Genomic DNA, 288358 nt, shown 5'->3' on the forward strand with positions numbered 1-288358 from the left:
ATGATACATCAATATGTCCACTACTATACCATCTACTACACAATAACCAATTACATCAAGGAGCATAGTTCTTTTAATCTCAAATACAATTACATCAAGAATCAATTACATTCATATGTCATATATTCATGTACTTTAATCTGCTACAAGTATCCATCCATAGTTGTGAAGACAAGAGATCCACATCCACGCAAAAGCATCTAATGAAGAGCATCCCAATGGAAGAAGGCATCAAACCACTCGACCATGTGGAACCATGTGGAACCACCCCCCATGCTAGGAGATGATACAAGATCCCACTCACACTCTAGATCTAGGCTAACACCTAATAACCAAGGAAAGACCAATACAATAAGGATGCAAAACATACAATCCAATACGAAACCTCCAGAGGTGACACTCCAACAAGGCTTGAGGCACTAGGACCTACATGTAAGGAAACGAGTTTCATCACATACGACATGTGGGTACCTAGGTACCAGTCTTGGTTACCCCAGATGCACATGCAGAGCCATATCAACCTTTATGGAGTGAGGGAGATTAGCTTCCTGGGTTATCGAGGCCTTCCCAATCCTATCCCGAACCACCACCATTGGGAAAGGCAAAGGGGCCCAACATTTTCTTATCTTATTAGGATGAACTATTCTACCCAAACCCCAAGAATTATTAATTAAGTTATCACTTGATTACAAAGGAAAACTCCCACTGAGATGCCCGATGATCTAGACACTGGGTGAACCCGGCTATCTACTCTACATGATCCCAATAACTCACTTAGAAGCCCACTCTCCCCCTTGCATGAACCTAGACCTTAGGGTAACAACATAAAAATGCTCAACATAAAATATCTCAACATGGCCATGGGCTCATATCCAAACAAGATCTGACAATCCAAAGGAATCAACAATACAATGAAATCATATTCAATCATGGAAACCTCTTAAGGAAATGAAAGAAACCAACATAAATGATTATAAACAAGGATCCCATCTACAAATAATCACATATATAAGCCCAAATAGCCAAATGAAACATTACAAAGACCATAAATCAATCCTGCATAGCTCAGGCATTAGAAAACAACCTTTGGATATCGGAAAACAAGTACATAAATCTCATGAATCAGCCAAAACTGGCAAAAATGACTCAGACAAGCAGTTTAGTGCATTTGTTTTGCAGAAAAGCACATATGCTAAATCCTGCAACACATTTATTAATTCATGCAACACCTTCAACTAATAGTGTAGCGCATTTGTTAGATCATTTAGCACATTTGTAAATTTTTAGCACATCTGTTAAACCAAATAGCGCATATACGACACAGAGTCACGCATATACCAAAAGGAATCTCGTATATGTTTAAAGCTATAGCGCATTTTCCTTTCTAGCGCATTTACACAGGCAGACAAAGAATAAAACTTATAATCAATCCAGAAAATCATTGACAAAATTAGACCTTTGAATTATTATAAAAAAAAAATGCAAAGGACTCAAGAAGCAAATAACAAAGCTAAATATCTATTAGAAAGCCAAACACAACTCAAAAAAGGGAAATTCAAACACGACACACACATGTATGGGAAAACTTTGTTTTGTACACAGAGAACCATACACAACAGAATAAATATACATAAATAAAAATCCCCTTAATAAAATTCATTCTCATTATATATCATTATTTCAAATGTATTCAAATCTACCTAGCCCGAGCAAACACAATGCATACAATCTTTTGGAAATCAAGTGTGAAGAACAAAGCTAGAATCTCCAACCTGGAACAATAGAAGTTATGGCCAAAAGAAAATCTGATGAAGAGCAAACCAAAACTCCAACCAAGCCAAACAATCTCCAAGGAAACAAATCCAAATCCAATTCACAACTGAAAGTGCAAAAATCCTTCCCATAGGCCAACCCAAGTGAATGCACACGAAATCCTTTAAATAGAAAATCAAAGGAAAACTATATGAAAATGTCGGCCAATCAAAATAATAAAATAAAATATATTTCTTACCAACCCTTCTCAAAAACCAAGGTAAGAATAATAAAATATCATTTAATTAACTTACCCAAAGCTCACAACCTATAACAAAATAGGGTAGATAGAGAAAATATACCAATTAATCCCAAAAGGGTAAAAAGAGGGATAATACTATAAACAACCAATGATAAATTAACCCACGACACAATTAAATATAAAGGCCCAATAATAAAATAACCAAGGGTGAATAAATAAATACCCAAATTAATATAAAAGCCACAACCTAACAATTAAATAAATAACAAATAATCCTTGATAGATAATAATGATATTCAATCATTAATTAAATATAAATCCAATGGATAAATAATAATAATAATTCCCAACTATTAATTACACATTATTATTAAATATTTATATCAACTATTTATTTAATTTATTATTATAAACTATGTAAATCTATTAATTTAATTTAACGTTACTAAACTATATAAACCAATTAATTAATTAATAATTAAATCATTCAACAACGATAACACTAAAAGAAATCCAACATAGGATAACTCAAGAGACCACTTGATGCTAAACAACAACTCACACCAAGACTCTAAACTAACAAGGGTAATCAACTTAAACCTAGAGTATAGGGTGGGTTCTCATGTCATCTCCGATCAATTTTCCATTGAGATAAGACACGCTCATACCTGTGAAGCCAGGTGGAGTCGATGTCTGGTACCTGCAACCTTGTCACCACCAATATAAGTGCAATGACATATATACATATATATCATATAATAGGAAAACAAGTGAAAGGAAATTGCAACGTCGTATCATGTTCACGAAAGAGTGGTATGACATCGTCCCTTATTATGAACACAGTAGAAGACAGTCAAGCACTATCAAAATCATCATCATATGAATCAGGGTTAGTATATGGTTAGATACCATCAAATCATCATAAATTAAACTAAGCTATATCAATATGATCTATTGATGCACAAAAGACAAGATGAATCAGGGAGGGGCACTACAAATAGAACAATCCTTAAGTGTGTAATAAAAAATTAATTAAAATATCATGGAATCAAATAGAAATCCTAGTAGGACTATGCATAAGAATACAAATGAGTGTTCCACAAAATCCATAGGTAGAAGATATACTATAAGTTAAATGAGTAGACATGCACAATCATATCCACTACAATTTATATCTATTTTCTTGTCCAGACTTGCTTTACTAGCGGTAGACGAAGCTAATAGTGGATGAGGGATGTATGATGCCATATCTAAGTATGGATGGAAATAGTTACAATAACCATAAGGGAGAAAGCGATCTTAGCATTTAGATGACTTGTAAAGTTTTAAATGTCCAAATTTATTATTGGAAAACACATCATGTGGAACATGTACACTAGCTTCAACAATTGTATCTATGTTTTATATAATTTTAAATTTTATAATACACAAATTTCTTATTCCATTTGTTCAAGAGATCTAGTCTTAGAATACGAATTATCAAACAGTTTCTATCATAGTTAACTCAATCTCCCCTCTAAATTCAAGGTACATATAATTTGTCTAATTCATTTCATTTACGTTTCCACTATTCAAATTTATGCTATGCAACTAAACTCAACTCTTTTCTAAAAGTTGGATTAATGTTGTGTTAGTTGCTTTAATTAATTTTTTAAATCCTAGCTAATTTGAAAATTATGTGTATCATTGAGTTATATAAGATAATCTCATTGGGAGGCCATCATTTCTTGGTGTAGAATTAGGAGAGTACTTTACTTTGAATAAGACACTAGCCATGCTAAAAGGAAACTATTCTTATGCAAGTTTTCAACACAAAGTTAAGAAGTTGGTTGAGAGATTCACAAAGGTTTTGTGAACTTGAAATACATTGTTAAATAAGCCATTTGTAATTCTAGATAAGCCTTGGCAGGAACTTTCTATATACTTTCCCTATTATTTTCAGATGCAAAGGGGTAGTCATTCTATCTTCAAGTATTTATTGAAAAGTTTTAAATATGATGTATTTCATTCCTTTCCAAAGATGAATGATTCTTTTAGGATCATTTTTTTAAGGAATTTGTGAGGGTGCATGGGTTCTCATGGAATGTGGATACTAAGTTTTTGACACACTTTTGGTGCACATTGTGGAAAAGGCTAGGCACCCAATTGAACTATAAAATTATGCATGCCATCCATAGATAAATGGTTAGGTAGAGGTTTTTAGCAAGAGTCTAGATATAAAATCTCCTGACAAGCTTGGTATGAGACAAAGGAACACATTATTGGTACAAGCAAAATTTATGCTTAACAACTTTGTGAAATTGTCTACAAGAAAGACCCCTTTTTAGATTATACATATGAGACATCTCCAAAATTAGAACCATAGAATTGTTGAATTTATTTGATCTGGAGAACGTATTAGAATACATATGTACAATATTTTGCATAGAATATGTAGGAGGTTCATGCATAAGTGAAGCAACAATTGGATAGAAGTAATAATAAGAAAAGTGTGGATGATCATGAAAGAGAAAATAGTTACTCAAATAGTGAATTAGTTGAATGGTACATTTAAAAAATAAATATTCCCTAGAGGACCATATATTAAGTTGAAGCTAAATAATATTGGCCTTTGTAGAGTGTTGCACATATTTTTTTAGAATTCTTTAGAAGATCAAATTATTAGGGGGTTTACAAATTTAATTGTCATTCAGTGTGTCTAAATGAATATTGTTGAGATAAAGAAGAAGAAAAATATATAATCTATTGTAATACATATGATATTTTAAATTTTAATGAATATTCATGATGTTGAACTCTTAGTGATACTATGTTTACCACACTTCGCTGCTAGCTACATAATTTATAATTTATGGTTTTTCAATGTTTCATCTGTTAGTAGATTAGGGATATTAATGTGTATTTTTGTCATTTTCGATCGTTAAATTAATAATACCAATGGACATTAGAACCTCAATTAAAGATGTATTTGAGTATGTTGAGGTCTCCTAGGGTTAAATTTGTATTGGCCAACTAGTAGCAAGTTGAGTTAAAAAATCTCAGTTTTTATAAGAGCAACATTATCAAGAGTTTTTTGGTCTTCTATGAACATTGAACATTCATGATCTAATTTTTACCTTTTATCTAGGGGAAGAGCACCAGTAGCCATCATAGCTAACTTCACACACCCATAGATCCTAAACGATATATCGAATTTTGAATTTTTTTTTTTTTTGTCTTCGTATGCGACTTAACTTCTTAAACCTATTGATTTGGCTTTTAGGTAGTAACGGTCTGATCTCTATGGGTCGTTATGCATCGAAAGGTCAAAAAGTGGTCATTTCAAAGTGTCGACCGATACTTGACCTCTTTTGCGCCAATACCCGCACACCAAAACACCATTATCCATTTGTAAAATACCTAAAAACTAATATATTTTTCACCTTTTTATAAAAAATAATTAACCTAAAAAAATTATGACATGCATATAATTAAAAATAATGGAAAATGTAAACATGTTTAAAATGGGTGGTCAAAAAACATGTTGACCACCCATAACCCCCTTCCTGCGGAGGTATGGTGGCCCCGCGTGGCACGACTCCCGCTATCTTTTTTGCCCTAAAAACTTAGGGAAATAAGTTATTTCCCTAACATTTGCACTCGCAAGTTAGGAAAATTGTTTCCGTCGGCACCCTCCTACGCAACCTCGGCCTCCTTTGCAACCTCGGCCTTCGACAGCCTCCTCTGCAACCTCGGCTCACAGGTAACGATAACTCGTCCATATTGCATATTGTATGTCCAATGATGGTTTTGCTCCTTCGCAACTGCATTATGCTTTGTCTATTGATGATTCCTTCGTATGCTCTGTTAATGCATATCTCTTCGTTTACTTCGAAACCCCTTCATTATTTTTCATTTCATTTTTTGGTTGCATTGTTAAATGGTGTTTCTCTGTTTATAATGTCGAAATCATTACAGTTAATGCGAAAAAAATTGATTATTGTTCATAACAGTTTGAAACCCCTTCATTATTTATCATTTCCTTTTATGGGTGTGCTGTTAAATGGTGTCTCTCTGTTTATAATGCCGAAATCATTATAGTGAAGGTGAAAAAGTTTGATTATTGTTTATAATTGTTCGAAACCCTTTCATTATTTATCATTTTCTTTTATGGATACACTGTTAAATGGTGTCTCTTTGTTTATAATGCCGAAATCATTACAGTGCATGCGAAAATAATTGATTATTATTCATGATTGTTTGAAACCCCTTCATTATTTATCATTTCCTTTTATGGCTGCATTGTTAAACGCTTTCTCTCTATTTATAATGCAATAATCATTACAGTGAATGCGAAAAAAATTGATTATTGTTCATAATAGTTCGAAACCCCTTCATTATTTATCATTTTCTTTTATGGGTACGCCGTTAAATGGTGTCTCTTTGTTTATAATGCCGAAATCATTACAGTGAATGCAAAAAAAATTGATTATTGTTCATAATAGTTCGAAATCCCTTCATTATTTATCGTTTCCTTTTATGGGTGGGCTGTTAAATGGTGTCTCTCTGTTGATAATGCTGAAATCATTACAGTGAATGCGAAAAAAATTGATTATTGTTCATAATAGTTCGAAACCCCTTCATTATTTATCGTTTCCTTTTATGGGTGGGCTATTAAATGGTGTCTCTCTATTTATAATGCCAAAATCATTACAGTGCCTGCGAAAATTATTGATTATTGTTCATAATAATTCGAAACCCCTTCATTATTTATCATTTCCTTTTATGGGTGGGCTATTAAACGGTGTCTCTTTGTTTATAATGCCGAAATCATTACAGTGACTGTGAAAATAATTGATTGTTGTTTATAATTGTTCGAAACCCCTTCATTTTTTATCATTTCTTTTTATGGGTGTGTTGTTAAATGACGTGTCTTTGTTTGTAATGCACAAATCAGAATAGTGAATGTGAAAATAATTGATTATAGTTCAGAATTGTTCGAAACCCCTTCATTATTTATCATTTCCTTGTATGGGTGCATTGTTAAATGGCGTCTCTCTATTTATACTGTCGAAATCATTACAGTGAATGCGGAAAAAAATGCACTATTGTTCATAATTGTTCAAAACCCCTTTATTATTTACCATTACATATATACACACACATGCATATATATATATATGTGTGTGTGTGTGTGTGTGTGTGTGTGTGTGTGTGTGTGTGCGTGCTGTTAAATGGTTAATGGGTGTGCTGTTAAATGGTGTCTTTCTGTTTATAATGCTGAAATCATTACAGTGAATGCGAAAATAATTGATTATTGTTCATAATTGTTCGAAACCCCTTCATTATTTATCATTTCATTTTATGGGTGCGCTGTTAAATGGTGTCTCTCTGTTTATAATGCCGAAATCATTACAGTGAATGCGGAAATAAATGGACTATTGTTCATAATTGTTCAAAACCCCTTTATTATTACCATTACACACACACACGCACACACACACACACACACACACACACACACACACACACACACACACACACACATATGTGTGTGCATGTGTGTGTGTGTGTGTGTGTGTGTGTGTGTGTGTGTGTGTGTGTGTGTGTGCTGTTAAATGGTTAATGGGTGTGCTATTAAATGGTGTCTCTCTGTTTATAATACCGAATTCATTACAGTGAATGCAAAAAAAAAATGATTATTGTTCATAATTATTCGAAACACCTTCATTATTTATCATTTCATTTTATTGGTGCGCTGTTAAATGGTGTCTCTCTGTTTATAATGCCGAAATCATTATAGAGTGCAAAAAAGATTGATTATTGTTCATAATTATTCAAAACCCCTTCATTATTTTTCATTACATATATACAGATATACATATATACACATATATGTGTGTGTGTGTGTGTGTGTGGGTGTGTACATGTGGCACGAACTCCCGCTATCCTTTTCGCCCTAAAAACTTAGGGAAATGAAGATTTTTGTGGCATTTTCATTGTTTGCTCTGCCTTCAATTTGTTAATATATTCACTGTAAATAATATTATCAGGCATACCATGTAGTAACTTCCATTAAATTTCATATGAGAAATACAATAACATCATTCAACCATTTACTCATTTTGTTTTCAGCTATATGGTTATTGTCTATATTATCATGCATACAGAAATAGAGACACAATACCAATTTTTTTGTTCAAAGACGTTCAATGATGAGTTACAGAAATAGATTTGTTTTTCACCATTTATCTCAATGGCATTGAGGGGTTAATTTCAATGATCTCTGTTTGTATATATATTTATACGGTAGCATTTTTTGTTGTTGTTGAAAGATGTTCAATGATGTAATTGTTCTCTATCTAGTAGAATATCAACAATATCCAATTTTCAATCACATCACAGTTCACTGTCTCATGCTTCTAGTTTCTCTCCTTGTTATATAATGTTTCAAGTTTTTTACCTATGTCTGTGTGTCTATATATATATATATATAGACACACACACACACACACACACACAACACAATTACATACTTATAACTCTTGCATGGCTCTTTTGAGTTCTCTGGCTATATGGTTAATGTTATATAATGTTTCAAGTTTTGTACCCATGTCTGTGTGTCTATATGTGTGTGTGTGTGTGTGTGTGTGTGTGTGTGTGTGTGTGTGTGTGTGTGTGTGTGTGTGTGTGTGTGTGTGTGTGTGTGTGTGTGTGTGTGTGTGTGTGTAAACAAACATCATAGTTACATACTTACAACTCCTGCATGGCTTTTTTGAGTTATCCGACTATATGGTTATTATCTATATTATCATACATACACAAATAGAGACACAATACCATTTTATTTTGTTGAAAGATGTTCAATGATGAGTTACATAAATAGATTTGTTTTTCATCATTTCTCTCAATGGCATTGAGGGTTTCATTTCAATGATCTGTCTCTCTTTATATATTTATATGGTACCATTTATTTTTTGAAAATCATGTTCAATGATGGAATTGTTCACTATCTAATAGAACATCAGCAATAACCAGTTTTCAATCACATCATAGTTACATATTTTGTTCCTGCATCTCATGCTTTTAGTTTGTCTCCTTGTTATATACACTTTCTGTCTCCTTGTTATATACACTTTCAAGTTCCTTGGCTATATGGTTATTGTCCATATATATGTGTACACATACATATATATACACACATATACATATATATGTATATGTATATATATACATGTGTACATGTATGTACATATACATGTATATGTATACGTGAAGAAACACACAATAGCATAATACATTCTATAATGATGGTTGATGCAAGTTCTCTGGCTATATGGTTATTGTCTATATATATATTTTTATATGTATATGGACAATAACCATATAGCCACAAAACTTTCTGTAATCAACAACAGTTTCCTTATTCAAGGGCGGCCATTCAAATTGGTACACATTGAATAAGTAAATTCCTTCTATAGTCAATGTTAAATGTTATAAATCTTTCAATTTAAATTATACTGTTTTCAGTAAACCAACATTTATTTCAATATAGTCACTATAAATAATATTAACAGCCATAGTGGATGTCCAATGATGGTTTATGCTCCTTCGTAGCTGCATTATGCTTTGTATATTGACGATTTCTTTGTATGCGGTTTACAGTTTCATTTCAATGCTCTCTTACAGCTTAGTGTGCCTATATGTTTGTCATCCACACACACACATACATGTATGGTTATTGTCCATACACACATACACACACATATACATGTGTGTGTGTGTAGAATTAAACTGAACAATTCGAAGCAATGGAGGTCTGCATATACAATATGACATGAACGAATGTTTCCCACAAAAATTCAAATTTGAAAATTGGTAGCTACCACAATTGAATGCATTGCACATTTGAATTATATTATAAGACAAAATTTTTCATGTCACTTTGATTACAATCCAATTCATTGCATATTTCTAAGTTCCGCAAATTCCCTTTGCACATTCCTTACCTAATTATTTCTTTGCAATATGTATGTTTGTTATACATATGCATATGCATATGTATGTATATGTGCAATTCTATGTACATGTGCATATGTATGTAGCTGGATATGTATATGTATGTACTTATGCATTCAATAATGTATGGATGATTTGTTGTTACAACGTTACACTACCCTCGAATATTGTTGTTTTTTGCAAGTGTGCTAGAGCATCGAGGGAAGAACCGTACTTGTGGAAGATCATCATATCAATGTAAATGTGTTTATTAACACACTTCAATTCTTTGGAGATTATGCCTTTAATGCTTACATTTTATATTAATTTGTGTAGATATCTTAGGTAGTTATGCATTTCTTATTAAATGTGTTTCTTAACACACCTTAGTTTGTTTTGCATTTTGTTGTGATTATTATGGTAGGCAATGATCTAGGACTCACTATGTCAAAGACAACAAGCATGCCTCTCAGGTAAAGTCCATATGACTTTACTTTGGCAATGATCTAGTAGACAATGCAATTTATGAATTGTTTATGTTTCAATTTCTGAATTGTTTGTGTTTCAATTTGTTTTAATTTCTCACTTAGTTCATATGTTTCAATCTTCTATTTGTTGGAATTGTACTTTCACAATGATCTAGTATAAAATGCAATTTCTAATTTGTTTATGTTTCAAATTCAGAATTTTTTTTTTTTAATTTGTTTAAATTCCTCACTTAGTTCATATGTTTTAATCTTTTTTTTTTTTGATCTGTACTTTGGCAATGATCTAGTAGACAATGCAATTTCTTATTTGTTTATGTTTCAATTTCTGAATTGTTTGTGTTTCATTTTTTTTTAAATTCCTCACTTAGTGTAGTAGAAAAAGGAAGTGCCCTATTGTTTGTGTTTCAATTTGTTTCAATTTCTGAATTGTTTGTGTTTCAATGATCAAATGGAAGTGCCCTATTTGAGGAAAAGAACCAGACAAAGAATTATCTTATATTGCCTTAAAAGATGTCTTGTTAGATTCTGCCAAGAATGATAACTTGGCAGCTAACAAGATATCTTTTAAGGCAGTGGAAAATAGTTCTTTGTCTGGTGTCTTTTTACAAATGGGACACTTCCTTTTATCATTTCGAGGCAATGACCTAGTAGACATATTACACACTGCAATTTATATATGATGATTGCAATTTGAATACTTATAATATGATGACTGCAACTTGAATATTTATAAGTGTTCAAATTTCTCACTATCAAAAGAGGATATATCAGTGGCATGTGAATAATCAAATGCCATTGATATGGCCTTTTTGATAGTGAGTAATTTGAACACTTATGTGGCCTTTTTTGATAGTGAGAAATATACGAGATCAATTCAACTAATATATGAGAAATATCACATCACAGAAAACAAACATATCAGATTTGCAACAACACCATCAATTCATTGGAATATCCATCTGATATATCTGAAAACAAGGGAGTTCTGAACACATTACAAAATATGGCAGTATGTCATTCTATAATCACATCACAGTTATATCGAAACTCAAAATCTGCTCTCCATTTGGGTATTAATAACATCATGGTTATATCAATTCTCCATTTGGGTATTAAATGGAGGAGGTGTGACAAATCCAACCCCAACGGACTGTGGCCTACTAGGTTCTGGCCCACCAAAATTGTTTTCTTCGCTGTGAGGGGTTTGTAAGCAACTTGCTATTTGAGCAAGGAATGCCTGGTTTACACCTGAAGTAAGTTGCACAGTGTCTGATGGTCCAGGTGCAATCCCAACCTACATAGTATTAATAGCTGCAAAGGTTGGGGACAAGAGGTTCATCATTTCCATGAGAATTGGGTGTCGGATGGGTAGAGGTTCTGTGACTGTGGCAACATCTTTTGTCCTCTTCGCACACTTGGCTGCCTTTTCAGCTTTCATCCTCTCCTTCTCAAACTTTGCTTCTGCATCTTTCTTTGCCTTGTCTTGTCTTCGAATGAACTTGTCTTGGGAATCCTACAATTTTTTGGCCTGTTTTTCCACCCTCATAGCCTCCTTTTCTATCGCTTCTGCTTCATGTTGTGCCTTCCTCTGTCTCATCTTCTCTTTCTTTCGCTCTGCCAATTCCTCTTCTCTTTTTCTTTCAGCCTCTTTATCTTTTTCCCTTTGAATGTACTCATCAGATGTCAAGATCTATGACTGGCTACTATGATGTAGAACCCCTTTCTTACCTCTACGTGAAGATTGGTTCATTCTCTGCACTGGAAGTCTTAAGAATTGGTTGATTTGCCTTGGCTGTTGCTGTCCATCCTCTTGTGTGTATGGCACAAACTCAGGTTCATCTTCACTTATGTGAACTTCCTCTTCACCATCAGCAACATCTTGCTACTCCCAGTTTACTGCATTGGTGAAGTAATGAATGACATCTGCTGGATCAGTTTCTAGCGGACTAGGCATGGAAAGCGTTTCATCATCACCGTTGACTGCATCTTGGGTCCACTCTGGTATGTCAGCTTGTTTTGGCAAAGACATGCCTGTTGATGTATTTTTGAAACCCTCATTTGGCTAGCTGGTATGTGGGGGCATACCTGCTTTGACAGTTTCTGGTGTCAAACTTGTACCCTGAACTGTTGCTTGTGATCCGCTATGGAGCTCTACAAAATCTTGAATCTCTTCCTCATTATAACCTACCAATCGCAAGCATGCTTCCACTGCCATATACTCTGGTTCTTCATCCCTGGAAGCAACATCATGTTCTATTCTAACCTCAAATGTCTCACTTGGTCTCATATCATTCTGTAATGCATTTCGGTTAAGTGGCCAAATCCCTGTCCTACGGAAGCCACTGATTATATTGGCCGGTGTCAATGCTTGGGCAAATGCCTTGCTCGCAAGAATTGCCAACTCTTCCCTTCCAATTTCAATTTGTCGGAACTTAGACATCCATATACTCCTTTGCTGTTTGAAATAATTTTTGAAAGGTGAGAATAGAGAGACATCAAGCAGTTGCAGTTTGTGGCTTGTATGAGCCGGAAGGATCACCAAATCAATACCTATCCACCTTGCTTCTTCAATTGTCTTGAAGGCTACATGGTTGCCATGATCGTCGAAGATCAGTAGGGCCCTATGTGAGGGTGACACTCCACCAGGGACTGAACGTGCAAAATGTTCCAACCAATTTAAGAACAACTCCTTCATCATCCATGCATGTTCTTGGACTGTCATGCATACTCCTGGCTCGCAGTTTGCTATGTAGTTTCAGATATGCCTCTTAGACTTGAACAAATAAAATCCAGGAATGTTGAAACCGCATGCACTAACACATGCCAAAATAGTGATCCACTCTCTACTCTTTGAAATTAGGTGCGGTACACACCTTTGCCCCAATTTGGCTATCACTCTCATTCCACAATTCCTCCCAGCTTGCACACTAGTCTCATCATAATTCTAAATCTGACTCCTACCATAGTGATTGAGGTTGTACATTAACTCCAAGTTGTCATAGAAAGAGACAACAATAGAAGGTCGAAGCATAATAGCCCTATCAGAGTCCACTCCTTCCACTGTTCTCATCGTCAGATCAGGGTGCCTTCGTCTAAAACCTACCCACCATGACCTCCCTGGCATCCCATTTTTGAATGGATTAGGCCTATTCTCAGTAATTTGTGCAACAGTTGATTGAAGTTGACTGATTTGGAGATTGTGACCAATTTTAGCCATGTCTTTGCACCATTTAACAACTGCATCCTCCTCCTCTGCTGATAAAATGGTGCGTGGACCCCTCACAGTTGTAGTTGTGGTTCCCATAAGCCATGCCCTCAAAGAAGCAATGGGGATACCATGTTTGATTGATGTGCCTCTAAGAGACATATACCTATCTTCTATGCATGAAATTGCCTCTTTCATGTCAGATATGCTCCATTTTGGTTTAGGATCCTTTGAGGCCACCTGTACTTGTGGTGTTTGTGGAATACGATTAGAATCTGTAGAAGGATGGTCATGTACAGTAGCAGTATCCACATCAGTTGCATTGTTAGGTGAGTGGTCATCTACATCAGGATTCAGTGGGTCTTCATTCTGGACAAAATTATCTTCAGCAGGGAAGTGCACCCCATGAGTGACTCTAACTGTTCGACGTCTAACATACCTATTTCCCTTTCTACCTCATGCCATTATGTTCAGTGAACCTGCAATAGATCATTTCCATGAAACCCTCAATGCTATTGAGATACATGATGAAAAACAAATCTATTTGTGTAACTCATCATTGAACATCTTCAACAACAAAAAAAATGCTACCGTATAGAGAGACAGATCATTGAAATGAAACCATCAATGCCATTGAGAAAAATGATGAAAAACAAATCTATTTTTGTAACTCATCATTGAACATCTTTCAACAAAATAAAATAGTATTGTGTCTCTATTTGTGTATGCATGATAATATAGACAATAACCATATAGCCGGATAACTCAAAAAAGCCATGCAGGAGTTGTAAGTATGTAACTGTGATGTGTGTCTATATATATATATATATATATATAGACACACAGACATAGGTACAAAACTTGAAACATTATATAACATTAACCATATAGCCGGAGAACTCAAAAGAGCCATGCAGGATTATAAGTATGTAATTGTGCTGTGCGTGTGTGTGTATATATATATATAGACACACAGACATAGGTACAAAACTTGAAACATTATATAACAAGGAGAGAAACTAGAAGCATGAGACAGTGAACTATGATGTGATTGAAAATTGGATATTGTTGATATTCTACTAGATAGAGAACAATTACATCATTGAACATCATTCAACAAAAAAAAATGCTACCGTATAAATATATATACAGACAAAGATCATTGAAACGAAACCCTCAATGCCATTGAGATAAATGATGAAAAACAAATCTATTTCTATAACTCATCATTGAACATCTTCAACAACAAAAAAAATGCTACCGGTTAGAGAGACAGATCATTGAAATGAAACCATCAATGCCATTGAGATAATGATGAAAAACAAATCTATTTCTGTAACTCATCATTGAACATCTTTCAACAACAAAAAAAATGCTACTGTATAAATATATATAGAGAGACAGATCATTGAAATGAAACCCTCAATGCCATTGAGATAAATGATGGAAAACAAATATATTTCTGTAACTCATCATTGAACATCTTTCAACAAAAAAAAAATGCTACCATATAAATATATAGAGAGAGACAAATCATTGAAATGAAACCCTCAATGCCATTGAGATAAATGATGAAAAACAAATCTATTTCTGTAACTCATCATTGAACATCAAGGGAAACAAAAAAAAATGGTATTGTGTCTCTATTTCTGTATGCATGAAAATATAGACAATAACCATATAGCCAAAGAACTCAAAAAAGCCATGAAGGAGTTCAGTATGTAACTATGATGTGTGTGTGTGTGTGTATATAGACACACATAGACATAGGTACAAAACTTGAAACCTTATATAACAGGGAGAAAAAATACAAGCACGAGATGCATGAGTGGAAGATGTAACTGTGATGTGATTAAAAAGTGGTTATTGTTGATATAGTATGAAGATGCAGATTCATTTCCTTAAATGAGTAAATGGTTGAATGATGTTGTTGTATTTCTCATATGAAATTTAATGGAAGTACTACATGATATGCCTGATAATATTATTTACAGTGAATATATTAACAAATTGAAGGCAGAGCAAACAATGAAAATGCCACAAAAAATCTTCATTTCCCTATGTTTTGAGGGCAAAAAAGATAGCGGGAGTTTGTGCAACATGGGCCCATAATGTGTCAGTGGGAAGGATGTTATGGGTGTTCAACATATTTTTTGATCACCCATTTTAAATTCTGCAATAAAAGTTGTCTGGCCTGGTGTGTATATATATATATATATATAGTCACTGTAAGTAATAGTATTAGGCATACACATTGTTGTAATGATAAAAAATGAAGGGGTTTCGAACAATTATGAACAGTAATCAATTTTTTTTGCATTCACTGTAATGATTTTGGCATTATAAATAGAGAGACACCATTTAACAACGCACCCATAAAAGGAAATGATAAATAATGAAGGGGTTTCGAAGAAAACGAAAAGATATTCAGTTGTTTTGCCATTCTCTGTGATGATTTTGGCGTTATTAAACATTCTTTGTGAGGATTTTGGGATTATTAAACTATAAGAGAGCATTCAAATGAAATTGTAAACCGCATACAAAGAAATCATCAATAGACAAAGCATAATGCAGCTACGAAGGAGGTGAACCATCATTGGACATCCAATATGGCTGTTAATATTATTTACATTGACTATATTGAAAGAAATGCTAGTTTATATTATTTACAGTGACTATATTGAAAGAAATGCTGGTTATTGAAAACAATATAATTTGAATTGAAAGATTTATAGCATTTAGTTAACAGTAGGGAATTTAGTTACTTTCTGTGTACCAACCTGAATGTGCGCCCTCGAGTAAGGAATATGCAGAGGGTATTTGCAGAGCTCAGGAATATGCAATGAATTGGATTGTAGTGAAAGTGACAAGGAAAATTCTGTCTTATAATATAATTCGAATGTGCAATGCATTCAATTGTGGTAGCTAGCTATTTTCAAATTTGAATTTTTGTGGGAAATAGTCGGTCATGTCATATTAAATATGCAGTCCTCCATTGCTTCGAATTGTTCAATTTTCTTCCCTTCTTTGAATGAAACTTGATTTTTTAAATTGGATTTTATGCAAATTCTTGGATATTGGGGAGCCTTACACTAGTTGTTGCAAATGTAGGTACCAAATGCAGATCAATTTAATGCATGAACCTGTGAAGTGATATTTGGAAGGATGTACACTTGAGTGTCTAAGAAGTTTACAATTGATTGTTTTTATGTCATGTAATGCACCAATAGCTGTGCATATGTAATTCTAATTGGAGTACATTTGTACTCTTAAGCCACTTGCATAAAGTGGCAAATGTAAACATTAAGTTTAAAACAAAATAAAAATGTTTATTATTTGTGCAAGATGTTTTGTATTAAAATAGGAAATGTACTAGTAGATGTGTTTTTTTTTACTCTTTGGTTTTCAACTACTAATTCATTTGTGAACATGTATTGGTGTTAAAATAAATATTTACTGGTATTTTTTTATTTATGTACTGACAATTTTTTTTTTTATGTTTTGGGGGGTCAACATGGTATTAAGGTGACGGTTATTGGAACTATTTCAGCTATTGGTACTCTTCCCCTATATCAACGCTCACAGTTCAAGGCAAAACTCGCATAAAGAACATTCATGAATAAACAACGAAAGATACACATTAAGATAGACAAAGAACATTCATGAATAAACAACAAAAGATACACATTAAGATAGACAAAGAACATTCATGAATAGAAAATGAAAAATACACAAAGAACATTCATGAATAGATAATGAAAGATACACAGAGAAACTTGGATGAAATTGGAATCATTCAAAGCAAGATTTTAATGAGCGAAATTGGATGAAACATAGACTTGGATCACCAACCCAGTGTAGACGTGAATGAGATGAAGCTGTGGAAACAATATTATTTGGTGCACTACTTTCGCAGGGGTTCGATGTTCAAGATTTGCACAGGGATGGAGCATACAAACTCAAAAGCCAAAACACACAGAGATTGCAACTCTGGTTCCCAATCAGTTGGGAATGCAAAACAACAAAAAACCAAACAACAAAACTAGGAGACATGTAAATTCTTTGCTTTCTATTCAATGACAGGAAATGATATAAAATATAAAATTATAAACTCAAAAATAACTATTGATTTCTAATCTATAGGCAATGATCAGGAGCTGTATTCAACTAGACAAAACACAGATCTTCTCAGAGCTCAGTACAAACAAATGCTCACTTGAAGTTGCACACAGTCAGGAGCTATCATTGCTCTACTAACAACTTACACGCATACCCACATGTTGCTATTTTCTACAAAATACTTTGCTCAAACTGTTGTCTCTATTCTCTGCTCATTCTTTGGAGTTGCACTTACATTTTGGAACTCCTACAACTCTTCTATTGATTCTAGAGAACATTCTCCATTTTTGTCTTGGAGTTGTCTTCTTAAAAATAAACCCCCCAAATTCAAAATTCAAAATCTCAACTACCTCATTAACTTCTCTTTACAGTCTGTCGTTCATGTCGGGAGCTGTTGGGATGAAGATCCCAACACAATCTTCCAGGTTGTATTTGCTCCAACACTCCTAATAGATAGGTGGAGTTTACATGGGGAGAAGACTTCTGGGCTTAGGGCAATCATAAATTCCAAAATTTGACTCCTCTTCCCTATCGAAAATGACAATGTAATTGTCATTTTCGAAAAAAATGCCTTTTTTAAATTTAAAAAAAAAAACTATATCAAAGGGTTTGTTTGAAGGACGAATATATGTTGGAATCTCAAATATAAAATCGATCCTTATTTTCACAATAAATCTATATAGTGTGAGAACTAGGCCTCACCATAAATTTTAATCCTTGAGGGAATTTCATTCAAATTTTTTTTCATGACCTTGCTTTAAAGCCGATTTAACTTGAGTGTTTGTCATACTCATCAACATTTGTTCTTCTCAATTGTTGTCTCTAGTGCGATATCTAGACAAGCCACTCAATCTTGTACATTATTGTAGGGATATTTGTTGTCAATCCACCATAACCAGCACCACAGTTACAATGGTAATAGACAATTGTATGGCAAGTTTCAAAACATTGAAAATAAGAGGGATAATAACATCATGGAGTTCAATACTATGGCAATTACTCATGTGAGTGAAATTGGGTTACTATGGCAATTACTCAATATTTTTGAAAGCATGTTTCTTAATTGTATCATTTATCAACATTCATATATTTTTGGAGATATGATATAAGAGATAAGTCTGGATCATGTTTTAGACAATTTTGTCAAAATATATATCCCTCGGTCTTTGATTTTCAGTCAAAGAGATATCAATATAAATTCTTGTTCCCCTTATTGAATTACAAAATGAACTCATGAATGATATAAAATCTTCTAAAATATTGTCAACCCATTCTTATAATTGTGATTAATTGATCTGTTTCTTTTAGTAAGTTGATATGCGTTGTGAGAGAATATTATTTGTCATTTGCATATCATAATATTGTGAATTTTTATATCTTTCAATTCACCATGACTATTTTCAAACCCTTGGACTCTATTTCAACTAGAATAGCTTTCAAACAAGATTTTTTCATTGAATGTTGCATGTGTTACTTCACATGGAGAAATTCTTAAAAGTAGTATGCAAGTGTGCATGTGTTTCCTTTGAAGTTTTTAGCATGTGGGTAAGATCTACATTTTGCAAAAGTAGAATATTTGATATCTTTTTTCACCATCCTTTTTTCAATGTTTTTAATGGTGAAACTTTGTATATTCACGCAAATTCTTATTAGGGTTTGGATTTATTGTGATAAAGCAATTTAATAAGATTATATATTCATATTTTTGAAAGTTGGTTTATTTTTTGATTTGAGATTTTCATTTTTCAATCTCAAGTCAATCTTGCAAATTTGTTCAAGTTCAATCTTCAGTTGTTCAAAATTCAAATTGCAATTAGTAATTTGGAGTTGACTTGGTACATGATTATGTGACTAATTGTCATGTTTTTGTACTTAAACACATTCAATTGTACAATTAAACACATATACGAATAACAAGTAATATTTATTTTTCAAAGAACAAACAATTCTAGAACACTTATAACTTGGAGCTTAAAACTAATTCATTGTTGTTAGAATCTAGATATATAGGTCATCTACACTATTGTGCAATATATCTTCCAACATTCACTTAAGACTCTAAAGTTAATTTATTAATGGGAATGAATTAGGAGAATAATCTCTTGCAATTCAACAAATTTGGACCAAATATATTTTAAAATATCATTGTCAAAGTGTTTTGTCTATTAGATTATATTAGTGTTTCAAAGGACAACTCCATAATACTCAAGATTAACTAGGCTAAGCCACTTGGTCCATCAATCCACATGAAATTCTTAATCTATTAGAATTCCAAGATTACTGAGTACATTGAGGTAATTATTTCTTGTATTGTGGTGAATCAATCCTATACTTGAGCTTCCATATTTCAGCATCAATTTTTTGAGAGATAAGTGAACATATTTTTTGTATTTAAATTTAAAAAATAGGATTGTAATTTATCATTTCCCTATGCTTGAGCTCCTTAATAAAGCTAGTGTTAATTGTGTGATTGGCGTTTGCATTTATTTAATTGGCCTAAGATTTATGTAAAAAGAATTTGTCTCACTTTACATTTTGATCAACCTATCTACTCCTAAGCTCATATTTATTGGTACTTCATTTGTATTCCTTTCCTTCAAAGATATGATTTATTATATAATCTTTTTCCTACCACCTACCTATTTTTAAAGTTCATTATCAGATTTAATAAATCTTTCTCTTTTTCTCTTTTAATTTTAAAATTTAAGACTAATTTATATTCTCTTTACCATTTCTTCCCTCGTATCAACATTACTTTGTTTATGCCATGAGATAATTAGGAACCTAATTGTTAGTTTAAAACGAACAAGAAAACACATAATAATGAACAAAAAACAGCAGAAAGAATAATAGACACAACAAAGAACTCGAGACACAAGATTAACGTGGTTCACCACTAAGTGGCTACGTCCACCAGAAAGCAGGGAGAATTCTTATTAACCAATATCCAATACTACAATCATACATGACTGCACTCAGTCATTTATAGAGACATCTCAAATATGAAATGAAGAGTCTTCTGGGGAAGACAAACAAGCATGTGACTGTTGGGCTTCATATTCCCAACACTAATATCCCCTAGGAAGGAGTGTGTTTTGAATGAAAATGGAACAGTTTTTATCATAAAGGAAAAATTTCCATGGAAAGGAAAGAACATCCACATAAGATAGTTTTCATAAAATAAATCTCAAGACTTGGTAGGGACAAATAATAGTTTAGTTTTTTTTTTAAAGACAGTTATCATAAAATAAATCTAAAGATAGGGACAAATAATTGCTTAGTTTTCTTTTTCCGCTTTGCTCTTCTATGACGGGAGGTTAAGCTTGGCATTTCTTGTCAAATTCTCTTTATCAGATTCTTAATTGCACTCATCTTTCGATATGACTGTAGACTTACGACGTAACAAAAAGTGGATCGATTAATCCACTTCAAGTAAAACTATGAAATATGCCATTAATAATGGGTTCTTAAATGTTCAGTCATAAATCGTTGCATGCAATTGCAAATTGGCCAACAGCATTTGATTTGCAAGTTTTTTTTCAAGGACGAATATATGTTGGAATCTAACATATTGAATCGATCCTTATTTTCATCATAAATTTTGATCCTTGAGGGAATTCCATTCATTTATTTTTCCTGTCACCTTGTTTTAAAGCCGATTTAACTTGAGTGTCTGCCATTTTCATCAGCATTTGTTCTTCTCAAATGCTGTCTCTATTACAAAGATTGTATGGATATATGCTGTCAACCCACCATAACCAGCACCACAATGTTTCAAGGTATGGTTCCAAAACATTTAAAATAGGAGGGATAATAAAGTCATGGTGATCAATACTATGGCAGTTATTCATGTTAGTGAATTGGGTTATATTTATGAAAGTACGTTTATATTTTTGGAGATATGATATAAGAAATGAGGTCCAAATCATATTTTAGACGATTTTGATGGAATGGATATTCTTCTGTCTTTGATTCTCAGTCAAAAAAAAATCTACATAAATTCTTGTTTCTTATATCGAATTATAAAACGAATTCATGAATAATATAAAATATTCTAAAATATTTTTAAACGGTACTTACAATTGTGGTTAATTGAATTCAAATGAAACGGACTCTTTCCTGTAAATTTATTACTTTTAGTAGTTTGGCACTGTTGATCTGTTGCTTTTAGGACTCTTGTTTCAAACAAAGAATTTTTCTTTGAGTGCTGCATGTGTTACTTCACGTCGACAGATTCTTAATAGTATGCAAGTACGCACGTGTTTCCTTCGAAGTTTTAAGTGGGCACGTAAGATTAGATTTGTTTTTTTTGGTCAGGTAAGATCTAGACATTTTGCAAAAGTAAGTATTCGGATTTTTTTTCTCTCTCTTTCTTTTTAATGGTGAAATTTATATATTTAATTTTTTTTTTTAATTACAGTTTGATTTCGTATTATAAAATAATTTAATATAATTATATATCAATAATTTTTTTAATATTTTTTGATTTGTATTTGTTTTTATCTCAAATCAATCTTGTAGTGTTTAAGTTCAATCACGAGTTGTTAAAAAATGATCAAATTCAAATTGTTCTTGCTCTTTCCAATTAGTAATTATGAGTTGGCTTGACACATATTTACGTAACTAATTGTTGTCTTTGTACTTAAACACATTCAATTTTGCAATTAAAAATATCTATGAATAACAAGTAATATTTATGCTTTCAAACAACAAACATTTCTAGAACACTTGGAGTTTGGAGCTTAAAAGGAATCCGTTGTATTAGAATCTAGATATATAGGTCATATTCACCCTTCTACATAATAACTTTGAACATTCATGTGAAGCTCTACAGTTAATTTATTAAGTGGGGTAACCTAGGGGAATTATCTCTAGCAATTCAACAAATTTGAACTAAAAACATTTTAAAATATCATTGTCGAAGTTTGTTAGTTATTAAATTATATTTGTGTTTCAAAGGATAACTCTAACTACTCAAGATTGGCTTGGCTAAGCTACTTGGTCCATCAACCCACAACAAATTCTCAATCTTTTTGAATTCCAAGATAGTGAGAACATCGAGATTATTAATTTTTGTATTGTGGTAAATCAATCATATGCTTCTTGAGCTTTCATATTTTATCATAAAATTGAGATCTAAGTGAACATATATCTTTTATATTTAATTTTAAAAAATAGTAATTTAATATATCATTTCCTAGTGCTTTAGCTCCTTAATAAATCTAGAGTTAGTTGTGTTATTATTGTTTGTATTTATTTAATTAGCCTAAGATTTTTGTAAAAGGGACTTCCTTACCATACATTATAGTCTACTTTTACATCCATCAAGGTGTGCTTTAGGATTTTCAAATCTACAACTTTTTGGTTTATTATTTTTAATTTCTTATTAGGATTTTATTCCTATTAATTCGCACTTCATCTGTATATGTTTCCTTCTAGTTTTTGTTTTATTATGTAACATTTTCCCTACCCCACCCACCCTTTTTTAAGAATTTCATTTTCATAGCTAATAAATTATTGTTCTTTTTTTCTAAAAAATTAGGACTACTTTATATTCCCTTATCCTTCCTCCCCTCATATCAATATTTATTTATTTATGCCATGATATAATTAGGAACCTAATCCCATTTGAGAAGGAGTTCATGTATCTTACCCTCACTATGTTTGTCTATAATCCAATCACAATAAATTGATGGTCATGTCAGAAACCATTTGGATGAATAAGAAGATTATGATCATGATGCATAATTGATTAAATTGAGACCTTTCTTATTGAAAAATAACTTATTGATGCATTCATTAAAGTTGAATCTCATAATCAAATTTGGATACTCATTTCTATAAGAAATTAGGTCATCCATATGCATGAATATCCAATATCATTCTTTATTATCTTCTTGTAATGCATCTGCATGTCCTTCCTCATCATTTGATCCTATCCTTGCCACTACCACTTACATGGTTTCTACTACCCTTGTTATTACATGCATCTTCATGAAGGGGGTGTATTTGGAGTAGGTCTAGAAATTTTCTCTAGTAGAGAAAATTTCCTCATTTGTCAATAATTTATATTTTTTATTTTTAAAGTCTTGGCAATTTTTTTCATCATTTTTTTTTTATCTATTCTATTGACTTGAATATGATAAATAATAAATTTCATGAGACAACCATCTTCCATAGATTTTTAAGCTTTAACTTCTAAACTTAAGTTACACTACAATATTTCTAGGACCTCTCGCTTTAAAATACTCCAAAAAATCTTAACAACATTGATTTGTTTTTTTCAAATTGCCCCTTCATAAGATGACAACCTTAATTCGTAAGACTTTTGTACAATTGTAATACACAAATCATAAGAAAGGATTGAATAACTCAACCTACTTCAAGTAAAAATGCCATTAATAATGGGTTTGAAGCATTATATCATTGCATGCAATTGCAAAATGGCCAACAACATTGATATGCTAAGTTTTTTAATGGTTTTCTTGAAGGACGAATATGTAGTGGGATCTCACGTATTGAATCGATCCTTATTTTCACAATAAATCTGTATAGTGTGAGAAATGGACCTCACCATTAATTTTGATCCTTGAGGGAATTACATTCATTTTTTCTTGTGACATTGCTTTAAAGCCGATTTAACTTGAGTGTCTTCCATATTCATCAGCATTTGTTCTTCTCAAATGTGATTGCATGATATATGCAGACAACCCACCATACCCAGCAGCTATGTTACCAAAAATGAGAAACGAGAAAAGAAACCGCAATGGCAACGTGACGAGAAACGAGATATCGAAAAGTTGCTTATAAGAAACGGCCTTTACATATATGCATGTGTGTATATATATATATATATATATATATATATATGAAATATAATAAAAATGATTTAAAAATAAAAATCATAAAATTTATATTTCTATTTTAACTTTCATTATATTATATAATAATAAAAAAAAATTAAATATAAAATATATTATGTAAAAAATTAAAAATTAAAAAAAATTAAAAACTAGAAACATTCTAAAAAAGGTTTAAATTTCATTCTTTTATTTTAAAATAATTTATACAAAGGCTTCACATGCATGAGAAGTGTAATAAATGTAGCATAAAAAAATTTAAGTTTGTGTGATAGTTAACTGCCCATCAGAAAATTATAAATTAATGTAACTGCCATTTATGAACCTGAACTGAACTTGAACTGCTCAAAATTAGGGGAAAAAATTAAAGAATCCAAGTTTTTTTGGTAAAGTTTTAATGGCAACTGTTTCAAACGGAAATTAGCACTGAGAAACGGTCGTCCGCAATGGGAAACCCGTTTCGCCCGTCGAAACGCAAAACGATGGTGTTTCGTCGCGTTTCTGGTAACTGTACAGTTACAGTCGTGATGGACAATTGTAAGGCATGGTTCCAAAACATTGAAAATAAAGAGGAATAATAAAGTCATGGAGTTCAATACTATGGCAGTTACTCATGTCGAGTGATAAGTATGTTTATATTTTTCAAAGTATGATATAAGGGATGAGGTTTCGATCATATTTTAGAGGATTTTGATCAAATGAATATCTTTAGTCTTTGATTCCCAGTCAAAGAGATATCAGCATAAATTCTTGTTCTTTATATCAAATTACAAAATGCATTCATGAATAATATAAATCTGAATCTAGAGTGCTTCCGGATTAGATTGTGTATGAGTTTTTTGCATCGACGTTTCGGATCACACTCCGTGATCCATCATCAGGATGAATAGAGAGCATGCACAAATGAGAAGATGCTCTCTATTCATCCTGATGATAGATCACGGAGTGTGATCCGAAATGTTGATGCAAAAAATTCATACACAATCTAATCCGGAAGCACTCTAGATTAAATATCTTATGAATTGTGAAAACTTGATATCTATTATTAATATAAAATCTTCTAAAATATTTTCAAACCATTCTTACAATTGTGATTAATTGAATTCAAATGAAACGGACTCTTTCTGTTAATTTATTACTTTTAGCAGTTTGGCACAGATGATCTGTTGCTTTTAGTACTGATATGCGCTGTGAGAGAATATTGTTTGTCATTTATATATCATAATCTTGTGAATTTTATCTTTCAAGCAAGATTTTTTCTTTGAATGCTGCATGTGTTACTTCACGTCGACAGATTCTTAAAAATAGTATGCAAGTACTCACGTGTTTCCTTTGAGGTTTTAAGTGTGCAGGTAAGATCTAGACATTTTGTAAAAGTGGAATATTCGATCTCTTTTTTCCCACTTTTTTTTAATGTTTTTAATGGTAAATTTTTGTATATCCATACAACTTCTTATTAAGGTTTGGATTTAGTGTGATAAAATAATTATATTAAATTATGTTGATATTCGTGAAAGTTGGATTATTTTTCAATTTTTTATTGTTATATCTCAAGTCAATTTCACAATGTTCAAGTTTAATTTTAAGTTGCTTAAAGTTGATCTTAAATTCAAATTTTCAAAATTTAAATTATTCTTGTCATTTTCAACTAGTAATTGGGAGTCGACTTGGTATATGTTTATGTGACTAATTGTCATGTTTTTATATTTAAATGCATTCAATTGTACATTTAAACACATCTAAGAATAACAAGTAATATTTATTTTTCAAAGAACAAACAATTATAGAACACTTAGAGCTTGAAGCTTAAAATGAATTCATTGTGTTAGAATCTAGATATATAAGTCATCTACACTCTTGTGCATGATATCTTCCAACATTTACCTGAGGCTCTAAAGTTAATCTATTAAGGGGAATGGATTAGGAGAATTATCTCTAACAATTCAACAAGTTTGGACTAAAATATTTCAAAATATCAATATCAAAGCTTTTTGTCTATAAGAACATATTTGTATATCAAATGACAACTCCATGCTACTCAAGATTAACTAGGCTAAGTCACTTGGTCCACCAATCAACTTGATATTCTCAATGAAGATAGTGAGGTAATTGAAGTAATTAATTTTTGTATTGTGGTGAATCGATCATATGCTTCTTGAGCTTCCATATTTCAACATTAATTTGAGAGCTAAGTGAACATATTATTTGTATTTAATTTTTTAAAATAGTATTGTAATTTGTCATTTCCCTATGCTTGAGCTCCCTAATAAAGCTAGTGTTAATTGTGTGATTGTTGTTTGTATTTATTTAGTTGGCCTAAGATTTATGTAAAAGGAATTTTCACGTTTTACATTTTGATCAACCTATCTACTCTTACGCCCCTCGGGGTTTTTCTTTTGGGTTTTCAAATCTACGTTTTTTAGATCTTATTAAACAATTTGTTTCCCTATTTATTGGTACTTCATTTGTATACATTTCCTTCTAGGGTTTGTGATAGATATTATATAACCTTTTTCCCTACCCACCCACCCCTTTTTAGAGTTTCATTTTGAGATCTAATAACTTTTCTATTTTTCTCTTCTAATTATAAAAGTTGAGACTAATTTATATTCCTTCATCATTTCTTCCCTCATATCAACATTACTTTGTTTATGCCATGAGATAATTAGGAACCTAATATCCTTTGAGAAAGAGTACATGTCTTAACCTCACTATGTTTGTCTAGTCCAATCATAACTAATTGATGACCATGTTAGGAATCATTTGGATGACTAACGGGATTATGATCATGATGCCTAACTGACTAAGCGAGATATTTATTATTGGGATAGAACTTATTGATGCATTCATTAACTTTGAATCTACTCAGCAATTTGATACTCTTTTTCTAAGACATTACAAGGTCACAATATGTACAAATATACCTAATGATATCTATTATTTATTAGCTTCTTCTAATAGTGCATCTTCCTATCCTTCCTCTTATTTTGATTGTAACCTTTCCCCTATTGGACTTACATTGTTTCTATTACCCACATTATTACACATATTGTGGGTCTTGTCTTCACCATTCCCACTTACACCACTCTTGCTCCCTCTATACCTATACTTTATTATATATTACATATTGCCTTTGTTCCTCACTATAGGTTCTCTCAAGGTTATAATCCCTCAACAAAACCTAACTCTATAGTGTTACACTTGTATCCAATCATTGAACACTCATGATATACCTTCCACCCATGTGAACCATATCATACTCCCTTCCTATATGATGGATCATACTATTCTACAATCTCACCACATGACCAACCCTTCTTACAATGAAAGGAAATATATAACAATAATATAATTTCCATACAATTCTTATGAGAGAAACAAATGAAAAACAAGTTTTCAAAATCCACAATATAAAATAATTACTAAAGTCCTATACCCCAATGAACATGTTGCCAATGATCATATAGAGCCCTATACCCCAAGTCCTATCAACATGAATTGTACTCTTCATGAGGAGAAAGAGGAAATTTTAGTAAGAGAGTCTGCAACTTAGTTGGATGAGCTTCTTGACTACATACTTGATGAGTGGGCAAATGCATTTTAGTTTGACCCCATTGATGAGGTCAATGATACCTGCCTGGGTACATATTGTATACATGAAGAAAACACCCCCATTCTCAATCTTTCAAAGGAATAAAATGATATGCAGGGGATATGGGACATGTTCTTTGATGGTTCAAGGAACAAAAATGGTGTAAGGGTCAGTGTATTGGTGATCTCTCCCAAGGGGGAGAAATATTTCTTTTCTTTCAGACTTCAATTTAGTTGCACTAACAATGTAGCTGAGTATGAAGCTTTGATTTTGGGTCTCCAAATGACACAAAGGAGAGGGATCAAATCTTTAAAGGTGCATGGAGACAGTGAGTTGGTTGTAAATCATATTAGAGTTCAGAGCACCACCAAGAACAACCATATCAAGTCCTACAAACATACAACATGGGACCTAATTGAGGGGTTTGAGGCCTTCAATATTTCTAGTGTCCCTACAAATCAGAATAAACTTGCTGACCAATTAGGAGCAATTGGTGCCCAACATTGCATTCTATCTCACATTGAAGCAGAGAAAGAACAACATATCAGACTAGTGGTGAGACCTGCAATGCCTGATAACCCAGTGAATTGGCAAGTCTTTGATTCTGATCAGCAGATTGTGAACTTCTTGCAAGATGAAGCAGAGCTCTCACATAGGAAGCACGGCATGTTGTAGGACTAGTATGGGGTTCAGATCATGCAGCTAAGCTCAAACAAGATACCCAAGGGTTTGATCACCTTGGAGGGAATCTTCAACCATGAGGATCAAATGAAAAGGAGAGCAATGAACCTGGCCACCAAGAAAGGAGACTACAAATCAGTAGCCATGGCAGAAGGAAAAGCTCTCAATTTGGGGAAGGTATGTTCCCAATCAAACCAAAATACTTTTGCCAATCTTTGTCAAGAGTATAATGATATTTTTGCTTTTACCTATGAGGATCTAAAAGGGTTTGATCCTAGTCTATCTCAGCATACCATAGAGTCAGATCTTAATGCTAAACCAGTCAGACAAAAGAAAGGGCCTATAAATCCCAAAATTGAACCTTTGATGAGAAAGGAGTTATCCAAGCTTATAAAATCTAGTATTATTTTTCCAATTAAGAATTCTTCTTGGGTAGCCAATCTTGTTCCAATTAGAAAGAGGAGCGGGAAAATCGGATTGTGTGTGGACTTTAGGGACCTCAATAGAGCCTCCCTTAAAGACCATTATCCCCTTCCATCCATGGAACAAATTCTAGCCAAGGTTAGTGGCTCTGAAATATTTTCATTCTTGGATGGATACTCAGGGTATAACCAAATCTTAGTCCAAGAATCTGACCAATACAAGACTGCATTCACTAGTAAATAGAGCACTTATACCTATTGTAAGATGCCTTTTGGACTAACAAATGAAGGTGCAACTTTTCAGAGAGCCATGGATATGGCTTTTAAGGGAGTATAGAAGAATTTGTACTAGTATATCTTGATGATATTCATATATACTCCAAGCATGCAACATACCATTTTTCTCATCTTGAGCAAGTTTTCAAAAGGTGTAGGGAATATGGTGTGTCCTTAAACCCAAGCAAGTGTGTATTTTCCACTGATCAGGGAAAACTACTTGGACACATTGTATCCAAAGATGGTCTGGCCATAGACCCAAAGAGAGTGGAAGTCATTGTGTCTCTTCCACTTTCACATAACAAGAAAGGACTTCAAAGCTTCCTTGGAAGAATTAACTTTTTCAGAAGGTTTATCCCAAACCTTGCAACCTTGGTCAAGCCTCTCACAGCGATGTTGAAGAAGGATTTTCCCTTCAGATGGGATAAGGAGGAGAAGGAGGGCTTTGATCAAATCAAATGAGCCATTTCTCAGGCTCCTGCCCTAGTAAATCCAAACTATGTGAAGGATTTAATCCTTTATACCTTTGGAGGAGATGCAAGTATATTTGTTATCCTAACACGGTTAAATCAGGAAGGATTGGAGTAGCCCATAGCTTTTTTCAGTGAAGGCCTAAAGGACTATGAACTCAAGTACAACTATGTGGAAAAGCAAGTCATCATAGTTGTGAGAGCACTAAAAAAATTTAGACACATGCTCTCAAACAACAGGATTCAACTCCTAGTCCCACATGCCAGTGTTAAGGATTTCCTTCTCAACAAGGATATAGGTGAGAAGAGAGCTGGATGGATCACTAAGGTCATGGAGTATGACCTTGACATCAAAATTACCTGGTTAGTGAGGGGAATAGGACTCCATGAGCAGTTCAATTAATCTTCTAGGAAAGAGTCAGAGGCCTCCCTCTTGCTACAGGAAGAAGAACAGGTTGATAACCAGGGAGATGCACAAACCGGTTGGTTGGAAGTTATGTCTGCCTTCCTAAAAGATGGTGGCTATCCTCCTCACTTTGATAGAACCAAGAGGAGGCATCTCAGATTACAGTCCATCCCCTATGCCTTAGTGGATGGTATATTATTTAAAAGAAGCTTGGATGGTGTCTTGTTGAGGTGCATCAATGGAGATGAGACCGACAGGCTGTTAGAGGAATTTCATAATGGGCACTCTAGTGGTCATTTCTTAGCAAGAACTACAACCATGAAGATCATGAGAGAAGGTGCACTTTTGCAGGTAAGCAAGGGTTAGTTTCCCTTCCTCTTCATCCCATTTAAACTGATCAACCCTTTGCACAATGGGGACTTGATTTCATTGGCCCTATCAATTCAATGTCAAGTGCAGGCCATAAGTGGATTTTGGCTGCCACAGACTATTTCACAAGGTGGATAGAGGTTGTTGCTTTGAAGGATGTGACCAAGAATTCAGTGGTTCAATTTCTTGAGGGGATTGCAACCAGATTTGGAGCCCCTTCCACCATCATATCAGACAATGCCAAGGCCTTTGTGGGACCTTAGATCAATCTATGGACAGTCTAGCATGATGTGTTTTTGAAAACATTATCAAATTATTATCCCCAGGGAAATGTCTTAGCTAAGTCCTCTAACAAAAACCTCATTAGAATCATCAAGAGGACTCTTGAAGATAATCAGAGGTCATGGCACCTCAAGTTGGGAATAGCCCTATGGGCTAATAGAATTACTCCCAAGAGAGCTTTGGGCAACTCACCTTTCATGCTAGTATATGGGAGGGAAGCTAGGCTTCCCCTATCCCTTGAGTTGCCATCCTTGGACCTGGCAGACCGGTTGGAGCTCCTAGAGAATGATTCCTTGTCAGTAAGGTATGCTAAACTTACAGAGATTGAAGAGGTCAAAGAGAAAGCCAAGTAGGCTTTAAATTTCCATCAGGGACGAGTTAAGAGATACTTTGACAACAAAGTCATTTTGAGTACCTTCCAAGTTGGACATTTTGTCCTAAAATGGGATGCTGACAGAGCAAAAGTAGGGAGGCACTCAAAATTTGATGCAATATTGAGTGGTCCCTACGTGATTATAGGCCGCAAGAAGGATAATGCTTTCAGGTTAGCCAGGTTGAATGGGGAAGATCTCCCCATCACAGTGAATGGGATTCACCTTAAAGCATGCACTTAGAGGGGTTGATGTTGTAGATCCTATTGTAAATATTGTAATTTATGTTCTTCTACTTTCCAACAAGTGCGCGCTCATAGGCTATTCTCCAGAATGGCGAAGTTTTGACTTTTGCAGGGGCAGAGATTTATCTTTTGCTTCAAGTGTTGACTATGTGCCCAATGAACTTCATAAGGCTACTGATCAATATGCCAAGCAAGCTTGCACCACCTTCAAGTCACCAGAAATGTTGGAAATTTTTGTGCCAACCTTAGCAGGTTTTTACTGCATGGGATAAGGTCTTACGAGATAAGGAAAATCAGCGGCAGGGCTTTTGCCTTATCCCGTGAAGTAAAACAAGACTTACTAAGGTCACGCAGGATAAAAAATAATGATAAGCATTTCGCTTACCCCATGGAGTTATAAAGTCATCAGCAGTGGGCCACAGGATAAGGAAATAACTAAGGCATGGTGGGGCCCAGTCAACAAGTGAGGCTGGATTCAAAAGGAAGTATGTGGATTCAGACTGCTGCGGGATAAGAAATTAACCAAGCGGGTGGGCTTCTCCCTTATCCCGTAGCACATTGGAAGAAGGCATGTGGTCATGTGGGGTAAGATCAACAAGGAGAAAAAGGGGGTATTTTACCTATCCCACGAGGTTTAGAAGGCAACAACGGTGGTGCGTGGGATAAGAAGTGATCAAAGCGAAAGCAGAAATGCTTATCCCGTGGGGTAAAGCGAATTCTCAAGGAGGACCGCGAGATAAGGAGGATATGAGGATTTTTCTATCCCACGAGGATAACGAAGAATGCTTATCTCGTGGGGTAAAATGAAGACAAAGGCAATAAAGCAAAGGCTTATCCCATAAGGATAATGAGAGTGGGCCCACAACACGTGGGATAAGGAAACAAGAAAAGACCAAGGAGGGCTTATCCTGCGGGGTAAAAATAGACCCACAGTGAGCTCGTGGGATAAGAACTCAGTGAAGTCGACGGTCAATCTCAGCCCATGAAATGTGGACACGGGGTGCCATGTCAGACATTTTCGGTCATTAGATCTTCATAAAGGCTCGATCCAATAGCCATGTTTTAATCTTGCATTGGGCTTGCTAGATTCCTACATGGAGAGATCTTGTGCATCCATCTTCACATGAATCTCTCAGATCAATGGTGGATGTTTGAATTCATGGTGGTCGTTGGGTTTTGAATGCTCTGTAGGAGGGTGGTTGTCGACCCGATGGTCGAGGACATTCTGTGCTCAGTCGGTGCCCATTCGGATTCGATCTCACTCCAACCACCAAATTTGCTTGTCATAACTCTAGAGGTGACCCCTGTAGACCAATCTCAGACGCCACCATGCCTTTTCAATGTAGAACATAGATCTTTTATCCTTGCAAGTGTTCTCAACCATGCTTGTCGACATGGATTAATTCACCAAGGAGTGGGTTTTGCTCTTCCAGAGGCAGAGGAAGTCTTCATGAGGGTGTTCCGGCATGTTATCAGATCTGTCGATCCGATCTTCTTCCCTCTAAGGTTTTTTATAACATAACCCTAGTTAGCGTTAGGTTTTTCATCAGTTGTAATCATCTCAATTATGCCTAAACTATAAAGGAAATTTTGTAACTTGTTTACCTATTTATAGTATCTTCTCCCCTTTTTTCTCTGACAGTAATCTATGATTTCTGCAACTGTAAAATCACCTTGTCTCTGCATTAATAGAATTGGCTCTCTTTAGCTAGTTTCAGTTTATGCAAACTTGTGTATCTCTTTTACCTATTGTGTGAATGCATCTTTTCTTACTTTCTCAGCATCTGTGATATTGTTGACTCCTCTTAGGGTGGCATCTGAGAACATTGTTCATTCCTCTACCATTGTTAATAATTCCAACCTTGACTCAGTCTTAGAAAGCTAGACTTAGATAGAAACTTGTGTATATTTTGGGCAGTTTTATTGATGTTATGTGCAATTACAGGTGGGGGTACATCAATTTTTAGTCTATGTGCAAACCGTATTTCCCTTCTTTCATGCAACCCTTCTCTCTCCCTTTTCCCTTTCAGAACATAGGTAGTTTTATCAATGTTGGGTTGGTCCAACACCTACATCATATTGGAAAGGAAGTTGGCCTTCTCTGGAGATTCAACCTCACATTTTGCAAGGTCCCACACTTGAGAGGTTGACTTAATGTTTCACAAGGTTGATGATCAAGGTTTCTTGGGTCATCAAGGGTGCAAAATTTTGTGACAACAGTATGTGAGATTAAATCATTTAGAAAATCAGATTATTAGTGATAAAAATAGAGGTGTGATGACTAGGAGAAGGATTGTTGTTGAAGAAATATGTTTGATTTCCAAGATTGAACCTAAATATGTTGTTGAAGATTGTAAAGATGAGAATTGGATAAAATCTATGGAAGAAGAGTTGAATCAAATTGAGAAGAACAATACATGGGAACTTGTTCCAAGACCAAAATACAAGAATGTGATTGGTACAAAATGGGTATTCATAAATAAGTTAAATGAAGTTGGTAAAGTGGTTAGAAACAAAGAAAGATTGGTATGTAAAGGATGTTCACAGATGGAAGGAATTGATTATGAGGAGACTTTTTCTTCGGTAGCTAGAATTGAATCTTTTAGACTACTTCTTGCATATGTTGCTTATAAGAATTTCAAGGTATATTAGATGGATGTGAAGTCGGCCTTTTTGAATGGTGATTTGGAAGAAGAAGTCTACATTGAGCAACTAGATAGATTTTTATTATCAGATGAAGGAGACATGGTATGCAAATTGAAGAAAACATTGTATCTACTTAAACAAGCCCCTAAAGCTTGGTATGCTAGATTAGACAGGTATTTGATGAAGTTGGGATTCTGTAAAGGTACTGCTGATAGTGATTTATACTTTAAGGTTGTTAATGATAACATTTTGATTGTTGAATTTTTTGTTGATGACATTACTTTTCGAAGAGATGATGATTTGAGTATGAGGTTTGTTGATGATATGCAAAAAGAGTTTGAGATGTCTATGATAGGTGAGATGAAATTCTTAGGATTGTAGATTACACAGACTGATAAAGGAATTTTTATTTCTCAATCTAAGTATGTGAAGGAATTGTTGCACAAGTTTGGGTTAGATGATTCCAAACCTATTGGAACTCCTATGGTGACTGGATGCAAGTTGTCTAACCATGATGAATCTTTGAAAGTTAATCAAACCTTGTATAGATCTATGGTTGGTGGATTGCTATACTTGACTCAAACTAGACTGGATCTATTATGCATGTTATTTTTCTATGTGCAAGATTTCAAGTTGATCCTAAAGAAAGTCATGTTACTGTTGTAAAGAGGATTTTTCAGATACTTGAAGGGGATATTGTTGGCATTTTTGATGATTAATGTTGTGATTGTCATTGATGGACACACACTTGATTTGAGATCACTTTTTGTATGTATGAGTTAAAGCTCAACCAATATTTGTTCCAACCGGTATGATGTATTATAGTCTTTAGACTATCGGTGTTTTGCAAAGTGTGTACCAATCTGAAGCGGTATGAAGACCCCAAGCGGTTCGAGGATCTCAAGCGTTATGAAGGAACGAAGTGGCACAACTCATATTTCCCAGTCTTCATTATTGTCAAACCGGCAACCTGTATTTCACTTTAACCGGTATTTTGTATGAACCGGTATTACTCTGTGATGAGTTACCAACCGACATTTTGTGAAGAGTTACCATCCACCGATTGTTTGACGGTACCGACACTTTAACGGTGCCTTTTGTGTCGTGTTACAGAATATGTCTAGATGCATTGAACCTAGGAATTTGAATTGTAATCCTATTGGACCGACATGAAATCAGATTCCTTTATAAGGACATCATGTCTAGGGTTTTAGGTTGTTTCTAGGGTTTAAGGTGGTTGATGAGTTAGAGAGAGTGTGAATGTGTTGAAGACTGAAGTAATGCTGGAATGCATTAGGAACGAGCTATCAAGGATCTAACCAAGCAATTTGTGCTATTTGCTAGATCACTCACTTGTTGATTACTCACATCTTCGACAAGTCTGAAGCCCTTAACCAGGTAGGCCCAAAAGCCTTTTGTAAATCCTCTAACAAGGTGGTTCACATTTGTGGATCTAAAATCCTCTAGCAAGGTAGTCCTTAACCGGACTTATCTCCTAACAGAGATTGAAGATCCCTAACAGGATATGTTCTGGTAAAGAACATTGTATGACCTTAACCGGTCTGGTTCCTATTCTGCAGATAGTTACTTGTGAGTTCCATCTCACCGTGGTTTTTCCCATTTGGGTTTCCACGTCAAAATCTCTTATGTTATGGTGTTTGTGCTTCTGTGGGTGAATACATTATTTTCTATTTGGTTTGCATGTGTGCTAACTGGTTTGTCTACTAAACTGTTTTACCGGTTTACTGGTAGTCTAGTAAAGTGTTTAAGTACATTGATTTTTGGCATACTAATTCACCCCCCCTCTTAGTATTCATCAATTGGTATCAAAGCCAACCTTTCTATAAGTCTAACCACTTGGAAAGAGATATGGGGGAATACACTATGAGGGAACTTACTCATCGGCTCATGCAGTCTGAGCAAGCCTATGATGATCTTATGGTCAAATATAAGGCCTCTCAAGCAAAAAGGAGAGAACATGCTGAAAAACTGATGGAGCTATCTGAAAATAGTTCTTCTGATGAAGCGGACATGGAAGCCCTAATTCAAGAAGTAGAAAAGCTGAATGAATCCAACTCCAACCTAAGAAAGGAGTTGGAAGGACTGACTATTCGAATGTGCCAAGAGCTTGAGAACCAGAGGAAAGCTAAAGATCTAGTAAAAGACAAAGATCATGAAATCTCCAAGTTGAAGCAAGAGATCAGTGCCCTAACTGCTTAACTCCATGCGAGCAAAGTGGAAAAGGAAGACATACAAGGAGAACTAAACATGACCATCTCCAAGAATGCAAACTTGATGGAAACAAATGCTGCTATTTCCAAAGAACTCTCTAAGTCAAAGGAAATACTTGCTAAGTTCAACAGGAGTACTATTAAGCTAGAGCAAAAGCTTGAATTAGCTAAACCTGTCAAGAATACTGATGGACTTGGTTTTTCCGGTCATGAGGAAGGTGAGACCTCTGGTACAAATGCTGGAGAATTGAAGAAACAACCAACATCAAAGGATAAAGGTAAGAAAAAGTTTAAACCTATTTGCTTTAACTATCTTAAAGAAGGACATACTGCCAATGTGTGTAGAAGCAAAGCCTACAATAATTTTCCTTACTTTATAAACAATGTACCTAGATCCAATAAGTTCAATGGTAATTGTTATGCATGCAACAAGTTTGAGCATAGAGCATCTGAATGCAGGTCTGATATGAACAACACTGGAAGATATCCTCAGAGGACTCAAGGAGTTGGTCCGGAACCTTTTGTGAACTGGAATCACAACCGGTTTAATGCCTTTAATCATCAGTCAGGAAGCGGTGGCTATCAAGTGGCAACCGGATGGAGAGAAAACTATTTGATCTGTCATTGTCATGGTCACACTGCTGCAACATGCACGAGGAAGAATGGTAACATGAATAATGGACCTTGGAGAGTACCTGGAATGGTCTGATATCATTGCAACAAACCGGGTCACATTGCTGGATTCTGTAGAACAAGAAATAACATATCAGATGACATACCGGTCACTCCAGAAGGAAAGATTGATATTGAAACTATTCAAGCGGATATGAACAAAACCTGGAAAAAGAAACCAGCGGTGTTGCAAGAAGAACCAGTTTCTACGCCTAGTGTGGAAATCACAGAACCGACAAACTAAGCATCAAAAAAGCTTAGGGGGAGCAAACGATGAAATCTTTCAAACCCCCGGTTTATATTGGTAAAAGACCTTAATCGGTATGTGATACCTGTCATTTGGCAGAAGACCAGAAATGGTAACAGGAAAATTAGGGTTTACGCCCTAATGATGGAGCATTTATTACGGTAGGTGAGTAATATGTTTAAAAGGAATTTTCAAATCATTTCTCACTATCATTTTTCGAGCGAAGAAGTTTTTCAAGTGCAAAGCGAAGAAAAAGTGATTTGTGTTGTGATTCAAAGAAATTTTGAAACCCTGAAGAAGATTCAGAAGCAAATATCAAACAATCAAGAGAAGAACTCAAAGCGGTGATTCAGCAACTGACGAAGTGTGAGGCGAAGTGGAATTCACAAGCCCTAAATTCTCAATTTTCGAAAGGTATTTCTCAATTTTTTTCTATTTTATCATGACTTCCGCATCTCATGATAGTTCTAGTGCAACTGTTGATTCTATGGACTTCATACAACGAAAGTCGAAATATAATGCCTTGTCTCAAGTATCGGCTGGTGTTATAGTAGAAGAAGGGATTTCTGATTACATAGACTACAAAATCGAAGACCTAGGGTCTCTTGTGATCCATTCTCATCTAGGTCTATTCTGTGGGAAGGATAAAAAGATCAAACCAGAGTATAGCATTTTGGAGAAGAAGAAACTTCACAATGCGGTTTACTTCCTAGAGGATTTCACAGATGACCACATTCGAATCATTCTGAGCAGAGTTCATGGTGACAAGATGTATCTTGAGAGAACACATGATATCACACCGGAAGCGATTCATGTCGTCACTGGTTTCTGCAATACAAGGGAAGTGGCAGCCCTGAGGAAGGTCAGCAAGACTGAAATGCCCAAGCTCACCGGTTTAGTGAGCGACTCATGTGGCATGACCGTCAACTCAATCAAGGACGATCTGGTCAAGTATGTCTGTATGGTGATAGGTTACCGGACGTTCTCTGCTAGCATAATTAATTATGTCTCTGCTGCAGCAGTAAATGTCGCTTACAGGATGATCAAGGAGGATGCATCGTTTGATCTGTGCACTTGGTATGCAAAGACAACTTATGTTGAATCTTAAGTCAATCAAACAGGACAATGCACTGAGATTCAAGTTCGGACAACTACTGGTTGGGTTGTTCTTTTACTTTCAAGGCTACTTTCTAGGAGTAGGTGATATTCAGTGGTCTACCGACCAACCGGTAACAAAATAAATAAAGGAGAGCCTACAAGCAGTTGGAACTGGTTACCCTGAAGTTTTGAACAAGTACTTTGATGAGTTCAGAAGCAAGATGAGCCTAAGGATGAGGATATCCAGTGACATTGTCAAGAAATATGAAGAGGACATCTGCTTTATCATCAATGTGGATGAATGCATAATGGAGGTCGTTGAGCCCAGACAGGAAGAAGTGGAGCCTATGGGCTATGAGGTGATGTATGATATGTTGGACGGGTATGCTTCTACCCTAATCGCCTTAACCCTTGATCCTAAGGCAAAGAGAACCAACACCTATTTGGAAAGGGTTGCACTGGTTGTAAAACCCTCTGAAAAGAAAGGAAAGGTAGTGCCTTCAGCATCGGCACCGGTTACTGCAGCCAATCCCAAAGTGACCAAGCGGTCACCAGTTAAGAAGAAACCAGAAGTGGCACCTGCAAAAGTCTTCGAGAGGAAGCGAAAGACAAAAAGCAATACACCTGACTCAGAAGAAACTGTGTCAGAAGAACCACCTAAAAAGAAGACTAGGCAAACAAAGAAAAAGACAAAGAATGAATCGACATCATCTGCACTGGTAAATATTGACATTTCTTCTTACAAACCTTTGACACATTGTCAAAGAACTATAAAGAACATTAGGAGAAAAGTGGTGAATGATTTAATTGATTGTTTTGATGATTCCAATGATGATGAAAAGGAAGTAGTTGAACAGGAAATCATTAAGTATTTGTGTGTTAATGACCGGTTGCCTTCAGAAATTAGATCTGAGACACCGGATTCTTTGTATAATTCTTTAGACAATAAATGGTGCATTGCCATAGAAAAGGAACAGGAAATGAGGGAGAAAATATTTGCTCAACATTTTCCTGATGTATCTAATTCAGAGCTTTTCGAAGTTATGAATAAATACAAAGACCTCTTCTTCGTGAGAAGAAGAAGACTCCTGTTACTGGAAAGAAAGGGTCAAGAAGTGATAAAGGATACACATACTCATGCTCAAGAAGCTCTTAAGATGCATCAAGTGGCTGAAGCCAACATAAAAGTTGAGTGAGAACCAGAAACTGGCAAACCGGATGTAGTGTATGACAGTGAAGAAGAACCAGTCACAGAACAAATGGACCCCACTGATCTAGACACCTTAGATGGGGAAAATGTTACTCAGGATACACCATCAAAAGCAACAAGATAGGAGAAGTAGACAGAACAGGTAGAAAAGCAAAAGGAAGCATCTAGGACAAAAAGGAGGAAGCAAAGAAGCAAGCGGAGGAGAAGAAAAAGAAAGAGGATGTGGAGAAAAGGAAAGAGGAGGAAAAGAGAAAAGAGGATGACAAGAAAAAGAAAGAGGAGGAAAAGAGAAAAGAGGAAGAAGAGAAAAAGAAACAAGAAGATGCGAAGAAGAAGAAAGAAGTGGAGGATAAGGAAGAGGAGAAGAGAAAGGAAGTAGAGAAGAAGAAAGCAGAGGAGGATAAGGAAGAGGAGAAGAGAAAGGAAGTGGAGAAGAAGAAAGCAGAGGAGGATAAGGAAGAAGAGAAGAGAAAGGAAGCAGAGAAGAAGAAAGCAGAGGAGGAAAAGGAAGACGAGTGGCAAAAACAAGCAGAGAAGAAAAAGAAGGAAGAAGAGAGAGAAGAAGCAGCAAAAAGCACTCAGATGGGGACTCCAAAGGCAACTGGTAGTCAAGCCAAACCGACTGACCTCACCAGTCCTATTGATCTCCAGTCTGTAAACGAAATGGAGCTACTATAGATCATTAAGGTTGCTCAAGAACACCTTGTTGTGATAAGGAGGAAGAAGGAGCAAGATGTGATCCAAGTTGTGGTGGACACTCTTACCGGTTTGTTAACCGACACAAACCTCCCCAATACTGATTCATCACTAGCATAATTGAAGCTCCTATGCACCATAGTTGATGATCAGGTGCAGAGCCTAGAAGAGGTAGCAGAGTCAAATGCCAAGAAAGAGCATCAAAAGTTTCTCAACATTGCCCTGGTGAAGAAGCTAAATGAGCTTCGATCCGATTTGCAAAAAGCTCAAAAAGATATAAGGAATGCTCTGGATGAGGGGAATCTACTTCTGAGTAAGATCTCTGAACCCCATCTCTTTTGTGATGATGTGATTGCACAGAAGCAAAAGCTACAATCTGACTTGCAGTTATACATGAGCACCTTCAAGCCGCCATATGACTCTTTTACAACTTTTGGGCAAACGGTTCACCGGTTTCATATCCAGTCTGCCAAAATAGAGTTTGAAATCAGCAACCGGACTCGAGATTTGCAAGAACTACAACTGGTTCTACTCCCACGCCTACAAATACTTCAGAAATGTTATCTCAATCTGGATGACTTAATGGTGACTCAAGAGATGAGCACAATAGATGCCATGGAAGAACAGGTCTCCCAGATGCAGACAGAGAAAGAAGTGGCTACCTGCCTACTTGAGTCCTGGTCCTTATCTATGAAACAATTTTTGCAGGACTTTAAATCAATTTTTGGCAAGTTTTCCTCTTTATTGTCATAAACTCTTATTATTTTAATACCACATGGAAACATGGGTTGTTCAGCTGTACTTTGTCATTGTTGGCAAAGGGGGAGAAGCATTCTGGTATTTAAAATTTTGATGTATGCTCTATATATCTTCACGTCTATCTCTGTACGCAAATAGTTACATGTTTTTTTGTTTGCAAAAGGGATAGTGTATATGCTTAGAGGGAGTAATTTTGATTATGGCATATTTTTGTTGTAAAACACTTAGATGTCAAAATTTTGCCTAAGTGTTGCCATCAATGCCAAAGGGGGAGATTGTTGGCATTTTTGATGATTAATGTTGTGATTGTCATTAATGGACACACACTTGATTTGAGATCACTTTTTGTATGTATGAGTTAAAGCGCAACCGGTATTTGTTCCAATTGGTATGATGTATTATAGTCTTTAGACTATCGGTGTTTTGCAGAAAGTGTGTACCGATCTGAAGCAGTATGAAGACCCCAAGCGGTTCGAGGATCTCAAGTGGTACGAAGGAATGAAGCGGCACAACTCATATTTCCCAGTCTTCATTATTGTCAAACCGACAACCTGCATTTCACTTTAACCGGTATTTTGTATGAACCGGTAATACTCTGTGATGAGTTACCAACTGACATTTTGTGATGAGTTACCATCCTTTGATTGTTTGACAGTGCTGACACTTTAACGGTGCCTTTTGTGTCGTGTTACAAAATATGTCTAGATGCATTGAACCTAGGAAATTGTATTCTAATCCTATTGGACCGACATGAAATCAAATTCCTTTATAAGGACATCATGTCTAGGGTTTTAGGTTGTTGCTAGGGTTTAAGGTGGTTGATGAGTTAGAGAGAGTGTGAATGTGTTGAAGACTGAAGTAATCCTGGAATGCATTAGGAACGAGCTATCAAGGATCTAACCAAGAAATTTGTGCTATTTGCTAGATCACTCACTTGTTGATTACTCACATCTTCGACAAGTCTGAAGCCCTTAACCAGGTAGGCCCCAAAGCCTTTTGTAAATCCTCTAACAAGGTGGTTCACATTTGTGGATCTAAAATCCTCTATCAAGGTAGTCCTTAACTGGACTTATCTCCTAACAGAGATTGAAGATTCCTAACAGGATCTGTTCTGGTAAAGAACATTGTATGACCTTAACCGGTCTAACCTTAACCAGCTTGGTTCCTATTCTGCACTTGTGAGTTCCATCTCATTGTGGTTTTTCCCATTTGGGTTTCCATGTCAAAATCTCTTGTGTTATGGTGTTTGTGCTTCTATGGGTGAATGCATTATTTGCTATTTGGTTTGCATGTGTGCTAACCGATTTGTCTGCTAAACTGTTTTACCGGTTTACTGGTATTCTAGTAAAGTGTTTAAGTACATTGATTTTTGGCATACTAATTCACCCCCCCTCTTAGTATTCATCAGATATTTGACTATGGTTTGTGGTATCCGAAGAATGATGATTTCATATTATGTGCTTATACTGATGTTGATTAGGCAGGTGATGTTGATGATCGGAAGAGTACACCTCTGATGGTGAATTCGTTTTGGGAAAGAATTTGGTTTCTTGGGCAAGAAGCAAGATGCTATTTCTCTATCTACTACAGAAGCTAAATGCATTGTTGTTGCTAGCAACTGTACTTAGGTTATTTGGATGAAGCAAATGTTGAAGGACATTAGAGTTGTTTATGAAGAGCCTACTATTATATATTGTGATAATTCAAGTGCTATTAATATTTCCAGGAATCTGATACTTCATTCTAAAATAAAACATATATCAATAAAGTATCATTTCTTAAGGGAGAAAGTCAATGAGGAAGAAGTCAAATTGGAGTATGTACCTACAATGGATCAGATTGCAGTTATCTTTACTAAGCTGTTGCCTGTAGATACATTTGTATATCTAAGAAATAAGTTAGGGGTCTCTGCCCCTCCAACTAGATGCATTGAGATGCATCAATCTGGTGGACTTCATAGTCTTATCTTCTTATCTGGATTGATGAGCAAGTGTTGCTACTCAGCTGGAGTAGTCAATGTGTGGTTCAGTGGTTTGTGCTTGGAGGAGAGATTAATAATTTTTGTGTCTTTGGCATTGTTGTCAAAGGGGGAGAGAAGCATGTGAAAATCTGCCTTATCTTGGAAGCTTTGTGTGCATGATCTTAGGGGGGTATTGCTGGTGTTGATTTTATTCTTTGCATTGATTGTTTTTCACATTCATATATTTTCATCAATGCCAAAGGGGGAGATTGTCGGATATTGTTGCTGCTAGGATATGTTGTTGTCATTGATGTCAACATATTCTTGTGTTCCTATGCTTCGATATTGTAGAGAGTTGGTTTGAGAGTTAATTTGCATTAGCAAGTCTGCAAGAGGATTTGTGTTTTCAGTAATGATGTATCTCTAGCTGATTCAGTGTTGGTTTGATGATGATATGTGGTGATTTGATCGAGTTATGAGGATTGGTTTTTCTGTGTTCGATATTGCAGTGTTCTGGTATTCGATCCATTGTGTTCCAGAATGATTATATCTTAATTTGCAGATTTGGAAGAATGCTTGGGATGTTCATGTGTATCTTCAATTTAGATGGTTCATGATTTGGTGCTTCACAAGTTATCTTTCTATTCCTAGTTGTTTTTGTTGATTGTTCTTGAGTATCAGCATGTTGAACGATGAAGATTTGATTAAGTGGTGTTGGTGCAGCTATTGCAGATAGTTCTAACATGCTTGTTGGTGTTTCCTAATTGTGTCCTATTTGTTTTGCTGGTTGGCATTGATCGTTGTGCATGTTATTGAAGATCTTATGGGTTTGGTTATGTTCTTTGTGTTATGCGACATTTCCGGTGGTGTAGGGTGTTGCAGATGATCTTGGCCAAATTGTTGGTGGTGTTGCGTGTTCGTGGATTTTATTTGGGTCCATGTTATGTCCTTATGGCATTGTATTGGTCTGGTGGTTGATTTATGTATCATGTGATGTAATTTTGTAATTAGGTCTCAAGGGTTGAGGTGACCTTGTAGTCAAGGTTGATGATTTGTATAAATAGGTGTCATATTCATGTAATTTGGGTATGGGTGTTGTGTCTGCATTATCAGAGAGTGGTGTATCTACGAACAAGCGAATTCATCTTTCGATGAGAAGTGTAGAGTAGAGAGTGTTGCAGGGCAAACAAATGTGCTTAACTGGAACTGTCATCAAGCATTTGGAGATTCTACTCTTTCAGTTCATATAATCTGGATTGTTGTCTGATCTTTGTAAGTCAGTGAGCCTTCCTCAGGGTTGTAGCCCTTCTTGTTTTTGAGCAGTGTGCCTGAATGCATGTGCATTCCCCATTGTAATATTTTCACATACAACTGCAGAGTATCATCTTATTGTGGGTAGGTTCCCACCATGGTTTTTTCCTTAACCAGTTTTTTCACATCAAAATCTTGGTGTTATGTGTGTTGTTGTTATTGTGTTTATCTTTGTTCTCGTTGCAATTGATCATATATAAAGTTGTGCTTAAATTGTTAGATCCGGTGAAAACCAATTCCCCCCCCCCCCTCAGTATTCCTTCATTGTTGTTGCGAACACAATGTACAATAATGAATCCTTAAAAAGAAAAAGTAAGAAAAAAACTCTAGATGAAACCCTTGGTGAGGATTAAATTAGATAATGAGAAGTGACATCATCCTATGCTTTGAAACAAAAAATCACATAACCTAAAAGTAATAAAGTGTGTTCTTAAGTTTAGCTTAAGTGTGATAAAGTAAAAGGAGGACCTAATCAATTAATTAATTAGGTGATTTTCCTATTTTATTCTAAAATACACACAAGGGTACAAGGATAGAAACATCAAACTACAAAATATACTATAAATAAATAACAAGCTCAAAATTAATTTAAGCTAATTATTTTAAATAAAATAGATGAAAAGGAGAAAATAATCAAACCTCTGTACATTTGAGAGGTTTCAAATACCTACGAGATAAGAAGAGGAGCTAGAGGGTAGTTACTTAGGAGCTTTACTTTAGTTCAGTCACCCTATTTTGGTCTTTTTACCTCCATGGGCAACTGATGAAATGAGAGATTGGAATGTGTGCTCTTAAACTATATATGTGTCCAAGAATTTAAAAATAACAATGTAATAAAACTATAGATAGAAAATCCTTGGTCTACATGGATAAACACCCTAGTGTGCATGATGTTAAATAAGATATCGTGATGGTCACCAAAGAGATATGCCAACAAGAATTAAATAAATAAATGATAAAGAAGCAGTTGCAATATAATCAATTAGAAATGAAAATACATTGAAATATTATCATCATGCTATTACCAACAAGGAATCAAGGACCATTTGAGAGGTCTAAAATTATGCAACATCTACCCACAACAAGCTATGAACAAGTTTCAACAATGGAGACTAACCAACCTAGTACAACCAAGGGAGAGTTACATGGGAGTAGTGGTTTTTTTTCAAAAAGATGGTCTTTAAGAGAGAAAAAGAAGAAGGTGAAGAGTCAAATTCAAGCACAAAGGCGATTTTCTTGACAATACCTTGTATTTGATAAGGAAATTCAAATAAGGATTTAGTCATATCAACGTAGTTTGATAGTCTTTTAGGTGTCAATTTTGAGATACATTGTATAGATTAAATATGTCTTATATTATTATGTTTAAGTTTAACATTTCAAAAATGACTATAAAGTGCTAGTATCATTTTGAAATATTATTTTACTTTTCATACCTACTAAGCATTTAATGAGAAAAGCATATACATGTATATATAGAACCTCATCATTGCATACAAGGAATGAAACATAGTTTGTATAAGAGAATAAAAGACTTTGAAATTTTGACAAATAAAAAAATTCTAATAAAAAATTTGATTCTCTTTTTCAATATTAAAGTTGTATCTTTTCTTAAGTAACTATTATTTCTCAATCAAGAATATATTTAGCAAGATTTCAAGTTAATTTTTTCACCTCAAAATAATTCTCTTAATGAGAGTTTGTAACCTTATCATTGTACAATGAATGAAGCATACTTTGTGTAAGAGAATAAAAGACTTTGAAATTTTCACAAATAACAAAACTCTAGATCAAAATTTTCATTCTATTTTGATGTTAAAGTTGTATCTTTTCTTACGTAACTATTATTTCTCAAGAATATTTTTAGCAACTTGAAAATTTAATTTTGAACTTGATTTCTTCATCTCTAAATAATTCTCTTTATGAGAGTTTGTCAAAAGTTTATTTTTCAAGTTGATTTGTTCATCTCAAAATAATTTCTCTTTATGGGAGTTTGTCAAAAGTTTATTTTTTTATTTGACAAAGACCATTTTTATTATTATATTTCTCTTATTCTTTTTTCATAGGAGTAAACCCTTTTGACCCGGAGCTATGAACCGATGAGGTTACAAATAGGGGACCTCATCCCCATTTAAATGTTCAACAATGCCACCTGAGTGGGGTTTGAACCTTGATGACAACAACACCAATACCACAACTTAACCATCAAACCATGTCACTACTGACAATATTTCTCCTAGTCTTATAAACATTATTTTTACTCATTTTTTAAAATCTTGTAAAATGTATAATCTTTACATTATTTGCAAGTTTAATTTTCAATAAAGGCATTCTCCCCATCTTAATGAGGAGTTTTTACTCTAATATAATTTGATATTGTACATTCATTTATCAATACAATTAAAATTGAAAACTTCAACAATATATAGACTCACTACCAAAAGAACATTTAGTTTAATAGTAAAAAATCCATGTTGCGAGTGTCTAAATGACGCTGAATTCAAATCTTTGAAAATGGTATATAGACTTCCCAACGAAAAATCAATAAACATTTTCGTAACAATTTTAATAGAGTGCAAGTAGGCAAAACAATGGGATTGGTAAGCAGGTTTGAACAAGAAAACAATGAATTTTATCAGTGGGTTTGAAGCAGCTAAAGATTGGGTCGTGTAGAACATTTACTTTAAATGTAGATTCCTGAAACTACTGGATGCAGTTAAAAGAAAAATTCCATTCATACCCAATTCTCTATATAAATACAAAAACAGAAAGAGCGTTGTGGGCCACTTTCAATTCTCTCCGTTCAAGCAAAACTATTAACAGCAGTACACAAATTAGACTGTAACACAATAACAGCAGCAAACCAATTAGACTGTAACACAACAACAGCAGTATACAAATTTGACTGTAACTCAATGACCAAAAGACGAGCCACCTCTTACCAATCTGAAGAAGAGGACAAACAGGTGTAAAAACGCTTTAATGAAGAAAAGGAAAATATTCGTGTACCATACTTTCTTTTCTAAAAGAGTGATTCTATGCGCAATCTTGCAATTCACAGCATCCTGTCATAACAGAAAAAACAAAAAAAACCATCAAACAGTGAATATATTCTTCGCCTGCTGAAAAAACTTTATTTATCTATCAGATCAAGAATCAATTACAAACTTACCATTACGACCAATCATTCCTATTTAAAGCCCTTTCCGATCTGCCTTAAAAATATACAGAATTGCATCAGATTGCTTTGCCTGTAATACTCCTGATCTTTATTTTCCCTTCCGATCCAAAGATTTTTGAGTCTGTCGAGCCAATTTCAAGAAGATTTTTTGAGTCTGTCGAGCCAATTTCAAGACGTGTATCAATTTGAGTTTGATGCTGGGGGCAGGTAGAATGAGTTCTACACCCGCGCCCGTCAAAACGTCCACCAGGAGATTTTCACTCACTGGTAGGACTTCCACATCCAAGGATAGAACGACTCAATTTCATCCTTCCAAGTCCCGAAAGGCCGTCAATGGCGTCGCCAAAAGTAACGGCCACGTTAACGGCGACGTTAACGGCAACGGTAGCAATAACGGCGACTGCTCGCGTTATCTGCCGAGCCGTGACGAGCTGCAGAAGGTGTTCAAGAAATTTGACGCCAATAATGACGGTCAAATATCTTGTTCTGAGCTGCGAGGCCTGATAGCTTCCATGGGGCAGAAGTCGAGTGACGATGAAGTGAACGTCATGATGAAGGAAGCTGATACCGACGGCGATGGATTCATCAATTTTGACGAGTTTTATGAGGCGAATACCAAGGGCGTCAATGGGAATCGTATCAAGAAGGACCTGGAGAGCGCGTTCCAGATGTATGATCTGGATAAAAGTGGGAATATTTCGGCTGAGGAGCTGCATAAAGTTCTCAAGAGCCTGGGAGAAGTCAGCAGCATTCAGGAATGCCGTCAGATGATCAAACGCGTGGATAAGAATGCTGATGGGTGTATCAGCTTTGAGGAATTCATGACCATGATGTCTTCTCCTCACCCTTAGGGACTACTATCATCTAGTCTCACAAAATAAATAGTTCATTTGCTCTTTTATTAAAACTCTCATTTTCTCTTTGTAGCAGTCATTCTGCATAGACATCGCCTAGGACTACTCCTTCATCTAAGAAATAATAAAGTGTTTTCATTTAGCTTATAACCGTGTGTATGATCATGATCTATTGTGTAATTACATATATATTGTCATTATTGTACTCTCTTTGAGTAATCGTTTAAAATTTATTTTTCTTTTTGTACATCTTTATTTAATTTTCGATTGGGCAATGTTTTCATTTAGCTTCTCTTATAAATGTGTGTATGATCATAGATCTATTATGTAATTACATATATATTATGATATTGCTATTGGGATTCAGTTGTGTAGTCTTTGAGTCAAACTCATTGACCCATGATTCATGAGTAGTGGTTCACAAGAACCCATCTCTCATGAGAATGAATGGCACACTTAGCACTCATTGCATCTAGGTGATGCTCACAGAGGTGAAGCATTGGGACTTCCCGGGAAGTGTTTTTCATTTAGCTTCTCTTAGAAATGTGTGTATGATCAATGATCTATTATGTAATTACATATATTATGGTATTGTATTTTCTTTGAGTAATCGTTGAAAATTTATTTATCTTTTTGTACATCTTTATTTAACTTTTGATTGCGCAATGTTTTCATTCAGCTTCTCTTATAGATGTGTGTATGATCATATAATCTATTATGTAATTACATATATATTATCATTGTTGTTTTTGTATTCTCTCTAACCAATCGTTGAAAATTTATTTATCTTTTTGTACATCTTTGTTTAACTTTAAATTGTGGTTTTGTTTTACTTGTTATGTGTTAACTAGCTTCTCTCAAAATTGTGTGATGAAACAAGTTTGACAATCACGATCCACGAATTCATTATGTCATTTAGTGTTTTCACTTAGCTTCTCTTATAAATGTGTGTATGATCATGATCCAGTACATGTTAGAGTAGCCTTTCTCTTTCATTACATTTAGAATAGCTTCTCATTCACAGTATTTGTTATTTCATGCTTCTTGTACAATTTTCCTTTATTTGTTTCCTCTCCTCTTGCATACTCTTTTTTTGGTAGTCCTAGTGTGTTCTTATATTCTCTCCTTTCTCTCTTTAATGTCAACCTCATCCTTATTCTCTTAGCCCTCTTAGTCTTGTTTTATTCTTCCCTTCTACCCATTTCTTTTACTTCTCTTTACATTAACCTACTTAGCTCTTTCGATCATTTGGCTATTAATCCATTATATTTTCTCCCACCCTCTTGTCTTTAAGCCCCTTCTTATTTTTTTGTGACATGGAAACCTCTCCCTTCTTTACCAAGTTCATTCAAACATGCCACATCCAATCTCCTACCATCACTATCTTTTTACATAGATAAACTAATGACCTATAATCCTTATTACTATTTTATAACCATGATCGTCAACCAATCATTTTCCCATCCCATAGTAATCATGTATCCCCACTTCACCTATTTCACTTCCATCTTAACTTCTTAGCGAGTATCATGATAATGGACAACCACCCTATTATTTCCATTCTCTAGATATGTTCCTTATAATTGGTGCTTCCATGACATATATTGCCCTAGAGAATTTCTCCTCTTCGTATTTTCCTATTTGATCCTATGATTGTCTTACTTGGCCTACCTTGCATCATCATATCATTGAAACTACTACTCTTTTTAATTTCCTCGAGGCTTACTCGTTTCTCTTACTAATATATTTGACTTTTATGATGTGAGACTATCCATTTATCCTCTTCCTCACATAAATTAGAGTCATTCTCCTCCTTTTTTTTTCTTTACAATCTTATATATGACTTTCTTAAGTTATTTGTGACCTTTCCTTTTGATTGTTCACCTATGAATTCATTCCATCATCATTCCCTCCATAGTTTTTTTTTTGAGGGAATCATTGGGCATAATACAATGATAAAATATTTTCCTTATGTTCTAATGAACCAAACTCATTTCTCTTCTTGTCCTTTTTCTCCACCACCAACGATTCTCTCATGCTACATCTCTTCCTTACATTAATCATTATGTCATTATACATGTTGTTGATATAAGCTATGAGCCCCAAACCCCTAAGGCTTGATAATCTCTCAAGTGCTAGAGATGTCAAACCCAAGAAGATTGCCACAAACTTGTCTTCATGTTGGGCAACTAAGGACCAATGGTTAAGGTGGATAAAATCTTATTCACTTCTAGTTATACAAAACTAATGGGAGTTCCCTAATATGTTCAATTGATGATAAAAAAATTAAGGACTCCCTTAATGTAAACTATACTTGTAGCATAGTATATCCCAATAGTGATGTCACAATATTCCTATGTGCTAATTCAGACATATAAGGGTAAGCATCTAATTAACAAATATGTTGCCATGTGAGCATTTGAGAATGCATTTTATGATGCCCCTTATGTTGTTATGCAATTCAAACATGGTAGAAAAACACACTAAATTAATGGAATTGAATAATGTTTAATTTTAATTGCATCTCACATGGTAGCAAAACACACTAAACTAATGAAAATGGATTATGTTTAATTTAATGGTGTTTAAACATGGTAGAAAAACACACTAAACTAGTAGAGATATTAATATAGAATTGTATCCCACATACTCGATATCCAACCCTTAACTCAATAGCTTAGACTCTACTAAACTTTTGAGAATAAGGTGCCCATTAATCAATGAAACGCCTAGAAATTTTAAAAGTTCCTTGTATATTTGTAAGGATAAACAAACAAAAGATCTCAAGAGATCACCATTTGTAATTTCAAATATTGAAGATAAGAGGTTGGGAGTTTTAAAAGCATATCATATGTTTTCCTTAAATATTTGTGGAGAGAAATGTATATTTAGATGTTAAGCAAGATATGGTTTTGTAGATTTAGATCTTAATTTGAATTATCATTTCTTCTAATAGACAAATTTTGTTAATTTATTGCAATTTTTTTTATAGACTTTGATTTGTTGTCTTTTTAAGCAAGGACAACCTCATTATATCATGTCTAAAACAAGATTATCTATATCAACATGTTGACATAGACCACACTAGTAAACATAAACATTTTTCAATCAAAAGAGAATAAAAGTACCAATCTACTAACGATTAATAATTTTAATGCTAATAAGAAATACACGCTTACATATAACAAGAAACTACAATATATAATTTGCATACACAATCTCAAAACTTAAAAACAGATTTACATTTGATAATTGTCTTACTTCCATCGCATATTAAGTTTAAAAAGAGAGAACATGAATATCCTTATTGTAATTAATTTAACAACATTTCCTTTATGATTCTATTTACTCTAATATGAATTTCAAACACCCATAACTTACAAAAATCATTTATACTTTTAAAAGGGATTATTCTTCTCCCAAATTACACTCAATCCAAAATTAATCATATTTTATTGAAAAATCACTTATTGACCCCTCTATGATAAAAATTTTACCAAAGAGTACATTGAGACATGGAGGTCCGTCGAATATAAAAAGAAGTTCTATGAGGGAATGTGTTTATTTACTTTTTTATTTTTTATTGTAAAGTTAATTTACTTTTATTGGTAATCTTGTGGATTACATCAGCACACCTTTAAAAAAAGCCTACTTAGTACACACGGCCGTTAGAAAAAGGGATCCCGTAAAATCAAGAGTGCTAACGACATTGACCATTTTCTTAGCGGTCGATATCATTAAAGAAAAACTATTTATTTATGTATTTGCTATATTAAATGTTTTTTATTCATTTTTCATGTTGTATAAAATGTTAATGAAACCTTCGATTCAGTCATATGTATATTTAAAGTGAAATTTTAGGGTTGTGGTTGTTGGTTTTATTTGGACATTGTTAAAGAAAAAATATATATTTATTTATCATAATAAAAAATGTGTTTATTTATTGTTTATGTTATATAAAATAATGTCAAGTGAAACTTTGGGTTTGTCATATACATACTTAAAGATCAAATCTTTTTTTATATGCATGCACTAAAATTTATTTTTCACAAATTATAAACGTAAATTTTAATTTTTTGGTTGTAATGCTTTAAGCTTTCATTGAAGGTATTAATGGACAAAACATGACCCAACAAATTTTTTGTTAAAAAAAAAATTATATAACATACCCACATTGCATAGAAACATGCTTGAGGTCTCACCTTCGACCTATGGTAACACACATGGCATGAACACTAAAGCACAAATATTGACACAAGTGGGAGACTTAACTCAACCCCAGGATAATCACTAAGGTTGGTATGGAAAACAAGGCATGGAAGAGAGATATGACAAGCAGATGAGCTAATACATCCATCTTGGGTTCCTATGAGGGACTACTTATAAGTCAAGCTTTGAAACCTAACATGGACTTGGAACTTAGTTTCGAGTCCCAAACGCCTTCCAACATTTACCCTCCACTAAAAGTATGATTAAACTTGACTACATGCAAAGCTCAAGCCCCTACTCGGACTTGGGGATTGTCTAAAGTTCTAGGTTTTGATTGGCCCTTGGCTCCTACCGAAATGATAAAATGATACTTTTGAAAGAAAGCAAGGTACACATAACACACTTCCTACACCATCTAATAAGAAGAGTTGTACAAATTTCAAGACCTCTAATAGTTAAAATGTAGAGATGCATAACATAAAACATGAGCATTCAAATCAACAATACCACAACACAATTTTTATATGGGGAAAACCCTTTCAAGAGAAAAGCCCCACACTCCAAAGCACAAATCAATGCATTAATTTGAAAACTTGAAGGTTACAATGTAGTTTTAGAGTTAAGCTCTTACATGAGTTCACTACAATAGAACTTTTGGAGTAATTCCAACAACATAATGGTGCCTACATAATAACTTCATAATATAAAATAGTCCACAAATATATTTTTTATAGAGTTTACATTGAAAAGTATGAATCTTCTATAAGTGGAAACCATAGAAGGCCACAGGGAAAAACATGATTGCCTATATGCAGGCAAAACTGCAACTCTACAAGCCTAATGCTTCCTTGCATGTCAATCACCTCCTCAACATGTAAAGAGTTTGCATTCACACAAACACCCTTGCATACAAGGCACTTACATGGACTAGGCCCCACCTATCATAACTTTTTCTCTTTTTGACTCTTATATTGTCATAATTTGTCATATGACAAAATCACTCATACAATATGTCATACAATTAGTCATAAATTATCTTACACAAAGGGGGCCAAAAAATAGGATGTCTGCCTTTTGAAATTGAGGACACATGTCATCCTAGTCACTTTACATGCATGATGAAACCTCACTGTGCTAAGTCCCACAAAATGGCACAATCAAATGAGCATAAAATTACAAACATAGGCACACGATGATTAATTAAATAAATCAATGTTAGGAACTTTCGAAGGTTGAGATGGCTTAATTTGCAACACTCTTCCACTTGTCAAATACCTTCCAAGAGCCAAAAGAAAAATATGAAATCAATTGCTAGGGGTTGTCAGGCTCATAGAATTCGAACACCATCTGAACTTATTTGTGCTCATAGGCTTTGCTAGAGAAATTGCAACATTTTCCAAAGTATCAACTTTCTTCAATTTTACCCTCTCATCCTCTACTATGTCACAAAAAAAATTATACTAGACCTCAATATACTTTGTACTCATGTGCATGAAAGGTCAGATCATTTGCCAAACATATGAAACTATCACAATTGCAACAAATAGTACTTAATCAACCCCACATCAAGTCCAACATCAAAACACAATCTCTTAAGCCAAATAGCTTCCTTACAAGCATGAGTATCTTCCATGTACACTACTTTTCATAGACAAGGAGACTACAACTTGTGTAATTACTCATCCAACTAATAGCACCATCAAACATAGTGAAAACATATCTACTAGTGGATCTTTTATCGTTAGTGTCACCTACCCAATATGAATTCATATATCCATGAATACTATAAATTGAATGTCAAGGTTCTATATGTTAGAAAGAGACACTGCAGGCATGTTGAGATGTTGCCATTGATGGCAACCCAACTCAAATATTTCATCTGGACTGTATGGATTCATCCTACTGGGAGTCTGAAGCCCAATTTTTCTTAAGTCTAGAAAGTGGAACACAATGCTTGACAGAGTGAACAGTTTAGTGGTCAGCAGATTATTTTGGTTGAGTATTATGCTTTATGAATTTAGGGGAAAGTTTGTAGATTTCTAATATGTCTTATTCTACGATTGTGGCCTTCGGTGATGAGTTTTTTGTAGGTTATGAGATCCAGTAATCATGTTTTTGACAAGAACAGTGCATATCAGTTGTAACGTGTGACAATTCATTTTGCAGATCTTGTGGATTGATTTTGATGATTTATTATTTGTTTGAGGTTGATGAGTTGTCATGTGGGAAGAGTGTGGACATTTTGTTGTGGTCCGCATGTGCATTGGAGATGGAATTGACCTGACTTGTGCACGTTTCATATTTTGTGTCGTGTTCTTGATGCCAACATGGTGATGACCTAAATTGCTGATGCAGATATATAAGATAGGTTTAAGCAATCATTTTTTAGATTGACGGAGATGTGTCAAGTGTGTATGAGTGATTTTGTGTAGCTTCTCATGCAAATAATGAAGATCAGAGCTCCGGTATAATGCATATTATCAAAACAGAGAAAAGTTGTAGAGCAGTGTAAGAATATGTGTTTTGTGCTTAACCAAAACTATACTAAGGCATATGTTGATGTTATTTCATAGTTCAAAGTGCATTGTAATCTCTTAAAAATATTTTGTAAGGAAGTGAGCCTTCCAGGGTTGTAGCCCCTATTTGTAAACTAAGCAGTGAGCTCTAGGCAGTGTGCCTGAATGCATGTGCATTCCCCTTATGTAATATTTCTATACTTTTAGCAGAGTATATTAATATTGTGGGTTTTATTCCCACTGTGGTTTTTCCCTTAACTGGGTTTCCATGTAAAAATCTTAGAGTTATGGTGTTGTTGATCTTTGCTTTGTGTTTCTACACTTCACTTCTTTTCATATGCATTAAGTGGTTTAAAAATTAGATTGTCAAAATCAAAAATTTTAGAACACTAATTCATCTCCCCCTCTCAGTGTTCATTGACTCCAATAATTGGTATCAGAGCCTAGTTCCTCGAAAGAAGCCTAACAACTTGAGGTTGATCAGGGAAAGTGAATCAAAGGATTCCGATAATCTTAGGCAATAGCTGGTTGTTGCTCTTGAGGATCTTGATCATGCACAGGATGAAAATCGACAAGTAAAAGAAAACCTTAAAAATGTTGAGAATACATTGAGACATTAAAAGACCAGTTGAACAAGTCAAGGGAAAAGAGAAAGGAACTTGTTGATAAGTTGAAGGAGAAAGAAAGTCAAAGCATTGATGAAGAAGCCCTGAAACAAAAGACAAAAGAATGTGAGAGACTTGCCAGAACTAATATACTCCAAAAATATGAGATGGAAGCTATTGTGATGAAATTGGCAAAGGAGATTGACGAAAGGAAGAAAAATGAAGAAAAGCTTGCTCAGTCCCTGAAAGACGAATCTGAAGAATGTTGTAGGCTTGAAGACGAAATTGGATAGTTGAAGAATGATCTACAAGATGCTAGAGAACATGAGGAAGATCTTGGTAAGTGGGTCCTACTTCTCAAATTTGATCTTAATGATGCAAATGAATACAAGGAGAAGTTTTGGATCAGTTCAGCCAAACTGGATGAAATGCTTGTGAGTCAGAAGAATCCAAATGACACACAAGGTCTTGGTTTTGAGAAAGGAGAAAGTTCCAAATCAGCTCAACAGAAGAACAATTCAAGAAGGCCTCCGGTAAGGCAACCTAATGCTCACAAATTCAATGGTAACTGCTTTGTTTGCAATAAATTTGGTCATATGGCTAGTCAATATAGAAATAAGATGATCAATAATGCTTCATCTTTTACCGATCAATGTTTCAAATATAATAAATATGGTCACAAGTCAAATGTATGTAAAACTATGATCCATAACTTTCAGAACAGGCGAAATGTCAGATGTCATGCATGTGGAATGTTTGGACATGTTGCTAACCAATGGGGAATGAGAAGAAATTAGATGAACTTCAGGCCTATGCAAGGAAACGTTGTTTTCTATGCATGCGACAAATCCAGTCACATTGCTAACTATTGCAAAAACATAAACATGAATAGGAGAGGTCTGAAAGATAAGAACAAGAATGTGAAGCCAAATGAGAAGGGTAAAGAAAAATTTGAAGAGATCGGAGATCAAATGAAGAATACATGGGTTAAGAAGACTGATTCAGAAGTGGGAAGTGGGTCCGCACTTGATTTTGGTGTTGGAGCTACATCTGGTAACTGAACCTAGGCATACGGCCTTGGAGGAGTAATAATGCAAATCTTTTAAACCCCATGTTTAAGATCTGTGGTCATTTCTAGCAGGTTGCAGAAGTGCATATGATGGTTTTCATGAGTCTCTGGAAGATTTGAGCTGATTTGAAGATCTGGAGAAGAATTCCTATCTATTAGAGAATATCTGGAAGAGTTAGGGCAAACTACATTTATTGCAGTGAAAAGTTAGGTTTGTGAAAAATAAAAGGCAACTCTTTCACTCTATTTCTCACTTTGTGAATTGAAGAGAAGAAGTTTAGAGAGTCTTACAAAGAAGGCGATCAAGCAAAACCCAGTGCTACCGATTTCCAAAGAGATTTAGCAAGTAATCCTAATCTGACATCAAAGGTATTTATCAGTAAAAACCTCCTTTTCAGTTGAAATCTAGAATTTAAATCTGCAAATGGCTACATTTGGTACTGCAACCCCTCTGGCTGTCAATACCACCGAGCGTGCTTATCCCAACTTCAAAGATCACCCATTCATTTTGATGGAGGATGATCCGAAGAGTTATTTTTCATCTGTACCCCACTGAGTGTTACACAATGAAGACATAAGGATCTACACTCATTTCCCAATTAAATAACTGGGAAGCTCCCAAATGTTGAATCTTTACAACAATCAGTTATCTGATCAAAGCTCCATGCTGAAACTTGAATTCAAGGATCTTGACAGCAAGGGTTTTACTCAATTTGTGAAATTCTCGATGGCGTATGAGCAGGAATGGACCTGATACATCCCGAGTCATGTTCACGATGAATTCATGTGGTTGGACAAGCCGCATAAGATCACTAAGGGTGTGATTCAAGCTATTACAAGGTTATTTGCATATGGTTGGCTATCATCTCTGAAAATTGCTAACAACGACATTGTAATGAATGCAACCAGGTCAAAATTTGATAGGAGAGCGGTGACTATTGATGATATCTTGGGGGATGACATCTGGTTTGCTTCTATGGTGATTGGTTACAAAATATACTATTCTAGTAGAATCAACTCTATTTTTGGTACTACTATTTATGTCGATTATGAGATGCTGAGAGAAGACAAAAGGTAGGATCTGTGTGAATTGTTCCAGAGTGAGCTTATCAAGAACTTGAAGAAGATAAAATAAAACAAGAAAAATTCCTTCAAGTATGGGTCTCTACTCTTATGCATTTTCTTTTATTTCAAGAATGAGATTCTGGGAGTTGGTTCGGTACAATGGGCGTTTGATAGGTCAGTTAGAGTACATATCCGAGAGTATCTTTATAGCTCTGATGATTCCAAAGCCCACAATACAAACCTATGGGGCTATTTCTAGAATTTGCAGAAGGAGATGCATGAAATAGAAAGAATCCCTAAAGCTATTATTGAGAAATATGTAGACACAATCTATTTCATGGTTGACACTGACCAATGTTTAATGGAAGTAGTAGAACCACAAACTTCATGGATTCTATCGATGGGTTATGAGGTTGATGGGCAAGTTTTGGAAATATATGCTCAACATTTGCTAGCTCAATCAGTGGATCCCAATGAAGAAAGGTTTGGAACCTATAAGGAGAAGAGCCTTGCATTACATCAACAGTTTAAGAGATTGATCATTCAGAAGAAGGTATGGAAAGAAGTTGAAGCTCTCACTAAGGGCATGGGGATATCAAAAGAGGTTGTCTGGAAAGCTAGAGAGAAAAAAATTCCCTCTGAAGAGAAATCAGTAAGAGTGAAGAAGGAACCAGCAACAATCCCTAAGCCTAAAGCCAAAACTAGAAGTATTGCTCCCATTTCCCAACCTCTGAAGCCCAAATCATCAACTAAGCCATTTGGTGATGTGAAAAAGAAGCAATCAGTCCAATTTGTACTCATCAGCTAAGCCATTTACTTGAGCTCAGATGTTGCATAACATGCATATTTTGTACTTAGCCCTGTGAGCCGAATCTTGTGAGCCCGCATGTTGTCAGTAGTTTGTAACTGATTTTCATGATATAATAAAGTTTGTTATGCATTGCCTCCATCACAATTGTGTTTTTTCTATTATGTAACTCTTATTGCATGGTTTATATTGTTCTCCTTGAGGACTCTCCAATCGTGACTGCACCAAGTGCTTTTAGAGCGAGTTTTCATTTCAAAGAATGAGTCCTGTTAGATTTTCTTTTAGGGTGGCAGATTCAAGATTCATCCTGCAGCTGCGGAGGACTTATGTAAAGATGTCCCAAAGAAATGGTAGAGGTGTTGGAGCGCATGGAAATGCAGACCCTGTTATGGTGGAAATGTTGAGAGGAATTGAAGCCCGATTGGAAGCTGTTGAAATGGTCCAGAGAATAGGTTGACCCATTGAAGATGTAAGTGATGATGAAGAAGAAGAGGTGGTGAGAGAACAAGGAGCAAATCCACCTATGAATGATCTAGGCAAAGAGAGGTTTATAAGAGCATTTTCAAGAGTGAATACCAGACCACATTATACCCCACAAGATTATGATGGCAAGTTGGATTCAGATGAATTTCTAGATTGGATCACAAAGATGGAAACATATTTTGATTTTGAAGGCATCACAAAAGATAAGAAGGTAAGATTTGCTTGCAATAAGTTGAAAGGTCATGCATCTCTTTGGTGGGAACATTTGCAGGTTGATAGACAGAGAATATTAAATCTTGAGAGCAGATGGTTAGCAAGTTGAAATCAAAGTTTATGCTTGTCAATTATCAAGTGAACTTGTTCCAGAAGTTGCAGAACCTGAAGCAAAATGAATCAAGTGTGAAGGAGTATACCGAAGCATTTTACAAGTTGAATATCAGATCCAGACATATTGATGATGAGATCAAACAATTGCTACGTAGCTGAATGTATTGTGGATGTCTATACAAGACTAACTCAGCCTAATCAAGTTGTAGAGTGTTGAAGAAGCCTATCAATATGCCCTGAAAGCAAAAGAGAAGTTGAACAAAAGACATGAGTAGAAGCAAAGAGGTAGAGGTGGAAGGTTTTCTAGAGGAAGATTTTAAGGAGGAAGAAGCTATTCTGGAGGAAGACCCTGTACAGATCAGATTAAAGACAAGGAAGATAGCAGAGATGGTAGTTCATACCGAAAGGATGATAGAATTTTTTACCGGAGAAGAGAACCTGAAGGATACCCGAATGAGGGTTATGGAAAAGAAGACAAAAGACAAGATAAAAGAATGTTTAAAGGAAACTTCTTTAAGTGTGGAGGAGAAGGACATCGTGCCTTTGAATGTAAGAAGATTGAGAACATTGGAAGGATAGCATTGGTGGAACAAGACCATACCAGATTAGCTAATAAATTAAAATATGGAGAATTGTTACTGAAGAGAAGAGCTTTGTGTCATACCGAAGATGATGAGGAGCCCCTACAGAGGAGGAATTTGTTCAAGACCAAATGTAAGGTATCTAGTAAGTGTTGTAAACTTATTATTGATAGTGGTAGTTCAGATAATCTTGTTTTGGAGGAGATTGTGAATAAGATGAACTTGGAGAGATTGAAGCACCCTAAGCCTTATCAGATAGCATGGATTCAAGATGATCATAAGATACTAGTAAGGGAACAATGTTTGGTGAAATTGAAAATTGGATCTTATCATGATGAAGTTTTGTGTGATATTATGTCTATGGATATTTTTCATACTTTGTTGGGAAGATCTTGGCAGTATGATAGACAAGAAATACATGATAGGAGGAAGAACATATACACTATTGTTGCAAATGGGATGAAGTAGACCTTGTTGCCCTTGGAGGAGCCTTTGAAGAGAGAAGTTTGTACAAGTAATCGAATTAGTTTGGTGGTTGGGAGGAAATTCCTGGATGGGATGAGACATGAGAATGTGTTTTTTCCTTAGTTCCTAAGAAGACTGCAGACCAGGAGCATGAATGAGAATGGTCGAAGGAGATAAAGGAGTTGTTGAAATAATATGGAGATATCATTTTGGATAATGTGCTTGATGGATTACCCCCAATGAGAAGTATCAGTCATTGCATGGACCTGATTCCCAGAGCTAGTTTGCCTAATAAAGTAGCACACCGGATGACACTAGCAGAGAATGAGGAGTTGAATAGACAAGTACAAGAATTGTTGAGGAAAGGTTTGATTAGAGAAAGGTTGAGTCCTTGTTAGTGCCAGCAGTGTTAGAACCTAAGAAGGATGGACAATGGAGGATGTGTAGTAACTCTAGAGTGATAAACAAGATCATAGTGAAGTATAGATTTCCTTTGCCCGGGATGGATGACATAATGGATTGTTTGAGTGGAGCCAAATATTACACAAAGATAGACTCGAATAATGGATACCATCATATCAGAAACAAAGATGGAGATGAGTGGAAGACAACATTCAAGACAAATGAAGGACTGTATGAATGGTTGGTGATGCCTTTTGGATTGACTAATGCATCGAGTACTTTCATGAGATTGATGAACGAGGTATTGAAGAAATATTTGGGAAAAAAATTTATTGTATATTTGGATGACATCTTGATACTCAGTAAGACCAAGGAAGAACATATGTTACATTTGAGATAATTTTTGCAAAGGTTGAGTGATGCAGAGAGTCTTGGAGCTTGTTCTATTCACCTTCTTGGTTTCTTGTCTTACTCAACCCTCTAACTCCTCAAGCCCATCCAATGGCACTTGGTAGGGGTTTTACTATCTAGACCTCCAAGGTCTAATCCATTTTGGCTTGCCTCCAAGATATACCCACTGATGTTTGACAACCAACACATCCTGTTGAGGTTTCCACCTCAATCCCCAACACCACTCCTAAGGCTCCAACAACCTCTGCAAAGGATTACAACACACCAACTTGTTCTAGGTGGGAAAAATACATTTACATAGTGTCTTTGAAGTTTTTAAGGGTTTTGGCCATCTTCAAACCCATTGTTAAGGTTTACTAACCTCTCTTTGTCTCTACTGGCTCCAAAATAGGCCTAATTCAATTAGCCCTCCATTGGCGGTTTTTAGGACTTAGTTTGAAATCGCCCTAAACAAGGCCACAAATAAATTGCAGATTCGAGTACCCTTTTTAGAGTTGCATACAATATTGAAGAATTGTATCTAGATTTTCCGTACACAGGTGGGAACCAAAACTATCCTATTTTTAAGGGTTTTGGCCTACCCAGGTGACTTGGAAAGATGGCTTTGGAAAGTTTCACCAGTCAAATCACCTGCACAAAGCAATTAAGGATCATTTAAGGAAATTCATAGGGCTACCTAACCATGTCTCATTTTTGGCTCCACCAATCCATATGTGCTCTTAAAATGCACATCTCCTACTGTCCTAACTCACCAACTCCAAGTTGTGAGTGTAGGGCTTCATTGCACAAATACCACAATGGTTTGCAAAACAAAAAAACCTACTCTAATCATATGTACATACCCTAACCTATCATTCCATTTTATTTCAACTAGTGCCATCAATGGATGCTTAGGTTAGAGCCATTTTCACTCATAAACCCTACTTGCAAGGGTTTTACACCTAGTTACTGAGAATGAATGAGATCTTTGCAAACAAACACACTTAGAACTGTAGCATCGGAATTAGGAATCATCAAAGCAATATATAAAAAGAACATATTATTCATTATTAGCTCAATCACACATTGCAATGATCTAATCCTAAGCACACTCAATAGAGACATAAAAACAAAGCATTCAAAAGCAAATATCATGCAAACCAGATGACGATTTGGATGCTTCTTCCATGCGGCTCCATTGTTCTTCTTTCCTCTTCAAATGGATTTGTGGATCTCACCTACAAGTGCACACACACAATTGAAAGCAAGATTGATATTGGTTATTGGTCAAGAGTACTAGAAGCATAAGTTCGATAGTTTGATTATGGATTCGGGATTCAAGATTAGCTTTGATTGAAAATCATCCAATTTATAGAAGAATTGGATAAATGACAAGATTAGCATGATGCAATTCAAATGGAAATTGCAAATCAATATGACAAATTATGACAAATTATGCACTTTCCATGCACAATTTGATTGATTGATAATTGATGACAAATTATGACACATTCTATGTCAAAATTGATTGATTATCAATTATGACAATTTATGACAAATTGAAATGTCATTCCCATGGAATTAGGAGATGAAATAGGAGGGAAAAGAAATTAGAAATTAAGAAAATTAGAAAATTGAAATTGATGACAATTAGGAATTAGAAATTGATGGAAAAATAGGAAATTAGGAACTAGAAGAAATTAGGTAAATTAATTAATAATTTGTCATTTATTAATTAATTTACAAGAGGAAGAATAATTAGCCAATTAAATAAAGATTTAATTGTAATGAGAAGACCTAGGATTAATAAATAATTTAGTAATCCTAGAGAAAGAAATGACAAATTAGGTTAAATGAATAAATCATAAAACCCTAGAAGACGAATTAGAAGTGCAAGGATGACAATTAGGTCTTGATTGAAGATAATTAATGTCATGATTTTAAATTGATAAATGACCAATGCGATAAACGATTTGATTGAGAAATGTGCCAATTGACGAGGAAAAATGACAAATTGATCCAAATTGACATAATTGAGACAGACAACGATCGATAGCGAAATGATCGCAAAATGCCAAAATTGACAAGAGAACAAGGATCGATAACAAAATAGATTGCAAGATGACAAGATTGAAAATGACCACGATCGATGACAAATCGATCGCAAAATGACAAGATCAAACATGACAACGATCGATGACAAATCGATCGTTAAAATGACAAGATTGATAAACCGATCGCCAGATGATAAGATTGAAAAGAGGACAAAACCCTAATTAGGATTGACGATGTCCAAAATGATAAGATTGATGATAAAATTGATAAGAGAGCAATGATTGATGACAAATTGATCGCAAGATTGACAGGAGGACAAAACCCTAATTAGGATTGACGATGTCCAAAATGATGACAAATTAGCACGCATATTGACACAATAGGATAAGATCGATCCAAATCATGACTGGATAGTGTTGTCGACAAGACCAAATTCAAGAGTGAGATAAAGGAAGAATGTAGAAGAATGACTCGATGTTCGCAAATGATAAAAACCAAGTGCGTGACATAGGAGAATTGTTAATGTGACGCAAAAACCTAAAATGAGGCAATGCGCAAATGTTAAAGTATGACCTCGCAAGCGTTTGACCATTTTTAGGTGTCTACAAGAACTACTAATCTACCTTTCTAGAAAGATGTTTCAAAAAACTCTCATGTCCTGCAATGAGATTCTACTGACAAGTCCGTACTCGACCGTACAATGCAACAAAAACCAAGAAAACTGTTAAACGGTGAAGAAAACAAGATTTGCTTACAACTCAAAAACTTGTTCTTGCATTCCAAATTCTCCAACCCTTACAATGAAAGTGATTTCTGGCTTATATGCTCATTGTTGAGTTGGTTCAACCAACTTTGCAACACCAATCTTCAAAAATGTAACTTTTGCAAAATGTTGCAAGATGTTGCTCAACAACTTTTACAACTTTTGACACATGAGATGCAAATTTGCACTCAAGTGCATTCCAAGGCTCCCAAAGGCCCTCAATCATCCTAGAAGACATAAATACAATACAATAGACCCCTATTACATGATAACAATGATCTAGAGTACTACTCTTGTGATCTGCATTAGCATTTCAACTTCTTAGGCTAGTAGCATCCCAAACACAAATGACACAACCAAAAGATTGGACAACTCAACCATGGCTCTACTAAGTCCCAAATGGTTGGTCCATTATTACATCATGAAAAACAATACAAAAACTTAGGAAAAACCAAAATTGCATGCTTGGAGTGTTAGGTGCTCTGCACCATTGAGAGAAGAAAAGTTGTTGATAAACATTAAGAAGTGCAATTTAATGAAGGAAGAGTTAGTCTATTTGGGATTTGTGATATATTCGGATGGATTGAAGATGGAACCTGAGAAATTAAGAGCAATTGTTGAATGGCCTACACTAGAAAGCGTTGGAGAGGTAAGACCATTTCATGGATTAAATAGCTTCTACAGGAAGTTTATAAAAAAATTCAGTTTAGTTTGTAGCCCTATGATAGAAGCCATGAGAGGAGATAGGAAGGATTTCAAATGGACAACCAGAGAAAATATGAGCTTTGAATTGTTGAAGCAGAAAGTGACATAGAAGCTTGTGTTGGCTTTATTGGATTTTAGCAAATTATTTCAAGTGGACTGTGATGCAAGTGGGAATGCAATTGGAGCAGTGTTAAGTCAGGAAGGTAGACCGATAGATTATTTTAGTGAGAAGTTGAATGATGCAAGGAGGAGATATTTTGTGTATGATCAGGAATTTTATGTCATAATTCAAGCATTGAAGAAGTGGAGACATTATTTGTTACCTAAGGAGTTTGTGTTGTATATGGATCACCAGGCTTTGCATTATTTGAACAGTCAAAGTAAGTTGAATCAGAGACACATGATATGGGTAGAGTTCTTGCAAAGTTATACTTTTATTTTGAAACATAGGAGTGGGAAGTCAAATAGAGTTGTTGATGCTTTAAGTAGGATGAACTTACTGATAGAGATGAGAATAGAGGTATTGGGTTTTGAGGAATTGAAGAACTTGTATGTGAAAGACCCAGATTTTGCAGAACCTTGGAAAGCATGTAAGGAACCGGTTATGGTGGAAAGAAGTAAGTGGCTGGACTATTTCATTCAAGATGAAATGTTGTTTAGAGGAGTTTAGTTGTGCATACCTAGGAGTTCTATGAGAGAAATTCTGATAAGGGAGAAGCATAGTGGAGGATTAGTGAGACACTTTGGTGTTGACAATACAGTGGCATTGATTAGTGAGAATTACTTTTGGCCTCAGATTCATAAAAATGTCAAGAAATTTGTGAAGAGTTGTAGAATTTGTCAACCTGCAAAAGGTAGTAGTCAAAATGTTGGATTGTATAATCCTTTGACAGTTTCGAAGAGACCTTAGGAGGACATAAGCATGGATTTATACTTGGATTTCTTAAGACATAGAGAGGAAATGACTCTATATTTGTGGTGGTGGATAGATTCTCAAAGATGGCACATTTCATACCTTGTAAGAAAAAATAGATGTAGTACATTTTGCAGACCTATTTTTCAAGGAAGTGGTGAGATTACATGGATTACCTAAGAACATAGTTTCAGATAGAGACACTAAGTATGTTGGCTATTTTTGGAGAACACTTTGGAAGAAGATGAAGACAGATTTGAAGTTCAGTTATACTTTTCACCCATAGACTAATGGACAAACAGAGGCAGTAAATAGGAGTTTGGGAATTGTTTTTAGATGCTTAGTTGGAGACAAAACTGGAGGTTGGGACTTGATTCTTCTCCAAGCAGAATTTGCCTGTAATAATTTAGTGAATAGGAGTACCAGAATAACACCTTTTGATATTGTTACCGGAGCACACCCTAGAGGCATATCAGAGTTCAGAGGCATTAGTAACTATGATAAAAGGAGTGCAAAAGCAAAATAATTTGTAGAGAATATAAAAATAGTACATACTTAGGTCAAACAACATTTGGAGGACATGAACAATAAATATAAGGAGAAAGCAGATGAGAAGAGGAGGCATAAAGAATTTGAAAAAGGTGATGAAGTGATGGTGTATCTGAGAAAAGAGAGATTTCCAGTTGGAACTTATAACAAGTTAAAGATGAGGAAGTTTTGACCTTGTAAAATCTTGAAGAAATTCAGTTCTAGAAATGCATATGAAGTGGAGTTACCTGATACTTTGGAAATTTCACCTATATTCAACATTGCAGATCTACATCACTATCATGAGATAGAATTCAGTGAGGACGGTGTATTAGACTTGGAGAAGTAGATACCTCAGCAAATACTAGGACAGATTGAAGCTATTTTAGACAGTAGGATTGGGTGTAGTACCCAGAGCAAGTAGTACAGGGAGTATCTTGTGAAGTGGAAGGACAGACAAGTTGAAGATTCATCATGGATTTCTCAAGTAGAGGTAGATCGTCTTGGTTTTTTGGCAATTTGAAAGAATTGATTATGTGTTGCATTGATGTTTGTCATTAATGTCAACACTAGCTTCTTTGGTTATCTACTGGGTTCTGGTAGAGTGGTTGGACTTTGATGATGATCAGGAGATTTGTCTCTGGTATATTCCGATTGCTAGAATTGGTTTGGTTAGGTCATTCATTTTATTCAGATGCATGTCACATTTAGTTGGTTCAAGATTTGGTGATCCGAAAAGCTATCATATGTTCGAGTAAGCCTTTTGGTTACCAATAAGGGCTCTACCGGCAGAGCTTCGTTGAAGATATTTTGATGGATTCAATAAGTGGTGTTGGTGCGGCTTCTAGAAGGTTTTCAGGATGCTAATGGTTATCATGTCCGTGTTCTTGTTGATTGGTGATATGTTATTTGGTTTGTAGCGACCTATTTGAGGTCTAGTCTTATTCTGCTAGGTTATGGACCAGTTTATGTAACGTGTTGATGGATGTTCTCGATACGTTACCAGTTGGATTTATTATTTGGTTAATGTTGTTTTGGTCTTAGGCTGACTTGGATTATCATTGGTTTGCGGGTTTATGTAATGGGTTTATTGTATTACCTTTTAGGTGGCCGACCTAATTGTTTAGGTCCCGAGTTGGTATAAATTTGATGTAAGATCTCTTTGTAGATCATGACATATGGATGGATGGTTATGCGATTATTTTGTGTGCGAATAAATTTGTAATCTTATGCAAAGGATTTGGTCGATCATAGGTGATCGAATTGGGTTTGTGTAAGAGGTTTAAGACGTTTGGCATGGAGCTTAAATCGGAACTGTACTCGAGCATAGGAGATGTTATTCTAGCAGTTCAATCTTCATTCCGGATTGTAGTCCTATGTTTTCTGTAGTCAGTGAGGCTTCTTTTGTGATGAGCAGTGTGCTCTAGGTTGTTGGCCTTCCTACATGTACAGGCCCCTTATTGTAATATTTATTCATCTGATCAGTGGATAGATATTGTGGGTCTCCAATCCCACCCTGGTTTTTCCTCATTGAGGTTTTCCACGTATAAATATGTGGTGTTATGGCGTTCATCTTTGTGCGTGCATTTTTTACTTATTGTTATCTGCTTTTATGTTTATAGGTTACTGAGTTGTATTTTTAAGGTTAAATTTAATCATTCCGACAGAACACTGATTCACCCCCCCTCTCAGTGTTCTTGGATCCCAACAATTGGTATCAAATCCCATTGCCTCAGAGTAAGTCTAATAGTTTGAGGAAGATCATGTATCCAGAATCTATGAAGATAAATTTGAGGAAGGAACTTCAAGTAGCTCTTGAGGAATATGATACTGAAAGGTTGAGGAATATGAAGTTGCAAGATGAGCTGAGATCTACAAAGGAATTCACTTTTACTCTGCAGGAGAGGTTGTCATCTACGCAATCTAAAAGGAAGGAACTTTGTGATCAATTACAAAATCAGGATGATGAACAGAAGAATGCTTTAAAGGAACTATGCCAGAAGATGAGTCAGGAAAATGGTGTCATGAAGAATGAGGTACAATCCCTAACTATGAGGATGTCCAAGGAGATTGAAGACCGGAAGAAGAATGAAGAAAATCTTGCTAAATCTCTAAAAGATAGATCTGAAGAATGCATTAGGTTGGCACATGAGAATGATATATTGAGAACTGAATTGGTGCAATCACAAAACAATAAGAAAGAGTTGGAAAGAATGGTGGCAAACCTAAGAGGTGATCTGGATGCTACAAATGAGTACAAAGATAAGTTCAAGGTTAGTATTTCTAAGCTTGATGATTTATTGAAGAATCAAAGGGATAGTGGAGACACTAAAGGTCTTGGATTTGAGCATGGAGAAATCTTCAGTATCGTAAATCAGGATGATACATTGAGTCAGAAGAACAATCAGGAGAATTCATCAGACAACCGAAATCAGAGGTCATCGGAAAGGCAACCCAATGCACATAAATTTAATGGTAGATGCTTGTTTGCAATAAGTTTGGCCATAGAGCAAGTCAATGCAGAAATGGAGTCAATCAAAATAATAATTCAGGTACCATTCAATGTTTCAATTGCAATAAGTATGGTCATAGGACAAAATATTGTAGAATGAATGTGAAATGTCATGCATGTGGAAAGTTTGGACATATGGCTAATCAATGTAGGTCTAGGAATGGTCAAGATTACAAAAAGGCAATTCAAAAGAACAACATCATTTGTTATGGATGCAACAAAGTAGGACATATTGCTAAATTTTTCAAAAGCAAGAATCTATAGGAAGCGAATGACAAATATAATGAGAAGGGAAAGAAAAAGGTTGATGATATTCAGAAGGAGCATGAGAAGAAGTGGGTCATGAAGTCTAAGGGTCAACCGGTAGATCGAATGCACCAGATGTTCTACTGGCTGAAGCACATACCTCGGTTACTCAACCAGCAGAGCAGAATGTTCCTGCACTGGGAGGAGACTCATCCGGTAACTAAAGCATTTTCCTTGGGGGAGGAAAATTGATAACATATCTTGCATTGCCCCTGGTAGTGGTCTAAAAGCCTATTTCAGATTTTGGTGAAGTCAGTTTGAAGGTTAACCAGTGAATATTTTTTGGATCTTGGGTCTGATCTAGTTTACCGGTAAATCGCTTTATGAGTTATGGTTTGGTCATACACCTACAGTTAAGTATTTCAGAATCTTTGGTAGTAAATGCTATATCAAAAGAGATGATTCCATTGGAAAGTTTGATGCTAGATGTGATGAAGGAATATTTCTTGGTTATTCCAATGAAAGCAAAGCATATAGATGTTATAACAAAAGATTGCAGAGAATTATGGAAAGTGTTAATATCAAGTGGTTGAGAAGTATAGAGGTCAAATCAGAGCTTATGAGAGAGAACCATAAGTGGAAATGATCATAGCTAATCTAGTAGCACCTATACTGGAATAGAATGTTGAACCAGTTACCCTGATAGTATCAGAAAATTCAACAGTAACTGAAGATCAGAGTAGGGAAACAGAAAGTCAAAAGATTCTTAGGTATGCAAGGTTGAATCATTCAGAAGATCATTAGGAGAAGGTTGGTAGCTGATGAGGTATTCTTAATTTCTTTAATTGAACCGACATCAATAGATGAAGCATGTAAGGATGAATGTTGGATGAAAGCTATGGAAGAGGTATTGGATCAGATAGAAAAGAACAACACATGGACTTGGATGTTATTGGAACTAGGCTTGATTGGTTTGCAAAGGATATTTTCAAAAGAAAGGAATTGATTGTGTTGAATCCTTTCTTCGGTAGCTAAGATTTTCAGATGTTTTCAAGGATTTTCAGGTATGATTTATGGTTTATGATGACTTTACACCATGTGAATATTCAAATGTGGATTGGGTTGGAGATATAGGTAACCAAATAGGCACATCCGGTGAAGATTTATTTCTTGGAAAGAAACTTGTTTCATGGATCAACAAGAAACAGTTATGTACTTCTTTATCTATTGTTGAAGATGAGTATGTTGTTGCTGCTACTAGTTGTACACAAGTTCTATGGATGAAGAAAATGTTGAAGGATATAAGGGTAGATTATAATGAACCGGTAGTTATTCATTGTGATAACTTTGTTGCTATTGACATATCAATGAATCTGGTATTTCATTCTAAGACAAAGCATATATCAATCAAGTATAACTTTTTGAACGAAAAGGTGGGAGAAAATGAAGTCAAATTGATTTATGTGAACACTAAAGAGCAGATTGCAGATATCTTCACTAAACCTTTGCCTAAGGAATCATTTGAGTACTTTAGAGACAGATTGGGGGTCTCTACCCCTTCAGTTGACACTTGAGTGATGCTGATTGGCATCAGTCCGGTATGCATTATCAGAACTATCATTCATTTTGGATTGATGAGTTGGTGCTACTACTCAAGGGGAGTATTCAACTGTGTGGTTCAGAGGTTTTATGATTTTTCTTTGATGTTTATGTTAGATTTATGGCATTGGTGTCAAAGGGGGAGAGGTATACATGTGAAAACAAAGTTCAACAAAGATATCAGTCACAAGGGGAGTTTGGTCTATGGTTTGGTTATTTGGTTCAGAACTTCATTGTTAGATCATTTGATTGGATGTCTTCCATTGGGGGAGACTTGTTTGGCACTTCTTGGCACTTGGATGTTTTTCACATCTAGTGTTGCCATCAATGCCAAAGGGGGAGATTGTTGGTAATTTGAAAGAATAGATTATGTGTTGCATTGATGTTTGTTATTGATGTCAACACTAGCTTCTTTGGTTATCTACCGGGTTTCGGTAGAGTGGTTGGAATTTGATGATGATCAGGAGATTTATCTTTGGTATATTTTGATTGGTGGAATTGGTTTGGTTCGGTCATTCATGTTATTCAAATGCATGTCACATTCAGTTGGTTCTGGATTTGGGGATCTGGAAGCTATCATATGTTCTAGTAAGCCTTTTGGTTATCGGTAAGGGTTCTATCAATAGAGCTTCATTGAAGAACTTTTGATGGATTCGATAAGTGGTGTCGGTGTGGCTTCTAGAAGGTTTTTTAGGATGCTGATGGCTATCGTGTTCATGTTCCACTTGAGTGGTGATATTTCATTTGGTTTATGGTGACCTATTTTAGGTCCGGTCTTATTCTACTAGGTTATGGACCGGTTTATGTAACGTGTTGGTGGATGTTCCTGATGCGTTGCCGATTGGATTTATTGTTTGGTTAATGTTGTTTTGGTCTTAGGCTGACTTGGATTATCATTGGTTTGTGGGTTTATGTAATGGATTTATTGTATTATATTTTAGGTGGCCGACCTAATTGTCAAGGTCTCGGGTTGGTATAAATATGATGTAAGATCTCTTTATAGATCATGGCATATGGACAGATGGTTATGCGATTATTTGTGTGCAAATAAAGTTGTAATCTTATGCAGAGGATTTGGTCGATCATAGGTGATCGAATTGGGTTTGTGTAAGAGGTTTCAGACCTCTAGGATTGATCTTAAACCGAAACTGTACTCAGGCATAGGAGATGCTATTCTAGCAGTTCAATCTTCATTCTGGATTGTAGTCTGATGTTTTCTATAGTCAGTGAGGCTTCTTTTGTGATGAGCAATGTGCTCTAGGCTGTTGGCCTTCCTGCATGTAGAGGCCCCTTATTGTAATATTTATTCATCTGATCAATGGATAGATATTGTGGGTCTCCAATCCCACTGTGGTTTTTCCTCATTGATTTTTTCCACGTATAAATTTGTGGTGTTATGGTGTTTATCTTTGTGGTTCCATTGTTGCTTATTGTTATCTGGTTTTATGTTTATCGGTTGTTGAGTTGTTGTGTTAATAAGTTTAAATTTAATCATTCTGGCAAAACACTGATTCACTCCCCTCTTAGTGTTCTTGGATCCCAACATGGTTTTCCTCTAATCCCAGTAAAGTGAGGGACTCACTTTTTTCAACAACCTCAGATGTCTGATGCAAGAGCATCCTTGGTTCATGGCAATCTTGCATCAACCAAAAAAAATTTCTTTCAGTTTGTTTCTTGTTTTGCAGTTTTAGCATTTCATTCCGCGTTTCTTGGCATTTGCTCAACGAATCTTGCGGAGCTGGATTTTGATTGTGGGCATGTTCATTTTCCTTATCCTAAGTCTGCAAGATGTTTGGATCTTTTTTCGGAAAGTTATCGCTTTCGGAATCTGAGATAGTTTTCTAGCTTAGAACTCTGGAACCACTTGGACCTATTTGGTTGTTGGCGAATCTTGTGGATCATTTCGTAGCTTGCGGAGCTTCAGTTCATTGTGTCCAACGTTCCTTGGCGTGAGACTGACCTTCCCTTGGGTCCGCACTTCATTCTATGAATTTTACAGAAGGATCTTGTTGGGGGAAGCCAACCTTGTTGTTTTACACGTTTCATCTTGTTCTTCAGTATTTGTTCCATCTTGGGCTAATGCGAATCATTCTTGATCATCTAAATCAATGTAATTAAGCATGTAGTAATCAGTGATTGAGAACATAGAGGAATAATCCTAAGGTTAAGAGGTCCAGAATTGGATCGCATTCTTGCTTGAGCCCGGATGTTGCATAACTCGCATATTTTGTACTTAGGCCTATGAGCCGAATCTTGTGAGCTCGCATGTTGTTGGTAGTTTGTAACTGATTTTCATGGTATAATAAATTTTGTTTTGCATTGCCTCCATCACGATTGTGTTGTTTATGCTACGTAACTCTTGCTTCAAGGTCTAGATTGTTCTCCTTGAGGACTCTCCTATCATGACTGCACCAAGGAGACTTGATAAATGATGAACTTGCGGATTGTAGACTTCGCATAAAATTTGTACTTTTACTTCACAAGGATCTCCTTCAATTGCTAGATTTGGATACTCAAATGAGGAAAAGAAAAGGCTTTATATATGAAACCCTAACTTTAATTTTGATAATAGGTCACCTTAGAATTAGTAAAAATTAACACAAAGTGGGATTTGAACATTATAATACCGCCAAATTAAGCTCCTAAAATTCGAGGAAAAAAGTATGGGACCAGAATGCTAGCATTTTGGTTCAGTCGACTTTTTTCCAATTTTCTAGGGATGTGAGATATCATGATTATAAAGTCAATATAAGATGTGTAGATATGCGAAAATGTGCTTTGAAGATTGAAATTAGGACATTATTAAGATTAATTTTAAATTAAAATAAAAAGGAGTGCACCTAGGGTTAAGGGCCCAATTTTATAATGTGTGAATTGATGTGAGAGGACTTAAGATTTAATTAAATTAATAATTAAATGCCTAAAGAATCCCTATAAATGCAAGATGCAATGGGACACACTAAGGCGAGTGCTAGCCTAAGCATGGAATATGACAACCCTAATTAGGGGTGTACAATTTACGATGCTACAATATAAATATCTAGATGTTAAGCAAGATATTATTTTGTAGATTTAGATCTTAATTTAATTAATATTTCTTCTAACAAACAATCTTTGTTAATTTATTGCAAATTTTGTTACAAACTTTTATTTGTCAAGTCTTTTTCAACAAGCACAACCTCTTTATATGATCGTGTCTAAAATAAGATTGTCTATATAAACATTTTTCAATCAAAAGATAATAAAATGACCAACCTACTAACAATTTAATAATTGTAATGCTGACAAGAAAGACACATTTACATATAAGAAGAAACTACAATATATAATTTTCTTACACAATCTGAATACTTAAAAAAGACTTAGATTTGATAATTGTTTTACTTCCATCATATATTAATTTTAATAAAAGATAACACAAACATCGTTATTTCAATTAATTTAACAACATTTCCTTTATGATTCTATTTACTCAAATATGAATATCAAATACCCACAACTTACAAAAGATCAATTATAATTTAAAAAATGATTATTCTTCTCCCAAATTACATTCAATCTAAAATTAATCATATTTTATTGAAAAATCAATTGTTGACCCCTTTTATGATAGAAAATTACCAAAGGATAGATGAGACATGGAGGCCCATCCAATATGAAAAGAGGTTCCATGAGAGAGATGTTTATTTACTTTTTAATTTTTTATTGTAAAGTTTATTTACTTTTATTAGGTAGTAATTTTGTTAATTAAAGGAGCTTACCGTTAAAAAAGAAAGGCTACTTAGTACACACGGCCGTTAGAAAAGGGATCCCGTAAAATCAAGACATTGACTGTTTTCTAGCGAGACTTCCACGTCGTTTACATTTTTCGCGTGCTCTAAAGCAAATCTTAGGTCTCTGGCTTTTAGTCTTATCAATGTTTGCTCAATGTTTATATCTTTAAAGAAAAATTATTTATTTATTCACCATAACAAAAATATTTTTTTAATTATTGATTATGTCATTTAAAGGAATGTCACGTGAAACTTTAGGCTTATCAGATATATACATAAAGTAGGTTTTTCTTCCATAAAATGTGAAAGTTGCTTTTTCTTCACATGTATGTGCTAAAATAGATCGATCATAAAGTATGAAAGTAGTTTTTTTTCACATTCATGTGTTAAAATAAGTTTTCTATAAAGTATTAAAGTAAATTTTTAGGTTGTAGTTGTAGTAAGACAAAGTTATTAATGGACAAAATATGAGAAGACAATTTTTACACAAAATAAAAGTGGTATAACATATCCACATCACGTCTTATCATGTTTGAGTTGTCACCTACAATCTATGGTGACATGCATGCACACCAAAGCACAAATATTACACAAGTGGAAGACTTGACTCAACTTAAGGATAAGTCATGGAAATCAGACATGGAATAGAGATAAGATAATTGAAACCACTAGTTACCTTCTTTGCATCTCTACTAAACCATTCTCCAAGTTTCACTGAGATACAACAAGCAAAAACACTAAAATATCCATTTTGGGTTTCTAGGAGGGACTAACTGTAAGTCAAACTTTGAAACTTGACATAGACTTGGAACTTAGTTTCAAGTCCTAAATACCTTCCAACATTCAACCTCCACTAAATAACATGGTTAACTTAACTGCACGTAGACCTCAAACCCCTACTCAAACTTGGGAATTATCTGAAGTCATATGTTTTCTTTGGCCCTTAGGTCCTACAACAACAATAAAATGATACTTTGAAAGAAAGTAAGGTACACGAAACACACTTCCTACAATAAGAAGAGTTGTACAAATTTCAAGACCTTTAATAATTAAAATACAGAGATGCACAACATAAAACATGAGCATTCTAATCAACAATACCATAACACAATTTTTATATGGGGAAAACCCTTTCAGGAGAAAAACCGCACACTCCAAAGCACAACTCAATGTATTAATTTGTAAACTTGAAGGTTACAATGCACTTTTAGAGCCAAGCTCTTACCTGAGTTCACTACAATAAGATTTCTAGAGTAATTCCAATAGCGTAAGGGTGCCTACAAAATAAATTCATAATCCAAACTAGTCCACAAGTATCATATTTATAGAGTTTACATTGCAAAATATGAAGCTTCTATAAGTTATTCCATAGAAGGCCACATGGAAAAATATGGTTGCCTACATGCATGCAAAACTACACCTCTTCAATCATAATGCCTCATTGCATGTCAATCACCTCCTCAACATGTAAAGTATTTGCATGCATGCAAGGCACCTACAAGGACTAGGTCCCACCTATCATAACTTTTTTTTTTTTCTATTTTGACTCTTACATTGTCATAATTTGTCATAAGACAAAATCACTCATAAAATTTGTCATACAATTATTCATAAATTATCTTTCACAAAGGAGCCCACAAAATGGGATGTCTGCCTTCTAAAATTGAGGACGTGTCATCTTAATTCTTAGAATGAGTATGCCTTTCATTAAATTTGAAATTAGAAACCAACCATTTTTATTTTATTTAGGCTTGGAAACCCAACCCTTAGCCTTGGATCTCCAAGTACAATGTCATATCAATACCAAGAGAAAAAATACTAACATTGGCAATATGGTTGACGAATTTAATTTTTTTTATGAAATTAAAACCCATTATAGATGATGATGTCTAGTTTTCAAATATGTAAGTATTTTTATGATTGGATTTATTTTTCTATTTTTTAATGAATTTATAAGAAAAAAGGTCCATAAACTTGAAATGTCAAACCCTAAGTGTTACTGTCATTTTTCTCTTCATCTTTACAATAACATTCTTTATAATTATAATGAAGGTCAATCTTTCCATTAATCATTGTTTCTATCTTTTTTTTCACTTATTTAGGCAATTTTAGATAGTCTTCTCAATCTAGATCTCTATTGAAGAATATCCTTGTTCTTTTAAAATTGTGACATTATTAGATGAAGTAAATTAGAGTTGAAACTTTGATTCACGCTAATCTTTTCTTGTTCTTAGTAGCTATCTTTAGTTTTTCAAATTTTAAGATCTCAACAACATCAACTTATGATGTTGATTGGATTATTTTTTATTAAAAAGCAGTGTTGATTAGGGTGTCGACCCTTTAACATAGCTAGAGACTATAAAAAACAAAGCCCACAGGCAATAAAAGACAACAACATATGGGAGCAAGTCCCAAACAAACAAATTCAACAACCCAAACCCAACTCAAGGAGGGGTATGAACACTCGAGCCTTGACAAGGAGAGGTTTTGGCGGTGGGGAGGCCTTACCCTTCCACCTACGACAAACTATAGTATAGGCGATACTATCATTGGGACCATCAAGAGAATGATCAAGCAATAAGGATCTCGCTTGGAAACCATTAGTAGAGCCAACATAGTACTATTTCAAGACAACGGGTGGTTGTTGTAGAGCAGCAGGGGGCTGTTGCAGAACAACAGCAAGTTGCGGTGGAGGAGTAGCATCAAGAGAAAAACCAGTAGGTGTAGAGTAGAGTTGCAAGTCAGAGGCGACATGAGGTGAATCCATGAGGGAGACAAAATAGTGGAATCAACCATAGCATCAATAGCAGTAAGAGACACCTCAACCTCCCGAGAGGAGCCATATGAATCAGGATCAGCAACATGGGAATCGACAACAATACTAAGAGGCACCTCAACCTCCCAAGAGAAGCCATCTGAATCAGAATCAACAGCATGGATAGTCAAGTGATCAATAGTAGCATCCTTCCACCAAGTAGCAATACCTTTGTGGCGTGAAATAGAGCAATCCAAAGCAAGATGACCCATAAAGGAGCATTTCCAATAGTGAAAGGGGAGGCAATCTAGCAGTTGTGTCCAAGGTTGATCCCCAACCATGAGAACCACATCTCCAAGGAGAGGTGAAAAGATGTCAATATCAATTAAGTTACGAGTAAAGGTAGTGTGGTCCATTGAAGACGTCACATCATCGACCATTGAGAAACAACCAATGGAATTACCAATAGCCTCATAGCAAGAATGCTCCCAAAAATGAAGAGGGAGATTTGGGTGGCGAACCCACACTAGATGCACATTAAGCGGTTTAGTGAGAGGATTAAATTAAATTTGACTAAGGCTTAACAGAGAGGGAGTGCACTCCCCAAGCCCATAATTTGCCCAAAATCAAATCCTTTAGCATAGGGAAAAAGCTCAATATTTTGAGCCACCAAAGGCTTCCAAGAGTCACTCACCCAACGATGGAGGTCTTATAGTGAAGGCTAGAGCCCAGAGAATCTACACACTAAAACATAGCATTGGTAGGAATCAATGTTGTCCACCACATCCTGCCCACAAACCACCACAAGAAAGATTTGGCACAGGGAAGAGGACGAACCCCCCTGAAAGGTTGGACAGCAAATCTGGCCACACAAGCAAAACTGCATCTACCAACAACAAAAAAAAAGGTCTGGGTGGGACCTTACCACCCACAACATCAGTAGCAGCTGGCAGAGAAGCATCACCACGAGCCAGAGAGTCAACAACAACAACTCCCCTAGGAAGGGAAACCACAGGTGGGGGAGGGCACGAACCATCCACCCCACAGGCAACACCCACCGCCGAGGGAAAATTAGGAACGACATCATCACAATGAGTAGATTTCACCCAAGGAGCATCGCACGAGGGAGACCCTGCTGCAAACGTCGCATGGGAAGCACCACAGACCCAACGCGAGAGGGAAGGGGAGGGAAAACCGAAGGCGAGGGCACAGCAGCACCACCGACAGAAGGACTACCACCAGCGCAGGAGACCAAAGTAGCGTCGGTGGGCTCAGAGGCACAAGGGCGAGTCGAAACCGCATCAGCCGAGGCAACTATAGGACCACCACTACACCCAGACGGAGAAACAACATTCAATGGTCGATGTGCAGAGGTGCCACACCCAGACGGAGCAGCAGCATTCAACGGTCGAGTCACAGAGGCATGAGCGGGAGAAACCATTTTCAAAGGGATCAACTGTTGTATGTTGATTGGATTGTTAAGTTGTATTAATCTAATATTATTCCTATTTTAGACTATTGTTAATTTTATCCTATTGAAGTAAAGTTGTGTAGTTGAGTGGTAATTCTTTATGGAAGTAAAGTTGTGTAGTTGAGTGGTAATTCTTTATGGAAGTAAAGATTATCTATATTATTAAGATGGTCTTTTGTCATTTTCTACTTGTATTCCTTGGCTCAAGTAATTTATTCAATCTTCAAGTGTTTTCCACAAGCCAAATTGCATGGCTTCTTGATGTTTATGGTCTTAAATATTATCTCAACAATCTTTCATTTCTTATGTGCATTTTGTTTTGTTTTCATTAGTCATTCTTTTTTCATATGCAATCCTTAAAAGTATTGATTTTTATGTTATACTGAGAAATTTTCATCTCAAAAAATTTCTTCTAATTATTTTAAATAATTTAAATAGTTTAGATTTGATTTATCAATCCTATCATGAAAAGATATAATCTCTACTATGAAAGAAGTACTTATGGCATAAAAAGTCTCCATAATAAGTTTGAAGGTTCCACCAATTTTACTCTCTATAAGAGTCGTACCTCAAGTGTGTTGAAACATTGGAATAGAATTAATTTTTAAGATAAACTATGTTGACAAGGCAAATGTGAATGATAATGCTACCAATCAATAAACTACCAATTAGAATGAAATGCACTTTCAAATTACAATTTAAACATGCCCCAACTTCCCACATAGGATTACATGCTCGTTTATGACTATTTTTTGTTTATTGGTTTATTTATCTCGATTTTAAAAGTTATCCCCTATGTTATGTACCAAATATTGTACATAAATGTGTAAATCTCTTACCTCCTTTAAATTGGTTATCATTTTATGACTAGCATATTAATTGCATCCATGCATGTCCAACTATAAACCATGGTTCATAGAATCAATCTTTCAACATTGTGCGATCTTTGATCCTAGTAACCTCAATATCCTCCTTGGGTATGCTCATTTCAACTGGCTACTAAAGTTCTTAGTCTACACAAATGGAGCTAAGGGTTTCAAAAAGAGAAATGAGGATGGGCTTCTAGTTGCATGAAACACATAGGGAATACACTAAAAAATAAATAAACTCAAACATAATTGTTTTTGGTGTCATTTTCCCCTTTGTTTTATTTGCTTAATTTAGTTACTTCTTTTATTTGTTATGTTTTCTTATTTTTCTTTCATAGCATTGCACCTTAGTTCAATTTTGTTTGTTTGATTTATCCTTTATATTTTTTATGTTTTTTTTTTTTTTTTGATTTTTTTTTGGTAGCTTATTCTTTAATGGGTTTTATTTTATGTATTTATGTCTTTCTATATTTGTTTAGGGCATTATTGTATCATCCATTTCTAATTTCCATCCTCGTAAGTCACATTCTTTTAGTTTCTTACTTAAAATTCTATTATTTTAATTATTCCAATTAAGTAAATTAAATTGTATCTTAAGTTTTTACTTTATTTTTTAAATTATGTCTACTTCTTTTTAGTCTTATTGTGTTTAACTCTTAGTACTTATTTTGATCTTTTGAAGTTAATGTTCTTGCAATTAGTAGGTCCTTATTTTTTTCTTTATCTTTCTTCATTTTTGCATTAATATATTAATTATGCCGAAGGCATACCCTATATGAAGTTTCCAACTTACTTATTGAAATCAATGGTTCAAAATTGACTAGAAGGATGCAAGACGATTGAATTGATCTCAATCGTATGTTTACATTAATATTAATTTTTTTTTAAATGATAAAAAATAAAACATATTTTAATATGATTATTTAGAAGAAAAAAATGTGTATAAAAGAAAAATCTACTATTTTCTGCTATTTTTCCTACTTTTGTAAATGGTTACTTTTTCATTAAGTAAAAATGTTTCTTTAATTATTTATTTTTTTAATGAAATTACAAATAATAATTCAAAATTATTAGAATTCATTTATTCTATTGTTATTTATCTTATTAAAATTTTAATTATTGTAGAATAATTATTTTTTGAATTAGAAATCTCTCTTTTATTTCTATCTTCCTTTCATAAGAATATAGTTTAATTTAATCTTCTTTTATTAGGATATTCTATCTTATTTTTTATTAAATTATTCTAATCTTCTTTTTTTAAGGTTTAATTTACATGAAGTTAAATTGAATTTTAATTATTTTTGTCTCACAAAGTTACGAATAATAATTTTAAAAGATAATAGAATTGGTTTAATTTATACATTTGTCTTATTAAATTTTAATTTATTGTACAATAATTATCTTTAATTTTTTATTTTTATATCTTTCTCTACTTATTCTCTCTAACTTATAAACACACACTCCTTGTTTCTCTCTCTCTTTCTCTATCTCTATCTCTCTCCCTATCCCTCTTCCTTTCTTTATATTTCTCTCTATCTATATCTCTCCCTCTATCTATATTTCTTCCTTTCTCTCCCTCCCTCATTCCCTCTATATCCCACTATCTATCTCTTTATCATTACCTCTCTCTCCCTTTCTCTGCTTCTATATATCTATCTCTTGCTCCTCTTCCAATATATGTCTATCTCTTCCTCTATCTCCTCATATTTATCTCCCTCTCCCTTCATATCTATTTGTATATCCCTAGTTCTCTCTATATATCTATATATCAATCTTTGTATCTCTCTCTATCTTTGTGTCTCCTTATATCTCTATATCTCTATCACTCTATCTCACCATCTATATATATATTTATCTTTCCATAGTCCTCTACAGACCTTTTTTATCTCCCTATATTTATATCTTTATCTCTCTATCTATTTTATCCTCTTCCTCTCTCAGTCTATCTTCCTTTCTACCTCTATCTTTCTCTCCCACATGTCTCCCTCTATATATCCATCTCTCTCTACCTCTTTCTCTCTCCATATCCCTCCTTTTAAACCTCTATATCCATATCTATTTTCCTCTCTCTCTCTCTCTCTCTCTCTCTCTCTCTCTCTCTCTCTCTCTCTCTCTCTCTCTCTCTCTCTCTCTCTCTCTCTCTCTCTCAGACCTAATTGCAAACATGACATGAGCATCTTCTTAATTGAAAAGTTTTATTTTAGTTATAACTGGAACCTTGTAAAAGGATGCAAAGTGGATTTAAAACTATCACTTCTCCATTGAGACCTTTGTTGCACAAGCAACATGACTACCAATTGATCTCTCTCTCTCTCTCTCTCTCTCTCTCTCTCTCTCTCTCTCTCTGACCTAATTGAAAAGTTGAGTGACCTAATTACAAACATGACATGAGCATCTTCCTAATTGAAAAGTTGAGTGACCTAATTGCAAACATGACATGAGCATCTTCCTAATTGAAAAGTTTTATTTTAGTTATAACTGGAACCTTGTAAGAGGATGCAAAGTGGATTTAAAACTATCACTTCTCCACTGAGACCTTTGTTGCACAAGCAACATTATTTTCAAAATTTGGCCTACAATTGATCTCATGTACTACACAAATCTGTGCAAAAAAATTGACCAAATTTAGCCCTAATTGACTTTCCACACCTCTTCGACATACCCATTGCACACTAAGATGCAATTGCTAGTTTACTTTTATTGCACTATGATCCATTGGAAGGATTTTTATTTTTAATTAAACATATGCATTAATTTATAATCCCTTCTAAATTTTATAAATACAAATATACACACATTTTTCCAATAATTTATCTTTCCTTTATAATTAAAACTTTTTAATTACTCTTTCTCCTTTCTTCTATTATTTTATTGTTTAGGCTTCCTACTATAATTGTATTATATTCCAATAATCTATCTTTCCTTTATAATTAGACCTTTTTAATTACTCTTTCTCATCTCTTTTCTAATTTTATTGTTTAGGCTTTTTGAATTTGTTTTCATGCATTTTCTCTAGTTTATTGATTGGCTTTTCTTCTCTCTTTTGATACTTTGGTTTGTTATAAACTAAAACATTTATAGTTATCTTCTTTTTTTTTTGTGTAACTTTACTTCTTTCAGACTATATTCTTCTTCTTTTAGACTATATTCTTTCCCCCTTTTATTGTGTAGTTTTCTCCACCTCTCTATATATACTCCTTTTTATGGTTTTTTAGATGATTGTTTTTCTTTTCTAACTTTCTTTACCACTTTTAGATGATTGTTAGTAACTTATTTTGTAGTTTACTCTTTAAAAATTTAAATCATTTTCTATCACCCATTTCCCCCTTCTTTTTTTGTCATAGGTTTTTGGTATTCTCATTTTTTTCTACAATCCTTTTCTTCTTTAATATTATATTTGTTTAGTGCATTTGTGTCCCTTTTTGTTCGAGGCCCCTTACTTTGTAGTATAGCATTCAATCTTTGCTTTCTTTTTTGTTCTTCTATTGTTTTGAGCATTTGTTTATTAGGATTTTTTATTTATTTTTTTTATTTTCTAATTTTTCATTTTATGCTTATTCTTATCTTGCCTCTCATATTTTATCTTTTTAGTTTCTTGGTGTTTTCCTTTTCTTGTTCTTGCCTTATTCTTGTTACTTTATTTTAATCATCCTTTTTTATTTTATTTTTTAATTTGACTTTTAACTGTCACAACCTTTATAAATCTTTTTCTACAATCAATTACTACATTTTTTTCCCTGATGATAAACATTGAATGAAAAATAAACACAATTTTTATCCAAAAATATTTTTATATCTACAACATTTTAAGTGTAGTATCAAGATTCGATTAAGATAATAAACTTAATCCACATTTTATTGTATTTTTATAATACTACCAGCATAATGTTTCCATATCGTGAAGGGTCCTTAACTTTGGAAAAAACTTAAAAGTCTGGGGAGGTTTTGTTAATGCAATTAAATCTCTCCAAGTATAACTATTTAAATACAACAATGCCACCAGCGTGAATTTACCACATTATCAAGAGTCCTCATTTTAAATAAAAAGGGAAAATATATGACAGGGCAAGAGAAGAATTATTTCCGAGCTGTGATGTGATATTATTGAAGATGATGTTTAAAAAAATATAAATGTGAAGAAGGCAGAAGTGCCCTCACATTCTGACAAGGTTTTGCCAAAAAGGATGAAACCAATATATTGACCATTCCTGAAGTCAGATGAAGTCGATTGCCTCAACATCTATAACACAACAAATTTTCTCTTGAAGACAGAGGGTCATATTAAAATTAGCAAAGATATGGAGCAATGCCATGCCATGCAATGCAAGACAAATAATTAATCGTCACATCTTTTTTCCTTGAAGATACAATTGAACCTAGAAACTTGAATTTATTTTAAATGAACGAGTATAGATATCCTTTTCCAATATCTTTTGCTTAAATAAAATTTCCTTCCTCAACTTTTTTGCTCAGAATGATTTCCTACTCATGGAGGTTTTCCATTATCCAGGTCCTCCATGACATCAATATCACTTCGCCTTGTTATTTTCTGGACATACCCTGCAACCATACAGTCATTCAAGATCAAAACCTGCAATAATTGAAAATAATTAAAATCTATGATTGAACAAATCCTCAATAAATTAAAAAAGAGACTTTAATGCATCCTCCAAGGGGTGGATAACAGAAAATGCTAGACATTGAGAGGCCCTAAATGGGTCAAAACAGACAACTAGCAAATAGTTTAAAACGCATATCATGTCCACATTGTGACAGGGCATATCTCTGTTGAATTATCTATTTGTAAGTGAATCATGTCCACATGCCATAAGACTTCTATGTTGAACGTTTAAACTATTCCTTGAATTTCTGATTCTTCAAGAAGACACAAGAAAGAATGAATGTTTGAAATTGTCTCAATCTTGCACCAAACTGGTAGTAACTAGACAATTCATTGTTCATAAAGTCGATTATGAAAAGTAATACTTCTACCTACACAGGAGTGTTACTTCACAGCTTCCTCTAATTTGATGAATCTTGTCTACATTCTCAAAATCTGTATAAGGCTCTGAATGAGAGAAGTTACAAATATGTTTCTAATCCTAAACGTGGCCATATGAGATGTAAAAAATGTTAGATAGTCTTGCACGTGAACTTTCCTTCCGGGAAAAGTTAACTCGAAATTTCATAATACTATATGCATAGGTTTTAACTTTTGTCAAATCACTATGGTTACAGATTATCAAATCTTCTTTTGTGTTATTTGATAGTTGAGTTCAACTACTATAATCGCATACAAGGATAAGTTGTGTTACTTATAAACCATGTTCTAAACTGTGGCATAGCAGCAGCATTCTCCAGATACTTCAAATTTTAGATGTCACCCATTGTTGACAGCTTTGGAATTTCTCAAGTTTCAATCAGTTGACACACTTCAGGCACTTTAGACCAACATTTTGCAATTTTCATAGCATTCTCAGCAGGTAACAACATTCTGGCCACCTCTGTGTTTATAGATAGACAACAGTACATCTCATGAATGCAGAAGACCATATGCAAGCCAACTCTTCATGTTTGCTCATGACAAATGACAAGGCTATCTCCAGATTTGGGCTCAGCACAAACTCAGCAAGCCTCATTTTCAAATTAATGTGAACTCGCCACTAAGACTGGGTAAAAGACTAGGCAAATTGAAAAATCATATCATATACATAATCTATATTAAAATGTAATTAGTACACTATGGCCCATGAAAACAAAATATATTTGTTTTGTACTAAAAGCACCAAATAGCATTGTAGAATGGTTTTTTATAGAAGCCAAAAAATGAAACTTCCCAATCCCATTATTAAGGAACAAACTCTCAACCTACAACCCATGTGAAACAACTTATAACAATGTGTTAACGATAGCTATTTTGTCCCTACCAAGAAATTTCAACAGACTTGTAAATTTCTCAACTTTTTGATCACAGACATTCCATTAAATGGTGGATAATTGGATTTATGTGTATTTCAGCCAACATTAGAACAAACAGGTTCACCAAATGCACCTAATGGTACCTCTATTTTGTCACTTGGAAAGATTAAAGTTAAACAATTATAACAATAGTCATAAAAAATGATTGAACATGATCTTTATATTAACGGAAGAAATTTAGAATGTACTCTCATACAACTTAATTGAAACAAAGATTTCAGTATCTGACCTTGACTGTAGTAATGGAGCTGCTGCTAAACTGAACTCAAAGCATTCTTACATGTGTAGATACAGTTGATATACTTCAGGCATAATAAAGCTCCTTGAGACAACACACAAAACTCAAGGATTTCTGCACTCTATATCCTTTTTTAATCTGAGAATAAATTGTTGATAAAAAAACAAGAAATATTATTCCCAACTTAATGTAATCAGCAAGTGTACTGAATGCTGTTAAAATATGGCCAAAAGATAAAATAAACTACACAATATCTGATGTAGATTGTCTGAATTAGGTCTATGGACCTGTTATGAAACATCCACAGTCCAAGGTTGCAAAACTCGCAAAACTCTCGAGTCAATTTACCAAGCGAATCACTCACCCAATAACTTGCCGACAAGTTTTTGTAAAACTCATGGCGATTCTTGCTTGAATAACTCGTGTAAATGCAAAAAATTGTGATTTTTCCTTGAAAAACTCGTCCAAATTCATATAATTTAGTTTTCCATGCTTGTTATTAAAAAAACATGATTTTCATTGGCAGTGAAGTACAAATGTTTCTAACTACCCATCTTTGTCTATAAGTCAGACTCAAATATATACATGAAATATAACTCGCAAAACTCGAGTCAATTTACCAAGCGAATCACTCACCCAATAACTTGCCGACAAGTTTTTGTAAAACTCATGGCGATTCTTGCTTGAATAACTCATGTGTAAATGCAAAAAATTGTGATTTTTCCTTGAAAAACTCGTCCAAATTCATATAATTTAGTTTTCCATGCTTGTTATTAAAAAAACATGATTTTCATTGGCAGTGAAGTACAAATGTTTCTAACTACCCATCTTTGTCTATAAGTCAGACTCAAATATATACATGAAATATAACTCGCAAAACTCTTGAGTCAATTTACCAAGCGAATCACTCACCCAATAACTTGCCGACAAGTTTTTGTAAAACTCATGGCGATTCTTGCTTGAATAACTCATGTGTAAATGCAAAAAATTGTGATTTTTCCTTGAAAAACTCGTCCAAATTCATATAATTTAGTTTTCCATGCTTGTTATTAAAAAAACATGATTTTCATTGGCAGTGAAGTACAAATGTTTCTAGCTACCCATCTTTGTCTATAAGTCAGACTCAAATATATACATGAAATATAACATTTAAGTATAAGTTATATTTCATGTATATATTGGCAAGATATTTGAGAGTGGTTTCAAATCTCTTAGAAGATCTTATAAATTTTCAGACAATCAAATTTCAGTAATTAGCAGGCTCCTATCAACATTCTCTCGCTCTCTCTATCTCACTTTCTTTATCTCCCCTGAACTCTAGACCTATCTCTCTCCCTATCACTCTTCCTCTATCCCCTCTCTAGCTCTCTCTATCTCACTCTCCTCTCTCCCCCAAGATCTAGACCTATTTTTGTACCTCTCTCTCTCATCCTCAGACCCCCACGGGGTGCTACCCTCGACCTCATTTTGGTGTTGCCCCCAAAACCTCATAAAACGTTATTATTACACAACTTGCCAAAAATATCTTTAGATGGGGCAACTTCTACATGACATGGCTAGTGGAAGAAGCATTGTAACTCATTCAGGGTTGAACTTGTCTTTTGGTCTATGCTATGCATTAAACTCTAATTTTGATTTATATCTGACGGAAATTAGTGATATGCTCAACAAATTTGGTGATATATGTGCTTTTGAAGAATATTTTTTTTAAATTGTGTATTTTAAAATATTCAATAAACTTGTCGAGTTATTGCCAATTTTTTCCCAAGTCTTTTGGTGAATCCAAAGTTTTAAAAAAATTTGGGCCAGCCAAGTCATTGTCGAGTCCAATTTTTTCAACTATGATCCACGCAGCTAGAAGAATTTTGGGTGGCTCTGTGAATGCTGGGACTATTATTCTTCTTCCTTATCCTCCTGGACAGTGTTGACGTGTCTAAAATCGTATTGCTAGAACTCTATCCAACCAACACAGAATAAAATGTTCTCGGTGAGTATCCTATCCTCTCTTGTATAAGGAATCCCTAATGCTGTTTTAGTTGATCAGAGGGGACAACCTCAAGGTTCCAACTGTCAAGTCATGACTGCGGGATAACTCAGTGATTGATGTGTTTTGCTAGGAGCACAAGGGGGCTTACGTTTACAACAAATTGGTCTGCATCTGATTCTCGAATTGGGAAATAAAAGCAAAAGGGAAGGGTTTAGGGATCCTAAGGACAGCGATAAGAATGACTAGTGTAGCGGGTAGACAGATTTCCATAAACAGATTCTTGTTTCGCTAGAGACACCCTCACAACTAGACAAGAACAGTGCAATCTACAAGGGATGAAGGATTTTCAAACCGGAGACATTCATTTAGGCACCCAATTCTGGCACAGCCTAAGACGAACACCTACAGTTGAACTAAGCGCAGTTTGGGTTCAGACTAACCATGCACAGTGACCTACAATCAATAGGCCCCCAATGGTATGAACCTGAAATGCATCAAATACTCTCCACATTTTTCCATTGAAATCATTGAACTCTAATTCTAACTAGCTGAAAGAAACCATGCAAACAGAATAAAACCAAGATGATAAACACCAAATCAATATCCATATATTGATTTCAGCTGCTATTACAACAATTTCTGCAACATTTCTATGCTACTCCTAATCTGAAAACTGCTGAAACCTATCTAACTTCTAATTCCTAGAAATCTAATTATCTAAAAAAAACTTCTAACTATCTAACTCTAAAAATCTAACCCTTTACAAAAGAAAGGCCTCTCCCTTTTATAAATTTTACAAATTTGAACCAAAGGTCAGGATTGACTGCATTCAACAGTCTTGATCTACCTTCTAGAACTTGGCAGCTTTAACCCATGCCCATTCAATCCTCAGTTATCCTCCCAACCACATTTCCAACTACCTACAATTGTTTGGCATCAATTCGGTCAATCCGGTAGTTGGAAATAACTATCTTGTGTTCCTTTGTTTTAAAATATCTTGAACGGAGCCCACAGGCAATTCTTTACTTTAAACAATTCAGTTTTGCAACTGATTTTTTGGAATTAATTCCAATTGTGTAATTCTGAGAACGCATTGACTTGTAGCATTCTGAGTGCTCTTTCATTTTCAGTCTTGTCGGTTCAACAATGGCGTGCTTCCCCGTGATTGATTGTTGTTTTGATCCTATGCATTGCATCTTCACTTTCAAGCTTGATCACGATCCTATCTTCAATCTACGCTTCAGGTGGCCGCCTTAGCTCGTTGATTCTACAAACAACCAATTTCGACCCGAATTAATCATTTTTGAAAAATTAATTCAACAAATACTAGATTTCTGGGGCAATGTCCGGCTTTGTTTTGGCAGAGACAAAAGATGTTTGCTTTTTTTTAAATAATATAAATCACCCTTGTGCGAAATTAGGGTTTTAAGATTAAAATGCGTGACTTTAATTTTCCTCCGGCAAGATGCGATTTCGTCTGGTAGGTGAATGATTTGTTTTAAATTGCAACGCCCCCTTATGAATTTCGGCCTATTTGGCTAAAATGCGAGATTTCCATTTGGCAAATTCGAAGGTTTAATTCGTAATATACGAATTTAGTCCGATTTGACCTTTTTGCGTGATTTTGGTCCCTTAGATGAAATTAGGGGTTTTGGTTTGTAATTTTAATAAAATCACCAAAATTTTAAAAGGCCCCCTTTGTTAGATAAAAATTCAGGCCTTTTGATTAAAGGGGGCGATTTTATGCTTTGATTTAAACATACCAACTTTGCCTTATGAAATTTTGGCTATCTCACCCACAATGCATGATTTTGGTTTTAATATTAAAGCACCCTTTCTATTGATTTTGGGCTATCAAGCCGAAATGAGAGGCGCAATGTTGGCTTAAGTTCTCTTTAAACGTATTTCGGCCCTTTTGGGCCTTTTGCACGATCTTATTGAACCTCCTTTTCTTTGCTTATGAAACTCGGGTTTTTTTTAATGAGAATGGGCGACTACGTCAAAACCCAGGTTTTGCAAAGGATATGGAAGGGGAACTTTGGGCTCCATGAAAAAAAATGTCCGATTTTCTGGCTCAAATGAAACTCGGACGTTTTGGTAGAAATGCGCGATTTTACCCTCCACTTCATTTTCGGCCTATGAGCTTGATTTGGCGTGACTTGAGTGTCTCACTTTTCGGCCTAAAAGACCTTGATGCTATGAATTTTTGGCTCCTTTGTATTTTCGGCTTATGGGGTCCTTTTGCAAACTTGGTCTTCTAATTTCGGCTAATTTGGCCGAACTGCGCGATTTCCTTTCCTTGTGCCTTTTCCGCAAAACATGAGAATGGGCCGACTTTGTTTTTACGCCTTCCTATGTGATTTAATTCAGGTCTTTTTGCAAGAATGTGCGATTTTCAGCTTGTGTGCTTCTCTTGCAAACTAGGGCATCAGAGGGGAGATGCGCGACTTTCTTTTCTGTTGCTTCGGCATCTGCAAGGTGCTAGGGTTTGAAAGTGCAAGATCCTTCATTCTCTCTCTATCGGGCAGACCAAAAAAAAACGTTGGGGTCCCCTAAAGCAGGGGCGTGTGTGCGAGCACAACAGACAGCAAAGAAACCCGAATATTTCTAAGTATTGAGACCACTGCTGCAGAGTATTCATTTTTTAATAACTCTTCAAATAATGGTGCACACCTTCAACCCACTGGAACTTGTCTGTACATGTTGCAGCTGATGGAAAGATATCCAGAAAACCTTAATAAGGGAAGCTCCTCACTCCCAAAATCCTCACACCCTGCTGCATTTGTGTAACCTGCTGCCTAGGGTTTGACCAGCTGGAAGTTGACTCAACCTGACTTTATCACTTCACAAATATCCAACAAACTCCAATCTCTCCACGTAAAGCTTTGTAAGGCTGCCTTAGGGTCTACCAAAAAGGTACGGCCAGATCGCAGGATGGTACCAGCAAGGTGAAATAAATTTAAATCAAATCCCTTCCAAATAATGTCACACTTACTATGCTTTGGTTCTTTGAAATGTTTTGCAAGGAAATATATTTGATAAATCTCTGCTCTTCACACTTTTGGAAATGAACTTCAACATAAATCTCCACAAAACCATAACCAAATGCTGCAAAATCAAATAAACAAATGTTCAGCAGTACAATGAACTCTGGATGAATCCACTCCGCTAGGTGGATTTTTGCTCATGAAACTGATGGTCAAAAGGGTTTTCAGCCTTTGGCTTAAGGATGAACCTGGTTCAATCTCTCAAATAAACAAGGGTTTCATAAATTGTTCAGAATGCCCTTTCACTACTCCTGTCATGTCCCCATCTTTGACCCAAAAAGATAACGAACAATGAACAGTTGTGTGATCAAGGGTGGCAGCCTTGATAACAATTTTTAAGTAGTTAAGAAGTAACAAGAGTACATGGTACCAATATTAGGTTGTATATTTATAATTGTAAAATAGAAGAACATTGGGAAAATCACCATATTCCAATGGATTATTAAGGTAAAGACAGTATGGAATGGATAGTTTAGCTACCAATCAAGGAATAAAGACTTGCAAGCATCCAAGGTGTTAGAAATTGATCTTCCATCAAAGGGCTTCATGAGCATTGATATAATAGTTAGCATCCAGATCATATAACAATCTGATTTGCCATCATAGAAGAGGCCGATAATCAAGTAAAGGAGTAACAATTATCTTTATATGATATACAGATCAATAATTGATCAAGTGGAAGAAAGCAATCTTGTTAAGCATCAACATATGAGATAATCGTTATCATTTTTATTCCCAGCAGATCGAATAATGCATTAAGGCCAACTATACACAGTGGACTGAAGGAGCAGCCAATCTATGATTACATTAATCATTAAACGATGCTGCGCAGAAAACATCCATTCATTATTATCATTGTTAGAGATAATAGAAAGAGCACCAATTGCCATCAAGACTCCGATTATACAACTAGGAGTTATACATACGGTCATACCGCTGGTAAAAGAAGGAATTGATGAAGATAAAGCTTAGGCAGCAATCATTAAAAACAATTAATAATCTATTCACCTCATGGATGTCAATATCTACGGATCATCATTTGTGAATCATTACCTAGCGCCTCACTCCCTTAGGCGCTATGTTCACTCTCAATGCTGTAAAGAATGGCTAGCCGACAGAAGACACGATTGTATTGAGTCACCATGGCTATAAACTTAGCACGACTCGGGGGAGTGTGATCGTACGCTGACAAGAAAGGAATATCAGCTATGTATAAAAACAGCAGACAACAACTAATATTAAACAATACCGATTAAGGGAAGAATGCTATCAAACAACTAATCGATATCTAAAGAATCACGATATTAATACAGCGATTTATATTATGAGGAGTATTAATGACAGCAATCCATTATCCTGAAGACAGCAATAAGTAAGGAGACTAATCAGAGGTTAAGAAATGACTAATTGCATATGGAAGGGTGATATTAGTTAAGCAAAGAAGGCGGTCATGAATAGACATAAGTCATGACCTTTACAACTTAACTTATCCTTCCATTTGGAAGATATATGAAGGCATTCACTTCCACTTCAACAAGGATGGATTTGTGAATTACTATTTTTATTTATTTCTGATAAAGTGCTCAGGTAGGCGAAGTGGGTGATTCCACCAATCAATAAGATCTTCCGTGCATGTTAGAAGGAATCAATAGGCAGAGACAATATCCACACTAATTGCAAGAGCCAACCAAGTAAGATCTGTAACAGCAATAGCCTATTGCGGCAATCATTAGATCATCGCCATTACAAGTTTCGTATCAAAAAGGGGATCAGATCTGGTTGATCAACAACAGTGAAACTTACATATACTCTAAAAGAATATATCGGGAATATTAAATACTCTCAGTAGCAAATATAATGCATATATACGTGAAGTAATAGCAGGAACAACAGTCAACATATACATACTGTAAAAGATAAGATCACATTCATAATAAGAAGACCTACGATAATTTCCATCATTGTTACAAATGCATTAGATAAACGGAAGTAGATAATTGCAATAAGCGTATCACGAGTCATGACTATCCAAATTCATTTTGGGTACAAGTTTTAATAAAGGAAGTCTCTAAAAATTGAAATTATAAGAAATCGGTCTTAGGTCCTAAGAGACTAAAGAAGGGGACATTACACGTCCACACCTTTCTTTTATAAGCACTTTTGGAAAAAATAAAATATTTTAATTTGTGTCCCCTTATTTTCCTCCAAAAGTGACTTTAGACTCTTTTAAATAATTAAATGTAAGTTGTATTCTAATTTTTACTTTTCGACAACTTAACATTTAACTATTTAATTAATTTCCACACGAAGCTACGAAAAATATTAAGTGATCCAAATATGAATTCTGACAATGCCAAAATAGCCTTAAGTTCTTAGAAGATTGAACTTAATTAAAATTGGTGCTTTCCAAAAATAGTAAACTCCTCCAAGAAATGTGGAGTGCTCCCAGAATGTTGAAATTGTATCTAGAAAGTACCGTTGGACTCATTTTGATCTCTTTAACTTACCACCACTATCAGAATTCCTTTCTAATAGAGCTGGTTCTCTCCAAAATTCTCAAAACTTTCCAAGAAAGTTGGAATGGATTGAATAAAGGACATTACAAGTCCCCCCTTCCCAAAATTGCTTGACTTCAAGCAATGCCAACTCAAACCTCCAAATATTCCCAATTGGACCCATCTGCAAGCACCAGGATCCCAAATCAATCTAGGAGGTTGTGAATCTTTTTGTCTAATATGCTATGTTGCATCGCACCTGCAATAATCTATTGAAGATTCAGTGAGCTCCCTGGAAAACTGCTTCTCTCTCCCATGTTTCCACTATGCCCCACTGATATAAATTGGAAAATTTGAGAAGTAATTCACTTTTTTCATTCCAGAAGTCTCTAAATAATGGTCATAATCATGCAGAAACCTATTTTCCTGAATTAGTTCCAAAGATAGCCTATTAAAATCCACAAACATTCCTTTGCAAAAATGATCCTCGTTAATGATATTGAAGGTTGTTCCTTCCAAGAAGGCACATAAACCAGCATGAGTGCAAGCTGAAAACAATTTATGACAGCCACAAATCACCTGTTTTTTCACCCAAATCAGAATTGTGTTGGCTAGATTTTCCATTCTCTTCAACTGAAAACATTTGCAAACATTCTCCCATGATTCCATGACCTCAAAGGGATTGATCTTGCTGCTATTCAAGTCTAAAATCATCAACTTATAATCTGATTTTATCAAAATTAACAATCTAGAAATGAAATAGCAGCTACTAAAATAAAATTTTCTTGCAATAACAAAAAATGTGAGCATTCTACTGACTGAAAATAATTAGGCTGAAAATCCTTCCCTGACCATTACCAATTGACAAATTCTCTATCCCTTGATTAAAAATCTTTGCGAAACGATTTGTATGTATGCAAATGAAATCATGTGATGGCTGATTGGAATGATGACAACAGCACTAAGATTGAAATTTTGATCCATAATCCTCCATGGTACATTCCTTCCAGCACCATTAATCTCTAACAATCCTTGATGATCTCTTGCATACATACTCAACATTGAAGTAGCTTCATCATGCTTATGTTTGTAATGTCCCCTTTTTGTAAATGCCCTAATCTTTACCCTAAAATCACAATTCCAAGTAAAACAAGAAATGGAATAGAGTTACCGATATCATTTACCCATTTAAATTGTTGAACAAGATAGATCATGGTTGAGACCTTGCAATCATGTTAGATAATCAGTGAAAGAATTATCCATAAAATAGATCTTACTAGGAACATTATCTTAATCAAAAGCATAGATCTTTCAGACTAGGGTTAGGAACATTAACTTAATCATATTATATATCTCATTCATTATGGAGTTCAACCATGAAAGGGTTAGGATAAGGAAACATGATCAAGTGCCCAAAGTGATCCTCTACCCTGGGCCGAAAAGCGGATATCCCATCCCTATTGGCCTCATGTGGCCTCCCGCCATCTCATATGAGGTGGTGTTCCTCGTGAGGAATCTATAGCTGTTCTCCCACATCATGCCATCCTTCTTCACCCTCTTATGATTTAGACTCCCTTGAATCCATCTCAACAATCAATCAATGTAGAGGTTGGAAAGGAAAGCTACAATAGGGTGCCCAAAGTGATCCTCTACCCTAGACCCAAGAGAGCGGATATCCCATCGCTCTTGGCCTCATGTGGCATCCTGCCATCTCGTATGAGGTGGTGTGCCTAGTGAGGAGTCTAAAGCCATTCCCCCTCCTTGCATTCCCTTTCCTCACCTTGCCATAATTGATTGTTGCTATTTAGAAATCCATATTATTAATAATGTCTAATATATATGATATTATGTGCCAAATATATTATCCTATATTAATATGTAAAGAATTGTGCATTATAGTGCTGCATATATCAGGCATACATATTGAACATATATATTTATCCATGTATACCACGACTGAATAATGATGCTACTGCCTGCAATTAAATAACAATTTTGGTCTGATCTGATCGATGGTGTGAGGTTACTGGATGCTTTTCTACTTATTCCCTTCTTCTCCTTCATTGAATGCCAGTATGCAATAAATATCCCCCAATGGTTGGTGGAGAATTATGTCTTTTCCATGGCCATGTCTCTTCCTAAGGGTGGTATCTCTTTACAAGTTGACTATTGCCATTGGACTAAAATATCACTGCCTTTTATTTCTCTGCCCTTCTAATTATTTGTCTTATTTATTCTCCCTCCCTCTCCTCAATAAGATCTCCTTTATATATCTTCTACAGTGGAAAGTCATGTCCATTAGTTAGGTCGGCCCTTATTTAATTTAATGAATTTAAATAAATTCTATTACTTGCTCATCTCTTAATCTAGTTGACCCTCCCTAAAATTATGCCCAGAATTTATTATTTATTTGGGTCAGCCTTGCACCTATTGAATTGCCTAGGTTTTTGATTATTTACTATCTATTTATTCTTGTAGTCGGCCCTAAACGTAGGTTTAACCTAGGTCAGCCCTCTTAAAGAAATATTATTAATTTTTTCTTGTTTTTTATTTGGACGTCTGGGTATATGTATAATGCTGCAATCTGTATGAACCCTAGGCAGGGTATTACAATGTTGCACTACTCTGATATTCATATGAGCTTCATCCAAAGATTTTCTGTTCGTGCTTGAGGTTTCTTCATGAGGAATAGTACTTTCATACCATAAGCTATAATCATAAAGATGATCAAATTGTTCACCATTAATCGGTGATCCAAAAACTTTGACAATTTGAAAACCGCATCTAGTATCAGGAATAGAATCTATCTCATGCTTGAAAACTTCACCTAGATCCCATACCATGTTATTCACTTGCTATGCAGGAAGTGTCTCAGCGTCATCACAAAAAAAGGATTGTCAAAAGATGATTATGCATCCATTTCAAAGAGTCGGTTATCAAAAGATTGGAAGTTATTTCCATCCTCTTGTTTAAAACAATCTTCCTGTTGTCCCAGCTCTATACTTGCAAAATCAAGAAAATGTTCTCAATCAAAATCTTCTTGGAGCCTATCAAACTCATCAATCACCTAATTGATTGCTTTAGCCCTTTCATCATTCTCTTGCTCCCTGAATTGTTTTGTAACATCAAGCTGATTTTCTACTTCTAGATGTGCCATTTGGGTACTTTATAGCGAGTGCTTTATTGAATTAAGCTCCAAAGTGAGCTCATCAATTTCTTTCTCTTTTCCTTTCTATGCATCAAGGGTCTCTTCTACAAACTTGATGGAATGATCCATGTCTAAAAGCAATTGCAAGTAATTTAATTTCGTTGTTTTCAAAGAATCTTTGATCATTTACAAATCTGTAAGAGTGGACCCTCCTTCAATGCCTTTGTCTCTTCTCAACTTCAGCCTTCCAAATGAAGCTTTCAATGACCTTATGTGTGTTATCAATTCTAATTTCTTGTTAAAACTTGCACCACTTTTTCTTCTATGACCAAAAATTAATTCTTTAACTCTTGTAATTCTTTAGGCCTTTGAACTATATCAGCAAGGTAACTTTGTCCATCACACAATAAGATAACGTTGGCCTCTCCTTCAAATTCTGATATAAGATTCACTAAATTAGTCTGAGTGTTCATCATTACTTGTTAATCTGGAAATTTCAGCAAACCCAATATCATCATTAGTGCTTTCAAAAAAAAAAAATTATTTGCATACCTTTCATATGGATTATTCTGGAGACCATCTCAAGTTCTGATATAACTTAAGGGAAATTTTGGTGTTATCCTTTCTTCATCCTCAAACTCTGATATCTTAGTTTCTTCATTGTCCTCATCATCATTATGCAGGGAATCAGCATCTAAAGGAGGTCACTAATTCATCTTCTTTGTTGCTCCCACATATATGTGTAATGTCCCTTATTAGGAGGCTGCCTGTTTCCCAAAGGTTGACATATATTACTATGCATTAATATGTTTTAATTCATATTACTAAACTAATGGATGAATTATTATTCATAATACATTCAATATTTGTTATATTTAGACCCATCTTAACTTCTACCCTAACCCTAATGAGGGATGGGGATTTACTGTCATAGGGCACCGACACCACCTGTGAGGAGGCTCCCTCAAGGCCCAGGACTACATCCCTACCCATTTTGGGCTTACCATCACTTGTGATTGGGTTTACTCGCCTTTCCCTACACACACCAACCTACTCTTCTCATAGGCATTAGCAGATGAACTAAGAATAGGCCATTAATATAGTAATGTTTCATGTATTATGAATGTATATATGTTTCAAAGAAATTAGGTATAGTTGTCACATAAATCTGTATTTCTTATTATTATAAACCTTATTGATATTATCTCAGTCTATATATACAGATATAGATCTGTAGGAATAATTGGAATAGCTTATTAGTACATGCCATGTATTGGCCAATCATTCCTAATAGTATACAACTGTGCATTATCATAAATAAACATTAATTCCATGGTTAGGATACAGAATATCATCTGCTGCTACCAATAATGTTGATATAAACTAATGACTGCCAATAAATCAGTCTACTGTAACAGCTGTTCTTATTAGGATCAATCTATACTGCAGTTGATATCATTATCAAACTGTTGTCTTCTCCTTGATTGATGGTGATGTTACTGGATGCTTTTGATTCCTTTCCTTTATACCTCTCAATGTGAGGGAGGGGTCACACCTCTTCATCATGTATGCCCTCTGGCAAAAGACACTCCCTTTCACCATTAGCACCCTTTGAAAGAGTGCAACTCTTCATTATCACTGCCCTTTGAAAGGGACACAACCTTTCACAATCAGATCTGCACTTCTGATTCCCAAATTATCCCCTCTCAAATGAGGTTCTCTTCTCCCTTTTATATCTCATGTTTGAGTCACAACTCTTCATTTCTTGTCTTTTGACCATTCATTTAACTTAATTAAATTTTAATTATGTTTAATTATATTCTTTTATATTTTAATTTTATTCTTATTATTTATTATTAAATTCAATTTCAAAGTGGGGGCATTACAGTATGACTAGGTGTCAAGACATCCTAGCGTGTGAAAACATGTTGTTATTTCCTCAATTAATTCTTGTTTATTTTAGTAAGACCTATAATTTGTAGACCACAAGAAACCAATTCATTTTTTAACAAATGATTTTTTAATTTTTCAATATTTTGTATAACCAATTATTTTGACAGCGCATGTGCCATTGGTGAAATATTTTGCTCCTTCCTCCAAACAGCCAACAAGTTAGCTAATAATAGTTTAGATATATCATCATCTTCACCCAAAATTAGAGACATGATAAATTGCATGGAAGTTATGGCATTCTCTATATGAGATTCATTAATAATAGCCCAAAATATTTACAACATTTCAAATAAAATCTCAGTCACAACCATAATCTGACTTGATATTACATGATCTGATTTTTGCAAAGGTTTCTAGTCTTAGGAAAGGAAGGGCTTCCAATATCAGCCAACCCATGGAAGCTTTCCACAATCAGCCATAACACTTCCTTCATTATACTGCAGTTATAAGGTACATGTGGAGCTATTATTCTCATAATTTCATTAACACAAGAAATAACAATGAGCATTATCTAATTCTCTGCATATCTCATAAGCTTGGGTTTAACCAAATAAGTCGTTGATGGAGTTGTTGCTCTTAGCATAGTGTCAGAGTGAAACTAATCTACCATAAACAGACAACTCTACAATACTCCCAAAATGTGTAGATCATCCTTTGACTGAGGCAAGTGTTCAAGTTCCTTTCCTGCTCTGTAGAGCTTCTTTCCCAAATCTTCATCACTGAATAATGCCATGATTCACAACTATTGAAACTGATATGTAATTGAAACTGCTGAAAATTCTGTAATGCAAGTGCTGATCAAATCTACAGAAAAGATTAAACACCAAAAGAATAGCAAGACCATCAGCTCTGATACCACTACAATGTCCCTACCAAAGATTTTCAACAAACTTGCAAATTTCTCAACTTTTGGCTCACAGGCATTTCGTCAAACAGATGGTGGATAGTAAGATTTATGTGCATTTCAGCCAACATTAGAAGAAACAATTTCACCAGCTGCAACCAATGGTACCTCTATTTTGACTACTTGGAAAGATTAAACAGTCATAACAATAATTATCACAAATGACTAAACAGTCTGCTGACTAGATATGATCTTTATATTAATGGCAGAAATTTAGAATTTACTCTCGTACAATTTAATTGAAACAAATATTTCAGTACCTGACCTTGACTGTAGTAATGGAGCTTCTGTCGGACTGAACTGAAAGCATTCTTCAATGGGTAGATACAGTTGATATACTTCAGGCATACTAAAGCTCCTTGAAACAACACTCAAAACTCTAGATTTCTGCACTCTGTCCTTTTTTAATCTGAGAATAAATTGTTGATTAAAAAGAGCATGAAATATTATTCCCAGCTTAATGTAATCAGCAAGGGTACTGAATGCTGTTAAAATATGGCCAAATGATAATAGAAACTCCACAATATCTGATATAGACGGTCTAAATTAGGACTATGGAACTGTTATGAAATACACACACAGCTGGAAGAGTTTTGGATGGCTTTGTGAGTGCTGGGACTGTTATTCTTCCTCCTTATCCTCCTGAACAGCAAATAAACCTGAACGTTTTTTATTATTGAGACCACTGCTGCAGATTATTCCTTATAATTCTTCAAACAATAATGCACACCTTCAAACCAGTGGAACTTGTCTGTAAATATTGCAGCTGATGGAAAGAGATCCAAAAGACCTTACTAAAGGAAGCACCTCACTCCCAAAATCCCCATGCCCCTGCGGCACTTGTATAAGCTGCCACCTAGGGTTTGACTAGTAGGAATTTGACTTGACCTACCTTTATCCCTTCAGAAATATCTTCCAAATGTCCAACAAACTCCACACTCTCCTCCTAAAGCTTGGCACAGTTGCGTTAGGGTCTACCAACAAGATACAGTCATATCACAGGATGGTACGACCAGCAAGGTGAGATAAATTTAAATCAAATCCCTTCACACAATTTCACAGTTATTATGTTTTGGTTCTTTGAAATAATTTGCAAACAAATGTATTTGATAAATCTTTGCTCTTCATGCTTCTAGAAATAAAACTCAGCACAAATCTCCACAAAACCATAACCAAACACTGCAAAATCAAATAACACAAGCCTTCAGCACTACGATGAACTCCATATGAATCCACTTGATCAGCTAGGTGAGTTTTCAGCCAAAAAACTAATGGCTAAAAGGGGTTTTGTCCTTTTGCTGAAGAATGAATCTAGTTTAATCTTCCAAATAAATAAGGGTTTCATAAAATTTTCAGTATGCTATCTCTCCACACGCATTTTTATAAGCACTTTTGGAATAATAAAATATTATTATTTGCGTCCTCTTTTTCTCTCCAAAAGTTGCTCTAGACTCTTTTAAATAATTATATGTAAGTTGTTTTTCAATTTTTAATTTCTAACTTAACAAAAAAAAAAAAAAAGAAAAAAACATTTAACTAATTAGTTATTTAATTATTTTCCACACATCCACTAGAAGAAACAAAAAATATTAAAATGATCCAGCTATGAATTCTGATTATGCCAAAAGAACCTTAGGTTTTTAGAATATCAAACTTAATTAAAAACGGTGCTCTCCAAAAAAGGTAAACATCAAGAAGTGTGGAGCGTGCCCAAAATGTCAATACTGCATTCGGAAAATATCGTTGCACTCATCTTGATCTCCTAAACTCACTACGACTATCAGAATTCCTTTCTGCTAAAGTTGGCACTCTCCAATATTCTTAGAACTTTCCAAGGACATTGGAATGGATCAAAAAAGGGACATTACAATAGCACAATAATAACACTATAAAACTAACACATATCTCATAATGCAAAGACATATCCTATAATGCTCACATTAAAAAATCTATTTAATCTAATACCAAAAACAAAACAAAAGTCCAAAATCAATTCTGTTGCCATAAATTAAGTTCAATTTAATTAAATATGATGAAAAGTCAATTTTTCTTTCCATAGAGCCCTTGTTTTCTCCATGCTGACATGTTTGAAAAGAAAAATCAAAGAATGAGGAAGCTAAGTGTGTTTAATACACGTTTCTTGTCCAGAACAATGAGCCTTATGATCGAACTCTCCAAGTCTCTAAGCAACAAATGAGTCTCGGCATGTCTTTATGATAAATAATTCTCACAAATCTTCTCACGAAATCCCATTGTATCATTTTTCTGTGACTGACTCAAACTAAAGAACAGTTTTCCCAAATCGAGTTAGAGCCCTCAATTATATAATAATTAAGAACCCGTGCATTAAGATTGTCATAAATCTGGTATGGTTTCAAACACCAATCTAGTTATTGTTGTGTCCAAGCATAGTCATCTCTCCTAATAAATGTTTTCAAAAATATATAGAAGTTTGTGCCCTAGCATCCACCAATGATAGCTTATGAAATTCCCATTGAAGGATTAAAAATTTGCTAATCACTTCGGAACCTTCACAATTCAGCATTAACTAGTAACACTCTTGTAGATTATGAATTTTCAGCTATGATAACATGTGCTCAAGGGTTGAACTCTCAAGTCACAAATTTGTTGGGTAGGTATTGTACACCACGCATGACAATGTTGCCCAATCATGCAGTTCACCTAAGGATGGGGAACATCATAGTTGATAAGGCAACTTAAGAACTGATAAAAAAAGGACCATTACAGAGAATGGTATTCCAAAATTAAACAAGACAAACTTACGACACTTGGCATGTTGTATGTCACATTGGTTGAGGTTGCTAAATGATAAAAAGGGCACACAGATGGAACGAGGCACCAGATTCCAAAAGAGGACAAATCAGTTGAGGTGTAAAGGAACCAGAAAAATTGATAAGATGTGAAAAGAACATCTTTGTATTGAAAAAAATAGTAGAGTATTGTAAGAACCTTGCTAGTTCTAAGTCTCCTGAAATACTATTCCTGTTGTGTTTTTGGGTTTTCAAGGTTTTTGAACAATTTTAAAGCATAAAATAACACATGTGCCAGGCAAGAATTGCACATAAAACCAAATAGAAAAAAAATTGAGAGCAACTGCAACTATATTATGAATAAGATACCTGCTACAATAAATCCTATTAATAATTGCATTGTTGTCCTCATTTTTTAAAATTCAAAAACCTGACAACCCCTACAAAATTTTGGTTTAAATGTGTTGTTTTTGTCTCCAAGACACGTTTTACAAGGTGCAAAACTCACATTTGTTAGTGTCAAACCATTGGGGGGTTTCTTTGCCATCATTGTCCAAGTTTAGGTGAGTTTTGGTCTTCATTTTCCTAGCTTTTTGTGCAATTTCAGGTTTCAGAGCAGCCACTGCAGGTTGAAGATTTTACTCTTAAAGCATGCTTCTTGAGGCAAATTTTTTGCTCTTTAGTGAACTGGACTGATCTTCGGTCCATCCTCGATTCACGTTTCAAATTTCATCGCGTTTTGAGTTCGTTTGATATGTTTTTCCTTCAATTTCGGGTTTTTTCTTCCTGACTGCAAGTGGGAAATTTTCCTTTGATTGCAAGTTTTATTTTCTCTTGTTTTAGTGTTGTAGGGAATTTTTAAGACAATTACAAGTGCACTTTATTTAAAACTGGTCACTTGTAACTTACTTTTTATTTCCCCCTTGCTTTTTATGTCTTTTAAGTTGTTGTAGGAACTTTTTGGACAAATTGCAAGTGAATTTAAAATTATAAGTTTAAAAACAACTTATAATTTCTTTTAAAAGTTCCTACTTAAGTGATTTTAAGTTGTAATAGGGATTTTATTTCCCTATTACAAGTTTTTATGTGTTGCTTTCAGTTGTAATAGAGATTTTATTTCCCTATTACAAGTCTTTTTGAGTTTTTTAAGTCTTTACTTGTATTGGGAATTTTATTTCCCTATTACAAGTTTTTAAGTTTTTATTTCTTTTAAGTTGTGTTTTTTTTACACTTGTAATGGGGATTTTATTTCCCTATTACAAGTTGTTTTGTTGTTTCTTTTTGCTCTTCTTCCTCTAAAACCCGAATTTGCCTAAGTAAAGGAACAGTGAAGTTTTTAAAACTTGTAAAGGGGTTTTAGAAACCCGAATGCATCTTTTGGAGGGCACATTTTACTTGGAGTTGGAAAGGAAGAACCCGACCTGCACATTTGTTCTCCCAAATCCATTTCTTGTTGCATTTCTCCACTAAATCCATCCTATATTCATGCAAAATCGTTGGAAATCAATGTTTATTGCCACGTTTTTCACCAAAAACAGATTGGGCAAACACATTTTGCATTTTTGAAGGCGTTTTTAGAGACATTTTTGGAAGACGTCTTTGTTGGTTATTGCCACATTTTGGAGCATGAAATTCGCCACATTGCAAACACGTCTTGCATTCTCCCTTCATTGATGAGTGTTTGTAGTCAAATCTAGTTCTCTGCATGCCGTTTTTGGAGGAGGTTAAATCAAAATCCGTTTTTGGCTGCCAAGGGTTTTCAACGTATCTATTTATGGAACATTTCAATTCTTCCCAAGCTCATTTGTTTTGGTCTAGGGCATTTGACCAAGCAAGAATTCGGGTTTCGAAGTGATCTTCCCAAATTAATAAGTTATTTGCAAAGCAATTTGTGAATGTGCAAGATTTCCCCCTTTTCATTTTTACTTGTATTCGGGATTTCAAAACCCGATTACAAGTAGCTTTGGTTATGTTGTCCTTCCCTTTGGTAAAAAGAGTTAACCTTCATTTTACAAAAATTACAATGTTGAGAGTTTTTCCCATTTTCCAAGTTGCCAAGATGAGAATGTCCCTCTCCATATCTATCCATGGTCACATAAAGTTTGCCATTACTGGTTGGTATCATTTTTCCCATTACAAGTCCACTTGCAACCAGAATTTTAAAACCCAACTACAGTTGTATCTTCACTTGCAGTTAGCCTTCCAGAACCCGAAATTGATCCAAAATGCACTCAAAAAACACTTGAAAATGAGTCTTAAAGGTCCAAATACAAGTGCAAACTTCTGTTTTCCCATTACACATGAAGTTGCATGTTCGTCCTCCATAATTGCAAGTCAATGCTCTTGTTTTTCCACACATGTAATGAAGTATCCAGAACCCGAAATTCACTTGTGAGCCCATTTTTGCATCAATTTATCCCTTCCCTTGTCAATCTTGTTTGCACACACGGCCTACCAAATCACTAAATTCAGGCATAAGCCTTATTTTGCAAGCAGATTCCAAGATTGGAGGATGATACAACGAAGAGATACAACAACAATTCATGGATGCAAATTATAGAATGCTTTCAAGACAGAGATGGTCATGACATGAAAAGAGGAAGGCAGCCCTATCCCTCCTGAAAAGTCAGTACTACCCCGAGCATGTGAAAGGTTGAAGTTTGTTGGTTAAAGACATAAAGACTATCAAGGGTGCAAGTTCTTGTTCTAGTTTGAGATGTCTTCACCAATCCAGAATACTTCAAGTTCTAACATCTTGTAGCAGCATGAAGATCATCATGATATAGTTAGAGTTGCGTCTTCTGACAGAATAATTTCAATTATGTATTTGTAGTTTTGTTTTGACAAGTTACATGTGAAAAAAAAACTTTGTAATTGCAAGTTAACTCATCACTTGCACTTTTGTAATTACATGTAAAGCAACTACAAGTTGAGTTCAATTAGGACTGTAGTTGGAATAAGTCATGGTGGTTGAGAAAATTTCTCTAGTTAGGATCCTCCCACCTTTTTCTCGAGGTTCCTCTCCTATAAATACTTGAGGGGGTATATTGTAATTTTTATCTTTTGGCAATGCAACAAAATTCTGTCAGTTTGTATGTGCACTCTAAGACTTTGACCTTAGATGTAAATCAGATTGCTTTCAATAAAAGAGGCAAGTTGTGTTAAGACTTTATGCCAATTCAAGTTGTTATGTGACGACATTTTCTGGAGTTGATTGTGAGTTTTGTTCTATTGTTCAAGAGGGATTTAAATTCAATCTTGCAGACTTTGAGTTGCTAATTGTATTTCAAGTTAGATGTTTGGTTTTCAGATTTGGTCTTGCAGACTTTGAGTTGCTTATCATATTTGAAGCTAGTGTGGAAAACTCAAGTGGGAAGATAGCTTGTAGACTTTGTGCTACTTCTATTTTTAAGACTTGTGCATGTAAGGTGAAGTGCATCATGTAGTTAGACTTTGAGCTGCTACATATTGTGCTTAGTTACTAGAAAATTGTCTAAAAAGGTTGATAGGAGAATAGATAGTTGAAGACTTTGAGCTTTCTTTCTGTTTTTCTATCCCGGGGAAGTGACGGAGGTCTTTGTGCTTTCATGGAAACTTTGCTTCCCTTTATGTTCCAAATCCTACAAAAAGTCTCATTTCAGTATTTGTTGTTATTTATTTCCAATTGCTATTACTATTTTGTGAAGAGAAAAGAGTATAGTTTTTCTTGAAAGAAGAAGAAAGACTGTTGTCTCACCCATATTAGATTAGTTTAGTTTGTAGATAGGGGGAGCCTTCCCTAAATTAGGAGAGTATCATACTTACACCCTGTGGCTGAAACCACAATTTTGCACATCCCCTAGGTGTACAAAATTTTCAACCAACATGAATACCTGTAGGTCCTTAGCTTATTTTAAATGAAGAAATTTGGTGTTTGTGTGTAATGCTTCTGGATTTGATTGTGTGAGTTTTTTTGCATCAACGTTTCGGATCACACTCTGTGGAAATCTAATCTAAAGAGTGATCTGAAACGTTGATGCAAAAAAACTCACACAATCAAATCTACAGGCATTACACAGAGACTAATGGATTGTGGAAATCTAATGACATTAATTTGGTGTTTGCCAACCAAAACTGGGAAACTGACCAAAATGGCCGTACAAGTCTGGAATGCAATTTCTCCAGGCTAGAAAGTAGACAAATCAACCTATCAAAGCTAGGTGTTGGGGAATGTGCCACTAAACTGCAAAAAAGGGAGGCATTTCAGCCTCCAGTCAAAAACACCCAATCTGGGACCCCATGTGCTAAGCTGAAATGGTATGGCCAGCAAGAAAACTTGTACGATTGGTTATTGAATTGATGCAATTCTGCTACTGAGGTATCTAGCCTGTAATATCTCCTTCCTTATTCCAAATCTGCAAATAACTAACACAATTAACCTCTGATGAAGCCCATAAAGACTCCTGTGTGAAGCCCTCTCAATTTGCAATATTTCAGTTGATCTTTCATAGCCTCAGAATCATAGATCCATGAAGAATGAACGTTCTTCAATAGCAAACCCTTTGAAGCCCTTGTCTCAAACAATCCACAGAGACAATATCAAGCAATGTCAAATAATCAATAATAGAATTTGAATTGCTTCCAATTTCCTTATAACCCCCAAATGCACGATTTTTACTAAGTACGCCCAAATGCATTTTAAATACATTAAAATGTATTTAGTTAACTTTGCATAGTTTGATATTCAACTTGGGTGCCCAAAATCATTTAAGTGACTTAATAGAAATCACTTTATAATATTAAGTGGCTTTTTAATTTAATAAAGTCACTTTATGACTTTATAATTACCATATAAGTTAATTAAATAACTTAGCCACTAGAATATTGATGTCTCCTTCATTATTCAATCTTTTGACGTGCCATCTGAAACTGGAGTCAATACTGAATAACCCCCATGTGTCCAAATGCCCTAACTAAAAATAGCACAACTGCCAGATTGACTTGCTAAAAATAGTAAGTCCCTCAAATATGCCCACACACCAACTGCTAAGGCCCTGGAACTGAACCCAAGACTGAACTGAAGAAGTGGAACTACCACTAAGACTCTCTATCCAAAACATGTTAGCCTACAAGAGTCAAAATAATAGGCTAATGCCTCGAACTTCGATGCTCACGAAAATGGGAACATTTCAAGTATACAGATTGCTGAAAAAACTATAACCATTGTTTCACAGCAAATAACACTGAATAATATGTAATATTATTTTGTTCATCAAAACATTTTCCATTCATTACTGCACATTTCAACTACCCAAACCACTTGACAACTAACACAACACTAACATACCCAAGAATATAGCATTGATAGCCTCATAGCTAACTTTATTACACACCACTAAGTCACTAAGGTGACTTTATTACAAAAGGTAAACCTTATACTATTCTAACACCCCTCTTAAGGCTTACAGTATTGAAAAACAAAACACACTAATAAAAAATAAAAAAATAAAAAAAATAAAAACCATATATTCTTCGTAAGCTTCTCTATGAAAACTATTCTTGAACTAAGTAGAACTCCATCAGGGTTTAACTCCCAAGTTGAATTCCCAAGTTTCTAAATTCCACATCTACAAACTCAAAATTACAAATCTCCCGAATTTTTGGACAAAAATATGTTTTGCTGTGCACACACTCCTTGTCTCCGATGGGGACCCCCTCTTCTTTTTTGCCTTGCTAGCATGAGAGAGGGATAAAGAGATGAGAAACGCACATGTGCATCAGGAATCTAAGTCCATAAGCCTGAATTTTCCTTGCAGCCTAAGGGCTTGAGAACCTAGAAGTGTTCAGGAAATTGAAAAGATTAGAGATTCAGATTGGCATAGGGGTCAAATGGAGATGAAGAGCATTTAGGCATAAATTTGGTCGTAAGATGGACAATAAACAAAGTTTTGATGGCCCAACATTCTGGCCTAAACATTCCACACCAACACAAGCTCCGCTTTGGCACTCTAGATGGGATTAAGCCTTAATCCCAGAAGGCTTCCAAACCCCTAAATTTTGGCCAAAATTCTGGCCCTACCCTTGAAAATCGGTGTTTTTAGTGGAAATGGAAATAAGCATGGTTCCAAATGGCATTCCATGAACCAAATTTGTTCAAAGGTTCCATCTCAAGGCAGCCCCAAGCCAGGTTTGAGCAAATACAAATCAGAATTCAATGTTTTTTGAGCTCAAAAGTCAGATTAAAGCTTTTTCCTAGATGTTTTCCTTTCACCGAACTTTTCCCCTAAAACTTAAAGTTCCATCCTAAAGTTCAGTTGTAGCATTAAAAGTCAGATTAAGTGCTAATCCTAAAGTGTTTCCGAATGCCAAAGTTTTGGCGAATTTCATCCAACACCTTACAAAGTTCGGTGTTTGCAGTGAAAATAGGAATAAGCCTTAATCCTTTTGGCCTTCCTAACCCCAAAGTTTACTCCGAAGTTCATCCCAAACTCACAAAGTTCGGCATTTTCACTGAAATCAGATCAGCCCTTGTTCCTAAAAGGCTTCAAAACCCCAAATTTTATACTGAACTTTCACTTCTCACTCACCAAGTTCGGTGATGGCAATGAAATAAGGAATTGTTGCTATTCCTAAAGGGTTTCCTAATGCCAAGGTTGGGACTGAAGTTCCATCCTCCACTCTATAGGATAGGGTCAAATCCAAGCTTACAAAATGATGTTCTCTATGATCTTATGGCACTTCAGGTTTGGTCTAAAATAAAGCAATTCAAATCACAACCAAAGGAGTAACTGGGCCTTCTCATAAGCACAAAGGTTGCAATTCAAAACTGAAAGATCCCTAAATAGGTCTTTTGCTGCCCTGTTTAAATTTTAATTTAATAAACTATATTTTGGAGCCTTTTTGGTGTTCTTAGAGACTAGACAGAAGATGCAAAAGAGTTTGTTTCTTTTGTGTTGTTTTTTGGTGATGGGGTTTGCAACATATGACAAGAAACAGCATAAAAATGAAATGTAATCAAGAGATCAGCTTCTGATTTTTTATATGACAGCAGATTACAATCATCTAGAAGTGAAATAACATTCACATGTACAAGCAGAAAACATACCAAGGATCTAGTGCTAGGGTTTGAGGTTGGTTTGCTATCCAGAAAATGGATACAAGCTGAGAAGGATGGTGTAGGAGAAGATCAGTGGATCCAATCTACTTATTCTGCCATAAGATGAATTACCAATAAAAAATTGGGCAAGAACCCAATTACCAGCTGGAAATCCAACCTTTGCTAGGCAAAATTATACAATTTTGACCTTCTTTTTCCACTGTTTTGCTCACCCTAATCACAAATCTAGTCAGTTGACTGTGATTTCTTCCACACTACCCTTTCTAATCCCAAAAATGAGATCAAGCACAAGAAATGGAGTTAGAACCCTCCATTTTATTTTAAATTGATGCACAGCCTTCTAGAATGGCACAACACTGTCTGGAATGGTACGGCTGCAATTATGAAACCCACACTTGCTGCAATTTCAGAACAAACAGCTCAGAACTGATATATCATACCTAATGGTGATTGTTGGGCTGGTTTTGTTGCTAAATTGACCCCCATTGGGTCTAGACAAGGCACATCCTTGTCCCACATGGGCAAATTAGTGGGTACACCTCCACCACCAATGCAGATCTGAATGTTTACGTCCTCCAAACACTTGCAATTTCTGTTGCTAATGCAGAGCTGAGAAAATCCGAAAATAAAATAATAACATAATGCCAATTCCCTCCTCCAAAAAGTCTAATAACCTTTTCCAAGGAGTGGTGTAACCCTAAATGGAATATCCAACTAAAAAAGCATCTTCCTTGGCATATTTTGGGTCTACGTAGCTGAAAGGCTTAAAGGCTTTTAAAGTAAGACAAGGGTCCCACCATGCCATGTCATTTTAGTGATTTGAGCAAAGGGGTGGCATTGACATTACAGAGACCACTTTATTAAAACATAAGCCTTTATTAAAAAAATAAACTTAGGCTTATAAAGTAACTTTATAAAAGTTACTTTTTCCCTTATTAACTTTTGACACTTAGAAATTTTTAAGTGTCTTTATTCAACAAATGCAATGTGGGAATTGCATCAAAAAGATGGGGACATGACAGTCTCCCCTTCCCGGATTTGCTTGCCCACAAGCAAAGACAGGGCTGGATGCTTAAGAATCTTTTCTCTTTCCCACATAGCATCCTCAATGGGTAAATCTTTCCAACTATCCAAATATTCCTTGATCACCCTGTTCCTCAAATGCCTCTCTCGCTGTTCCAGAATCTCAACAGGAATCATAAATTTGCCTTAATCATCCAACGGTGGCAGTACTGGAGATGCTACAATACCCTAACCAATTGCCTTTTTGAGGCATGATACATGAAAGACATTGTGAACCTTACTCTCAGGAGGAAGCTCTATCTCATATGCTACCTCACCCATTCTCCTCAGCACTCTATAAGGCCCATAAAACTTGGGCTTTAGCTTCTCAGCACCCTTAACCTTAACTAAGCTTTGCCTATATGGTTGAAGACGTAAAAACACCATATCCCCAATCTCAAAAGATCTCTCAACCCGATGCCTGCCAACATACATCTTTTGTTGATTTTGAGCTTGCTGAATATTGTTCTTGAGAGATTTTAATATATCCTGATTCTCCTGTAACCAATCCCGAGCCAAAGGCACTCTATTATTGGCCAAAGCTAAGTCATTGAACGTCATGGCATCATAACCATACAGTGCATGAAATGGAGTCATCTCAATGGACATGTGGTATGTAGTATTATACCAGAACTCCCCCAAATACAAACAACGAACCCATGCACGTTGCTGTCCGAAAACATAGTTACGTAGATACCCCTCTATCCATTTGTTGACAATCTCTGTCTGGCCATTCGTCTGAGGGTGGTAACTAGTACTGAGAGTCAATTCCATACCAACGAGTTTGAACAACTCTTGCCAAAAGGCACTCATGAACCTATTGTCACGGTCACTCACAATGGTCTTTGGAAGACCATGTAATCGGAAGATCTCTCTGAAAAACAAATCAGCAACCTGTGATGTTGCGTAATCTGATGCTATGGGAAAGAAATGGGCATATTTAGTCAATCTCTCCACCACAACATAAATACAATCTTTCCCTTGGACCTTGGGAAGTCCAGCAATGAAATCCATAGATATTCCAGTCCACTTTTGATCCGAGATGGGAAGTAGTTGCAGCAGACCAGCAGGGTATGTGTTTTCAATTTTATTTTGCTGGCAAGTAAGACACTCATGCACATGCTGTAGAATATCATTCTTAAGACCCTTCCATAAGAATCTATCCCTGATTTGTCTGTAAGTTTTTCCATTTCCCTAATGTCCTCCTATTGGAGAATCATGAAATGCATGCATAATCTGATTTTTAAGTGTGGATTTAGGTACTAAATAAATCCTTTCTTTATAGTAAATGATATCATCAACAACCGAATATCTCTCATCCTGAATAATCTCATCCATGACTTCACATGCAAACTGATTCTTGGAATTGTTGTGACCTTTTCACACATCGCCCCATTGCTAACGGGGACCCCCTCTTTGTCGGCTTTCTGCGTTGTTGGGTTAGGGTTTTGGCTGCTTAGTGGGCAATTTTGCTTTTCCCGTGCCTGAGTCTCGGAGTTTTGATCATGCCTAGTGCCATCTAGGGTTTTTGAAGTTATAGGATCAAGTTGTAAAACGTTTATATTTTAATAATCCTAAGTTTTGTCTAAGTGTTTGACCATTTGAGCGTTAACGTGTTTTTAAACACGCGCATCAGTGATTTTAAAGTGCCAAGGTATTCACAGACCTTTTGGAGTTGTTTTCTCACTCCTAAGGTATTATTTAAGTTGGTTTCGCACTATATTCCAATATTTTCCTAACGTTTTGCTCATATATTTGGAAAATTAGCCTAAGTCCAGTCTAAATTTAATGTTTCTAGGTGATTTTGAGTGGTTAAAATGATAAAATCCTAAGGGAAATCCATATTCCAAGAGTAAAAGGGTCAAATTCCATACTAGAGGTGCTTTCCCCTCACATTCCAGATTACCCAACCCATTCCCCCACTCAAAATCCACACTACACATGGGTCCCTAGAATCCACAATGACTACTATTTTCCCCCACTGTTTATCCATACCCAAGTCGAATTTCCCCAGGAAGTGCTAAAATTTGGCTATATGTCAGGATTTATCCAGACTGCCATCGATTTTCCACCAGGAGTGCAAACTGGAGTGCGGACTGGAGTGCAAATGATTCCATGCCTGGGTCAATTTTCCACCAGGATTTTTGTGACAGCTAAGTGCAGATTTTTGTCCGGATTTTCATCCAGACAGAGGTCGATTTTCCCCTCAGAGCATTTGTAAGGATTTTTGTCCAGATATTCATCCAGATAGAAATCGATTTTCCACTAGAAATATTTTGAAGAGTTTTGAGTCCGGATTCTCATCCAGACTGAGGTCGAAATTCCACCAAGGAGGTTTTTTACAAGTTAAGTGAGTTTGGAGTGTGGATTTTTCAATCCAAACTGCCATCGAATTTCCCCTGGGGGTGATTTTTTGCAAGTAGAGTGGATTTTTGTCTGGATTTTTGTCCAAGCTCATATCGATTTTCCCCTGGGAGGTTTTTGTGTGCAATTTTGATGAAGTTATGCATGGATTTTTGTCCAAGCTAGGGTCAAATTTCCCTTATGGGGCAAATTTTGACATTTTAATGATTTTTAAAGGGATTTTTTCAATCCCAACCCAAGTCGATTTTCCCCTAGAGGCTTATTTTGGATTTAATTTGCAATATTTTAATAAATAAGCCCCATTTTTAATTGCTTTTAAATGATTATTAATGATTATTTAAAATTTAAAAGCAAAATTTAATAACTTACAATAATCATTTAATATACGAACCTTCTAGAAGCAAGTTAGGTTTTCACCAAGCAAGTATTTATACAAGTGTTTTATCCCACATTGTTTGTGTAGTGAAAGTGAGGTGAAAGCAAGTATAAGAGAGGAGACTAAGTATTATTTTATTATTAAATCTGCCAGGTGTCTCCATGAAAGTGATTTTTCTCCAAGTTGGGTGAATTTTAGCAAGTGATTGAAGTAAAGTGTTGGGTTGAGGATTCTTTCCTCTATTTTTTCCAGCTTGCAGATCTATTCCCCTTTGCTGCCATTAAAGACCAGTTCCAGAATTTAGATTTTGCTAAGTTTGGCGATTTTTCCAAATTAGGCATTTTTTGGTGAAAGTTGGCGATTTTATGTTTGAAGACTTGGGCGATATTTTCCTCCATCATTTGCTTGTTGTCCAGACCTCCATTGCTGCAAATCCAAGCTGCCATTAATAACATTTTTTAGAATTTTACATTGGCGCCATAGCTGGAAAAATTCGATTTTTGCTAAGGCAGGCAATTTTTTGTGTTTGGGGTATCCAATCCCAACTTGGGCGATTTTCCAAACTACTGCCATCCTTGCCACTGCAGATCCAAGCTGCCATTGACAACATTTTCAGATTTTCAGTTTGGTGCCATAATTGGGAAAATTTCGATTTTAGTTTGGGAGTGATTTGATGCCACATTTTGGTGATTTTCATGCATTCTTGGTGGCTGCCATCATTTCCAGCTTGCTGATTCGCTTCAGATTTGAGGTTTGCTTCAGATTTTGACCTCCATTAATGGCTGCCATTAATTTTTAGACTTAAGTTTTTATTGCCCAGCCAATTCCAACTTAGGCATTTTGCATTTGGAGGTGTTTTATGAAGTTTTCTGTGCATTTTTTAGACCATTTTATCGTTGTTGCAGGTCTGAAAACTCCATTGTTAGGCGGTTGTCCTCAGAAATTTTCATTTCCAGCCACCTAACTATTTCGACGATTTTGCTTGGAGATGATTCCTTAGCCATTTTTCATCATTTTCAGGGATTTTTGACTAGTTTGCAAGGTGCTGGTAAGTCTGAAGTATTCAATTTTCAGACTTGTCCTCAGAAATTAATTTTTTACCAGCCATAGTTACATTCCTGAATATGATTGTTTTGATCATTAGAACTAATTTTTATCAAGATTATGCACATTTTGAAGATTACAACATGTTTTAAAAGTCTGATTTTCAGGTTGTCTTCAGAATTGTTGACCTCCATTGTTGACTGCGGAAGGTGTCTTCAGACATTCATTGTGTGAAAACACAAACCTTTCACACCTTTTCTTAGTCATCATTTATCCGATATACTCCTTTGCATTTTAGCTTGCATATTTTCTAAGCATAAGGAGGTATTCAATGAATTTTATGGAAGGCTTCCATGCCTTAGTGTTGTCACACTTTGAACTTAATTGCTAAAATTTACCAAGTGTATGGATTATTTTCCTAACTCCATGCTCTAAATTACCTAAATCTTTAGAAAGTCAGGAATTTTATTAAGAACGTTACTTATTTCCCTAAGTCTAACTTCGAGATTCGTACAGGTGCGATGTCAAAGTCAGGATATAAGGAAAGGAAAGAACTATTGAAGATGTTGGAGACTGGATTTTATCCTGAGCTTAAGATTTCATCCAGATGGAAGGAGATCGCTGATACAAACATGCATTTCCTAGACTTCGACCAGATGGAGCGTCGAATGTTCGGAGTCAGAGATCAAGTTCCTTCCCCAGCATATGCGAATATTATGAAGAGTGGCATTTTCCATGCCGCTAGATTTCCACAATCCATACAATGCAGTGAGCTTATCCTGGAATGTGCACGATATTACGATCAACTCACAAGAATGATTAAGACTCCTAAGGGCGTTGTCATCGCCTATCTTGCTGAGGATGCTATTGCAGAGGTGTTCGGAATTCCACGCGGAACAGACATGAAGGATGTGACCAAGGAGGATTATGCAGAAAGATATACGAAGAAGATGGGTGTATGCAAGAATTTAATTAACAAAGAGTGGATGATTGAGCCTAGGTCTCATCATGCCAAGGCTCCCAAGACACTCATGTGCATAGATTTTAAGGAGGAACATAGTGATTTGATATTCCTACTCAACAGAGTGATGGGGATGCCGCAAGGAGCAATATTTGATAGATGGAAGTTCTACTTTATCCAGGATTGTCTTAGAGGAACGCTAGTGAATTGGTCCAAGATTATAAGTGACAACCTGGATTTTCAGCTAAGGAATGTAGAGCGGTCCAAGTCATTCGCCATGACTTCCTACCTGGTGTACCTGCTTGCACGGTTTGTTTCATACAGAGGATTAATATGCAAAGGTGAAGTCAGGAATGGGCAAGGACAATTCAAAAGTTATGAATGCTACCCCCAGCTAGGCATGCATAGAATTGAAGACTATAAGAGAGTGAATGATGCATTCACTATGTACATCACACGGATGCTGCAAGGCGGAATCCACAAAAGATTGTCCAAGGAGGCAACAGAGTTGATAGAAAAGTATGGATCGTGGTATATACAGTTTCTCACTTTCACATACCTCAGTATTCATGGGTTTCAATCTGAACCCTACAGACTTCCTAGGTATCCAACCGACAAAATGATATTGTTGGAAGTGGTGAGACAGCTTCTAGAGTTCGATGTTATCCAAAGAGAGAAGCACAGAACGGGCATGACATTCCCTATTTCAGTTGGGAAGACGTCAAAGGTTTGCCAGTTCACCATACCCGCCAGCACTGCGAGTGAGGAGCTTGCATTCTATCGATTTGCTACATACAAGAAGAGAGAAAGATTTGATCCAGACAACAAGGTCGGAAGGATCAGGGGAGAGAAGTTCACTCACAAGATTGACATAGAAGATTATTGGGCTAACCTGATGGACGAGCAAGCAGTGAAGAGAAGAATGTGGTCCAAAATGTCAGTGGATTTCATGAGGAAGTGTGGACTTTTCCTCATGCCTGATCAGGTATTAGATGATAGAGATCATACACATCCAAAATATGAGAGTGAAATGAAGAAGGCAATCTTATTGCCTAATTGGTCAGAGTCAAAAGAGATTGACTTGAATATATTGATGAGAGAGGTCTTGAATTTATCCCGCCTATGGGTGGATATGCAAATGAATAAGTTAGTTGACATGGGTGTTCCTTTCACTTATGAAAGGATGAAGCCGGAAGAGTCTTCTTCCGAGGATGATCAGAGGACTGTCAGTGATGTCAGGATTCATGCAGACGAAGAGAGTCAAGCTCCCAAGAGAAGGAAGAGCACGTCAGGAGAAGTCAAGGCCAGAGGGAAGAAGATTGAGGAGGTGAAGAAGAAACAGAAGACTATCATTCCTCCACTTATCGTTCCTTCACCCCCTCCCAGTATCTCATCAATCGAAGTGATTGAAGTAACAGAACAGAACAAGGAGACTCAGCAGTGTTCGAACACAGTGATACTACCAAAGAATATTCAGGAGTTCCATGCCACAGCGACATCTGCACCTCCTGATGAGAATAATGATCAGCCGGAATCCCCTACTGTCCTTTTGGAAGTTAGTTTGGGAAATGAGGTATATGATTGGACCAGGAATAATCCTGATGATAGTGATGATGTTATTTCGGCATTGAAAGAACTTGATCGAGAAATATGTCTCAATCATGGTATAGAGATGGTTGCTATTCTTGAATCGCTTATGAGAAGTATGGAGAAAAGTAAACAAATGATAGAGGTACAGCCTATTGATGATATTGATGACTACCTAGCTAGGAGTGCTAAGGGGAAGGAGCCCAAGAGAGCGGAGATTTTGTCACACATAGCTAGAGATGAGACAGGAATGCGGATTGTGCAGATTGTTGTTCCTATTACAGGCGTGATAGTGGACATTGCTACTTTTATGGATTTCCAGATCACTTCAGTCGCCCTTGGTCGTACATCTAGAAAACAGGAATTCCAGGAGATTGGTGAAAACCTTCAGGCAATCGATGCGAGGTTAGGCAGAGAGGTTGCGGAGAAAGAAAGGTACAGAGAAGAGAATATCAGACTTAAAGAGTATATTGCAGGGATAAGGCATGGAAATCCCACCCTTATTTCCCCTATTGCAATTGACCATGGAATACATTCACACTGTGAGGTAGCGAGAGGTACACACTCGGAGGTGGAAAAGTCGATTGAGAGCACAAGAAAGCAGGCAGATGATTTCCTTACTGAGTTTGTCCATGCATATGATAGGACAACAGGGCTCGTATTCAGAATCCAGTATTTGGAAGGAGTTTGGGAAGAATTCCGGCCTATCCAAGAGATGACTATTCCACACCTCCAGGCTTTGAAGAAGATTCCTGATTCCACCTTGGTCAGCAATAACATTGTGCACAGTGGAGACAAATACGATTTCCATGGCTGGTATTGTTCACTAGCCGTGAAGAAATCAACTTATGAGAACGCCCAGTCAAGTTGCATGGAGATGGAAGGATTAATTCAAGACATTCAGATGAAGATCCTTGCCTCGATTGAGGAATTATTGGGTGTTGATGTTAATGATGCTAGTGGTTTACACTTAGCCGAATTAAGAGACAAGATGAAATTTATGTATTTTTGCCAATTGGACTCTTTAAAGAAGAGTCAGATAGATGACTTGGTCTCTTTGTTGATTCATGTTCATAGTTCATAGAAGCTCATGCTAGAATGGGAGAACACTTTGAATGCTTGCTCGGATTCACTGGACGTGATTGATTTACAGCAGGATACCTTGCCTAGCATTTCCATGGAGTTAGATTCAGTATTGGCTAGATTCTTGGAGTATGCTAGGAGAGAGATGCAGGGAGGAATCTTCTAGAAGATTCCCTATTTGATGACTAGGTATCTTTTCATTGGGCCATATGTTGGTGGCACCATTTTTTATGTAACCCTAATTAGGGCAATTCTAGGGTTTTGTTGGCATGATCTCGGTCATTGATCTTAATTCAATCTGGGCCATCCATTTTGTGAGAGACTCTATATATGCCTCCTTGTCTCTCATTTATAAGAGAGGGCTTTTGTAGAATTGTTGGTATATGCTACAGCTATTTGAATCCTAATCATTGTTCAATTGTTGGTGATTTTGCTCTTCAAGTGTTGTATTTGCATTCATGGTTCTCAATTCCTCCAAGTTAGATTAGATTTTAGATTGGAATTTATTTTCATGTATGTTAGATTGAGTGAAAGATATGTTGAATTTATTTGTGTGGAATCCTTAGTCCATAGCACTAGCCTCTTGCCACTAGTAAGTGAGCCTTGTGTGGTCAACTGGAGAATTTAAATAAGCTTAACTTCAACTATTACACGTCCCTTGACAAGCATCAACTTGGATGGTGTCAACATTTGATGGTGATAGCCTGAAAATCCTTAAGTATACCTTAGACGACTGCACTAAGCTTGTGTCAATACCTATTGTGAGACCTTGCTTGGTTTGATTCCACTAGATCCATTCATCATTTCCTACATTCCTAGGCTTAGAATATATTTCCTGAACCCTATTCCTTTTGTCCTTTTTTCAGTAAGAAGTAAATCTAGAGCCATATTGATAAATCTTAAGTTGTCAACACACCTATTCCGCATCATTCATGATAATCCAAACATTTGCGTAAGTCCCCAAGTGAAACACAACAATTCACATCAACCACTGAACTTACCCACTCGTCAAGACTTGACATGTAGAAACCTTGGAATCATTTTAGTTGATCTCATTCTTAGCATCTGAGGTGATTTTGTTCAAGAGAGGGTAAATTACCTTGATATTTTATTCTGAAATGTTTTGTGCATAAAAAACACATCAACAGGAATACTCTAGCAACAGTTGAGATTTCCAATCAGCTGAGACTTCACATAAGGAACATAGGACTGTAATGCATCAGCAGCAGCATTATTCTTCCTATTCTATGTCAAAATCATACGCTTGGATCTTAGAAACCCATTTTTGTTGCCTTTCACTGAGATCCTTTTGCTCCAAGAAATATTTCAAACTATTGTGATCAGTTCTCACCACAAATTTGCAGCCAACTAGATATTGTCTGAATTTAGTCAATACATGCATAATTGCAAGCATTTCCTTGTCATAAGTAGAATAAAGTTTCTCATTGAGTTTCAATTTCCTACTCTCATAAACAATGGGGTGATGATTCTGAATCAATATAGCTCCCACACCTTCACCCGAAGCATCATATTCCACTACAAAGGGCTGAGTGAAATCAGGTAATGCTAAAACGAGACAAGAGCTCATCACCTGCTTAAGCCTGTCAAATACCACCTGTGCTTCCGGAGACCAACCAAAAGCCCCTTTCCTTGTAAGATCTGTCAATGGTGTTGCAAGCTGTGAATAACCTTTGACAAATCTCTTGTAGTATGCACACAGACCAAGGAAACCACGTGACTCAAATATGTTCTTGGGTGGTGGCCAATCAACAATCGCCTGTATCTTCTCTTGATGCACCTTAACCCCATCTACACCAATCACATGACCCAAATATAAGATTTCAGATAACCCAAAATCACACTTTGACAATTTGGCATACAGTGACTGTGATTCCATGATACTCAAGACCTCCTCAAGATGTAACAAGTGTTCTTCCCAAGATCTGTTGTAAATCAAGATGTCATCAAAGAACACCAAAACAAACTTACATAGCTACCTGTTGAATAGATGGTTCATACAAGACTGAACAGTGGCAGGAGCATTAGTGAGGCCGAATGGCATGACCAAGAACTCGTAATGACCATAGTGGCATCTGAAATCAATCTTCTGAATGTCTAACTCTCTCACCTTAATTTGATGGTACCCTGAACGAAGATCTATCTTCGAGAAGTGCACTGCCCCATGTAACTCATCTAACAACTCTCTAATACGAGGAATGGGGTATCTGTTTTTAATGGTCTTCTTGTTCAATGCACAATTATCAATGCACATTCTCAGAGTGCCATCTTTCTTCTTCACAAGAACAACTGAAGAAGCAAATGGACTATAACTGGGTCTAATAAACCCCATATCCAGAAGTTCCCTAATGGTCTTCTCAATCTCATCCTTATAAGCCTTGGGATGCCTATAAGGTGTGGTCATAATTGGTTTAGCATCCTCAAGCTCAATGGCATGCTCAAAACCTCTATCAGGGGGTACACCAGATGGAATGTCTCCAAACACCACTCCATGCTCATCTAAGATAGTTTGAATATCAATGTGAAAAGTCCTCTCATCCTTCACTGGTGACTTCCTAGATGATAAAAAGCATTGAGTAGCCCAAATAATATCCTGGTGTCTGAAAATAGTTTCCATTCTATGAGAAGAAACCACCTTAGGACCTCCATCCGAACATGCCCTCAGAATAGTCTTCTTACCACCCTTCATGAACTCAAGCTGCATCTTACGATGATCAATAATGTACCTGCCAATACCCTGCAGCCACTGTGTACCCATAACTACATCATAGTCCTCCAACCGTAAGACATGGAAGTCATCAATCAGGGTGTAGTCCTTCATCTATATCCACAACTATGGCACTCTCTTAGTGCAACCTAAGATAGCTCCATCCGCTACCTTCACTCCAAAACCAGAAAACTCCTCTAGGGTACCATACATGTCAATCAACTCTTCACTAATGAAGTTGTGTGTAGCACCAGTATCAACTAGACACACAACACGCTGCCCCTGAATAGTACCCTTAAGTCTGAAAGCATCAAACTTAGGGTATCCTGAAAGCGTAGCCACAGCAACATCAGCCATATTAGTACCCTCTTGAGCATCTAACTCAATCTGAGGTGTCTTCTAATCATCATACTCATTATCTGGATCTGAATCAGCAACATGGTCCTCATCACCATCTGAATGGACCTCAATAAGATGGACCTTTCCCTTTCCACTGCATCAGTGACCAAGTTCCCAAGGCTCCTTGCAAGTAAAACATAGTTTCTTCCTTCTTAACTCATTCCTAGACTCCGGATCAAATTTTGGGGCATAAGTATTGCCTTGCTGAAACTGAGAAGTCTTTTGGAAAGGTTTAGAGTTCCTGGTGAAGTTTTTGTTTTGCTGGAAAGTGGATGGGGGAGTAGCGTCAAGATCTAAGGTAAGTTGAATGGCCTCCTGTAATGTCCCAGGCCTTAAAGCCTTAACCAGTCCTCTGAGTCTCTCATGTAGACCCTCAATAAACAACATAACCACTCTCCTATCAGGCATCTCAAGAACCATCACTGTTGTCCGCTGAAACTCATTAATATAAGTTTCCACATGTCCTGACTGCCTAAGTAGAGCTAAGTCCCTGTAATATAGTTCTATATCCTTCCAATCAAACCTAGCAATCAATCTCTCGGTGAACTTAGTATAAGAGTGAATAAGGGTATGGTTTTGCGTAACCAAACCATGGTGCCACCAGTCATACGCAACTCCCTCCGAGTGTAAAACAGCAAACTGTATAGCCTCATCCTCAGTCATGGGCTTCAAGGATAAATAGATGTCCAATTTGTGGACCCAAGCTCGTGCACTGGTAGAACCAACACCATCAAATGTGGACATAGAGAGCTTACCAGTAGCTCTCTTCAGATCATTATTCCACTGTTGTCTGGGCCACTTGTTATTCTGACCTCGGTTAGCATCCCTACGCTGCATACAGTACTCATGTAAGGGAAAGGCATCCCTAACATGCTGCGGTAAAAGTGCCCACTCATCACTGGCTGTCATGATAGTGTCCTAGAAGGTGATTCCATTATGAGGCTCAGCCAACGGTTGTACATCTCTAGGAGTGAACCGTGGGAGCATAGGCCTATCTATTGTCCTAGTATGGATCCCGTCCCTCCGTGGTGAGATGGATGCATTACTCAGGGAAGATGGAATTCTACTGCTGCCCCTACTTCCTGCAGCTGATACTGTCCTGCTACGGCTCCTATGGCTTCCCCTATTATTTCCCAAATCCATTCTGTCAAGTGTGCCCTGTAATTTGTTGATTGCTTCAACAATTCTTGGTTGTGCTTCAGCCAAACTCCTCATAATCTCATCAGGATTGAGTGGAATCTGTCTCTCATGTATCGGTGAGCTCCTTTGTCCTTCAGGTATATCACCCATATTAGTCTCAAAGGGTGGTTTTGTGACAAAATTTAAATCCACTCTAGGTCTCCTGCGTGTGTAATATCTGTAGGTGCCAAATCTGCCCCGCTGCATAGAATTATTCTGATGGCCCCCAGGTTGGCAGGATCATTAGCTCTGATACCACTGAAAGATCCTTTAATAGGTCTTTTGCTGCCCTATTTAAATTTTAATTTAATAAACTATAATTTGGAGCCTTTTTCATGTTCTTAGAGACTAGACAGAAGATGCAAAAGAGTTTGTTTCTTTTGTGTTGTTTTTTGGTGATGGGGTTTGCAACATATCACAAGAAACAACATAAAAATGAAAGGTAATCAACAGATCAGCTTCTGATTTTTTATATGACAGCAGATTACAATCATTTAGAAGTGAAATAACATTCACATGTACAAGCAGAAAACATACCAAGGATCCAATGCTAGGGTTTGAGGCTGGTTTGCTATCCAGAAAATGGATACAAGCTGAGAAGGATGGTGTAGGAGCAAATCAGTGGATCCAATCTACTTATTCTGCCATAAGATGAATTACCAATAACAAATTGGGCAAGAACCCAATTACCAGCTGGAAATCCAACCTTTGCTAGGCAAAATTATACAATTTTAACCTTCTTTTCCCACTGTTTTGCTCACCCTGATCACAAATCTAGTCAGTTGACAGTGATTTCTTTCACACTACCCTTTCTAATCCCAAAAATGAGATCAAGCACAAGAAATGGAGTTAGAACCCTCCATTTTATTTTAAATTAATGCACAGCCTTCTAGAATGGTACGACACTGCCTGGAATGGTACGGCTGCAATTATGAAACCCACACTTGCTGCAATTTCAAGACAAACAGCTCAGAACTAATAGATCATACCTAATGGTGATTGTTGAGCTGGTTTTGTTGCTAAATTGACCCCCATTGGGTCTAGACAAGGCACATCCTTGTCCCACGTGGGCAAATTAGTGGTTACACCTCCACTACCAATGCAGATCTGAGGGTTTATGTCCTCCAAACACCTGCAATTTCTGCTGCTAATGCAAAGCTGAGAAAATCCGAAAATAAAATAATAACATAATGCCAATTCCCTCCCCCAAAAAGTCTAATAACCTTTTCCAAGGAGTGGTGTAACCCTAAATGGAATATCCAACTAAAAAAGCATCTTCCTTGGCATCTTTTGGGTCTACGTAGCTGAAAGGCTTAAAGGCTTTTAAAGTAAGACAAGGGTCCCACCATGCCATGTCATTTAAGTGATTTGAGCAAAGGGGTGGCATTGACATTAAAGGGGCCACTTTATTAAAACATAAGCCTTTATTAAAAAAAGAAACTTAGGCTTATAAAGTAACTTTATAAAAGTTACTTTTTCCCTTATTAACTTTTGACACTTAGAAATTTTTAAGTGTCTTTACTCAACAAATGCAATGTGGGAATTGCATCAAAAAGATGGGGACATGACAAAAACTCAATATTTTGAGCTCAAAATTAGAATGGACCTTGCTCCCAAATGACTGCCTTTCACCGAAATTTCCCTTAAACTGAGTTGCAATCCAATGTTTGGTGATAGCATAACAAGCAGGAACAAGTTTATACTGAGTTCTACCTTTCATCCTTGAAGTTCGGTATTCGCAATTGAACTCAGATCAGACCTTGTTCCAGTAGGCCTTCCTACCCCCGAAGTTCAATCCAAATTTCCCCCATAATTTAGTTTTTGCCCTTGGTGATTGCATTGAAATCAAGATTAAGTCCCTAATCTTAAGAGCACCCCTAGGACCCAGTTTGGTAGTGAATTCTTAGAGTTGTCTTAGGATAGAGTTTGATAACAGATTTAGGGAATTTGAGAGGTTGCATCATCTAAAGTATGGTTCCTTGATCACTTTTCCCTTAGCCCCAAAATGACCTTCTTAGGTCTTAATCTATGGGATGTGATTTCGGAATGATGTTCAAAAAGATTAAGATGTTGCAAGGGATAAGTTTCCAATGGTGTGATAACAATCAAGGTGAGAGTGGTGAGCGATGGAGCCCCCGTACAAATGCGATTAATCTTCGAATTGCTAGTCTATGCAAGATGGATGACACCCAAGGGAATTCGAGAGATAAAGGAATCAGAGAGACAAAGACCGCCCATGGAGCCAAAAGGCAAACGAAATCCAAGGCACGAAATTGAAGGAAGGATCACAGAGCAATGCCAATGAAAAGTGTGTTGCAGGGCCCAGTTGAAGATATGATCATGAGGAGCTAAAGACCACTACCATGGCGCAGAAAAGCCAAAGTGATGCCATTCCAAATCTCTGGAAGACAGAGGCAGACACAAAATGCTACAGGAGCGTGCAAAAATAGAAAAAGAACAGATAGAGATGACCAAAATTTTGGATTTATTGTAAAACGACTACTTTTGGACCCAATTTAATACAATTCAAGAGGGGGGCCAAAAGTCAGTTATTTCCCCGACTACCAAGTTTGTCTCTATGTCTCCAGCCCCGTAAACTTTTGTCCTTTAGTGGGATCCATTGAAAGCAATTAAAAGTAGTTGACGGGTGGTTGAAAGTGGTTGAGATCTTTAACCAAAAGTTGCTAGGGTTTCTAGAAGGTCAAATCTAGGCCATTTAATGGATTGAATCCTCGCCATTGATTCAGAATGTAAAATCTATAAAAGGCCAGTGCCTCTCTCATTGTAAAAGGTTAGACGGTTAGAAGGTGTAATATTCCCCTTAATTTTTATTTTTATTTTTTGAATACGATTACAATGCAAACACAATAACCCGTTAAAGTTAGAGAAATAAGCCAAAACAATTGAAAGGGAACCCTTCCACCTTTTGTTCATCAAGAGCCCAATCTAAAAGGGTGAGAGCATACGGTGTTGAGGGGATCGTAAGCTTCAAATAACTGAAAATAATACAATGCTTGGGCGGCAAGCCAACCCCTTCCACTTTTCAGAGGGAATAGAAAACTAGAATGCTTGGCGGTAAACCAGCCAAGGAGAACAAGAACAAAACCAAGCAAGAATCACTCAACCGCTATATTTCAGCGGGAGGACTGAACACTTACAACAAAGCTCAACTCAACCGCTTATGCAGCGAGAGGACCATTACAAACAAAATATTAACCTACCGCTTATGCACGGGAGGACAGAATTACAAAATATTCAAAATAGGTGGCTAAGCCATCCTCTTCCACTTTTCAGCGGGAATTTGCTTTACAATCCAAAAATGGTTGTTAGTACTACTTCCAACCTTACAAATAAGAGAAGTAATGCATAGGAAAGAGAGATTAAGCTATCCAACACTGCTGAAATATCTCCAAACATATCATAATAGACAAACTCAAACCTACCCACAAGGAAATAACACACCAATAACCACTAAACTGAAATTACAATCTGCTGTCCACATAACACGCAGAAATCAGCCACTACCAAATTCACTAACATGCTCATAACTCACCCAAAACAACTCGGAATGACATGAAAACAGAAGCAAATGAAAACTACAACTGAAACGATGCAACAAGAACTCCAAACCTGCACCGCAAACACCACAAACAGCTGGCACGCAACCCAAGGCAGCCTAGGAATGGTACGACTAGCAGCAGAAATACAATTTGCAACCAAAAATCAGCAAGCACACCAAAAGAAACGCCAAGGTAGAAGAATGATCGCCCTCTAGATACGCTTCCAACGAGCTATTACCCAGAATAATCAATTGCACAGGCAGGGAGATACGATCGAATCTTCACTTCAGCCACACCAAAAACCAGCAACACTAAAATCCACACCACACTGAAAATCTGAAAATGCACACTAAAATCGAACCACACATTCAGAAGATCCAACCACAGCTAGGAGTTATGTCTCACACTCAAAGTCTGTCAAGAGCCCAAGGAGGTATTCACCCTCAAAGATTGTCTAGAGACAATCTAACAGCATAATGGTGTAAATTGTCTGAGATACCAAAATGAAGCCCCACGCCCTATATTTATAGAACAAATTTCCCCCAAATTCACTTCAAATTCATTTCCAAATGAAATGAAATTCCATCACATGAATGGGCACCAAAAACCACTTAATAATTTATTTTTTTTAAATAAAACATGTCCATTCCCAAGGTGGGCATCCAACTCCAGTGAAGGCAAAAATGTAAAATATATTTTTCTCTTAATTCAACCCCCCTAATTTCTCCATCATGGCATCAAAATTATTCAATTCATAGGCTAAGGTCCCGCTAAATATTTCCAAAATGTGATGCCAAATTAACACAATTAATTCAGCAACAGAATATAACGCCAAAATAAAATATTAAGTCTTTTAAATGATAAATGACTAAGTCCAATAAACTGCATTCTGGCACCCCATTATGAAGGTAAAATATTTCACCAAATAGACTTGGGATAAAAATATTATTTTCTCTTTTTTCCCTAAGTCGTCCATCCATAAATTAATCAAATATTAAAACATTATGCCTAAGGTATTAATATATTAAAAATACCTTCTCAAATACTAATTATTGTCAAATTGAGCCGAGGACTCAAATACTAGAAATTACCAAAACTAAACTAAGTTGGAGCTCTAAACTGGACTGCTAAAAATAGTCATCTGAGTGAACACAGGATCCTGCCAAAATACTGCCAGAAATAGCCACTGGGCTAAGCTATAGAATCCTTGCCAAAAATAGCACTGCCAAAAATAGTACTTACTATAAATAGCATACTACTAAAAATAGTAAGTGTTTTCAAAGTGATTTTTACCACATTCTGAGCAATTGCCAAACTTACTAAAAATAGTAAGTCCCGAAAAGGTCCTCAGATTGGTTTGCATGTTACACCAACGCAGAGCTCACAAAAAACCCAGAAAACCCCAGAGAGCTCAACTGCTTATGCCTCCACTTACTAAAAATAGTAAGTCAAACAAACTCCATAATTTGCTATGCATGTACCCTCACTGCAAAGCTTTCTGAAAACCCAAAAGGAATCCAGAACCCAAACTGACAAATTCCAACATACAAGTCTTCAAAAATACAGAAACATCCTCCCAAAGGTAGGAAACCCTAATTTTTGCTTCCAACTAGCCTACGAGTCTCCGGAATAGGCTGACGGTCCACAAAACAAACTCGATCGGAAAAGGAGACATTACAGTCCGCCCTTCCCAAAATTGCTTGTCCTCAAGCAATGCCACCACAACTCCAGAGAGTTTTAGACTGATCCGCACCAAAGCAAGTACAATCCCAGGGTCCCATGTCCGTCTCAAGAAGAACCCACCATGTTGATGTTGCGCCACTCAGATCACATCAGTGAAAACATCACGCCAAAACTGCACTAACCTCCCTTGTAACTCAAAAATGTTACCATCCATGATGCTCAGATTGAAAAATCTTTAATCACTGAAATCAATATCGAGTAGCATCTCATGCCCATAAAACTCCGAGTAATCAATATCATCAATGCCACTATCTATCACAAACATGGGCAATAGAGAATAAAGTCTACACAACTCACAATCAAACTCCACAACATATCTCCCCAAGGTGTCAAGCGCAATCGTGACTGTAAATGTGACTTCTCCAAATCTCCCTGCAAAGATGAAAACAATCCTTTGCAAGAGCTCAACAACCTCATCCCCATAACTCCACATGAATCTACTAGGCCTCAATTGAATTATTCCGATGCAACCATGGAGACTTCTTAAATCTCTTATAGTTCCCACTCCAAGCACCTCAGAATGATGAACCATAGAGAGCAAAGGTTCGTTGTCCCAATCATAAGTAGAAGAGAGGGCATAAGAATAACTACTAGTTAGAGCTTGAACACTTCCCATACACAGATATTGATAGCCCCAACTCGCCATAGCTCTCATTTGAGACCATAAACCCGTTATGCCAAGAGACTATGAAGTCTGAAAAAGAGTACACCAGCAGCCCACCAAGTCTGAAATGATTGACTTGAGATCTTATTTTAAGAAAATCAGCATCCAAGAAGATGAACAGCTGCAGCAACACAGGAAATCGTCGTCCAGACGAACACATCTGCTCATGTCCAAGGCTGGAAAACACCTCCAAGCAATCTCCAATTGGAAACCATTACTTGCATGACCAAAGAAATCGCACCAACTTCCCTGAATGAGAGAAAACCATAAAGTGAAGTGGCTAATCTACAACCAATCAGCAAGCCCAAATCTGAAAATCTGATCCATTCTTTTCCAAAGAAGATGCCCAAGAGTATGCATTTGATCAATGCTCCAATTTTGAAACAATATCTCATGGTTGCAAATTGCACCTAGATCCCCAACTCTACAATGTGATCCACCCTCATCACTGAAGTCAAAAGGAATTCCCACATCAAACTTGAAAAGTGGATTAACAAATGTCCAATCAACATCTGTATCAAACAACGGACTATCAACCTGCTGATTATTATGAGAGTCATGCTCCATCCAAACATTCTTCTGCTCCAAAATCACTTTTTCTGATCTTTGGGCACAAAGAGCAAGATCGTACTCCTCCGTTACCTAATTGATCTCCTTAGTCATTTCTCTATTCTCTTGCTCTCTTAAATGTTTGGCCTCATAGAGCTGATCGTTTGCTTCTAGAAGTGTCTCTTGGACACTTTTGAAAGCAAGCCTGGTGGAATCAAGCTCAATGGTGAGCTCACTAACCTCTCCCCTCAATTGCTTATTCAAAGACAAGGTCTCATCTGCAAGCTTGGTGGCGACATCTCTATCATGCATCATGTGTAAGAAAACCAATTTCATTCCTTCCATTGTGTTCTTGATCATGTGCAAATCATCAAGGGGAACATATTGTTCACATTGGTCTCTTGGTGTCATGAAGATGAATTTTTCAACTAGGTTTCTAATGTCATCCAATCTAGATAAAATGTGCATTTCATTTTCAGCAGACACCAACAATTCATTCTTCCAATCACAATCATGCAAGGCAAATGTATTGTTGTTATAATGGCTACCAGAATCACAACTATCACATTGGGCATCAAAGTCTTCTAAGCTGTCACAAATCACATGTGCCTCTTCTTTATTACCCTCATCAGTGAACTGTGAATCTAGATCAACGAGGCCACTATGTGTATGCTCAAGATCAGCAACATGCATTGATAAATCAGTCATCTCATCAACACCATCAATATCATCTTCCAAATAAACATTGTTCTTTAAAACCAATACAATATTAGGATCAAATGTAAATTCATCCCATGTTGGATCCTCTTCATACTTGTTTCTATTACATCTAGATCCCAAATGCTAAAAGGATGATTACTTTGTTTAGTTAGAGAGTGCTCACCATAGCTCCAAGTATCATCCAGCTTAGATCTTGAATCTTCTCTTGGATTCCACACATTGCTATTCTCACCAAGAGCAACGCTAGAACCAAGTGATGTTCCATCTTCCCACTCAAAAATTAGATTGTCATATGTTTTCACTATACCCATCTCAAACAATGGGTTATCATTGGAAATCACAAACTAATTATCCAAAGAAAGTGAACTGCTACTATGATTAATACCAAAATCAAAATCTTTGTCATACCTATCAGCAGTGACTCCATGGCTGCCCCAAGTCTCATGTACCTCCTCTTCAAAGCTTGTCTCATCCAGAGAAACAAGAATCACCCAAACTTGGCGAGTCTGGGTCAAAGTCATGCCTCTCGAGTCTGCAGAGCTCAGACTCGGACTCGGCCGAGTCCAAGAGGCAAAATCGCCAGACTCGCCGAGTTGGCCAGTTTGGCCTAAAATCGCCAAACTCGGCGAGTCCAGTGCCTGAAACTCGATCACCGGCTGGGTTAAATAAAATGACAAAAAAAAAAACATTTTTTTTAAAATGAATATCTCGTCTTTGTTCACTACAACCTCCGCCTAAGAATGAGAAAAATTAGGGTTACAACATGTCAACCAATAGAAAAAATTAAAATAACACTCGACGCCTTTATTAAATAATAAAAGTCATCTGAGTGAACACAGGATCTTGCCAAAAATGGCCATTGAGTTGAGCTGCAAAATCCTTGCCAAAAAAAGCACTGCCAAAAATAGTACTTATTATAAATAGCATACTGCTAAAAATAGTAAGTGTTTCCAATGTGATTTTTACCACATTCTGAGCAGCTGCCAAACTTACTAAAAATAGTAAGTCCCGAAAAGGTCCTCAGATTGGTTTGCAAGTTATACCATCGCAGAGGTCACGAAAAACCAAAAAAAACCTAGAGAGCTCAACTGCTTCTACCTCCACTTACTAAAAATAGTAGGTCAAACAAACTCCATAGCTTGCTATGCATGTACCATCACTGCGAAGCTTTTTGAAAACCCAAAAGGAATCCAGAACTCAAACTGACAAATTCCAACATAAAAGCCTTCGAAAATGGAGAAACATCCTTCCAGAGGTAGGAAACCCTAAATTCTGCTTCCGACTAGCCTAAGGATCTCCAGAATAGGCTAACGGTCCCCAAGACAAACTAGAGCAAAAAAGGAGACATTACAGAAGGTTAGCAAATAGAAGTAGTGTAATGTCCCCTACCTGATTAACATAATTAATCTATTTCAATACACTAAAATTGATTAAGAGACTAATCATGAAGCCAGTCATTGATATTCTTCAATTATTAGTTATTAACAAGTGCTTATTTATTTTCCTCATTAAATGCTTAATTTCATTATTCATAGTTTTTAATATAGATATCAGACCCTGCTACTACTTCAGTTTTAAGGGAGAAGGGTCTATGTATGTTACCAAAGCGCTTAGAGACCAAATACAATATGTTCCCTCAAAGTTTACAGATCCAAGCCCTTACATATCTTGGGTCTATACCCTCAAGGCTTATGGGTTGCTGATCCTGTTGTGACGTTTTCACACATCGCCCCATTGCAAATGGGGACCCATGTTTTTTGCTTTTTAGGGTTTGTTCTTTAGGTTTTTTAGGGTTTTGTTAGCTAGCCTTTGCATTTTGAACGTCGCCCAGGGGATCACATGGATAAGCAAGTCCGGCTTGAGTAAGGTCCTGATCCTGAAATTTGGCTAAGTCTGGAACGTCCTGATCCTGAAATTTGACTAAGTCTGAAACTGAAAAAACCTCCAAAAACTAGATTTTGCAATATAACTCCTGGAGGTCTGAAACCACTCTCAAACATCCTGAAAGTATATATGGAATATAACTTAAAGTATAAGAAAGAAGAAACATAAAAGGAAATGTCACTTATACTTTAATGTTATATTCCATTAAAATTATCCTGATAGAGAGTGCGAAAAGTCAAATTTCGCTCGTGTCCTTCTCCAAGGGTCCAGAGCGAAAAGCGCTCCTGTCCCTCTCCAAGGGACCAAGGCGAATCGCTCATGTCCCTCACCAAGGGTCCAGAGCGAAAATGCTTAGTTGAGCCATTCCTGACCTTGTTTGGATGAATCGAGACATCAAAGGCATGGTGAAGGACGAAATGAGCATGATAGAGCATCCAAACTTGATCAAAAACAATGAAATGATGAAGTTTTTGCCTAGAGGGTCAAATTCGCTCCTGTCCCTCCCTGAAGGACCAGAGCGATATTCTTCATAGGACAAAATTCAGGCAAAGATCAAGGCAAGTTTGTGTTTGATGGCAAGGAAGTGTGTGAGATGAACTCATTGAATACAGATTGAAGATTTTAAAACGTCTGCAAGGGTCCCAAAATGCCTAGTTCGCTCCTGTCCCTCTCCAAGGGACCAGAGCGATATCTCTATAATGGCGTAAATTTCAAAAGGCAAACAAGTTTCGAGCAGCCAAGAGGGTCGAAAGGACATCATTTCACGTAATGAAGATGATTGCAAGTTGGTAAAAACAAGAACAAGCACATAATGATGAACTTCGCTCCTGTCCCTCAGGAAGGGACCAGAGCGATGTTGGATATATTGGCCACTTCATGCAAGATTTACGTAAGGTCAAAGTTTTGCGAGATTGTAGAAGGTCCATGGCATGATTAGAGGGTGATACAAAAGGATTTTGAACGTAAAATGATCATCAAATTAAACATAGAGACCATATCGCTCCTGTCCCTCTCCAAGGGACCAGGGCGATTTGCTTTGGATTCTTCGTTTTGCTCCAAGTTCATGCCAAGTCAAAGCTTCGCAAGGTTATGCAAGGTTCAAGGTGTTTTTTGAAGATCACATGTAAGAGTTTTGAACATCCAAACGTTGCTAATCAAGTTAAAGAGCTCATATCGCTCCTGTCCTTTGGACAAGGACCAAGGCGATCCCATCAAAAACACTCATATTCCTTCAAAGTCAAGGCAAGGCGAGGATGGACAAGGTGAGGGACGGCATTTGGAAGACATCACAACGAAGATTGAAGTTAAAAGTTGCCAAGATTAGAGAGAAAGACATGGATCGCTCCTGTCCCTCTCCAAGGGACAAGGGCGATGATCCCTCTAAACGTCCAAACACCTCATACAAACAAGTTGAACAAGCGTAGAAGGAACAAGCAATGAAGTTATTCGCCCTACAATGAAAGTTCGAGGATCAAAGATGCATATTGAACGTGAAAACATGGAGATCGCTCCTGTCCTTTGGACAAGGACCAGGGCGATGAACATCCAAAGGCACTTAAGCACACATGCAAGACGATCTAACTCAAAGGACCCATCAAAATGATCGATATTGAACATGGAAAGGAAGGAGATGAACGTTGAAGTTGCAAGAATCAAGACAAAAATCATGAATCGCTCCTGTCCCTCTCCAAGGGACCAGGGCGATGAGGTACGTCCCTTTCATTTTCATAATTTTGGCGCCAAATAAACATTTCAAATTTTCCTTAAATGCTAAGTTCGATAAAATTGAAAATCCTATTTAAATTAGCATTTAATATGGCATTGATCATTTATTAATTATTTTGCCTTTATTAAAAAATCAAAATTTATAAATTAAAAACGAAAGGCATTTAATTAATTATTAATTAATCTGTAAAAAATCGAATTGGAGCGCTTTGGCATGTAGGTCGGCCTTGTTATTTAAGTAAAAATCATTTAAAAATCGTTCAAAATTGCTATATTTTATCAAGTCGGCCTAAGGGATGAATTGAGGTGCAAGCGCTATATATAGGGGGGTGAAAACTATTATTTTCACATCATTATTTTTATCCCTCTACATGCGAATTAAGGAGAAAGAAGATAGTGCGAAGTGTGCTTGAAGGGGTGCGAATTCCATTCAAACCAAAGGTGGCGCTAGTACATCAAAGGTGGTGCGATACTTCATTTGAGTGAATTTGCCAAGAGTTGAAGACCACATCAAAGGCGAACTTGAAGATCACGTTGAAGACAAAGGTGGCGAAGTTGATCTTTTGAGGAGATAACATTGAAGATCATTTATACCTCAATTTTGCCTAGGCGAATTTTGTCTTTTTGCATTCTAGAGTTAGCTCTCTTTTGAGGTATGGCGATTTGATTTTATTGCTTTTATTCATTCATCGTCATATTTTAAATTTTGAAGTTTTGAATTTTGGTTCTCTTAGCTCAATCGTTGTTTTTTAGGAAATGATAACTCTAGAGACTTATCATGACGTTTCCTAAAAACTTCTCTCTCTAATCTATGTTATTTATTGCAAAATCATGGTACTAATTTTGAAATGTTGTGTAGGCATCAAATGGAGATCTCATCAAGGAAAATCAAGCCGGATCAAGGACGGTCTTCGCAAGGACGGTCTTCGCCAGGACATGGGCGACCTATTTCAATCCAGCGTTCCAAGGCAAGGTACATCATCGTCTTGCACATCAAGGACAAAAGGAGTTAGGACAAGAGTTAATTAAAGATAGCCTCTCAACGACATCAAATTGAATATCTAGCAAGCTACAAGTGTCAAATGAGGTGGCATCCTAGCCATCACGTCTCCAATCAGTGTGGTCCACCTCAGCATGTCCAGATTCAGTGTACTTAACTCATGGAAGGTGGCACAAACTCCGATGTACCTACCCTGGCTATCCATTGGTCGATTCTTCTAGAAGGGACATGTGTCCAAGCAATACAATTTTATCATTGGTCAAGCACTAAATGTTATGTAATGGTTGTAACAAACCCTAATTAGGGTTTTCATTGTAAAATCTTGGCCATTGATCTTGAATTGATCTAAGCCATCAAATTGTATTGTGGGCACTATATAAGCCCAGGCATTTCATTTGTAAAGGCTAATTAGAAATAATTAGCAATTAGAGAGTAGTTAGAAGGTGATTAGCTAGTTGATAGAATAGCAATTAGAGTAGAATAGGAGGACAAGGCAAGAAATTGTTGCCATTGATTGTAAACAAATTCCATTTTCATTGAAGTAATGGTGAAATATGTCGTTTTCTTGCAATTTGCATGGTTTCTTGTTGAGTCTTCAATCCTAGATGGTAAATGATTAGATGAATGGAGGAAATATGATTGATTAATGGTGGAATTTGTATATCCATACTACTAGCAGTTTGTTGATTGCAGACTTGCCTTGTGTAGTCAACTGGAATCATTCAGTCTAAGCTCAATTTCAATTTGTTGCCTCTTCATTGATATGCATCAACTTGGATGGTATCTATGCCTGCGGTGATAATTTGAACATCATAAAGCTCCCCTTAGAAGATCGCACTAGTCTTGTGTAGATGTTCCATTGATGTCAAAACAAGACCTAGTTAGAGTTTCATCAAAAATCAAGTCATTGCTCCTACATTCTTAGTATTAAGATTAGATCCTCTCTTCGCCCTTATCCTTTTTCATTTTTTTTCAAATCTAAGTCAGTAAGAGCCTGTGTCCAGCAAAGCAGATCGGAAGTTCAATCATCACATGTAAGTCCCCTTGTGATCCCAGCAAATCACATCATACCACTGGAGCTTGTCCACACGTAGAGACCCTACATCAAAGAACCTTGGAGTCTACCTAACTGATCCTTTACGCGAATCTTCAGCAGTTAGAGACTATTTTCTCAAGAGAGGATAAGATGCCTATTGGTATTTTATTCTGTGTATGATGGTGTACAAAACACCCGTCAACAGATCCCCACCCTATCTTGGGACTTAACCTATTGCTTGGATTTAGACTGCCCCTCTTTGGAACATCTCATTCCCATCTTCTTAAATACTGACAATAATAACATGAATATATATGAAATTAAGTATGGCTGTCATACATATTGCAGTCCATATTAATATTACTATTAATTCTTCATAAGAACATTATCAGGCTTCATATATTAAGAATACTTATTAAAAACATCTCTATGCATACCACCAAGAACAAGGATGTTACTTCTTGTAACTCAATAACAGTTCGGATCTGATCTAATCAAAGGTGATCTTATTGGATGCTTTGATTCCTTTCCTTTATATCTCTCAATGTGAGGGAGAGGTCACACCTCTTTATCATGTATGCCCTTTGGCAAGAGACACACCTTTTCACTATTAGCACCCTTTGAAAGAGTGCAACTCTTCATTATTTCTGCCCTTTGAAAGGGACACAACCTTTCACAATTAGATCTGCACTTCTTATTTAAATCAGATTTGCACTTCCGATTCCCAAAATATCACCCTCCCAAATGAGGTTCTCTTCTCCCTTTTATATCTCATGTTTGAGGGAGTCACACCTTTTCATTCCATGTCTTTTGACCATTCATTAACTTAATTAAATTTTAATTTAAATTTTAATATATTCTTTTACATTTTAATTTAAATTTTATTTTTATTCTTTTGAACTTTAATTTATTATTATTATATACTATTAAATTATATTTCAAAGTGGGGACATTACAAGTAGGTAGTAGATGTTTGAAGCAGATTCAGGATTAGAATAGAAATTGTTGGGCAGAAATTGTTGTAATGGCAGTTGGAGCAAATGAATAAAGCACTAAAGCAAGGTGTTTTACAATTTGCTTTTACTTGTTTGCATGGTTTCTCTTCAGCAAGATTAATTAAAGTTCAGTGATTTTGATTGTGAAATGTGAGGATGTGATAGATTTCAGGTTCATACCATTGGAGGCTTGCTTACTATAGGTCTTTATGCATGGTTAGTCTGAGCCCATTGTTGCTCTTAGTTCAATTGTGAATGTTTGTTTTGATTGCACCAGAATTGGGTAACCAAATGAATATTCATGATCTAAAAATCTTTTATTCCCCTTTGGAGATTGCACTGTTTCTATGGAGTTATGAGTTTATCTCCGGCTAAGCAAGAATTAGTTTTATTTGAAATCTGTCTATCTGCAGCATCAGCCATTACTATCATTGTCCCTAGGATCTCTAAACCCTATCCATTTGTTCTTATTTCAACCAATTCGAGGAGTGAAGCATCACCAGATAGCCATATTAGATGCAAACCAACTTGTCAAATGCATAAGTCCCCCTATGATTACCAGCAAATCACATTGACATTGAGTTATCCTAAGCATAGTCATGACCTAACGATAGGAACCTTGAGGTTACTTTGTTCGAACGATCTGAAGGCATACAAAGTTTCCTTATCCGAGAGAGAGTAGGATGTACTCGGTGTATTTTATTCGGCATTATCGAAAGTGTTGAATTTCCCCGTCGACACAATCCATATTGATTTGCATTACAATGTTCCATCAAGTTGTCTCATGACCCTTGTAAGGATATTATTACCAAAATCCACAAACTCCTAAACTATCAAGGCAATCATCCATACTTAGATTCATCTACAATGCTCCATCAAGTTGTCTCATGACTCTCATAAGGGTATAGTTCTCAAGATCCACAAACTCTCAAATTATTTGGACAGCCATCCATACTAAGCTTCATCTACATTAGATCCCTTCTTGTCTTCAAACTCTAGACTTCCATACTCAACTATCCATAGTTGCAAATCTACCAAATCGCCCTCGTTCCAAAGAAGGGACACAAATGTGGTGGTGCTTATCAAACAATCTAGTATCTCGAAGCAAGAAGCTAGCTCAAGATGGATAAATTCCTCCAATCTCGAGTGCCTTCAACCTCCTCTTTGTCATCTGTACACTCTATCCATCAAATCATAGTTTGCAAACTTTGCGAGTACTCCCCAAGTTGCCGAGTACCCTCTATTTTCTTTTGCTCCCTGATTTTTTACAAGTTTAACTCGCAAACTTTTATAGACACAGGAAAAACATGGATAAAAACACCAATGCAAGTAAAATGCAAGTTAAAATGCATTTTTCACATGTTTTTTTGGCTATAAAATAATGCATTTTCTCTTTTGAGCTGTCGATTTTTAATTTAATATATATTGTAATTGAATTTTGCAAAAAATGTATGTTTTTTAAGAAATTTGCAAGTAAAATGCAAGTTAAAATGCATTTTCACATGTTTTTTTGGCTATAAAATAATGCATTTTCTCTTTTGAGCTGTCAATTTTTAATTTAATATATATTGTAATTGAATTTTGCAAAAAATGTATGTTTTTTAAGAAATTTTAATTTTTAGTACTCTCTAAGTTGCCAAGTTTTTGATGATTTTTTGTCAAGTATTTGTCAAGTTTTTACCAAGTTGAAAATTTTGGGTTTGCCAAGTACTCTCTGAGTCTGAGTCTACAAACTATGCATCAAATGTTGCCTAAGTACCCCTCCAAGCTTTGTTAAGTGTAGCATGGATGGCCCCAAAAGTACAACATGACATGATAAAAAAATTCATTTCAATGTGTCATACTTAGCTGACAATGCACCTTTACAATGTGGCCTTTATGTGTAAAATGTCCTTATGACTCTAATTACTAAGTCTCAAAAAATAAGCTCCCCTTACATGCACACTCTTCACATTGATAACCTCTTACAAAACTTCAATGTCTCCTTCCTAAAAAACTTTATATTTTCATTAGAACTCTTAACAATCCTATCACGTAGAGTTTATTATAATGGAAAAAATAACTATTTAAAAAAAATTATAGGCTTGGAACTTGCAACCACTCAAAACCAACAATGGTAACTCTTCCAGCAATTGTAATGTCCCCTATTAGGATCTTCCTCTATTTTTGCCCTAGAATTCCCTAATAAGGTATGAAGTATATTTGGGATATGCAAATTGTCAATTTTCCGTCTTGATTTAGAGCCTGCAACCAAGTTAATTATCATTCTAATATCCATGAAACATATAATTGATAATATTATAAGGAGAATCCTAATCATCATTACAAATTACATAATGTGCAACTGCACGTAGGATTCAATAAGACTTTCCCTAACAACCCATCCACATAATGGAGTTCCTTGGGAAATCATATAAGGCACCTCGAGCCTATTCATTTACATAAATCTTGACCAAAAGAGATCCATTTTTTGACAACAATCTCATGTTTAGGAAAATAACTAAAGAAACCCCAGTTCTCTTTAGGATGATAGGATCTATATATTCTACTAGAAGATTTAGTAAAGTAACCTAAGAAGGAAGCTGGGAGGGTTTCTGTCAAGGAGGCACAAAATGAGGTTTCCAGAGTTCTACAAAAAGTAAGTTACTCTTGATCCAATAATGAGAATGTTGTAAAAAATCTATTTTTGCTTAGGAATCTTGAAAAACAACTACAAAGCAATCTGAAGACAAAAGGTGAAGATATACAGAAGCATACCAATTAAAGGGGATCCAATTTTGTAGGTCACAGGGAGATTGTTTCTCCCCAAATCTGAATGATAATAGCATCTGCTTCTAGATGTTTGACCAGAAAATCATAAGGTGCTGTTGTTAGGCTCATTGAAGGAACAAGGTGCCATGACTCTGCATCCAAAAGAGGTCTCATATTTTTGTTCCAAAAATGTTTCTTTCTGATTTGAGTTTTATCGGAAACACCCATCCCCTTTACCAAAATGTGCTTTTAAATTTGAGTTCACCCAACGATGTGAACCCTTTATATCCAGAATGAACCCATAGATCTTGCCTCTTGATAGCTCTTTTTGGAAGCCCTATTAGCTTGCTGCCTATTAGGCTTATCCGATCGCAAAATGTTTCTCACACCCAATCCTAAAATCCCCCATTTGTAAGAGCTTTGATTATCAAATGCTCCATAACTAAGTCCATTTCCCCAACCATAAACCTTGTTCTCTCCTCTTAGGAAACCGGAAGGAAAATCCTAGATCATCCTTTCCGTCTAAGAACCTCCCGCCTAGATCTGCACAAGAATGGGTGGGAAAGCTTTTGTCGACCCATTGACCATTATGAAAATCCCATTGTGGAACATGATTGTTGATAGGAAATTAAAAATCTTCTGCATCTGCCCATGTTTCTCGCATCTTGACTCCCCCACAATGTTACAATTTTTACCCTATACGACATATCAAATGTATTTGCAGTTCTATATATTTTTTTTAAAAATTGCAAAGACGCACAAATTAAGTTCTAGGCTTTGCACTCTCATGTTAACTCTCAATTCAATACAAAAGTGATGTATCAAGGATCTATAATGTATATGATGAATGTTTTATCAATGTTAACATATGAATATTTGAAATTTCCCAATATATTTTAAATTTTCCTTATTTTTTATATATCCATACCCTTTGTCATCCCCAAAAATGGCTCAAAAAAAAGTCATCCCCAAAACTCGTTCCCCCATCCCTTGTCCCTATCCCAAAAGCTTGGGGTAACATAGGAGAGGACTTGGTAGTTCCCTCCTACCCAACCCCTACAAAAGAACAAACAAAAGGCTAAAACTCCATGTGAGGAAAACCTCCCCCTAGAATAGAAAGAAGAGAGACTATACAACCCCCCCACCTTCAAAGTTTAGTCTTATGTGCCAATAGCGAATGCTCGACTCTTCTCCCCTAAGGAAAAAAGAAACCCAAATGAGAATGTTGAAGATCTTCCCATTCCTAAAAGGAATATGATGGGAGAAAACTCATAATATGTCTTTAGAAATTATTTAAATGTTGCCAAGTTCATGCCAAAAGGTGCCACACTCAAATTGGGTGTCCTAGACCTAAGTAAAGAAAATGACAATCCAGATCCATGTGGAAATGGATGAAGAACAAGTACCACAGATGCGGATGATATCTTCGGAAAGCGTTCAAGCTTCTCCAATCCAATGACAAATGCTGATAAGATGAATCATGTACCATGTAAGATTCAAGTAAAGTGACTATATAAACAAATATAAGTGAAGAAAGATCAAGAGGATCTAAATGTACCCTCATGACATCTGAAGAAGATGATGCAACTCTATGTGAGCTGTCATCAAAGAGGGGATGAAAGTCCTCGAAGGTGTCTTCAAGATTTAAAAGGTGTGAATCCACAAACAAATGTGAAATATCTAGTAGACCTCCCAATGAGGTAAATCAAGAAAAAAGTTTTGGATGAAGCAACACAGTTTGATGGAATAAATAATGGAGATGAGATCTCAATGCATGTCACCTAACTACACTATTGATCACGTGATGTATCCACGCAAGATGTTGGAAGTGTTAGAAGCAGTGTTCCTTGGATTTTCTTGAATGGGAGATAGGGGAACGTGGGGACCAAGGGCATAAATTTGGGGATGGCAAGGGAACCACGGCGGAGAGGTGGTGGGGGGGTGGTGCTAAGATAAGAATAGAGGTAAATTGAAATCTTCAAGGCAAAATCTGCAATATAAAATCTTTGTGACTGCCCCATGAAAGGCCAGCTAATTTTCACGACGTTAAAGGATGCAAACAGTATGAAATGGCATGCAACATATAGCAAGCAACCCAACAACATCCTCCGCAGAGGTGGTAGAGGTGGTGGTGCTATGGGGGGACGTTTCCCCCAAGTCCCCAAGTCTTCGAAACATCCCCCCACAGGGCACACGAAATTTTTTGTGGGGGGACGCATCCCCATGGAATAGTGGTTGGAAGTGAAATAACAAAGGACTTTGCAAGTGTTGGAAGTGAAATAACCTCAACCTTTGGATGCTAACTTGGAGATGTATAAGGGAAGCTTCTATATTTGCAATAGGAGCCATAAAAGTCAAAGGATCCAATAATTTTTTGTAGGAGAAGGATCATCAAGAGAACTATCTTGATCATCACAACAATTAAGCTCTTCCCATCAATCTAGTACCATAGTTGTCTCATTGTGATATGGTGGATTATCATAGACATCAAGGGGAACAAGATAGTCCAAAGTAGGATCATCCAGGAATGGAGGATCAACTAGATCTCCTTGCATGTCCCAAATTTTGGTCCAAAGAGCACAAAGACACTCAATGCCTTATGTGGCAAACTATGAGTCAATGTCAACATGATAAATCTTGACTTTCCATAAAAACTTCCACTAATATGAACTTAGTTTAGAACAAGTCCATAGAGATAGAGCAAGAAGTTAAGCCATGTCAAATGCTTTAGAATATTGTTTCACCAAGACTTATAGTTTCCTCTTTTTAAGTCAACGAAAAAAATGGGCTGAAATAACCATTAATACACAATGATATTATACTCAAAACAACAAGAAATAGACTAATCAAGAGACCAATTAGCAAAATAAAATTGAAAATCATGAAAACAGCCCCCCTCCAAATTACTCAACCCCCCCAACAAAAATTGATTATGGCAGTTTATATTCAATGCAATTACAATTGCCACTTCCTAAAGACACAAAGTCGTCTTGATTTCAATGCTTTAACAAATGCCAAAACAAGCTACAATTTTGGATAAGAAAAATAACAAACCAACACCACTGTGGAGTACATGAAAAATCATGCAATTTCAAAAAATACACTCAAGGAGAGTATGTGGTCTCAAATTAAGCAAAAAAAGATCCTGAAATGAGAAGTGTACAACAAAACTGTGACAAATTGTAAATTCTAGAAAAAAAATGCATTAGAATCAAAACCATCTACATCACCATAAAGTAGGCAGAAAAACAGCTGAAATAAAAAAATTACTCAAGAAAAGATCTCATATGACCTCAAATGGAGCAACTGAAGTTGAGCAGCAAATTTAAAATGCCCAATGATGACAAAAACTGAGTTCTTGTATGCATCAATTGGCATTACTACTAACATTAGCAGAAATGCCACCATATCTGTTGTGCGTTGCACACACTCCCTGTCGCCGACAGGGTCCCCCTTCCCTTTTTTGAGCCTTTCGTCTTCGCCTTGTTGAGTTTCGCGCAGAGCGTCTCGCGTCCTTTCGAGCGAGTCCGCGACCAGTCCTTGAAGTGATGATGTTGAAAGAAAAGAGCCGATGATTCCATTACGCTAGTCTAGCCCTCAGGCACGAATACCAAGAGATTGTTCAAAATTGTGAAATCGCCTTGGATAGGCATAGGGTGGTAGAAGTTGACGAAGCCCGCCAAGCAAAGAGCACCACCTCTGAGGGTCGCGTGACGACCCAAAATTGTCATTTCCGCATAGGAGCGATGAGATAGATTGCATGAGGTTTTGTTTTTGCGGAGTTTACAAGATTTGTACGAATGACGATTTTCGACAGCCGCCGAAGGAGCGAATTTCGTTGCAAAATGCCAAAGTCCTCCAAACTCGCCCAATTGCCCAAGCTTGCACAAAATGAGAGAAATTTCAAAGGCTTGCAAAATCGCCCAAGGGGCCGAATTTCGGACCCTGGGGTCAAAATGAGAGAAATTTCAAAGGCTTGCAAAATCGCCCGGGGGGCCGAATTTTAGACCCTGGGGACAAAATGAGAGAAATTTCAAAACACTTAAAGTTGCAAAATCGCCCAGGGGGGCGAATTTCAGACCCTAGGGACAAAAGGAGAGAAATTTCAAAATTGACAAAATCGTGGAAAACTCCGAAATTTGCAAAGGCGTTCAAAGCTTTGAAAATACAAGTTCGCAAAAGGCGTTCAAAGCTCCGAAAATTACCTTTTAGTTTGTAAACCCCCCCCCCCCCAAGGTCCGAAATTCACTTAAGTTGCCTAATTTCGAACCCTGGGGCCGAAATTTCAAAGTTTGAAAAATTGCAAAAGGCGTGAAAACTGTGAAAATACTTCAAGTTCACAAAAGGCGTAAAGGGTCCGAAAAATTCTTTAAAGTTGCAAAAATGTGCCAAAGATCCGAATTTGTCTTAAAGTTGCCAAAATCGCCTTATTGGCCGGATTTTGGACCCTAAGGGCAAAATAGGAGAATTCGTAAAACTCGCGAAAAACATGAAAGCCCCGAAAATCGCCAAAACGTCTAAAAGGTTTGAAGTTTGTGTGAAAAGCGCCGAAGTTAGTTAAAAAAAAAAAAACGTAGTTTAGGTTTCAAAACCTCCATTCCACCGAAGTCGCAAGCTAGAGGATAGCCGCGAAGAAGCAAGGGCAGTTCTGGCAAAAAACCCCGAATGCTCCGAAGTCTCCCATTTCTTCGAAAATCGCTGCGCAAAAAGTAAAGTAGGTGATAAACGTGGAGGCACCCAAAGTTCACGTGAGGGAGGATCGCATAGGGTTTTGAAAGGCAGAGCGAATTTCGCATGATTTGCATTCAAGGTAAAACGCTGACATAAACCCTTCCAAGCGTCCAAGTTCAAATTGCCATTTCGCCTAAAGTGAAAATCACTTAATCTAAAACTCGACATTGCAAATTCTTTTCCAATCCAAACCGTGAAAATTTGAATTAGAGAGATAACCGTTGGAATTCAAAATTTGCATTCAAGAACTATCCATTCGTCTTTGTGCAGCAAGTCGGGCAATTTCTCGCCATCCATTTTCATCAGGTAAGTACGCTTTGTCTCTCTTGATCATCCGAAATGTTTTTTTAAATTGGATGCATGCCTGTGCAAAATTGATTAGAGTGCTTAAGTCTTCAAAATTCGCATCTTTTTCTGATTATTAAAGCGTCATTCAAAGCAGTCGAAAATTAGAATTTGCTCCTAAGATTTAACCAGAAATTGCATTTTTTTAACTTAAGAGAATTTTTCAAGCTTTATCCCTTTTGAAAATTAATCCAGGCTTAAATATAAATTTGCGATCAAAAGCTTCATGAATAAATGTTTTGCTCAATCAAGCTCTCAGCTAGCAATATCACTATGTTTCCAATCTAAATTTTGAATTAATCCTTGAATGCTGGAGTATTCTCTATCTAACCCGCCTTCCTTCTTTTATATCGCCTCGTAATCCACGTCCGGTTGTGCAGGATAAATGCCTAAATTGGCGGTAGAATCATCAAAGACACCCGCTACAGCCGAGACATCGCAAGCATCCAAATCAGATATTCCACGCAAAGTTGAAAGGATGAAGTACCAGTATCAAAGAGGGGGATTGAGGGAGTCAAAAGTTCAAAGCGTCTGGGACAATGTCGATGATACCAACCTTGGCCATATTGACATCCAGGACAGGAATTGGGTCTTCTCCCCTAACGCATATGGCAAGCCTAGACAGATGGTAGAAAGTGGCATCACCCAAGCAGCGGGATTTCCTCCAGCAGTACAAAACTATGAGTTAGTGGTAGAGGCTGCCCGGCATTATCAGCCAAGTTCCAAATTGGTGCTCCTCAAGAATATGACTCTCGCCAACTTCACTCTTGAGGCCATCGGCGATGCATTCGACATTCCCCTCCCAAACAATCCCACAGCCACGACTATAGATGAAGCATAGGGGGCATATGATATGAATCCGGCCAAATGCAGAACACTGATCAACGAAGAGTGGTACAAGGAGAGAAGGCTTCCAAGCGCCAGAATTGGGAAAAAGACCCCAAGAAGTGACTTTCATAATGAGCATGGGGATATGGTCACATTACTCAGTCGGGTTATGGGACTTCCTAAATCCAACTACTTTGAAGAGTGGATGTTTTACTTCACAGAGCAAGTCATCGCTAGGAAGTCCAAATTTGACTGGGCCCAGATTATAAGCAACAACATCCACACTCAGCTAATTGAACTAGAGAGCAAAAAGTACTTCACTATGACCTCTTACTTGATCTACATGTTCGCCAAGAACCAACCGCTGCCAGGTTTGATAATGAAAGGTGAAATCACGAATGGGCCTGGTCAGGTAATAGTCTATGATTGTTACCCGCAGCTACACTACCAAGATATAGCTCAAAGAGAAAAGAGCAGCCCAACTTATGCAGTTGGCCAATATGAGCGCGTCAATGACGCCTTCACAATGCGCCTGGTCAGGCTAATGCAGGGAGGATTACACATAAGGCTCTCAGAGCAAGCTACTATTCTAGTACAGAGATACAGAGCCTGGTTCATCCAGTTCCCAAGGTTCTCCTATATCCGAATAGCGGGCTTTGATGGTACCCCTCTCCAACTTCCACGGTACCCAACTGACAAGATAATTCTTATGGAGGTCGCAAGGCAGTCACGTCCGGCCGGCATCTTACTCAGAGAGAGCAAGCAAGCTGGATCCGCGTTCCCCATGATTATAGGCAACCAAGATGTCCATCTGAAGACCCCCACCCTAGCAGAGGAATCCCTCGCAGAGTTGGCCTCTTATGGCCTACAGGAGCATTTTCCGAGGAAATATTTCGATCACGATAATCTGGCAAAGAGAGCTAATGGCAGGCGGTACAGAGCAAAGGAATCAGTTGAAGACTATTGGAAGAATTGCTCTGATGACTACAAGGTCCGGAGGCATGAATATTCTAGGCTGAGTGTGCAGCAAATGCGACTCTTTGAATACCGTCGGGTCCCAAATCAACTCACAGATTCAGGAAATTGCCTCCAGGCCCGAGAATTTGAGGCAGTAAGGCATCTTTTACTAGGCGTTGATTGTTCCCAGGACCCGATCACTGATTTTGAGGCAGTCATGGCAGCCCCAGCAAGATATACAGACCTATGGTTGCATCAGCAGATTGAAAGACTAATTCATGAGGGAGTCCAGTTCACCTACCACCTAATGGGTAGCCTCAATTCTCAGTCTTCCGAAGATGAGGGAACGTCCAGTGCACCCAGAGAAGAAATTGAGAAACCTAAGAAGACAAAGAAGGCTAAGGCTTGCAGAGGGACTCGGACGTCCAAGAGAACAAGAAGGGAGAAGATTCCTATAAGGAGACCAGAGGTCACTTCATCGTCAAAGGACCCCAGTTCGCCCGACGATGTAGTAGAATTAGAGTATATACCTGCTCCGCCTTCTCAGAGCGACATTGATACGTTTGGAACTGATGATCCTCCCGCACCTGACATGCTAGAAGCTGAGCTACAAGCCATTGAATCAACCGAACCGGGTAACCAAATAGAGGAAGGAGAGATTCCATCCATTCAAGGGATCGAAGTGCATGAACCCACGCAACAGAGCCGCCATGAGTTGTTGCTCCACAATACAACCAAAGATGACTCTACCGTCGAAGGAGAGCAAAGGATAGAGGAGACTCGCGAGCTCGAAAGGACTGAAAAGCAACCATCACGCGAAGGCACCAGGCAGTTGTTCAGTGAAGTGGGAGAAAATTCAGCTGCAACCAAAGAACTTGGCACCTCCTCCACCCCTCCGGGAGCAGAACAGCTGCGAATCTGTGATGAGTCAGCTGAAAACATCAAAGAACAGAATGCAGACTTAACCATATCATCAGCCCAGACAGTACCTCAAGAATGGTTGATTGCCAGAGCCCAGCGCAAGGCCGCCACCAAACCACCTATTGATTTAGAGGACATCTTCTCGCGCATAGACCAAGCTAAAGCTAAGGGGAAGAAAAAGCCCAAAGCATATTCTAGAATGACTAAAGATGATCAAAGGAACCACACTCTTCACATTGCCACCCCGCCTGTAGACAAGCCAGCAGATCAAATTACACTGGCGGATTATAGCATCACGACTGTCCCCATCGAGCGAACCACTAAGGAGCAAGAAAAAGAGGAATTCAAGGATTCAGTGTAGAACATACTATTGACGTGTCTAGAATCGCATTGCTGCAAACTCCATACGGCCAACGCAGAATAGAATAGCCAACTAATTATCCTACTCTCTCTTGAGATAAGGAAGTCTGTAATGTTGTTTTCTGAGTTTGATCAAAGGAGACAACCTCAAGGTTTCTTTTGTCAGGTCTTGATTGTGGGATCTCTCAGTGGCTTGATGTGTTTTTTTGCTGGAAACACAAGGGGGACTTATGTTTAACTGACAAATTATGGATAAGTTCCCTAGAACTTTTACGATCTTTCTACCGGATGATATCGGTTAATTTCATACTGTTTTGATAGGACTGCAGATTTTCTGAATAAAAAAAAGGGAAAAAAGGAGGGAAGGATAGAGAGGGAGAGAAAGACATGAATTGTAAATTCTAACTAAGATAGCAAATTCAGTCAAGCAGACAGACACCTCCAGGAAACTAGATTAAACATCACCAGCTATTTAGACACAATGTTTGCATAAATCTAGTGCAATCTTCAAAGGAGAAACTAGATTTTCATATTATCAAGTAAGATATTAGAACTTCTACATTCATAGTATGTATTTGATAACCGAATTGAGCATGAAAGGGGTCCAGATTAACCATGCAAAAAGAAAAGCAATCAGTCGTTCTCTAATGGTATGGACTGTAAGGATTTTATCAGATGCTTGATTTGAAAAATGCTATGTAAAATAAATAGACATAACTGAAAGTTTTCTAAATTAAGTGAAGAAGGAGACCATGCACTCACAAGAAAACTTGAAAACAGTCTTAATTCATTGCATTAATTCCTATAAATTTCTCCAAAGCTTTCGCAACAATCCAAGAACTTCTTACAAAAAAGAGGGAAAACCAATCCCTTAAATAGGCTTCAAAAAGGATGAATGGCCTAGATTTAATCTAAACAAGTGGCCCAGATTCATCCATAAAGCATGGCTGCCCATACCCATAAATTGGAGGCAAATATCAACAACTACCCCAAAATGGGCAATAACTACCCAAAAAGGGACAATTACAACAATTTGGAACAATCCAAAAAGGTGCATAAAAAAGTTTTACATTTGTTGACCAAAAGTCAACTGTCACCTTTTTGGGCAAAAGTGCACTTTTAAGATTTGGAGGGAAAAAAGCACTTTTGGGAAATTACTTTCTCTATTTCGGTCTCACACTCTTTCTCTAGAAACTGATCCTCGCCATGCAGGTATTCCCACCATAAATCACAACCTGCTGCTCGTTCCTCACGAACGTATTCCTGGAATTTGATACACAATTGGAAGAGCAGACTGAATGGAGGCATGGGAGGGTGGCGAATTTTGTACTGCATGCCCTCGAGATACTGGTCCACGTGCTTTAAACCGTCCTTCCAGTTGGAGCAATTACGCTCAAAGCATAATATATCTGAATGAAACTGACCAGCAAAACTCAAGTCCTTAGTGGAATAGGAAATCTTATCCATCCCAAACCTTTCTTCCCAGTCCGGCTGGATTGCACTGTCGGACAGGTCATTTATGCATCCTGAAACCATTGATCGGAGGATGGTCTTACCTAGTTCTTGCATGTTCCCCAGAATTACCTCAAATGTGTCACTTTCTTTGTCAATAATTTCTTTGGTGTTGTTCTTCATGGTGATGGTCCAGTACCACTCCTTGAGAACACTGATGCTATGAGGATCTAGGATGGCAGACAATGTGGGAATTTGCACGTGTCCAGAAAAGAGCTCTCATGAGGGGAAGGGTAGAGGCTGCCACTTCGTGCATGTGAAGGGATTCCTTCTTTACCTCCAACAACTTGACTAGAGTGAGCTCTTGATGAAGGGCCATTTCTTTCACCTCCTTAAGGATCTACTCTCCCCTTTTCTTGATGTCTTGCATCCATTCCTTGACGGCCTTTGCGGTATCCCGAATTCCTTCAAATTCAGTCGTGGTCCTTTGCGCCAACGCTGTCGGGGGAATATGGGATTCAGAGGGATTGTGTAATGGCCTTAGGAGCTAATCGATGTATTCCTCGGCTTGCTCAGCACGAGCCCGATACATATCCTTTTCCGCTGTGATCTCTTCGAGCTGTCTGGGTATGTTCTGCACTGAATCCTTAAATTCTTCTTTTTCTTGCTCTTTGGTAGCTCGTCCGATGGGGACAGTTGTGATGCTATAATCTGCCAGTGTTATCTGATCTGTTGGCTTGTCTACGGGCGGGGTGGCAATATGAAGAGTGTGGTTCCTTTGCTTGTCCTTGGTCACTCTAGAATATGCCCTTGGTTTCTTCTTCCCTTTGGCTTTTGTTTGATCCATATGCGAGAACATATCCTCTAGATCGATGGGTGTTTTGGTGGCGGCCTTGCGCTGAGCTCTGGCAATCAGCCACTCTTGAGGCACTGTCTGGGTTGATGATAGGGTCAAGTCAGCATTTTGTTCTCCTTCGTTTTCAACCGACTGACCACAAATTCGCAGCTGCCCTGCCACCGGAGGAGTGAAAGAGGTGTGAAGCTCTTTGCTTGCAGCTGAATTCTCCCCTATTTCGCTGAACAATTGCCCGACATCCTCATGTGAAGGTTGCTCTTCACTTCTCACGAGCTTATGAGTTTCGTCTATCCTTTGTTCTCCCTCGAAGGTGGAGTCGTCTTTGGCTGTATTGAGGAGCAGCAACTCGTGACGGCTTTGTTGGGTAGGTTCATGCACTTTGACCCCCTGGGTGGATGGGATTTCTCCTTCTTCTATTTGGTTACCCAGTTCGGTTGACTTGAGGGCTCTTAGCTCAGTGTCCAGTACATCAAGCGCAGGAGGATCATTGGCCTCAAATGCATCGATGTCGCTCTGGGAGGGGGGAGCAGGTACGCAATCCAATTCTATAGCATCGTCGGACGAACTGGGATCTTTTAAAGATGAAGTGACCTCCGGCCTCTTTATAGGAATCTTCTCCCTTCTTGTTCTTTTGGACGTACGAGTTCCTCTGCAAGCCTTAGCCTTCTTTCTTTTCTCTGGTTTCTCAGTTCTTTCCCGGGGTGCACTAGATGTTCCTTCATCTTCTGAAGACTGAGAATCGAGACTGCCCATCAAATGGTAAGTGAACTGGACCCCCTCATGGACTAGCCTCTCGATTTGCTGATGTAACCACTGATCTGTGTACCTTGCTGGGGCTGCCATAACTGCCTCGAAATCTGTGATTGGGTCCTGGGACCAATCAACGCCTGGCAAGAGATGCCTTACTGCTTCAAATTCTCGGACTTGGAGGCAATTTCCTGAGTCTGCGAGCTGATCTAGGACCCGACGAGATTCAAAGAGTCGCATCTGCTGCACACTCAACCTAGAATATTCCCGTCGCCTGACCTCGTAGTCATCGGAGCAATTCTTCCAATAGTCTTCAACCAACTCCTTTGCTCTGTACCTTCGACCATAAGCTCTTTTTGCCAGATTATCGTGATCAAAGTTTTTTCTTGGGAAATGGTCCTGTAGGCCATAAGAGGCCAACTCTGCAAGGGACTCCTCTGCTAGGGTAGGGGTCTTCAAGTGGACATCATGGCTGCCTATGATCATAGGAAATGTGAATCCAGCCTGCTTGCTCTCTCGGAGTAAGATGCCAGTCGGGCGTGACTACCTTGCAACCTCCATAAGAATTACTTTGTCGGTTGGATACCGTGGAAGTCGGAGGGGAGCACCATCGAAGCCAGCTATTCGGATGTAGGAAAACCTGGGGAACTGAATGAACCAGGCTCCATACCTCTGCACTAAAGTAGTAGCTTGCTCCGAGAGCCTTATGTGTAACCCTCCCTGCATTAGCCTGACCAGGCGCATTGTGAAGGCGTCATTGACGCGTTCATATTGACCAACCGCGTAAGCCAGGCTATTCTTTTCCCTCTGAGCTATATCCTGGTAGTGCAGCTGTGGGTAACAATCATAGACTTTCACCTGACCGGGCCCATTCCCAATTTCACCTTTCATTATCAATCCTGGCAGTGGCTGGTTCTTGGCGAACATATAAACCAAATAAGAGGTCATGGTGAAGTACTTCGTTTCGAGCTCAATCAGCTGAGTGTGGATGTTATCGCTTATGATCTGGGCCCAGTCAAACTTAGACTTTCCGGCGAAGACCTGCTCTGTAAAATAGAACATCCATTCTTCAAAGTAGCTGGACTTAGGAAGTCCCATGACTCGGCTGAGTAAGGTGACCATATCCCCATGTTCATTATGAAAATCACTCCTGGGGGTCTTTTTCACAATCCTGGTGCTTGAAGGCCTTTTCTCTTTGAACCATTCTTCGTTGATCAGTGCTTTGCATCGGGCCGGATTCATATCATATGCCCCTTGTGCTTCGTCTATGGTTGTAGCTGTGGGATTATTTGGAAAGGGGATGTCAAATGCATCACCAATAGCCTCAGGGGAGAAGTCGGCGATAGTCATATTCTCCAAAAGCACTAGTCTGGACTTCGGTTCATAATGCCGAGCAGCCTCCACTACTAATTCATAGTTCTGTATCGCTGGAGGAAAACCCGCCGCTTGGGTGATGCCAGTTTCCACCATCTGCCTAGGCCTGCCATATGCGTTGGGTGAGAAGACCCGATTCCTGAAGTCCTGAATATCAATATGGCCAAGGTCAGTATCACCAATGTTGTCCCAGACGCTCTAAACTTTTGACTCCTGCAATCCTCCCCTCTGATAGTGATACTTCATCTTTTCAACCTTACGCGGGATATCTGATTTGGACGCTCGTGAGCTTCGACTGCTGCGGGCGTTTTTGATGATTCCACCGCCGATTTAGGCATTTATCCTACACAATTGGATGCGGATTACGAGGTGATACAAGAAAGGTAACGCGGGTTAGATAACAAAATGCTCCAGCATGCCGGGATTAATTTAAAATTTAGTTTGGACATGGAGCAATATTTCTAGCTAACAGCTTGATCAATCTCGAAACCAGAATATTCACGAAGATTCCTGACTACGCATTTATACTTATCATTTCTGGATTTTGGATTAATTTCAACAGAGACAAAGCATGAAAATTTTCCTAAGTTTGAGAGTCGATTTCTAAATTTCGAGTGCTTTGAACAACGTTTATGAGCAAAAGAGATGCAAATTTCAAGAATTCAAGCATTGCGATCAAATTTCACGCATTTGTCTATTTGATTTAAGCATTTTTCAAATGATCATACGCAACAAAGAGTACTTACCTGATGGGAGCAAATGGCGAGAGATTACCCACCCTTGTCGCGTGAACTGAACAGACGATCCTGCAAAGTTTGAATTCCAACGGTTATCTCTTTGTTTTAAATTTTCGCGGTTGTTGGACAAAAGAGAACTTATCATTTTAAATGGTTTTCCTCTTACCCTAGGTAATTGGCAATCTGAGTTTAAATGATCAAGAGGAGTTAGTGCAGTGTTTTACCTTCTTGTTTTCGGACCTCGGAGGGTTTTCAAATTTTGAACTGCGTTTTCCTCCTTGCAAGTTTTGCAAATTTCGCGATTTCTACTTCGTGATTTGCACACCTCTGGCGAATTTCGGAGCTTGGAGGTTTTCGGAGCACTGGAGCTGTTTGCAAGTAACTTTCGGATTTAGAAGATGATTTTGCAAATTTCGGAGCTGGGATGCTCTCGCCACTTTGGAGATATTCTCGGACTTCAATGGTTTCGCCAAAACTACGAATCCTTAACTCACTATTGGTGGCTTCAGACTAACCTCGGACCTCAACACGCTTCTATATTTCGGAGCTTGGAGCCTGAGGTATACTTTGATTTTAAACTTCTGCGGCTTTAGGCGCTTTGGAGAGTTTTTGCGATGACTTCGGAGCTCGACGCCTACGGGAAACTTCGGATTCGGACGCTATACTCACAGCTTGTGTTAGACGTTGACGCTATCCAAAGGAAGGGGGTGCGGCGATTTGGCAAAAAAACTTCGGCCTTTAAACGCTATTTGCAAGCTATGCCGACCCTTTTAACTACGTCGTCCTTGGCGATTTTCACGATTTCTGGAGTTCAATGCCTCGCCCGAAACTTCAGATCCTTAGGGCGTTTTGCGATTTTCGGAGCATCCAGGCGTTTTGCAAGCAAAAAAAAAAACTTCGGAGTGTTTGAATGAATTTACTCTCCGAGATTGGGAATACGTCGGAGTTTTCGCCCCATTTCGTAAATAAAACTTCGGACCTTGGCCACTCTCTTGCAGCTTATAACACTTTCCCTCTTTCCAATTTTCGCTCCCAGGTCTGAATTTGAGGACTTTATGATCTTAAACGATTTTCGGACCTAAAAGCATTTTCATGATTTTCGGACCTAGACGCGCTTTTTAAACTCAACGCACTTTTCACTTTTCTAATTTTACTCCCAAGTCCGAATTTGAGCGTTTTAAGTGATTTTTTCGGAGCTGGGGGAGGTTTTGTAAAATCTCGCACTGTATATCCTTTTCGAAATTGCTCTAGGGTCCGAAAACAGGGACTAAAGGCGAATTTCGGAGGTGGGGGACACTTTCGCGATTTTCGGACCAAGTGCGTCCTCTTTTAAATATTTCGCGTTTCTTCCTTTTGCTCCCCAAGGTCTGAAAAAGAAAAACTTAAGTGTTTTCGGGGCTTTTAGCGCCTTTGGAATACTTCGCACTTTATCTTCATTTTTTAAAATGCACTCCAAGGTCCGAAAAAGGGCGAGTTAAAGGTTTTCGGACTCAGAGCTACCCCTTGCGACATTCGCACCTACACACTCGCCCTGGGGTCCGAAAATGTAACGCCCAAATGATTTTTCGAAGTTGGAAACACATTCGGCGAACTTCGGACCTGAACGCCCATATGCGTGTGCTCTTTACGCTAGCCGTTTTTTTTAATTTCGGAGCTGGGGTCCGAAAATAGGGGGTTCTGAGGCGTTTTCAAGGCCTGAGGAAAACTTTGCATTTTGCGCCCTCCATCCTTCGTCCTAGGGTCCGAATTTGGACATTTTTAGCGATTATCGGACCTGGAACCATCTTTTGCAATACTTAAAGGCTTTCGCATTATTTTCGAACCAAATGGAAAGCATCAGATTTTGAAATTTTTGCCCCAGGGTCCGAAATTCGATCCCCTAGGCGATTTTGGCAAGATTAACTTAGTGAAATTCTAACCCCCTTCGGCCCTCCGGGTCCGAAATTTGCCCCTTAGGCAATTTTGAAAACTTGCGCAAAACGTTCGGACCTCAAACTAGCCTTTTGCCAAATTTCACAAATTTGGTTTTAGGAGGCTTCAGAATTCTCAGGCATTTGGCCCGGCAATTTGATTGTTCATTAGTAGGCGAAAATCATCTTTTCTTCAAATCTTATAAACATCGCGGCAACAATCCTTATGCAGTCTGCTTCACAGCTGGTTGCGCGAAAAATGGGAACTTGGGTCTTCGTGCGACCTTTAGGCGCACTGTCCTTGCTTGGCGGGCTCCGCCAATTCCTACTACCTTACGCCTACCTAAGGCAATCTTCAAAACTTCGAACAAAACTCTTGACGTTCACACCCGAGAGCTGGACTAGCCGAGCAGATTCATCGGCTCATTACTCTTACATCAATCACTTCATGAACCAATCGCGGACTCACTCGAAGAGACGCGAGAAACTCTGCGTGAAACTCAGCAGGGCAACGACGGAAAGCTCAAAACAGGAAAGGGGGACCCTATCGGCAACAGGGAGCGTGTGCAACGCACAACACATACTCAAGCAGCTTGAAGAGATAACAGCTGAAAAGAACATGTATCGGGCTCGTGCTGAGCAGGCCGAGGGATAAATCAATCAGCTCCTGAGACCATTACACAACGCTTCCGAATCCCATATTCCCCCGACGGCATTAGCACAGAGGACCACAACAGAATTTGAAGGAGTACGGGACACCGCAAGGGCCGTCAGGAAATGGATTCAAAGTCTCAAGGAAAAGGGGGAGATAATCATTAAAGATGTAAAGGAAATGGCCCACCACTGAGAAACCGTTTTGGTCAAATTATACAAGATGAAGCGGGAATGCCTCATAATTCATGAAGCCGTTACTACAACTCTTCCCCTCATGACGGCTCTCTTCTGGACCCATCCGCAAATTCCTACATTATCTGACATCTTAGGGCCCCACAACGTCAACATTTTTAAAGAATGGTATTGGGCTATCAGCATGAACAATGACACAAAGGCCACCATTAACAAAGAGCAAGAGACATGCGAAGAAATTCTGAGAAACACAAGGGACCTTGGTGGAGTAATCCTCCGATCCATGGTTTTGGGTTGGCAAAACAGTCTGTCCGATCCCGTAATCCATCCAGACTGGGAGGACAGATTAAAATTAGACAAGGTCGCCTACTCTATAGGGGACCTAGATTTTGCTAGTAAATTACAATTTGATATTTTGAGTTTTGAGGCATAACCGTGCCAGCTGGAAAGATGGTTTGAAACACGTGAACCAGTACCTTGAAGGCATGCAATATAAAATTTGTAATCCTCCTATGTCGCCGTTCAGTCTACTTTTTCAATTATGCATCAGGTTCCAGGAGTATGTTCGTGAGGAACATACGGCAGGTCGTGATCTATGGCAGGAATATTTGCATGGTGAAGATGAATTTCTAGAAAAGGAGTGTGAGGCTGAAATAGAAAAAGTGATTTCCTAAAAAGTGCTTTTTTCTTAAAATCTTAAAAGTGCACTTTTGCACCAAAAGGTCATGCTTGACTTCCAAGTCAACTAAAATGTAAAACTTTATGTATGCACCTTTTTGGATTATTTCTGGATTTGTTATAATTACCTTTTTTGGGTAGTTATTGCTCCCTTTGGGGTGGTTGTTGATATTTGCCTCCCATTTATGGGTATGGGCAGCCATGTTTTATGGATGAATCTGCGCCACTTGTTTAGATTAGATCTTGGCCATTCATCCATTTTTTGAAGTCTATTTAAGGGACTGGTTTTCCCTTATTTTGTAAGAAGTTCTTGAATTGTTGCAAAAGCTCTGACGAAATTTACAGGATTTAATGCAAAGTTAAGACTGTTTCCAAATTTCCTTGTGAGTGCATGGTCTCCTTCTTCATTAATTTAGAAGTTTTTCAGTTATGTTTATTTCCTTTATATAGCATATTCAAACAAACATCCGACAGAATCCTCGCAGTTCACACCATTAGGGAATGGCTGATTGCCTTCCTCTCTGCATGGTTAATCTAAACCTTTCATATGCTTAGTTCAGTTATTGAATACTCACTATGAATGTAAAAGTTCTAATGTTGTAGTTGATAACATGAAAATCCTATTTTCCTTTGAAGATTGCACTAGATTTATGCAAGTATTGTGCTTAAATAGCTGGTGATGCTTAGTCTAGTTATTTGGAGGTGTCCGTCTGTTTACTGAATCTGCTATCTTAGTTAAAATTTATATTTCATGTATCTCTCTCTCTCTATCCTTCCCCCCCTTTCCCCCTTTTTTATCAAGAGAATCTGCAGTCCCATTGAAAACAATATCAACTCAACTGAAATCATTTGATAAGAAAGATCATAAAGATTCCAAGGAACTCATCTATCAATCACCTATCTCACCGTAAGTCCCCCTTGTGTTTCTAGCATAAACACATCAAACCACTGAGCAATCCTGCAGTCAAGACCTGACAAACGAAACCTTGAGGTTGTCCCCTTTGATCAAACGTAGAAAATAGCATTAGGGATTTCCTTATCTCAAGAGAGGATAGGATACTCAGCAAGTTTATTCTATTTTGCGTTGGCCGTATGGAGTTTGCAGCAATGCAATTCTAGACACGTCAACAATATCTATAGTTTTTCCGAAGGTAGATATTTCTAGATAGATTTTAAAATCACTACCAACTTTGCCACCAAATATAGTGAATCTACCAATTCTAGAGGCTTGTTGACAAATTTAGGGCCACTATTAAATAAGGTTGAATAACAAAATATTGATGTCACCAAACATAGCGACAAAGCTAGCCACTGCCAAATTTGAGGGGGATTCAACTCAATCAAAGGTTGCACAAAGGGGTTGATTACAAGATGAAAGGTCATATAGGCATGCAAATTGGGCAGCCATTTTCTATTAAATCCATGTGGGCCAATTGCAAAGGGTGGCAACAATTGAAGGGGCCTCAAGGGCCTATGCACCATGGGCTCCCCAATCCTTAATAGGGTTTACAAATATCCTGAAGGGTTTGTGGCATGGAGTGTGGGGATGCCATGTGTTCCAAGCCCTTTGGGCTCCCCATATACCTCTATACATATCTCATATGGTACAATAGGTACAAGGGTACAAGGAATATACCCTATGCCTTCCATAATGACTTAATTTTAAATCTTAAAACAATTAAAATAGACTAATACCTACATAGAAATTGGTACAATAATGCCAATAATGATGCATCAAAGAAGAATGCTTGTGCAGTGTTTGCTTTTGCATTGAATCCAACATGCTATAGTGCTAAGATTCTTTTTGTGCCAATGAAGATTGCCCAATATAGAGATTATGAAGACATTGAAGCATACAAGTCAGTATTTCATAGACTATTCCCCGATCCTAATTTACAGCAAGTAGAAACAAGTAATTTCATCAATTTTGTGCACTCCAATGGTCAAAGTATCAAGGCTCTTAATGATAGGTTCAAGAAGGATGCTAGCAATTAGTAGCACTTCCATGACCAACAATTTCCACACCTACAATCTTTGATGATCAAATTTTTATTGCAAGTTTAATAAATGAATAAAATTATCTTTAAAGTTTCATGTTTATAGCTCTATCTCCCTACTTTGTCTTAAATTTTAATAGGTTGCTACCAATTGCAATCAAAAAGAGTAGAGAACTTAGTATACACGAATTCCAACTTACACCTCCTTTTACACAAACATGGATAAAAGGAAAGGGACAAAAGGTTGTGGGATATGGATCTAGAATATACTGATTTGGATGCTTCCAATTTCCAAAATGCCACATTTGAATAGACAAATAGATAGCACACTTTTAGTGCAAGTGGAAATGGCACTACTTATGGTTCTTCAAATGTTCTTAAATCATATAATGTCAATGGTGATGATGATGTTAATAATTTAGAAAACTCATATGATGCCAAAAACTGATTGTTGAACTTTATATTATTTTTTTGATATTGAACTTTAAGATTGAAAAATGAATTTTCTTTTGTATTTATCATTTACGTTTTAAATGACATTCGATTTTATGGGTAATTTTGTCGGTTAAATGGTGCCATGTGGTATTCTAAACTTAATTCCTGCATATTGGTGCAAAAATAGGTGTGGCTCTAATGAAGACCGAATTTAGTTGCGTACACATTCTAACAACACTATATCTATCTTGAGGATGTTTTTTACAATTCAAGTAACTTTTCATACCAAATAGAAACCAGATATTTGAAAACACTTATTTTGTACAAGACCCTTGGTTTGAATAAAACATTTCTGCGAGAAAGGAATTAAAACAGTGGGGAGATTTTCATGGTTAAATGGGAGATTGGATCATGTGGATGAGCAAGGTTACCAGGTGATGGGGTACTTGGGAGACTCCGGAGACGGGTATGTAATGTCCCTACTAGTTAGAGATTACTGTCCTGCAAAACAGATTGTTAGAATACAACATATAAATATATATATAAACCATTTTTAATTTGCAATCTATCTTTAATACTTAATTAACATGATCATAATTTTCATCTAATAAAAAGGATACGAATGCCATACGAAAGTATGTCCTTAGGCGGCCGTGAAGCTCGCCTTCTTGGAACCCCTTGGTTCCAAGCCCTTCAGGAAATTGAAGATGAGTTCGAATCCTGTCTTGGGTGTACACCCAAGCCATCCAAGGAAGACCCTTGTCTACTCCTTGCCTTGGGTGATGCCTCCATCATCCAAGTCCTCAGAGGGGACCGGCCAGATCTGTCTCTTCTTGGTTGAGTTTAATCAACCAAGCCATACATATGCATATCAGTTTTTAGTATATATACTGCCCTAGGGATTATCATAATCCCTCCCTTAGACTAAGTGAGTTTCCTCCCTATAGCCTCCATCATATAATCACGTTTATAATACATTTTTGCATTTGATCACTATTTTCCATTCCATAAGCCACATTTACATATTCCTCATTTAACATGTATTCCCCAACATATTTTCATAAAAATGTTCATTAACCAATATTCACATTTATTTATTACGTATATTCCTAATTGTTCATTAATATGTATTCATTAACATATATTTTCACATATCCATTTAACATATGTTTACACATATTCCTAAAAACCATTCCTTAATATAAAAATATTCATTAACATATATTAAATATACATTAATTATATTTATTAATATATATATTAAATTATTCATTCATTAATATATATATATAAATATTAATTACTTGTATTTGTTAACATATACATTAAATAAGTATTAATTATATTTATTAAAGTATATAATAAAATGTTCATTATTTATATTTGTTAATATATAACATGAAGTGTTCATTCATTACTTACCTGACCTCTTCCTCTTTCCACGCAGCAAACCCCTTATCCTCCCACTGATTTTCCCTTTATTTCCTTTCTTCCCATATTCTCCCCCTTCCCGTAGTTCTTCCCCAAGCCTTCCTTTTATTCTCCTCCAAATCCTTGGTGGGGAGTCATGTCCATTAGAGTGGATTTGGGAATGGAGGTGACTCCTTGAAAAGTCACCGCTTCCCAATATTCGTTCCCAATCATCCTCCCGCTTTTTTTCCCTTACCCTAATAATTCCTACCGATTGCTCTTTGTATGTCGTCCTAGCCTTCCCTTCATCGCATCCCTTCAAGGCTATTATTATTATCAATTAGTCTCCCCCTTACTAATTGTTGGCATTAGTCTTCCAGCTCGTCTCTTTAAAGAACCATTCTAATCGCTGCTCGTAATGTTGATTGCCTTGTTATTACTAATCAATGATTAGTTAGATTGGTATATGCTTGCCAAATCATTACCGATGACTAAATACTTTGAAGAAGGATTCCTATCGATTCCATCATCTTAGTCATAATTAATATGACCCGATGCTATGTTTGGTCGATAATTATTATATTGAAAATTAATAATAATTCCTCTATATATATATATATATATATATTTCTTTTATAATTAAGAATATATAAATTATGTTTATAATATTAATATGTTTTTATTTGAATATTACAAAATATTATTAGTAATAAATAATAATATTTAGTAAATAAATTTTAAGTGATCATTTGTTGGTAATTAATATATTAATTAATAATAGTTAATTATTCCATTTCGGATATATATAATGATCAAGGAGGGGACATGACAGGGTACCAGAACCAGTACGGCTAATTTTCAAAAATAGGAGACAAGGGGTACTTGAGATGTCAATTTTTTAATATAATTTAATGATCATTTGTTGGTAATTAATTTATTAATTAATAATAGTTAACTATTCCATTTGGGATATGTATAATGATCAAGCAGGGGAATGATCAAGGAGGGGACATGACAAGGTACTGTTGACGTGTCTTAAATCGCTGAACTTGCGACTTCATCCGGCCAACGCAGAATAGAATAAACTCACTGAGTATCCTATCCTCTCTTGAGATAAGAAAATCCCTAATGCTGTTTTTTGTTTGATCAAAGGGGACGACCTCAAGGTTTTGATTGTCAGGTCATGACTGCGGGATTACTCGGTGGTCCATGTGATTTGCTGGGAGCACAAGGGGACTTACGATTTGCAACAAGTTGATCTGTGTGATTCTAGAATTACGTAATAAAGAGCAAAAGGAAAGGGTTAGGAGATCTAAAACTAACAACATGGGTATGCAGGTAGACGGATTCAACATAGCCAATTCCTACTTGGCCAGAATAGCTCACAACCTTGCAGGAACGGTGCAATCTTCAAAGGCACTTGGAAGATTTTCAGACTGGAGACGCACGGCTAAGCACCCAATTCTGGCGTAGCTCAGACGGACACCTCCAACTGAACTAAACACAATTAAAGGCTAAGGTTAACCATACAAAAGGATACACAATCAGTATATCCTCAATGGTATGAGCCTGAATCTATCAAATACCTGCACACCCAAAACAAAAAGATCTATCTAAAATGCTAGGAGAAACCATTCAAACAAGATGAAAACAAGACAATAAACAGCAAATCAATGTTTATATATTGATTTTAGCTGCCTATTACAACAATTTCTGCAACATCTCTATGCTACTGCTTAAAATCTAACCTATTCTAACTCTAAATCCTAACTCTCTCACCAGAGTCTAACTATCTACCAATCTCTAATTATCTCTTTTTTACAAAAGAAAGGCCTCTGCCTTTTATAGTTTTTACAATTTTGAATCAGAGGCCAAGATGGACTGCATCCAAGGGTCTTGATCTGCCTTCCAGAAACTAGCAGCCTTAACCCATGCCCATTAAATTCTCACTCATCCATTCAACCACAATTTCAACTACCTGCCACTATTTGTCTTCAATTTGAGTCTCTCCGGTAGTTGGACATAACTGTCCACAACTGACTTGATTCCCCTTTCTTTCAAAATATCTTAGTGGGACCTACAAGCAGTTTTACAATAAAACAATTTCAGCTTTTTAGAAATTGAATTCCTGGAATTAAATCCAGCTGTGTGCTTTTTCTCGAGAAGGCATAAACTTGCAGCATTCAGAGTGTTCTTTGGTCTTTGGTCTCGGTGGTGGAATTCACCTTTGTTCAACGGCACGGTTCCCAATATTTGGTTGCTCTCGCGCTCCTGCGGCGTGTTACGACATCTTTTTTCTTTTCCAGTCTTCAGCGCCTGGCCTTGATTGCGATCCTTCTTCGATTTGCGTTTCAGGTCTTTCTCCTGGTTCTCTAATGACGTCCTGCGACCTGCGAACAATCAATTTCATTTCACTAAATTAATTAATTTAATTTAACAAATATTAAAATTTAACGCCTGGAGGGTCATTTGAAAATTTCCCACGTTTTAATGCTTTTACTCCTTCCGCGAATTTAGTTGCTCCTAGCAATTTCGGGCAAGAGGGGCGTTCGGAAAGTTTTAAAAACTTTGACATTTTCACCCCTTAATGGTGAATTTCGGGATTTTGCGCACTTTTGCGAACTTTGGGATTTTGGAATGTTTTGCTACCTTTCACTTTTTCAGATTTTCACTTAAAGGTCCAAATTTGGCCCTTTGAGGCATTTTTGCCAACTTTTCACTTTTCACATTTTGGCTTAAAGGTCCAAATTCGGCCCTTTGGGCACTGTTGCCAACTTTTCACGTTTCGCATTTTGGCTAAAAGGTCTGAATTTGGCCCTTTGAGGCATTTTTCCCAACTTTTCACTTTTCACATTTTCACTTAAAGGTCCAAATTCGGCCCTTTCGGCACTTTTGCCAACTTTTCACTTTTCACATTTTGGCTAAAAGGTCCAAATTTGGCACTTTGAGGCATTTTTGCCAACTTTTCACTTTTCACATTTTCACTTAAAGGTCCAAATTCGGCCCTTTGGGCACTTTTGCCAACTTTTCACTTTTCACATTTTGGCTAAAAGGTCCGAATTTGGCCCTTTGAGGCATTTTTCCCAACTTTTCACTTTTCACATTTTCACTTAAAGATCCAAATTCGGCCCTTTGGGCACTTTTGCCAACTTTTCACTTTTCACATTTTGGCTAAAAGGTCCGAATTTGGCCCTTTGAGGCATTTTTCCCAACTTTTCACTTTTCACATTTTCACTTAAAGGTCCAAATTCGGCCCTTTGGGCACTTTTGCCAACTTTTCACTTTTCACATTTTGGCTAAAAGGTCCGAATTTGGCCCTTTGAGGCATTTTTGCCAACTTTTCACTAAAAAGTGCCAGTTTTGGTACTTGGGCGAGTTTGTCAACCTTGGCACTTTGCATTCTTTATCTCCTTTGTATCCCTTGGCGAAAATCAGCATTTCAACGTCATTGCAAGCCTTAACTCTTTCTTCACAATTAGGCGATTTTGCAAGAATTGGGGAGTTTTAAGTTCGCAATATGGCCCTAGGGGCCGAATTTGGTTTTAGTGACACTTGACCCTTCATATCCCCTTCCTCTTCCACAAAGACAGAAAGGCACAAACTGGGGGGTCCCTGTCCAAGACGGGGATGGGTGTGCAACTCGCACAACAAATGGCGACTCGGCTGGGAAATGTTCCTGAACATTTCAAGGATGACTATCTGGATCGAACCCGAGAATCTCTGGTATATACCCCACAAAACAACCCAAATGACAGAAGACAAATTAAAGTAAAAATGAGGTCGCAAACTGAATCAAGTCACCAACCTTGAGAAATCGAGTGTGTGGAGTGAAGTTCATTCAAGCCTAAAGAAGGTTGAGATATCATTGTTTAGTTAATGCAAGTTACGTAGAGCGACTCTAACTCCAAAAGCAACCTGGATAGAGCCCCACTGCCAGCAAGCATCTATATACCCGCTGTCAGCAAGCGTCTATATCCCCGACGGAGTTATCGCCTGTAAGCTCACAAAGATTGCTCTGTTTCCGATAAATTTTCTTGTTGAAAATCGGCAGAGGTGTCTGCATTCCCAAAGCCAAGCAACTTGATATTTCTTTGCTCTTCAATTTCTTTTCTTTTGATTTTTCTTTTTTTATTTTCACTTTTTCACCTTGGCTAGTAAGCAATGAAGTCTACGTGGGATTGAGTGTTATAGTGGTCGCTGAAGCAGAGCTTCAGATTTTTTCACTTGCAGTGACCTCCCTTTGATAAAATGACAGACTTCAGCATTTTTAAGCGTTTAAAAGTGCAGTGATCACAACGTTGGCAACAAGACGCAGTAAGCAACTAAATTTTTAGACTGACTAAACCTTAAACCAAAATGGACTGACTACGGGGGTAACCGTCAATTAGGTGCTCTACCAAAGTCGGCATCCAAGAAATGAGCCGGAAAAAATTTTCCGACTTCATACACCCAAAGCTGGGAAAAGCAAACAAACCCCTTCAAAAAAAATTGACAGGGAGACAGCCCCTTCCGAAAGGACACCTACACTACGGAAAGCAAACTAAACTAAAGCAGAAAACAAGAAATCTAAGCTAAAAAAACAAAAAACGATCAAAAACCTAAACTAACTATGTACAAGAAGAGACCGATTGTACAAAAGGTGGACTATATGCATGCGTTCCTGACCCAGGGTGATTTTTCAGTACATGCAGCAGTAACAGGGCAATGGGAATAGTTCTCAGTTTGGCTGGTTTGTCTTGATACTCTGAAAAGAAAATTTTCAATTGGCCACTCTAGAATTTAACCAGCACATTAGGCAAAATTATTAGTTGGGGAAGTTCATTAGGTCTGTGGTTAATCCATTTACAAGTTGTTTTTCCAGAATATTCAAAATTAAACGGAAAATTTTCAGAATTAACAGCAGGAGGGAAAGAAACAACCTGGCAAGATTCTGAGTCACGCAGAGTATTGTACGATGGGTTGTGCGGCGGGAAGGCTTCAACAGCTGTATCAGGAGGTCGCCATTGGTGGTGCAGCATCTCGGTAGCATCCGGTGTATGCAAATCAGCATCAGATTTTTCATTGGGTGGCGCAGGCTGACAGTTGATCTCAAAACCGAACTCGTACTCAAGAAAGAGGGGCGCATCATCGGTCAGTGAATCCTTGGGCTGTATGAACAATGCGGCCTTATGCACTTGTATCAGTATTTCCTCAAACAGCAGAGACTCTTTGATTGATTGGCTCTCAAAAACATCCTCGACGAACTCTTGGACTGCATCGTCCATTTGTGGAGCTGCTGCAAACTGCTCTTCAACCTGTGGCTAATCCACAAAGCTCCCTTGATCGTCCTCCTGAACACTGTCCTCATCAGTTGCAGGGATAATAAATTCATCTGCTGCATTGGTCTCATTGACCGGTTCATCTTGCTTAGCAATTGGCAACTCCATCTTTTCATCATCGGGGAGTGCGGCGCTGCATTGATTTTGCGTTCATCTATACTCGTCTGCAGCAAGGTAGGCGCTCCACACTTTGTTGGTGATGCTCTCCCCTGGTTCTTCCGGCAGTCCAAATTGGGCTTTGACTTGACTGACTGCTTCTATGCATAGCGAGCAGGTGAACTCTGAATGTGGGGTGCGGTGAATTCTGCACCACCAAGGTGACAGCACGCTCTCCAAGCGTAATTCCTCTTCGAGACCAAATTGGTTCTCAATCAATTTCTTAAATTATGTAAACTCCTCGCTGCTGGATGGAGGACTAGGGATATCCGGCTGTACAATCGCCTCTAGTTTGGGGACATCCCAAAAGAATATCTGCCCCTGTAATGCGAGCTCGACCCTTGACAAAAACGTCAAGCAATTCAGTTCATCGTGCGCTGTGGTGTCGTGAATTCTGCAGCGAGCTGAAGATGCAAATTCGGACAGCTGCCTTGGATAGAACTGCAAACTTAGCTCTTGCTGGATTTGAAAAATTTCGGACTGCAGACAGTCTTTATGAAACGACTGACTCCACATACTGACTCAAAAATATTTTTGGTATTTTCAGGTTTTCTGATTTTTTGGCTTTTCTGGTTTAACAGGGATCTTGCATATCCCAAGTATAGCATTTAAAAGGTCTCAATAAACTCAACTTGCTCCCTGGATCCTGACAAAGGCCCCCCTAGCGCCAATTTTGTTGCACGCGGAGGAGGTTAAAAACCCTATAAGGTTACTCCTCACAAATATGTATTGATATGATCTTGAATTAGCTGTCTACACATTTTATCATACCGGCCATCCTTCTAGCGCCAATTCTATTGACGTTCTAAAATCGCTGAACTTGTGACTTCATCCGACCAACGCAGAATAGAACAAACTCGCTAAGTACCCTATCCTCTCTTGAGATAAGGAAATCCCTAATGCTGTTTTTTGTTTAATCAAAGGGGACGACCTCAAGGTTTTGATTGTCAAGTCTTGACTGCAGGATTACTCAGTGGTCCATGTGATTTGTTGGGAGCACAAGGGGACTTACGATTTGCAACAAGCTGGACTGCTGTGATTCTCGAATTACGTAATAAAGAGCAAAAGGAAAGGGTTAGGAGATCTAAAACTAACAACACGAGTATGCAGGTAGACGGATTCAACATAACCAATTCCTACTTGGCCAGAATAGCTCACAACCTTGCAGGAACGGTGCAATCTTCAAAGGGACTTGGAAGATTTTTAGACTGGAGAAGCACAGCTAAGCACCCTATTCTGGCGCAGCTCAGATGGACACCTCCAATTGACCTAAACACAATTAAAGGCTCAGGTTAACCATACAAAAGGATACACAATCAGTATATCCTCAATGGTATGAGCCTAAATCTATCAAATACCTGCACACCCAAAACAGAAAGATCTATCTAAAATGCTGAGAGAAACCATGCAAACAGGATGAAAACAAGACAATAAACAGCAAATCAATGTTTATATATTGATTTCAGCTGCCTATTACAACAATTTCTGCAGCATCTCTATGCTACTGCTTAAAATCTAACCTATTCTAACTCTAAAATCTAACTCTCTCACCAGAGTCTAACTATCTACCAATCTCTAATTATCTCTTTTTTACAAAAGAAAGGCCTCTGCCTTTTATAGTTTTTACAATTTTGAATCAGAGGCCAAGATGGACTGCATCCAAGGGTCCTGATCTGCCTTCCAGAAACTAGCAGCCTTAACCTATGCCCATTAAATTCTCACTCATCCATTCAACCACAATTTCAACTACCTGCCACTATTTGGCTTCAATTTGAGTCTATCCGGTAGTTGGACATAACTATCCACAACTGACTTGTTTCCCCTTTCTTTCAAAATATCTGAGTGGGACCTACAAGTAGTTTTACAATAAAACAATTTCAGCTTTTTAGAAATTGAATTCCTGGAATTAAATCCAGCTGTGTGCTTTTTCTCGAGAAGGCATAAACTTGCAGCATTCAGAGTGTTCTTTGGTCTTTGGTCCCGATGGTGGACTTCACCTTTGTTTAGCGACACGGTTCCCAATGTTTGGTTGCTCTCGCGCTCCTGCAGCGCGTTCCCACATCTTTTTTCTTTTCCAGTCTTCAGCGCCCGGCCTTGATTGCGATCCTTCTTGGATTTGCGTTTCAGGTCTTTCTCCTGGTTCTCTAATGACGTCCTGTGACCTGCGAATGATCAATTTCATTTCAATAAATCAATTTGAAAAATTAATTAATTTAGTTTAACAAATATTAAAATTTAACGCCTGGAGGGTCATTTGAAAATTTCCCACGTTTTAACGCTTTTACTCCTTCCGTGAATTTAGTTGTTCCTGGCAATTTCAAGCAAAAGGGGCGTTCGGAAAGTTTTAAAAACTTTGACATTTTCACCCCTTAATGGTGAATTTCAGGATTTTGGGCACTTTTGCGAACTTTGGGGTTTTGGAATGTTTTGCCAACTTTCACTTTTTCACATTTTCACTTAAAGGTCCAAATTCGGCCCTTTGAGGCATTTTTGCCAACTTTGAGGCATTTTTGCTTAAAGGTCCAAATTCGGCCCTTTGGGCACTTTTGCCAACTTTTCACTTTTCGCATTTTGGCTAAAATGTCCAAATTTGGCCCTTTGAGGCATTTTTGCCAACTTTTCACTTTTCACATTTTCACTTAAAGGTCCAAATTCGGCCCATTGGGCAATTTTGCCAACTTTTCACTTTTCACATTTTGGCTAAAAGGTCCGAATTTGGCCCTTTGAGGCATTTTTGCCAACTTTTCACTTTTCACATTTTCACTTAAAGGTCCAAATTCGGCCCTTTGGGCACTTTTGCCAACTTTTCACTTTTCACATTTTGGCTGAAAGGTCCGAATTTGGCACTTTGAGGCATTTTTCTCAACTTTTCACTTTTCACATTTTCACTTAAAGGTCCAAATTTGGCCCTTTGGGCACTTTTGCCAACTTTTCACTTTTCACATTTTGGCTAAAAGGTCCGAATTTGGCCCTTTGAGGCATCTTTCCCAACTTTTCACTTTTCACATTTTCACTTAAAGGTCCAAATTCGGCCCTTTGGGCACTTTTGCCAACTTTTCACTTTTCACATTTTGGCTAAAAGGTCCGAATTTGGCCCTTTGAGGCATTTTTCCCAACTTTTCACTAAAAAGTGCGAGTTTTGGCACTTGGGTGAGTTTGTCAACCTTTCCACTTTGCATTCTTTATCTCCTTTGTATCCCTTAGCGAAAATCGGCATTTCAACGTCATTGCAGGCCTTAACTCTTTCTTCACATTTAGGCGACTTTGCGAGAATTGGGGAGTTTTAAGTTCGCAATATGGCCCTGAAGGCCGAATTTGGTTTTAGCGGCACTTGACCCTTCATATCCCCTTCCTCTTCCGCAAAGACAGAAAGGCACAAACTGAGGGGTCCCTGTCCAAGACGGGGATGGGTGTGCGATTCGCACAACATGTACCAGAACCAGTACGGCTAATTTTCAAAAATAGGAGACAAGGGGTACTTGAGATGTCAATTTTTTAATGTAATTTAATAATTTCCGGAAAATATCATGACAGAGAACTTTTTTTTTTGTATTAAGTATCATAGAATCACAAAGCTCATTTTTTGCTCATTCGAGAATCCATGTTAGAAACTTATTACAAATACCAGCTCCTTTTGAGCAAACTTATTACAAATACTATCTCCTTTCGAGCACCAAACTAGAAGCAATAATTGGAAGACCAAGGGTCACAACTTAGAAATCCACTTTAAACAAACAATGGAAGACCAAGAGTCACAACTTAGAATTCTACACAAAGGTGTCCCTCATGGGAATTGAACTTGGGTCTCCACATTGAGAACTCAATGCTTTAACCAACTAAGCTCAACCCCTTGGACTGAAATAGAACTTTGAAAACAAGAATCTTTACATTATTACTAATTACATATTATAAATAAAATTGAATATATATATATATATGTTACCCCGAGTTTCCGGGCGGGGGGACTAGGAAACGGGTTTCCAAGACGTTTTTTTTCCCTCGGAACTAGGGGAGAAGAAAAGATATTATTAAAGTAACTTTAAGATATCGGTGGGAGGCAGAAACTTATTAACTATATCGATATCAGTCATCAGACTATATCAATATTAAAATTATTGGTATTATGATTATTGTTTGTAATTTGTAAATTATAAAATTATTATAATATTTATTATTTATTAATAATTATTAATAAATAATAACACATTCTGAAAGATGATACTCTGATCTCCTGGGAGGCTGTGAGCTCCAAATTTAGCCTTCCCATCTCCCAAGCCAGAACCTACAATGTTCTCAAAACTGCACTAGCTCCCATCTTCTCCTCTCCTACCCCCTCCTCACTATCCCCATCATCCTCCTTCTGCTGGACAGATGCCTCCCCCCTCCCGCTAATTAAGGCCAAAATGATTTACTCTACCCTTGCTGACTCTGTTGATATTCTTGCCCACCTTAACAACATCTGGAATCTCTCCTGGGACCCTAAAAAATGGTATGCTAGTCTTTCAAGGTTCTGATCTAACCTGACGGAGCCAAAAAAGAATTTTTTTGCCTGGAAACTCCTGCTCCATAAACTGCCACTTAAAAATAGCAATGGTGGCCCCCTACTGTGTAAACTATGCCGAATCCCTAAATCTATGCCTCATATTTTCTTTGAATGTCATTTTGCCAAAGAAGTCTAGAATCTGTTTGGCATCTCAGTTAATAACAAATGTTTCTCTATTGAGGAGATGGTACTTGGTTATGTTAAAAGTGGCAAGAAATATGCTGATCTTTTTTGGTATGTTCTCTCCTTGGAAATTCTTTGGATCATTTGGAAATCTAGAAATGATGATGTGTTTATTAGAAAGGTTAGATACCTCACTGAGTCTCTTAGGAGACTCATTCGCTACCTTGTTTCTATGCAAGTTACGGTGGTTCTACGACTGGACGAAGACAATTTTGATAGATGGCTGAAGAATGGAACAACTCTTGTATTCATTCGAGAGCTCTCCCATGGCTTCACCTGGGACCATATGGGAAGCAACAAGACACACTTTGAGCAGGGGCTGATGAGATTTATGCAGGAGATGGAGGCAAGACAGTAGAGGGAGGACTTTATTGAGCTGGAGCTCGAAGGTCTACCTTCCCACCCCTTCAGAGATCAGTTTGCTGAAGGAAATGTGCTGGTATGGTGTGAGGGGGAGCTAGGTTGGACTGCATGGCTCCCCCCAGTGGGCGACAACAATGATGCTGAGTCTTCCTTTTTATTTAGCTAGTCGTCTATCCTCTATGCTTCATTCTGCTATGGCTCTCATCTTTTGTAATTTTGTATCTCAGTTGCATCCTATGTATATGGCCTTATAATATGGCCCGCGATCCCGCTTGACATGGTTCTGTCTACTCTCTGTGTTTTAACTCGTTAAGCTGGCTGTGTGTTTTCCAGTCAAGACTTCCGATTTTTTGTAACTGATGTTATATGATGCTTAATACAAATAATTATTAATAAATAATAAACATTATAATCATTTACAAGCGATTTTTTTTTTTTTTAAATTTATTAAAATTAATATAATAATTAGGCATCCGAATTTTGTAAAAAAAGTTAATTGCTCTCAAAATTGAATAATAATATATTTTTGAATTTTTATAAAAAAATTATTTTTTAATTGCCTTATAGCTGGAAATGGCTACCCGTCCCCGCGACGGCTTGTGCATCCCCTACCGTCCCGAGGACGATCAACAGTCTCCGAGAAAAAAATTGGCCATCCTCGAGTTTCTGGGACGGTTTCCGAAAATTTTCGGGGATCAAGGACGGCTTGGAATTGTTTTCGGCCATCCCCAAGTCCCCGAAATGGTTTCCGTTTCCGAAACGGGTGCCTTGAGGCCGGAAACGCGTTTTCGGGTAACACTGATATATATATATATATATATATACAATGGTACATATTATAAATAAAATAATCTTAATAATATCTTATATATTTCTATAACTCTTTTAAAATCCATACATCCAACAAAATTGTGTACAAATACAATTAATTAAAAAAAACACTTGCATTATACAATACCTAATTCTAAAAAACATAATGTTTTTTTCTAATAAAAGAATTCAATAAATAAATGTTTGCATGTTTACTTTTCACGGTTTCACATATTCAAAACCGAACCTAATAAAATGAACGTCCTTTATCGAACGGACAGGGGGTCTCAAATGAAAGCTAAATCTAATGGAGGTGACTCGCCTGATACTATTGCAATATCAGTAATTGAGTAGAGACTTGGAGTAATCGTGTTTTTCCCTAGTTTGAAGAGGGGGAAGTGAGAAAAATTTGCAGGAGACGGAGTCGTCGGGAGACACTAGAGTCCAAGTAGCAGCACACCCCTGCAATCTCCGAAAACATATTGTAGGATGGAGACGCATCCTGATCCCGAAGATGCATCCCAGGGGTCTGCAGACGCGTCTCCCGATAACTATGGGATTGAGACTAAGGATAATTTTAAACCACATAATTCAAATTTATTATTGATGGGTTTTAGAGTTTGATTTAAAAATCTCTAACTTTAACCTTAACAACACTCGTTTCCTCAATTGTAGGTGAGAAAAAAAGTTGGAATTATAATGAAACTTTCAATCAGCACATCTCCAGATGGTTAACAATGGCCAAGAAAAACTACTCTATTGGAAGAAAAAGCTTAACGAGTTTGAAGCTTAAATCTTAGTTTATACTTTAGTTTTTCAAAAAATGGTATCATTCCATGGGGACACATCCTACCCCCCTACCATGCTTGCCATCACCACCAATAGACAATGGATGTCTCCTTAAGAGATGACATTTTTTCAAGGTGTGAAGGAAACGTTGTCACATCCTAGAGATTCTCAGTGGACTACTTGGTGTCCCTTGAATGCAACAAAAATGCTTGGTCATCTCCTATGTCAAACAGCTGAAAAATGTGAATTTTTTAAAAATTAAACACTTCTTTGAAATTTAGATCACTAACACTTACCCTTAAAGTCTAATGGGCCCCACTTACACCCTAAACACTTTTTTGAAAAATCTATTTAAACTGTGCAGCCCTCATCATTTGGACTAGTCAGATTCTTCAGCTTGACTATTAGTTCTCTAAAGTATTAAAAATTTAGTTATAAACAGTGAGGACTTCGTGTTGGCGAAAACAAGGTGATCAAATTATGAATATGGTGTGTACCACAAACTCCACGCCATCCACCATTCCCTGTTGTCTCTAATAAAGGTCCTTGATCTCCTTGTCCCTAAAACCCATCCCCCATCCCTCTATCCAAAACTCCTTGGAAAAACCAAATATGGGGGATTTGGGAAGTCCTTACCAAACCTAAAAGAACTTTGTGCTGCATGATCCTTGATTCACAAGGATTACCTCTCAGCAGATGACCGGTTCATCATGTTTTACCAAACCTTGTGATTCTTGTAGTGGGCTTGAAATCCAAAGCATGTCTTTTGGTAATGTTTTAAAGCTCAAGCTAGGTGCCACGTCGAAAAAAATAAAGTGTGTGAAATTTCCCAAATGTATTGGAAAGTTGCAAATGTTAGCCATGGATGGTTGATTTGATAGAGCTCAGTAACCACTTAGAATACATTGTTATATCACTTGCAGCCTTTTTTAATGCAAATTTACTTAGTGGTCTGTAATGTCCCCATTCTTGCGCCTTCCTGAGCGTCAATTATTTTTAGAGGGTAGCCTCTTATCAATGGTCCCCGTAGGCTAATGTGGTGATTAGGGGGCCCTTTGAGGGTGATTTGGAGTTATTCAGCTAACCCTTTGGGTATCTATTTCAGTACTCTCCATCTCAGTGCATCAATTTATTTGTGGTTTGCCTTACAAAGGTCTTTCAAGCTCCGTTCATACACACTATTTTTATTAGGTCACTTGAACTTTTGGGTCCATACTTAGTGGGAAGAACTAGCTCCGAGCACTAGCTACCACCCACAAACAGATGGGCAAATAGAGATAGTTAATAAATGGGTGGAAGGATATCTCAAGAACTACATTGTAGTGTAGCAAAAGGCATGGGTCAAGTGGCTTCATTTGTGCGAGTATTGCTACAATACGACTTACCACAAGTTTATCCCGATTCACCATTTATGGCTCTTTATGGTTATGATGCTCCTAACTTTTTGGATCTACTATTTGGAGATAGTAGAGTGCCTAGTGCCAAAGACTTACCACAGGACAGCCAAGATGTCACGAAGTCTTTAAAGGAAAACATTCAGAAGGCAAAGAATTAGTAAAAGCAATATGCAAATCAATGAAGAGTTGAGTGCTCCTTTGAGGTGGGGGACATAGTGTATCCGATGTTGTGGCCCTATAGACAATCCACTCTCAAGAAGAGTGGTGCAGAGAAGCTTAAGCCATGCTATTATGGACCTTTCAGGATCTCCAAATAGATTGGAGAGGTGGCTTATGAGCTAGAGCTACTGGTAGATAGCAAAGTACACAATGTGTTCCATGTGTCACTCAAGAAGGCATTGGAACACAATGTGATTCCTTCTACAGCAATTCTACCCCTTGATGAATAGGGGAAGTTGATTCTTATTCCCAAGGCTATTATTGAGTCCATGGAGCACAGGTTAACGAGAAGAGTTATCAAGGAATATTTGGTGAAGTGGAAAGACTTGCCGGCAAAGGATGCTACATAGCAAAATGAGAAGATTTTGCAGCATCGCGAGTTGAGATTGCTTGAGAACAAGCAATTTCAGGGAGGGCGAATTGTAATGTCCCCATTCTAGCCAACGTCAAGATTCATGGATTAGCCTATGACTTTGGTCCCTGTAGGCTAATGGAGTGTTTAGGGGATCCTTTGTGGGTGATTCGGGGCTTTCCATCTAACCCTTGGGTTGTCTATTTCAGTACTCTCCATCTGAGTGCATCAGTTTATTTGTGGTTTGCCTTCCAAAGGTCTTTCAAGCTCCATTTATACACACTATTTTTAGTAAGTCACTTGGACATTTGGGTCCATACTGATGGAACTTTTAAAATTTCCCTGCATTTTGGCAGTAGGGTTAGAGTTGTGCTTCAAGAAGTCATTGTTTTCTCCTAAACCCTAGGTTTCTAGTAAAATGGTTAAACGAGCCTTTATCTCAAGTCCAGCGCTTTAGCTTATATTTCATTGGTGACTTGTCCAACCAGTTTATTGTTATAAGTTGTCATGAGAAGGGTCTTTTCATCGCATTTTAACTGGCCCCTCTTCCTAGGAGCCTCATCTTCCACTTGTCTTCTATTTGCTAGGTCCTGCCATGCTTAAGAGTTAATTAATTTACATCTGATGGTCATCGTTGCTCCATGACCTCCTAATCCATGATTAATTAAAGGTCTCCGCCCTCACGCGAGTTGTCCGATCAGATGTTGGGGTCCAAGTAACTTTCAACCCACGAAGTTAACATTGAAGATTCTAAAGGAGATCTAACGATTGGTGTTCGCCCGCAAGGAGAATCTTTGTCAAAAAAGATAAAGCCACGGTGCCACGATCACTGTTGATCAAAAGGGTGGACCCAAGTAGTGGGTCCAAGGAGCAAGTAAGGAAATCTGACATTTGGTGTTACGTCGTGGCCGGAGAAGGCGGCAAAATGGTCAGGTCTCGAGGCTCACGCTAGCCATTAATCGAGAGATGGGCCCATTGAAGGGGTACTTATGTGTCAAAGGAGCTGGATTAATTTGATTGGCTCGTGTTGTTGCGATGATAGAGCTGCCAGAGGTGAATCATCCCCATGAGGCCACAAAATTGTGACACCTATCCTGTCGAGCCTATTGTTTTCAACGGAAATTTTAAAGGAAATTTGTTAAAGCTAATTAATTCTCGATATCTCCGACCTTCCGATTACGCCCATTTCTTGATTGATCAATGGTGGAAATTTGAGCTGCAGGAAACGGCTAACTTCGCGCAGCAAGCACACACGAGTTGTAGTGAATTTGACATGACTAGATTTTTTACTGTTGCAAATAGAGAGATAAATGCCAGAGAGCATGTTGTGCACCATGCTTAGCTCCAGTTGTTATAAAATCAAAGTGTTGAATACAACTTGTTGCAGACAGAGCTGGGATTTTCTTAGCAGAATTCAATAGTGTTCCAAGCTAAACAGTAAGTGATTGTCTTTAGTTCCAAAATTCTCAAATCCTCTGATTCAATTCTTGTGCTACTATTGAGTGCTAGGGTTCAAGTGAAGTAGAATTTGTATCTGTAGTGAGTTCAAAAAAACCCTAAGCAATCTACACAAAAACGATATTTTGTGATCTTTCATAGTTGAAAAATGATTAGAAGGGATGAAAGTAGCAGGAAAGATCCTCCTTGAAAGACTGATGAAGATATGATAAAACAATTAGATGGGGAGAGGTTTCCAAATAATGTTCGTGGCCCTAGTGGTCTGAATGATAGGTTATCGGATAACCTAAATGGTGTAAGGGATGTTGCTCTTACAAAGATGGGATGGAATTTGTTTGACCATTTTTACAGGAAGAGAGATATGAAGATTCCAATGTGTAATGCATGGACGCTTGACTTAGGCAAGCTCATTGTCCCGAATGTCTTTGTGGATGCAGATTTTATGAGACTAATTGTCAAAAGGTATGATCCTGATAAAAGGGCAATCCTTACAACGCAAGGTGGCACAATGATAGATACAGAAAAATGGGCAATTGCTCAAGATTTTGGTTTGAACAACAGAGCTTCTGTCAACTTGGATCATGCTAGGTTCGAAGACAATTATAGAACACATGACAAGTTATACAGGACCGTGTTAATCCAAGGTTCAGGAGGAAAGGTCCTAATAAGAAGCCAGTTAAAATTTCTCAGTTTAAGGAGGAGCCGTTTGAGATCAATACTTTTGAATATTACTTTGTAAATACCTACTATGGCTTGTGCCAAGTGATGGGAATGGATGCCAGAACAGAAATGCCTGTGAGTATGATGTGCATGGCAGCGGAGATTCAACACCCAATGAAGAACACTAAATTTGATTTTGCAGGGTTCATAGAAGAAGCTATGCATGAAAGCTTCATCAAAGCAAACGCAAACTTCAGTAAATTTGACTTCAAATGGTATTCTCTCATATGCCATTTATTCTTGTTCAGAGGAGATAAGGTATGGGATGAAAAATTGCAAGTCAAGATAACAGATAATCAGGGAAGAAGGTTGCCACTACAATGTTGGACTTGCATATGGGGCATGCATTGCCCCTACTGCAGATTTTGTCACCTTTCAGGAGTATTTTGTTCAGAAAATTACAGGCTACTTCAATGTTCCACGGAAGAGGATTCCTAGGCCAGTGTTGGATTTTCTTAGGCCAGCTGACAGGAGAGGAGACATTGGGATTTCATATAATTGGGGAGACTTTTTCCTCCATACAAGCACAACTATGATTAGTGTTTATGGAACTCCAGTGACACCTCATATCTTACCTAAATGTGTGCCACTCCCGATTGCATTTCTTGAAGTCATGTGGCAATTAGACCGGATGGATCATGCTAATTTCAGGAAGCAGCATAAGTCTTCTTTGCTTCCAACTCGGTGTAAATTTGCTGACTTTCATGCAACAAACAAAGAGGCATTGGAGCAAGCTTATGTGCTCTTACAGAAATACAAAATGAGATATGAGGATGCAAGAAAGTATGATCCAGAAAACTTTGTGAGGAGTATAATGCCTTCTTTTAATCGTGAGGATAAAATAAAAGAAGACATCACAAAGAATTGTCCCACATTTGAAATGGTAATTGAAAGGAAAAAGAGGTGGGATATGGTACTAAAAGCTGAAGAAATAAGGAGGCAAAGGGAACCTAATTTCCCAGATTTCTTTGATGATGATCTTGATTATTGGGCAACAATTGAAAGTAAAATTATGTCTGCAGAAGCACTTTTGAAGAATGAGATCATAAAGGCAGGCAAGCAACCCCAAACCTCAGAGGATCCTTCAGCAAAAAAGCAAAAATTACTTGAGGAGCCTAAGAAGGAAAGCTCACTCGAGATTCTTGATGTTGAAGAAGTCAAGCAACAAGAAGAGCAATAAGTTAGATCTCCCCTAGTTGATTACCCTTCATCACCACCATCTTCTCCTCATGACCAAATGCAAAGGGATATAGTTTTTGTTAAACGAGAAGATAGGTCATTTGAGAGGTTGCAAAATGGAAATGACCTAACTGGTGATATTGGGGTATTAATAAGCACTCAATTTGTCAGTGATGAGAATTTCATTAAAACACAAGAATTTAGGGATTTTGTTTTCTCATCAAACGAGGAATATGAAAGAAGAGTTGAGGAAGAAAAGAAAGGGTTCCATCATCTGAATGGGACCAAGTTGAGGAAAGGGTGAGGAGTGAATTTCATGTCAATATTGAAGACATGACAATTGAATAGGCTAAAAAACTTGTCAAGGATGCAGGAATGTTGCTGTTGCCTGGAAGGGATATTGGAACTGCAATGATGTTCCATGTTCCAAGGAGTGAGAATAAAACTATGTTCCAAAGTGAGGAACAAGTTGAAATTGAAATGTCAATATCAGTTTTTAGCCCTATGGATTATGGTCAGTATGGGCCCTAGCTCCTCCTACTCAGAAGTCTGATTTATTTCAGAGTTATGATCATTCCAAAGGCAGTGCTATGGTGAAAAGGGTTTCAGATACATCTCCCCAAGAAGCTGCAGATCTGGCAGTTGATACATTTGAGTTTAGTAGGGCAGTCACACTGAAGCTGCACAGTGATCATGAGGAATTGAAGAAAAGATTCATGGATCTTGTTGTAGAGAATCAATCTTTGAAAAGGGAGATTGACGTTTTGAAGGTAGGGAAGGCCCCTGTCATCCAAGAAGCATCTACTTCAGAAAGTGCAGTTGTTGCTGATAAGGAATTGTTGGTTTCAGAAATTAAGGAGCTCAAGGAGAAAACTGAGGCAGAGAAGAGAGCAAAGGTATCTTTGTTTCATACAATAATAACTGATATCATAGCCCATGGGGTATCAAAGATTATGGTAACAATTAATGATACTCATAAGGCTTATAGTGATTTGATGACAGCCAAGGCAAAGCATCAGCAGCATGTTGAACAATTAAAGCCAATCAAAGAATGTTGGTTGCTAAGGACACAAACCTTGATAGACCTTGTCAAAAGATCAACAAAGGCACCAGATAGGCCTCTAGAATTGAAAGCAACTTACAACCAAGTCAAAATGCTAGAAGAAGTGGTAGCATTTACAATGAGGTTTGAAGCACAGTTGGAGCAGAAATTAAAAGCCTTGGATCAGATAGAATGCACTTTGATACCAAAAGTAAATGATGACCAAGGTAATCTCAAGTCACTTGAAAATTGGAAGGGAGAAATTGGTTCTTTGTTGTCAAGAGGTGCAACAATGATATACAGAGATGATGAATTGAATTCCACAAAGTTGAATGAACATGTAGATGAGCTCTATGCTTTTGAGTACATTTGTGGAAGTTTCCAAAAAGATGAAGTCATTACTTGACTCAAAGTATATTGCCAATGTTGAAAAGTTGGAGAACGTGCTGAAAGCAGAATGGCGAAGTGACAAAGTGTTTGAGAGTTGGGAGAAAGAGTATGGACAGGGCGAAGATGAGCCTTGACTATAGAGATTTTGAATTAATTTGGGAAATAATGTTTCCCTCAAAACAACAAACAGCCCCAATTTGTTCCTGCTTGATGCTGCCATGAGTAAAAGAGGAATTGTATTAGCAACGCATTTCAAGGAGTAGTTTTCACGTGTGCTTGTTATTTTTGTACTTCCTGACTTCCTGATTTCAAGGTAATTTGAATTGATTCTGTCAAGTTCAGAATTTAGTCAGCGCACATGGCTTTAAGCTTGTTTTGCTCTCTTATTTTGCTTTAAAACGGAAATCAGAGCCATGGTACGGGGTTCTTATTCAATTGTTTTAAGTCCCTGGCTTTGTAGTTCTTTAGTTTTTTAGTAGACGGTGTTGTGCTAGGGTTTACAAAAGGGAAATCAAAACATAAAGAATTATAGCATCTTCAAAACTTTGAATGAAATGGAGTAAGGAGTTCTCTTGGTTAAATTGTCTCCTATGTTGATGCGTGCAAATTTCTCTGAAACTATGAGGCAAGTTCTTGTTGTTTTAGAGAAGTGAAATCTTTTGCAGTTATATTTTGATTTCTAACTCTGTTCCAAGGGAATGATTAAATTGTTTTAAATCAGAATATGGGAGTTTAAAATATTTGACTAGGATCTAAAGAAGAATTTGATCAAGAACATAATGAGAGTTTAGTGTAAAGCACTGAATTTAAAGCTTAAGGGTTTTGTATTTTGCGTGCTGCAGTTGTTATAGTTTGGTGGACTAGACTCTATTTGCCCTGATAAGGCACCGATCTATGGAATTCTAAGTAGGATCGCAGAGCTATTCACAATCTTCAAAATCAAAAACAAATCTTTATTTTCATGTTCTTTATTTCAGTAGGTTAGGGTTTAAGGTATTCCATAGTTTGAAAAGGTCTAATCCAAAGAATTTATCTTAAAATGAAATGCATTATGAACATGGATTATGTAAAAGGGAATAAATCTACCTGAAAACAATATCCAAAGGATTGGAAGTAGTATTTGAGGATATTGTTATAGAATCACCCTCCTTGGCCTGGCAAAGCCAAAAGAGTAGAAGGTTGAAGCCTTAAGGTTTAACCTTGTTCGTTGGCCATCAACTTGGAAACCCTTGAGTGTGAAAGTAACTAGCCTCTAAAGGGCTTTCAAGGAACTTGGTGGAAAAACACCAACACGTACTATTTATAGTAAGTCATCGGGATAGTTATATCCAGAAAGTTGGCCGGATCAGTTATTGGTTTGATATTTGGCATTTAATGGAGTTTACTGATTTAATCTGATTAATTAAAGTCTAATCTAGCATTGACTTCAATATAATTAATTAAATTAAATATCTTTATGAGAAATGGGTTATAGGGGGTTAAAAGAATTAAATATATTAATCTTATAAAGTGATTAATTAAAATCCATAAAGGTGGCGCCAACTTAATTAAATATATATTAAGATTTTCAGGATTTTGAAAGACAGCAGATTGAAGGGTTTGAATTGCAGATTTGGAAGCTTATTTGCCATATTTTCATAATAGCTTGGACGGCTAGGGTTTGGAGAGAGAAAGCTGGCATTATCTTCACATTAATAAAGAGTTCTCAGTAGCTGTGTGGAGTTTCAAACACCCAAGCAGGTCATTAAATTCATTACTGAGCATAGAGCCACCTAAAGTGCTAATCAATACATTCTGAGCACTGAAAGGACCATTTTCAGAAGGCAATATAGATGGTATAAGAGAAAATAGGGATGTGGGCCTGTAGTTCAAATTATGAACCAAGATTGACATTGCTGTTTATAATTCTGAGTGCTGCAACTTATATTGCTGTATGATATGTGTTTTTTTCTGAGCTTCATGAGTCATTCTCAGACTGGTTTCAATTAATAAGGTTAGCCTGTACTTTAGATTCGTGCCACTTCCATACTGGGATCGCAATAAAGGTCAGGGTTTACATTGCCAATGCTATATTTTCATTGAGTGTTTATTTGGAACAAAAATTGCAATCTTGTTTGCTTCTTCAGGTATCATGATTATTATGCAATCCTCATTAAATATTAAATGAAATCAATATCAAACTGAAAACAACACACTGCAAGCAAACTGTTCATTAAAATGACATTGTTAAGGATGCATAAAATAAGAGTGCCAAGTGTTTGACAAAATTACTCACAGACCAAAAAAATTATAGCGACATTCAGGGTGGCATATTTCATGGTCAACTATGGAACTCAAATTTCAATTGTATAGATAGAATCTAAATCGCCGATCCCATGTCCTTGAAGATATATTTCCAAGTAGAAAAAGTGGTTGTGAAGTTGGATCATCAAACAAATCTCATTCTTCACTAGGACAGTGCATTTCACATGGCCAACTAAGCACCTGCGGATGACAAGTTCTCCCAAAGGCCTTGGCAGATTCATTGCAAACCACAGACAAGCCATTCTGTGAATGATGCAAATTAGAGATTCATCATAAATTGTTTTAGGAGGGCTTGTGTGACAAGCAGGTCACATAATTGTGGAATGACAGTCGATAATACCACTCAGCACTCACTATATCATGAGGTAACAGACAGCAGGACATAGAGACAGACAGGAAGAAAGCCTCAGACTGCATGTGGCACAATTTATAAGGATAACGATCCACATAACCCACCAGAGAAATTGAAATGAGAGCTTTCAGAGGCTTAAACCCAATCTTTACCAGTGGACTTTTAAGGGAAAACATAGTCAGTTTATCTTGTGCCTTCCACTTAGAACAAAAGTCAAAGTTGTTGATCTTGGAATTTTGGACTTTATTTTCCATTTGCCTTTTATTACTGATGCCAATTCTTATGATGTACTTCACATAAAGGTTTCTTCAGAGGCATTTTGACAACCTGCCTCATGCCTTGCCCTAACTGCTTAGCTGGTCATGGATCTTCCCACCATTTGTTTTTGATAAATATGTGTAATATGAAACATTCTATGTACAAAGCTTGAAAAAGTTTAAGGAAAACGATAAAACAATTCCCATGTATGTCCACCGAACAAAAGGTATGGCATACCTATTCCAAGACAAGGGATACACTTGCTAACAACTTCACGGCCTTTTTTCGTGTAATAACTAGCATATCCACTTCCTTGACAACTCCGACACTTCCCTGTCCACTCATAAACAACTTCCTTGCAGTACTGCAAAAGTAAAAACAGCCAACCACATCAGATCATGACAATGAAAATGAGATAACTAGAACACATTAAACTGCGGCAATACAAAATGTTACAACACTGAAAGCTATGCTAGTAAACCTCTAGTCTTGTTGTATGATATGAGTGGATGGTAAAATGTTACAACACTGCATTCCAAATTATTATTAACATCAAAAGAATGTTTAGTCATAGAGACTGCATTATCATTACAAACTCTGGAAAATTTGAAAACTTAGTAAGACCTCAAAACAACTACAATGAACATGTTTGCATCCAAGTAGGATAAAAGAGAAAAAACATTTTATCACTGCAAAATTTTACAATAAGAAACTTCAAAGAATATATCATCCAAATAAAAATCTAATCAATCAATAAAAGAGAAACCATTTCTCATAACAAGTGAGAGTCAAATGGGCATGAATTATGCATATTTAAAGATTCAAGGTACAAAACCAAGTCACATTCCAAAGCTTTGCTACTAAACAAAACCTTCAAATTTAGTCAAAGTACTGATTCATTTTAAGTAGAAGTAGAAGATAGACACAAACACATTTTAGGATGGATATGCATAATATCAAAAATGCATACAAAATCACAATGACTCAAACTTTGATGTCACAAAGATTGGACATCTTGGTGCAATACTGGGTTACATATAAACATCAGGCTGATGTTTTTATGCAGCCAAGGGCTCTTGTACTAAAAAACTAGAGAGAACGCTAATATGTTATGAAGACAACACTGACCTACACATAACATTACCTCTTCAATTCTAGAAATGAGATCGTAAAATTATAAAATATGAAACTATAGCATTGTCATATTTGTCAAGCAAAGCAATAATATGATAAAGAGCCTAAATTAGCATTAAATTCCAGCCATTTAGCCAAGAATGTGGATTATTTCTTTCTAGAGGACTAATTTACAAGGCTATCACTGTAGAAAAAGATACACCATCAAATGTTGTTTAGACCAAATAACAACCAATCTTCACAGCAACAAATTAATTGTGCAGGAAATCAAGATAAGTAGACACAAAATTAAACCATGATAAAGTGGACATAAAATATGAAGTAGACACAACCAGCTAAAATATAACCTTAGAATATAGACCATTCACTTGTCATAGTAGTAAAATACTCTCTTTGGACAGAAGCCTCACCAAAATAAAATAGGTTTAACCACTACCGTTTTTATCTTGTTAAATCGAAAGATCCTTGTGATGTGCACATTGAATCCTCTATAATATGTATTAAACTCAAATTCATTTAGAGGTTGCAATTATTTTAGGGTATATGATATGTATTTAACTCAAACTTTGATTTATATATGATGGAAAACAATAATATGTTCTACAAATTCAGTGTATATGTGTGTTTTTCAAGAATATTTTAAGAATTATATATTTTCAAATGTTCGATAAATTTGTCGAGTTTTTGCCCATTTGTTGCCAAGTCCTCAGTTTTCAAAAATTTTGGGCCAAAAGAGTTATTGCCAAGAAAGAGTTTTTCATGTTTGATTCAACATATATAAGAAGTAGACACAATTAAACCATGTGTGATAGCGTATTGATGATATTGACAAAAATCCTAGCGTCTAAATATAGATAAAATTAAATCATGATAAGTTAGACACAAAATATGAAGTATGAACAGCGACTGAAGATATAACCTCGAAATATAGACCATTCGCTTGTCATAACATTAAAATACTATCTCTTTGTATGCGCTGGAAATATTGTGTAATTACTATTTATATGGCATGAAGTTATAGAATGTATTTGCAGCAGTGTTACAACAACGAATTGCCTACCTTGACTCCACCACTTCCCAACTCCTTGCAAATTTGCAACTAGTTGTGCCTTCTATGCATGTCCAGACGAGCTCCCGTTTTGCAGTTATGCCCTAAAATATCATCCAACTACACTATTCATAAAATATATCGCCATTTTGCAGGTTTTGAGGGTTTCACAAGTTGGCAGGGGATTGATTGAGGTGATGCAATTTAAATGAGATGTAAATACAAAAAAATGATAAAAATTGCACTCAGTGATTTTTTAAAAAGACGGGATTTTTTTTTGGAGGTGGGGGGATTGTCTACAGGATAGAATCGCAAAAACTCAGATATAATCAGGATTTTTTGGAGATTTTTGCTTCTCGGAGTATAGGAATAAATATATTGTTTTCAAAAATATAAATTATAATAACAATGATACTCATAATTGCCAAAGAATAAAAATATTTAAATACCTCATTAATAATTTGCAAAAAAGAAAATACTCAAGTCTCAAAATGACATTACACAATAAAAATTCAAATTACAATTGATATTTAATATTCATATACTTCTTCATCAGAAGCATCAAGATCAGCATCAACATTTGGTTCAATTTCACTTGAACCACAATCAATTGAATTGCCACTCCCACAAGTTGTGTTAAGTGTAGAACCTAGTTCAATTTAATTATGCAAACATTTGACAAAATGCCAAAACATTAACAATACAAGAAAAGTGATTTCACAAAACATAAACGAACAGCTGCTACATATGCATAATGTAAATCAACTGAAATCAATCTCATTAATGCTGATATAAAGTTTACTAACCCCATCTTCACACGTATAGCTCACAAATGCAACTAGAATGATATTTAATTGCTTGCTTGCTAGCATATTCTGATATAAAATGTTGTTACAAAGTTATGTTACGGCTGGGATTTGATGGATAAAATAAATGGCACACCTATTGACGGGTTTTTTATGACTACGTCGAACACAGAATAAAGTTACCTAACGGTCACTTCACTCTCTCTTGATCAAAGTGCGATTGCATGCTAAGATTGAAGAAGTTCAAACAATCGACTCGAAGGTTCCTTTATGCTACGGACGTGACTCAGTTGGCTAATGTGATTGCTGGTATTCCAAGGGTCCTTACGTTTGCATCATTCTTTCACTTCTTTGTTGTGGCGTGGAACTTCATCATCAAATATAGCAATTTGGTGATGTTACTGCTTCGAACGGACTAAAATGAACTGAAAATAAAGGGGAAAAGGGTTTAGAAAGATCTAAATCTACTCCTAAGGGTAGTGATATCAACAGTTAATGCTTCGGTGGACAAATTCCAAATAAGCCAAGCTCTACTTCGCCAAGTTTAACTACAACTCCGCAACAACCAGTGCAATCTTCTGAGGATGTTGAACGATTTTCAAATCAAGAAAGTGCATTTGAATACCCAAAACGACACAATCCAAATGACTGTCCACAACCGAACTTAGCACAAGTTTAGTGATTCGGGCTAACTTTACACTGCAACTTACAATCAGCAAGATGCAAAAAGTATGAACCATGGAAATTCATCAGACACCATTACATTCTCTATTGAAATCAAAGCACTTTATCTAACAACTGAGAAAATAAAATTCTACTCTAAGTGAGGAAGGTGAAAGTCAACATAGATGGCACACTCGCAGAGTACTCGGCGAGTTGCAAAAACTCGCCGAGTTTTTGAGCTCTGCAAGTTTTTCTGACTTTAACTCGCAGCAAAAACTCGGCTAGACTAAAAAAAGAGGACCAAACATGTGAAAAAATTATCAATTTTTGTTTTTTCAGGTTAGTTTCATTCTCTTCATCAGAATATACACATGGAATATAACATTTAAGTATAAGAAAGAAGTTTCTTATACTTTAAGTTATATTCCATATATATTGTCAGGATGTTTGAGAGTGGTTTTGGACCTCCAGGAGTTATAATGCAAAATCTAGTTTTTGGAGGATTCTTCAATTTTCCAGACTTAGTCAAATTTTAGGATCCTTCGGTAATGCCCCTTGACCCGAACCTGAGGGTGTTGCCCCCAAACCCCCGTCGAAAAATATAGGGGGAAACTATGCTGATGGAAGTAGGGAAAATTTAACCTCCGAGTCTGATTAGGCTCCATATAACAACATAATTAGCATTGAAGAAATCCTGGTATTATACATTTTAGAGTTGAAAGTTTGAAACTATGAGCATGAATGATGAAATTTCAAATATGATGAAAGTTTGAAACTAGTTTTGGCTAGAGCTGGGAAGAGGAAGTTGTATTTACTTTTGGTTTTACAAAAACTATTTACTATTTTGCATCCAGCCATCAGCATTTCTCATGAGGATGCGATTTTTTAGACACTTTGCATTTAAATATATCTAGAATCAGCTTGTTTCTTTTGTGTTATCATTTATTGACTCATTAGATGCATCTTCTCATTAAACTTTGCAAAAAAAAATGCATTTTTTATTAAAATTAAGTGTGTTTTTACGTTGCCGAGTTTTTCGCCGAGTTTTTCCGAGTTTTTCCTAAGTTTTCGCCAAGTTTTTTTCTCAGGGGCTTGGTGAGTCGAGCCGAGTCGCAAGTAGTTCAACTATGGGTGAAACCATGCAAGTTTTGAAAAAATAACTTAAGTGGACACCATCAGACAACAATGTTTCACTGTTATTTTATCAAAAACTTATCACAACAATTTCATACAAAGTCTCCCTCTTTACAAATGACGGGGGTCACCCCTTTATATAGACTCCTGGAATTGACTACATGCAAACCCTAATTAGGGTTTTCCCTAAAAGATTCTCCACTCAAGCTGCCACAAGGTGGGAATCAGCAATAAATACCCCATAAAGCCCATATACAATTAATTACAATCCTGCCAAAAATCGCACCTATAAAGCATTAATTAACCATTACATTCAAAAAGTGCCCACTATGCAATGAATGTACCCTCATACAAAAATCGCCCATGATGCCATAAATGCACCATCATCTCCTGAACGTGACGGCTACATGCAGAAGGAATCTGCCATAATGCCATAAATGTGACAGCTGCATGCAAAGAGATGCTTCATTAATTAAGCTTTCGTTGACTAGGCTGCCACTTGGCGAGAAAAACCCTGGAGAGAGAAAACTTCAAGAGGGAGAATCTCCGACTCTAGAAGTATTTTATTGAAGTTTTTGAACTTGCCTTGCTCTGGAAAAGATTTTCAATGATTTTTCAACATCTACTTTTTAGGAACTTTCCTAAACTTTAGGACTCAGGTCCAGGAGAGAGAATTCTCTCATGATTCCAAATTTCTAAAAAAAAATCGGATTCTAATAAGATTTGTTGTCTAAAAATGGAAATTTCAAAAAATTGAAATTTCCTAAGAGGATTTCTGCTTTTCCATTCCTCCTTGACCCTTGCATTTTCATGCCTTAGACAATTTCCTCAATTTTCCGGCTTGGGTGTGGAATTCACTTTGCATGGTGGAATTTCATCATTTTGCACTTCTTCCATGCCTTAGTCATTTTGAAGCTCATCTCTGTGGATTTCATTATATCATGGTTTTCTTTGATTCTCCATGACAATGGAATTTTACAGTTTCAATCTTCCCTATGGTGCAATTCCCCATAAGGCAAGGAATTCATCCTTTTTTCATATTTTCCATTCCTACCTCCATTTGGCACCTTGACTTGTCTTGGGGCAGATTTTTTACCTTGTCATAGAATTCACAATTCCTTCCATCTTCCATGTTGACCTTCCTTTGGCACCATGCAAATGCCTTGGGCGGATTTTTGAATTGGAGGAGGAATTCCATGCCTTGTACATTTTTCCTGAACACTCTAATTTAGCACCCCTCATCATTTCTAAGCGCTATTTCTCCCTTGTGATGGAATTCCTTCCATCTTGGACTTTCCTTGATGCTCCTTCTTTAACGCCTTAATCCTTCCTTGAGCGCTATTTATCCATGAAGGAGGAATTTTGCAATTTTTCATCTTTCCAAGGCGGGAGGGATTTGGCACCCTATTCCAAGCATGGGCACTAAACTGCTTTGTGTTGGCCATTTGGAGGAATTGATTTTGTGTTGCATTGATGTTCTATCATTGATGTCAACACTAGCTGTTTTGGTTGTTTACCAGTATCCTTCTAGTCCTGGTAAGTTGTTTGGTTTCTGGTTGGATTAGATCATCATGATCCGGTATGCTCCAGTATGTTTGGGTTATGGAATTGGCTTATTCATGCTACTCAGATTCATGTTCAGTCAGTTGGTCTTGATCTAGTGATCGGATGCTATCATGTATGCTAGTAAGCTTGGTTTGTTGTTCCGGCGAGGGTTTCACCGCGAGAGCTTTATTGAAGATCTTTAATGTTATGCATAAGTGGTGTTGGTGCAGCTTCTAGTGGAGATTCAGGATACTGATGGTGATCGTGTTCGAGACTTGGTTGATTGGGATCATTGCTTTGGCGTGTGTGGACCTAAATTGGGTCCCAGTTTATCTAGGTTATGGACCAGCTTAATGTAACGTGTGGATTGGACTTCTCGATGTGTTTTCGGGATATCCTATTGGTTGGATATTATTTGTTTGGTCTCAGGCCGACGTGTTTTGTAATTATGTAATATGTTTTATTGTCTGGTAACCGACCTTATTGTTTGTGGTCGAGGGTTTGTATATATATGATGTAAAATCTCATTGTAGATCATATAGGAAAGGGATATGGATATGTAAGGAGCGAATAATGTAATAGTCATTCAGGTAGAGGATTTGGTCGATCATTGGTGATCGAGTTGGGTTTATGTAAGAGAATTTAGTCCTCCGGTATTGAGCTTAACCGGAACTGTTCTCAGGCATAGGAGATGCTATCTTTGCAATTCATTCATTCTTCCAAATTGTAGATTGGACTTTTATGTAGTCAGTGAGACTCCTTTTGTGATGAGCAGTGTGCTCTAGGTTGTTGGCCTTCCTGCAAGTGCAGGCCCCTAAATTGTAATCACATACTTACTGCAGAAATATTATCTGACTGTGGCTAGGCTTCCCACCGTGGTTTTTCCCTTTACCGGGTTTTCCACATACAAATCTTGGTGTCATGTGGATGGTATTTATTCTTTGATTATTGCTTGTGCTTAATTGGTTTCTCTGCTATTTCGGTATTTGGTTTATGCATTCCGGTATTGATCTTTGGGTTCCGGTATTAAAGTTTTAATTGCTTAAGGTTCCGGTAATCAGGTGACAATTGATTCACCCCCCCTCTCAATTGTCTTCCGGTTATTTGAACTGTCTAACACTTTGTTGGTAGAATTTCAACATTTCCACGCTTGGCCATGGGAGTCTTCCGATATTCTTGGGCGTGGAATCATCTTGAAGGAGAAATTTCATCATCATATAAACCTTCCTTTCCTGTCTTTGAACTTGGGCACTGAACTAGCTTGATGAAGGAATTCATCCTTTGCACATTTTCCAAAGCCTAGGCATTTTGGCGCCCTTTCATGTACATGGGCGAAATTTTGGCTTGAAGAGGGAATTTCATGCTTTTCATGTTTTCCAAGACCTTTTACCTTTGGCACCTTTCATCACCTTTGGGCGCTATTTCTCAAGGAGGAATTTCTCCTTTTTCAATCTTTCCATGAATAGTTCATTTTAGCACCCTCCCTTGTCTTAGGGCAGAATTTTGCTAGGAGGAAGGAATTGAATGCATTTTGAACTTTCCATGACCCCTCACTTTTGGCGCCTTCTTCCTGATTTGGGCGCTGGATTGCTTGAGGGAAGGAAATTTATCTTTCTTCCTTCCCTGATGCCAAACTCCTTCATTTGGATGTCAGATTGACTTACTGAAGGATTTTATGTTGCTTTCCAGACTTGGATGATTTTTTGAGCTTTCCAAACTTGGATGATTTTTTGAGCTTTCCATTCTTGTACTGGTTCCCATACTTAGCCAAATTTTGATCACACTTGTCTGCCTTCTGACTCTTCCGGATTTAGAAATGATCTTCAGGAACGTTTAGTCTTCAGTGTCTTCAAGGATGAACCCACCAAAATAGATTTTCCCAAATAGTAAGTGTTTCAAAATGGTAGGGTTTGGACAAAACAGGTCAAGAAAGAACTTACTAAAAATAGAAACTTACCAAAAATAGAAATTACTAAGAATAGTAAGTTTGATTTTTGGCCAAATGACAACTTTCCGAGAGACTATAAAATCCTTAAAAAATAGGAACTTTCTAAAAATAGAAAGTTGCTCCGTTTTGGCTCAAATTTTACTGGGAGGTTCCTTGAAGGGTCCTGATTCCAATTATATGTTCAGTTTTTCCAAAACCCTAACAAAACCCACTAAAACCTAGGACTAAAGGCAGAAACCCTAAAATCGACAAAACGGGCCCTAGACATCATCAAATTCACCCAAACGAAAAGCAGACTTATTCGATTACACCCTCGGACACTTGCAAAGCAGAGAGACTAACGATACTGCCGCAAAAAGACCCCAAAAACTAAAACAAAAGACCGAGTGGGCCTAAAAAGTAGGGTGTCCCCATTTGCAATGGGGCGATGTGTGAATGTCACAACAATACCCAAAATGATTAAGTGTGAAACTAAGGTTTTAATGTATCAAACTACGCCTAGGTACGGCCCTAGGTAGTGCTTGGGTGAACGGGTAAATTGTAGGTCCTTCACAAACCCAAGTGCCCAAGTAGTACCCTAACCATACCCAAGGCCATCCCAGGACTATACTTGTACCGAAATTGTAACCATACTAGAACCCAGGGTTTCCCAACAATACCCGATAACATAATTAATTTTTAGCATACATACCCAATTCCTACCAAACATCTTAAATGCATCAGCCAAAAAGTGGGTCAAAGGACCCACATTCTATAAATTGCCTAGTTACATTAAAAGGATGGTTGGGCCCAATACCTATCTACTAAATTACAACTTACAAGTTCAGGTTTGGGTATGGGACATGGATTTGGGTACACTACTACAAAATAAAAATAATAGGGTTGGGTGTGTTTTGAGCACATCCATACAAAAAACATATAAAAATCATAACAAAAAATTGTTAGCCTAAAAATAGAAATTAAACTCAAAAAACCACATAACATGCATAGAATATCAATAAACAACACAACCACAAAACATTTCTTCAAAACCAATTTTTCAAACTAAAATCTCATGATAGACATTAATTGTTCAAGATTTAATAATGAAATTGGCAATCATCATTGTATTGCTATACATAAAAAGCATCATCATCATCATCAATACATGATAGAGATAGATTAAAAGAGCCAAAACAATACATGATAGAGGTGGATTAAAAGAGCCAAAACAAGTGCCACTAGCAGTGATGCTAAAACTATGTTGGCTATCTAGCTCCTCACAAAATGAAGATTTTTGAGCAATAGTAAGTTAGTAACATCCAAGTCAAGTTGCTTTGGCTCCACACTCCACAAATTGACCCTTTTTATGATGTCAATCAATTGCGCTTTACTAAGTGGATGAATGAGTATATACTCCAATTATGCTCAAATGAAGGTACTTGGCAACCTATTGAGACAAAGTTGGAGTTATAATATTATAAATCAAACTTAAAACTTAGAAAATATTATTTTAAAAATGCAAAGAAATTCACTTTAGAGAGTTTCAAATAAACAATAAAAGGGTTATAGGTGTTTGAATTTTCGGCCATAGAGGTACCATCAAATGTGAGCATTTTTCTTATACTAACAGTAAGAATACTTTGAACATTGGAATGTAGAAATCAATAAACTCATTCATCATTATATCCTCCACATTAGGATCTAGAAAGAATCTAGCAAATGTTAGCTCGTACTCTTCACTTAACTTCTAGATCTTTGTAAAATGCAACCCTCCTTGACAACTAAGGATTTCAATGTTACATTATTTTGGAGTCAATGCAAAAGAAAAAGATGTAGTGGAGTGCTCATTTTGTTTCACTGCTCAACAAGAATTGTCTACACCTATTTGAAGAAATTTCTTTCAAGATCTTGCTCTTTCCCATTTATGATGGTCTTCATCTTTTCAATCATTGATGTCATCATATACTTCTCCCAAGCATGGCTCATCTATCTCACTAAACCAAATCATGCTCAAGCTAGGTTGAACGAAACTAAGAAGATATTCCACACAATCCCACCATGCGTCATCTAGGATCATCTATTTAACATTCATTGCCCTCTCACATTGGATTGTCTCAATATAGGCCAATGTTGGTAGATGACCATGTTAGAAAGTGCCTCCCACGCTTTTACAAGCTATCTCAAGACAATCATGTAGGAGTCAAATCAAATCTTAGCAATTTATTGAAATAAATAAATAAATGAAGAAAATATACCTAAATTTAAAAAATAAATTACTAAAGTGAAACATAAAATTGTATTGTTTCACTTTCCTTCAATAGATAGAATTTTGTGAAGTATCTAAATATAGTCTACAACATGTGGTGGTTGGTGATGATCATTTATATCTATTTAGCCTTGGCATACACTTGCTTGATCTAATCAATTTTGCCACCCAATTTTTGTGGCATTTGGTTGAGCAAGTGGACAACACAATGTGTCTAAAGATGTGTGAATGGCATGCCTTAACTAACAAGCTATCAACAAGCCACTAACAAGCTACCCTCTCAACAATTTCTATGTTATCTATTATGACTTGGTCAACATTTTTAGACCCCACTTCCTCAAAGGCCATATGAGGAATGTCAACAATTGATTGTGCATCCTTCATTTACCCCTCACAAACCAAGACTTTTAAAAACATTGCCATTTTTAGATGACACTACAACCACATTGATCAAAGATAGAGTTTTGGGTATTTTTCCATTTATCAAAAATGATGGACACCCATGTCTCAATCCATGAATCCCTAATGAGTTGCAATGGATCTTCTACAAGTTTCACCGCCTTTGCCAACAAGATGTTGTGTACCTTCTCAAAACATGGGCCCTATTGCACCCTTTTGGAGCCTCATTATTTTTTCTCACTATTTATTGTCAATGTAGTGACTACACAACATTGAAGGGCAATCCATTTGCATAAATGCATTTTGCAATATACCAATCAATACTCTCTAAATCCTTTTTTTTTTTTTTTTAAATTCCAATGGCTCCTTCAATCTCTTATGTGAAGTGGGCTCTTCTTCATTCATAGCCAAAATTAGGAGGCTCTCTACCACAACTTCAAGAACATTAAGAGATGGGGAAACAAAGGGCCTACTAGATTGAGATACTCGCTTTGCTAAATGATGAATTGTTCTAAGGGTAACTACTTGTTTTTCTTGTACTTGCTCTCAAATATATTCCAACTCTCTAGATGTTAGCATAGGTGCATCCTTCTTGCATCGGCAAAGTCTAATGCCCATGCCAGGAATACTGCACAAATGAGCTTTCACGATTATAAGAGCTTTTATATCTTAAAGCACATCCACAACAAATCCAAACATATGCCCAACTCCTAGAGCCTACTCTATCATATTAAGTTGCTTCCACGAGGGTGACTTTGGATCTATTTTGAAGCGGGGTTGGCCCATGGAGCTATAATTGGCTTCCATTGTAACCCCTATGGCAACAAGTTTGGAACACAACACATTCCAATCAAATGAAGATGAAAAAGAAAAGATCCCAACTCATTTAGACATATAAGAATGAGAACAAAACAAAACAAGAGAGTTTGTTCACGGAAGAAAAAAATGAAAAAGAAAACCCTCCAATCCAACAATCTTCCTCCACAATTTCCTTGGCAGCAAATGGGATCTTGCACAAATGTAGGAATAGAAATCCAATCTCTTTGAAATCCTCAATGGTCAAACTTTAGCTCTATATGTGCAATGACAAGAATCAAAATAAGGCAAGTGTATTTGGTCTGTGTTTTGTTTTAAAAATAAGGTAAATGTGTTTGTCTTTATGTTTTAAGTTGTTATGATGTCCAATTTAGGGCTATGGGTTCAGTTTTGAGGTTGATCAATCAACATATGAAGACCAAAAAATATAAAAAATTAAGAAGGTTAAAAAAAAGCACCATGGTACATAATGGGTTGGCTATAGGCATGAATTTTGGGCATTTGCATTTGCCCAATCCATGGACATACTCAACTGACTTCAAATCCCAAAATTTGCACCTTGTCTACACCAACAATGGACTAAACCATGAACCCTAACTAGAATGGACCACACAAGGATCCAAGGGAATTTTCTAAGCAAACCAATAACATTATCTAACAATTATTAATGGAATACAATGAAAATGTTCTTAATAGTCAGCAATCCTTGAATTACTTTGCCCCTCAAGCAATTGTAGGTAAAGAATTTCTGAACATTTTGAACTTCTTAAGGTTTTCTATCTCTTGATGAACATTCTTTTTTGGATCAAATGGCCAAAAACAATGATCTGGTAGTGAGCATGTTGCTTTCCAAAAAAGTGTCACGATCTTATAATGACCTATCCATAGTTGTGTATTTACAAAAAAAAAAACATTAAATGAGCTAAACTTTTTGCAATAGAAAAAATCTTGTACCAAGAAGACTTCCTCCTTGCATGCTAGATTTTTTTTTCACGTAAAATGTAAGAAACCCATGCTCTTTGTTAGAATCCCTTTAGGTTGTCAACAATCTTTCATAGCCATGAAAAAATTCTACAAAGCCAAAGCTCTTTGTTGGAATGTCAAGTTTGGAAGTAAAGAAATCTTTTTAGTTGAACTAATATGTGCACTATTCTTGGGTCACAAATTTTATAGATTTGATGGAGACTATAATTCTCTATCTCAAAAGATACACTGTACGCATTAGGCTTACACAATACATAGATAAAATAAGAATAATTTGTGTACCCCATAACCTTATTGTTCTTGAAACTAGTTGGCATTCACATATTGACAACAATAGCTTGTTTTATAGATAGTCATTTAATAATTTCAAAAACATCTTCCATTATTAGGACCTCTCTCTCAAGGCCAAGACATGACAGAAAGGCATTGAAAACCAAAGGAAAGGTTTCATTGACACTTGTAGCTCAAACACTAAGTCATGCAAATCACTAGAGTGATCCAAGACTTGAAGAAAGGAATCTCACGTATCACAAGGGAGATCCTGTAATATCCCCATTCGGAATTCACCTCGATTTAGTCTTGAAACAACAATTCTAACATAAAGTGAGAATTTTTATACATTTGTATATATAATTTCATTGATTCTAAAGACATTTTTCTATAATTTTTAACTCATATTGCTAAGAATAGTTTCGGAAGATAGAACTTATCTTGATGGCTTTCTCTGATTTTTATACTCGAGATATGTACTTTTATATTGTAGACTTCTGCTCTACTAGATAAAACCGAAACTGAAAAAATAAATAGCTAATTCCCAAACAAAATCTTCAAAACATATTGATGACCTCTCTTAGGCCTTTGTTGACCCTTGGGCAGTGCTGATGGCTCAAATCACCATCAATAATCTGCAAGCCTTAAGTGGGCTGAAATAAAAATCACAACCAATATTCCAAAGGTCTTTCAAGTGGGCCCCATTCCCTCTAGTGGAGCTGCTGCTAGAAACACAACCAATAATTTTGAAATTCCCAAACCTTTCTAACTGCTGCAAACACTATTTTAGAATGCTTTTATTATAGGAATATGAATGATCATTGTGTGGGACCCTCATAGCGTTATTATAAGAATATGAATAATCATTGTGTTGGACCCTCAAAGCACTTGGGCAAGCTTAATCTACTATTAACAATTCTGAGTTTCTATTGAAGTCCTTTTTCTTAATCCTGATAGCTCTGTCAGATCAAAGACTCCCCACGTGGTATTTGTTGGTTGAAAATTTTGTACACTTGGGGAAATATACAAAATTGTGCTTTCAACCACAGCACATGAGTAAAACTCTCCTAATTAAGGGGAGGCTCCCCCTATCTAACTACAACTTTGAAAATAAAATAGAATGGAACAGCAATCTTTCTTCTTCTTTCAAGAAAGACAATATCCTTTTCTCTTCACAGAAAAGGATAGCAATTGAATATAAACAGCAGTAACCACTTTCAAAATGAAATGAGAGAAAGGAAATGAAGTTTCCTGAAAGTGCAAAGACTTCCATCACTTCCTTAGGGACGGGACAACAATATCAAGCTCAAAGACTTGATTATGTGAAGTCCTATCTACCCTTTTCTACACTAATGCTATAAAGAACAAGTTATGACAACTCAAAGACTGAAAAACGCTATTCTTTTCTTCTTTAAAACAATGAGAAGTAGTGTAAGCTCAAAGACTCACAGCTATTCTCAACAAAATCTACTCCTAAATTCTCTTAAGAACAAGTGAAAGCACAAAGACTTGCAGCTTCTCTCAACAAAATATTTATTTTAATCTATATTAAACTCAACTACTTGCAGCACAAAGACTGCAAATCAGATGCGATTAAACTCTTTAGGAACACTTGCAAGAAAGATAATATAGAACACTAACTCAAGAATGTAGCACAAAGACTCAAAGCTTGAGCAATTTCCTTCTATTCCTTTCAATTCTTGAATTTACACATGAAAGCTCAAAGACTTCTTTGCTGTAAATTTGGCAGAGTTTTTGCTTGCTTTCCAAAAGATAAAGATTACAATAGACCCCTAAAGTATTTATAGAAGAGGAGCTTTGAGAAAAAGGTGGGAAGATCTTAATTAACTTGAGAGATTCTCTCAACCACCAAGACTTATTCAATAACTAACTAAGACTTATTCCAACTACTGTCCTAATTGGACACAACTTGTAGTTGCCTTACATGTAATTACAAAAGTGCAAGTAATGTGTAACTTGCATTTTACAAAAAATACTTTTACATGTAACTTGTCAAAACAAAATTACAACTAAAGATTACAAAGGAGAAAAATACAACTAAGTGTTGAAAAACACTTAAGTTGCATTACGTGAAGATACGAATCCTTTAAATTTTTGGATGCTCGTTTGTAGTTCTTCGAGATTCGGTTCATGGGTGTTCTTGGCAACAACCATGGTCTTCACAGTAGTGTCATGACACCGGAGGAGCGCAGAGTTGTTTTTATCCAGGATAGACTGGATTTCATGCAAAAAGGCTTGGTGTTTCATCAATATCTGAATTGAAGCGGCCGAGAATTGTTCGCTCTTCCATTCATTATGAATCCTTATCTGTAAATCAGCAAGAACTTCTTCTTCTGAAATCAGCTTTCCATCCTGACTTACTATGTTGCAAGAGGCCCTTTCACAATGTGAGACAATATCTCGAAAAACTTCACCCCGGAATCTCTTTGCATCACCGATCTCCTCAATGAGGGATTTAAGAACAAGGGCTTTGTTTTCCAGGAGCTCTTCAAATTCCAAGTACATGACCCTCGAAGAGATGATAGCATGCTCCTGCAAAACACTCAGCTGTTGTTGGGGCATGGTACGCCAGATTGTCAAACTTTCTTCAACACTTTCCAAATTCTTTTTGAAAGTATCAAAAGTCTGATCTAGTTTCTCCTCAATGGTCTCTAACTTAGACATCATCTAAAAAATGTCTTTCATTACCTGTGCACATAGATCATGAAGCCGATCAACCTAGGAATCTAGTGCTTGTACCTTCTGAGCAGCCCTTTCCACTCCACGAATTGATTCTTAGGAACCAGAAGGACCTATGGATTTACTCCCTTCAGCAACAGGTTTTGTGATTTTACAAACAGCTGCCATAAGTTGTCGGTTTTCCTCTTCTAGCTTGTCTTTCTTTGCTAGAAGTTCATCACACCTTTGTACCAGCGAAGCTACAGAAAACTGAGCATCATGTTTAATGACTTCATGCGTTTGTTTGCCCAACTCTATCCTTGTAACCTTATAATCAGCAGTTGACATTTCTTCAAGTGGCTTATCTGCAATAGGTTCCACAATTTCAGCTACCTTCATCTTGTTGTTGTCAACAGTTACTCTGGAGATAGTCTTGGCCTTCTTAGCAACTTTGAATCTGGACTGTTTCAATTGCTGATAGTCGAAGGCATCAGGTGAGATTTCTTGCTTCTTCCTTTTCGGGGTAAAAGAACTAAGCCATGGAGGCAAAGTCATCAACTCCCCTTCAGTAGCAGTTGTAGGCAAAGGAGAAGCAGTTTCTATTTGAATCACCATGGTCATCCTGGGAGGAATATTTGTTTGAACAGCGACCACATTTTGCTCAGTTACCAATGGGCATAACAATTGTCTCATAAACTCTTCAAAATCAGAAGTGGAAGTATCAATTTCTGATAACTGGATGCAAGTAGGAATATTCTCGAGAACTCCCAACACACTCTCTTGTTGATGATCAGAAGGTGGCTCGTATGCTGAAATGGGAATAGCATTCTGAGGAGACTCATCCACAAGCAAATCAAGAGGAGAAAGAGGCATCTCAATAGAAACTGGGGGAATGATCTCATGAGGCGAGTCTGGAACTAGAGACTTAGGAGTATCATCAGATTACTGCCCTTCTTCTGGATTATCTAGATCAATCACCTGAACATGAAATTGTGATTTTTCTTTCCCACGAACTGTTGTTTCTTCAAGAGGAAGCACTACTGCCCGACTTACTCACAACTTGATCCCTGTGCCCGAAGACAATGCACCTTCCTTGTTGTCAATCTGAATCTCAGACTTACGTCCAAGAGGCCCCGTAGAATCATCTTCTTTTCCAACCTTGATTTTTATAAGTCTAATAGCATTTATTTTCAACCATGCGTTAGTGTTAGCCAAGATAGGCTGAAATCTCTCAAGGATGGATATGCACTCTTTGTGTGACCATTGGATCAAAGGAAGTGGAGCTTCCTCAACCCTCCACGAAATGTATTCAGGATCAAGTATGTGCCCATTATCAATCATCCCTTGTGGGATATCCACCAAGTTCAAATCAACAATTTGCTCAACAGTGAGCCTGCAGTAATCCATCTTCAGAACTTCGGCTTCTGTGCGGAGATCTACCCAGATGTCCTCAATGCGATGCACATGCACAAAGGATTTCTTGATCTTCTCCTTCATACCCCTGTAATCAAAATCAGCTCTAGGTTTAAACTTTTTGAGCTTGATTTCCTGCAATTCAGTCTTAGCTTTCACAGGATGTGACAAGGGAATACCGGCCAATTTTCAATGGATTTGTGGTAGAGATCCCCATTCCAACCTTGTGTCTAGCAGACTGAAAAGTGTGGATAGCCATGATTTGTCTTCCCAACTCCATAAGAATGATCTTGTCAGTTGAGTATCTAGGAAGCATATATGGCTGACCACCATAGCATCCAATTCTCATATAGGTGAAGGTGGGAAACTGTAGAAACAAACATCCATATTCGCACACCCTTACCCATGCCTCATTGATACTCTTTTGTTCCTCAGAGTTCTGTCAAACTCACACATAAAATATCCAAAGAATGCATCTTGGACTCTTCTGAAATGCAGTCTGCTGGGTTTCAACAGCAACTAGTCATAATATTCCCAAACTGGTATAAGTGAGCGATCACCCTTGGTAGAAAGACCTGGAAAGTGTCTAAGTGATGCTGCCAAGTATACCAAATATGAGTTCATGAAGAAAGTCATGGTGGTAGGGACTGCTGCAAGTTGTTCACACAAGACATCGCTGATGACTTCTCCCCATGAAATGTGATGAGACTGCCTTATGAACATGATAAACTGATACATCCATGGCTCAAAGACATTAGAATACTCGAGGCCCATCATCCTGCTAAGAAGGGTTATGGTGTCTCCTATCTCCCATTTGAAATCGCAGCGATACAACTTTGCCCACCTTGAGAAGGAGGCTCGTGGCTCTTGGATCCACCTGTTGATATGTCGCTTGCAATCTTTTTCCCTCTTCACGTAATACTCTGCTGCACTTTCTTTGGAGATTTCCATGTAAACAAGTGCAGGAGGTATTCTGAAGACCTTCTCGATTGTATCTGCATCAAGATGGATTATAACTACGCCATCATCATTTTTTATGACTCTTGTCTCTTTGTCAAAATGATGGGCGCAGGCGAGAACAAACTCAAGTTCGAGGGCAGCCACCGGGAAAGAAGATGCATGATAGATATGGCTGTCCAACAGCTGCTGCATGTTATTATCTTGTGGATCTTCCACCCTCTTGACAAATTCCGACATATCCACGTGCCCTATTTCTGTATCTCTGATACGATCCAAAGGGGAAGAAACTTGGGAAGGTGCTACCTCGTTCTGATATTTGTCATATTTGTACTTCATCTTTTTTGAAACTGGAGATGCCGGCAAATCTGACATTGATTGTGAACCTGGAATACTGTGATGAAGACTTAAAAGAGTTAAGGCAACATCATTGTCAGCTGCAAATATCGTTCTTCCTTCTTCAAATGGGAAAAACTTCAATACTTGAACTTCACGATTTTGTGAGAGGAAGAGAGGAAATATATAGAAATGGGAAAATCTTGACTTTGACCAATTTCGGATCTTGGGGAAATTTTGGCAAGTATACAAGTTGGAAAGAACATACATGCAATCGGGGTTTTAAAACCCGAATGCAAATACACTTGAAAATTTGCAAATGGAGAAATGGATGGAAAATAAGAATTTGACTTGCGGAAAATGACGGAAATGAAAAGTACGAATATGGGAAACATGAATGGATAGAAATGGGAAAATCTGGGAATGTCATTTTCATGAAAATGGGAAAAACTTTTCAACATGTAATCCAGTTTTTAAAACCCGAATTTGAAAGGGGGGGGTATTTCAGAATTTTCAACTTGGAATTTTAACCAAAATGGTTAAATTCCTTAACCGTAAGGGAAGAATAAGAATTTCCAGCGAATTTGTAATCGGGATTAAAAATCCCAAATACAAGTAAAGAGGGAATATGGAAAGAACAATGCAATTCAAAAATTGCATACCAAGGGGAAGATCTCTCTTACAAAAACCGATTTTTGGGGGAAGAACAACATATTTACAAAAATGCAACTAAGAAGGAACACTAAGAAAACAAGAAAATAATAAAATGAAACAAGAAAGAAAGGAGAACATACCTTGAATGAAACTGAAAATGCTTCTTCAAAAGATGCAATCAATCTTTGAATGAAGAAGAATATCTCTAATAAATAGACACAAACTATAATCCAAACCCTAGCCACGTTTTTGCAAAAACGCCTTATGTGGAAAAACGTGGCAGCAAATACATGAGAAATGGCATGGAAAATGCTTGAATCTTCTTTAACCCTCAATGCCTTATCACTCCTAGCCAAAACGATTCATACCATTGAAGATTTGTGGCATTCCAAAGGGTAAAAAACATGGTTTTTTGAAAAAACGTGGTGGCTGCTATAAAGCTAAAAACCAGCAAAAGCAACCTCCATGTGGCATGAAAGGTGTCCAATCATGCATGAAAATAGAGAGCAATCCAAAACGCCTTCCTCTTCCAACAAATTCTCCACAAAATTTGCCTTGAAATGTTAAAAAAAAAACGATTTTCTTGCAAATCAGGTTTTTGGGAGACAAAGACAAGTTCGAATTTGCATAAGTATGTGAAAATCGGGTTTTTTAGAAGATATGACAAGTTCTAATTTTCACTTTTTCCTCAACAAAGCCAAATTTGGGTTTTTTAGAACAAAATGCAAGTTTAAAATGTCAAAAATGCACTTTATGAGCAAAATCGGGTTTTTTAGACCAAAGTGCAAGTTTTAAATTGTCACTTTTTCACTTACAAGGCAAAATCAGGATTTTTGGAGAGAGATGCAAGTTTTATGCAAAGGGGAAATAAAACCCCTACAACAAGTTATAACTTACTTGCACACATGTAATAGGGGTTTAAAATCCCTATTACATGTAAAAACCATTAAAGTAGGGGTTTTTGGAGAGAACTACAAGTTTACTTGTAACTTAACCAAAAAATCCCTATTTTAACTAAAAAAGCCAAAAAACAATAAAAATAATAAAAACAATAAAGGAGAAATTTAAAACAAATTACAGGTATTCATCTTTTAATAAAAATGCACATGTAATAAGCTAAAAATTTCCTTACAAAGACCAAAACAATGGACATCATTAAAACTTGCAGTTTGAAGAAATTCTCCACCTGCAGTCGGGATTTTAAAACCCAAAATTGAAGGAAAGACATAGCAAACGAACCCAGAATGCGACAAAATTCGAAACATAGTTCCAGGATGGACTGAGGATTAAGCCAGTCCAAAGATTAGTCGAAATTCTGCCTCGAAAAGCGTGTCATAGAGTAAAAATTTTCATTTTTTCACAAAAAATTTATGTAATGGTCCTTCCAAAAATGAGGACAATAGTATTCCATCCTTTATAATCTTCCATGTACTTGACAAGTCACCGAATAAGATATACTATGGAGTGCTATAATGAATTGACTGATTTTTAGTATTGCTTACAACTGAAAATGCTACGAGGCACTTTGCCCTTATAGAGCAGATCCAAACTGGACTCCAAGAAACTAAAGGCATATTATTTTTTCCTTAATAATATTGATGTTATCTTGTAATTGATATGGACCATGAAATATAAATCACGGACATTAATAATATTATCCAAAAGGACAATGCGTGGACTAGATAGTTTGATGTAATATCTGAAATACACCTCAAAGTACACAGAATGATATTATTTCAATCTACTAATTCTATATACAGAAAATCATGCTCCTTCTGGTATAAGACTATTTTCCCTAAGCAATTGATATCTTGATTCCGGTAAAGGCTCTTTGACGAACAATCCGACTGGATTAGAAAACAATAGATAAATTCCACCGAGGATAAAAAAATAAGAGATAGAGATGCTCCTTCTACCACCGAAATGCCAAAGGCAGCTACTCTTGGAAGAGCGAATCCAAAATGGATAAGAGAATAAAAGATAGACTGAATTGATGATTGATGGACTGTGATCGAACTTTATCTTATATCTTTGTGCAATGGGAAGGGATGCATTTTGGGAGACAATGTAGTGTCCCTCCCTTATTTCTCTTTTCCTTTTGTGCTTCGATAGACTATTTTGTCATAGCATAGACTATCTTGTGATGCTTGGATTAGACTATTATGGATTTACATGTGATTTAGATGCTTTATCTTGGATATTGGACATATTATATTGCATTTGACATTGCTATTCCATGAGGATGATGACATTATGGATTGTTATATGGGTTATTATGATGATAGGTGCTCATTTGATGACTTATATGTATCTCTTTCTATGTGTTGTTGATACTCTCTTACGATGATTTGATGATATTTTATGATGTACTAACTCTGATTCATGATGTGAAATTGATTATGATATTGCTTGATTGTTCGCAAGTGTCTTCTATTGTCTTCGTGATAAGGACGATGTCACATCACTCATTGCAAGCAGGATGTGCCGTTGCGATTCTCTATCACTTGCCTGTAGTATATATTGCATATGTTATATCGTGGCTTTGTGGATGCGGGATTTGCAGGTACCAGACATTGACTCCACCTGGCTTCACAGGTCTGAGCATGTCTTAGCCCAATGGCAAGCTGATCGAAGATGACAAAATCCCATTCTACACTCTAGGTTTAAGATTGATTACCCTTGTCAATCCTTGTGCGAGTTGTGGTTCAGTGTTGAGTGATATCTTGAGTTGTCTCTTGTTGGTATGCTTGGAGTGTTGTATGTATTGATTGGTTTAATTATTAATTTATTAAGTAATTATATAGTTTAATAATGTTAAATTAAATCAATAGATTTATATAGTTTATAATAATAAAAGGAATAAATATAGTTGGCAATAATAAAATAAATAAATGGTTGGTATAATATTTTAAGTAATATTGGTAAATGATTTTATAATTGTTGGATGTTTATTATTTATTATTTATTATTTATTATTTATTGGCTCTTGGAATTATTAATGGTATTATTATTATTGCTTTGTAATAAATAAGGCTTTGATATTTAATTATTTTAATATACCGTTTGATTATATTTTATTGTGGCTTTAATTTATTTATAGCCCTTGGTTTATTATATTTATTGGGCTTTGTATAGATTGTGACCATGAGTATTATTATTATTATTATTATTTCTCTTTTTACACTTTGGGATAGTTAATATATTCTTTCTACCTTCCCTCTTATTCTATTGGCTGAATTATTGGGTAAGTTAATTAAATAATATCTTATTTATTTCTACCTTGGTTTTTGTGATGGGTTGGTAAAAAATATTATTTAGTCTCTTATTCTTATTGACTGACATATTCTACGGTTTTGGTCTTGTTTTCTATTTATTTGCTATCATGTGATTTCACGAGGATTGGCTTTTCGGATGCATTTTGCTGGAGTTGGTTTTTGGATCTTTGAAGGAATTTTGGATTGCTTGGCTTTTGGATTTTCTTCATCAAATTCTTGTTTCTGCATATTACCAGGTTGGAGGTTCTTACTTCAGCATTTTCAGTTTTGAAAAGATTGTCTTCTCTACATATTCTTGAGAGTTTTTGGGAAAATATTTCATATAGTTTTGTATAGTTAAAAGTTTTAATCTATGTTATATGCAGTATATACTATAATTAAAACTATATTAGATTGGGGGGAAATTTGTATTATGTTGTGCACAGCCGTGAATGGTCGGCACTGCATATATTGTCTATATATCATTGTCTTGCATGCTTGGCTTCCTGTGAGTTTGGATTGTGATTGTAGGCATTCTGTATGTTATTCCTTGCATTAGTTCAGAGATTTGATCCTTGTGTTGAGTCACTTGTTGTAATGTGGATTGTCGAGAGTCTCTATGTTTTGTCTGAGAGTGCTCATGCTTTACCAAGAGTTGTTTCTCATGATCATTTACATGCCTTGCATATTTACCTTTGAACCTTGAAACCTTATTGATCAGCTCTGTTTGGTGATTGTGTTCCTCATCATTGTATTTTCGGAACCTTATATTATTTCTATGATTTTGTTTTGCTGCCGTAAGTTTATTATTTATGTCTGTGTATTTGAGTATTTGTGCTAAAAGAACATATGCGCTATTTCCCTTGTCATATGCGATGTTTAACCTGTTAAATGCACTATCTTGTGTCTCATTTGCGTTGCAGAGTGATGCAAAAGCGCTGAAACCTTATATATACGCTGAAACATTTTACATATGCGCTGAATCCTTGGGTAAAAGCACTGCAGGAATCTGTAAAAGTGTTGCAGAAACTTGTACATGCGCTACACAGTTAGGTGAATGCGCAATTCTATTTGTTTTCTGTGTTTTGATTCTTTCTTCTGGTTTTCTGAGTATCAGTTTGGGTTTTCCGATTTCTTAGTTGTTCCAGTAATCTGTCCAGAGGTTGTGATGTGCTTCTGAGTACTCTTGGATGTCCGAAGTAATATTTTGATGTGTTACTAGATCATTTGTATAGTTGCAAGATGAGTAAAACTTGTACATGCGCTACACAGTTAGGTGAACGCGCGATTCTGTCTGTTTTCTGTGTCACATTCAAATTTTACTCATTCACATGTTGCCCACCCCGACCTACCATTCTGAAACTACTCTTCGTGGCCGTATCACTGGAGTCCTCTACCTCCTCACTCGGGTCACTATTGGCGGACTCCGACTCGGTTGCCGACGCTGAAACCACTACCCTTCTCTTCCATTTCGTGCCAGAGTGTATATCTCCGCTTGGTGCCATGGTGTCCAAGTGAATCCAATAAAATATGGGGGGCTGGCGAGGGTGTACACGACCTTGTGGTGCCAAGTGCTAGTCCGGTGAGCCCCGAAGGCGTACTGCATCTAGAAAGAGCCCGATAGCGTGGTAGGGCATGTAGAAAGTCCTGTGCTGTAGAGTCACGAATTCCTCCATCCTATCTGCTAATACAGATGCCCAGTCATATACTACACCATTACGGATGCCATTCACAAGCACCACCTGTGCCATGGCAATATCTGAAGCCCGACTTGCTCCCATCAACCGGCTCTTCAATACATCCACCATGCACCGCCATATTCCTTCTCTTATAAACGACTTCTTCAGACCTCGACTTTTGCTTGCATGTTGAAGACTAGCAAGTTCCGTTTGTGTGAGGTCGTCGCGACACATCAACTTCAGAAGTTAGTCTTTGAAATCTGGGGATATTTTCTGTGCCTTATCCACTTTCTTTCCGTGCACCCCAAGAATATCGAAAACTCTGGTAAATTCAGTCGAAGCAAAGGATACTGTGATCTGTTGATGGTCGTAATCAAATACTGACTGTCGCCTGTGCAAGTCGTAGGTACCAATCATGGCCCGCAGCACCACCTCGAAGTCCCTAATGCAAAAAATTGGCATCTGGATGGCCCACTGCACCTGTGCAAGTCGCAACTGTATCTTCATAGGGTCATCGTTTGGGGTCTCGTTCCACCATTTTCTGCAATTTGTGCCAATCAAACCCTCGAAAGTGATTGTGTCCATCGTCACCTCACTCTTTGCTGCTGTTGTCAGCCATGCTGCCTCTTACCTTTACACCCGAACGCAGGATCCGGACCACGTTCTTGTTCCCTGAGGTTGACGGCACTACACCAAGTAACTGTCGTAACTGCTTTTGCCAACTTTTCCCACTGGCGTCCATTAAATAATTCTCCCTTTGTCATTTGTGCCCTCTTTTAAAACAGAATAGGGTTAGAATAACAAGCATGTGCCTATTTCTCTTTCCCCGCACCTATACCGGACTACTGCAGCTGTACGGTAATGTCGTTTTCCTTCTCTGGTTTCTATTGTACGGTTTAATATTTTCCTCTTCCCTTTCGTTGTTGCCATAAGGGTGTGTCTGCTTGTGCAATCATAAAGCCGTGGGACACCACCGTACGGTGTGTGGCTCATACGATGGACACGCCACCGCATGGTGGACACACCACTGTTCAGTGCATGCCACCTCACGATGGACACGCCATCGCATGGTGTGTGCCACCGTACGGTGGACACGCCACCGCACGGTGGACACTCACTGCACATGGCCTCCACCGTTTGGCGGGTGGCTCCTTTTCCTTCTTTTTTCTTCTTTTTTTTTTTTTAAATATATATTTTTTTCTTTTTTCAATTATTTTGTCCCTGAGGCTGCTGGTGCAACTGTCGTTCACGATACGGTTTCAATTTGGAGCCATTCACAGCCTCGAGCACCTATTTTCTGTCCAACGTTGTCATCCGGATGGCCCCGTTGGCCCCGACTTTGCGAATTCGGAAGGGTCCTAGCCATCTCACCTTAAACTTCCCTGGTTTGATCTCGTTTTTTCCATTGTATTTCAACACCAGCTTTCCCGGGGGTGAATTTTACCCGTTTTAAATGCTTGTCGTGCCATACTTTTCTTCTGGCTTGTGCGGCCTCCGTGGCCCATTGCACCACCATTCAACGCTCGTCCAGTTTGTTCAAGTTGTAAAGCCTCTCCCGCAGGCTTTCCATGTCTCCGAGTCTATTTTCAATTGCTATTCGGAGACTTGGTACCATAAATTCAATAGGCACCACAGCTTCCTGGCCGTACATCAGTTGAAATGGAGTTTGACCAGTGGTCACCTTGTAAGTTGTTTTGTAGGCCCATAATATGGAGGGTAACTTCTCTTCCCAGTCTTCCTTTTCTACTCCGCAGGACTTGTAGATTACCGACACCAATATTTTATTCATGGCCTCGGCCTGCTCATTCGCACGTGGGTAGTACGGGCTCGATAATGAGTGAAAAATCTTAAACTCTGCGGTCAACAGCCGTATGACATGGTTCACAAAGTGGCCCCCTCGGTCACTGGTCAACTGAATAGGTATGCCATATCGCGTAATGGTTTGGTCATAGATAAATTTAGTCGTGCTTACTGCGGAGTTATCCGGAAGAACCCTCGACTCCACCCACTTAGTCAAGTATTCTGTCGTGACCACAATGTAACGGCACCGTCGTGTACGCCTAGCCTTAAGAGGCCCTACAAAGTCAAGTCCCCACCGTTCGAAGAGTTCCTGTGCATGCGAACGGTTGAGGGGCATGAAGTCCCGCTTCAAGGGTTTGCTCGCCCGTTGGCAAGTCTCGCACCCCACGACCCACTCCCTGGCGTCGTGATGTACAGTTGGCCATCACAGTCCTGCCAGAAGCAACTTGTGGGCTGTAGTGTCTGGGCCCATATGCCCGCCTGCGGGTTCTTCATGTGCCTCCCTCAAGACACTGGGGACTTCTTCCTCCATGACACAACGCCTTAGTACCTGGTCTGGCCCCATTTTGTAGAGCAAGCCATTCATTAGTGAAAAGGTCCTGCTTCTTAGTACTAGCTTCCTTCGTTCCCCTGGGGGCATATCCTCCGAGAATTGGGACGTCGACAGGTACTCTCCAATCTTCTTGTACCACGAAGGGAGTACGGCTATTTGGAACAAGTGCGCATCCGGGAAATCATCATTTACTCCCTCCGGAGGTTCCCCCGACTTGATCTAGGATAGCTGATTGGCTATGACATGGCTTCGCCCTGGTCTTACCACAATTGTAAATGTGAACTCCTGTAATAGCAATAGCCAACGGCTTATCCTCCCTTGGATAATAGGCTTGTTTACCAAGTACATGAGTGCCTGGTGGTCTACGTAAAATGTGAATGGGGTAGCGAGTAGGTAATGACGGAATTTCTGTACAGCATAAACCATGCCGAGGGCTTTGCGTTCTATGGTACTATAGTTCTTTTCAGCCTTCGAGAGCAACCTACTCGCAAAATAAATGGGATGTTCCAACCCGTGTCCTCCTACCTGGGCTAATGTAGCCCCGGTGGCATAATTTGAGGCATCCACGTGAACGTGGAATTCCTTATCCCAATTCGGGTAAGCAAGTATGGGCACTCCCATCAATCTCGTCTTCAGCTCTTCAAATGCATTGCTCTGTGGCTTTGTCCAGATGTATGGCTCCCCTTTCCGTGTCAAACTATCCAACGGGTGGGACACCTCAGCGAAGTTCTTGATGAACCTCCTGTAGTACCCTACATGACCAAGGAAGGACTTTATCCTAGTGACATTCGTAGGAGGTTCCATTTCTACTATGACCCGAATCTTGTCCGGGTCTGTTTTCAATCCTTCTTTACACACAATGTGTCGAAGCAATCTTCCCTATGATACCATGAATCTACATTTCTTCGGATTAAGGGCCAACCGTGCCCTTCGACATCTCTCCAGGCACTCCCCGAGGGTTTTTAGGTGGATGTCCTGTCCGCTATAAACAGACCAATCATCCAGGAAGGCTTTGCAGTTCCCCACGGACATCTTGTCGAAGATGTGCAAGATGATGCGCTGAAAGGTCGCAGGTGCATTACATAGACCGAAGGGAATTAGGTTGTATGCATACACACCGTCCTCCACCACGAAGGTCGTTTTCAAATTAACTTCCTCCGCGATGGATATCTGGTTGTACCCAAAGAACCCATCCATGAAGGAATAGATTTCATGTCCAGCCACTTCCTCCAGGATGTTGTCGGTGAAGGGTATGGGAAACGAGTCTTTAATAGTGACAACGTTCAGACACCGGAAGTCTACACAGATCCGGATCTGATTGGCCTCTTTCTTGAGGGAAATCACAATGGGAGACACCCATTCGCTTGTCTGCACTTTGAAGATTATGCCCGCTTCCAACATCCGCTCAATTTCGTCATTCACCCGTGCAGCATAATTTTTGTTCATACAGTAAGGTCGCTTCCTTACCGGTTGGGCTCTCGGTACCAACGTTATGCGGTGTACATATAGCTCTGGGGGCACGCCCTTCAAGTCCTTGTACGTCCATGCAAAAACATCCTTGTATTCAAGGAAAATTTTGAAGGTTGCGGCCTTTAGCACTGGATTCCAGTCATCTCCAACAAGGATGACCTTGGGGTCACTCGTCCCCCCAAGATTTGTCTCCTTCAAATTGGCTTCCTGATATTTGATAGGCTCCCCCTTCGGGAACTGGTGTGTCGGCGTCTCATTCACCGAGGCCTCCCCTTCCTTGTACTCTCCATACTCTGGGGGAAATATATCTGGTTCTTCCTCGATGCTCAATACATTGCACGAGGGTGTAAATAATTCATAATCTCCCATTTGCCAGTGGAAGAGGCCATTCAAGGAGTCCCCGTCATCCCCCGAGCATGCTTCCAGTTCTAACACCCCTATGTCACCGGTCTCCACCCTCACCCAACTAGCCTCCCTCCAATTCCGAGCTGGAGGAGGATGCCAACTCCTCACTCACCATTTGCGTTCGGAGATCGATCACGTACTTCCTCCGCACGTTTTCCAAGGAAAGAGTATTCCCCTTCCAATTATGGTTTGCCTTTGCTGCAATGAGCCACCCACGCCCGAGAATGGCGTCATACCCTTTCTACTTCAGTGGAATCACTACAAAATCTAGCACGAATGGCTGCATGCCAATCATCACCCACTGGCCCATGAGGGTACCAAGGGGTTTAATCCCGTGTTGATCCGCCCCTAGTAGGTTGAACGTGGGAGGCCACAACGTAGGCTTTCTTAGTTTTTTCCATGTCGCTTCTAGGAGCACATTTACTCCTGACCCTCTGTCCACAATAGTGTCCGTCAACGTAGTCCCGAGGATGCACATTTCCACCACCGCCGGTTGGCGTCCGCTGTTAACTACTAACAACATGGGGTCGACCGTGGGGCTTACAACCTCCCTCAAAACGGGGTCGACCGTGGGGCTTACGACCTCCCTCGTTTTCACTTGTGTGGGTATGGAGTTTAAGATAGTCGTTTTCAACTGCGGCATGGTTTCAAGGAGGTCTTGAATCTTCACGGGTACCTCCAATTGCAATATTTGCCATAAGATTCTCTCTTCTCCCCTCGTCTGTGACAGGCTTGCGGCCTCGTGGCTGTTTTGTCCTTGTGCGGCCATTTCCTTTGTGATCTCGTCTCTTGCTTCCCGCACTCTCTCGGTCTCCATGCGAGGATCTAGGTATACAGCCTTTTTGGCCTGTGCCCTTGTGATTGCCAACACTTCCGCCTTCGTAGGTTCTATGTTCAAAAGGTTTACTCCTGGCTTAGGGCAATTTGCGTCCTCATGGTCACCTGGCCCACACCATCGGCAGAGGCGCTAAGGGGTGGCTTCCTTCGTGCAATCCCGGGCGAAGTGCCCCCACTGATTGCAGGCCCTACATTGGATCATTGGCCAGCCCTTGGCGTCATACTGGACACGGCTTCGGTTATTGTTATTGTTGTTATTTCATTATCATCCCGGAGTAGGTGGAACTCTTCCTTGAAGGCTTTCTGCAGCGTGTCCCATGTGGCCACTGTAGTTTTGTCAATATCCGAGTACCAATTGATGGCGAGTCCTCGTAATGTTGCTGGGAATTGTGTCGTCCATTCGTCCTAGTCCATAACACCATTGGCCGCCCATATGGTTTCACAGTATCTACAGTGCCTGACGGGATCCTCCTTCCCGTCGCCGGTGAATTTTGGCAGCTTCTGCCTATTGGCCATTGATGGGGGTTGTGTCCCCGGAGGTGGCTATGTCTGTCGTTCACCGGCACCGGTGGTGTTTCCCGCTTGAGTGGTTGGGGGTACGGTATTTTGTCTGTCGTGTGTCTAGGGCTCCTCCGCACCTACGGTTGTACAGTTGCCCTTACCTCCGTTCTCACCCGCGTCCGCTGCTAGCTCCCTTCGGTGGTCCTCACTACGTGGCATAAGGGATAAGTTCCGGAATTGATCCCGAGTCTCTTCGACCAAATTCCTTCGTAGACTTGATTCCTCTAAAAACTCTTCATGGCTTCTCACCCTATGGTGTTCTGGCGACGCGTAGAAATTTCCCTCGGCTTCTGCACCCTCCGTGACACCTCCTTGGTTCCCCTCGGGCCACCCTTCGGCAGATCATCCTTCGGCAAGTTGCCTCAGCCTCTGTCTACGTTCTACTTGTTCCAAAATCAAGGCCCTTTGTGCAGCCTCCCACTCCTCCGTTTGTGCTTTTTTATTTCTATCTTTGTTTAATAGGTTGGGCATTAATTCCTGTACATCCCCATAATTAGCAACAACACATGAAAATAATAGAACACTTCTTTTATTAATTCATCTCGTCGGATACAATTTGTGTCAATAGTATGACACCATTATTATAGTCTAGAATGTTCTTTATTCCTCCTGGAGGTTCAGTGTTCAATTTCCCCTTGGCCTCGTGCCATCACGCTCCGCTTCCCAGCGACGGCTGTTTTCTTCATACTGTTGGAGGACTTGTTGGCGTCGCTCCTCACGAGCAATCTCCTCCAAGCGAGTTCGTTGTGCCAGCGATGCCTGTGCAAGCAACCGGGGGAGGTGGTTCATCAACCGATTCGCTGCGGGGCTAACTTCCAGTGCCGTCCACACTGCACTTGTTGGGACGTCAGCCTCCGTGGCCTCCCTTCGAACATAGGTCTCAATAGCTACCTGAAGCAGGATCGCGAATTCCCTCGTTGCAGTGTCTTCTCCGTCGTAGAGCTCTGTTTGCACGTTGTCGGCCTCTGGGTTAATCTCACCAACGGGAAGGCCCATCGTGTTCGTGCACCATCCGCTCCGTCCTTTCCCGAATATGTCTAGGCAATGGCGCCAAATGTTTACCCTCTGGGTGAATAGCTTAGAACATACAGATAAAACACTCAATGCAGAATAATAATGCCATAGATATCAGATAAAACATCAAAAATGCTACTCCATTCATAATCATCTTCTTTACAAGTTACATTCCGAGGTATATAAAGGTACCGAGGGGATGCGAGGGCCAACCGTCGCACCCGTAACTACCATCCCTCGGTTACATTACTAATGAAAGTAAAGTACTATCTAATTAACTATTTTATTCCGTACAATATTACCGCTAACAGCGTAATCGTGGTAAGTCGAAGGGTTGTGGAATCTCTCCAATTAAGTTGTTAAAACTCAAATCCCTTGTATACTGAGCTAAAATTTCCTGGATGGTATCCTTCTCACGCCGATACCCGCTGATATCTCCCCACCGTACGACGTGTGTAAATCGGGCGATGTCTTTTCTTTTTCCCCTCTGTACGGTGCATATATACCACCAGGTCGTTCTCTTCCTTCCAACGGTTTCCCTCCTTACCATACGGGGTATATGTGTCGTACGGTGTTTTTTTTTTTTGTTCACTTTTCGTTGTACGGTGTTTTTATACCGTAAGGTGGGCTCCTCCTTTCGTGTACAGTATTGACCGTATGGTGAATTCGCCGATATATTTTCCGTACGGTTTTTTTTTTCGTACGGTTACCTACCGTACAGTTTTTTTTGTTTTTTGTTTTTATGTTGTTTTTTTTATTTTGTTTTTTTTCAAGTATTTCTTCGGGAGGATTCGGGGTCGGTCAATCGCCTCTGCTCATGATATAGTTTTAATTTTGACCCATTGATGCTGCCTGCAACCTCTCGTCCATCCAGTGTCCACAGCTTCACTGCCCCGTTCTCTGCCACCTCGCGGACTTTATATGGTCCTAGCCATCTTACCTTGAATTTGCCTGGTTTAATCTCATTACGCCCATTATATTTCAGTACCAGTTGTCCTAGAGCAAACCTCATTCGTTTTAAGTGATTGTCGTGCCACAGTTTCCTCCTTTGTTGGGCTGCCTCCGTAGCCCACTGGGCCACCATTCTTTTCTCATCCAGCTTGTTCAAGACATACAGTCTCTCCCTCAGGCTCTCCATGTCCCCCAATCTGTTCTCGATTGCAATGCGAAGGCTTGGCACCATGAATTCCGCTGGCACAACAGCTTCCTGCCCATACATCAGTTGGAATGGAGTCTGGTCGGTGGTCACCTTGTAGGTTGTGTGGTAGGCCCACAAGACCGAAGGTAATTTTTCTTCCCAGTCTTCACCCTCGATGCCGCAAGATTTGTAAATCACTCCCACAAGAATCTTGTTGGTAGTCTCCACCTGCCCATTGGCTCGCGGGTAATAGGAGTTGGACAATGAATGAAAAATTTTAAATTCAGTAGTGAGAAGTTTGATGACATGGTTCACAAAATGTCCACCCCTGTCGCTGGTCAACTGCATAGGGATACCATACCGTGTAATGATTTGCTCATAAACGAATCTTGTTGTGCTTACGGCCGAGTTGTCAAGCAGGGCCCGTGCTTCAACCCACTTGGTTAAATATTATGTGGCTACCACAATGTAGCGACACCTCCTCGCACGGCTGGCCTTGAGTGGCCCAATAAAATCCAACCCCCAGCGCTAGAATAGTTCCTGAGCATGCGAAGGGTGGAGGGGCATGAAATCCCTCTTCAGCGGCTTCCCCGCTCTCTGACACGTATCACAACCTACTACCCATTCTCTGGCATCATTATACAATGTGGGCCACCACAGGCCCGCTAGCAGCACCTTTCTTGCCGTAGTGTCTGGTCCCATATGGCCTCCCGCGGACCCCTCATGTGCCTCCCTCAAAATACTTGGCACCTCTTCCTTCATCACACACCAACATAACACATGGTCGGGTCCCATTTTATACAACAATTTTTTAATCAACTGAAATGTGCGGCTTCTCAACACGAGTTTCCTTCGTTCTCCCGGTGGCATACCTTGCGAGAACACGGAGGTGGAGAGATATTCCCCAATGGCAGTATACCATGGCAGCGGTATTGCGATCTTGAATAGGTGAGCATCTGGAAATTCATCATTCGCCCCCTCTGGCGGCTCTTCCGACCTAATCTGGGACAACTGATTAGCAATGACATGGCTCTTGCCTGGCCATACAATTATTGTGAACTTGAACTCCTGAAGGAGCAGTAGCCACCTGCTTATCCTGCCTTGGATAATGGGTTTATTTACCAGGTACATCAACACCTGGTGATCCACATAGAAAGTCAAGGGTGTCGCCAGCAAGTAGTGTCGAAATTTCTGTACGGCATAGACCATCCTGAGGGCTTCCCTCTCGGTGGTACTGTAGTTCTTCTCGGCTTTCGACATCAACCGACTGGCAAAATAGATGGGATGATCCAGCGCATGTCCCCCTTCTTGTGCCAGTGTAGCCCCAATGGCATAGTTCGAGGCATCCAAGTGTACGTGGAATTCTCGATCCCAGTTTGGATAGGCCAAAATGGGTGCTACCACCAGTCTCCTCTTGAGTTCCTCGAATGCTTCCCCTTGTGCCAATTCCAATATGTACGGTTCGCCCTTTCTTGTCAGTTTGTCCAGTAGGAATGAAAGTTGGGCAAAGTTCTTGATGAACTTCTGGTAGTATCCAATGTGTCCCAAGGACTTGACTCCCATCACATCAATGGGCAACTCCATTTCTACAATTACCCATACCTTATCCGGGTCAGTTTTCAGTCCATCTTTACAAACGATATGGCCCAGCAACTTTCCTCGTGGTACCATAAATCTGCATTTCCGTGGATTCAAGGCGAGCTTGGCCCTTTGGCATCTCTCCATGCACTCTCTCAATGCCACCAAGTGAGCATCTTCATTACTAAAAATCGACCAGTCATCTAAAAAGGCTTTAAAAATTCCCACAGACATCTTATCGAAGATGTGAAGGACTATCCTCTGGAATATTGCGGGAGCATTGCACAACCCAAACGGCATCCAGTTGTACGCATTGACTTCGTCCTCCACCACAAAGGTGGTCGTCAACTTGTCCTCTTCAACTATCGAAATCTGATTATATCCGAAAAAGTCGTCCAAAAATGAGTACATTTCATGGCCAGCCACCTCCTCTAGGATGTTGTCTGTGAAACGTATAGGGAACGGATCCTTGATGGTGACTACGTTGAGGCACCGAAAATCCATGCAAATGCGGATCTGGTTGGCCTCCTCCTTCAGTGAGATCGCAATCGACGAGACCCACTCACTTGTCTCCACCCGAAATATGATGTTGGCCTCCAACATCCGTTCAATCTCTTCGTTCACCTTGGCAGCATAGTTCTTATTCATTCGGTAAGGCCTCTTCCGTACCGGTTGGGCTCCCGGGACCAATGGTATCCGATGGACGCACAATTCTAGCGAGACCCCCTTCAGATCCTTGTAGGACCAAGCAAATACGTCCTTGTATTCCATGAAGATTTTGAATGTTGCGGCCTTCAGCACCGGGCTCCAATCGTCGCCTACCCAAATATTTCGAGAGGTGGTAGTGTCTCCTAAGTTTGTCTCCTTCACATTGGGGTCTTCGTACCGCATTGATCTGTCCTTTGAAAATTCATACGCCGGAACATCATTTACTTTGGTGTCTCCCTCCTTGTACTCTGTGTATTCTGGCGGAAACTCCTCCTCGCCTAGCTCGTCCTCAATTTGCAGCATGTGACAAGCAGGGTGAAACACTGCATAATCTTCCATTTGCCAGTGGAAGAGTCCATTCAATGAGGAAATGCCATCTTCTAAGCATCCATCGAGTTCAAGCACTCCTTCATCGTTTGGTTCCCTCTCGTCTTTACCTTCATAGGAATCCCACTCCCATCTATTTGAGTCCTTTGAATCCGAGTCAGATGATGCAAGCTCCTCGCTAACAACCTGGGTCCTTAGGTCAATGATGTACTTCCACCCCCCTTTCTCCATGGAAAGGGTGTTCTTCTTCCAGTTGTGGTTCACCTTTGCTGTAACCAGCCACCCTCTCCCTAAGATGGCGTCATACCCCTTCTTCTTCAGTGGGATTACAACAAAATCCAGTAGGAAGGGTGGTGTGCCAATGGTCACCGGCTGGGCCATCAAGGTGCCAAGTGGCTTGATGTCGTGCTGGTCTGCTCCCACCAAGTTGAATGTGGGTGGCCCTAGTGTTGGCTTCCAGAGCTTCTTCCATGTATCCTCCAGCAATACATTCACTCCCGAACCTCCGTCCACGATGGTGTCTTTGAGGATAGCCCCGAGAATTCCCATCTCTACTACCGCAGGAGGCCGACCACTATTTAAGGCCAACAACATTGGGTTAGCTGAGGGGCTGACCGGAACTTCCACCCGTGTCACACCCGAAGGTGCCTGTGCAGTGGTTTGTACGAAACTGAAAATGGAGGTTCTCAGTTGTGGCATTGTGTCTAGAAGGTCCACCCTTACCGGCACCTCCATCTGCAATACTTGCCCAATTATGTTATTTTCGACTTCAGTACGGGATGATGTACTCACCACCTCTGCATTGTTCCGTTGTTCTACCGTCATCTCGCGCTCAATGTTGGCTTTTGCCTCTCGTAATCTCTCCTTCTCCGTACGGAGGTCGAGATAATTGGCCTTTTTGGTCTGAGCACGGGTGATTGCCAGTACTTCTTTATCACCAGTCTTCTCAATGTTGAGGAGATTAACCCCTGGCTTGGGGCAATTTGTCTCATCGTGGTCTCCAAGACCACACCATCTACACGAGTGTTGCGGTGCCTCCTCTTTCTGGCAATCCCGCGCAAAGTATCCCCACTGGTTGCATGCCCGACACTGAATCATCAGTCGTCCCTTGGCATCATACTGCATTCAACTCCGATTATTGCTATTATTATTGTTGCCTCTTCATCCCCTTCGGTTACCTCTGTAACCGCCAGATTATGTCGTGGTGTTGGCTTGAGGCTGCGATGTGCCTGTTGTCGCTGACGGCTGCTCTTGGGTGAAGAGCACTTGGTTCCCCCGTGTCTTCATGTTGTAGGGACATTCTTTGGTGGAGTGTCCCAACACTTGGCAAATATCGCAGAAGGCCTTTTTTGGACAGGAGCCTTTTGTGTGACCTTCCTCCTTACATTCTGCGCACCATACTTCCTCATTTTTGCTGGTGCTTCCCTTCATGCTCTTGAATTCCTTCATCATGCAATGCATATCCTTCTGAAGGGCTTGCACCTTTTTACTCGACCCCTCTTCGCTGCTACTTCCGTCGGAGGAGTCCTCTTCAGAGGATTTGTGTTTCTTTTTCCTAGATGTCTTCCCTTCACTCTCCAGGTCCATTGCCCAGTTATAGGCATCTTCGTAGGATGTGGGGGGTACAATTTTCATTTTCCTTTTGAGTGACGATTTTAAGCCCTCCACAAACCACCTTTTCTTCAACCCATCGTCGAGTTGGTTATCCATTCTTCCCAACAATTCCTTGAGGCGTCGGCTATATGCTCGGATGGTCTCACTTTTCCCTTGCTTGGTGCTCAGGATTTCTGCTACGATTTCATTATCATCTCTAAGGAGTCAAAACTCCTTTTCGAAGGCTTTGTGCAATTCATCCCAAGTTGTCAGTTTGGTTTTATCAGCATCCGAGTACTAATCAATGGCTACTCCTCATAGGGTGGCGGGGAATCGCACCACCCATTCCGCCCTATCGGCCACGCCATTGGCCGACCAAATTGTCTCACATGTATGGCAATGTCGTACGGGGTCTTCTTTCCCATCTTTGATGAACTTCGGCATTTTTTGCCGATTCGCCATTACGTTCCTTGGCGGCGGCCCAGTCTGCCCTCCGGAACTCGAACTTGACCCTCCGGGAACTCCTCCTCCAGACGCTAGTCCTCCCGAAGGTACTCCGCCGAGATTTGGTCCGTTGGGTCCCACCAAGTTGCTCTGACTACTAGGGTGTGATGAGCATGCCCCGAACAAATTGCTTCTACTACCGTGACCTTGTGTCCTCCCGACACCTTCGGTCCCACCGGTATCCTCCACCTCTCTATTCTCGGTCTCTGTCTCGTCTTCCCTCCTGGTCTCAGCACCTCTGTATGGCGTGTACGGCTCTACCATACTCTCATCACCGATCTCCTCCAATGTTAGGGAAATGTCCCCCAACCATTTCCTGGTGGTTTCAATTAGCACCGAATCTTGGCCCTCGCCAGAGCCATTGCTGCCATTTCCGTCGCTTCCTCGGCAATCCTCTTGAATCTTCTTCTTCGTTCTGCTTGTTGCTCGAGAATTAATGCTCGTTGGGCGGCTTCAGAGTCCACTACGTATTCCTTTTTGTTTTTGTCTTTATTCAGCAGATTGGGCATTAATTCTAAATTCTCCTTATGAAATAGAATAAGACATCATATTAAAAGAACACTTTTATTAATTCATCCCTCGTATACAATGTATATCACTGACATACCCATTACAATGGGGGTGTTCTTGTTTATTCTCCTTTGCCCGTACACAGTTCAGGGATTATTTACCCCTCACTCGATTTCATCGCGCTCCTCTTCTTGGCGCTCGTAAAACTCCCGTAGGTTTTGTTGTCGTCGGTTCTCCCGATAGGTGTCTTCCCTGCGGTTTTGAAGAGCCAAAAATGCCTGTGCCAGAAGATTGGGCAAGCTGCTCATCAAACGATTTACCGTCGGGCTTACACCAAGCGCAGTCCACACAGCATCCTCTAGAACATCCTTGGTGGTGGCTTCTCTTCGTACGTGTGTTTTGATCGCCGCCTAGAGGATGCAAGAGAAATCTTTCATAAGTGCTAGTTCTCCCTCGAACAGTTCTTCAGGCTCTTCGTCTGGGTTACTGCTCATCCCTTCGGACATTGGTTGTCCCATTATCCACGTGCCATGTAGTATATTCCCGTGCTCCAGATTAATTTCGGCAACGGCGCCAAATGTTTACCCTTTGGGTGAATAGTTTAAAACATATAGATAGAATGCTTAACGAGAAACAATAATGCCATAGATACCAGATGATAATATCAAGTAAACAGAGAAGATACAATTTCCATTCATAATCATGTGCCTTTACAAGTTACCTTCCATGGTATATAAAGGTACCAAGGGGATGCGAGGGACAACCGTCGCACTCGTAACTACCATCCCTTGGTTACATTACTAACAAAGTAAAGTACTATCTAATTAACTACTGTTTTATTCCCGTACAATATTACCGCCAACATATAGCACATTGACTTCAATTGTTAACTCGAAAACCAAGTGCCAAATCGACAAAGGATGTTTCGACATATAGATTGATCAATGGATTATCAGGTTGTGTATTGTATGCTTCCAAATACTCTCAAAGAGAACCTTGTGATTGACTAATCATAGCAAATTGATGACCACATATCACCATTGGTGGTACACAGTCTAGATAGTTTTCTCACATTGTGAACATAAACTTGCCATGTTTTGGATGTTGTTGAACAATGTAGCATGCACAATCATATCCATTTTGGGGGTCCGTTGCATTATATGCAAGTTGTGTACCCAACGAATGAAGATCATCTTATTTGTCTTGATAAAAGTGGTTGTGGCCCAAGTTCAAGCTATAATTTTCAATTTTCAATGCTTCCCTATATCTCTTTAATGATGCCAATGCCTTGAATATCTCAATAATCAGTTAAAATGTTCCTCATCCTTGAGCAGGTCTAGCAAGGGAGGCTCCTTTATCCCAGGTTCTGGAAGTTCTTCATTTGAATCTCTGCCATTCTAGTCCTGCAGCCAAGGCAGCAGCTTTCTTCTCTTCCTTTCTAGAAGCCAATTTTGCAAGTTTTCTTCTCGTTCTTAGAGCTTTGTTCCATATTTCACAAAAATAGACCTTGCATGCAATAGTTTTCCTTTTGCCTCTGCCTTCTCCTTCTTGTAGCTTTATCTTCTATACTCTACATCTCTATGCATAGCAAGCTCTCCATCCTAAATTCCCTAGGTAGATTGTTTTCTACATGACATTTTGTCAAACTGAAATATCCTTAACAAATTTTTCCAGATTTGTATGCACAAATTTACATACCCAGACAGCATGCAAAGAACCAGCCCAGACGGCAAACAATAAACTATATTCCTTCTTATGAACATATTCCTCTCCTTCTAACTCAGTTATTACATTGCAGCATTTGCAGAAATCAAACAAAGAAATATTCAACAGTGACATCATAGATTCAATTATCCAGTAATGATCTTAAGTTTCTGATATTAATCTGATAAGATCTCAATAACAGAATGGAAGAACAAAATAATACCCATTACAATGGCACTCCAAGTCTTAATCGATAGGACCAGTGGCAACTTAAATGTATAATTTAGTACCAGGAAATGAGGCTCAGTATGCCCACGTTCGCTCCCAATGACAGCCCAATAGACCTGAAGTGATGCCTGCAGCAATGTCTTGTAACCGAATATATTTCCTTCCATTCCGCGCTTCCTTATGAAAGTATCATTTTGCTTTGCTGGTGTCGAATGACACACAGCAAAGGAAACCTAACTGCCAACTGCAGATGCATACACCAATTCCGTAGATAGTGATCAATAGACCAATCACACCTTGCAACTTCTATTCTGGAATCGCATCCACCCTGCAATTCATTACTTCTCAAATGGACGGAATGCAACTGAAATAAGGGCAAGTTACAGGCAGGGGTGACGTCCTACCTGAACATTGTCTTCCAGGGGTTTCATCCTAGAAAACACAGCATGCATAGAATGCACAAGCAGTCATAAACCTTCAATGATCTCCTTGCTTGCATTGAGCCATATTAATACCTTGTGCCTCCATTGGTCAGCCAAGAAAAAGGATGTCGGCCCGGCATACAAAGCAGAGTCGGCCCAAGAACATGTTAGGCTAAAATTATTTAATAGTATGCATTTATTCATAATTTTATTTATTAGTTTATTTAGTTATTTATTAATTATTTATTTAAAGCAAAATAAAAGAGAGGTTTGGCTGACCCAGCTTATATTGGGGATATCATACAAACAGTTCAAATGCTTCAGCAAAAGATTACTTGTAATTTATGACCAGCAGTCTTCTACATCTGCATCATAAATGTCATTTGCTATCCTTCAATTTATATCTTATATTAAGAAGAAGGCCTTACAAAGATACTCCTCAGACATTATGAAATTTTTTGATGAACCACACAATGAGATAACGAAAGCTGCCATTACTCCAAGAAGCTGCAAACTAACAGATCTCTTGATGCCTACCAATTTATCATTCGTATTTGGATTTCCTTTGCCAATTGTAAGATTGCGATGTTGGGATTTCCATGATCAACAAGCAAAAACCAAAACTTCCACGAACTTATGAGCACACAAAAAGCCACATGAATTTTATCTGAGAGTTGATTTGAATGTACAAAGTAGGCTTGCATATATAGGCAAGCTAGTAGATGTAAACAAGTTGGACACAACAACTAACCTTCCAAAGTTGAGAAACCTGTTAACTAACTTGACAAGTGTTCTAGTAAGTGGCATGTGTGTGTGCAAGAGGTGTCTCACAAAATGAGTACACATACCTCAACCATATGAGGTGAGACAAATCTCTAAAAAGTAAAATACCTAAGTAAACTTAAGCTTATGTGTGAATAGGTCAATCTAGAAAGTGATGACAACTAACTAGTTATGTAATGACACTATTTATACTAACAAACGGATAATTGTACATCTATCAAGGCTTATTGAATCTTTTCATGTCTGCATGTAAAGCCTTATTGCTTCTAAGTTAGCCTGTAAAAACCAACTCTAATGTGTGAGCTGCCACTGCAATTAAATGGTCCACAAAATAAGAAGCTGCAGGAAAATCAGGCAGGACATGCAAATTCCACTAATATAGTGACGCACTGTCTCTTAGAACATAATGAAAATTTCTTCCTCCAGAAAGATTGGGATCTCTTATAATAACTACTACGTATGACGAGAACCAGTGGAAGAAAATGATCCAAGCACCTTTTGTGCTTTGCTGCTATGAACAAACATACAATAATAGGGATAACAACATTTGCAATGTTGCATGCAGAGATTTCATCCAATTTAGCATTCCATCATTAAACAATTTCATACTGAATTTATTTTTGGCAATGCTCTATCAATTGTAGGATAATTCCCACTGATGGATATCGATCAAAAGCATCGTGATCTACTTCTTTCTCAACGAGCTCCTTCCGAGAATGATAGCATCCTCGAGTGTCAAACATCCACCTTATCCAATATATGTCATTGCATGCATTGCATCTACAACAATAGTGATTGTTGCTTTAGAAATTCTCCCAAACAACACTATCCACGGCCATCTAAATCTGAGAGGAGTAAGAGTGGATTAATTTGCCTTTATTCTTAACACAATATCATGACACTCCTCTGGAAAATCTTGAAGTGAATCTAAGGCTTCTTGTATGATAAGCTTGGGATCCCGTGCAGTCTCCAAGTCTTTGGGAAATAATGGGAATTGATTCTCTACTTAAGAACCAGAAGACATTTGTGCCATTGATTTTAACCAACTCTTACACCATCATTCCTAAACTTACCATAACAAAAGGCAATCAAATTAAATCCCATGAAATTTCATTATAACCAACAAGTGGGTCTGAATTAACCAATATGACATTTTAGAACAAGAAGAAAAGTTTAAAATTTTCAATGCTCAAAAATGCAAATTACAGATTGCCCCAAAGTTTGTGTAGAAAACATGCTACATTTCCGGCGGTTCATAGGGTCATCTTGCTTGAAAGATTGAGATCCCAAAAAACCTATTCCATTGGGCTTAAGTCACACCCTCCTAAAACAAATCGCACAAGTTAAGTCTTCTCAATCATTCATTCTTGGATAGGCATTATGGTGAGAAAAATTTGAATATGCAAACGTTGTCCATTACTCCACTCTTTGAGAAATTTGACACTAAATGACCCTTTTGAGCACAAGTAGGCTCCGGCCAATTTAAAGTTATGTTTGGAGAGGTGCCACAAGTTGGTGTCTTAACCTTAAGAAAGTTGTGAGTTCTTGTCTGTAAAGAGAAGCACCACATAATGAAAGGTAGAGTACACAAAAGAGAACAGAAATGTTGAAGAGGCCAAACTAAATGAGTGGATTTTACTTGCTCTCATTGCGAAAGGGATGAAGCATGTTGTCAAGATGACAAACCCCAAGAAACATCCATGAGTCGAATGTTTTGGTTTGAAAATATTTAACAAAATTGGAAGATTAATGGTTAAGTTGGATAACCATGTCTACGCTCTTGCTGGAGAGTTCCAAATACCTAGGCCACAATAACCAATGTGAGAACCAACTAGTGCCCAATTGAAGGAGTATGTGTTGGCGGCATTATTGTACACGGGAAAAATGTTTGCCCTCTCGGGTGAATAACTTAAGGCATAAAGAACATAATGCAGAATAATGCCGTAAATATCAGACAAAGTATATCAGATGTTCTATTCATAATCAGTGTCTTTTACAAATTACATTCCGAAGTATAAAAGGGTACCAACGGGGTGCGAGCACCAACCGTCGCACCGCAACTTCCACCCCTCGGTTGCCAACTAACCAAAACAATTACACATAATTAACTAATGTTATTCCTGTGTACAATAATGCCGCTAACATCATCCCCCCCAAAAAGAAAAGTCATCTCCAGGCGACTTACAAAACGGGAGATAATGCAACCTATACAGTATACATATCTGAAAGACTAGGGAGGGGGCTGAGAAAGCGTCCCTAAAGCAAAAGGGTGAGATGTCGGTGTCTGGGCCGCCAAGTGGGCGCGGAGCTCATACACCTGTTGAGTGCGTGTAGCCACATCCCGTTCCGCCACCAATACTTTCTCTAAAGCTGTCTTCACCATGTGTGTGGCTTCCAGCAACTCCTCCTCTTTTGTATCCACTGCCTCCGTCGCACAGACCAACCGAGTCTGCTCGGCTGCCAGACGAGTCTCTACCTCGGCCTTCGCTACCCGAGTCTCAACCGTCTCTGTGCGAGCCATCTCTAGCTGTGCCAACAACTGCGCCCTCTCGGTTGCCCATGAGGCCTGCTGACTGGCCACCTCCGTCTCCAATGCTACTCAGGCAGCCTCCCTGACTGCAAACTCCTGCTGTGTACGCCTCAATGTATAATAGGCATCCCGGTAGACCTGCTCGATCTCGCGGACAACTACCGTCACTCGACTCTCCACAACGGGCTAACGCAGCCTCCAAGCCTGGAGCATCTCCTCTGTCTCCGTAGTCGGCCACCCCTGAGACTCAAAGCAGGTAGCAAAGGCTGCAGGGCAGCCCACCCGCATAAACTGTAAGACCTGCTCTAGCTCCACCACCACCTGCTGCAATGCTTGTGTCTGGGCAGCGGCCACCACCCGCCTACCCCTCATTACCATAACAACCATGTCAGCTAGATAGGTCTCAACATCCTCCCCCGTCTGCGCCGAGGGCCGTGAAGTCCCTGGTGGAACGGCCACGACTGTATCCTGCTGTGAAGGTACCGCCTCGGCCACCGAAGGTGCACCATCTCTTGGTGCCTGACCAGCAGAGGTGACCTCCCCCGCCTCGTTCCCAACTGTGAGTCCATGTGCCTCCCCTGACGAGTCATCCAAGTCGACTACCTCCGCTCTAGTCTCTCGACATGGTGAGAATACAACCGCTCCCTCCGGCTGTGCCAGTGTCATCTGAAACCGCTGTGTGAGCCAGCTCTGTATAGCCTCGAGGTCAGCACGCATCTCCGTGACCGGGGGATGGTTCGCTGTCATCGTCTCCTCCAACAAGGAAGCAGAAACAGTCACCACTGTGTCACTACCCATGACGTCCAACCGTAAGTGAGGCTCGGTATCCACTCCCTCCACCTCCGTCAGCCCCTGCTCCACAACGACCACTACCCGATGCGGCGACTCCTCCGTCCCTGACTCTGCGATGTCCTCGGTAAGTGCCGCCATGGTTGGGCCCGGTGATGCTCCCTGGTGCTCATGCTGGAGGGGACCAAGTGTAACAGGCGTATGGCTCTGCCCGAAGGCCGGAATACAGGTGCCGCCCACTCCAGATGCTGGCACAGGTGTGCCCATCGGTAACAGGGGTGGGGCAAACAAGACTCGTACAGGCTCCTCCGTTGCCTGGCTGCTATCGTCCTCCTCATCTTCCACCTCTGAATCCTCCGCGCTGCTGGAATCCCTCCCGCTGTCAGACTCCCCTGAGACCGAGGCCCTATCTACCGCCTGTTTCCGCTTCGCGGAAGAGTGCCCAATGTCCAAGTGCCTCCAATACATTATTGGAGGCTCGCCTGCTGTCAACAGTCCCTACAGCCGTACCTCCAACTCGTCCTCCGGCACTGCTTCCCGCGTGGCCTCCAAGAATAACCCTATAGCGTAGTGAGGCATATAGAATGTGCGATGCTGGTGCGTCAAAAACTCATACATACGCTCTGCCAGTAACGCGGCCCAATCATACACAATGCCATTCATCAGCCCATTCATCAGCATAATCTGAGGGAGGGCAATGTCCGACGCCCTACCCGACCCTGTCAATCTGCTCTTGATGACATCCATAATGCATCTCCAGTGGCCCTCCGCAACAAAAGTCTTACGGATTCCGCGACCCTTCGTGGCTCTAGCCACGCTATCCAACTCTCCTGTCGTCAAGTTCCGGGAGATTAATTTAATCCACCGCTCCTTCTCCTCCCGCGTCATCTTTTTGGCCTTCAAGTCTATTTTCTTGCCTTGGCTGCCTGGAATGCCGAATACCCTCGTGAAATCCCCTACTTTGAAGGATATAGTAACATCCCTCCGGAGGTATTCAAACGTGTTGGTGCATGTGTGCCTATCGAAGGTGTCCACCATGAAGCGTAGGGCACCCTCGTACTCCCGGATAGGAAACACGGGCATCCGAACAGCCCACTCTACTTGTACCTTACAGAGGTTTTGCTTTACCAGGTCATTGTCGGGGGTATCCTGCCACCATTTCCGGCATTCCAATCCATTCAGGCCTTCAAAAGTAACATTTTGTGGCGTCACTATGTTTTTCGCACTTATAGCAGCCTGTGGTGCCTTCTGTTTTTGCTTTTGTCGAGCACTGGCATCCATGGTGCCGCCTGCAACACGTACTCCTGACGCTAAAATCTTGATATTGCTATCCCTATCCCTCTGGCTGCTACTGGAAGAAGCGTGCAGCTGTTTCTTCCAACTTCTTTTCCCTGCTGAATCCATCAATCTCTGTATAACTGATTTCCTGTAAAAAAATTGTACCCTCTTAGGCACCTTCGTAACGACCTTCTTTTTCGTGCGGCTGCTTGGTCTACCTATGGCGGTCCTTTTGCCCTTACGTGGCTGTGTGGTTTACTTTTGGCATGGCTGCGTGGGATTGTGCGGGCTTGGTCTCTTTTTTTTTTCCTTTTCGGCTGCTGCGCGTTGCTGTGCGTAAACCTTGTTGTGCGTGTTGCGTGGTCGGGCTGTGCGGTGTGTGCGGCGTCTTCCTCTTCCTTTATCCCTTGTTGTGCGGTGTTGTGCCCTCGGCGATGTGCGGTGTTGTGCGGCATGTTCTCCTTTTTTTCCTACGTTTGCGCGAAGGGTTAATGTCATGCGGGCGGTGTTTTAATGTTACGCGGCTGCTTGCAGTGACCACCTTCGGTGGCTTCCACCGCCGGTGGCCCCACCGTTGGTGTGACCACCGCACGGTGGCTCCACCGCACGGTGGTCCCACCGTCGGTGGTTCCACCGCACGGTGATGCCACCGTCGATGGTTCCATCGCACGGTGATGCCACCTTCGGTGGAACCACCGTACGGTGGCCACTTTCTTCTTCTTTTTTTTCATCATCTGACTGACTGACTAGAGAGTCCCGGTTCCCTCCATTCATGATAGACTTTTAATTTTGACCCATTGACTGCGTCCGGTATCTCCTTCCCGTCCAACGTCCACAACTTAATCGCCCCGTTCGTATTGACCTCGCGTATCCGGAAGGGCCCTAACCATCGGACTTTGAATTTCCCAGGCTTAATTTCGTTCTTCCCGTTGAATTTCAAAACTAGCTGTCCGGGAGAAAACTTCATTTGCCGGAGGTGTTTGTCGTGCCAAACCTTCCGTCTTTGCTGGGCTGTCTCTGTCACCCACTGAGCCATCATCCTTCGTTCGTCCAATTTGTTCAAGGCGTACAGTCTCTCCCTTAGGCTTTCCATGTCTCCAAGTCGATTATCGATGGCGATTCGGAGACTCGGCACCATGAATTCAACTGGCACCACGGCTTCTTGTCCATACATTAGCTGGAAGGGAGTCTGTCCAGTGGTTACCTTGTAAGTTGTTCGGTATGCCCAGAGTACTGATGGTAGGTGTTCCTCCCAGTCATCCTTCTCCACTCCGCAAGACTTATATATCACCGACATCATTATTTTATTGGTCGCCTCGGCCTGCCCGTTTGCCCGTGGATAGTAGGGGCTTGATAAGGAGTGGAAGATTTTAAACTCCGTTGTCAGCAATCGGATTATGTGATTTACAAAATGGCCTCCTCTGTCACTCATCAGTTGGATTGGAATCCCATACCGCGTAATGATGTGTTCATAGATGAATTTTGCTGTATTGACTACCGAATTGTCGGGTAAGGCCCGTGCCTCCACCCACTTGGTCAAGTATTCTGTTGCCACTACAATGTATCTGCATCGTCGAGCTCTACTTGGTTTTAATGGTCCGACGAAATCCAATCCCCATCTCTCAAATAGTTCCTGGGCATTCGATGGTTTGAGGGGCATAAAATACCTTTTTAATGGCCGCCCAGCCCGTTGGCATGTATCACAGCTTGTTACCCACTCCCTGGCGTCATTATGTAGTGTCGGCCACCACAGTCCTACCAACAGAACTTTCCTCGCCATGGTGTCGGGCCCCATGTGTCCACCTGCGGGCCCTTCATGTGCTTCTTTCAAGACGCTCGGAATTTCCTCTTCTAGGACGCATTGCCGTAGGATTTGATCGGGCCCCATTTTACACAATAGGCCATTAATGAGTTGGAATGTCCTGCTCCTCAATACCAGTTTCCTTCTTTCTCCTGGTGGCATCTCCCTCAGGAACTGTGATGTCGACAAATATTCCCCCATGCTTGCATACCAAGCAGGGAGAACCGCGATGCGAAATAAGTGAGCGTCTGGAAAATCTTCGTTCACTCCTTCGGCTGGTTCTCCTGACTGAATTCTCGACAGTTGGTCGGCTATCACGTGGCTCTTCCCAGGTCTTACTATAATGTTGAATGTAAATTCCTGCAGCAGTAGCAGCCATCGGCTGATTCGTCCTTGGATAATTGGCTTGTTTACCAAATACATTAAACCCTGGTGGTCCACATAAAATGTGAACGGGGTGGCGAGCAAGTAATGTCGAAATTTCTGGACGGAGTACACCATCCCGAGGGCTTCCCTTTCTGTGGTGCTATAATTTTTCTCTGCCTTCGACAAGAGTCTGCTTGCAAAGTAGACCGGGTGATCTAGCCCGTGGTCGCCAACCTGGGTCAGTGTGGCCCCTATGGCAAAGTTGGATGCGTCAACGTGTACGTGGAACTCTTTGTCCCAGTCAGGATATGTTAGGATTGGCGCACCCACCAATCGTGACTTCGGTTCTTGGAAGGCCTCCTCCTGAGCCGTCCCCCATATATACCGTTCACCTTTCCTTGTCAGCTTGTCCAAAGGGCAGGATACTCGAGCAATTTTTTTGATAAATCGCCTGTAATACCCTATGTGTCCTAGGAAGGATTTGACTCCCGTGACATCTGTGGGTGCCTCCATTTCTACTATCACCCGAATCTTGTCTGGGTCAATCTTGAGTTCAGCCTTACACACTATGTGTCCTAACAGCTTCCCTTGAGGCACCATGAATCTGCATTTTTTGGGGTTGAAAGCAAGGGCAAGAACGCGATGGAGCCAAACAGTGAAGGGGTGCTCGAATAGGAGGGATATTGTGAAGATGAGGTATGCTCACTTAACGGGCTCTTCCACTGGCAAATGGAGGATTACGAAATGTTCCAAAGCTACAGGCTCGAAGTAGAGGAACCAGAGCAACCAACAAAGGTGTACCTGCCGGAATACAAAGAATATTGGAAGGGAGACGCCCCAAACCTCGATGACGTGGATAATCCCAAGATTATTGGCAACGATTGGATCTCTGTGTGGAAGGCCGCAGCCTTCAAAATCTTTATTGTTCTTCTTCTTCTTATGTACGGGAAGGAGACCGTGGTCCCTGTAGAATTTGTGGTTCCAGGTCTTCGAATGGCTATTGAAAATAGATTGGCCACCAACGGGCCCAAATTGAAACCCTACCACACGAAGCGCGCAGGGGACACGAGAGGCCAAACGGACACCCGAGAGCCCGGAGGGGGACCTGAGAGGATGGAAGGGGACTCGAGAGGCCAGGCAGGCGACTCAAGAGGCACAGGACCACAGCAGGCGACTCTCAAGCGAGGAAAACCGAGAAGGATGAAGGGCAATCCCAGAGACAGGGGACCCGAGCCGAAGACTCTCTAGACAACTTTTTTTTTTAAAAAAAACGTACGGTTGTACGAGACAATTAACTGTACGGCAGGAAAAAATTGTGAAAAAAAAAAAAGCACCACCGCACGGGGCCGTACGGCAGATGACCATACGGCTGAAAAAAAAAGAGTGAGGCCACCGGCTCCACCGACGGTGGGACCACCGTACGGTGGGACCACCAAAGGTGGTCACACCAACGGTGGATGCCACCGAAGGTGGATGCCATCGTGCGGTGGTCAACCGCACACCCAACATAAACCCCCGCACAGCCGCACACGCCACACACAAAGTCGCACAGCCGCTTCGTCGTCATGGTCCGCCGTACGGTGGAGGGGTGTAGGCCGCACGGGAAGGTGGCTGCACGATTGGGTAGGTGGCCGCACGATTGGAGGTGCCGGTGCTGTTGTTGACCGTACAAGGAGGTTGTATGGCCGGGGTGCCATCGGGGACATTATAGTGCCTAACAAAAAAAAAAAACGACCACCACCAGATTTAAAATGATTCGCTGGAGTTTGAAGCCAAGACACTGGAAATTCAGAGTGGAAAGAAGGGTTTTTGGCATCTTAAAATATCACAGAAATGTTGTGCGCCATGGACTTTCGTATGGTTCTAAGGGTTGTAAATTGGTGTTGGCGGCGGGGGCGCTGCCCCTCGACCCCACCCTGTACTACGACAGGGAGCGCACCTGGGGCGCTGCCCCAGGACCCCGCGAGGGGCGCTGCCCCTCGACCCCACGGGGGCACTGCCCCTCGACCCCGCTGGGGCGCTGCCCCAGACCCCGCGAGGGGCACTAGCCCTCGACCCTGCTGGGCCCGTTGCCCCCAGACCCCCAGTTTATTTTTGAGCTACAGAATACCACGGGAAGTGTTGTGGTTGTCCGTACTGTGAGAAAGAAGCCTGCAGCTAAGCATTGGCGGGGAAGCCATCAGCCGTAGAGGGAGACGGATTTGGAGGTTGGGAACAAACAGAGTTTGAGGGAAGGCATTGTAGGTCCGCGCAGTTGTATGACACCAGGGAGTTATTCAGTTCAGTTTTTAGCCTTTGGGGAGTGTGATGGAGGATTTGAGGTGTCTCCTAGCATTTGTGCCAGTGGATTGTGGCCACCTCCAGGCATGACTGGTACGCTTTGAGGAACTCGGAGTATGTCTCGGCTGGACGTGAGGTTGCCTTAGTGGATGCACAGAGGGCTCGGGAGGAGCTGACCACCAGGTTGGAGGCAATAGTCGCATGAGACTTAGTTCAGCGTACCCAGGAGTTGGATGCCGGGAGAGCAGCACGGGTGGCTATCGAGGACAAATTGGCTAGGGAGACAGTATCATTTGAGTAGCAGTTGGTGGAAGCTGAGACTGAAAAACATGTTTTGCAGACAAGTTTGGGTTAGGCACAGGAGGACTGTGATGGCAAAGGAAGCAATATTGGCGAAATCCGCACTTGAGCATCGGATGGTAGCAGAAAAGGGTTTTCAGGCGAGGACGCAGCAAGTATATAAGATCCGGGCCCGACTGGCATCAATAGTTCCTGCCATTCATCTCTATTTTGTATTAAGTCGTCGGAGTCGACTTCTTTTCTTGGGGGGGATGATGTTGCCGGGAATAATCATTATGTTATGTTGTTATATTATGTTTATGTTGTCGTCAGTAATAATGAGTTACGGCGGTCAGTTAGTTAGCCGACGGGTAGGTAGTTGGAGTCGCGACAGTTGTGTCGCACCCCTTCGGGTATTATATATTGTGTACCTTTTCTTCGAAGTATGATCATGTTAGTCGTGTCAGATGTAATGTTATAAGCACTTATTGTACATGGACTGTGGAATTAATACAGAGGCTGGTTATTTAGTATATTTCCATTATGTTCTGTGCATTTACTTTCTGCATTTAACCGTTTACCTGAGAGGGCAAACAGTATGCACCTTGGGAGTTGCCAACTAGCGTCCTCATTAGGAATTTGTTCTTAGATATAGCCTTAGCCATTAATAACAAGGAATTTTGAAGCCCTATTGGGAAACATCTACAAGGACCACTCTCAATTTGGAGGGACCTTCTCAAAAGCTGGAATCCCATGACTCTATTAGACCAATTCTCCATTCTCGTTACTCACAAAACGCATGGAACCCAAAAAAAAGATAGCCATTTCTTCATCATACATTATACATTGTTGTGCTATCACATATATAGGCAAGCAAGAAACTTGAGATAAATACTAACAAATACTTGGCTTTGATAAAATTTGTTAGTCTTTTCTGCATGGGTAATTACAACTACCTTGATGTTTTTCTAAATGAATAGACCATCAGATTCTATGGCACATCTTTGTATTGGATTGTCTTAATTCCAAATTGAACAAGTTTTCCCCACCGTTTAGACTTTGTAAATATCCTTGTCAGTTGTCACAACTAGAAGCTCAGAAAGAAAATTTGAGCAACGTGAATCTTGTATTCCCTTTATTGACATAATTTACAATGATGGGTCCCATTAGGTGAAAAAGTGTTTTAGGAAAGCCAATATACTTTATTGAAAATGGAGATGTTGAATCGGCTCAACACATCTGAACAAAATTTAAATAATTGAAGAACAAAGTCTGAACAAATTTGGTCAACGCAACAAGACATTGACCAATTTCTTCAAGGCTTCCCATGCATCATTTGGAGATCCACCTTGCAATTTTGGTGGATGGACTTAGAGAACGTCAAACTTGTCAACCTAAAAAGTGCTGCCTCGAGTTCTACTTCCAAAGTAAATTTGGGATTGAAAATGTTGATTATATCTTCCACTTTGGGATTGTTGGGCATGTCCTACAAAGAAATCATTGCTCTCCTTCACAACCTTTTGTGTCCTCTTGGTGACTTGGCAACAAAATTCAGATAGAAAGGTACTAAATGTTGATCGTTTAAGCAGTCAAAAAAAGGCAATTCAATGATGGAAAATAATTTGAATAAACGTCATCATTTAGAAAATTAATGAGGGAACAAATAATTTCAAGATCTTAAACCAACATATGAGGAGGACGAGAAATGTTTTTTAACAAATAATTTCAAGGGAATGCAAGAAGGGGGAACAGTGAAAGATCCCTCACTAAGTACACAACCTCATGAGCATGATTAAGGACTGCATGAAGCCAAGGGAGAGGGATAAGGTCTGCCCTTGGGCCTAGGGTCAAGGGTCAATTTAGTTGCACCCTATTGCATGTCTTTCGTACAAACCCATATTTATCAATTGTTGGCATAGAGGGACCCTCAATCATAAGAGGAGAGAAGGATGACACGTTGAAGGGAAACGGCATGCAAACCCCACTAGGTACTCCACCTCATCAATGGTTAAGGACCGCATGACGCCAAGGGAGGGATAAAGTCCACCCTAGGGCCTAGGGTAGGGGATATATGGGGCACCTTATCATGTCAGCCAATTCTACCCTCGTTATGGTTGAACCCCCATATAATCACTTAGTATTGTTATATGTTATAGATATGTATTTCCTTTAACCCTAGAAATTCTATGAATTACATCTATCTCATGATCTAACTTGGTTGCAGGTTTCCAAGGCAGACTTATCTTATTTTATTCATAAGTAAAGGATATAACCCTAACTATATTATGTTCCTTGTTATTGTGAATTTAGGGCAAATTACAAGCTAATCCACAAAAGGGACATTACACCCTTTATGGTGGTTTTGTTTGATAGACATTAGAAAAGGTAATTTGCAACGTCCTAGAAAAACTTCTTGTTAAATTTAATGATATTCACTTGCAATTCTATGTATGTGCCTTCAACGTCCTTGAAATGGGTGCTTGGATGTCCGTGAGGTAAAATAATATTTAATTATTATTCTCTAGAATACTTAAAACATTATAGTAATGGTATTGAACAAAGAGGTTATGCAAAAAAAATTGACAGTGGCAGTTACACATTCATCGTCAACTGTGAAATTTATCATCACGCACATGTAGCACTTGGGACTTACATTGGGAGAACTAGAGCATCTAGCCATGATAGTTAGAAGCGATGGTAGTTGGCACCTTCATCATGGATCGCAAGTTTTGGAGTGGTGTCTACTTATGGAATCAAAGATGTTGTCATTGGTTGATATTTATCTTGGGCAAATTTTCAATGTATATTAGGATATGGGTCTTTGCTTTTGGACCATGGTTTTAGTGACCACCGGTTTACTAAAACTACTTGTGGTTTCCTGTTGCCTTCACTCAGTATATCGAGTGTATGAGATAGGGAAAATAATTCTACACGTAGTTAATCCGAACAAAAATGGTACATTAAAAAAGTTGCCCCAATTACTTAAAACTGTCAAGCACAAACTTAATAACGTACAATTACACCTAACATATTGCGTTGGGAGCAAAGGTAAAGCCAATGCACTAAGAACGAAACCCTAAATGGCAACGTACGAAGTGTTCAGACTAACCTCCTTCTCGGGATTGCACTGCAATCTTTTGTCGATAATTTCTTTGGGCACTGGAGTGGAACCCGGGTACAATATCGGCAAAGGAAGAGCATCGTCTTTACTCAGCGAGCTGTCCCCAGTCCCTATGCGCTTATCCTTGGCATTAATCCTGGTTCCACGTTTTCCATCTGCTCCCACCCCGACAGGACTCGAGTCCTGCTGAATTCTTACACCACCACTACCTGAAGAAGACGTTGAAGACCCGTTTAATATTGCGTCCGCAATTCTGAATATTAGAGGAGGACGAACCTCTGAAATAGCAGGCACGTTCTGACAGATGACGGCTTTCCTGCCAGTGCGGGGCCATGACAGCAATGGTGGTGAATTTGCGACGGAAATGTTCGGATGTGGCGAGAGAGAGGAAAAGAGTTGAGCTGGGATTTTCAACATTTGTAAAAGAATATATACGAGCTAATGACTACCATTGTTTGTCTGAGGAGACGGGATTTGCTGATGGAACTCGCTGTTTCGTCCTTTTTTCCGTCAAATTCACTGTTACTGTATATCTATTTCAGTCAAGATTGGAAGGCTTAGAATTGTGTTGTCGATCATTTATATGGAAGAAAATTATCAACCAAATTTCGTAATAAAAAATACAGCAGTTTTCGTCGATTTTCTCAACAAAATTGTCTGTTTGTTTTATAAAGATGTAGAATCAGTTTGGACACGATAGTTGCATAAGAAGGTTTTTCACGAGGATAGATATAATGTTTTTCACGAGAGGAGAGATTTTAATGTTTGGCAACTAAAAATATCCTTACATTTGGTTGGGATGTGGACAAATTAATAATTTTGATCTGTTCAATATCATTTTCTAAAAGATCTTTATGTTCTATTATTATAGATAATATTGAAAGTATACATGTGAAGATCTTTCAATTGTGGATGGATGTGGATGGATTTTAATATTAATGATTTGACATTTTATAATTTATATTTGTTTTAATATGTTATTTTAGAAATAGAGAGTAAAGAGATATAGAAGAAGAAGAAGAAATTAGTTAACGTCCACGAGGCTAAGAATAGTCTATGGGATAGACCCCTTCAGAAATCAACTTCTGCATTACACCTCTTTTCTTGTGTAACGTAATGATGAGAGCCCTTGGTTGAAACATAAAACCTCTTTTTAAATTATAAAAAAAATTCTCTAGATTCAAAATTACCCCAAACAAAAAGATGTCAATAAAACATTAAATTATAAACACTTTACAATGTTATTTTCAAATTGTTTTGCACAAATCAAGATAACTAATCATATGTTTGGATTTATGTCTCAAATATGAGTACAAGATTAGTAACAACTTTTGTCTTGCAAATAAGACTGTCAAATATATAGAAGAAAATAATTAACCTAAGAATACAACACCTTTATGTTGTTAAAATAAAGACCAACAAGTTACCTAAAGGAATAATATGTACAGTACGACACCTAATTTCATAAATCAAATAGTCAAGCCTATATTTAAAGCTACCTCTTAGGTGATTATATAAATTTATTATAAAGAATGAACCTTTATCATATTCGAGTTCAATCAGTGAAATCACAAACATAATTAATTAGCTTGAATGATAATTTTAGCTCATAATTGATGTTAATCATCATTAAAAATTTATATGCTCAAAACAATTATTTATAAATTACAAAATGTCTTATATTAGTGTCATTATTTTATCCCAAAATTGATATTTTAAAATTCAAGGGCTTAAAGCTTCTTGAAAAAGTAAGAAAATTAAATTTATAGCAAACCCTAATCCTAAAGAAAGAATAAAATAAATGCTAAATAAAGTGACCTAAAAATAAGCCATCAACTCTCTATCCAAAAATATATCTTTTGGAAACAACTACAAGATATAGCCATTGTTAGAATAGCAAATTGATGCATGAATCTTTACTATGAATCGAATGTATTTTTTCACTCTAAAACTTGTTAGGTCCTCTTAAAAACATTAGTATCCTAAGCACCATAAATCTATTAACAACCTCACCTGTCCAACCTAGTGATTCTATTTGTAATAAATGTTGCTATTTTTTTCTAAAAACTTGTATATACTTTAGCTTAAACTCATAAACATTTTGTCAAACAATTTGAAAATTATTAAATTAATCAATAAATCTAATTTGAAGGGTTTTAAAAAGCTACAACTATCAATATTGATCAAAAAGATACTCACAAGTAGTTGTCTTACATTCAAATGGTCATTGACATTTTTACAAACACTTGGCATTCAATAATTTAATTATTGGTAAAAGTTTATTATGCAAATACATAGTTGGAAGGTAAAATTTGCTAACCGTCAACCCTTGAAGACTCTCATGTACATCAAAATTTTCATAAATCAATTTCATTTGACCTCATACATTGTTGTTTTTAATGGTGTCCCTATATATCAACCCTCTCTTTTTTTTCAACCTATTATTGCACACAAAACTATCATAAAATCCAACACCATGACCTTACAAGTGCAACTCACCCAATAAGCAACATTAGTAATATCCTCAATGTGACTTATATGATTCTATAAAATGAAAGGGTATGGCTCACAAACAAATGAATACTAGTTATCCTTATGTGTCTTAATCTTGATGTTTTGCAAAATGAATACTAGTTATCCTTATGTGTCTTAATCTTGATGTTTTGCATTTGCAAGCAATAAAATGGAATGACATGCTCAGTAGAATAATTGTTATTACAAATTTGTTCTTGCTTACAAACTTCAATAAATTTGTTATATGTAACTACTTGAACCTATACCTCCATAAATAGTTTAATATTCAACGAAACTTAACACAAATAATATTAGACATAAATCATTCAAGTGATTAATGATCTTTGAGTGAAATTACTCAATTGGCTAGGTGGGTTTTCATCTACAACATCGATTTCTCAAAGGGTTGATGAAATCTAAAATTGAAGAAATGTCACCTCACAACCTCCTTTTACAACCCCTTTAGATCTTTCTACAATTTCTCACAACGTGATTTTTATTTTTTATTTATTTTTCAAACCCTTAAGTCACTCAATGTCTCATTTTCTAATAATTGAATATAAGTTTTCTTTAATTTCTTTTCGAACAACTTAACATTTAATTATGTAATTAGTTTTTGCACATTTGCTCAAAGTTATGAAAAATATTAAAATAGTCCAAATGTGAATTATAACCATGCCAAAATAATCTTAAGTTCCTAGTATATCATAATTTATTATTTCAAAACAAGAAAACTTCTCCAAGAAGTGCGAAAAGGTCCAATAATGTTGAAATTGAATCTATAAAGCATCACTGGACTCATTTTGGTCTCCTAAATTCACTGGTACTATTAAAAATTATTTATTTTTAAAATGGCACTCTCCAAGATTCTTGGAACTTTCCAAGAATGATGGAATGGACTAAAAAGGGGGCATTTCACTATTTGATCTTTCATAAAGTTCTAGAAGATTGAAAACTAAATTATTACAACATAAACATCTATTGTGTTGTGTGAGATCTATCTTCTATGTTATTGCATTGCCACTTATCGTTATTGTTTTCATTATTCATGCATCTAATTATACCATATTAGCCACTAAAAATAAGTTATTTGCATGTTATCCACCTGTTTTTGCCAATTTTATCATTTAAACTAATTAATTTATATTATTTAGTGCACCTAACAATCAATGTTTCCAATTGAATATAATTTAAGCACTATTTTCATGTTGTTATGTTAGTCAAACTTTGTAAAAGTGGTATTCTTCCATGCCTACATGGTTTCTATCATTTAAGAGACCTAAAATCAAACTAAAGTAATCATAAAGGCTCATCTTGTCACTTAAAGATGTCATCACTTGTCTCAAGCACCAATTTCAAGAACTTTTATCACTGGAAGACTACCAAGGTTCCTATCTCCTTTGCCTTCACCACTTGGATAATGGCCATTATTATTGAAGGCTACTTAATCTAAAATATATTTTTTGCTATCTCTCAAGTGCTTCATACATTCACAAATAAGAAAATTTATAAATACCAATAGTTTGTGCAACTTTGCATGCACCTATTCTTTATCATCTCCGCCACCAAATAAACCTAAGAAATATTATTTATCAATAGTTTATGTAGCTTGGAATCGCTCCATACACCTATTCTTTATCAATGCTACTATTAGATTTAGCTATAAAGCCACCCATGATCAAAATGACTGAAGGAAAGCAAGACTGGATCTAGAGATGAACAAAACTCAGCACTCCCTTACGACTGAACTAGCACTCGTGAACAAGTAAACTAGTTAGCTTAGCATATGGAGAGATGAGGGTTGTTTATATATAAAAATAGGAACAAATAATTCCAAGAGAGTTAATAACTCCCATTCACATAAGATAGGAAGGAGTCTTACTTGATTGATAAATTTCAGATTACATGGTTATGCCAACTTAGGTAAGGACAAACAAATAGTTATGGGAGGTGGCCAATAAATCCAAAAGAGGGTGTGAAACTCAACTACCCAAAGGTGGGTGTGAGTGACACGTGTAATTAAATTATTATGTCATGTGTGTCCTTGTCCTACCCATTATATTATAACCTAAGCAAGCTTAATAATATGTGTAGGAAAAATAAATATTGCCTAAATAAAAACCTATACAAACACCTCCCTTAACTATAGCTTACATGGGTGAAAAGGCACGAAAGTGGGTCCCAACTACAAGGCCATGTTAGGTACCCATGTACAAAACAATCTCTCACAAACATAGAAAAGGTGAAAACCTAGTTGGACAAAACTCCTCCCCAAAAGAGAGAAACGAAAACAAGCTTCCTAACACAAAAAACAATTTGATGCAAGGAATAAATACCCTCCAATATAGAAAGGATAAGAAAGACTATGTAGCCTTCTTCAAAGTAGTCAATTGTGCTAATAGTTGATGCTCGAAACTAGATGTAGAAGATGCATCGTGATCGTCGAACAACATTCCTTTCCTTAGCAAGAAACCAAACCAAAGATGTATATAGACTGTCTTCCCATTCCCAAAAGGAATATGATTGAAGAAAATGTAAAATATATGAAGTCTTTAAATATTGCTCATATGTCTCCATGTTAATGCCGAAAGTTGTCACTTTCAAATTAGGCCTTCTAGACCATACTAATGAAGGTGACGATTCAGAATCTAGTAGAGATGTATGTAGAAATGGATCCAAAGACTCAAGTATCTCCTCTGAAGATAAAGATGTCTCATCTAATTTTTTCTCAAAAGTATGCACACTCATGTCAAACTACGGTGAATCATCATGTGGAGAATGGCCAAGAGGATCCAAAGGTTCCTCCACAAAAATTAAAGAAGAATCAACTTCATCAAAGAGAAGATGAATTCATGAATAACATCTCCCGAGTCTAAAAAATGAGACTCTACAAACAAACCTACAATTTATGTCAAGTAGTCATCTCGAGTAGCTATATTTGGAAGATAATGTAGATCTTGTTGTATTAAATCACAAGTAGCCATGAATGTAGTAATACAACTATTCTCAGAAGGAACAATAGATGGAGCAGAAGGAATGTGAGGTTCAAGAACTATATCACACGTGAGAATTACAAGGTTTAAGTAACCAAAGTTCTCAAAATCAAAATTCACACAAGGAGTGTGATCAACAACCAAAGGATCAAAACCATCATCAGGTGCAAAGTTTCAAAAGGTATATAACTAAGATGTATAATTGACCATCCTAGTAGCATTTATCTCTTTACTTTCTAAGTCTCAAATGATAAATAAAACGAGTGTAAATTCCAAATTCTTCCATATTCCACCATTGGTGAATTAATAGATCGAAAGAAGATTATTTAACAAATGAGTTACACATAAAACATCATTGAAAGTGCCATCCTCGATGCCAATAAAACCTTTCCCAATTACACACACGTAAGTGTTGTTTCTCATCAAAATAAGAGGTATAACACAAGGCTCAAATGAAGAGAACATAAATTGTGTAGAAGCCATATGGTGAGAAGATCCAAAAACTAGGAGTCATCTCCTTGATTCAAAACTTGTAGAAGCACAAAGAGCTTTACCTCTTTTTTTAGTTGATTCAAAAGCAATTCCTGCATGACCTTTTTCCTCAATATATCATGACTATTTTGAATGGGAAGAAGAAGTTGATTCAAACATTCTAGAAGGTAGATCAATGTTGTTCCTTTTAAGAATATGTTTTAGTTCATCAATATTCTCCTCATAGCAATAATGTTCTTCATGTCCATTCCTCTTGTTGTATCTACAATTAGACTTCTCCTTCTTTGATAATTCATGTTTTTAAAATGATTTATTCTATGCTTGATCTATATGTGGCTTTTTCTTCAATTTCTTTTGTTTCTTGTTATATTGTCTCAACTCTTTTAGTTCCTTGGGCTGACTAGCCAACAAGGCCTGATTCTTTGATGGCTTTATGATATTTATAGAAAGGAACTTTTGTTTTTCATTTATCAACATCTCAGAAAAAAGATTTAAATGAAGGTTAAATGTAAGTTGATCACATAATTAACCTATGAGTGTGAAAGCTAGAAACAAAATATGCATATTTAGGACCAAGTTGTTTAGTACATTGAACCAACTAAATGCCCTTTTTTGCAATGCCACATTCTTTACATTGTGCTCTCAAATCATTAACTCTAGTTATGAAATCCTAGATGTTGTCAAAGTTCTTTGGATCAAAGCTCATAAAATCATTGCCAATCTAAAAACCTCTCACCATTTGTTGTACCATACAATGTTTTAAACTTTTCCCAAGCTACACGTGAACGTTTACATTTTTTAATCTGGAACTTAAGATCAAGGGAAACAAAATTATAAAGGCATCCAAGAGCTTTTATTTTCTGTAAAGGAACCTTTAGAATTATCCATGTGTAGGAAAATAATAGCACAAGAAAGCATAATAGAAACACACACCAAGAGAGAACCCCCCCCCTTTACCCTTTCACTCAATCAAGAATCCCCCCAACAAAAAATTATTTGGCACTTTATAAATCAATGTGCTTATAATGTTGGAGTTGTTTTCCATAGTTTTACAATATCCAAAAATGTACTTAAATGAAAGAAAACTTGTAGCCTAATAATGACAATTTCCACATGACCCAAAAGAGAAATCTATGCAAATAAGCACCCAAAATCCATATGCAAAACAATAGACCAAATACTCATTGTATACACTCAAAATTGGCTATGAATAATTAAATGAATATTTATTATTTGCTTAATCTATATTCTTCTATTAAATAATTAATTTGAAATTATTAATTTATTTAATTCACTTTGATGCTTATTCTTCTATTAATTAATTAAATTGAAACATTTTATAAATTAATTCATCACCCCTTTCTTCTAAACCAATTCAATTAGATATCTAATATTTAATCATCCCCTATCCAATTCTTATATAGTCTCATCAATTAAATAATTTCTTGATTATTTAATCTCCAAATCCAACTCATCTCATCTCCACATAACTTCCTCTTTTGCCAACTCATCAATTATGTGGCTAAAGATATTAATATTTTTAAATATTAACTGATCACTTATCTTCAACTTCCAATTCATAAATAAAAGAATGTGTACATACATACATTTATCAACCAATCCTATATTTCCTCCACCATCCCTAAATCTTTGGAATAAGTTGAGTCCACTTGTCCTCACATCCCTAAATCTTCTCCAACCTTCCTACATTCTCTCAAGTCTTCAACTCCAGTCAAGGTGAGCCTTCTGACACTTGGCTTCTCCTTCCATCTTTTCCTCCATCCCGCATGTGTAGGAGGAACATCTTCCTCCTTTTTCTCTCACATTCCAACCAATCTCTTCATATCCATCAATCTTGCAATATTTAATCTCAACCATTGATCTCTGCCACATAGAATTTTTGCTTATGAAAATCTATAAAAAAAAAGACATTTCCAAAGCATTTTTAAAGCTAATAGTCATCTAGGAGTTATCTTTCATTCACGTGAGTTTTAGCAATCAAACATTTAAGCAATTCACTATCATTTTCATATAGCTTTTGCATAATCATTTAGCTTAATCATATCAACATCCAATTATCAGTTTATTCATCATTGTCATCTTTGAAGCAACCACAATGCATGTCTGAGAGAAAAACATATGCAACCAAGATCAAATTGTGATAGGACACAATGAGATAGCAGGATAGAGGTATAAGCTTTCAAGTTTTGTACTCCTTTATTTGTTTCATTGGTTAAGTTTGGAGTTTTCCCATAGCTTTTATCTTTATTATTGTTGAAAACTAACAAGTTACAAGTATATTCTGAAGTGAAATTCCAAGTTGACACACTCATAAAATATGACACAAGATATACCTTGGGAAAACCATCAAGACGGAAAAATCTCAGCCTCTAAAAGCATGCATGAATCATGTATCATTCAACGATAAACATTACAATACATCTCCAAAGCCTCCATGAATACCACTAAAACATAAAACCTCCTCAATGTATCATCTATGTGTCCAAGCATATAACCACACATCCCATGTTGTGCTTCACATGTGCACCCTTCTAGAGAAGACTCAAAACCCCAACTATCTAACCTTAAACAACTACCATTGTGGTTGATTTTATAGAAACAAGCTCCAACAAAACCACCAAGTGGTATTACATAAAACCATGGGATTACAAACCATTGACCCCATTTTTAATATAAGTACCAATGTTACAATACAACACATAAAGTATCCCCGAGAATTTTATCTCTAGTGATGAATGCCCATCTAGGCTCTCCTAGGTGCACCACACACACAATAATAAATAATAAATAATAAATATTATATAAGGTGTACAACACCTAATTCCTAACATTATTCCACTTGTTGTATACATTGCATAAGGGCTAACAAGTAACCTCAAATATGAACAAGGGAAAAAACCCTCTAGCCACATATACCATCAAGGAATCTAAGTGCTCCTTGTGCTCCATCAAGATACCAGCAACAAGAAACAAAGTGACCACATCTCAAACATGAATCCTCTCATTCTCCATCATGCCAACACCACTACACAAAGATAAGAAACTTTCCAAAGAGAAGCCACACAGTTTGTCATAAGGAAGCATAAGTTCCACCTTAACTAATATCCCAAACATAAACACTCAATCCAAAGGTATCGATATGCACTAGTACTCGTTAAGAACCATTATTCATAGTTGAAATAGCACCCACAACAAGTGCTAACACATCAAACTACCCATAGCACACATGTATACAAAACATATCAAGTGAATCTCATGTCATCAATATATACAACCCATGATGTGCAATTATAAGCTCCAAGTGTCAAACTTGTCAAGAACAACCATACACACCTAAGAACTTCCACTACAAAGGTAATGTCAAATCTGAAAATGATAAAGACATACAAAGATTTACTAATATCATCATATAAAATGTATAATCATAACCATGTATTATCAAGGAACATCTACAACAATATGCATAACTTGTAAACCAATAACATGCAAGTACAACTCTCACCACAAGTCTTCATTTCTCCCCCATGTTCTTCACACCCAACAAAATAAAGATATAAAGGAACATCCATGCCATCTTCCACATGACAACACATCACCACAAACTAGTGATCACCATGAATCCATACAAATCTCAAATCCAATGTAATGTCAAACCAAACGTCGGGGAAGATAACCAGTACCAAAGAGAGAAACTGCAAATCAAATCCTGTAGCATGTCCTTCTACATACACATCAAAATTCTAATTGTATCAAGTTTGATCTCTTCCATAAAACCCCAAAGAGAATAGCATCAACAAAACCCAAAAATCATTCAATCTATTAGACCAAACATGACCAAGAAGATCAAACTCATAATAACCATTTCCAATGAAGGAAATAAGCTCAGTACCATCTTCTAAACTTAACATCAATGAATATAACTCACAAAACAGAAGGAGATAAACATTCCATACACATTCCTCAAATGAACCATACAAAACAAAATAATTGTAGCTCAAAATCTGTAATGTCCCCACTTTTAATAAAGTTACTTAATTAAGTTAATTAATTAAGTGGTCCTAAATTTTAAATAATATCATAAGGACTTATTTAATTAATTAATTTAATTATTAAATAAAGGGTCTCAAATTAATAAAATAATAAACCATTGTCAGCCTACTTGTAACCCTTCAGGAAACTTCCCAAAGCTCTTTATAAGGCTGAGTTTGGCATAGTTGTAGGTATGGTGAATTTTATATTTTCTTTGTATCTGTGAATTCTAGTTGGAGTTTGGCAATGTTGCAGTTTCAGAGGTGCGAGATCCTCCCTATTCTGTAATCGCAGTTTTGGTGGTTGGCAACCACCCTAGTCTATCGTTGGAGATATCATTTATGATATTTTACTTTGTACAACATTGTCGAATCTATCCCTACCGTGTGGAAATATAATTACAAGTATCTGGTTCTTGGCTATTCAATGTTGTTGGTGTATACTTTGTGTTGATAATTCGTTCATGTATCTGCAATAATCTTATCGACGAAGGAATTATCGATGACTAGATCCTTCAATGGAAGTAATATTGTTGTACTGAGTATTTGGAAGTGTGCATCCTACTTTTTTGTACAAGTGGAACTTTACATCCGGAGCCAAAGCGTGTCGAGTGTCGCTAATTGAGGGCTAAAGGTGTTGAAGGTACTTTTCCCTCGAGTGCTTCCCTCAGGTATTTTCCCTCGAGTACTTCCCTCTATAATTGTCCTCAAGTACTCCCCTCGAGTACTTTGCCCTCGGGTATACTTCCCTTGGGTACTTCCCTCGATAATTTCCCTTGGGTACTTTGCCCTCGAGTATACTTCACTTGGGTACTTTTCCCTCGGGTACTTCTCTCAGTAATTGCCCTCAGGTATTTCCTTCGAGTACTATGTCATAAGAGAGTGTCGGTACATCACAGTGTACGTGATGTGTGGTGGAAATTTGGGTACCGTACGATTGGGTACATTACAAAATCCATCTGCACGAGAAGTCAAAGAATAAATCATAATGCACCTAAAAGGAACAATGGGAAATACCTCTCAAGTAGTAAACCACTTAGTAGACCAAGAGCAAGCAATGAGAATTCCCCTCCAATAAATTCATGTCATCATGACTAACTCTAAGAACAATCTCCTCTAAATTTCACACTAGGTGAAATTTTTCCCAGTCTTCCTACTGAAAGTGTCAACAATCTCAACACATGTCTCTAATCACAAGAGAACTCCAACCTTACCTATGTCTCCAAGTATCCATGAGAACCTATAACCAACCAATCCACCCCAAACTCTAAATGCAATAGATCACCATCATGAAGTACTCAATCAAATGGTCATGTACTCAATACAAAGAGAACCACCCAAGATCAATGTCAAAACTCCAACCAAAAACTAGGAGCATAAACATAGCATCATGATCTAACCATCTCCTCCTAGGATATCACATACTCCAAGTGAACATAGCATGGTCTCAAGAACAATGTATCATGTCAAAACTCTAAGCCAACATCAATGGAGAACCATGACATGATAATAAACATACTCTAAAACCAAATATGACCTATCAAAATCTCCTATCAACATAACGATAACCATCTTCTACTAGTGAAATTACAAATTTCAAAGACCCTTTTGCAACAACAAGATCAAGAGCTCCTCCAAACATTTGCAACACTAAAGAAGATCATCCACTATCACATGGTAAATATACATCATTGCCAACAACTCCCCCACAATCATGATATCAAGTCACACATGACATCATGATAACCATATCCTAAATGAGGATCATCCAGGTCTACACACATATAAGTGAAATGTCAATAATATCAAGTAAAACTAAGATCTCTAAGTCAAGAAGATACGTACAACCAACAACAAAATATCAAGAATTAATCCTACACCGACAATACATAACTATCAAAAGCTCTCACTAAAAAGTGTAACCAATTAATAACCAAGCTATCATGACATCATGATAAACCACATGCTACAAGTCCCAACATCAACTATCCAAGTAATATAAACATCATCCATTTTCTCATCTCAAAGAAAATATACCAATGAACTAAAGTCAAACTAATAAAGTCTACATCAACACTGAATCAAACCTAGTGGACATAGACAATCCACATTCAAGTCATCCCACTACAACTAAATAGATGATCAACCCACACAACTACATAACTCATAGATCAAACATTGAAACGTGCAAATTCATCATCATATTAGTAATATATAACTTAAGATGTCAAAGAGAATAATCATGTAGACTGCACGACTCAAACACCAAATCAACCTTAGATCTTATTTTCCAAACATGTCCTTTACCAAGTACCATAGTTAAGGAACAAAATCAAGGAGATAAGAAAAAACCTCATAACATCAAACCAAATAACCACCAAATCACCACAAACATGATCATGTCGTGTCAATGCAAAAAGTATACATATATAACCATGACATCATAATCAACACCAACATTGTACCTGCACTCAACTATCACCCATATGAGACTCCAAGTCACAAACCATATCCAACCATGTCCTCAAACCAAAGACAACATGTCTACCCCTCACCATCAAAATCCAACTCTAAAAATTATCTATAAACTTGTACCGGGAAGCACCAAATCTAATAATCAAATATAGCATCGTAAATATCTCATAAAAACGTGCACTCCCTCAAGGTTTTACCTCTTGACTCATCCATATGCTCACACAATCACATCTTGAATCTTAGGAACCTACAAGTGACCAAACACATACACAACTCTCCAAACTCATCAAACTGATAAAATAGCAACACCACTATTTAGTATATTGAACATTCTCTCCAATGCCTATTCAAAATCAAAATTTTAATTTTATATACAAACGTTATTACCAAAATTGTGTAAAGGAGAACATCCAACTTCCAAGCCTCAAAAACACATTAAAATGAAAAAAATAGGGAACCAAACCTATACCACTACATAATTCTTAGAACTAGATTTTCAATCAATATAAGAAGTCAAAATATTGACACACTGGGTGAAATTTATGCTTCGTTGAATAAAAACAACCAATTAGGCTATAAGGCAACAAATTGGTGGATTTGAAAATTTTTCCCAATTTGGTTTAATTTTTTATATTTCATTTTTTTTTTAAAAACCCAAAAGGGGTTAGCCCAGACTTGATGTAATCATCAAATTTGATTTAATATTTTCATCTTCAAAAGAAACTAGGGGTTGGCATTAAAACTTTGGCAAATTTATTTTAATATATTTTGAACTACATTTAAAAATTTAAAAATGCATTTAATAAAGTATTTGGCAGTTTAAATTTTCCATGGGCCATATTTTTAGTTTGGGAAGTGAGCGATGGGATCCCTAGCCAGTGAGGGGGCTATACCAGCAACCTTCTGGTTGGGGTTACCTACATACACAACATTGTGTATATCGACAAAATTGTGCAAGTGGTCTGTGGGGGGTGTGGGTACGTTCCCTCCACACACCCCCGCTCCCTGACATTTTTTTTGTATTATCAATTCACTTTGCAATATTTATTTCAATGACAACAAGAATTTTTTTGAATTTTTTTAAATTTTTTCCTCTTCAAACCTACAAGTTTGATGACCATGGAACCATTAAAGTTAAAAACATATATATTTTTCAACTTTGAGCAAAATATGTCAAGTATTATATCAAAGTTCATCTCTCAACTAACCTGGATCTAATGGTGAGGCCTATTTTTGCCCAAGAGGTTATTTATGAAAACTTTCTTCCAAAACCCTCATATGAATGCATATCCATAAAACCCATTTGACCCAATATTTTTCAAACCTCAAATCAGCAAATAACCCATCATAACAACAAACCTAGGGTGAACCCACAATAGTGGGTTACACTTTTTTGGATGAAATAATTTGACTCTTTTGTCCAAAACTCAATTTTAGCCACATTCTATCGAAACCCCCTTTCGATCAAATCCAAAAAAGAATTCAATACAAAATTTGTATCAAGGGGGTTCAATCGAACCCCTTTCAATAGAACATATGTTCTATCGAACCTCCATGTTAGAGATCTCCCCCCAAACTCTCTTCATTTCTACAAATTTTTAGCCTTTAAGGCTCAAATGGATGAATTTTGACAAACCCAAATGCATGATAGTAATACTCGAAGTGATCTTTCCAATGATTATTATTTTAATATATATTGAGTTTATTATGGTTTTTTTTAGATTAATTGAACATAGGTTTCACACCAAACATCAACTTTTGAGTTCAATGCTTATGAAAAAATAGGAAACAAATAAAAAAAATTCTGAAAATATCTATGCAAGTCCTCTTTCCAACGAAAAAAATAAATAATTTCAATACATACACAACAAGTTATGAGCGACCAAATGAACATATGTCAAAATTACAGTTAACTCGACTTCAAAACTTCATAAAATATGAAATATTGAAGATAATGTTATGTAACCAATTGCAAACTGTCACGACTCTATTTCTTAAATTACAAAATAATTTACATGTATTTCATTTATTACTCTCTCTCTCTCTCTCTATATATATATATATATAAAATAAAATATAATTTTTATTTATTTATTTTAAATAAAATATTATTATTATAAATTTATGTATTAATTATATATTTAGAAAAACTTTTAGCTATATATTTGAAAAAAAATAAAAAATAAAAAATAAAAAATAAAAAAAATTAAAAATAATTCATTCAAAAAATAAAAAAATTAAAAATAATTCATATAAATCAAAGTGATAACTATAGATGTTAAATAAAGCTTACTTTAAATATTTTATTAATATGAAATGAAAAGAAACATTATTATTTAGATAAACTAAAGTTATTATGATGCATTAAATTTCATGCATAAAGCAAATCAAAATAGTATTATTTAAAGTTGATGCTTTATTAAGAAAAGCACAAATTAAAAGTAAAATCAAATATTTAATTTACATCTAATAAACTTATAAGGAGAATAAAAGCACATACACTATTTTAAAACTAAAGCAAATTAGAAGAATTATCCCACGTGAGCTTTAAAGAGGAGGTTTATTTTAAAGATTAATAGTTTTTAAGAAAGTCAAACAAAACTCTTACTAGCTCACGCAAGAAAGTAGGAAAGTCATGCAAGAGTAAATATTAAATTAGTCTATAAAAATATTTCCTTAATGGAAGCTATCAAATTTCGAAAGGTAAGCAAGAAAATTTAATACAATTCATATCATGCAAGGCTCAAGACAGGGCAAAACGACATGCAGCTCATTTGAAACTGGGCAGTGATAAAATTAGAAGTGATGGAAATTAATAAAGGAGATAATTTGTATTCAAATGAAAGAGGGATTCATTCTTTTTGGCAATATTTTTCGTTCTTTTTTTTACTACTACCAGGAAGGGTATTGGCAGAAATATACACATATCAAATTCTTAAGATGAATATACTGCAAAAAAATACAGCGAAATATGAAATCTGGGGGGACGATTGGGGAGCAACAAACATAAGCGACCAAAGGATAGAAAAAGAAACAATCTAGGAAGCAAAGAGGAAAATCGATCGGAGTAGAGGACAACCACATAGAACTTTGGCCAAATCTTTCAGCGGTGAGCCAGGCTAATAGGAAAATATATGGAGGTGAGAAAGAAGAACTGAAAAACTTCTAAAAGATAATTATGGACACAAATTTAGGTATGTTATAATTTTTGAGTTGACCTGGTCAAAGTTTTTATATGAAAAGACATAATTGAAATAGGCTCTGAAATATAGTGTGTAATGTATTGATTTGTTCTTTACCGACAAACTGTTTTAGTGTCTGAGATCACCATTTACATATGCACTCCCTTTTGCCTTAGTATTTTATACACTCTTTAATTACTTTGCTTTACACCCGTAGTCACCTATGCATGAGTCTCTTAAGCTCTTTTGAAGCCAATTCCTTTGAATAATTTGTGTGCTTTTCCTTGCATGAGAGAGTAAGGACTTCAATAGGTTGTAAATCTGTCTCTTTCTCCAACAGTTCTAAGATCTTGATTTTAGATCCATGAATTAATTGTTAAGAACTAAATATTTATTTATCATATATAAGATTCAAAATATCCGTAGAATTTCTTTTCACATAACCAAGGATCTTAAATGATTGCATGGGGACCGAACGACTTAATCTTGATATGTCCTTGCAAACTCGGTATGAAAGTTTTCTCTACCTATCCCAAGGCATAGGTACCCTTTGTATTTTTGCATGCAAATGTCGATACGTTGTGCAAGATTTTGATTTACCATGCATGAAGGTTGTGTTTGGTATAATTATTAATGATGTAAAACATGCATGTTGATTTGCTTATGACTTAGTTTAAAAGTAGCTCTTAACTAGTAATAGGCTTGATCTTGTTATTCTCTTAGCTAGCAAAGGGGGTCTACGTGTGTAAAACCACAATACCTTAAGATGTGAGGTTAATCATTAGATGCTTATTAATTGAAATGATTGAAACACTTATATTAAAGCCTTAGTTCTCATGATGATTCACTAATGGGGATGGTGAGCTTAGATCAAGAATTGAAGTGTTAGGCTAGTATCTTTTGACATTGGTAAGATGTTTCTTATCAAAAGGTACAATCCTTTTTCCTTTGACATATATTTTTATAGTTGCATAATAGTTCATAATGCAATAAGTGATAACAATATTCCCTAATTTTACATGTAAATGCATTGTGTTATGTTTACCTCTTAGTACAGTTGTGTTAAGGTTGAATTTGATTCTATTAATAATACTTATGGAAATATATATATATATATATATATATATATTTGATTAGACCTATGTAGTCTTCTATGTTTTGTTAGCTTCTACATGCTTATGAATGCATGATTGTATACATATGTCTTCTTTAAATGGTGATTGATAATTACTATGAAGTCACTATGTTTTTCTTGTGATTGAAATGAAACTGTGAACTTGAAATGACCTCAGACTAGTTGAGATATACTCTACAATGAGATCCTTAATAAGGTATCAAGGGCAAGGATTATTGATCTATTTTTGTGAATGTTCATGTATGTTTTTGATATGTGTACCTTGTGGCTCAATTGTGATTTAGATTGGATTCTAATTTTGTATGATTTTTAAGCGAGGAGTGTTGCTTCCATCTTCCTATGTATTTTATATGCATCTTGTGTGTCTTAGGTTCATGCTTTAGTATTAGATGTATGCATGTCACACTACACAATATTCCATTACTCCTCCCAGAATCACATTGCTAGTCTTCCTCGTGCTGGGTTGGGTATATTTCATGTCACGGAAGATTCCGGGGAAGTGTAACTACTTCGTGGTAGGGTGGAAACGCGCTCTGACAATGTTCTTGCCCATGATGTGTTTGAGGGATCTACAGATGTCGAAAGTTCTTGTCAGGGTGGTCATCATGATTTGGTCCTTGTATATTTATTGTTTTCGACCTTGTGGTTTAGTGTAAAGGTATATGTTTCCTTATGCTTATCTTGTTGTCAGCTTATGTAATTTGACTTCATATGTTGAAATGTAATTTCTTGTCTCTAATCTTGTATATCTAGACATGTGCTAATGATTTATTATTAATTATGTGTACTTTGTGGATTATGTTATTTTGAAATTATGGTGGTCTTTACACAAACATTAGATATGGATGTTACAAAACTAAATTCAAAATAATCACATTCATATCTATTTTAGACAAAAAGGCATACCATACCAAATGAGTATCACTCTTTAAAATGTTGTTTTTTTGTAGAAAACTAGTTTTCGAGGGAGAGAAAAATGGAAACAAATTGATTCTAAAAAATTTCAAAAAAAATGTATTTAGAATCTACACACAAAATGTCACAAATCACTAGTTCACATCATCTACAAATTCCTTACGGTTTAGAAGTAATAGGTGTCCGAATGTGAAGTTCTTTTTGAAAATGAATATTGCAGTGTCAAAGTTGGCAAAAAAGTGTAACCCACTGTTATGGGTTCACCCCCCAAAACCCCTCATATTTAAAATAAACAACCTACAAAAACCTCATATCTTTCCATGTCTTTCATTCTCTCATGCAAGTCCATAGATTCAAACTTAAACAAGATTTGCTCAATCTAGGGCTATCCAACCACAACCATGGCTCTGATACCAAATGAAAGGAAACTTGCAGCCTCATAATGACAATTTTCACATAACTCAAAATAGAAATATGTGCAAATAAGTACTCATAATACATATGTAAAAGAATAAACAATATACCCATCAAAGATGACACCAGAAATACCATGGGAAATCCCTTAAGAGGGAAAACAACAAGCTTCCAAAGGCATCCACAACTCATGTATTATTCAGGAATAAACATTGCAATACATCTCCAAAGCCTCCATGAATACCTTCAAAGCATCAAGCCTCCTCAATGCATCCTCAATGTGTCCAAGCATGTAACCACAAATCACACGCCATGCTTCACATATGCACTCTTCAAAAGAAGACCCCAAACCCCAACTAGCCAACCTTCAACAACTATCCTTGCAGTTGGTTTTATACAAACAAGCTCCCACAAAACCACCAAGTGGTATTACATAAAACCATGTGACTAAAAAAATTGAATTACAAACTATTGACCCCACATTTAACATAAATCCCAATGCTCCAATTGTTATTAACAAGGTTTGCACCCTTTATTGAGCTATCAACTTGGCAACCTATTGAAACATGGGATGGTCTAATAGAGTGTGGGCTTTGATTCTTGAAACCAACCTCTAAGAAGGGTTGGTTCCCTTTAGTACCTCACCTACTCTAGAACTTGTTGGGACAAGGGAAAGGAAATGCTTAAAAATGAAACCTATATCTATGATGGTGATGCACTATGATAGTTGTTCAAACTTATACTTGTTGTTTGATACACAATGTTTTCAAGGAATCAAATATTTGGTCACACAACTCATAGTTTATACATGTTATTGCATAATTAATTCATGAGAAGGTTGAATGCTTTCATAGTTTTGAAAGAAAGTAAACTTTTACACAACTACAAGCTACTTACATTCATTGCACAGCTCATAACCTACAAAAATCATGAATCCTTTTGCCCAAAGGTGCTAAAATGGGATATACATTAGAGGAATTGACCAAAATCATAGGATTATATATCAATCATGGAATTGCACACAAGATAACAACACATGAGAAGGTAAAATAATTGAGATTTATTGAGAAAAGGTGTTATAATAGTAGCACATGCCTAAATAATTCATCCTATTGCTTTGAAAAATATCAAAATAAATGTTATTTTTAGTAAAAAATGATCAGTTTATGAGTTCCAAAATAATACTCTACTGAGATAAGAGCTAAGAACAACTACATATATAGGCCAAAAGTAAGTAAGAACTAACTACCAAAAGCTACTCTTGGCATATTATATCAGCTATGCAACAACTTCCTCTTGTCTAGGGACATGCGTTGAAGGAAGATTGGCATGTGTTGGATTTAGTTGTTGATTCAACCTTCTTCTTTTGGTAGTAAAAGAATCATTTCCTTGTTATGTTTCAGAAAACCCCAAGGTGGTGTCTATAGAAAATGCTCTTCCTTATTTTACTATTTTGAAATCTCCATAACTTTATTTGTTGAAGGCTCCTTAATTGCCTTAAATTAATCTAGCTAAAAAATATCCTTCATGCTTGGTAAAATAGGTGACTTGACCAAACAGTCTCATAGATACTTTCCACAAGCTTTCTATGCTTTATATCTCAACAAATTGCCCCCTATATTTACTCGACCTATTCATAACTACTCTTTACCTCTTCCAACTATAGCAACATCCCATCTTTGTTTGTTTAGGACCTATGGTAAATAAATTTGAAGATGTTTGAATGGCCTAGGAGGGTGTAAGAAGCAACTCAAACTAATTCTTCGACATGTGTGATCCATTTGTGGTGTACTCCTTAGTTGAATTATACTCTGCACATTTAGCGTGTTTTGGCTTCTACCACAATGTATTAATCTTAAGTTTTGTCTTCCAAGCATTATTCAATTGTCACATTTGTTCATCTATTGTCTTATTGCTTCACGATGACTGAATTTGTATGTCTTTTAAGCCCCTTGTTTCAGTTTTAATACTTTTTGAGCATGTTGACAATGTCTTTGATGGCTAGGGTTAATAGGACTATCATTCACATTTGTAAGAGAACCCTTTTGATGCCTCTATCATGTGATCGTGATAGTTCTTTCTTATGATAATGTTCTCCATGAAGCTTGGCTATTATAATATTGATTTTACTACCACCTCGTTGCCTCATATCTCTTCTTAATTATGGTCTTCCCTTTTGACTGTGCACAATTAACCTATGATGCTTTTGTTTACCCACTGCTCCTTAACCTTTGTATGGCCCTGGCAATCAATTTTTTTTCATTTGTCTTCTAATAGATTGAATTTGATCCTCGAGGTATACTCTTCATTTCTTTTTTCTCTCTCACTTTACTATCACTCTTCTTATGTTTGTCAAGAACTTGCTTGTTAAACTGCGTGCAATTGTTACCGTGATTTTCACTGTCATGAGCTATGGCTTATAGACTATGCTCTTTGAACTATTGTTGCATTATGTCTTAGACCATCTCTTGCGTGATTTAGTCTATATTTCATTGACATTACCTCTATTTTCATTACCTTCAATCTTTTAATTGTTAATCATGTATTCATTGTGTTCTATCTTGGAGACTGGCCTTGTACTTTTTTGCTATTATTTTTACTTTTGTGGCTTTAGACTATGACTATCCCGGAGGACCGCATTTTTGCATTTTGACTGTGTATGGAACCCTTGAACCTACAAAAGGTCATCCTCTTATTATGGACTATCCATGATTGTCATCTAACAATCTTTTTCACTATTACATCTTATTGGTTGCCTTTATCAATCATAAAACAATACTCTTTCCCCTACATTTAGCTTTCTCATTCATTATTTTATGACCTTGTATATTGTGTATCTCCCTTGAATTCTATGTCTTTTTTAAGAATAGGTTCTATTTTGTCACTATTCTTTAGCATGTGGTCTTCTTCTCATCACTTTCTTCCCTCCCTTGTACTATTGATAGTCTTACAGCCTTGCCATATCAACTAATATTTGTTATCTTTCTATACACACAGTCTTTTAACTTTGCTTAACATACCACAATATTTATTGGATTGGAGATTTGTCATGCTTGATTTTTATCATGAAATACATGTGTCATGCCATACATTGTATGGTATGATCAATGCCCATTTGATATTTCTCTTTGGAGTTTTAACTATTCTTGATCATATATTATAAGAATTTGTCTTTTATGGTCTACTAGACTTATATGATACTCTTGGTAGCTTTCACTTTGCTTTTGATATCATTACTATCACATATCCTTTGGGTATATTAGACCACTCCATTGATTTGTATTTGTCCTTCATGATATATTTGACCTCCTGACATGATTGGCATGCCTCATCTTTTACTACAAACTACCTTTCCATATTTGTTCCACTTGTTGATGAGATGGTTTTCACTTCTACCAACACATATTAAAATCACAAAGTGTATCATATCCTCTTTTAAATAAGGTCATAAATGTTAGGTCTTGACTGTACTTGGATAACTCGGTGAATGATATGATAAGTTGGTAATCACAAAGGGACTTATGCATCTACAAAGATGGCTAACATTTGATATAACAATATGAGTGATGCTCTTCTTAAACTAACTGAAATAAAAGTCAAAATACAGGATTAAGAGACTCTAATCTAAGACATATGGTCAATGATAGTAATGGTTGATGATGCCTATATATAGATTTATCTTAAAATTGAAACTTATTTAACTAGAAACAACTCGCAATGTGACATAAATAGTACAATCTTCAAAGTAAAAATAAGATTTTCAAATCATGAACATGCATTCAAATACCCAATTTAAGCACAACCTAAACAAACATGCACAATTGAACTAATACCCAAAATTAGGTTCAGACTAACCATATACTGTAGCTCATAATCAGCAAGATATAAATCATATGAACCAAAAATCCATCAAATATCTTCACACTTAAAATTAAGACCACTTAAATTTAACTAATATTGAAGAAAGGAACCGTGCAGACGAGATAAAACAACTGGTAAAACACCACACTTCAATGATTTATTCATTTGCTTCTAATGCTGGGTATAACAATTCATGTTCAACAACCTCCTACAATGAGAGATGCATAGGCCTTTTATAGATTTTACAATTTGAATCAATAGATATGATCAAATCCTTTCAAGTGTCGAGATTGAGCTTCTAGAAACCCTACCTAACTATATTTACTATTTTATAACCACCTCCACTATAGGACAAAATTTTACACGTCTCAAGTCACAAAAGGATGAAATAACAACTTTTCTAGAAAAATAATAACATTGGCTTTATAAAATTTAAATCAAATTTAGCTAAAATATTATCATTTTGATTACAATAAATTATTTCTCTTTGAAATAAATTAGCTTCCATTTGTATCCACTTGCCTTTCCTAAAATATTGAAATGATGTCTTTGTAAGCATTTATCCTCTTGTAACATCTTCCTACAACACTAATTTGTTTCTCCCCATAGGACTTCGAGCTTAGGAAATCTCGTTGTCTTTTCAACATTGTAGAAGTTAGACTCTCTAGTTACACATTCTTCCTCCTCTTGATTTGTCTAGTTTGGTTGTCACTTCAACACATTTTTTTATCACTCTAAAATCATTTGTACTAGAGAAGTGTTATTTTACCTAATACATTATGTACATGTACATCCCAATTTTCTGTGATTATGAGATGCTTTGAAAATCGATCCAACAATCAAAATTGATTCCTTCCTCACATTTAGTCAATCCTCTGATATTGTGCCCATACTTCACTTTCGTAGTTCAAGTAGCATTTATTAGTCCTAGCTCTTTTCAGTCAATTTCTCATCTTTGACCTTTTCAAAGACATCTAGTATGCAAGAAAACTAACTTGGGTTAAACATTATGAACTCACTACAACACATAGGAGTAAGCATCATCTAATGCAAACATTATCATGCAAATAAAATATCTCTCATGACTATTCACCGTTAATTATTTCATAAGAGATCACACATATACATTAATATCTTGAAAGAATCATCTAGTTCATTAAGTCATGAAACATATAATTCATTGCATTGAACTATAAACATTCATCATCCATTCTCAATTTTTTTCCCTGTATCATGAACTTGGGATGCTTTATGCAATTTGGATTCATTGAAATAGCTCATTCTTTGTGAGCTATGTTAGAAAACTTAGCCCTTTTACCTTCATGGTTTTTGACCTTCCCTCTTGGTCTAGAAGGTTGGTCCCTTAAAATATTGATGGATTGCCTATTAACAACTCACTTTGTTGTTTCATCTCATCATGGAACTTGAGCCCTTAAAATGTTAAGGGATTTGCACCATGAGCTTAGGTAATTCCAAGTTTCAAATATCTCCACTAAACTCGGCTTATTATTGTTCATTGTAGAATTAAAAACAGAAAGCAATCACAAGTCTGATATTTGTCATTGCAAAAAGGAACAAGAAATAAACCAATAACTATTAACACTGGTATGTTGTATTAGTTATATTAAAAATGCTAGAGAATTATATATAGAACTTATATTGTTGTATGTCAGACCCATATATATTAGATTCTAGAATTCATGTATATAACAATAGCTCTTTAAAGTAATCCTTAAAAGTATATTGAATAAAATACCTTGAAATGCATTACTTTATTTGCAGCATTCTATTCTATTCCTGTCATAGCTGCCTAATAATTATGATGTGCTTAGGAAAAGACCATACTTATCATATTAGAATCAATCATACCTTATTGGGAATCAATCACGATTAAGTATGAATAATATATCAAAGTTATGCATCAATCATTATAAATATAAAAAATGCTTCTTTAGATAATATAAAAATATGTTTGCATCATAGGAATACACCCTTGTGTAGGAAGGATATGGACTGTAATGAAATGGTAATGAGGGGCTCATAAGTAGGCCATTCTAGGATGACCAAAGTGGTATCTAGAACTTGGAGGGACCTTACACAAAGGAGTTAATGAACCCAATTACATTCTCTACCCATTCCTCACAAGTCATGATAACATGGGCAAAATGGACTTGATAGGCAGCAAGTGTGAGCCGCCAAGTGAAGCAAGAAGGTTGTAGAAGGCAACCTCTCTTGGGCTCGGTGTAGAAATGGATCCAAGAAGACCTTCATGTCTCTTTCTCTCCAACACTTATATTTTATAATTTTAGTGTTTTATCTAACCCTAACAATAAGATTAATATGTATTTGTATTTGTTCTTATGCTTTATATGCAAGATCTACACGCAAGGGTGTAATGGCCCACTTGTCTTAACCCAAAGTTTTTGACTATTTTTTATTTCATTTCTTTAATTATGTTTGATTCAATCACACACTCAGGTACATCTATCCAAACGGGATTGGAATCCATCCAACCTGGATGGGCATCTAACCATATGGGTTAGGCATCTGTCCATATGGGACATGGGGTTTCATTTATCCAATTTGAGATAGGAATCTACCCAAATGGAGTAAGCATCTATTCATAAGAATGGGAAGTGCTCTAGTCAGAGATAGACTCATCAAAACCATCCAAGTCTTGAGTCACTCTCTAATGACTACACTCCTCTCTAGGAGTGCACCGAGGTCATCATCCTTAGGAGTAAATAAAAAATAAAATAAAACAAGCTTGAGTTCAGTCTCATAATTTAGCCTAAAGCCTTGGGAAGTCAAGCGAATCCATACGGGATTCCTTCTATGTATGCATTGAATTACTTTTAATCTTCCAATTAGTGTTTCTATACCCTTTGATTGAAAGACCAAGGAGGTTCGAAACCAACTACTCACCCTTAACCAAAATCCTAATCCCCATCCCCGAACACCTGAGTACTAGGGACAACTCCATCCCTAGACTGCCTACATACTCATTTTGGCATGGGATGAAGGCGTAAAGTATGTAGTTTTGGTTTCTAACTATGGTTTGATGTAAATTGTTTGGTGGGTATGCAACCCTTTCTAGGGTCAATGTCCCAGGCAGTTTCTTTGCGGTTGCTACCCATGATGGTAGCTCTATAGCAAAACACTCAAGGCGGCCCTCTTCTCGTGGCTTAAAACAACTAAGTCATATTTCCTATCATATGTGTCACTTTTGACCCATTATCATCCACCAAAATTCATCAAGATAAATAAATTCCAAAAATGTCACACACAACCAACCCTAATAGGGTTTTCTAAGGTTTAACTAAGCGGATGTAAATTCATTTAAAATTTATCTTTTTATATTATCTATCTAAGGGGGATTACCCGCCCCTTGGATTTTAAGTTCCAAATGACCCTTATTTCTCCCCGATTATTTATAGGGATGATGCCACAAACGTCGTTGTTGCAACTTTATTCGGCGTTAAGTGCAGTAGTTCAACACAACGACATTACCTGTAAGCATGACCCATATGCACCATAGATACTGAATGTTGCTAAGGTTTTTTTTTCCAACTCCACTTGTTTAATTGTCTATCTAAGAATTATAACTATATTTATGCAAGCTTAAATATCACTATACTAAAACAATGATGAAAATATAACTATTTCATGCAAGGATTTAATGCTTGGAAATTACACTTAGAATTCTAATTCTATAAAATGAAAGGAACACTTGCTTGAGAATGAAAGTAACAAAGAAATTATATATATTTTTAAAGGAAAATACTATTAAACCTAATTACTTGACACATAACTTTGCATTAAGGAACAAGTATTCAGCTTCTTCAAAAGAAGGAAATTTTATTTAACCTTAATTCACATTGTGCATAAATAAATCTATCACATTTACTTGGATGAATAAATTAATTAATTCTCAATACTTATACTAAATTAAAGGTACCAAATGGTATATTTTGATGACCAATATTAATAAGGGAATCAAGTATTGAATGTCTTGAAGTATTACTTATTGAAAATCAATCACTAGTATGGGATAAGTTTTCTATTTTGAGTAGTGCCAATGTGTTGTTGAATTATCTCAAAGGTGTATCTTTGATGCAAATTACCATTTATTTTCTTAATCAAGCTAATTTTATTTTATAAGGAGATTTAATTAACACGATAAGAATAGTTAATTCAAGGTAATGGAATTGCTTCATGTTTAATTATCCATTGAAGCTATATGTTTCAATTAGTATTTTTGTCCATTAAAATAGAATTTAATTAATTATTTATTTTTAATCCCAAAATAATTAATTTTTCATCATGAAGAATAAATAAACTTCCTAGAAAAAGGTGTTATTGGGATGATGCCTCTGGGTGAGTGGCTCCAAAGCGGGAAAAGTTTTTTTGAAAATAAACAAAACAGGTATCATAGAGATTGGTAGAGGGATTGGTAGGTTCAGGACAAGCGGTTTAGTAGAGATGGGCAAAGGGGTTGGCAGGTCCACAAAAACAATTTTAGGAAAGATTGGCAGAGGGGATGGTAGGAACATGCTCGAAAGGGGTTTTCTACTAGTCTACAGACTGAGAGAGGCAAGCATCCTCACTTCAAATTTTCAAAACCAAACTAGGTGCCCTTTCAAGGCCCTTCACGTCCTAATAAGGGGAAATAAGAAAAAATTGATATATGTCAAGATGACAGAACCATATGGGCAAACAAAAGGAGATGTAAGATAGTTTGGGTATAGGTTATTGCAACGATCCTGTAGCCTTGACTTTTCCAAATAATATTTCAATACATGAAAAAGGCTCAATCTTGGGTCTACATAGGGGATTCAAACAAAGGAAACAAGGTTTTCCATCATTTGCAAATAAAATCCCTCTGGGACCTCCCTTCAAACCAAAGCGAGAAACGTCATCTTTTTCAACGCAATGGAAAAATGGTAAGGGAGATGCCAAACAAGAATCCTTGCAAATAAAACAAATGGGCTCTGCAAAGCACCAAGGAGACACTCAAAGTATGGGTCAGAAATAAGGTAGCTATTCAATAACAGATTGAACCCTTTTTACCCTTCAAATGTTGGAAGAGGAGATAAAATGGGTACCTACAAGATTGTCGTTTCAGAAGAGTCCTTTGTTGGCATTCTACACTCTTATGAGAATAGTTGATGTTGTCATTGATGGAAACCAATTGGAAATCATCTGGAAACCAACCGACATATACAGACATCGGCAATAGACTTCTACATACACCAACAGGCACTTCACCGGCATTGGCAATAATGCATACTGACACTCAGGCCAACATGGAATAAACTTTTATTTATTGTTTTGAATTGTAATTATCTTTTATAAAAGCCAACATGGTACATTGTAATAGACTTATATATGTATGAGATCTTTTAGGTCATTTTGGATAGGAGATAGATGTGAAGTATAAGGCAATTTTGTATAAGGTGATATAGTTGACAACGAAGGTTTTGGTTATTGACTGAGCTTAAACTGGTACTGAACCTGGCATGAGAGATGTTGTTTTGAAGCAGTACATTGTATTGGATTCTGATAATCCATTTTGTAGTCAGTGTGACTCTTTATTGAGCAATGTGCTCTAGGTTGTTGGCCTCCTTGCATGTGCAAGCCCCTCATTGTAAGTAGTATTTATTCATTGGCCAGTGAGTAAATATTGTGGGTCACAAATACCACCGAGGTTTTTCCCACACCGGGTTTCCTCGTTAAATATCTTGTGTTATGGTGTGCTCCCTATGTTGTCTATGTTATTCTTATTTGCTGCATTAATTCTTATTAACCGGTACACTATTTTGGGATGCAAAGTTTTAAATAAGTATAAATATTATGATAACCGGTTAGACACTGATTCACCCCTCCCCTTCTCAGTGTCTTTGGGACTGTCATTGATTCTAACAATTGGTATTAGAGCTTCGTCCTCTATTTTCAAAAGCCTAACAACTTGAGAAAGATTTTGACACCGGTATAAATGGAGAACTTAAGAAAACAATTGGAAGGAGCTCTTGAAGATTTTGATGCAGAGAAATTGAAGAATATCAAACTTAAAGATGATCTAAGGATTGCACAAGAATTCATTAAAGGACTTCAGGAGAATTTTGCTATAGCACAAAATAAAATAAAAGAACTTCATGAGAAGATGCAGAAAGATGATGATAAAAAAGAAACTCTTAGAGATAGTGCAAACAAGTTGAGACAAGAAAACAATATTATGAAGAATGAAATGCAAGATATGACTATGAGGTTATGTAAAGATATTGAAGACATGAAGAAGAATGAAGAAGACTTGACTAGGAGACTTAATGATGTTGGAAATGAAAATATGAGACTTAGTCATGAAAATGATATGTTAAAGACAGATCTAATTCACATGCAACATGATAAAACTAAGCTTATGATACAAGTTGGAATTCTGGAAAATAAGTTGGCTATTGCAAATAAGCACAAAGACAAATTCAAGAAAAGTTCAGAGGAGCTTGATGACATGCTGAAAAGTCAAAAGCCTAATGGAGATACTAATGGACTTGGATTTGAAGCTGGAGAAAGTTTTGGTACTGCAAACAATGAAGATTAGAACAAACCGGTAAGAGAACTTAATGCTTACAAATTTAATGGAAAATGTTTTAATTCCAACAAATATGGTCATAGAGCAAATCAGTGTAGATTTAGAAATAATCAGAACACAAACTCACCCACCGGTCAATGTTCCAAATGCAACAAAGTTGGTCATAATTCAGAAAATTGCAGAATGAATGTGAAATGTTATGTTTGTGGAAGATTTGGACATTTATTTAATCAATGCAGATCACAAACCGGTCAAGAATATGGAAAGGATATTCAGAGGAATAATGTTACTTGTTATGCTTGTAACAAGATTGGACATATTGCTAAATTTTGTAGAAGAAAGAATGCACCGGCAAACAATATGAGATCTAGCTTGAAGGGAAAAGAGAAGGTAGAAGAAGTAAAGCAAGAATTTTCTAAACAGTGGATTAAGAAAAGAGATCAAAGAACTGATGAAACTATATCTTCACCAGTAGAACAAAGTAATCCTCCATCGGTGGGAGATTCTTCATCTAACTGAGGAATAATCCCTTGGGGGTATGGCAGTGAATTGAAAAACATGCATTCTACCCTCGATTAATGGTGAGAAGATACATTTCTTCTTTACCGACAGGTGTGTTAAGTTTTCACTTAATCGGCGAGTATTTAATGATGTTTTGAAGAATGTTTTGGCTATAAAGCACTGAGAAAACCCTCATTTCAAACTCACCCAACATTCAAACTTTTTTGTGAGCTTGAAATTGAGCAAAGGCATTCAAGGCGAATCTGGGAAGTGTTTTTCAAGCATTTAGCAAGCTTCCGGATAAGAGGTATTTTTCCTAATGGTTGCTTCATCTTTTGTTCCTGAATTTATTCTGAACCCTACCATTGTGGAGAATGTGAAATGCCCTAGGCCCGTTTTCAAGATATTTCTTGAGATTGCGAAGCAAGACGACTCTGTAGGATCTTTTTCAAAAATACCTAAGGGAGTAGCATTTGCAGAAGACCCTAGGATTTATATACATTGCAATATAGAAGATCTAGGATTTGAGGAGTTAATGAAAATGTTTAAGGTCATTTGTGGAGATTGTGGAGACTTTAGGTTTTGTGGAGATACCGAATATCCCTCAATTTCTAGAGGAAGTGGTAAGGATTGTATTGAGTAGAGCACATGGAGAATTATTATGGTTGGATTTTGTTTGTAAGATAACCCGACAAGCAATTAGGGCAGTTACTGGTTTACCCTCAAACAGTAGTAGACCTGATAAGACAAAGAAGATTCCCAACAAAATGGTGACAAGCCTAACCGGAGCAACATCTAATAATAGATCACTTAGAGTAAATGACATTAAGGACATCAATGTAAGATATGTAAGTATGGTTCTTGGATACAAAGCCACACATGCTAACAGACTCAATTCAATTTCCAGTCTTTGTATTTACAGTGCACATGAAATGATAAACAACAATGCTAAGATAGATGTGTCTGAATGGTTAAAAGATGAGCTTATCGACAACCTGGAAAAGATCAAGGGAGACAAGAAGGGTAGTTTCCGCTTTGGAAACCTTTTGGTATGTTTAATGTTATATTTCACCAAAGAGATCCTCGGTACAGGACCCAAAGACTTTGGTTATGATATACCGGTAGGAAAATAACTACAGGAAGCTTTTACCGACATGAGAAGTACTAGAGACAACAACATAACTGATTATTTTAAATCTTTCCAATCTAAGATAAGAGCTAGAGTAAGGATTCCTCAAAGCATAGTTGAGAGATATGACAAGGAAATCTGCTTTGTCATTAAAAGAGATGAAACCTGGATGGAAGAAGTATGCCCTAGAACTATTTGGGTTACTGAAATGGGTTATGAGGTTGATCTACATGTTCTAGAAACATATGCAAAATAACTGCTTGATGTACCAAGAGAGCCATATGAAGAATTCTTTGGAAATGCAGAAACCATAGAGAATAAAGTATCTATGTAGGAAAGGACTAAGAGAAGAGAAAAATACATTAGGGATGCATCCAAGAAAGTAAAGGAAATCAAAGAAAATGTCATGAACCTAAGTGGCATATCGACTATTGAGCTTGAAGGACTTGAACCGGAGGCACATATTACACCGGTTGACACATATTCTGATAGTGACAGTAGTAATGCAACTGAGTTCAAAAGAATGGAAAGGAAGAGAAAACCCTCACCGGTACCCTCTCCTTCTTCGAAGAAAACAAGAACATTAAGGAAGAAACAACAGGTGGTTAGGGAACCCAAGAAGAAGCTTGCTCCAAAGAGAAAACAAACCCCACATTGAATGATTTACTGAATGAAATAATAGAGGAAGGTAATTTTTGTAATGTGAGCAAATGGTATACTTCTTCAAATGATACTGACATAAACACTATTGAAGAAAGCATTATTCTTCACTTAGACATTTATAAGAAAGTTTTGATTGAAGTTGTTGAGAAGCTACCAAATGATCTCTACATGAGATTTGAAGCTAAAAGGCTATCAGTGATGGAATTAGACAAGAAATTGAAGGTTGAAGCACTCTTGGCAGTTCACCCAGTTAACTCCAAAGAAGAAATTGATGAACTTATTTCTGAGGCTAACCGATCAATATTTGCTAGTGGACACTGACAGGTAAGCCTGATGGCTGGAAGAGTGATGGAAATTGCAGATGAGACTATAGATAAATGGGACATATTCTTTGTGGAGAAAGATAAACAAGAGGAAATGAACAGACCTAAAAAGACATTCAAAGTGTATCAGAAAGACAAGGACAAGGGTAAAGGAAAAATTGGTGGAGTTCCAAACATTAAGATTATTGACAATCTTCCACCACCACCACCTTTGGATACTGCACCGATACATTCAGAAGATCCACTGATTATTAACACCGAAGGTATTACGCATGATGATACTATCCTGAATCAGAGATACTTTTTACAATGAATGTGGATACTCAAGAGGTAAACATTGTTGTGGATAAAGATAATTCATAGGTTAAAGTAGACATTGTTGATAATGAAAAGATTTCAGAGGAACCGACACAAACAGTTGACTCTTAGAAACCTGAGATCCCAACCCAAATAGAGCTACCGTCAGAGACTGAAAAACCTATTGAAGATAAAGGTACTTGCATAGAGCCACCAGAGACAGAGATACTGGCATGAACTTTCAGAGAAACAAACTGAGGCAGAGGTACACATAGAAATAGAGAAACCGGCAATCATCGTGACATTGAAACAATTTGAGAAACCTTTGCAGGTTGAGATGCAAACCCAAACTGATCCACCAGAGGAAAATGCAAGCAAAATGGATACACCTGATGGAAGCAAAGAGGTAATAGAGATAATTGGTCAGACATCAGACACATCTACAAGTGAATTCAGACCTACCAATGTTACATAGGTACTTTTGGATTTAATCAGGAAGATAACGGATTGCAATGCATTGGCCTACAAGGTAATTGACAACACTTTACCTATTCTTAAGTTGATTGCACCAAATTGTAACATAGATCATATTAAGCAATCTTTAGGTAAATTAGACACATTGTCCAAATTTATTGTTGATAATGTAATAACTATTGACAAGGTGAATGAGGACACAATTAAGGAGAGAGTTGAAAAAGAGAAAAACAAATTCTTTGAAGACACTATAAAGAAGTGTATAGAACACTTGAATACAGTATTACCGATACTTAACTCTACAATTTTGGAATACAAGGAGCTATATAGGGAAACATGCAAACCTCACCTTTTGACAAAGGACATAGATAAGGAGATCAGTAAAACACAGAAAGAAATTGATGACATAGCTGATAATATAATTGGTTCATCCAGACATATATCAGTTATTGAGCAGGAAATGACAGGTTTTGAGGAGAAATTAGAGAAACGTGAGAAAGAGAAGGCAAGGATAAGTTCAAATGCCTGGGAACTTAAAGATAAACTTGGTCCTAAGTTGGACAATCTTATATCTCAGAGAAATGAAATCTCTAAGGCATTAGTTCAAGGAGAGAGATCACCGGAAAAACACATGCATTATCTCACCGGTACGATCCAACAGACTGAGGCAACTTTGAACGATAGCAAAAGGTTTATGCAGAGTTTGAATTTAGTTTTGGCAGATATTTTTCAAATTATAACCAACCGGTTACAGACTTTGAGGTGAAATTTGTGCACTCGTTTGATTATTTTTGACAAACCTTTGTCATTGATGTCAAAGGGGGAGTAGTGGAGAAGAAAAATGCTTATACAAAGGAGATTACTTGCTCAAGGGGAGTACATATTTTTGGAATCTTTTTGGACTTTAGTTTTTGGATTCTTCTCATGAGTGTTGCCATCAATGCCAAAGGGGGAGATTGTTGGCATTCTACACTCTTATAAGAATAGTTGATGTTGTCATTGATGGCAACCAACTGGAAATCATCTGGAAACCAACTGACATATACCGGAACCAGCAATAGACTTCTACATACACGGCAGGCACTTCACTGGCATCAACAATAATGCATACCGACACTCAGGCCGACATGGAATAAACTTTTATTTATTGTTTTGAATTGTAATTATCTTTTGTAAAAGCTGACATGGTACATTGTAATAGACTCATATATGTATGAGATCTTTTAGGTCATTTTGGATAGGAGATAGATGTGAAGTATAAGGCAATTTTGTATAAGGTGATATAGTTGACAACAAAGGTTTTGGTTATTGACTGAGCTTAAACCGGTACTAAACCTGGCATGAGAGATGCTATTTTGAAGTAGTACATTGTATTGGATTTTGATAATCCATTTTGTAGTCAGTGTGACTCTTTATTGAGCAGTGTGCTCTAGGCTATTGGCCTACCTACGTGTTTAGGCCCCTCATTGTCAGTAGTATTTATTCATTGGTCAGTGAGTAAATATTGTGGATCACAAATCCCACCGAGGTTTTTCCCACACCGGGTTTCCTCGTTAAATATCTTGTGTTATGGCGTGTTCCCTATGTTGTCTCTGTTATTCTTATTTGTTGCATTAATTCTTATTTATCGGTACACTATTTTGGGATGCAAAGTTTTAAATAAGTATAAATATTATGTTAATCGGTTAGACACTGATTCCCCCCCCCCCCCCCTTCTCTCAGTGTCTTTGGGACTATCTTTGATTTTAACATCCTTGAGCCCTCAAATCAAACTACTCAAGGAAACGATGTTGATTGGTAAGTTATGCACCAACCCTATTCTCATTGATACTCTACGTAAATGGTCCTATATGACGTGGATAGGTGTTTTACATTGATAAGGGACAAGGCTTCTTTATTACCATGTTTGTATCTAAAGTAGATCATGATAGGATTCACAAATAAAAAAACTGATTCTGTGAAGGAATAGGTTTAACAACCCTAGCATGGATACCTAAGTTCAATCCAAAATCCGTTGTTATTAAATTCACTCCAAAATGGATTTCTTTTCTATCATTGCCTCTTGAGTACATATAGATATATTTGGTTTAAGATTTTTCCAATTAAATTGGCATCTTTATGAAACATGAATTAGTCCCATATGAGCACACAGAAAAAATAGTGTGAGTATGCATTCTACTTGACTTCTCAAAACAGGCCCCAACTAAGCTTATTATTGATTCCAAATTTGGTTCCTTCATACAAGAGGTAGTAGTGGATGAGCCAAGTGTTATGAAACCACATTCTTCATTTAGGGCATTTCACTTCTCAACGTTCGGTTCTAGATCAACTTGATATAGGAGTTTGTGAAGACTTTTATTCAGATCCACTTGATTGCAGTAGAAGTAGAGTCTCCAATCGAGACCCAAGTCCAAGTGTTCCAGAATTTCAATCTAACATGCACCTTTGTTAGTCATTGTAGCCCGAGGTACTCTACTTTTATTATATCATGCATATCTTGTATTCCTATGGAGTTTATTCTTAGTATCAAAATGTGATTGTCCAAGAGACTCCCAGTCTTCATTCTTCTATTTTATTAAAGAATATAAGTTTCGTAATGGAATTCAAACAAGATTTTCTCTTAGGATCATTGGAAAACATTATTGAGACACATTTTTTAAATCCTATCACCAATTCATTGATGAAGAATTCCATAAGCTAACTCATTCTAGTAATATTCCTATCCACCTTCCAAGCTATTTTCTGAAAAGTGATGATTTGATGGTTGGGAAAATTTTCATTGGGAGAAGCTCTTAATTAAATTGGGATACCCTGTTCTCATTCTTCATTTCTATGGCTCGTCATACCACATTTCAAGGGAAACAATTGAGCTCCATACCTCTAATCTTATTTTTCAAGCCTCTGGTTGTTAAGCAAAAAAGAATCTTCACCTTTGTTGTGCAACTCCTAGATTGTGAGAGGAAAGATGGCTCTACTTCTCCTTGGCTCCGCTTGTCCGAAATGTCCATGGTTCAAGAGTCATCTCCTACTAGATCTTCTATTACAAAAACTTGGTCTAATAAGGATGTCATGCCTAAGAAGACTAAAGGTAGAGTGGGCATGCCTCCAAAGAAACTAAAACTAGCTAAACAAATAAGGCAAGATATACAGGCGGGTACACGGTCTACCCTAGAGGAAAAATTGCACCTGATGAGAGTGTGCAACTCTCCAGGCCAGAAATAAAGATTATTTCTTGCAAGGTTACGGACTTGAATTCCCCTAACAAGAGAAGTCTCATGAAATCTCAATTAGAGAATTTTGGGGTGGATATTATAGTAATACAGGAAATGAAGTTTTCAGAAGCAAATCAAGATTAGCGTTTCAAAAAGTGAAAACAATGGAATTTCTTGGCATCCTAGTCCATAGGGGCCTCAGGTGGATTAGCAATTTTATGGAAGGAGAAGATCACCAAAATTAAGCCAATTTTAATTAAGGCAAACTTCATACAAGTGGAAGTTAAAGTCTCAGATGCCTCCTTTCATTTATTTTTAGTTTATGGCCAAAACCCATGTACAGGTAAGAAACTCTTGTGGAATACAATTTCACAATCATTAGCAAACTTTCCTGAGACTCTAGTGGTAATTTTTGGTGATTTTAATGCAATCAGTTCATTAAAGGATAAGGCAGGTGCTATAGTCCCTCCTTTGAAAGCCATGCAAGATTTCAACAATTTTCTCAGGAATAATGCATTAATAGACCGCATTTCCTTAAATGGAAATGTCACTTGGACAAACAAAAGGCAAGGTTTCTTGCACATTGCAGAAAGATTATATAGGTTTGTGGTTAACCCCATGTGGTTAGCTGAGTTTGGCACTCCACCAACTAAAATTTTACCTATATTTGGTTCAGACTATTTTTCCATTCAAGCAACTATTGGTCTTGCACCGTGGTTCCCAAAATCAAAGAGCCCTTTCAAATTTCAACACAAGTGGTTTAGGGATGTTTCTTTCTTTTCCTCATTAGTACAATGGTGGAAGGATTCGTCCTTCTTCCTACGATCCAGGATGTTTCAAGTTGCTAGAAAAATGCAATGGATCAAATTGAAAATCAAACATTGGAACAAAATAGTGTTCAAAAACATTTTTATGCAGAAATTACAAGTGGAGGAAGCCATCAAGAATTTGAATGAAGATATTATTAAACATGGGATCAATGATCAAACTAACAAACTTAAAAAATATAGGAATGCTGAATTGGAAGAAATCCTTTTGAGGGAAGAGATCTTTTGGAGGCAAAAATAGTGGGAACTTTGGCTACAAGAGGGTGACTGAAATATTAAATTCTTTCATTCCTTAACAAAAATGAGAAGGGCATCTAATCTTATTACTCAAACTCATGACTCTGCAACTAAATTCATAATAGATAGAGAAGGTATTCAAAATGAAGGTGTGAATTTTTTTTCTACCTTATTCTCGAATGATGCAAGAGTAGACAATGCAACTTTGTCCCAGGAAAGTCTTTCAGTCTTGCGAGACATTCCACCCTTGATTAATCCTCAGGATAATATAGATCTTCTGAAGTCTTTTTCCCTTCAAGAAATCAAACAATTTGTTTTCTCAATGCAATCGAATAAGGCCCCGGGACTAGATGGATTTACAGTTTTATTCTTTCAAAATTGTTGAGCATTTGTAGGGGATGATATTTGGAAACTAGTTGAGGAGTCAAGGAAGAATTGTAAAATTTTGAAGCAATTCAACACTACACACATTGCTTTGATACCAATTGTGGCATGACCATCATTTTTTGTAGACTTTAGGCCTATTTCCCTTTGTAACACCATTTACAAAATTGTTACAAAGGCGATATGGATCAGATTGGAAAAGCCGCTCCCTAAAATTATTTCACAATAGTAGGAAGGTTTTGTTCTGGTGAAGAAAACATATAAGAGAGCTTTGATAGCTCATAAGATTATTCATTCGGTATCTGAATATGATAAAGAAACTATGATTAATAAACTGGACATGATGAAGGTTTATGGTAAAGTCAGCTGGACCTTTCTTCATCATATCCTTCTCAGATTTGGTTTTGACAGTAGATGGTGTAAATGGATTTTATCATGCATAACAAGAGCAAATTTTAGGTTCTTATTAATGGAACACCTGCATGTTACTTTTCATCTTCACAAGGTATCCGACAAGGAGATCCTCTATCCTTGTCCCTCTTCATAATAATGGCAGAGGCAATGAGCAGATTGGTCAGTTTTCATCACTATTCAAGCCTTTGGAAGGGTATTTCTATACCATGTACTCATATTTCAGTTACACATATTCTCTTTGCAAATGATACTCTCTTATTTGGAGAACCTTCCATCGAAGAAGCCAAAATGATAAAGAAACTATTGGATCTATATTGCTCAGTATCCAAACAGAAAATTAGTGCCCCTAAATCTAAAATTTTATTTCTAAACTACCATCCATCCTTGGCTAACAAGTTATAGGGGTGTTGGGTTTCAAACAAGACTCCCTCCCATGCAAATATATAGGAATCCCTCTATTTGTGGGTTTCTTGAAAAGGAGGTTTTGAAAAAACATCATTTCCTCTATCAAAAATAGGATTGCCTCATGGAAGAATACATGGTTGTCTCTAGCAGGTATAATCCTGTTAATAAGGGTAGTTTTGGCCACAATTTCAAATTACATTATGGCAGTTATCCCCATGCTGAATAAAGTTAATTCAGATATTGAAACCATACTTAAAAGTTTCCTAAGAAGGGAAATAAGAATCCCCAGAGAAAGATCCACTTGTTGGCATGGGAGAAAGTGTGCACTGACAAGTGCTTGGAAGGGGTTGGAATTCATAACATTGACTATAGAAACAAGGCCCTTGGGGGAAAATTGATGTGGAAGTTTTACTCCACTAATGATTCACTTTGGGCTTCTATCATAAGAGCCAAATGCCTAGATTAGGAAGATCCAGAAAGAATTTTTATTGTATTGGGCCCCTCCAAAGGATCACATATGTGAAACTTTAAGTTGTCTTGTAGGAAGATCTTCTAACCAAACTTATCTTGGCTAATACAAAATGGGAACAAGGTTTTATTTTGTCATGATTCATGGAATGGCTACCCTCCCTTAACTGGCTTAGATGGGATTCATAGGGCAGTAGTGTTAGCGGATACTTTTATCTTGTGCAAGAAGGTGGTTTCAAAAGACCAGTGTGGAAGGATGTTTTTGACAATGCAACCCCTCTTTTCGAGCAACAACTCCTCTTTACAAAATTAAATAAAAGGATCATGTTTTTCAAAGACAGTCTAGACAAACTTTTATGGCTACCATCCAAAACTAGAAATTATTCAGTCAAGCAAGGTTATAGAGTGTCGGATCACAATGAGCTTGAGACACCTCATAGGAGATTTTTTTTCTATTGGTTGAGAGGTGGTCTCAAAAAATCAGGAGCTTTTACATGGCTGTAATTGAGAGGAAAGATACTAACAAGTAATAGGCTATCTTCATTAAATATAGCACAACCTTTTAACTGTGTGCTATGTAATGAGGAAATTGATTCTATGAGCTACCTACTTTTAAATTGCCCCTTTGCTTGTCAAAATTGGAAATGGCTCCAGTCAAAATGAAATTGGTTAGCCCCCCTTCATTTTGAGCTTATTTCAGTTTTTTATTTATGGCCCCTTTTTTTATGGACTCATTTTTCTCTTGCATTTGGTATATTGCTCCCACTATCCTTATATGGAACATGTGGTGGGAAATAAATAAGAGAATATTTAGGAAAGAATGCAATTGTATATCCGAGGTCCTCAATAGGATTGAATCCTCAATCTCAGAAGTTGTCAAAGCCCATGTAGCTAAAAGGAAAAACTTACACTCAACATTTTCTTTGTGGGTGTAACATGCTAAAATTAAATGAAGCATTTATTCGAAAAAAATGTAACTTGTTGAAACGAATATAACTGTTAAAAAAATATAGTCGTTAACATGATCATTACAACTTAACATGAAAATGGAAGAGATTTTTTTTTTTTGAGATAACAATAACTGAAAGTAATTGCAATGATCTAAACCAAACATCATCGTAAGATAGGCAAATAAATAACATTGCATTAATTGAAAGAGAGAGGGTTTAGAAAGTACAATTTATCTGATGCTAACATTCTGAACTTCATAACTTTACCAAGATACCAGTGAGGAGGGAAAGTATCACCAGGTCACTTTTCGCCCAACTATGGACTATCTAGTCCCCCATGCCATATCCAACTGGATTGGCTCGACCCTTCGTAGGGAGGTAACGGTAAGTGGTACTCAATATCATCTAAGACTTGGTGTTTAGGACCTACACATGCTAGTCAGCCATACGCTATGGGTAACCCCCAACTAGTATGACACTCCTGACTAGAGATGTATCTAGTACTAATGATCAAACGGTTGCATGCATTACACAACACCACCTTGGCAAAGGTTTAACACTGCAAGCATGATTTAGCATGTTGTCAATGATCACCACCCTTCTCGACATGGATCTAAAGGTCAATGGGTTCAACTAAACTCATAAAGGGGATATGACCATATGTATTTTTAACATTCATTTCTTAATAGTTCTAGTACTCTTAAGGTTATTATTTATTTCTTCTCATTTAAGATTGCAAAATTTTAAAATGGTTCAACTAAATCCCTAGAATGGGAAAAGAGGGGGCATAAGAGCCACCAACTGTACACCCAACTCAGAAGTATGGAAAGTAAATCTTGCCTAACATGCCTCTGCTATCTTGGCATCTTGAGGATAAACACTCAATTGGTGATGCTATCTACATCGAGGTATAGTGGTGCCCTTCTACCCACTATCTTCCTAGACTAGGGTATTAGTTGATTTCATATTCTAGAGATGATAATATTAATTAGATAGGTTGTTTGTTGATGTTATATTAGACTTAGACAAATATGAAAATGCTCATTTAAGAGATAAGAAATCTTCTTATTTCAACTCTAAGAAAGAGCACCCTCTCTAATCTGAGAGGTATGGTTTTGAAACCTTACTAGTTTATCTCTTCTAATATGTAGTTATAAACCATACTAAAATACACTTACAAGGATATGTTTGAGTTTATATACAAGTATACACAAATATATATGCATTCACATATATGTTAAGTGTTACCAGTTGCTTCAACTAGCTGATTACCAGTCATAACCATACTCATATACACTTACAAGTATATGTTAATGTACATATATAGGTATATACAAATATAAATTACCTCCAACCATACATTAAGTATTATCAACTGCTTCAGATTTAGGCTTAATTTACTTATTTCAAACGTAGCAAACTGCTTATATTCAAGGGTTTGTGTACAAGTTTACTCAAATGTCACAAGACTTCTGACACGGTCTAAGTTTATAACAGTGAGAGTATATTTTACAACTAGGCACATATATAAATGTTGAACCAAAAGTTATAACAAGGAACTCAAATAACTATTGACTTCCCACAAGTTTTTATGAAAGAAACAAAGGTTTTGCTATTCAAGTAGGAGCTAACAGCAAAGCCATAACAAAAATAAAGATGTAAATTTCTTTATATTTTGCAAATTATTCAAAGCCCCTTTTCCAAAATTAGAAGTGCAAGTTTTATAATACTTTCTCTTTCTAAATCAGAATTACAGGGACAAAATAATTATCCTTTGATGTATATGTATTTATACATACATACATATATATATATATATATATATATATATATATATTTCAAGGTATAAGGAATTACATTTAACAACTATATAAACCCTTCTTCATCGATTAAGAATAGATTTGGAAGAATGAAATTAGCTTCCTAATATTCTTAACCCAAAACACAAAGAAACCCCACTTCAAATTTCTCAATGTTGAATGTAAAGGCGGAATAATATTGAGGCGTTAGGGGTAAACTTTAACATGACCTGTGAAATAAAGATTCACATTAGAGAATGTATTCCAGTGCCCTTCTCAAGCAAATCCTCTAAACTTCGAAATGTGGAGCAGTGATAATAAATGGCAGACTGTTTATCACAAATAACAAAGTTAAAATAATAAAAATTGCTGAGCAAAACCCTTGTTTCTTGTCGTAAGAAGTAGTATGAAGTGAATCATTTCTTTTCTCCCATCCCTTATGTATTTTGAAACATGTTTTTACTGCTTCCATTGCCCTAATACCAATTTTTTTCTTCAAACCGCTAGGAATCATGCCACATTCGTGCTCCTCTTCATGCATTTTCCATGTTTGAGCTTCCTAAAGAAGACCCTCAACTCACACCAAAAGTCTTTCATCTCAGGAAGCTTATAATATGTTTGATTTTTAATATCCATGCTTTCCAAAATGCCCGATAAGAATGTATATCAATGTTATGTGGTAATATAATTTTATATACATTTCTTTTTGCTTTTAACAAAAAATGTAAACTTCCTTTAATTTTGGCCAATAAAATATTATTGTCAAGTATCATTGGAAATTCAATGAATTGCACTAAGAAGGGGGTGGAATATTTTCTTTAATACTTATTCCTCATGCCACTTATACCTCTAGCGACTATAGGGTAGGTTAATTAATAATTAAATAAATAACATGGTTTTACCATTTCTTTTATTTTTAAGGTTACTTAACCTTTCAAGAATTTTGCATAATATATTCACATATCTACATATATGAATATATATGCCTTAGGTATGAATGCCTATGGGGGCACATATACTGTCGGTATACATACTCTCATATTCATTCTATGCCTAAGATATATATATATATATATATGGTAAAACACGAGCCTTTGCAAGATTTAAAATAATAATTAATTAAAATTTCCTCAGAATAATAACAACGAGTTACCTTAAAATGCTAACAAAACCTAGGGTTATGAACCCTAAAAATCTCTACATGGACCATCTAGGGTTACCTGACGCGACGACCAACAATGTTTGACACAGTCACACATAAATCTACCTGGCTCAAGTTAGGGTTTTAGACAACACAAGTTTTTTTCTTTCCTTTGACCTCCCAACCTAATGATACTTTCCCTCCCTTTGCGGAGGACGATGATATCCTGCACACACTTGGCCAATTAAATCAGTTAGATCCAAAATCTTGTCATGTTCTGACATTTCATAATTCATTGACAATGGTAAAACATCATGTCACAATATTAACTATCAATTCATAAATCTACCAATTAAGATTCATCAAATAATCATTATAAACATAGTCGACATCATTCAAATATGCACGAACATCTAGAAATTTTCATTCAATTAAAGCATGAAAAACTAGGGCACATTCATTCCATTGAAACATAAAAACTAGGGCAAATTCATTCAAATTAAACATGAAAACTAGGGCACGTTAAACAGGTTGCAAGTGTATCATAAATGCACTAGTGCAAACATATATCAAGACGCAAGTTCTGCATATTAACAACTAGGGCACAAGTGGGATGTAACAATGGGATAATATACTAGTATTTGAATGGAAAGCTATATATCTCCCATTCAAGGGTAGCATGTTGATGAATACACCCAAACTCATAAACAAAAAATAGATTAAATGGAAGCCTCCAGATTTGGGTTTCTACAAACCAAATTGTGATGGGGCTTCCAAAGGAAACTCTGGGATCTCAAGAATTGCTTATGTCATAAGGAACCATCTGGGATTAGTTTTGAAGTGTGAGATGGCTAGATTAGCAGATGGTTCCAACAATGTGGCTGAGGCCCAAGGTCTTCTTCATGGGGTTAGATTGGATATTAGTATTAAATTAAGAAAGATCAGGATTGAAGGGGACTCCATGAATACAATTTTGGCTCTCTCAGAAAATTCCATAGAGAAGGGAAAATGGAGGATTTATTATATTATCCAAGAAATAAAATGTAGTGTCCCTCCTAGACTTACATTTTGATTCATGATTTGATAGACTTATCTAGACATGATGATATTTTGATGATGATTATGGTTTTATTCCTATGCAACAAACATTTATGATGCTATATGGGCATGTGTTATATTGATGACTTTTGATGATCTATGTGATGGATGACATGTTATGATTATTCGATGGATGGTATTTCTTGATGGACTTATATGTATTCGAGATTCTTATGTGATTTATATGATTTCATGATATATGATGATGATACTAATCCTACTTCATGATGATGATTTTATAAGATGTGTTTGTATTGGGTGACTATCTTCGTGAAAGGGACAATGTCTTATCACTCATCGCGAGCATGATAAGGTGTTGTGATTCTCTTTCACTTGCCTATTACTATCATATTGTATATATGTTCTGTTGTGTTTATCTGTGGATGCAAGCTTGCAGGTACTTAACATCGACTCCACCTGGTCTCACAGGTCCGAGCGTGTCCTAATCCCAATGGAAGTTGTTGGAGATGACTTGGTTTTCCCTCACTTACTCATGGTCTAGTATGTTTGTAATTCCTTGCCAAGAAACCCAAAAGGAAAACACTAAAACATAGGAGTAAAAGTGGATTTTTTTTTTTTAAATATAACATAAAATTAAGGTGCATTAAGTTAACATTGCACTGGTTAATTACACAAGCGGAAGACTTAACCAAATTCCTAAAGAGTTTCCAATGAAGATTACTTCAAAAAGAACTGAAAGCTTAAGGTAAACTTAACCACTTATGATGCATGCTAACTATCCCTACTACATTGCAATGATATTAATTTAAAGAACTGAATTAGACATGCTTCAATAACATACTAAAGATTGCATAAATCTAGTTTATTACAATAAAACATTCAATAACCTCATAATTACCATTACAAAATTTGTTAACTTATAATATTTCAATCACATTACATTTAAATTATAGGATGACATATGAATTAAATAATGATCGTATAATGATTTACAAAGTTTACAACATGCCAAGAAGGCATAATAATACAATGATACAACTAAACTCATAAGGTTCAAATAGGTACAATAATGAATCGACAAAGTACAAAGGAAATCCAATTGGAACAAGGAGATGAACAAGTCCAACGAGCAACTCGAACACTTGCAAGACAACCCTCGCAAGAAGGAAGCGAACCTGATATCGATGGAAAGTGGAACTACCACCTGACCATGTGGCTCAAAAGAACCACCCCTCTATGCTAGGACATATCACTAAGACCCACTAGCAAGCAAGGAAAGAATACATGGTCTCACAAAACATCGGATCCACTCACAAGTAGTAAACTTGCAAAACATGACTCCACATCAAAACAGGTGAAGACAACAAGACTAGACACTAGTGACCATAAGGGAAGAGTGTCATCACATAGCTGGTATGGTTATCCTAGCGGGCCTCCATAGGTCCCGACCCCCATCATGGGTTACCTTGGAAACCTCTCCCAAACCCCCGACCCCATCCAAGTCTCATGTGGACCCAAACAATCCTTTCGTGAGGAGAAGGTTGTTGGATTGTCATTCCAGGCCTTCTTGCTGCATCCTGAGTCTGTACTAGCACTCAACCATGAGCGATGCACAATTATCTTATTTAGTGTTTCATATACCAAGCCCCCTAAATATTATTAAGTTACCACTTATTCAAACAAAATTTCAATGGGTTACCTTGCAACCTCTTTGGGCGTTGCCCCCAATCGAAAGCCACTCTCCCATATGACACTTAACCAACATCACAAGAACTCCCACCCAAGGTGTAACATGAAATAAGACATGGAGTTCAATACGGTAGTAAAACCTACTTGGCCAAACGAGCCCTCACACGAGGTGTACTAACTGACAAACCCTTAACAAGAAACAAAAACAACCATGAAAACACCCACATGACAACATTAGGTACGTTCGACAAGGGACTTGTAGTTTTCAAAGTAAATGCAAATACAGTAATTAAACACCCATGTTTGGTAATCTAGTTCAACAATAATTCTCATTTCGTTTAAAATGTCAATTCGACCAAGTTTTCTATGTTTTCCAATATAAATTTTCCTAATAAATAAATTTCACTAAATTTCAAAATTGCTAAATATATATATATGTCCAAAAAAAAACATTACATATCTAATTTATTAATAGATTAATACACTAATATTAAATTTACCCTTAAAAAGGAAATTACCTTAATCCAAGACAATTAAATTAATATATTATTAAATATATATATTTTTAAATCATTAATATTTAATAATATATAATTCAATAAATAATAGAAAACTGTTCCTTCAGGCAGAATCCTTCTTGTCAAAATTGTTCTGGCTACAATTCCAAACTACTACATTTTAATCCTTCAAGCCTCGAAATCTATTGTCTCTCATATCGAGAAAATTATTCAGAATTTTATTTGGAAAGGTAATCTTTCAGAAGATAAAAATATCCCGCTTGTGTCTCTCAACAAAATGACTCCAAGCAAATCTACGGGCGAGGTGGGTCTGCACGATCTTTCAAAAAGGAATAAGGCCTTTGGGGGAAAGCTAGTTTGGAATATATATGAAAAATCACATGTTTTGTGGTATAAAATTATGCAAGCAAAGTATTTAGATACTCCTACCCCTTCACGTGTATTTACTATCCTTGATCCTCCATCAGGGTTTGTAGTTTGGAACTTCATGATGGACTCTAGGAATATGATTACTAGATACTTATCGTGACAAGTACATAGTGGCAAAGAAGTCAGCTTTTGACATGATTCATGGAGTGGTCTCCCCCTCTTAATCTTGAGGAATCCCTAGTAGCTGTGATCCCTATATTTACTGCTCATTGGGGTTCTCACCTTTATGATTACATAGATGATCTTGAGAAGCCTTCAAATCGTGTCATTTGGAAGAAGCCAGCTCTACTCCCTATCTCTCCGAGTCAAAAGGTAAAATTTTATTTGATTCTAAAGAACCGTATTATCTTTATCTGTAATGGTTTGGACAAATTGATATGGTGCCCTACGAAGAATGGAAAGTACTCTATCAAGGAAGGGTATAAGGCAATTCATCAGATGTCTGTTCAATCCTATTCACAAAGAGCCTACAATTTTTGTTGGAACAACAATGTTCTTCCCAAGGCAGGGATGTTTGCTTGGCTTGCTCTACATAAGAGAATACTCACCAGTGAGAGACTTGTTAAATTGAATATTGCACACCCATTTGCTTGTGTGTTTTGTGGTGAACATAGTGAAACGTTAGATCATCTCCTACTCCAATGTGATTTTACTCACTATTGTTGGATGTTTGTGCTTGATAAGCTTTCCTTTAGAACCCCTCTTCCAAATAATGTATAGGATTTGTTCTAGTCATGGCCAGTCTTATACTCATCCTTTCTTTTTGCATGTATTTGGAAAGTGATCCCATCCATAGTAGTATGGTCACTTTGGTGGGAAAGAAATAAGCGTTTTTTTAGAAAGCAAACATCTCCTCTTTCTGATGTTTTCAATAATATTGAAAAATCAGTATCAGAAATAGTTAATGCTCATATTTCAAATCAGTTCAATTCAAATAGGGAATTTAATTCTTGGGATAGTCAAGTTATTAATTGTTGGAAGGGCATCTCTATTACTGTATCACCTTGTCTTCTGAGAGTGAGAACTAGTAAAATTGATGGAAATAAAGTGAAATGGTGTCCTCCGAATTCAATGCATTTCAAATTGAATTTTGATGGCTCCTCTAAAGGGAACCCGGGTGATGAAGGGATAGGAGTATACATAAGAGATCACATATGATGTGTTTTTGCTTTGAAATCAGCTTTTATTCCACTAATTACTAACAACTTTGCAGAGGCATATGCTTTACTTGAAGGCATTCTACTAGTAAAAAAACTGAGCATCTCTTATATTCACATTGAAGGTGATTCAACAATTATTATCAACACTTGCATAAAGAGAAATATTGATAACTGACAAATAAGATATTTACTTGAACAAGCATGGAGACTAATTGATACATTTACAAACTTTACCATTTCACATTTGTATAGAGAAGGGAACCAGGTTGCAGATCATTTGGCAGATATGGGAAGTTTCAAGGAGGAACTTAATATGATGGGTCTGAATTGTGATTTCGATTCGTATCCAATTCTCAAGGGGAAAATTTTGGAGGATATGGGTACAGGATAATATTACATATAGGTATGCAGTGGTCTTTTTCATAATGATATAAATTGGTATGTGTGGTATTATAAGTGCAGGGTCCTATGGTTTTGCTGTATCTGTATGTTGTGAATGGATGTCGATTTGAGAAGCGTGCTGGATTGTAAGTTGGATAAATGCATAAGTGAGACAAATTGTGGACTGCTATGTAAATGTGTACAACTCTCGTGATGTTTTGGTTTAGGCTGCACCTTGTTCAATATATTCTAGAAAGCATTCGATACTGGGGGATGTTTTGTGGCACTCGATATTATGGACATTATAAGATATTGTATTTTTTTGGCATATTTGAGATTTAAATCTCACAACCTTTCTATGTATTGTAGAGCAAGGATCGAAGTTTTTCTTATTGGTTCTTTTCTCCGGGAGCTCTTTGAATCAACTTTATATAAATAAAATATGTTAAGTGGCACTACCACCTTTTTATCAAAATAAATAAATAAATATTAGAAAAATGTAATTTAAAACTTTTAATTAAAATATTATTTATTAATATATATATCAATAAATAATATAATAATAATAATAAAAATTAAAATTAAAAATAAAAATAAAAACTTTTATAAAATAAAAAGCAAAGGGTAGTGGGGTGTGGGGGCCATGACGCGGTCCCCACCCATAGCCCATGGCTCTGGAGAGACCATGTAATGCCCTGCCAAAAACCCTAAAGGAAAAACATCACAATCTATGCAACTAAGGGTGAAATAAATTTTTTTTTTTAAAGAACAAGTGCTTGAATTAAACCATAGCACATCTAATAACACAGCGGAAGTCTAACTCCTGAATTTCCTAATGGTCACCAACGAACATTACTTCGTAAATTATATTAACACCACGGGAAAACCTACTGTTCAGCTTTATAGGAAAATTAAACGTTTAAGATAAAACTTCCACAATGAAAGAATTCAAAGTACTCCATAACAATCATTTAATATATACAAAAGAATTAAGTAACTGAAATAGCATACATTACAATGTTTCTTTGCTTTACAATATTCGAAAATACATGTTTTCAAAAAAGTTACATCATGAGTTAAAATGTTACAAAATGAAAGTTACATAAAGTTTCGATTCAAGACCTCAAGTTTCCAACTGAACAATGGTTACGAACAAGAGCTGGTACATGAACCACGAACCAAGAACATCAGCGAAGTCCTTCCTCACATGAAGATACATTCTAGTACATCCGATGGGAAGTGACACTACCACCCGACCATGTGATTCCAAAAAGGAACCACCCCACCATGCTGGAGATAGTAGATAACCCTCAAGCAAGCAAAATAAGACAAGTACAAAAGGACTACAAGACTCCACACACATTCATGTGACTCAACTCACAAAACACTAGTGACTCTAAGGAGAAAGTGTCATCACATGTCTTACGGTGGATACCATGGTACAACCTCCATAGGTCCCAGCCCCCATCCTGGGTTATCCTGGTAACCTCTCCCGAACCTCCGATTCCAACTAAGTCTCATGCGGACCCTACCAATCCTTTCATGAAGACAAGGTGGTAAGTTTGCCATTCCAGGCCTTCTCGCTACATTATGAGCCCTGTACTAGCACTCACCTATGTGCGAGGCACATTATTTTATTTAACATTTATTCTACCCTCCCCTAATCATTTATTAGGTTATCACTTTCTTAACCAACTTCTGACGGGTTATCCTGTCACCACTTCAGGCATAGCCCCCGCTCGAAAGCCACTCTCTCTCTTAGAACACTACAGGATAGTTCTCTCTACGGAACTCTATGGCGACACAGACAACCATACCTACTCCTAACATACCACAGGTGAAAGATACATAATTACTAACCTAAGGTTGACCATTTGGACCAACTCACAATGGCTCATTTCCTTAAGGTTGTACATCTATACCTGACCAAGAACACAGTAACACAGGACTTAATGACCACATAACTCAATGTACGATAAAATTTGGAATTGACTGCAACCACCATTTAAACAAGGCAATCTTACGTAATAACACCAAAACACATAAATAACTTGCAGAAGCATAAACGTTGCCATTTGGTAGAGAAAAGAGATAATTTAACCTGAGACACTAAGGATAGTTTAGACGGCATAAACTCAGAGTTTAATACCTTACAACATGATTAAGAGATCAATTACTCTTTGTTAACTATTATAGGGAAGCAACATTATATTATGGCAACCTTGATAATTTCCAAATTCCACTTATACCATAATTTAGGACAAAAGTAGATATATTTATTTCTTCATAAAAGTCTTACAAGAAGACATAGTACATTTCTCAACTTATAATAGATATAAAGATGTCTTTATTTCTTGACACTAGAAGGGATACAACACCTTACATCACTCTTCCAGAGAAGATGGAGAAGTGCACTCGTCAGACTCTATAGGATCTAAAGGAGTATAACCTTCAGATTTGCTTTCACTCAGGAGAATAAACCCCAGGGATTCATTCTCACTTAGGGGGGTATACCCCTCCGACGAGTCAGAACTTATATCTATCGGCCTTACTGGTGAGCACTCTAGCTCAGGCTCTTTTCCTTTTTCAATAGTAATCTCATTTGTTGGACACTGAATAGGATCTTCTCCTATCTCTTTGCTCTCTTCAGGAGCTGGGTTCACCTCAGTAGGGATGTCATCCAAGACAGGCTTGACAGGTGTCAGAGAATCTTTCTTGGCTTTCAGACTATGGGCATATCCAGCTACAAATTTTCAAGCTGTCTGTTTGACACGCACCATTTTTGTAACGTTTCAACAATAAGCCATTACTTCCCAAACTCTCCTAGAGCAACGTCTAATAAATCTTAATAACTAGGTTTTGAACGAAAACATAAAATTTCTTTTATATAATAACTAGTGTGCAATATGTTCTAAAACAAGATTCCACTACTATAGCTACAATGTAATTACTCTTAATATCCTAACTCAAACAATAAAAGATACTTTAGTGTAACTATAACATAAGCAAGATCTTAATCATTACTTATAACTAAGACCTTGTAAATAATAATGAACCAAAACCCAAAGAAATTCCTGACCTTTTGCAAAGTTAACACGAATGCAAGACCTCAACACCCTTCTGCCGAATGATAGCGCGCCTTGCTTACGAACCTTATCTTCAATCTGCTCCAAATCTCTATCACCAAAACCAACTCCCTTTGATTCTTCCTAAAATATTCTCTCTATCTCTCTATTCTACTCTATCTTTCTCCTCTATTCTAATTCTTTCCTCTCGAGTTCACCATCCTTCCTTCGATGCAAAATGAATTCTCTCCTCGCTTCCTTACTCCCCACCTCTATTTAAACTAAAATTACCCATGACTTCTCCTAGGTCTAAGGCTCGATTATGGAGTTTGATGAGGAGTCTTTAATGGATTACTTTCAGTTTCATCTTCACTTAATCTCCACTCTTCAGTTATACTCCAAAAATCATGGTAGACTGATAAAAAGGATGGAAGGGTCGGCAAGTTACAAGTAACTGTCAAACACATAAGTGTTTGTCATGGGCGAGATAATAGTCCTCGCTGCCAAGTTGCCTTACTCTTATATCACGTATGCCTCGCATTAAACTTACCACTCGGTGTCCCTTCCTACATAGTCGCTATTATCGCCATGAGGAGTTGGTTCAATACAAACTGTCTTTACTATACCCCCACCACATTTACCAATGTGAAGTTTGGTTCCATTGCGAAGGAGGAGTGGCGATTTAGTGTGTTGAACAGCGAGAGAGGTGTCGGTGTTCACTGCAACGTGGAGAAGCTTATTAAAATGGGAGGAGGCATGTATAATGAAAGGGAGGAGGGTGGTCGGTGGTAATACCGACCCCTCCCTTTATTAAGGGGGGTGGTCGATATTACTATCGACCACCATAATTATTAGTTTACTCAAACTTAAAAGCCGCCATTACCTTTTTAAAATTTGTTTTATTTGTTTTATTTTAATTTCATTATTATATTTTTAATAATTAATTAATGACTTTAATTAATATAAATATTTAAATATTAATCCTTCTTAGCAAATTATATTTATAAATATATATTTTGGTTTCCAAAATTTATAATTAATGGCTTTTCATATATATATTCAAACAATTGAATTATATATATTACACATTCGAAAAGTTTAATAAATATGATATATTTATAATTCTAATTATATACATACATATACAAAACCTAATAGTTCGAATTGACGATATTGTCTGATGATAGTTCATTCACTTAAGCATTATTTCAAATAACTACATATAATTGATAGTCTCCCCCGTATGTATAATATATTTATATATACTCAAACGATCAAGTCGCAATTATCGAACTATCATGCATATGAAATTCATATATTTGTAAACACAACGTTCATTAATGAAATCACATCTACTTATACCAAGATATTAACTCATCCTTTGTAGACAACGTTAAGTCACTAGATCACTTAACTCTTTTTTTTTTTTCTTCCAAATATCAAACTACTTATCACTCACATAGACGAAATAAACGTAACAATTATCAATATCATGCAATAATTAAAATCACTTAAACACGCAAACTGAGCAAACATCAAGCGACTTCTCATAAAGGTCAACCAACCAAATATGAAGACTGAACAATTGACAAAACGACTAACTGATGACACTCACCCGAGTGTAACTAAATGAAAATAGGGTCAACTACTATCTCCTTCACTTCCATCGGAAAATATAAGGCACGCTCAGACCTGTGTAGCCAGGTGGAGACGTTACCCTGTACCTACCTGGTACTTGTACCTGCAATATCCTGCATCACCGAACCACACATGCATATATACCATATATAAAACACGACATACACACTGATGAAGGAGAATCGCGACGTTCCCTGTCTCACCGAAATGAGTGAAGGAAAATCGTCCCCTTGCATCCAATACACTCGCAGATACACAACATACATTGCATAAATAAAGTAAAGTGTCAGTACATTGCAATAAACAATATTATGCCATAAATCACAAGTACAGAAATAGTGTAAATAAATCATGCATCTCATATTCAAATTAAGCATGGAATAATGTCATATAAATCTAAATAACAAAACATGGTAATGTATCCACTGAAAACAACAAGAATAAAATATGAGTCCAAACGAGTAGGGGTACTACAGACCACACCATGGCTTCCCCATGGCGTGAGTAGCCCATGGCTTCTCACTGCCATGGGTGGTAGGGCCATGGAGTCTCCTCCAACTCCCCACATGCCAAACCAAAAAGCGATACCCCCCAAATTTTTTTATTTATATATTTTTTAAAATAAATTTAAACAAAACCCCCACCCAATCTGCTAAAACACAGTCTTAAAAAAATTTCTGAGAAAAAAAATAAAAATTTCCAGCAAGCAATATAGTTTTTAATTTTTATTTTTTTTAAACACAAATCCAAAACAAAATAAACTCAGAAAAATTCTGAATAAAAACAGAGATAGAACATTTATTTTTTTAAAACCAATTTCTCTCCCAGGCGACTAAATCTAGGAAAATTTTAACAACATAACCCCACACAGGGGCAAAATTGAACAAATTACAAACTCTAGATTCATAAAATCAAACTAATTTTACCATTATAAACCTAAAATGAGAGATTCAAATGAAATTTCTTGTTTCTTTCCAACACCCAGATACACACATAAATCTAATTTTTTTAAAAAAAATTATTTCTTGTCCACAATGAGAAATTAAATTGGCAGCAAAATACTAAAATCTAAAGCCAAATTTGAACTTCCATTTCCTTTCCAAGCAAATTTGAAAGAGTTTTCTAAAACATAAAATACAAACATACACACACAGGGAATTCTTTTAAATTAAATAAATTCAAACAAACAGAGGGATAAACCAAATTCCAACCTTGAATAGCTATCATGGATGTTTAATTGAGAAGAGTTGATTCTCTAACTGAGCAAATTTCCCCAACCAAATGAAGACCCAATTTTTCCAAACAAATCTGCATTCTCTTTCCCGTGAAGAGCAGGGTAGAAATATAAAAAATTTAACCTAAAACTATTTTAGGTTGAAATTTTTCTCAACCAATCACATTCATGCCTCAAAAAGTAAATTTTAAAACAAAGTCTATTCTCTCCAATTTATTTTCCCAGATTAAATAAAACTCAAATTCTATTTCAAAATTCAAAGAGACGTTATTTTTTTTTTTTAATTTCTATAACTTTTCCAAAATGCATACAAGGGATTTAATTCACAATTTTGAAAATCACATTTAATCAAATTTGATAGCAATAAGATTTAAACAATTTGATTTATCAATTAAATATATAAAGGGGTACTATTTAAATTAATCTCTTTTATTTACCAAAGCATAATAACATATTTAATCTAATTAAACACTTAAAATACAATAATCAATTCCACCAAAGGCATATTAGGCAACTACATAAATCAAACAAATACACGACCTGCATACCAAACATAGGGAATTGACGGTGACTGACGATGCTCACTTGAGCACGACTAGGATAAAACGTAGGTCTTAGGACTATCTCCTCCACTTCCATCAAATTAGTAAGGTACACTCAGACTTGTGAAGCCAGGTGGAGATGATACCCCGTACCAACACGATACTTGTATCTGCAATTCCCTGCATCAATGAACTACATGTGCATGTATATAGAATCACATAAAACACATCGGTGAAGAAGAATCGTGGCGTTCTGTGTCTCACCAAAGTGAGTGAAGGAAAATCATCCCCTCACACCCCATCCAATTACAAACATGAAAGATGTATATAACACATCACACGTATGAAGTAAATTTGTCAGTACATGTCAGTACTCCAATAAAATTACATTTAAACATCAATAAGGAAATACTACATGATAACATACACTACCACTCAAATAAAAGCATATAAAAACATCACATAAAGTCTAAATAAAAGTATCACAATAATGTATCCACTGAAAAAGTCAACTGAAGTCAACATGAGTCTAAAAAGTCTGATCGAGAAAGGGGTACTACAATGTTCACCTTGTCAGTCGTGTCGGGTGTAAGTGTTGTCCAGTCTAAAGTCGGTATCTTGTCCTACCTTTGTGCGGTTGGTTGTGTGTGTGTATGATTTATCATGGATTGGATTAATTATCCTATGGTTTGATAATGTTTAATTAATTAATTAATTAATATTGAGTAATAGTTATTAAAGTTATAATTAATCAATTAATTAATGAATATTTAATTTATTATTATTGAATTTATTAGTCTTTAATTTATTAATTAATTGGTTTTATTTTAGATTTAATTGATTTATTGACTATTGTTTTATTTAATTAATTTTATCCTTTTGATTTTATTTATTGTTGATTGACTTATTTTAATTTATTTTAGATATAGTTGTTAAGTTGATTTTGATTAATTAATAATGTTAAGTATAAAGCCTATTTCTATTTCTACACTCCTAAAAAGTAATAATATTATTATATTGCTTTTACTATGCATGGGAGGTGTAAAAATAAATAAAGTTAA

At 37.2% G+C, this 288358-nt stretch overlaps 2 protein-coding genes across 2 annotated transcripts; one reads left to right on the plus strand and one right to left on the minus strand.

Annotated features, from left to right (window-relative positions):
- Nucleotides 1–47721: 47721 nt before the first annotated feature.
- LOC131035265 (probable calcium-binding protein CML23) lies at nt 47722–48792 on the plus strand. Its single transcript, XM_057966934.1, has one exon. The coding sequence runs from the start codon at nt 47983–47985 to the stop codon at nt 48637–48639; it is 657 nt and encodes a 218-aa protein (XP_057822917.1). The 5' UTR covers nt 47722–47982; the 3' UTR covers nt 48640–48792.
- A 35036-nt stretch (nt 48793–83828) lies between these two features.
- On the minus strand, nt 83829–234472 carry LOC131035267 (protein disulfide-isomerase SCO2). The gene is made up of 3 exons (XM_057966936.2): nt 233728–234472; nt 181431–181557; nt 83829–84311 (listed from the first exon to the last, which is right to left on the minus strand). The coding sequence occupies exons 1-3, from the start codon at nt 234154–234156 to the stop codon at nt 84238–84240; spliced, it is 630 nt and encodes a 209-aa protein (XP_057822919.1). The 5' UTR covers nt 234157–234472; the 3' UTR covers nt 83829–84237.
- Between the last annotated feature and the right edge of the window lie 53886 nt (nt 234473–288358).

Source organism: Cryptomeria japonica, chromosome 2, assembly GCF_030272615.1.
Source record: "Cryptomeria japonica chromosome 2, Sugi_1.0, whole genome shotgun sequence".
NCBI lineage: Eukaryota > Viridiplantae > Streptophyta > Pinopsida > Cupressales > Cupressaceae > Cryptomeria > Cryptomeria japonica.

Bases quoted from the DNA above. Each gene is read 5' to 3' on its own strand.
- LOC131035265 (XM_057966934.1), top strand. From the start codon at position 47,983: ATGCTGGGGGCAGGTAGAATGAGTTCTACACCCGCGCCCGTCAAAACG.
- LOC131035267 (XM_057966936.2), bottom strand. From the start codon at position 234,156: ATGTTGAAAATCCCAGCTCAACTCTTTTCCTCTCTCTCGCCACATCCG. The intron at 181,558-233,727 runs GTTAGTCTGAAC...TTACTTTTGCAG, and splicing joins AGTGCAATCCCGAGAAGGAG to TACTGCAAGGAAGTTGTTTA. The intron at 84,312-181,430 runs GTATGCCATACC...GTATGGTTGCAG, and splicing joins TATCCCTTGTCTTGGAATAG to GGTATGTCCAGAAAATAACA.